The sequence below is a fragment of the Panthera tigris genome, chromosome B4, assembly GCF_018350195.1.
Source record: "Panthera tigris isolate Pti1 chromosome B4, P.tigris_Pti1_mat1.1, whole genome shotgun sequence".
NCBI lineage: Eukaryota > Metazoa > Chordata > Mammalia > Carnivora > Felidae > Panthera > Panthera tigris.
The window spans coordinates 13,917,497-14,167,961 of NC_056666.1; the positions used below are offsets into that span (position 1 = coordinate 13,917,497).

General features: G+C 44.7%; 1 protein-coding gene, 2 long non-coding RNA genes and 1 other non-coding gene across 10 annotated transcripts; 2 read left to right on the forward strand and 2 right to left on the reverse strand.

Moving 5' to 3' along the window:
- Positions 1–11,210: 11,210 nt before the first annotated feature.
- Positions 11,211–145,564, reverse strand: FAM171A1 (family with sequence similarity 171 member A1). The gene is made up of 8 exons (XM_042991142.1): positions 145,382–145,564; positions 73,037–73,264; positions 63,718–63,810; positions 47,890–48,048; positions 43,208–43,384; positions 17,102–17,218; positions 13,812–13,926; positions 11,211–13,190 (listed from the first exon to the last, which is right to left on the reverse strand). Exons 1-8 carry the CDS (start codon positions 145,476–145,478, stop codon positions 11,489–11,491), a joined length of 2,688 nt encoding a protein of 895 aa, XP_042847076.1. The 5' UTR covers positions 145,479–145,564; the 3' UTR covers positions 11,211–11,488.
- Positions 48,157–55,423, forward strand: LOC122240230. The gene is made up of 4 exons (XR_006219647.1): positions 48,157–50,174; positions 51,757–52,098; positions 53,710–53,762; positions 55,027–55,423. It is a non-coding gene; the product is annotated as an uncharacterized LOC122240230 (long non-coding RNA).
- LOC122240605 lies at positions 118,743–118,849 on the reverse strand. The gene has a single exon (XR_006220385.1). It is a non-coding gene; the product is annotated as a U6 spliceosomal RNA (small nuclear RNA).
- A 49,595-nt stretch (positions 145,565–195,159) lies between the features above and the next one.
- On the forward strand, positions 195,160–217,244 carry LOC122240231. 7 transcript variants are annotated; one of them, XR_006219653.1, is made up of 10 exons: positions 195,160–195,230; positions 195,625–195,806; positions 201,372–201,525; positions 205,804–205,838; positions 207,730–207,801; positions 208,498–208,588; positions 208,875–209,045; positions 210,538–210,752; positions 212,854–212,955; positions 214,863–217,244. It is a non-coding gene; the product is annotated as an uncharacterized LOC122240231 (long non-coding RNA). The 7 variants fall into 7 exon arrangements; XR_006219655.1 differs by lacking the exon at positions 195,160–195,230 and adding an exon at positions 195,313–195,353; XR_006219649.1 differs by lacking the exon at positions 195,160–195,230 and adding an exon at positions 195,321–195,412.
- The last annotated feature ends 33,221 nt before the right edge of the window (positions 217,245–250,465 follow it).

The following is a 250,465-nucleotide window of genomic DNA, read 5'->3' on the forward strand; positions in this document are numbered from 1 at the left end:
TCTGCCCCTTGTGGGATTCTCTCTCTTTCTCTCTGCCTCTTGCTCACTTGTGCCTACTCTAAAACAAACAAACAAACAAACAAACAAACAAACTTAAAAAATAAATTTAAAAAACATAAAAATTTCCACCACTGCGTAGTTGATCTCTCTTAACCAAATTTCCTTCCTTGCCTGGCCTTTAAGGAGCGACTAACACCACGGGACTCCAAAATTTCCCACCTTCGAGAGGAAGGATTGAGTTTTCTTTCTAAGGTGCACACAGGATCATTGAAGACCTCAGTAACCACCCCCATGCTTCTTAAAAGAATGTATATAGTTGTTTTAACTCTTTATCAAATTGCTAGCATGCTGGGAGACATAATGTTTCGCTTTCCTAAGAAAGTAACACTTTGGGGGCACCTGGGTGGCTCAGTCAGTTAAGCATCTAACTTCGGTCCAGGTCATGACCTCTCAGTTGTGGGTTCGAGCCCCACGTCAGGTTCTGTGCTGACAGCTCAGAGCCTGGAGCCTGCTTTAGATTCTGTGTCTCCCTCCCTCTGCCCCTCCACTGCTCACACTCTATCTCTCTCAAAAATAAATAAACATTAAAAAAATTTTTTTTAAAGAAAGTAACACTTTTCCATAAGCACTGCAGAATGGTTACATGAGATGATCCACGGGAAGTGCTTGGAACCTGCTTCTAAGCAGAGGAAGTACTAAGTGTCACTGCTGTTTATCCCTGGAATTAAGCTCTGTGAGGCAGCTGCGTGTCATGGGGGGAATACCGCACTTCTGAGTAAAGCATCTGGGTGTCCGTTCAAATCCTGGGTCTTTACCACCATTTGGGCAACCCACTCAATTTTGGTATCTTTGGATATCAAAGTGGGTTAATATCACCTGCTTTAGTCATGACAGGGGAGTTGTGAGAATCAAAAGAGAATGCATTAGGGACGACATCTATAAACACGAAACCCTTATTTTTACACCTTGTGTTCTGTGGTTTGGTTCCCTCGTACAATTCTAAAATTAGTATTATGTTTTTTTAATGTTTATTTTTGAGAGAGAGAGAGAAACAGCGTGTGAGCAGGGGAGGGGCAGAGAGAAAGAGGGAGAGACAGAACCCGAAGCAGGCTCCAGGCTCCGAGCTGTCAGCGCAGAGCCCGACACGGGGCTCGAACTCACGAGCCGTGAGATCATGGCCTGAGCCAAAGTCGGAGGCCCGACCGACTGAGCCCCCCCGGGCGCTCCAACCCTTGTACAATTCTGACCCCAATTCTGATGTGTTTGGGTTTCCAGTACCACAAAGAAATTCTCCACCACAAGCTGGGTGTCCTACAATTTGACTCAGTTCTGACACTATCTACCTGGAGACAGCATCAGGTTCTACAGGTTCAGGGCTCAGTCCCACGTGACTGTCACCCTACCCACTCCCCCTACCCGCCCCCCCACTTCAGATGCCAATCACAAGTCCCAAATTGTCCCCTGTGCTTCTGACCCACTGGCTATAGATCAGAGGTTTCCATGACCCCAATCTCACATGCCATTAATTTGCCAGAGAGGTTCAGAGACCTTGGAGAAACATTTTGCTTACTAGTTTAGTATAAAAGGATGTAACTCAGGAAGAACCAGATGTGTAGGACAAGGTATGGGGGCAGGGAAGGGGGTGGAGCTTCTATGCTCTCTGAGAGGACCGTTCTCCCCCAATCTCCACGGGTTTACCAACCCAGACACTCTCCGAATCCCATCCTTTTGGGTTTTTATGGAGGCTTCCTGACATAGACACAGTTGATTAAATCACTGACTGCTGGCAATCAATTCAACCTCCAGCCCCTCCCTCGTCCTCTGAGGTGGGAGGGAGGTTGGGGGGGAGATTGAAGCTCCTACTTTCTAGTCACATGGTTGGGTCTCCGTGCAATCAGCCCCCATCCTTAGGAGCAGTCCAAGAGTCACTTCCTGAACAAACTCAGGTATGGCTGAAAGGATTTGTTATGAATACCAAGATACCTTAATCGCTCTTACCACTTAAGAAATAACAAGGGTTTTAGGAGCTCTGCCAGGAAGAAGGACAAAGTCCACGTATATATTTCTTACTTTAAATGACAATATCACACCTTGTCATCTGGCTGGCAAATCTCCCTTAGTGATGAAGTCCCTTATTTGTGCTAGTTTGAGTTCGGTTTCTGTCATTTGCAACCACAAGAACAGGTCTGGGACACACTTGGCATCTGAGAAGTCTTTATACCCGTAGTTATTTTATCCTGATAGCAAAAACAAGGTTTCTGGATCAGAGGCAGGCTATTTACTTTAAAAAATATCTTTACACGCTGCCCCATTTCACCCCTTGGGGCAATGCAGAGGGCAAAGTGTCAGATTGCACGTATAAAGGGGATCCATACTATAGAAGAGGACCCCCAAATTATAAATTTTGGTGCTTCATAGGATCTACTGCATAGCTGCCTCCTCCCTTTCAGTGAAGAGAAACCTTAACTTTTTTTTTATTAAAAATATATTTTTTTAATATTTATTTTTGAGAGAGAGAGAGAGAGAGCATGTGCATGTGAGCAAGCAGGGTAGGGCAGAGAGAGAGAGGAGACACAGAATCTGAAGCAGGCTCCAGGCTCCACACTGTCAGCACAGAACGCGACGTGGGGCTCAGACTCACACACCGTAAGATCATGACCCGACGCTTAACCGACTGAGCCACCCAGGCGCCCCAGAAACCTTAACTTCTTAATGGAAACAAATCTTGGGAGAGAAGGGGAAGAAGGTCCCTATGTGTTACAACACAGGTAAATGAACATAAAGGAATGGCAAAGAAGTGGCTCGAGGGGAGAGACACCCGTAAATCTCTCTGAAGTAATTCACTATCTCTGTCTTCCGAGGAATGGTTACACTCATCCTTAAACCTAGGACACCGGTAAATTTTACTCGGAAAGCCCTGGCCAGCTGGACACGTGAAATATTCATTGTTTCCTGATAGCAGGCGGAATTGATAGGACTTGGTGCCTGAATTTGGGTGGTGAGGTTGACCCTGAGGTTTCTGGCTGGGGAAACTGTACGGTAAAACCATGACAGCGGGGTAGCAGATTTGGAGGAAACTGGGAAAACTGGGCTGTTTTGAGGGGGGTGGGCAGAGAGGCTCACGGGGTGATGCATGGTGACTCCATCTTGGGACAAGCTGAGTCGGAGATGCTTGAGGGTCATCTGGGATGGAGATGCCCCGTCAGCAGCCGGGCTGATCAACAGCAGGTTTGGGCAGCAGACACAGTGGTGGTCCAGTGATGGGAGTCCTTGGCTGTGGGTGTGGTAACAAGGGGAATGTGTAGTGTGTGAGCAGGACAGAGGACAGAACCTAGGGTTGGTCGACATCTGGGGTTTCTTTAATGTTTATTTATTTCTGAGAGAGAGAGAGAGAGAGACAGAGACAGAGACAGAGACAGAGACAGAGAGAGACAGAGAGAGAGGAAGCAGACCCCAGGCTCTGCATTGTCAGCACAGAGCCCGACGCAGGGCTCAAACCTACAAACTGTAAGATCATGACCTGAGCCAAGGTCAGATGCTTAACAGACTGAGCCCCCCGGGGGCCCCAGCATCTGGATTGTCAACAAATGGTGTGAAGAATGCAGAGCAGGGCCCTGATCGCCATGTATTGGGCACATGCCGCTCAGCGTGGGGACTGTTATTGAACATGTCTGCCCTCCCCCACCGCGAATCTAGGGCAGGGCGGCTGACCTACCCTAGAAATGAAGGGGAGACCCGTCATTCCCTGAAATACAGAACAGGAGCTGCTCTCACACTGTGAAGTATCTTCAGAATTTCTAAAGCAGTGGTTGGTAAGCCTATGTTATCAGCGTCAGCCGGGGGAAGCGTTTTCAAAGAAACACCAGCACCAGGTGTTACCTGCAGAGATTCTGAGTCCCGTTCGGCTGCAGTGGGGCCTGAATATGTCAGTACTTTTTTCTGCTCTCAGCTGATCCCAATGTGCATCTGAATTGGATTTCCACTGTTCGGAAGTTCCAAGCACACGATCTTCCTACTAGAGCAACTTAATGAAGGAATGGAGAGGCTGCTGGCATGCATCACAAAGGAATTCATCTTTGTGGCCAGTAGCGAATAAACTATGGTTACGGGGCACCTGTCCCAACCTTATTGCCTTGTAAGCAGTGTGCTCATACGTATTTCTAGACCGATGGGTAAGGAGGTGGTATCTTCACTGAGCCCCCTGGGTAATGTCAGACACCTGGAAAACCATCCTCCTCGCACAAAAGGGAGAGATCACCCAGCTGAAACTTTCGGAAAGTGGAAAGCACGGCGAAGAAGAGATCGGGCTGTTTTGTCAACCACTGTCCTAAAAAGAGGCTGAGAAGCAGCTGATATAATTTAAAAAATGATCATTTTTCCACATAGCAACTGGATTAGGGGACTACAAGACTCCCAGAATAATTATTTTACTGCAATTTACAGTTTACAAGGAACTTTAATATTTGTTGGCTCATTTCAATGCAACCCACCCAGAGAGGTAAGCAGGGAAGATAACACTGTCCCCCTTCTACAGCTGTAGAAGTCAGTCACCTGTCTGATCCCAGGGCCGGGTCTGACCCCCAGGTGCTCTGAGTCCAAGTCAGGATTCTTCCCACAGCCTTAAAGTTTTTTTCTTTTTGATATTAATAATAATTAAAAAAAAAGTTTATTCATCTTTGAGAGAGACAGAGAGAGAGACAGGGCGCAAGTGGGGAGGAGCAGAGAGAGAGGGAGACAGAATCTGAAGCAGGCTGCAGGCTGCAGGCTCTGAGCTGTCAGCACAGAGCCCGGCGCGGGGCTCAAACTCACGGACCGCGAGACCATGACCCGAGCCGAAGTCGGATGCTCAAACGACTGAGCCACTCAAGTGCCCCCAGCCCTAAAATTTTAATGATTAGCATGGCTGACAATGCCTTCTACTCTGATGATTAAATATTCATCATACACAGAAGGTGAACAGATGGCAGAGTGCAGAAGAGCTGGCCAGAAAGAGCAGGGGATCGAGAGGTGGCCTGATGAGGGGGGTGCACACAGGGACCAGGAGTCAGGAGATGGCACCCTGTCCCATGCTCTGGCCTGAATGTTTGTGTCCTCCCCCAAATTCATGTGTTGGAATCCTAACGCCCAAGGTAATGGCACCAGGAGGTAGAGGCTTGGGAGGTGGCTGGGTCATGAGAGGACAGCCCTCCCGAATGGGATTGGTGCCCTTATAACAGACCTCACAGAGCTCCCTCAAAGGGCCCTCACGTGACCGTGTTGGGGCCCTGATCTCAGACTTCCGGTTACCAACCTATGTGTTTTTGTCACAGCAACTAAGACGCCCCATGTGGTCACTCACGGTGTGGAGTGGTCATCTCATCACGGTTGGCTCCCATTTCCTCCCGCGCGAGGTCATCAAGGCTCTCTCATGTTCCACGTCCTCCCGTGCGCTCCTTCCCGTTCATCCTGCAGGAGAGTAAAAGGTCTTACAGGAATTATTAGCCAGTTCTCAGGTACCAGAACACCAGCACCAACGGGGTCACAATCTCTGTTAAGAATGACAAAAACATCTACCAGGGGTTTTGGTGTTTATATCCACAGCTTTGAAAATACGGTTTTAGGGGGGAAAAGAAGAGGCTGTGATTACTTTACCTAAAGAGCTCTGCTGAATCTCTCCCACATCTGCTACGTCAACCGTTCCTTCTCCTTTTCCATGGATCCTGAAAACCATCAAGTTCACTTGGACGGGTCTTCCAGGATGTCAGGTGTTGTCATAAAAGTCCCAAAACATCACTGCGACTTGCTTTAATTATAGTGTCAAAATAGCCAACAAGAAATCATGGAAGATGCACAAACATCCAGTTGAAAATTAAGTCCTGGGGATGTAATACCAGCATGGTGACCGCAGTTAATATGGTACAGCATATCTGGAAGTTGCCGAGAGAGTAGATTTTAAAACTTCTCATCACAAGAAAAAATATCCTGTAACTGTGTGTGGTGATGGATGTGAACTCGATTAATGTTGTGATCATTTCACAATATATACAGATATTGAATCATGCTGTGCAACGGGTGTAATGTTCTATGTCAGTTACACCTCAAAAAAAAATCTAAAACAAAAAAAATGCAATTTCAAAATAGTTGAAAACTCATCACAAGTCCTATCTATAGCTATACTCATTTTTAATCCCCATGTCCCCCCAATACAGAGGTCAGCAAGAACAAAATTTATAAAAGGATAAACAGGTGCCTGGGTGGCTCAGTCGGTTAAGTGTCCGACTTCAGCTCAGGTCACGATCTCACAGTCTGTGGGTTCGAGCCCCACGTCGGGCTCTGTGCTGACAGCTTGGCGCCTGGAGCCTGCTTCGGACTCTATGTCTCTCTCTCTCTCTCTCTCTCTCTCTCTCTCTCTCCTCTTCCCCCACTTGTGCGTGCTCTCTCTCAAAATAAATAAAGGTTAAAAAAAATTTTTAATAAAATAAACTCCACTAGTCCCGGGTGCCTGGGTGGCTCAGTGGGTCAAGTGTGACTCTTGATTTCAGCTCAGGTCACGATCTCACAGTCATGAGATTAAGCCCCGTGTCAGGTCTTCACTCTCTCTCTCTCTCTCTCTCTCTGCCCCTCCCCTGGCTTGTGCTCTCTTTCTCTCAAAAACAAATAAACATTTAAAAAATAATAATAATAAAAGATAAAAAAATAAAAGCAAAAGAGGCTAACCGAAAGAAATCTTATACAGTTTATCACACTTGTTCGGCTGGTTATTTTTAGGTTTTATGGTCTATTTCCTTTTTGATTTTGGTCTATTTTCTGGGTGTTCTGCCTCACTGTTCTAGCATTTATCTGTGCTAGCTTACACGAAATAAAGTTCTGAGGCACAGGGTCTGTTACTTAAGCGGTGTTGCATATTCCCTTGCATGGGGTAGGGCATGCTCTTTCATAAATTCCTCCCAAGTCCTGCAGCCAGACCTGCCCCAGAAGGAATGTGGTCCTTTTTTCCAGCAAACACTACCCACGTTGCACTAAGTTAGACCAAAGCCTGGAAAGCAATTGCACCTAGATTTTCTTTTGTCCTAAGTAGAGGTTTCCAGATGAATTTCAAAAAGCTAGAGACCAGGTGATGGCATCAGGCAGACCTTTGAGAGGTGCCTCGAAATGTCAGGAGTTTTGCGAGTCAGTTGTTAGAGCCATTCTTAAAAAGCATATTCAAGTTTACAAATAATTTAATTAAAAAAATAAAATATATACATAATTTAATTAAAAATAACTTAAAGAAAAAGGTACTAATTACTTAAAGTGCATCGTGTCCTAATTATTTACTGTAGTCCATTCCTGTTATCGGTGGTAGTCATGTTCTGTAAAGTTGTCTTGAACTCAGATTTTGTGAGTCCAGTGTCAGAACCACTGTAATCAGGGGAAATACAGGGTTACGTTCCTGAAAGCGTCTGGTCACATTTTCATCAGCCGATCAAAACATCACCTTCATGGGTGTTTCCGTTCAAAGACATCTTCTTTAATACAGGTTGTTGACACATTAACATTGAACTCCCAGCCAACAGCCCTCTGACTAATGCCTGAACAACGCTTATCTGATACATGTATTCTCATGCTTCTCATTGCTCTGCGTGTCTGTGAATGACCACAAGAGCATATGAGGATTGATTTCAGGGTTACAAATAAGTTTTAGCAAGCGGGCAGATTTGCAAATATGGAATCCCCAAATGATGAGGATCAACTGTACATGTGACGATGCTCTTGGGGTCATTTCCCTGTATTGTACCTTTTTGGTGGAAATATAGCTCTGCTACTGTGTACCCCTTCCCAAGTCCTGAGAGTGGTGATGTCACTCTATTGTTTAAAATTGGCCACGTGGGAGCATTTACACCATGGGAACTGGCAAATGTTCCCAAGAGAGGGTTGACTTGCTGACTGGCTAGATTTAAAGAAAGACATGGGGAGATATTAATAATGCAGATTAAGCTTAAAATGGTACCATGTCTGGAACCATTACATTGAGAATAGCACAGAAAATTGAGGGAATACCCTCCCAGGAGTCAAACACTATTATGTGCCTCAGCAAAGAAGTCACTCGGTGATCGATGAACGAGTGAAGTTCTGATGTGTGTCTTCCTCCTTTGTTTCACGTTAATCATTAATGTAAAAAAAAAAAAAATCAACAGATGTTCACGTCAGAACTATACCCTTTTGTCAACTGCAACAGGCTGGCTATGACAAAAATCAACAAAAGCGTTCTGTGGCTATCAAGTGTCAAACGGCATTTACAATTACGTATTTTATTACGATGTGCAAGTTGTGTCCCATACATCCTTTATCAGGAACACTTATGACTTTAAACGCATTCATTTCCAGAGGGCTGATTGTTTAAGCAGCATCCCACTGATTCTAGCTGAGTGGCCTCACTTACTTAACCCCCAAGCCTCAATTTATTTAGAGGTAAAACAAAGAAGGAACATCACTTCCTCCCAAGATTTTGAGAACTGAATGCACGATTGTTTCTGATATGGTTTCTAGCGTAGAGATTCAACAAACGTCCGTCCCCATCTCCTCACCTTGTCTGGAGGGCAGAACCAGTGTCCGAGCCATTCCTGTGGACACACACCCACGTCACGTTCCCAGAGCTGGCCCTGGACAGCGGTCTGTCTGGTCTCCTCAACAGGCAGATGAAAGCTCACCACTAGGTGGCATAAGCAAGGTGCCTTTGATGGCTTTAGTTCTTCAGACAATACAATTGGTTCCTAATAATGAGATGTGTTTTATTACTCTTACCAGGCTAGAAAGAACATAAATGAAATGTTTAAATCCATAGTCACAATGCTCTGTCTAGACAGTTCCAGTCGGGTAATCAGTACAGGTGCCCTGAGCAAAAACCATTATCCTCTGAGCCTCTTTTCAGACAAGGGTAAAACGAGTTAAGAGTCACCTCTGGCAGAACCAGTTTTCTTCTGGCAAACCCACCCACTGCCTTGTCCTCCTAGGCACATAATGTGACCACTGCTGGCTGGTGCATACTTTCCATAACCGGGGCCAACCCAGGTATGTCCTGCCTAATAAAGGGGCAGAAAAGCCCCTCTCCCTCCAAACGTGTTACCTACTTTTCACAGGTAATACGCATGGTAAATGAGGCTTTTCTGGAAACTGATGCTTTAAAAAGATGATTGCATTGGCAGCAACCTTCGGCAGGGCTAGAGAGGGCCGAGAGTCTCCCAGTCATCTATGTCTGCCCTGGGGTATTTCTTGGAGAGCCACTTACTTTTCCTTTGGGAGGCAATTGACAACTGGCCTTTATTAGTGAAGTCTGCATGGGCTCACCTGCCACCTACTGGTGAGAATGTTTACCCTCAAGGTAACAGTCCCTCATTGTGAAACCACAGACTCCCATTTATGTATTTATTATCATTTTATTATTACTTAAGTTTATCTATTTAAGAGGCAGAGGGGTGGAGACAGAATCTCAAGCAGGCACCATGCTATCAGCCCAGAGCCCGATGTGCGGTGTGATCTCACAAATCCGGAGATCAGGACCTGAGCCGAAATCGACAGTCTGGCGCTTAACCAACTGAGCCACCTAGGTGCCCCAGACTCCCATCCATTTAAATGCCCCAACGCTTCAGGGAATTTCAACTTTTTTTCCCCTTGAAAAGCAAAACGTATCAACATTTGAGAATTAAAGTGATAAAAATCAACTTGATTGGTTCTCTGTCCACATGGAATTCACAAATAAGATTTTGTAATGAAGCTGTTACTGAATACATAGCTAGCTTACTGTGTTCTCTGCTCTGCTCTGATGTCTCCATTACTGATTGTGAGTAATAGTTTCATGCAGCTGGGATGGTTCTGGTCATTTTAATGAAACTTTTTGTATGATTCCAAGTGGATCAATGCTGAACATCAAAGAACACACAAGTTTTTTGTAATGTGCAGACATTTCTTCCTATCTGAAACACAACAAAATGTCACCTTGTGTTCTTGAATAAACTAAATAAACACAAGGTGGGATTTAACCTCGGTGTAAATTCCTAGGTGTCTACTCCGGAGTCTTTGAACAGAAGTCCAACAACCAGCAAAGCAGACTGCCGAGGAACAAAGAGCAAATTCGTAATAGCGACTCTGGAACAAATAGTGGCTGGCTCAGAGTGAATGAAAAGGACCACAAGATAGTTTTTTTTTTTTTTTCTTCAGCATTTATTTTGAATTTTCATTTTTGGATATAACCAAGCAGCTCTTTAAGGAGAATGCACAGAAGAGTCATTCTGGCACTTTTGGATAGTACATACGATTTCTGTAATAGTCACATTCACTTGCTCAGTCCATACTCTGTGTCTGGTGAGCAAGGTCAGCCCATAGGATTCCCGAGTTAATACATAACCGTATATACAAACAGCCAATGAAACCATAATGGTGGCTAGTGGCCGAAGGGACGGAGGAGGGCAGGGGATCTCTAAAGTGTCCTCTAGTCTACCTTAGCTCAACAGAATTCACGTCACACATGGGCACTAGAGAGAACACTGCATTGAAATGAGAATTCGGAGCAGAAACGGGCATTTGGCAGCATGCAGCTTAAAGAAAAGGGGAATCATTTAATAACCTTATAAAATCCAGGCAGTTCAATGAAAGGAGTTAAGGAAAAAAAAAAAAAAAACAACAACAAGAAGAAAAGGTGAGGGGACTGCTGTTGTCACTGTAAAAAAGGCACTTGGAGTTAATGGGACCAGAATTGAAGGGCTCTCAGCTGATAAAAAACTTCAGTACGATTTCATTAAAAGGCTTAAGAGATGACACTCAGGAGTTCGCGAAAGGAGACACCGAAATAAACCGTCGAGAAGCAGAACAGATGAAAACCAACAAATAAAATCTTTCACAACCAAGGTGTGTGTGTGTGTGTGTGTGTGTGTGTGTGTGTGTGTGTTTTCTAAAGCAAACCCGAAACGAAAGCTAACCAAAGCAAAAACACCTAAGCAAACCAAGAGCACGAAGCAGCGGTGCATAGCTTTCCTTTGAGATAACGCATACCTCGAGACACTAAGTGCTACGCTAATTTCCCAATAATAACGTCACAGGAGCATTATCGTGATAAAATGGATTCAAGCAATGTGAAAAGAGTCTCATCTGTTCCTAGAATCTGAGGGAGAACTGAGGTTATCAGCAGAGCTGAGCGACATCACTCGTGGTTTCTCAGTGTCCTGGGATGGGGGTGGGGGTGGGGGTGGGGGTGGGAGTGGGGAGGGTGGGGGTGGGGGAGGCGCGTCCCAGACGCAGGAGCCACATTCAGACACTCCTGTTCAGCCCTCTCCCTGGCGGTGAGGCGTCCACGAACATCATCCGGTAACTTTAATTCCGTTCTGACATTTACACAGTGAACCGTGATGCAGCTTGAGTCCGCTTCCACGGCTGCCGCTGCTCCACCTCCTCCACGAACAAGTAAACGCTTCCCTAAGAAAAGAATTTTTGGCAATTTTTATTATGTTCCGCCGACGGGTGGCGCTGTGACAGCTCACTTCATGTTAAACGCCATCAGGGGTCTCTCTTCCCGCTTCTGCCAGGGGCTCTTCTTGTCCTCTCCTTGGTCCTCCTCGTCTTCCTCTTCGTCGTCCTCCTGGGCCGATCTTCTCTGCTCCGGGCTGGCTAGCGGCTCCGGGGGGACGTCCGAAGTTCGTTTTGTCGTCTCCTCCTGCAGGCTGGGCAGCTGGCCGCCGCTCCTCCGGCCGGAGCCATCCAACAAGCAGCGCAGGGCACTGTCCTCGGGGGTACAGACGGTGGTGCCGCACTCGCTGCCGCTTTGGTCCATGTCGTCCAGGTACACGAGCTGCGTGTAGGAGGTGCTGTCCGCGGCCCGCGGCTCTTTCTGCGGATGCTCCTGGACGGCCGGGTGGTTCTGTGCGAGGGACAAGGGGTCTCCTCTTCCCTTCCGGGCAGATTTTGGTTCATTCATATCCACGCCAGAATCCAAACTGGCATCATTGCTTCCGTTCCTTCCGGCTCTTTGGAGATCAATGTAGGAATGTCTAACGTGCGCATTGGACCTGCCGTCCAGGGAGACGAACCACGCCCGGGGGTGTGGGAGCGGCTTCCCACCCCCAAGTTCCATCAGAGCCTTCTCGGTCAGGAGCTGGACCTCGCTGTTCATCTGAGCCAAGGCCGCATCGTTCAGGGAGGCCGGGATGGAGAGGGACTCTGACATGGACGCGCCTTGCGGGGTCCACTCCCGGGCGCCTGCGTCCTGCAAGTGCTGCTGGGAGATTGCCTGGCAGGACAGGGGCTGCGCTTGGATCTGGGAGGAGGGGTGCGGGAAGATCCCCGCGTGAGGGCTGGAGAGCTCAGCCTGCAGTCTTTCGATCTCCAGCTGCTGGTCGGCTGGAACGACCAGGGGCTGGCCCACATAGGAGTGGTCCCCGGGGAGTTTCATACAGTGCGCGGGGATGACCAAGGCAGGTAATACCTTTCTGTAAACGCTGTCGTTGACCTGGTCAACGGAACTACAGCAGATCAACTGGCCGGGCCGCGGAAAGGACGTGGGTCTCTCCAGGTGGTCCACTGACCGGGACATCATACACTCAGTAGGCCTGCGGTCCAGCAGCTGTTCCTTTTCGGGAGATGAAGGCGTGGGGTACACGTGTTCCTGAATGGTGAGTTTGCTTCCCGTGGAAATATGGTTAGCGGAGGCCTGGCCGTCTCGGTCTTGCTTTTCAAACAGGGGCTGCGAGAGCATGGCATTGTAGCTCCTCCTGTACTCGCTGTTGCCAGGGGACTCACGGCCTTCTCTTTCCACAGATTTCCTGGACTTCAAGGGGAAAATCTCCACGGACTTACGATACTCTTTTCCCAACGTCCCACTTGGTGTCAGGTTATCAAAGGAGATTTGGCTTTTGTCCTCTTCCTTGTGGGAGAGAAGTTCCTCCCGCGAGCTGAACTCTTGCGAGGTGCTGTAGGAAAGCTTTAGCATGGGGGTGTGCATGTCTGCCTCTCCGTTGGAAGACATCATTTCCAAATGGACCCCGCTCATCAGCTCCTTCGGCCCAGGGGCGTCCGGGCGGCCGTGGCCGGTGACAGAGAGCGGGCCGGGGAATTCTGACTCCCGACGTGAAAACAGCAAGTTGATGTGAGACATGGAAGTTGACTGATCTCTTTTGGAGCTCTCGAGGGCCGTCGGAAGTTGGAGTTTTCTGTGGTGTTGACGAGGTTTCAAGCATTTCCGCCTGCGATCAAAGATAAAAATCCAAACCCAACGGTTAAAGACTCTCATAGTGGTAAAAGGTTCCAAGTAAGATCCTAATTCTCAATTTCCACAGGAAGAAACAAAACAACTACTCAGCAGCCAGAAGCCTTCTCACCCCACACCCGCAGCCTTATTTTGATTCAGAGCAGCGCAATCTGCAGATTTCACCTTCAGGGTTTTAGACGCACAGCCGAGTTATTCGTTCAAAAGCGGTTACCCAAGAGTCGACAGCAAACATTCTCACAAACCGAAAAGACGAGGCATCAAAATAAAGAATTTTAGTTCTGCTTTGTCCTTGAGAATATCGTCTCTTAATCAGTGTTTAGGAATATTCTGAACGAATCATGACAACCGTCAAACTTAAAAAAAAGAAAGAAATAAGAACTCCCCTTGTGAGCAACCTCATAAACAGCATGCCCCCCCACATCCTGTTCATTTGTTTGCAACTTTAAGGACAAATGTTTTAGTTCTTAGAGATTTTTTTTTCATGAGAAAAAAAGGACTTTGATTCAGAAAAAGAAAAAAAAAAAGACCTCAATATCAATGCCTGCACAAGAAATTCCAAATTAAAAAAGATATTGCCAAAAAGGTAAAACTTTACCTGCAATAATATAAAAGGAGACACAGCAGAACCAAAAGTATGAAAGCCATCCCTCCTAAAATGGCCAAAAGAAACACCGTGTGATACGTGGTAATGTCCTGTGTGGCAACGGGACCTAGAAGGTCAGAAAAGGGCATTTTAGATTGCAGAAAACCTTGAAGGGATAAGAGGGATAATTAGCTGAGAGCGTATGTTCTTCCTCTTCCTGGCTGGGGTGCGGAGCAGGGGCCAGAGGCAAACACCCTTTGGATGATGTGCTTACAGATCACTGTAATTTCTCTCAATGACAAGGGATTACCACGACCGTCACCGTCACCGGAGCAGCTGTGGCCGGGAGCAGCGTGAACACCCAAACACTCCTTGTGGTGCTAAGGGTCCCTCCTTAGCCCAGAAGAGAGCGGCACTTGCAGCAGGTTCAGCATTGTAAATACATGATCTTTTAATACAAGAAAATGGATGCATGATAACCATGAGAGAGACTCTTAGACGAGAGATGGCTTGAATATCTGGGGATTTTATACTGCAGGAGAAAAAAAAACCCACAAGATTTTATTCTCACTTTCCCTGGATAATTATTACTATGTGGAGAGAGCCCTTTGCTTAAATGAACAGTTAAAATGTATCATATAAAATCGGCTAGGACTTAAAAAAAAAAAAGTCCACAGCTTATTATGGGCTTTCGAGTGTTTCTCAGATGCCTTCCATTTGTAAAAATAAAGTCTTCCTCTACAATGCCTCTTCAAAATTGCTAACCGTATGTGGCCACAGACCTCCTTCAGAATTTACAAACTATCAGAGATAAATATATTTTCTTTTTAATTTACGTTGTTAAGAATCCCAAGGCGAAGTTTATGTTCAATACTAATTAAGAATCTATCTTAATGCACTGACAACAGATCGACAGCAACAACAAAAATCTCCCCTATTTATAACATTTGGGGACATACTGGTGTCCAAGCATCGAAAGAAGGGGTGTGGTTTTATGTTATGTCAGATTAGCATGGTTATAATTACTACATACCACAGGTACCCATTTACTTACTGGTTCTCGATATCTTAAGGGACAGATTTCTTTAAAAATCTTTGGAAGCAGACCACTTAAGAGCTAGATAAACCCAAAGAGGTTTGCTAATTTTTGAAAATTGTGACATGACGTAAGCTGAAAAAGCTAACACCGTTCTCTGCCAAACATAATTCACTTCAGTGGGGGAGTGTGGAGTTAATATGCCCCAAAGTTGGAAAAACAATTGACAACTGTATACTCCATTCATCATTCAGAGAAACCATTTTTTTTTTTTTTCTACCCAGAGACAACCCCCATGGACCTAGGCAATGCCTTGGCAGGAATCACCAAAAATCCGGGGTACACATAAAAATCATTTCCAAATAATTCAGGTTCTGTCCTTTAAGTACTTAAAATGTTATTATCTTAACTTCTGCCAATGGAACACTCTATAAAATTTACAGCTGTACTCAATTTCCTTCTTAACTGGAGAATGAAAGAAAAAACCCTAACTATTTTCTTGTTGGTTTTGGGCTCATGAAGGCACAGCATCTTTGTAATTTGTTTTAATAAAGGGGATGGCTGTGAGGTTACTAATATATGTGTCTGTACATTAAATGCCATCAGGGCTCTGTCATATACGCTCTTTATAGATTTTTGTCTCTTCCTTCACTGCTCGGAAGGGTTGGCAGACCTATACCAAGCCGTTCTTTCTCCCCTCTTTACAAAACATCTATTAATCTGTGGCATGATGGGCAAACTGAGAATCACAGTTGTCTGAAAGATATCTAAATTTTTTGTAATGTTTATTAATTTTTGACAGAGACAGAATGCGAGAGGGGGAGGGGCAGAGAGAGAGGGAGACACAGAATCCGAAGCAGGCTCCAGGCTCTGAGCTGTCAGCACAGAACCTAACGTGGGGCTTGAGCCCACGAACCGTGAGATCATGACCCGAGCCAAGTCGGTGCTCAACTGACTGAGCCACCCATGTGCCCCCGAAATATATCTAAAATGAAAGTTAACTGTAATGCATGGGCTTTATGGCCTCTACTTGGGTACTTCAGGAATTTCTTTTCTTTCCTTCTTTACTCTTACTCATATTCTAGATATTTGTGATTTGGAGCCTGGGGCATTTTTGTACCTGGTTCGTGCCTATATTGCTACAAGAACGCTATCACAAAGGGAAACACAGAATTCCCTTTGTGAAATGGGAAATCAACATTTTCTCAGTCTGGGGCCAATTTCTCAGCACCTCCATCAAATCCGCTACTATGGGAATGTGAGTGTCATTCCAGTGACAATTCCACTGCTAAAATATCTTGGATTCCCATTTTGGAACTGCCTTCATGATGAGAGACAGCTTTTAATCATAGCACATTTCTGACCTGGCTCAATTACCTACTTTACTCACCAGACCAGGATGTGCATGACTTTTAGATGCGTCTAAGAAGAATCAAAGGGACCCTCGGAGCATAAAGATTTGCCACCAATGAAAACGTTTCACTAATGAAGGCAGTCCCAGTGATACAGATTCTAAAGGCATTTTGAGTGACAGAAGCCATGACTGGAAAGAATTCTCTGAAGATGACTATTTTAAGAAACAATTCTAGAATGTTCCTTGGGATAAATTAGGGCATATAGGTTAAAACTTTTCTTTAAGTCATGCTTTAAAAAGTATGAGTTAATTCACGTATCCTAAGTAGAGATGATTATTGTTTTAGACACAAAGCAAACTGGTTTGTTTCTGAACCTTCAGGAAAGGCCAAAACAAGCTTTTTGCCCCAAGAAAGCTCCAGTGGTGACTGTGTTAGCCTGTCTAAGGAGTGCCCTTCCCCACATGTTCTCTTACAACAGGCCACAGCTGTTTCAGGAATTAGGGAGGAGGTCTAAACCGCCCCCATGGGCTTTAGATTAGGAATTCCCTACGGCAGCTGTCTGAGCAAAACAGATACAAGACAGGAGTATGTTCTGTGCATTCTTGTTATCCTAGACGGGAGAGTCGCAACCAGAACTCCCCCACCCCCACACAATACCTTAGTTTCATCATTTGATTTTCAGACTTTTAACCATTTTTTTTTTAAGTAATCTCTACACCCAACGTGGGGCTCGAACTCATGGCCCTCAGATCAAGAGTCACATGCTCTACCGATTGAGCTGGCCAGGCGCCCCTTTCTACCATTTTTGAGTAAGATGAGGTCTCGCTGCTGAAGTAATTTTCCAAAGCATACTTAGCCTGAACCCTCAAAGAACTCAACGCCCATCATCGCAGGTGCTGGCTTCGTGTTACCTGGGTTGGGAGGAGACATGGCTGCCACCCAGTACCCCAGCTGCGGGGCAATGTACGTCCACGTCCGCTGGCTACCTTCCTGGTGCACGAGGCCCAGACCACTCTTCAGCCACGTTCCTGTGGGGTGCAGAAAAAACTTGAGCTGGACACACACTACACCCCTATTTAGGGCTTACACATATTGTACCTTAAATGTCATCTTTGTAACACAGCAGGTAGCCAAGACGGTCCAGATATCATCTAGGGACTGCATACACCTTTCCATAGATTCTTTTCAACTTCTTTCAGGGGTGAGGGAAACTTTGATTTTTTCTTGCTTTTCTGATTAATTTATTTTCAACCACTTTCTCAAACATCCCTGCTTCCAAACTCAGATAATTCTACCCAAAAGCTTTGGAGTTTAGAAGTAGAAGAAAGGTAGCAAGGTAAGCGTTGGGGGGAGTACAAAGAAGGCGGTCGGGAGAAATCCAGAACCGTTTCTACTCTTCTTTCTCAAGCCAATAAGCAAATTTCCTACCCCAGATTATACACTTGGTTACATCAGAATTACTTAGGAAAGTTTAAAAAAAATATATAGACTTCTTGGTCTTATTTTTGCAAATTCTAGCCTACTAAACCTGGCTTAGGTGAGTATTTTAAAAAGTTTCCAGTTGCTTCTGACACTGGGAAACACCAGATATGTCCAGGTCTGAACTGTCTTTCAGTTATTAATTGGTAGTTAACGTTAATGAGCACCTCTTACGTACAGGCTGGTCACAGCAGATGCGTCTTATACACATTATAATTCTCACAGCACCGCCACAGAGTAGGACTCGTTTTCTTTTTGGACAAGGACTGGAGAGACTGGGGAGGTACAGAACTCTTCTAAGGGCCCTCAGGGGTAGAGAGCAGAGCAGGAGCAGACCTACGCCTGTCTCTCTGTCCTCAGGGCAGGATCTGATCTACCCTGTTGCATTCTTCTATAAACTGTCCCAACAGTTCGTGACGTTTTCACTTTTTAAGTTTTCCAGACACAGACCTGTTGCCTGGTCCACCTGCCGAGCGCCTTGCTTTGAGGCCCGTGATGGCGGCCGGCAGCAGAAGACAAATGGAGAGTGCTGGCCAGGCCCCCCAGCAGGACAGGCACCCGCCCAGCCCACCAGTGTAGACACCTCAGTCAAGTTGCTTCGCAGGGCTCCTCCTGCCTCGAGGCCCACGCGCTCCACCGCTCGGCCTGCTCCCATAATCCCCACTACCTGAAATGGCCTTGTGTGTAACTGTGTCCACTCGAGGCCTAAATGCACCAACCGTGCACCAACCATTCTCCCCTCTGGTTCCCAAACCCTTGCCCTTCCCGTGCACACACGTTACTGAGGTGGCAACGGTGGATTGTTCTCCGTTGAAGAAGGAAACAATATTTGGCGGTGCTTCTACGGCCTACCAGTTGCCATAGCAACACTGAAATGCAGTGGGTGGAAAGGAGCCGGTGGCAAAGCCTCCGATCTTGCTCGCCTCCTCCACTGCTCAGACGTCAAACAAAGGAGGAAGAAGGGAGAGGCTAGGCGTCAGGAGGCGCCTTGCACTGTCTGACCTTCCCAAGAGACAGGCTGCATCACGGCTGGAGATGATTTCCATTCCCATTAGACAAGAGGAATACAAATGGGAAAGTTTCTAAAGTGAGTGTGAGGATAAGGATGCCCAATTCAGATTCATTTGCTGAAGAACACCCAGCCCAGAGATGATTTAGTTACTTAGAGCATCGCTCCGTTCTACAGAGCGTTACAAACAAAACCAAAGGCCCAAAATGGTGTCACTTAGGGGAAGGCCCCCGGTCGGTACACCGAGACTGGATACCCAAACTAACTGCAGTTTCAATTGCACAGGCACGTAACCTTTAACCAGACAACATGAATTTCCTGGTCAGTACCAGGGAATTTACTAATTGACCCCTTCTGTTCCCCTTCGGAGGGCAACCTTGCCCAAACAATGCATTCCTTGCTAATAAAATCCATTCTTCTTTTATTTATGCCCCTCTCCCTGCTTTTAAAAAAGATTTTTTTTAATGTTTATTATTTTTGAGAGAGAGAGAGAGAGAGAGAGAGAGAGCGAGCATGAGTGGGGTAGGGGCAGAGAGAAAGGGAGACACAGAAACAGAAGCAGGCTCAGCTGTCAGCACAGAGCCTGATGCGGGGCTTGAACCCACAGACTGTGAGATCATGACCTGAGCTGAAGTCGGAGTCTTCACTGACTGAGCTGCCCAGGCGCCCCGCCCCCCTCCCTGCTTTTAAAAACCTTTCTCTTGTTTAGCTCAGCAGACCTCCCCTCTACTTGTTAGATGGGATGCTGCCACATTCACGAATCATTTAATAAAGTCAATTAGGTATTCAAATTTACTCTGCTGAATTTTGTTTTTTAACAAGAGCTACTGAGGAAATGGAAAACATAGGACATTTGACACATTCAGCTAAAGACTTTCCCTATTTGGTAAGAAAGCTTCTCTGAAGGTAGAGAGCTGGCTGTTGGTGACCGGTTCCAGTTTTCCGCTTGGGGATCCCACGCTGCTGGGCCCCTGCCCTGACTTCCACACCCCACCCCACTCCCCTGGCTGTCCCCACAACACGGCCCTGCCAGGATCTCCGCCTCAGCCAGGAGGTGGCGTGCACTCTTTGGTCTGCGGTTTTCCCCAGGTGGGGTTCTTGAGTCACTGCTGCTCTTCAAATGGAGCGGATACTACGTCAGGCTGAAGGGACCCACGTGGAAGGACCTGAAGCTCACGGGTCCTGATTGCTGCTCCTTCAAACCGCCTAACTCGACTGCGAAGTTGCTCTGCCTTCTCCAACACAAGCACATCAACTGCAGAAACGCTTCTAAAATCCCTTCGAGCTATACCCCGCCCCCAGTCCAGCCTGGAGGGCCCCTGCCTGGCAGCGGTGGTGGTGACGATGGCCACAGCCAGCAAGGCCGGTGACTGGAGAATATGCTTTGGGAGCACAGGGAGGGTAGAGAAGGCTTCCGGATGAGTCAAGTTTCGAAGAATTGGCAGCTGGGGGTGGGGGTGAGGAGGGGGGGGAGGAGGAGGAGGAGGAGGAGGAGGAGGAGGAGGAGGAGGAGGAGGAGGAAACAGTGTGCAGGAAGGCACACAGGGTAGTGGGCTTGGAAGATGCTTTGGATGGGGTGCAGGTGGGGGTCGGGTCGGCGGGGCATAAGGGATGGGCTGGAAAGGAGTTTGCTGTCTGCCCGGGAAGGGCTGGGAAGGGCTTCTAGGGCCATTAAAAATGGTACGGAGGTTTCTCAAAAAGTTAACAATAGAACTATTCTAAGATCCAGTAATTGCACTACTGGGATATTTACTCCCCAAACAGAAAAACATTATTTCAAATGATACACACACCCCTGTTTATTGCAGCATTATTTACAACAGGCAAGATGTGGAAGCAGCCCAAATGTCCATCAATAGATGAATGGATAAAGAGGAAGTGATGTATACACAATGGAATATTACTCAGCCATAAAAAAGACTGAAATCTTGCCATTTGCAACAACGTGGATGGAGCCAGACAGTATCATCCTAAGTGAAATAAGGCAGTCCGAAGAAGACAAATATCATATGATTTCACTCACATGTGCAATTGAAGAACCAAAACAAATGAACAAAGGAAAAAAGAGAGGAAGAGACAAACCATGAAACAGATTCTTTTTTTCTTCCTCATTTTATTTTAGAGAGAGAGAGGGAGAGAGCACATGAACAGGGGAGAGGGGCAGAGGGGGAGAGAGAGAGACTCTTAAGAGCCTCCACACGGAGTGCAGAGCCAGACACAGGGCTCGATCTCATGACGCTGGGATCATGACCTGAGGAAAATCAAGAATCAGATGCTCAACTGACTGAGCCACCCAGGCGCCCCAAGAAACAGACTCTTACATAGAGAATAAACTGCTGGTTACCAGAGGGGAGGTGGGTGGGGGGGTGGGTTAAATAGGTAACGGGGATTAAGGAGTGCACTTGTCATGACGGGCACTGGGTGACGTATAGAAGTGCTGAATCGCCATACTGTACACCAGAAACGAATGTGACACTGTGTGTTAACTAACTGGAATTAACATAAAGAACTTAATAAAAAAGAAGAAAGAAATGGAAGCCACTGGGCCCTGTAAATGGAGGCACGGTGTGGTCAGACCTCTCCTCCCCACCCGCCCCTCCCCCATCCCCGCAGCCCTTGAGCTCCTCAAACACCAGCACGCAGTATGCACTTCACCCAAGTCCGTGGCTTTGCTGGCAACTGCGGCTCTAATCTCACAAGGTCTTTCTTTCTTTCAACACTTATTTATATTTGAGAGGAGGGGGAGGGGCGGTGAGAGGAAGACAGAGGATCCAAGCAGCCTCCTCCCTGTAAGCACGGAGCCCGAGGCGGGCTCGAACTCAAGAACCGTGAGATCATGAGCCAAAATCAAGGGTCGGACGCTTAACTGACTGAGCCACCCAGGCGCCCCTCACATGGTTTTTCTCTCTTCCAGAAATCTACCCATCTTTCAAGATTCAAGTCACGTCATGTGCTTATCCCGAGTCCCTCCAGAACTCAAGGATCTTCCTTGTCCTCGTCCTCCTGGGACACGTGTCACTGCATCTCTTTTCCAAATCACACGTTGCCTCAGTCGCCAACGTCTGGCCTCCTCTGTCAGACTGTAGCCTCTGCGAGTTTGGGCCTGGGTCTATATTCCTTTTGTCTTCTCAGCACCAAGAAATCTCCTTGGCGTACCAGCTGAATAGTACTCGAGAACGAGTGAAAGCCCAGCAGGCAACCCAAAAAGTCGCGTCGGATGACCTTCTGTGAAAAGCTGGGTGTGGTCATCAGGAAAGGGATCCTTACAGAAGTGTGCTGAAATTCAAAGTTAAGGGAACAAAGCCAGCTGGGAAAGAGGCATTTATTTTGGCCTACGTTGCCTGCAAAACGTACACGTCTTCAGTGACTAAAGGGTGACATTATCTCAGGACTCAACAATCATGCTGTTATTGGCAAAAGCCATTTCCAAGCTTTCTGTGTTTGGTGGGAGGAAGTCAGCAGCAGGGAAGAGAATTACCGAGCTGTGCCCTGGAGCATATGCTTCTCGTTAGGGTGAGATCCTGGTGCCGCGGGATGAGGGCGACCTCCCCACCCGAGGAGCCAACACACATGGGAAGAGATTCTTGTGCTCGCCGGCCGGGAGCCGGGGATACCGGACGGCAGAGCAGACAGACCTCTGTGAAGTCTCTTCTGTTCCACGAGGCCACGGGAGCTCAGCACCTGCAACCAGGGTGCCAAGGGTGGGGATCCCGCCAGTCTGGGCGGGGGGGTCTCAGGCGCTGCTCAGACAGAACCGGGAGGGCCTGGGTTGCTCCTGCGGTGTGGACAGAGGAAAGCTCCAGCTGCCTGATCTCCAGCCTGCCCACCTGCCTCCTGGATGGGGCAGCGTCCGTGGTCCGGACACAGAGAAGCCTCCAATGTCCCAAAAGCAGCCCAGCACGGCTGCTTCCTTAGATCCACTTCACGCCTCTGCTTCTCTTTCTCCTTGCTCCAGCCTATTCCTTCCAGCCCCTTCCCGCCACTTCCCGTGGAGGCCTTGCTAGACTCGGGATCCTCTTCACAAGCGGGCAGTCGAGGCAGCCGCTGGGACATGCACCGGGTCAAGGCGGGTCACCTGGTGAAGGTGTGCAGGCAGGCACCTGGGATTTCTCCCGTCCCACCCCACTGGCCCAGCCAGGCGGCCACCTGCTCCACGCACAGCTGCTAATGCACCGAGCAGCTGGCCAGCTGTTAAGTGGGTCTGTTGGGAGCAGGCTGGCGGCTCTGGGCGCCTCTCTGCTGTGACTGAGGTCTGTGACACGTCGATCACTGGGGACTCTGTGGGTGAAACTTATATAGTAACCCCTCTGGCATCACCAAGGAATGAAATTCTGCATTACTGAAACTTCTAGGTCGGTAGTTTTCAAATAGTTTTCTAAAGTATTTGAACTCTCTCCCTTTGATGAAATCTTATGCAGAAATTTATATATAAAAGATAGAAGATAAGCTTTCTGCATGAAGATGAAGAGAACACCACCCCTCCCCCCTTCCCTCCCCTTCCCTCCCCCCTTCCCCGACATTGCCCACCGTGGCAACCCCAGGACATCTCCTGAACAGGGCCTGGAAGTTCTTCTTCTATACAACTTGGGTTTCATTTCCCAAAATTTGAAATCGAAGTTTTACAAATAGTCTAAAAAAGGACCATTTACTCCTCCTGCCTTATAAAATTGAATATAAGGGGCACCTGGGTGGCTCAGCTGGTTAAGGGTCCGACCCTTAATTTCAGCTCAGGTTGGGATCTCACAGTTCGTGAGATCGAGCCCTGCATTGGGCTGTTGCTGACAATGCGGAGCCTGCCTAGGATTCTGTCTCCCCCTTTCTCTGCCCCTCCCCCCCAAATAAATAAATAAATTTTAATTGCCAGCTTATGCTATAATATGTATTCGTAGCTGAACATTAAATACATCAGTCAATAGGCAATTTCAAAAAATAAAATAAAATTGAATACAATTTCGATTTTTCACAATAACTCAGGGCCATGATCACGATCAACTACAATGCTAGCTTCTCAAATATTGATGCCCCATCCGAATTTGGCTCGGGTCATGATCTCATGGTTTGTGAGTTCGAGTCCCGTGTCGGACACTGTGCTGACAGCTCAGAGCCCGGAGCCTGCTTCAGATTCTGTGTCTCCCTCTGCGCCTCCCCTGCTTGCACTCTGTCTCTCTCCCTCAAAAATAAACATTAAATTAAAAAAAAAATATCATGCCCTTAGGTCCCAGCTGAGGACTGTAATTGTTTGCTCCTACATTAGATATACCCTCCCATGTTGTCCCTCCCTCCCTCCTGGTTCCTCCTTCCTTTCCTTCTTCCCTCCCTTCCTAAATGCTATCAGTGTTTCTGTTATCAGATCTTCTCCCTCACCATCAAGACCCCCAACATCTATAACTGGGGCGGTCTCCTATCCAGAACTACACGACCCACCTCAGTAAAACCGTGTCCGAGTAACGTCCACAGGCAGTTTGAGGGACTGGGGAACAGAAGCAATTATCCAACAGTGGTGTTCTAATCCAAGTTCAGTATCTCTTTCCTTCGACACTACACCCTCAGATCAGTTTTTGTCTGAATTATCATTTTCTAGAATTAAACCTTGCACAATAGAAAAGATTTAGAGATATTTTCAGGAATAAATACTTTGTTGAACAGTCATTCTAATCTTTAAAAAATGAGTTCGCTATGTATTCAGCTGGCAAGGTTCACCGTGCGTAAAGCACCGTGAGTTCTTAATTTGGAAGCTATGCTTAACCACAAAGATTATTACACACAGTTATTGACAGGCAGAAAAAGACATGCCTTCCGCTCGTCTGTAAGATCTGATGGGCTCTCTTAGCAATCACCCAGGGTGCCTTCTTGCTATGTTCCTAAGCAGTAATGAAATCAGCCTTTATTTGCAAAATATAAAGAAAAGTGAGTTAAAGGGTGCCTGGGTGGCTCAGTTGGTTGAACGTCTGACTCTTGATTTCGGCTCAGGTCATGATTTCATGAGCCCCCACGTCGCGAGGAGCCTGCTTGGGATTTTCTCCCTCTCTCTCTGCCCCTCCCTTATGCATACGTGTGCCTACGCTCGCTCTCTCTCTCTCAAAATAAATATTAAAAAAAAGGCAAGTGAGTTAAAAAGTATAACAAATGGCTATCAAAAGGGAAAAGAACCCTGAAACATGAGAAAAGGGCTCAAACCACGTCTTGTTTGAATACAGCCTGCAGGGCTCAGACTTCCCTCTCTCCCCTTGCCTGCTACGTGTCTGTCCTCTGCCCACAAGTCCCTATTCTAGCAGCCATGCTAACTCATCTCAGCGTTTGGAAACAAGCATCAAGCCCTGATATTAGGAGCGCTACTGATTTTGCAAAGGAAACTGCAGATGAAAGCCCACAACTTCACTAATTACGAGTTGAAGTAGGCACCTTGCGCGTTAGGCAGTGCACAGGGACACAAGTCATTGCACTTACGGTGAGGTACTGTCACCGCGTCAGACCTCGGAACCCGGGGCAGAAGAAAAGCCAGGCATATAAAGGGCCAACTGACCACACGGACGGCTTTTCCAGCGTAACATAACCCTGTATGTGAATTCTAGCTCTGCCACCTCGTGAACTTGGGCGTCCCGAGGACGGCACAGCAGTGGGGCCTGAAGGGCGCTGGCGAGACCTTTCAGCCCTGGGAGCGATCCTGGGGCTGTTTCACGTGGCTTTCGTCGTGGAAACGAGAAACGGCTCATCAGTCACGTACTTGTAGTTGGGTGTTCTACTTCGTGCAATTGCACGAATATGTCAATTGACATATTCTAATTGATCTGTGTCTCTTGAAAGAGACCGGAGTGAATTCTATCGGGTCTGTAAGCTGGCACTCGTGAAGAAATCCCACAGTCCCTCCGAAAACCCACCTCAGAGAAGTTCTACTGGTCAAAAGGTGAGGATTGAGTATCCACGCTGCCAAATAGCTATTTCTACTCTTCCACCTACATTTTCACCGTGAGATATCTGCGAACATTTATGGTGAGAGGTGAGACACACGTATGTGTGACACAAGCGTGAATTTCCTGGTGGGAACACATGGCCGTCTTGCCCCTCAGCTGCTGGCCGCGGCCAGTAATCATCTCACTCGAGCTGTGGTAGCTCCTGCACAGCCTTCAGCGTGGTGGGGGCACTGGCTCTTCTCAGAAGAATCTTCTTTTTCTTTCTTTCTTTTTTTTTTTTGAGAACAATTTCTTAAGAAGTAGGTACCTTTCAGATCCCTAGCAAGTGCCGCTGCTCATTGCTAGTTTTTTTTTTTTTTTTTTTTTTTTTTAATTTTTAGAGAGAACATGCAAGGGGGGCAGGGAAGAAGGGCAAAGGAAGAGGGAGAGAGAATCTTAAGCAGGTTCCGCATTCAGTGTGGAGCCCGATGTGGGGCTCGATTCCACAACCCTGGGATCATGACCTGAGCCAGAATCAAGAGTCAGATGCTCAACTGACTGAGCCACCCAGGCGCCCCTTTATTGCCAGTTTTGATCACAGGGTCTTTCCTGATCCCCGAATATGCTGGATTTCTCTAGAATCCAAATCCCTTACTTTTCAGGGCTTTAGTTTGCATTACCTAAGGCTATCACCTCTATTATACTTTTCTACGTATAGCATAGAAGTATCAAGGTCAAAAATCTACCTTCGCTGCATGCTTTTACAAAACTATGACAGGATCACTGTCATACAACAGAATGTGTAACTCCATCGGCCCTAAGTCACATTTACCAGTGGAGTAGAAACTTTGATGATATTGTGGAGTAGCCTTCTCATTTTTTCCCAAATTCAAGCCCATGCCTTTGAGTAGCTATGTTTCCTTCTTTGGGATTATTTTTCCATGAAGTTTGTGAGGGGGATACAGTCCTCATTAATTACACAGCAATGTATTTACCTGGTGTCAATTATCCAACTGTTCTTGTTGAAAGCAATCAAACTGAAGAGCAAAAGTTATGTACAGATGGTTGGATTCTTACAGCTTCAGGCAAGTACATTTCAGGACTGATTTAAATAAGAATAAAATTAAAGGCAACTCACTATAACCAAAGACCTTCTGTTTGAAGCATAAAGACAGAGAGATATGCTGAATTATTAGAAATTAAAACAAGAAATGAGTCTGTATTCAGCTACAGCATGTTCCCTGGGTATTTTTAGGGTAATTTTTGAGAAGTGGATTCTTTTTTTTTTTTTTTTTTAACGTTTATTCATTTTTGAGACAGAGAGAGACAGAGCATGAACAGGGGAGGAGCAGAGAGAGAGGGAGACACAGAATCTGAAACAGGCTCCAGGCTCTGAGCTGTCAGCACAGAACCCGACACGGGGCTCGAACTCATGGACCGTGAGATCATGACCCGAGCCGAAGTCGGACGCTTAACCGACCAAGCCACCCAGGCGCCCCGAAAAGTAGATTCTTAAAAATAACCTTAAGCAACTGATTCTTCTTTCTTCCTTTAAGCTTTAGCTGGGCTATCAGAAGACTTACAGAACTGAGTTTTTAGAAAAGAGCAGTAATGGGAAGCCATAAAGATTCCGGCAAAGTTATAGAAAGGTCTATGCCTTAAATAGGTAGCCAGAAGTATTAGGATACATAATAGCATTAATAAAACTTAATGAGAGAATTTTGGATTTATAACAGGTATGTATAAATTCCTAGAAAGTAGCTATTTCTATTCTGATACTCTGTATCAGAGTATAGGCTAATTAGGCCCAGACGGAGAGAAATTTTGTTCACTATCCACTACATCCAACATCCACCTTGCAATTATATGTCAGAAGGGATTGGGCTGGGGGAGCTGACCGGGACGTAGAAGGCACAGCCACTAATCCCTAGCATTAGAAAAGTCACTCAAAACGAACGAGAGCATAACAAAGTTTACAAACATCTTCACAGATGCGGCAAGGTGTTCCCAAGCAGGGCTTGCTAAAGAGCCTGTGACATTGGAAGCCTTGTTAAAATGCAGGTTCTGACTCAGTGGGTCTGTGGTTCTAACATGCTCCCCGTCTGCAGACCACGCTTGGAGTAGCAAAGCTCTAAATCATGATTCTTTCAAGGAAACCCCCGATGGCGTTTCCCATGATGTTGCCATGGTGCGTCACCTGGGCAGCCCGTGTTTAAAGCCACTTCAGAAATATTTCTACACATTTAAAAAATAATCTAGTCACTTGTCAGACTATCGGCCAGACTGCCAGTTGGCAAATTCAAACGCCTACAGATGCTGTCTTGCCCTTGCCTGAAGAGGCAACGCCACTCACGGAACCGGCTGCTAATGTGGCCAAATTGATTCCGACCTGAAGACCTTTGTGTTTTTTCTGCCCAGAATGTTGCCGCCCGCCCCAAGATATTTCCATTAGGCTCCTAGATGTCTACAGGATCTCAGCTCAAATGTCACTGCTCCAAAGGCTCTGACCAGCAATCATCCTCTCTGACATCACCCTACTGAACAGTCTTACGGTACTTAGGTCGTATGAAGCAAACTGGCTCACTGTCTCCTTCATTTAGAACAAAAGCTTCATAACCATAGAGACCTTCCCTTGCTTGGTACGTCATTGCCTTATTCCAAGGGCCTGGAGCAGAGTAAGTATGGCACAAAGAAGATGTTCAATAGATATTTGCTAAAATGAATGGACTGCTCGATCTTGAAAAAAAGAGAAGCCAAGGAAACAACTCCATGGGAAATCTTTCAGTTTTAAATGTTGGCAGTAAATTAAAACACAGCAAACAAACAACTGCCCCCAAACCGACTGTACGGGCCAAATCAAACACACCTGGGAACAGGGTGTTTTGCATTCCCAGATTTAGTCCGTTATTCTAGCAAGCCACATCAAGTCTTGGCATGGAAGCAGGATTGCACAAAAAGCTGATACACTAGAAAAGGAAGGGATCTGAAGTCCGAAGAAAATCATGTTCTGCGTCTCTCCTTCTGCGCTCCCTGGGATGCTGTGCATGGGCTGAGTGTGCCGAGTTTTGGCTTCTTTCTTATTAAGAAAGCTGGTAGCTCCCCACCTCCCGGGCTGCCTTGAGAATAGCGATGCAAAACGTTGCCTCAGGGCAATACCTGCTTTGTTAATGGATACGCTCAGCTAAGAATGAGTGGGAGAAGGAAAGGCTTTCCCCAGATGATCCTATGTTTCTTCCCCTTCAATTGAGGCTCACTTCAAACTGCACACTTGAAATGACTGGGCCTGCCACGTACAACTCCATCTACACGTCGTGCCACAGAGCGAGCAAGGTGCTCCTGCAGACACCTCTAATGACGCGCATCCTGTGTAGGCTGGGTTTGTTCTATGCGTGCGTTCTGTGTATGCGTGTGCACGTGTGTAAATACAAACGATGTTAAATATTAAAAAAATTTTTTTGATGTTTATTTATTTTTGAGAGAGCGAGAGAGACACAGCACAAACAGGGGAGGGGCAGAGAGAGAGGGAGACACAGAATCAGAAGCAGGTTCCAGGCTCTGAGCTGTCAGCACAGAGCCCGACATGGGGCTCGAACTCACGAGCTGTGAGATCGTGACCTGAGCCGCAGTCTGATGCTTAACCGACTGAGCCACTCAGGCGCCCCGATACAAACAATTTTAACAGGGTGATTCAAGATAAGGGACAAAAAGAATCAACAGAGTAAGGACATCATCTACGCCTGGTGACGTGCTAGGTGCTTTATGGACATAACCGCTTTTCAGTCTTCTACAACCTTGAAAGGTGGGTATTCTAGAACTTATATCTGAGGCCGCAGACATTAGGCTCAGAGAAGCGAGTGATTTTCCCAAGGACAGGCTCACCCCTAACGTTTGCAGAACTCAAGACAGGAGTATAAATGGATGTCCATTACAACATATCTAAATATTTAAAAGTTACGGAGCAAGTGATTATGTGGTTAAATAAACGTGTCCTACCTCCCCAACTGTAACTTTATAGGACCTAAAGGCTAGGGCTGAAGGTAGAATTCTTCAGTGCTTTAAAGAGTACATGCTGGAACAAAGAGCACGAGGAGAGTTGGTCTGCGGCCTATACCCCTTCCCAACTCACACCCTGCCTCATGACCATGGATGTGGACTCCCAACTCCATGTCCAAGCTCATGCCCCAGCCAGAAGGCACTCCTTGGCCAACCCTCTGGCCTGAGGATATGCACATGGCGCGTGTAGATGGGCGGAGAGGTCTGCCCCTGGGAGAAGGGCATAGAGCAGAGTGCCTGGAAATCAGCTTAGGCTGTGTGGGCAGGGAACCCTAGGATCTAGGCTACCTGGAGGGTGTTCTAGAAAGGGGTCTCAGATTCCAGGTGGCCACATCCTTTTGGGTCAGTAGATACCTTATCCCATGGGGAGAGGGCACAGCTGGATGGGGGCCAGAGTGAGGTCCTCTAAAGTGGGCAGGGGGGTGCTTACAGCAGCCATCCCTCTTGCTCAGTCCAAGCGTGGTACTTCCCAAGGGGCAGAGCCACAAGAAGTAGAATTTTATTCTAAAAGGTAAAATGACCTAGCTAAAAGGTGTTCTCAGGAATGCATACATTTCCAAGATTAAATCTGTGGCATGCTGAGGAAGCTTTGCCTAGATACCAGGCCTGGACTATCTTTCCTTCTGATGACTTCCAGACCTGATTAAGGTACAAAATTAATGTAGAAGGAGGAAAAAAAAAAATTCATATGCAATGTGTTCAACTTGTTTAAAAAGTCATTATGTGTTGGGGGGCACCCGGGTGGGCTCAGTTGGTTATGCATCCAACTCTTGATTTCGGCTCCGGTCATGATCTCACGTTTGTGAGTTGAGCTCTGCGTTGAGCTCTGCGCTGGCAGTGTGGAGCTTGCTTGGGATTCTCTCTCTCCTCTCTCTCTGGCCCTCCCCCAGCTTGTGCCTGAGCGCGCGCGCTCTCTCTCTCTCTCTCTCTCAAAATAAATAAATAAACTTAAAAAAATTATCTGTTAGACATATCCTAATATAACAGTATAGCTCATATAGAACTATGAAACCAAAACAAGTTTATAAAACAAATAGAAGCAGGCTGTAAAATTTCAAAATAAAATTAAGATAAAAACAGCAATTTAATGTAGTACCTGATGACTGAAGGGCACTTATCACTTGCAACATGAACATGACAGCGTAGGGTGAGGCTTCTTTTGAGCGTTGGTGTGCCTACGATTCGACTCTCCTGCCACCTTTTTCTAGCTGAACTTGCCAAGAAATTTTCCTCTTTCAACATACTTTGAAATTACTTTTCCTTACTATGGTGGGGTCCTTGATGTACGGCAGCTGCCCCGGTTCAGTTTTCTCTCCATGATTCTATCCTACCCAACAGTCTATTCATAAGTGTGCATCCAGGCAATGAGAGTACCCGATGGCTTTAAATTCTGTACCGACTCCTGATGACACAGGGTATTTTTCATGTTACGTCGTATAGGATTAGCATCAAAACCCACGCCTCAGATTTAAAAATCCTTGTGGACAATTCCCATTCCCCAAAAGAAGCTCTCTGGGCCAACAGGTTCTAGTTTGAAAAACCTGGAATCTTACTCAGGAAAGCCTGGACATTGGGATCTTCGTCCTTCCCAAGCCCTCGTCCTCGGCCTCCTCACCTGTGAAGTGGGGACAACATGAGCTGCTGTCAAGACCAGGGCGTGGGGCTGCGAGAAGGAAGATCAGGGCTGGGCTGAAGTTCAGGCACCAGGCAGTGGGCCGGACTTGCTCCCGGGCAAACACTTGCCCGGCACACCAGGGGATTTATTCTTGCTTTGCTCAAACTAAAGGCATTACCTATCCTGGACTGTAAGAGTTATTTGGAAATAGGGAAACAGCAATGCCCTTCAAAACATGGAACAACTGGTGGAAACAGGAAACGAGGTACCAACCAATCAGGTTGGATACCTGGGGCCTACTAGCTACACGCTGCCTTGGCTGAGAGTGGATATTGAAGATGCTAGGCCTTCACCGTACCTGTCCTTCTTTCTTCTATCATGCTTCACCTAAGATGCACAAACTAAATATGGGCCCCATGATAGCAGTGATGATTATAATCATAATGGTGAAATTGCACAGAGCTCTTTACGGAGTACCAGTTGCTGTTTCCATTTCCTGGGCTGTTAAAGGATTTGCTCAACATCACAGCTAGTAACTTAGTTGGCTACTAGGAGGAACCAGTGTCCAAGTCCAAGCTGTCTCAACTGCTGGGCTTCATGCTGCCTATATCCTGTCGACTCCTGATAGATGCCGGACTACCAATGTAGTATTCTATCGAAACTACTTTCCCTTTGGGGTGCCTCGGTGGCTCAGTCGGTCAAGCATCCGACTCTTGGTTTTGGCTCAGGTCACGATCTCACGGTTCGCGGGACTGAGCCCCACATCAGGCTCTGTGCTGACAGTGTGGAGGCTGTTTCGGATTTGCTCTCTCTGCCCCGCCCCTGCTCATGCACACATTCTCTCAAAATAAATAAACTAAAAAAAACACATACACCTTTTCCTTTAATTATCCATTTCAGTGGAGATAACTGAAAACAGAAGACATTTTAAAATTATTTGGTTTGGGGGCGCCTGGGTGGCTCAGTCGGTTAGGCATCTGAATTCGACTCAGGTCATGATCTTGAAGTTCTCAAGTTCAAGCCCTGCATTGGGCTCTGTACTGACAGCTCAGAGCCTGGAACCTGCTTTGGATTCTGTGTCTCCCGCTCTCTGCCCCTCCCCTGCTTGTACTCTGTCTCTCTCTCAAAAATAAACATTAAAATTAATTTTTATTATTATTTGGTTTTGAGGTAAATTATGGCAGCTCCACCTTCCTCTTCTTCACCTAGGCTGATCTTAGAATGAGCATGTTAGATGCCATGCTTAAAACTCAGGCCAAGAGGCAGCAAAGCACGGGGGGCTCCGAGGTTTCTAGGTGTTCGGGAAGCCGGCAGGAGGATACAAATTTGCCCCAGATAATCCACAATGTGAATATTCCCGAAGTGGTAATGAGAAGTCGACAGTAAGACACATTTCCTTTCCAGGGGAACATACTGATCTATACCACACTCTAAGACCACAAAGTGGGCAACTGTCATTTGTAAAGCTTGCCAAAAGCTGTTTCAGTTAAACGCAAGCATGGAAGGTTCTAGTTCTGTATATAAAATGACACTTTAGGGAGATTAAGTTTGTAATAGTATTTTAAAACAAATATGGTCCCCGAACCACAACTACAATATGGTTAATGTTAACGTGATGGCATTATTTTCTGAAAATTCTCATCTTGGGGCTAGCGGGTGGCGACAAACACAAAAGGCTTAATGATTCCTAGGAATGGACTGATATCACACGAATGTTTTTTTTTTTTTTTTTAGTTGCTAGGCAACATTGAAAAACAAATGGCCATGTTCTGAGATCACTGTGTATCCGTTCTCCCCACGGGCAACTGTGCGCATGTTCCTCGGCCTGACGGCACTCCCCTCGGACGACAGGACCAGGGCATTGCTCCCATCCCTTCCTATTCCCCCAAAAAACAATTAAGTGGAAAAACATCCAGATCTATATTTTAAATCAAGCCCCGCCTTCAAGGGTGGGCTGGCTGTGACTTACCCAAATGGACTAGTTCAAAGAGCGCAGCATAAGCAGTAACGTTCGCCATCTGAAGCGGAGACAAATCCGCTCTAGGCCAGTTATGAGTGGGGATCCTGAGTGCCTGATACATACACACCATACATGATCAGAGGCGGTTCGGTAACTGCCATTTCTATAGCAACCCACACACACTCTGCAGGCCGGTGTTTTGGGAAGGCAGTTAAAACTGGATTCTACAACGGAGCTCCACTTAGAAGATGCTTTTATTTCTGTCGTCTCATTAGAATGAGCGTATTCAAAGCCAGTAACCCAAGTTACCATTAAATAGCAGAACCTCATCACCTACAGGATCCGGAATGTTGATTTCTGTGCCAGTCAATGTCAGTCGGTCGCTTGAAATCCAAACCACTGACCTGGTTTGCATGTTCAGAAGTGACCATTCCCCAGGGCAACGAGTCAGATCACGGTCTGACAACCCGGAACATGGGACAGCCATCTGCTGTCCCAGTTATAGGCGAGAGAGTAAATGCCTGCAAAAGCGAGCTGACATAATCATCTCCCATTGCCCAGAAAGCCTCCGCTAAGATGCATTCACCATGACCAATGACACTTCGTTTGCCAGACCGGCAAAGGAAAACTGCTTTCTTCCAAGGGCAAAGTGCGCCCCAGCACATATGGATGAGAACCCGTGTCTGTCCACGTTAGCCCGTCCCCCTGACACCGGCATTGTTCTACTTTCCAACAGAAAGTCAGAAGATCTTAAGCGAAGGAAATCCGCTAATTCCTCCAAAGAAAGACTTAGGCTCACTACACAGTCCTCCCTTGCAACACAATCAAGGGCATTTTACACGACATGTTCAGTTGCTGCATGTAAATGCAGCCGAGGTATAATTCTAGCATATCGCAAGTTGCATTTCTAAAAAAGACCATTTTTATGGACAGCGCATGTAACAATGGCCCAGTTCATACTGCTCTGACTGACTAAACAAAATCCAACTTTACTTATGCTCTAAGAGAGTGCTGATCTATTAGGTCACCCTCTGATGAACTGTGTGGGCTGAAGCATGGAGATGCTAATGTTCATGGAAAAATTTTCGCCTGTTCCAAAAGGGAGGGGAAAAAAAAAAGGCAATTGCAGCCATTAAAAAAATAAAAAGAAGGCCACAGTGATAAATGGTGGCACCAAACACTGACTGCACTCTAATAATGGTGTTTGAAAGGGAGCACTGATTGGTCTTTGTCCTAAGAGTAAACTAAGTTATCTGGCAGTCCTGGATTGGAGTATTTGAGTTAGTGTCAAAATGCAGATGTATTTTTCAAATAGAAGTCCCACGGAACTAAAAACAACTTCATCTTTCTTTACGGAGTTTGAAGTCTTGCCCTATAACGAGCTGTTACCACTCTGAGCATCCATAGGCCCTCCTGGCAAAATGCTGGAGGGCTACCCGGACAGCAGCAAGTACTGTGGCCACACTGGTCACCCCACTTTGGCCCTGCAGAGCGTAGAATCTACTTGCATTTTCTAAAAATTTTCTAACGTTTATTTTTTTTTGAGAGAGAGAGCGAGCGAGTGAGCATGAGCAGGGGAGGGGCAGAGGGAGAGAGGAGACACAGAATCTAAAGCAGGCTTCAGGCTCTCAGCTGTCAGCACAGAGCCCGACGTGGGGCTCGAACTCACGAACTGTGAGATCATGACCTGAGCCGAAGTCAGACGCTTAACTGACCTAACCGCCCAGGCGCCCTGAATCTACTTGCATTCTAACACTAAAATGGTAAGAGCTTCCCTGTTAATGCCTTTTAGATCAAGGAATCACAACAGTCTTCTGTATAAGTCAGACAAGTAAGTATTTTCAGTTTGTGGGGACATCCAGTCTCTGTCACAACTACTCAACCCCCCAGTGTAATGAGATAGCACTCGTGCAGACCATACAGAAACGGGTATGCTTATTCTCCAGTATCTTAGTCTCTTTGGGCTGCTATAAAAAAATAACAAACTGAGTGGCTTATGAGTTAGAGATATTCATGGCTCACAGCTCTGGAGGCTGGGAAGTCCAAGATCAAGGTGCTGTAAGAATCAATGTCTCCTGAAACCCTGCTTCCTGGTTCAAAGATGGCGTCTTCTTGCTGTGTCCTTACAGGTTGGAAGGGATGAGGGAACTCTCTGGGGTCTCTTTTATAAGCACATTAGTCCCATTCATGAGGGTTCCACCCTCATGATCTAATCACCCCCTTTTAAAGGCTCCACTTCCAAACATACTGCAGTTTAGGATTTTGACATATGAATTTTGGGGAGGGAGAATACAAACATTCTGTCCATAGCATCCAATGAAACTTTATTGAGGGTTGTTTACATTTGAATTTCATGTAATTTTCATGTGTCATGAGATACTTTCCTTCTTTCGATTCTTTCTTCAATCATCTAAAAATGTAAAAACCATTCTTAGCTTTGCAACATGTTGTCTGCCGGCCCTGATTTGGGCGAACAATTCTTTTTTTTTTTTTTTTTTAATTTTTTTTAATGTTTGTTTATTTTTGAGAGAGAGACAGAGTGCAAGCAAGGGAGGGGCAGAGAGAGAGGGAGACAGAGAATCCGAAGCAGGCTCCAGGCTCTGAGCTGTCAGCACAGAGCCCGACGCGGGCCTCGAACTCACAAACAGTGAGATCATGACCTGAGCCGAAGTCGGACGCTTAACTGACTCAGCCACCCAGGTGCCCCAATTATTTGTAATGGATTCACAGATTGCTGTATGTGGCTGTTTGACTGTTTGGAACTACAGTTACTTTGATTTACTTCAAAAGCAGATAATTTAAAGTGCTAAAATGGTTTGGAGTTATTCTTGTGTTTGAATTAATCATAAGTAGCTGCTAATTAGTAAGTAGTGTTAGATGCTTAAGATGTGTTCCTACTTTTTTCCTGATCTGGTAATACAGTCTTGGAACTTTTTATTTAACCAAGATAACTTAATTTCTTACAAAAAATTTTTTTAACGTTTATTCATTTCTGAGAGACAGAGACAGACCGCTAGAGGGGGAGAGGCAGAGAGAGAGGGAGATACAGAACTCAAAGCAGGCTCCAGACTCTGAGCTGTCAGCACAGAGCCCGACGCGGGGCTCGAACTCATAAGCCGTGAGATTGTGACCCGAGCCGAAGTTGGGTGCTTAACTGACTGAGCTACCCAGGCGTCCAGAGATAACTTAGTTTCTATTTAAAGAATGATATTATTGACTAAATATAACAAAATAAAAACCTTAATAGTAAAGGAAAAAACAGTAGAAAAAACAACAACCTTATGAAATATGTAGCTTCTCCTGAGTTGAGGAAGTTGAAGAAAACATGGTTTCTTTGAAATGTCCATCCAATCTTAAGGTTTTCAGAAAATGTATTTTAACTCATTTGATTATTTTTGAATGACTAGCCAAACGTTGGCTTTTCTGTGTACACATACAATCTGTTATAACCAGGAATTTGGCAGTTATGCTTTTTGCAGTAGATGCTAGGTTAAAAAGATCATTTAGACATGAATAGACACTTCTCCAAGGAAGACCTCCAGATGGCCAACCGACACATGAAAAAATGCTCCACATCACTCATCATCAGGGAAATACAAATCAAAACCACAATGAGATACCACCTCACACCCGTCAGAATGGCTCACATTCACAACTCCGTCAACAACAGATGTTGGCGAGGATGCGGAGAAAGAGGATCTCTTTTGCACTGCTGGTGGGAATGCAAACTGGTGCAGCCACTCTGGAGAACAGTATGGAGGCTCCTCAAAAAACTAAAAATAGAACTCCTCTACGACCCAGCAATTGCACTACTAGGTATTTATCCAAGGGACACAGGTGTGCTGTTTTGAAGGGGCACGTGCACCCCCTTGTTTATAGCAGCACTATCAACAATAGCCAAAGTATGGAAAGAGCCCAAATGCCCATTGATGGATGAATGGATAAAGAAAATATGGTATATATACGTATATATATATATATATATGTATATACATATGTATATACATATATACACACACCCACACACACACACACACACACACCCACACACACAATGGAGTATTACTCGGCAATCAAAAAGAATGAAATCTTGCCATTTGCAACTACGTGGATGGAATTGGACGGTATTATGCTAAGTGAAATTAGTCAGAGAAAGACAAAAATCATATGACTTCACTCATAGGAGGACTTTAAGAGACAAAACAGATGAACATAAGGGAAGGGAAACAAAAATAATATAAAATAGGGAGGGGGACAAAACAGAAGAGACTTATAAATATGGAGAACAAACTAAGGGTTGCGGGAGGGGGGATGGGCTAAATGGGTAAGGGGCATTAAGGAATCTACTCCTGAAATCATTGCTTCACTATATGCTAACTAATTTGGATGTAAATTTTAAAAAATAAAAAATAAAATTAAAAAAAAAAAAAAAAAAGGAAACAGATCAATTACCCAACAAGAATTCCCAATGGCAGAAGGCTCAATGCTGTGGGGATTATTCCCAGAAACTGGATATCTTACATCTCAGAGGCTGCATAACAATGCGCATTTCTTCGTTTTCATGGACTTCTTTAATCGTATTAATTTCCTGTTGCTCCTGTAATAAATGACCACAGCCTTGGGGGCTTAAAACAACACAACTGTATTCTCTTACAGTTCTGAAAGTCAAGTCTGAAGTCAGTTTCACTGAGCTGAAGGCAAGGTGTCAGAAGGGGTGGGCTCCATCTGGGGGCTCTGAGGGGAAAAACCTGTTTCCTTGGCTTATGGCCCCTTCCTCCGTATTCAAAGTACGTTGCTCTGATCTCTGCTTCCACTATCATGGTCCCATGTCCTCTAGTTCTGATTCCTCGTGGCTCCCTCAGAAGGACCAGTGATCACAGTGTCTCTCTCTCTATGTATGTATACCATTGTTGTCTATGTATATAGCCATCTCTCTCTCTCTTTTTAAACAACTTATTCTACCTCTCTTTTTTTAAAGTTTATTTATTTTGTGCGAGAGAGAAAGTGCAAGTGGGGGAGGGGCGGAGAGACAGAGGGAGAGAGAAAGAATCCCAAGCAGGCTCTGCACTGTCAGCACAGAGCCCGAAGCAGGGCTTGAATTCATGAACTGTGAGATCATGACCTGAGCCGAAGTTGGACGCTTAACCGACTGAGTCACCCAGGCGCCCCAGTCATCTTTTTTTTTTAAGAAGTTATCCTACCTCTTTTTCTTAAGTTTATTTATTTTGAGAGACAGAGAGAGGGAAAAAGTGCAGGTGGGGGAGGGGCGGAGAGAGAGGGGGAGAGAGAGAATTCCAAGCAGGCTCCGCACCGTCAGCACAGAGCCCGACACGGGGCTCGAACTCATAAGCCGTGAGATTGTGACCCGAGCAGAAGTGGGATGCTTAATCGACTGAGGCCCCCAGGCGCCCCTGTATGTAGTCATCTCAAGTACAAATGTTGTATCAGAGTCTACTAAACTGCCCTGATAACCAAGAAACTACAAGGCCCCATCCCCGTGCATTTCTAGTGTCACTGCAATATGCACACTGTAACTGAGAGGGGGCTACGTTACTGTTTAGGGGACGGACAGAGGGACTGCAAAACTGAGATCCTGCCCATAGGATGTGAGAAGTTACACCGTCACAGCGAGGCACAGCCGGGGGAGGGTGAACAGAACAACGGTGGGCGTGCAGAAGTCGGCGCTGGAAGCGAGGCCGAGTGACCGGCAGGGCTGGCTCTGATGACACCGTTGAGCCGCTGTGCCGGGAGGAGGGCGGACTGCTTCACCGCGAGTAGCTGAGAGACCATCTCACGAGGGGAAGTGATCCGTGCTTTCAAAGTTTCTTCTAATGTTTATTTTTGAGGGAACACAAGTGGGGGCGGGGCAGGGTGAGAGGGGGACAGCGGATCCAAAGCAGGCCCTGTGCTGACAGGCTGACAGCAGCGAGCCCGATGTGGGGCTCGAGTTCACGAACCGCGAGATCATGGCTTGAGCCGAAGTCGGGATGCTCAACCGAATGAGCCCCCCAGGCGCCCCTAAAAGATAACCTAAGCAGCGATACACAAGAGCTAGTGGAGGGAAGCAGAGGCGGAAGGCAGGCAGACTCTTGCTGGAATAGGTCAAAGAAGCGGGAAGAGTCTGAACCAAGGCGGAAGTGACACAGTGAAGGAGAGGAGAGGGGAGGGTTGAGAAACGCTGATGTGACAGCAACAGGACTTTGGAAGGGACCACACAAGGCTGCAGGTGGAGAGGTGAAGCAAAAGAATAAAGTGGGGATAACTCCGAGGTCTCTACTTCGATGGTCTGGTGCGTGATACCCTTAATCAAGAGAGGAAACGCAGGAACGAAGAGGTTTAAATGCTGGAGTGAGGGCAGTGGATGTGCTCAATTTGAGGCATGTCGGACCTGAGTGTCCTAAGGCACATCCATCAGCCAATGTCTAATGGAAGGTCGGGAACAGAGAGCAGAAAACAGGACTTGGGTGCACAGGGGTCCGTGGGAGTGTGCGAAGTGATTAGATGCCCCAGCAAGTGATATGAGGTAAGCTGGGAGCTGGGCGTAGGCCAGCGGCCAGCAGACGAGGACGACCCAGGGGGACACTGAGTCAGACAGCCAACAGAGGAGAGCCCTTCACAAAGGAACAGAAGCCACCAAACGCTGCAGAGACACTGAAGGAAGTCACCTGCCTTGTCACGCAGCTGCTGGTGACCTCAGTGACATTTGTTTCCAAAGAGTGGGCAGCAGAAGCGGGACTGTGGCGGGTTGAGGAAGCCGCACGTGGAGAACAATCCTTTGAGAGATCCGGGCTAAGGGGAAATCTGGGAAAGCGGTTTGGGAGGCACGGCCCGTGAAAGCCTACAGAACGGGAAGCCTTCTGCTGACTTTATAAACCCTTAGGGAGTCCTTGCTATGTCCCAGGCACTGTACTACACTTCTCGCAGACATTAACTCATTTAGTCCTTGGAGTGGTTCATTTTTTGTGTCAGCTCAGCTAGGCCATGGTCTCAAGATACTCCATCAAACACGTATGGAAGTTGCCGTGAAGGCATTTTTAAAATGAGATTAACATAAAAAAATAAAATGCGATTAACATATCAATCAGGAGGCTGAGTGAAGCAGATTACTCTTCATAAGGTGGGTGGGCCTCATCTAGTAAGTTGAAGGCACTAAGAAAAAGACTGAGATCCCTTGAGGAAGAAATTCTGCCAGCAGACTACCTTCGGGCTCAAACTGCAACATCAACTCTTCTCTGGGTCTCCAGCCTGCTGGCCCACCCTGCAGATTTTGGACTTGTCCGCCTCCACAAATCTATGAGCCCCTGCCTTGAAATAAATCAGTCTCGTTCCTTTCTTTGGGGTACACACACATAGCCTATTGGTTCTGTTTCTCTGGAGAACTCTGACTGATACGCTCTTTGTAATAACATGAGGTACTATTATTTCCAACCCCATGTCACAGTTGAGGCAACTATGGCCCAGAGAGGGGAAGTAACTCGCCCCAGGGGCACACAGCCAGTGGGTAGCTGAGCTGGAATCCCAATCCAGGGTGTCCCCAGAGCCCTGGCTCTTAAGCACATGCCATGCTGCTGCTCCCGGGCACATTTGGGGCCAACTGGGAGGTCCAGGGAGAGAAGCAGAATATAAAAGGGAATAGGAGCCCCGACAAAAGCATGTCTTGCACAAATGAGAAAACAGGCATGGTGATTCGCTGCAGGCGGGACCTACAGCTTTACAAGGAGCAGAACCAGGCTTTCAGGAGACGGAATACAAGCTGTCTCCCTTCTGCTTGCTACTTTCTCCTGTGTTCTTCTGAGATTCTCTCAGTCACAACCCTCCTGATCTGTCTTCTCCTGGGAGGCGCAGGGCTGCTTACGACCTAACCTTCATCACAGAGCCTCAAAAAGTCACTACATTGTGGAGAACACACATCAGCGGTTAGCACGTCTGTCCCAGTGCAGGATATGTTACTGCAGTGGCACCATCCATTCCTCAACATCAAGTTTAGTACATCTGGGAAAATCAGTGAATTCCACACAAATAATTATGGCGCCTGTTAGTAGTTATTTGGAAAGCAAAGCAAAACGAAACAAAACCCCACCAAACCCTGAATACCGAACGGGCGTTTATTTTCAAATATAAATTCCCGGAACTCTAATTTGACTACTCAAGGAAAGAGGTTACCTTTGAAAACACATTTGATATCAACCATCGACCCCTGCTAAGAACCGAAGGGGTACAGGAATGCAGGTGGTGTGAAAATCTAAGCACACGAGTGCGTGTGCCCATAACGTCGTGATGATCGTCAAATGTGAAACTTCCCAGAGAAAAATGTGAAAACATGTATTAAAAGCTTTAGAATTTTGTACTTATTTACTTATTTATTGAATTTGAGAAGGGGGGGGAGAGGGACAGAGGGAAAGAGAGAGAATTCCAAGCAGGCTACACCCTCGGCACAGAGCCTGACGTGGGGCTCGATTCCATGACCCTGGGATCGTGACCTGAGCCAAAACCAAGAGTCAGATGCTCAACTGACCAAACCAGCCAGGGACCCCTGGCACTCCTAGAATTTTATACACGTTAAAAAAATTTTTTTTAAGTACGTTCCGTGTCCAACATGGAGCTTGAACTCACCACCCTGAGATCAAGAGTTTATGCTCCACCCGACTGAGCCACCCAGGTGCCCCGTCCCCATGTATGTTTTTAATCCAACAGCTCTACCTCCTCTAAAATATTATCCTGTGGAAATAATCATGGCCGTGCCTAAAGATTTAGCTACAGAGATATTTATCGCAGCACCGGTAAGAATAGTAATGTTTTCTCCAATTACAGGGCAGGGAGCAACCAAAGTATGACACATCCATATAATGAAATGCTATGCAATCATCAATTTTGACATTGCAGAGTAACAGCTGATGCCACGGAAAGATGTTTATGATATACGAGCGATTCTTAAAAGCAAGTTATAGAGGAGTACCTAGCATGTAATCTCGTTTCTGTTAAAAATCTATTTTGTGGAAGCCAGCCTTTCCGAGAGGACCCCAGTGATCCCCACCTCCCGGTGTCTACACGCCTGTGCCGTCTGCCCCACACAGTACCAGCGCCGGGCTCCGTGACCAACGGTGCACGGAAAGAAGCGATGGTTTGTCATTTTCACATGAGGCTATAGAAGACTGTTGACTTCTGCTTTGCCCACTGTGTTTCTGTATTTTTATTTTATTTTGTTTTTCCTCTGGATCATTGGCTCCAGTGAAAGCAAGTGCCCATGTTGTGGGCCGCCCTATGGAGAGACCCACATGGCAAGGAACTGAGGGCTCTGGCCAGCATCTAGTGAGGAGCTAAGGCCTGCAAAACACCCGTGAGTGAGACTGGACGCGTAGTCACTAGCAACGCACCTCCCCCTCCCCCCGCCCTCCAGACGGCTACCTCGTTGGAGAACCCGACCCAGAACCACCCAGCTAGTTGTGTCTGGATTCCTGACCCTCTCGACATGTGACGCAGGAGATGTGCACGGTTGTTGAAAGCCGCTACGTTTTAGGGCAATTTGTTAAGCAGCAATAGATACCGAACACGTGTGTGCATGGCGAAATGACCAGAAGGATATAATCCCAAATGCTATTTGTGGTTTTTCTCTAGGTGGTGGCATTGTGGGTAATTTTTATTTTCTCTTCTGGTGTGTTGTTGGCAGTGTTTTTCCTTTTTCATGAAACAGAAAACCACATGACCACGAGGGATCAGAGAACCTAGAGCATAAAATGATAAAGATCAAGGGAGCCAATTTTAGCTCTAATAACCTTTAAAGATTCAAGTAAACTGAGTTAAATGTACACACAGAAACAAAAACAAGAAACCCTCCCAAGAGGTGCCTGCCTGGCACACTGGAGTAAGCTTCGCCTACCAGAAACCATGCAATACGCTGTGGGCAGCAGGATTCAGTAACTTTAAGGAAAGGAGACTTGCACAGATATCTTAAAAGGAAAAATCAAACAGGAATGAAGTCACCTGCTAGCCAATCACTGGAGTCTTGCTTACCCAGCTTCTGGTCAAATCGCCACGCCGCGACATAGGCATTGTGCCTCAGACTGCTCTGGGTGGCCAGGGGCACGGTGACATAAATGGGGCCGTCCACCAGCACTGGCGTTCCATCACTGCTGAGCAAATGGACACTGACGGCCGTGACTGGGGTCAGGTCATACCTGGTGCCGTTTCCTGGAAGCAAGAGGGAGTATCCATCACGTGCACAGAAGGGCCCTATGTGGGGCTGCCGCAAACGTTTGCGAGAAAATAGAAACAGCTACCATTCACTGAGTACCTCCTATGTGCCAGGGACTATACGGAGCACTTCACGTGTATAAAATCCTCACCACTTTATATGTACAGATACCTCACCACGGCTCCATAAGGTAAGTAAAATCCACATTTGACACACAAAGAAACCGGCCCAGAGGGTAGAAATGGGAAGTGGCCCCAAGGGCATGGTGGGATCTGGGATCGAAGCTCTCAGGTTTGCTGCCTCTAACTACTGAGCTTTGCTTTCAGAAAGGGCCTCGAAAGGAAGAGACTCCTCTGTGGTGTCAGAGGAGGGTAAGTGTAGAAATCCCTGAAATCAACCCCTGCACAAAGTGAGACCCACACACGTTAATGACTCGGCAGATCGCCATAATGAAACCAAATGTTTTACATTAGAGGCTGCTTTGAAAAAGAAGGGGGGGGGCGGTTTTTTCAAGGAGTGCCTCAAAATATTAACTTACTTGTACTAAAAGTACCCTACTGAAAGCTCGGCCTTGAAAGATTTAGGAGTTAATTTTAGGTGCCATTGTTATTTTGATCTGTTTAAAAGGAATTTAACATGCCAATTATTGTACGTCAGGGGACTTTTCTCCAAGCCAAGCCTTTAACGACTGCCTACTTTATAGATAAATTAGGGACTGCTGAGGACAGCGATATTATATTTATATACTTAAGCGATCCATTGTAGAGCAATTTTTCTGCAGTGAAATATAATATCACACAAAATGTTTATGTCGTAATTTTAAATCTTGAGCACAATGACAAACGCACAGTGATAAAAAAAATTTAAGCTCCATTAGAATATAATCTATAGGATTTCTTATTAAGCTGCTTACATAGGTTATCTACCCATCAACTACCTGAGCTAATGCAAACCACCACTTAGGACTAGATGTAAACGTTTAGAGCAACTGTAGTGAATTTTAGAGTTTTCAACACAAGTGATGGCCAAACCCTTTGTAGAACAAATTATATATAGGTCACAACAGCACTACCTTCTACGATTTATGGCCGTCTGTTTGTCATTGAAGGGACGAGCACGGTAATAGGAATTTTGTCAAAAGGTCCATGTTGGAATCACAGGCTCAAGTTCTGAAATCTTTTAGTCTGGCCTTTTCTCTTTAGGGCACAGAAAGCCAAAACCCAGAATTTACCATATTTCTGGTCAAAATATCTGCTGGGATGAGACCTAAAGCAGTGCCAAGTGTCCAAAGGGGACGTGGAGGCAAAGCGGGGTCTACAGTGTAGCTCCCCAGGTTCTGTTAGACCCTCTGGATGGGACAGAACTGCAAGCAAAGAGAAATTAAGTAACTTACTAGACTCTGTATAAACAACTTATCAATAATGTTTTCAAACCCGGAAGTGCTGCTTTCAGCAAACCCGAGGCAGGAGAGGGAAGCAGCAGGGAGGGCAGGAACGCCTTCCAGACTCACCATCCAGCCTTTCCTCCCACTTAACTCTGCCTCCTGATCCCCATTCATCACCTTTCAATCCTCCCTTCCCATTTTCTTGCACATTCCCGGCCCACAGAGCCGGGGTTCCAGTCCCAGAGGCACCACTAGCTGTATCTGTGGCCTCAGGCAGGCTACTTTGCTCCTCTGGGATTTGTTTTCCTTATCTGCGTTATCTGGGCTAGATGCTTTACCTAGGACTTGAGGGAAAGAAACAGGCTCAGCTCTAAATATTCAGAAGTAATCACAGCATCGCACAAAAGGGCTTATTAATTTAAAGTTACATATGTTAGGTTCTGGAGATTTAATGTTCTTTGAAGAGTTCTCTGCAGGCAGCTGTACCTGCTTTCTCAGTGCTCCGCTCAATGCTCACTCCTATCCCACGCCTTCCAAAATACCCTCCCTTGTATCCTCCCACTTTCTTTATTCTGGAACGATCCATACTTTGAAGGATTCCATTGTTTCTGTTCCAGCCCTTGTTATAAGACTGCAACTCTACAGGAAACACTGAGTTCTGTATACAGTGAGGACTTTCCTTCTTGTTCCCTCTTAATGTTACCAGGCTCCTGTCACGTCTGAATAAAGACAGGTGTCAGGCAAAGGCAGCAGGGGGAGGGGGCAGCACCACTGGACCAAGCTTAGGAGGCCCCGGACTCATCCCTTCTAATATGAGGGGTTTCGCTCAAATAGCATCTCGGGTTCTGCCTGGCTTTGCATCCTGCTACCAACTTCGCTGGGTGTTAGTCATTCTACTGACACCTCCCTGTCTTCCTAGAGTTACTAGCGGAAGTTGTTTCTTGAGAACCGCTTGGGAATGCCAGAACCGTTGTGTGCAAGAAATCTCTTAGCAACCAGAGTGGGGACTGTGATTCTCTGAAGGTGCAGTGTCTGTGGCCTGTGCAAGGAGGCTGCCCCGTGTGACGCCAGGACACTATGGAGCAGGTGGACGTGGCTGGACAATGGGGAAGTGGCCCAAATCTCCCCGTGGCCGGGTTTCTCTATTGACAACTCCGGAAACCCCCTCTGAACCGGACGGCGTCCTCTGAACGAGGACACTCCGGGGAGACCAGCCTGCAGAACGTTCTCCAATCCCGTCTGTGGGCTCCACGCACTTTTGCTGGACTCTCGTGACGACCTGCCACCTTACCCTGGCGTGCGTGGGCCAGGCCCTCACGCAAAGCTGTAATCTCTTAGATGCATCTTATCAAACAGGAGGGAAGCAGGCAAGCAACCGTGGGGAAGAAGAGAGGCTGTGCACGACGTGAAACTGGACACAGGCACCTGGCTGATGAGATGTCGGGGTGCTAAGCGGACCCCACGTGCCCACGCCCTCCTGGGCTGTGAGCCAGCACACCGCCTTTCCCGGCAGGGCTCAGGCAAGGTCTGATTCTTCCCACGTCAAGTATCGGTTATTTCAGTGGGAAAGAGGCTGCACGTAACCTTCTAAAGACCTTCTTTCTTCCCCCCCCTTGAAATAACAGTCATTTTAAAATAAAACAAACTCCTCTAAAATCAATAGTCCTATGTCTCTGTGTTCTTCTCCCTTGCCCATCATCTCGGATTTCATAATTTATTCAAGATTCAAGAGCTCTTGGAAACGGGGCACAGAAAAATTAGTGAGCTCTGAGCAATGAGGTCGCCCCTCCAAGTTAGGGTTTTATGCTTGTGCATCATTTATTGGGGAGACTGGGTACAGGGTTCTTGATGGTCTCAAATTGTACGTTTTCCTGTTCCCTGAAATACTACTTTCTCCTAGGCCTGTAAGTCAACATTCTCTCCCAGTAATGCTTACTCAGAGTGGCTACCACACATTTTTATCTGATGGCCAATTATAGACGCATTAATTGCACCTTCATACAAAAATTAAAGTATGAAGAAACATTTGTGAAGGCAGGGTCCACAGACGGACAGGTGCCACAAAAGCGAGTAACAAATCACCAGGTCATCTTGATCGGTCCCCAGAAATCTGTCAGCATTCTACAGAACGGATCAGATGCTGCAGGTGTAAAAAGCTTTTTCAGAAGGACCCAAGATCCGCTTATGCAAAGCCCTGGACAGTTCAGTGAAATTCAATAAGAGCGTTTCTGGGAAATGCAGTCACCTCCTCACCTAGCAGGATTTAACCCAGAACAGCCTCTGGTTTTCACGTCAGAAGTGTGGGGAAAACAAGAGGGGATACAAGAAATGATTCAGGACTTCAGAGTCTGCTGCTTTCCATTCACTAGGACCAGGGGCCATGTTAGTGCCCAGTGCACTGTTGGCTGAGAACCAGTCTTTTACTGACAAGGAATTATTACATATTTTCCAGCTGGTGGTTTTTGGTGTCTCTGATTTTTTTTAGCTCTGTGTGTCATGCGGGCATAGGGTGACACTGACGGAGCTCATGCAGAGGTCTGTCAGGAGAGGATTCAAGTCAACTTCAAAGCCTGGCCACTGTTTGTCAAGTCCAGGCAGAGGGAACAGCACGGAGGATGGGCAGAGGTGAGAACACGCTGGATGTGTACAGACGGAGGCGAGCAGAGGCTCCCATTCCGAAATGCTCCCGATCCTAGAAATGGCAGCCCCCTCGTCCCCACTCTCGGCACCAGACCAGTGCCACCTCCCCTCCCCACTGTGACACGTGGGTGGGCGGGGTGCATCCTGCAGGCTCCAGAGGCCAGTGGGGACGAGGGGCAGAGAGCCCCTCACTCAGACCTTACCCTTGGAAAAACACAAACACAACCATTTCAGTGGAAAGCACGTCTCTGAAGTCTACCAGAGGGGAGCTCAGAAGGTGCAGGAGGCAGAATGACTGAAGGAGACAAAGTCATTACAATACACCGCAGTGGTGTAGACCGGATTCCTTAACTAACACAGTTTCAGCACACTTGAACTTTCCGGCTTCAGTTCTTTCATTTGGTACGAATCCTCCCCGCCCCACGGAAAAATCCAAACACGGAAGCCCCAGCTGAGCAGGGGAGAGACTCAGATTACCTGTTCCATTCCCGTCTAGTCCTCGCAAGTAGGGAAAGCTGTCCACCTCGGACGGGGAGCTGGCGGCAGTGAGGAAAGCCGTCAGGTCACTGTAGCTGGTGTTCTCAGGCAACCGCAGAGCTCTCCTCTGGAAGTGAACGCGAGGCTGTGGCCGGGCACCTGCAGAAATGGACTTCTGAGTTACCTCCAGAAGGGGCAGTAAATCTAAGGAAACCAGGAAGTGCTTCTCCACGTTTTGGCACGCCTCCTCCCCCACCCCCCCACGGCTCCTCCCCTCCCCCATTCACGGCAGGGCGCAAAGATGTGACAACATGCTATTATGGGGACAGGAATAATAGCCCATTGTCACATTTGTTTTGACACAGGATGTTATTTGGGTTTTTAACAAAAAGCTTTCCTAAGTCCCATTTGTGAGCGAGCTTTTCACTGCCCAGCGTGTGCCTATGGATGGGGGTAACGTTTTGGGAAAGGAAGTCCACATGAGGGAAAGGAGTAGACGACAATTCATCTCTTTACATAAACAAAGCAAGAGATACCCTTTGATCCCGTTATGCACGCCTCCTTCATCTGGCAAAATCTGGCTTAACTCCACACACCACACAGCAGCAGAGCAAAGGGAATTAAGTGTGCAGCCCGGACAAGAATTACTAACAAGAGCCCGACAGTACTGAACCCCCTTCCTTCGGTGGAAGCTGTCACGTGGCATCCGGTCTGTGCCTGCGGGGTGCACAGCTTATGTCGAGAATTTTGGGATGAGACACCCTTGAGTGGAGTGGAGGTGCTGTGCCTCCGTCACACCCAGCTCCTGGGTGCAGAAGGATGGGGCGGCCCCACCCAGAAGGCTACCCTGTGACAGCATCTGCAGTTCGACTGTGCTCCACACGCTGTTTTGATCGCAAAGCCTGAACCCGTGTTCACCGAATGGCTCTGGTGACAGTCGCAAGATGTCAAGGTGCTAAGTCATCCTTAAGGTGCAAAAACATCCTTAAGACAAAAAGTAACCGAAGTGGGAGTGATAGCACCTTACCAATGAAAGTGCACACTCGTGCGGATTGAAAGAGTGATTCCTCGAAAGCAGTGATCCGCCCTGGCGCTTGGGTCACTGCATAGCCTGCCCAGGGCTTGAGGTTTCCCCCATGGTCGGCTGGGGGCTCCCCCCCCAACAGTCCACGGCTGTCAGGCACCACAGCCCTGCCCTGAGTGGGCAGTCTTTATGCTGACTCCAGGGTTCCTTTTAACCCTGGATCAGAAACTTTCCAGTGGGGAATAAGCTTATCCGAAAGGGTTCTAGCATAAGGGAGTTTTAGAGCTCAAAGGATCAACTAGTCCACATCTCTCTTCTTCTACAAGTGAGGCCACAGAAGCCCAACGGACGTGAAGGCTCGGGGAGGCTGGCTGGAGCGCGCACAACCAAGGTGGCCGAGAGCCAGATGCTCTCCATACCTCCTGAACATCACTGGTTACAGGTCTCGGATGACTGGTGTGCACTCCATGAAACACAAGCCCCGCTCTAGGGCCCGCGGGAGCCAGAGGCCCAAAGTCATGACTCCTCTGTCTTCGGTCACCTCCGCTGAAGGCAACTGGACCCACATGCAGTGCTGTTTCAACCACCATTGCCTCTCTGTACCCCTACAACCTGTGGCGAGGCACCAGCATCCAAGTATCTGTCTCTGTTCACTCCCAGCTCTGCTCAGTCTGGTCTCTTCCTTTGATTTCACAGAAGACTGATGTCTTCCGCCTGTCACCTCCTTGGTCTGCACAGAGTTCCGACGCCTCGCGTCCCCCAGGAGCACCCCACGCCCAGCAAGGAGCACTCTGCTTCCCTGATCTCCTCCCCCACCCCCCCGCACCCCGCTGCACTCAGAGATGGAAAGTCAAAGGCAACACTTCTGTTTTCATCTCTTCACCCCCAACTACAGAACATCATTCGCTGCTCCTATCGTGTGGTTTTCAACGGGAGTGAACTTTCTGAGACCTTTACTTCCCTTTCTCCACTGCCCTTCATCTAAACAATGCTGCCGGCTGCCTGCCTGGGTTTCACGCAGTGGGGGAAACAAAGAACTTGCAAATACGCAGAGAAGGGTGTCTCAAGTGTGACGGGGCAAAGAGAGACTTGTCTTCACGAGGGCTGAGGAAGAGCAGGGTGAGATCCACATGCAGCTTTCCAGGCCTCGGGAATAGCCGCTGTAAGATGGGAAGGCTGAGATTTTTGCAAAGGCTGCTCCGGCTGGAAGGAAGAGAAATCTCCTCAAGCTAGACCAAGGGAAAAGGGCGGCTGCTAAAAGGTGAAGGGGGAATCAGACTGATGCCCTCATGGGGACTGGCTGGAACTTGGGAGGCTCCAGACCCCACTGCACCCCAGCTCTCAGGGGCCACTGGCTGTCTCTCCTGCCCGCCCCTCCTGTCTCCTTTCCTCTCTCCCTCACCCCTCCCTCTAACAGGCACGCAGCCTTCTCATGGTCTCTGGCATATCTTGCCTTTCGGTGGGAGATGCGTCTCAGTCCCCTCCCCACCTCTCCTCCCCGCCCTCCCCTTCCTTTTTTGTGCCAGAGAACTTGGTCACTGGCCAGACATCTGGGGTCTATCTGCTGTGGCTGCCAGGTGGGGGGCACAGACGGGTGATGCCTGGGGAAGGTTTACTAGAAGGGGGTGTGGCCTGTCCAGCCGATTGGACACACGCTGTGACCAGCATGACACGGACACCTGTCTGCTGAGGGCCCGAACACACTTCCCGACACAGAGCAAAGGCCAGACCTCTGCCTGCTGACATGACCAAAGAAATACGGGAGGAGGGAGTTATGTTAAGGGTCGAAGTTACTCTAAGCCTCGTGTGTAAATGAAATACAAGTGTCTGCGTGGGGTTGGGGGAGCGGTCATGACCTCAGGCCCATCTTCCTGTATTAGCGCTGCTAGATTTCTGTAATTCCAGGACGCGGTGTGATGGGCTGGGGACGGGGGAGGGACAGAAGGGGACGGGACTGGCTAGGTCTTCTCCGGATGCCTCTCCCACATTCTCTGCAATAGTGGTTTTTCAAACTTTCTCTGTTCTTCTCAAACTCTGTGTGATATTCCTTGGACGCTCCCAGCTACCCAAGAACAAAGGAAAGGGGCTTAAGTGCTTGCCACTGTAATATGGGAAACTAAGGCAAATAGAAAATTAAATTCCCTTACTGCCTACAGCCCATTGACAAGTCCTTGAGACCGGCAGAGTGACCTCCCTCTAGGAGCTCAGCTGCCTCGAGGATGACACTTTGCTGGGGGCAAAAGAGAACCTTAGTTTAACATCATCCCAACCTCCAGGATGCTATAAATCAACTTCCTTTATCTCAACTGCCCCAAGCTGCATGCTGGCAATCATGCCCCAAGCTTATGGGCCCCTGATAAACATCTGTAGGGTCTCAAGACTGAGGTTTTATAAATGGTAATAAATGATATTTCCCTAGCAACAGCTGGCCCCTCAAGGTCCTGGAAACCTTGCTTCCAAAATTCCTCAGAGACTTACTCTATCCCTGACCCCCTCCCAACCTGAGGGTATATAATCAGTTACCTGTCACAACCCCAGTGCAGCTCTTCCTGCCCACGGGTCCTGTTCTGTACTTTAAATAAAATCACCTTTTTCGCACCAAAGACGTCTTCAAGAATTCTTTCTTGGTGGCCGGCTCTGGACCACCCCACTGTCACCCTAAAACTTCATCATGTGTTACCGAAACTGCTGGGCCAACCTTCCTGTCTTCCCTCTTCTCTTGTCCCTTCTGTCCCCCGTCTCCTCCACAGTCAGCCCAAGCCTCTAGCCTACCTTCTGCGTGTCATACAGCAAGACTTGCACAGCCAACTAATCTTGCCTCTGTCCATCATCTTTCTCTACAGGCTTTTCCTCCACAACCAACAAATACACCCGTCTCTTCCTCATCTAGAAAAATAACACCGAAACATGACCTTAATGCCGTTACCACCAAAAGCGAAGGCCTCCTCTCCCTCCACCCAACGCCCAGCGATGTGGCTTTTACTTACAACACACATTGCGCTCGTTAATGTCAATGGACAACTGTATAATCTGCGAACCCGTGACCACTTCTCAGCCTTCCTCCTCGCTGACCTCTTCACAATGGTCTACACTGTTCGTCGCCCCCGCCCAGGAACCCCTCCTGCTTGGCATTCATGCTCCTGGGCTCTGGTCTCTCCAGAGTCAGCTGGCTTTTTCCTCTGCAAGTGCGTTTTTTTTTTTTTTTTTTTTTTTTTTTTTTTAAATCTCCTCCCACCTCCGGATGAAACAGTTCCTAAGGGGCTGCCTTCAGCTGCCTCCGTAGTAGTTTCTGGGCTCTCTCCTCACTGACTCCCCTCCACGGTGGCCTTCCTGTCCGCCCCATGTCTGCAATTCCTCTGCCTTCCAGACACCTCCACCTGGATGCCCCACAGGCGCATCAACACCATCACTTACTTCCTCTTCCATCTAACACCCCCTACCCCATTCTGCCCAAGACCCAGCTTTGCTTCCAGGACACCATCATTTTTCCTTTCTATTATTCTGCGCATTCATTCCCTGCCAGGACTGGCCAGTCTCCTTCCCAACAACATTTCCAGCATCGTCGTCTCCTCCTTCTCTGCCCCCACCCTGCATTACCCTGCCTTACCCCTTGCCTTAACTGTGCTCCAGCCTGACCACCTTTTTCCCACTTCGTTTACGGATACGTGGACTTTTCTAAAGGCACTCCGCTCACATCCCTTCTCAGCCCAGAGACCTTCAACGGATCTCCACCACTTGGTAAATTAATGATGGCAGCGACAATTACAGACCAATGCAGACCCCAATTACTATGCTTCTCGTCCTGTGACAGGTAGAGTTCAGTGCTTTAGAATGTACATAGTTCTTCTATACACATTCTTTCACTTACTGTTTACAACAGTCCTGTGAAGGAAGAACCCTCTCTGCTTTCCGAGTGAGGCTAAGTGACTTGTCCACAGGCATCCCGTTAGTAAGAGACAGAAAGGAATTCTTGCAGCCCTGGCTTCTGTTCCCCTCCTAGTTCACCACGCCTACCTCGGAAGAGATGCTGGACTTCCTGACAATTGGCTCTCACCTTCTGGCCACGTGGCACTGCCTGGCTCTGTGCTTCCACACGTGCTCATGTCTCTTCTCCACAGTCTCTACCTGCATGTCCCCCGCGTCATCCAAGATGTGCCCTACAGGCCACCTCTTCTGTGGAGACGTTCTTGATCACACCCCAACCTCTAGACGCTACGTGTATCTTTCTGCAGCACTGATCTCACTGTGCCCTGGATTAGGTTTTTTTTTTTTTAATGTTTTATTTTTATTTTTGAAGGAGAGAGAGAGAGAGACAGAGCGTGAGCAGGGGAGGGGCAGAGAGAGAGGGAGCCACCTTTGGATTCGGAGGGAGAATCCGAAGCAGGCTCTAGGCTCTGCCATCAGCACAGAGCCCGACGCGGGGCTCGCACCCACACACTGTGAGATCATGACGTGGGCCGAAGTCGGACGCTTAACCGACTGAGCCACCCAGGCGCCCCTAATTAGGTTTTTCCGTGAACGTGTACATCTCCCTAAGCAGAGCCACCATGACAACAGAACATAGAGCAGTGGAGTCACTCAATCGACATTTCAGTCTTTCTTCTACCACCTTCTAGTTGAGTGACCTTGGGCTTCAGGTTGTTTAACTTTCAAATGGGTATGAATGACGCCCATCTCATAATATGGTTGCTGTGATGCTTAGATCACAACACACACATATATGATGCCCAGTGGTGCCTCCGGGCGCGTAACAGGTGCAGGATGAACATTAATTTCCCACCTCTCCTCCCCTGCAGACCTGTCCTGTTCGGAGGAGGATGCAGATGCGGGTAGAAGCTGAAGGAGGAAGGTGGGTTATCAAGGGCTTCTCTAAAGTCTGGGGTTTTGGGAGCTGAGGGGGAGCGGGAGGAGAACTACAGAGTGAGGGAGTCCTGAAGAGGAGATAAGAGGTGGGACCCTGTGCTTGAGGAGGGTCTCCTGGGGGGGGAGGGACCACAGCAGGCACATCAGGAGAGTCAGCGTCCCCTGGTGGCCTCTCTTTTCGGTGCAAGGTCATTGCTAGGAGGAGGGGTAGGGAGGTAGGCGGGGCATGGACGAGGTGGGCGGGGCATGGACGAGGTGGGCGGGGCTTCCAGCAGAGCCCTAGGAGCCAGGAGGGAGCCGGTTCTGAGAGTGTGGTCATGAGCAGTGGCGCATCTTCATGACACCTTCTTATAGACGTCCTCACATACAGAGTCGACAAGATGCCCCACTTGTGAGACAGCATGAAGGTCTGCTGGACGCTGTGGGAGCCAGAGCCGCAGGCCAACTGCCGGTCTTGTCCCCAGATTCCAACACCACCATCATTACCGTCCACGCCTTATCAGTAATCATCTTGCGATTTAAACGTTAGAAACATCACCGATCCCCTCCCCACAGGCTTCTGTGTGAATGTGCTCCTCGGAAAAGTACACGACACACTCAAAGGAAATAATTCTTAAAAAAAATTTTTTTAAATATTTATTTTTGAGAGAGACACGGCACAAGTGGGGGAGGGGCAGAGAGAGAGGGAGACACAGAATCTGAAGCAGGCTCCAGGCTCTGAGCTGTCAGCCCAGAGCCCCACGCGGGGCTTGAACCCACGAACCGTGAGATCATGACCTGAGCGGAAGTCAGATGCTTAATGGACTGAGCCCCTCAAAGAAAATAATTCTTATAAAATAATCTGTAAGTGTTCTCTCTTGTCATTCACTTCCCATCTCATTGCAAAGTCTGAATGCAATTTGCAAGCATTTCTGTGACAAGGAGCACATTTTCAGACAGTCTATGGTGCAGAAAACTCTAGAGTTAACCAATTACTAAGTTGGCCCTTCCCCTTCACCACATTGTTATCGTGAGACTGCTCCAGGCTTTCTTTATAAAACAATGTCAGTAAAACACAATCACTTGCCTTTCTTTTTAAATGAAAGTCACTTCTAAGAACTGTTCCATTGGAAATGTGCATGTATTATGCACTTCCTGTGTCTGAAGCTAGTCTGATGACAGAGTAGTGTTTGGGTGTGTATGGTCAGAATTTAAATAAAGACCATACCTACAGAGAAGAAAACAAGTGGGCGGTCTTTTTATTTTTCTAGGAAACCTCTCATTTCCCATGAGTTTATTCTACTTTACTTGGGTGCAAACAAAACAACAAAACAAAACAAAACGTCAACTGAAGCATGAAGCATCCAACTAATGAGAACAGCGGGGCTCCTTCCCTCCTCTCCTGTTTTCATCTCCACCTAGTGACCTTCATTCTTCCAAAGCTTTTACTTTAGTGTCACATAAAGCCAAACAATGGGCATCATCACCCAGGGCTATGCACGTAACATGTTTGAACTGTCATCATGCTACCCGCCTTTTCTCAGGAGCGTTTGCCACATTATAACATCCGAGCGATACACTGAAATCCAAAGGCTTCTAGTACTTACGTTTCTGATCAAGTAAGAATTGATTTTTTTTTCTTCTCTGAATCCACCAAAGAATAAATAAATAAACGCACCTACACTAGACCAGTCTGAGAAAAATTGAATGTAGCTTTTGTAAATTCAGTTTTGTATTAATTTTATAGAACAGAACTGCAAAGACCCAAAATTATCTACATATGGCTTTCCTTCCAACTGGTAAGAAAACATGAAACAACATCATGCAGTATTACTGTCCTGTCTCAACTCTGCCATGGCAAGGAAAAATGCAAGGAACAATGATTAGACTCATGAACCAGGAAAAGTTAGAAAAAAATTAACAAAATTGCTGTCCTTTTAAAAAGCTGGAATGCAAAAAAGATTTTAGAAAGGGAGAGGTGGTTTCCAGTCTTTGGTTATACACAGGAGGGAATGAGAGTGAATACATTAAATGTAACAAAAACTACCTGAATGGTTAATACCCTTATGGTAGGACCATGCTTCTTACTCCTTAGAGAAAGAGCTCTTCAAGTTCTCTTACTGCGTGTGTGCATATATGTGCGTGTGTGTGTGTGTGTGTGTGTGAGCTGCAATGTTCTTAGAAGCCACAGCAAAGGAAATAATTGATCAGGGCGCAGACAACCTATGTAGGAAGTGCAAAAAACACTGGTTATTTAGACTTGAAAAAATTTTATTTATTCAATCGTTCAGTGACTTGTTCATTGAATATGTCATACGGCAAGTGTAGGGCCAGTGCCTGGGCGGGGTTTAAGGTGAAGATGACAAACTTCTTGCCTTCATGTTTCAAATTTTTAGTTGGGGAGATAAGGTATACTACCAAATATGGTAGAAAGGGAGGTATCATAATAAGATACACACACCCCAGCTGGAGGGTTTTAATCCACCCTCTGGTTACTGATAAGGACCTGAGGGGCCATAAGGGATACAGCGATGTGTCAGAATACAAGGATGGGAGCCAGAGGGCATGGAAGCTGCAGGAGAACATGGTTCTGGGCTCAGGGCAGCTCTGGGCAAAACGGCAAGAGTCTGTAGATTTCACATGAATGCAGTGCCATTGACCATGACTCCACTAATCCCCAGTCGGCTTCTCTCTGACCTGCCACCACCTGGCTCCCTTCTCTTACTCACACTTTCTCTTTTCTTCTTCTTCTTCTTTTTTAAGTGTATTTAGTTTTGAGAGAGAGCAAGTGAACATGAGCAGGGGAGAAGGCAGAGAGAGAGGGAGAGAGAAAATCCCAAGTAGGCTCCCTGCTGTCAGCACAGAGCCTGATGCAGGGCTCAAACTCACAATCCATGAGATCATGACCTGAGCTGAAATCAAGAGATGGACGCTTAACTGACTGAGCCATCCAGGAACCCGACCTTCTCTTCTCTTCTGCCCTGGGCCCGTAGGTGGCCTGGAATGGTCACAGACCCACTGCGCCTCATAACTACTCAGTTGAGATTCTCACCTCTTCTGGTTCTTAGCTCGATCTCCGTAAAAGGAAGAGAACGAAGAACTGATGGCTCCAGATTTTCTCTTCTAGCTGGATCCCAGCCCCTGGCCACACTGTGGACTGGTTACCCCTGAGTCAGGGGTCACATGATATAAGCTCCTTGGCAGCCGAGGTTGGAGGGCAAGGCACCTGCATGAACCACATCTCCAGGGAAGATGCAGAAGAGACCTGAAGGAGGTGGCCCTGAAGCTGCTCTTGATGGCCAAGAAGGGCTCGAAGACAGATTCGGAGATGGAGTGGGACACCCCAGATGGAAAACACAAAAGGAAATTCAGTTAGGCTAGAAAACGATCCCTGAAGGAGAAGTACGTGTGGAAGGGAGGCTGAGGCCGGGTCACAAGGTCGGTATGTGCTGTGTTAAGGAGACTGGGTTTTATTCTAGGGCAAAAGTGGGGGTGGGGTGGCAATTGAGGGGTGTGAAATAACTGGAGCTCTGCCCCCAGAAGAGTCCTCTGGAAGTTCAGGGCAAGGTGGACTAGGAGGGAGACACAAGACGGAGGAAGTCTGGTTAATCACGGGTCCAGCTCCAATCTCAACTCCAAGACTAGAGACAAGAACACCAGCTGGGGGCTACTGCCTGGTCCAAGAGAGACTGACCAGGGCCTGGATCAGTGCGGCGGCTGTGGCAACACGTGTGGGCAGCAGAGACGATGCGAGTGTGTGTAAGCACAGAACACTCTGAAATCACTCAGGGTACGAGGCCCCGGCGTGTTGTAACCCTGTTTGACCCACGGAGCGTAAGAAGGGGAGATGAAGGTCACACACAAGGGGAGAAGGTGACTCCTTACAGACAGCGTGTGACACAGATGCTGAGACCCTTCCAGAGCCCCCTCACAGTCACCAGAAGAGACGATCAGGTCTCGGGGCTGGCGGGGCATAGTGAGGAGCGGAGCAGGCAGTGACAGGTGGTCTGACAGCCAGGGTGGGGTAAAGTGTGGCCACAGCAACAGACCCTGTGGGTTTCAGAGTGAGCCCTTATCACAAACACCTTGCTGAGGGTAGAGTGGCTCCCAGGGAGAGAGGGGCCGAGAAGGGGTCACACGTGTGGTGCAGTGGGTGTCAAAGGTGCCTGGGCAGGACAAGAGAGGTCCACAATGAGAACTGTAGGGTCTAAGAAGTATGCATGGGGGGGTCGGGGTGCAGAGAGCCTGCTCACGGGAACATGTATCCAGATACTACAATCTCGACCCCTTCTTACCAATACTCCCCTTCCAGGTAACTGCATAGCCACCGAGGCTCAGGGCCAGGGGACTGTCCAGCCCTGAGGCTAAGCATTTGGGAGTTTATTCCAAGTACACAGGGAAAACCACTGAAGAGTGGAAGCAAGGTGACCCGGTCGCTTTAGCAGTGCGAAGACCGGATTATGGGTCGGCAAGGGCGGAAGGAGACAGCCGATTAAAAACCTACCACAGCTCTCCAGGGGGAAACGGAGTCTTGGACTCATGTGGTGGTGTCCCAGATGGGGAGAAACACCTGTGCCAGAGAACCAGGCTGTGAGGACAGAGGAGTCAGGGATAGTTCCTAGGGTCTGGCTTGGCCACTTAAGTACCATGCTTGTACCACGTACGGAGACGGAAAGTTGGACACACCCATCAAGTCTGAGATGCCTAGCGGACATCCAAGCGGAGACGTCAAATAAGCAGCCAGCTCTGGGTCACCCTCTTGGCGAGTCTGGGCGGGAGGTGAGAGACTGGGCGTTATCTGTGTCTACACAGCATTAAAGCATGGGCCCATGAGACATTGTGGGGAGGGTACTGGGAAGGAGGAATGTAGGCCCAGACAGTCACTGGAGTGTCGGCAAGTGACCAAGAGGAGAAAGAAAATCAAGGCATGGTGTTATGGAAGATAGGAGAGTCTCCAGCAAGAGCGACCAGAGTCATCCCTGTTGGGTGCCGTGGAGAGTCCAGGGGAAGGCACAGAGAAATGTCCTCAGGCCGGGCCACGCGGGGCTTGTAAGAGACTGTGAGAAAGCAGTCTGAATGGAGCAACGAGGCAGGAGAGCCACTTGCAGGGTGCTGAACAGGGCAAGAAAGGCGAGGAAGCAGGAAGGAAGGGTGTGCAGACGTCCTTCCGGAAGACAGCAGAGACCCAGGGCGGTGGCTAGAGACAGACACGGTTGTGGAAGCATTAGAGATGTGCTACTTTAACATCTGCCCGCTCCCGATGAGGAGAAAATGGTGAGGAAAAACTTCTGGAATCCCGAAGGAAGAGAGGAGATGAGATGCTGAGCACAAACAGAAGGACTCACACGTAAGGGAAGAGGGACACTCCTTCCAGTGCAACGAGGGACAGTGAGCGGGTCTGTGGGTTTGCTGGGGGCCAGGGGGGGGCGGTGAGGGTTCTCAGCTTCTCAGTGAAGCAGGCAGAGATGTGAGGAGAGGAGACAGAGGATGGGAGTGTGAGTGAACACACAGGAAGCCAGCAGGTAGGGAAGAGGGTGTGAAAATCATCTTGGAGACTCACGAAACAAACGACTAAGTGGCCCCAGGACCGATGCCCATTTGAGGTCTGTGGTCGTGCAACCAGTCGGGGCAACCACCGGTGAGGTTTCCTCCAGCCGCGTGCAGCTGCGCTGGGGTGGCCACAAGCGGCTCAGGTCAACCAGAGTCAGGAGTTATTCGGTCAAAGATGGCAGAAGGGGAGGGGAGCAGCTCTGCGGGGAGTGTCTGCAAGGAGACGATTCCAACGAAGGGCCATGGTTCGTAGGCTGTGCAGGGAGGCAATCCGTGGGTAAGGACACGGTGAGTCAAGGCTCTGGAGCCCTCAGTGGTGTGCGAACCACTGCCACAGGGTGAGAGGAGGGAGTGCAGGGGCTGAGCTCGGAGGTGGTGCATTGGATTTGCCGGAATGAAGAGGCCTAAGGCAGGACTGCAGAAGTGGGTGACCGATGTGGGACAGAAAAGACCCTGGGAGTGCAAGAGCAGCTGGGGCACCAGGGGGCATCCTCTAGAGGGAGGTGGTGTAGAGGGGGGCACCCTGGTGTGGGTGAGCAGCTGGGACCCGGGGGCATCCTCCATATGGAGGCTCACATTCCCAAGAAACGTTTCTAGAAGCATCGTGAACCTGGGAACTAGGAGCTCGTATCATCAGTCCAGGAGGAAAAGCTGACCCAGGCACTGGTGATGAGTGGTCCAGCTGACCTCCAAGGATCCTCAAGGAAGGAAGGAAGGAGAAAGGAGACAAGTAATGTGAGCACAGCCCCCACCTGAGAAGGCTGCAGGGAAGGCTGTGTCTCAGGGACATTTCGGACCAGGAAGGGGGGCAGTGCTCGGAGAAGAGGTGGAAGGCTGTTCTCTGCAGCCATACTGGTGCCCAGAGGACACAGGGTGAGGGCTGGGGAAGGCGGTGGGGAGTTGGGCTCTATTGGACGAGGTCCCTTTCTGGTCTGTACCCCGCAGCCTGGCTCTTCTCCATTTATTTATTTACCATTTACTTTTATTTTATTTACTTATTTTGAGAGTGAGGGAGCACAAGCAGGGAGGGGCAGAGAGAGAGAGAGAGAGAAAGAGAGAGAGAGAGAGAAGAGAGAGAGAGAATCACAAGCAGGCTCAGAGCTATCAGCACAGAGCCCGATGCAGGGCTCAAACTCACAAACTGTGAGATCATGACCTGAGCTGAAATCAAAAGTCGGACGCTTAACCGACTGAGCCACCCAGGTGCCCCTCCTCTCCATCTCTCAAGGCCCACTGGCAGGTCCACACCGCAGAAGCCCAGCAGCCTGGCTACTTGAGAAATTTCTAGCAAAGGGTATGTTGGTGGGCCAACATCTCAGGAAAAGGATGAACAATTCACAGGAAGCAAAAGAAAAGTGGAACAAAGAATGAGTACAGCTAGTAAGAGGAAATGAAGACTAACTCTGAGGAAAAGGTAGGGGAGGGGCCAATTAAGAGAAAGAGCAGGTGATGAAAATTATGGTGGCTGCGGCCTTTAGAACAACGTGTAAAACATGATATGGGTCAGTTGTGTTTTTTTCCTTAGAGTGCAGTGTCCAAATATATTTCCTTGAGGAACACCATAATCAATTAGCTACTACCAAAGATCCCTATAAGTTAAACTTTTTTTTTTAAGTGTATTTATTTTGAGAGAGAGCGTGAGAGCAGGGGAGGGGCACAGAGAGGGAGAGAGAATCTCAGGCAGGCTCTGCACTGTTAGAGCAGAGCCTGACACGGGCCTTAAATTCACCAACAGTGAGATCATGACCTGAGCCGAAATCAAGAGTCCGACACTTAACCAACTGAGCCACCCAGGTGCCCCAGTGGTCAGTTTTTTAAATTAAAAAATCAAAACGTGCAAGGCTGTGAAAGATAACAATGGGTCTTTTTTAGATTTATTTAAATCCAAGTGAGTTCTATAGCATAATACTCGTTTTAGGAGTACAGTTTAGTGATTCACCACATCACTTACCCAATGCTCATCCCAACAAGTGTCCTCAATGTCCATCACCCATTTAGCCCATCCCCCCACCAACCTCCCCTCCAGCAACCCTCAGTTTGTTCTCTATATTCAAGAGTCTCTTGGGGCGCCTGGGGGCTCAGCTGGCTAAGCATCCGACTTCGGCTCAGGTCATGATCTCACCGTTCGTGAGTTTGAGCCCCGCGTCGGGCTCTGTGCTGACAGCTCAGAGCCTGGAGCCTGCTTCGGATTCCATCTCTCTCTCTCTCTGCCCCTCCCCGGCTCGTGCTCTGTCTCTCTCTCTTTCTCAAAAATAAATAAAAATGAAAAAGACTCTCTTATGGTTTGTCTCCCTCTCTGTGAAAAAATGGGTCTTAAGGCATATCTAAAAAGAAAACAATATACGGCTGCCGTGACAGCATTTAATTGCTCTGTGCCAGTCCCCTGCCACATGGGCACACGGCACAGCAACAACAGCCCCGATTAGAAGAAGCAGGGTCCCAACCAGGCTGGGTCTGAGGAAACGCAAAGTGTGTGCCCGTCCTCCGGAAATGCAGAGAGGGTACCAAACTCCAAGGCTTCAGGAATCCTGGTTCAGGTGCTTCGTAGTTTCCATTTGATATTTGAAGAGCTGAAGTCAGCTCTAAATTATACTCAGAACATCCTAATCAACAGACATAATCTTGACGTAAATGGGTGAGCACAGCCTGTCTGTACCCAGGACATTAATTACAAGCTTTCACCTCTTGCTATCATCTTCCACTGGGCTGCATTCTGATAAAGACCAAAATTGTGATAAAGATCATTTCGGTCTTTATCAGAATGTAGTCCAGTCGAAATGAGAGCAAGACACTAACGATTCCTCTCTTAGTGAAGAACATGAGAAGGAAGCATAATCATTCCCTCATTTCGAGAAACCCCTGGTCACTCCCCCCGCCCCCATGTTCACTGCAGCATCATTTACAAGAGCCAAGGTGTGGAAGCAACCTAAGTGTCCATCAATGGATAAATGGATGCAGAAAAGTGGAATACAGTGGAATATTATTCAGTCAGAAAAAAGAAGGAAATTCTGCCATTTGTGACAACATGGTTGAACCTGGAGGGCATTATGCGAAGTGACACAAGCCAGACAGAGAAGCACAGACACTGCATGGTCTCCCTTCTACGTGGAATCTAAAAAAGCCGAACTCATAGAAACACAACAGATCGGTGGCTGCCGGAGGTGGGATGTTGGGGGAAAATGGGTGAAGGGTCTCAAGAGGTACAAATTTCCAGTTATGAGATAAAAAAGTCCTGGGGATGTCATGTACCGCATGGTCACTATAGTTAATAACACTGTAGTGTATATTTGAAAGTTGCTGAGAGGGTAGATCTTAAAAGTTCTCATCACAAGAAAAAAAGATTTGTAGCTACACGTGACGGGTGTTAACTAGGCTTACAGTGTCGATCATTTTGCAATATACACATAATTCGAATTATTATGCTGGATGCCTAAAAGGAATACAGTGTTATATGTTAATTATAACGGCTGCATGCCCACTTCTGCAGGGTCTCCACAGCCACTCAAAAAAGGAATAAATGGGATCACCTTATTTGCAAATGGCACCGGAATGTGGTGAGGTAGAGAATGATTTGTGTCAAATGGTATTAAAATGAAGTAAACAAAAAAATTAATCCGATGGAACGTTGAGAGCCAGGAAATAGTGCTCTCTAGCCCATGCTTTAGAGAAAGAAACTGACTTTGGCACAAATACGTTTGACATCAGTGTTCTTCCCAATTCTAACCCCACCACCAACACAGGGAAATCCCTCTCAAGCCTTCCGTACTGGTTTCTCTGCAAGAGAAGTTAGAAGGTATAAGGGCACATTCTGATGCACAACCACATACCAGAGGGGTTAAGACAATGAGGGACAAGACAGAGAAAATGGCCACTCTTGAAGGCTATGAACACTTCTTCCTTTGTTTTTTAAGGGGGAGGGGTTGTTTTATTGTGTTAAAAAGCACACAGTATTTAATTTACCATCTTATCCATTTTTTAAGTTTGGGAGCATGAAGTACATTATTGTGCAACAGATCTCCAGATCCTTTTCACTGCGCAAGACTGAAACTCTACCTCCTTGAATATTTATGAACCTTTGCTCAGTGACGCTCAGACGGGGTCCTGGGCTCTGAAATCATGAGGTGAATATTCTCAGCGTTGGAGAAGAAAGAGAGATGTGGTATGGACAGAGTGGTGAAGCCCTTTCTTTTCTCTCACCCAGTTAAAGGCTGGCCTTAAAACAAACAAGATCACAGCCAGGGGAGAGTTTAACCACAATTCAAGTGTGTTTGTGCACTCATAGGACAACATGCATAGTATCCAGCTCTGGGTAAATTTACTGCCATCACCATTTGAAAAGAAGCTGTCTTATAATAGGATTTTAGTGGCTGGCCCAAAAGTTAGTCACTTTTCTTTTTCAATATTCAACATACCTTGGAATCCTGAGACTATTTGGACAACATCTTCATACACCATTAGAGTCGCAGATCGTTCTGGAAGCAGGCCCAGGCTCAGTGAAGAAAATACTGCAGAAGTAAAAATGGACATAAGGGAATTCTGACATTTAAATCAAAATGCCCACTCCAATTTTTGGGGACTCTGCATTCTTGCTATTCTGATTTCAAATCAGTCAACAACAATACGGATTTTTAGTATTGTGACATAATAAGAAATACATACTTGATTTCTGCTCCTGGCTCCTGACACAGAGCTCCTAAATCCCTTATAATTTCCTGGGTGGTAGGAGCATCTTTTGTTCTAATGACGCAAGTCTGGGTGGGCTCCTGGATGGGGGTTGGTCACCAGAAAGACCAAGCTGTAATTAGAAACTTGGAACTTTCAGCCCCGCCTCTCCATTCTCTAGGGAGAGGAGAGGGGCTAGATATTAACTTTATAATCAATCATGCCTACATGGTGAAGCCTCCGTGAAAATTCCAAAAGTACAGGGTTTGGGGAGTTTCTAGATCAGTGTACGCATCTACGTGCCAGGAGGGTGGCACGGCTCAACTCCATGGGGACAGAAGCTGTCAGCCATGCTCAGGACCCTTCCAGACCTCATCTGTACACCTCTTCATCTGGCAGTTCCTCTGTATCCTTCATGATATCCCTTAGGATAAACTGGCCAATGTAAATAAATGTTTCCCTGAGTTCTGTGAGCCATTATAGCAAATTACTGAACCCGAGAAGAGATTGTAGACACCCCTGATCCATAGCCAGTTGCCAGAAGCCCAGGCGACACCATGGGAGTTGTGTCTGAAGCTGGGGGACTGGTGGGGGACAGTCTTTTGGGTCTGAGACCTTAACCTGTAGGGTCTGCACTAGCTCTGGGTAGTTAAGGTTAGAACTGAACTGAATTGTAGGACACCCAGGTGTCGTCCAAAGTCGGAGAACTGGTTGGTTTGAGAAAAAGCCCCATTCATTTGGTGTCAGAGTGTTGTGAGTAGAGAGAAAGGAAACTTTTTTTTTTCATTTAAGTCTGATTAGCAAGAGGCTTTCCAATTGCCACGGGAATACTGCAATCTCCCATATAAAAACTGCTTACGCTACGATGGTCAACTAGTTTTTATTCACCAGAATTTTTTAGTAAAGATTCTGAATCTCTTCACATATCCATTAAAGTTTATTTATTTATTTTGAGAGGTGGGTAGGGGCAGAGAGAGAGAGAAGGAGAGAGAGAATCCTAAGCAGGTTTGGTGCTGTTAGTGCAGAGCCCGATGCGGGGCTTGAACCCACGAACTGCGAGATCATGACCTGAGCTGAAGTCGGACGCTTAACCGACCGAGCCACCCAGGCGCCCCTTCACATTAGGAGTATATTAAATTACACATTATATGAATGGAAAATATATAAAGTTAGGTATTAACTTTAAAAAAAGACTTTAAAAATATGTGCTTAGGTTAACATATGCCATGTGGTAGGAGAACATTACTCCCTATTCTGGTAAGTAATAAGATGAGAGAACTTGTGCCATTTTAAAAATTCTTGCTTAAGGACCTGGACTTCTAACTACAAAATTCACAAAGCCTGTAAGTTTCTGGATAGAATATGAATCCAAGAGAAAAAAATAAATGTATTATGGAATAATAATACTCATTAAGGTCACTGAACCCTTAGTAACATGTCAGACATTATTCTAAGGGCTTTAATTTTGGTAATTTATTTAAATCTCAACCCTGTAAAATAGATATTATTTTTCTTAAAAAATTTTTTTATTTAGTGTTTATTTATTTTTGAGAGAGACACAGCACAAGCGGGGGAGGGGCAGAAAGAGGGAGACACAGAATCCGAAGCAGGCTCCAGATTCCGAGCCGTCAGCACAGAGCCTGACGTGGGGCTCAAACTCACGAACTGCCAGATCATGACTTGAGCTGAAGTCAGATGCTTAACCAACTGAGCCACCCAGGCACCCCTATGAAATAGATATTAACTCGTCCATTTGACAGGTAAGGAAACAGGTTTATAGATAAGGAATTAACTTGTGCAAGATCCCACAGCTGGTAAATACTGAGCGTAGGACTGGAACTCTGGAGTCTGTCCTCCACTACTATGCGACACAGACTCAAATTCAGAGACCCCTGCCCTGGACTTTATCCAGTCCAAGTTTAAAGATGAGGAAAGCAAGGTCTAGAGAGGTAAAGTGAGTTTCTGGGAAATTATCAGGGACCAGAAACATCAAGTGCTAAGAATATCCATTATTTAGCACCGCTGGCTCTTAATAGTGCCAGGGGGGACCAGTGAGCTGACCCTGGACATGATCTCTCTTTTTATATACGCTCTACAGTCAACTTATCTAGCTGTCATTTTATATGAGGTCCAGTGCTGGACACGGACAACAGATCAATGCTGGAGGTAGTCCCTATCTGCAAGGTTCTACATTTGAAGAGAACTGGGACACAGAAGCAGCTGCACAATGAGTAGAAGCTGGCTGGTGCCATGAGCAACAATAAGGATGCACCTGGGAGGGGGGTGCCTGGGGGGGCGCCTGGGTGGCTCAGTCGGTTGGGCAACTGACTTCAGCTCAGGTCATGATCTCGAGCATGGTGAGTTCAAGTCCCATGTTGGGCTCTGTGCTGACAGCTTCAGATCCTCTGTCCCCCTCTCTCTCTGCCCCTCCCCTACTGATACTCTCTCTCAAGAATAAATAAAACATTAAAAAAAAAGAACGCATCTTGGTGCTGGGGAAACAATCTGGTGGTTTCTCAAAATATCACACACAGAGTTACCATATGACCCAGCAATTCCACTCGTAGGTATAGACCCAAGAGAACTGAGAATATATGTTTGCATAAGAACATACACATGAATGTTCATGGCAGCATGAGTGATAACAACCAACAAGTGGAAACACCCCCAAATCCGCCAACCGATGAACAGGATAAATAAATGTGGTCCATCCATATAATGGAACACTATTAATCCATGAAAAGGAAAAATGTACTGATTCACGCTACAACACGGATGGACCATAAAAACATTACGTGAAGTGAAAGATCCCAGACGCGGGGCGCCTGGGTGGCTCAGCTGGTTGAGTGTCCCGACTCGATTGTGGCTCAGGTCATGTGCTCATGGTTCAGGGCACCAAGCTCTGCGTGGCACTTTGTGCTGATAGTGCGGAGCCTGATTGGGATTCTCTCTCTCCCTCTCTCCACCCCTCCCTTACTCATGTGTGCGCTCTCTCTCTCAAAATAAATAAACGTTTAAAAGAAATAAAGATGCCAGACACAAAAGGCTACATATTGTAGAGATACATTTATCTTCCATGTTCAGAATAGGCCAACCATAGAGACAGAGAGGTCAGTGGTTGCCAGGGCCTGGGCGGAGTGGGTAACAGTGAGTCACCTGTAATGGGTCTGGGCTTTTTTTTCAGGGGTACAGAAAATATTCTGGGATTAATCAGTGGTGTTGGTTGTATCATCTTGTGAACTGCACACTTCAAAATGGTGAATTTCATGGTATATGAATTATGACTTAAAATTCAAAAACAAAAAAAAAAGTAAGAAATTAAAGAATTCATCTTAGGGGTTCAAAGTTGGGAGAAAAATCTACACCAGGTTGGGGGATGGGAGACCAGGGAACGCGTGTGAGCCAGGACTAAAGTGGGGAGTCCTAACTTGGGTAAATCCTCTGCAACCACTTCAAAGGTACACTTGACCTTCTTTAACAATGACGCCTTCGGCCAACGGCACTGGGTACCTAATGGCCCAGAAGAAAGGGTCACTGCCGTGATGCTGCCTGCATGGGCCGCCCTGTCCCATTGGAGAGTTCACGCACATCCTGAGGGGTATGTCCTGGGCCCTGCGGTCTCTCAAGATGTGCGTGACCATTGTGGGGTGTTCTGTAAACACTTCTAACCTGAAACATTTGGTACTTCCATACATAAGGCATCTGCTCCAGCAACCTTTCTCAAACCTTATTTTCTGGAGGACAGAAAAACGGTCCCTTGTAGCTGAGTGTGCTGCGTGGCAAGAGGGACACCACAGGGGCCTCCTGGAGCAGGAAGGAAGGGACTGCCCACCTCAAATCGACCGAGTGCCCCGGAGGGTAGGAGGTGGCAGAACGACTCTTGGACCCCTGTCATAGAAGAGATGCTGAGTGATGTCTGGGGGTTCTTATCATACCAGGTAGATGTTTGGTTTTTGGTAAGTAGAGAGAGAGGAACATGTAACTCTACCTGGGAGAGTCAGGAAGACTTCATGGAGCAGAAAACAGCCAGGAAGACATAAGACGAGGTTGCCAAGAAAACATCAGTAAAGGAATAACAGTGTGGACAAACACAGAGCGGGCACAATGTCAGATTCAAAAGGAGTCACAAGGAGAGTTGACAAACTGCCTAGGTGTCTAGACCATGAGATGTGTAAGGGAGACGCAGCTAGGGGAGGAGGGTCTAAACTTTATCCCGAGGACAGCAAATTGACACAATTCTACATATGCACGCATGTAAATATATATATGTAATGTATACATATATATGTATATATACACACACATATACACATATCTGCATGTACAAATTTTTAAGACACGAATGCTCGGTAACATAGAGGGTCATTTGAGGGGGCAAATGAACTGGGTCTGAGGTCTGGTGAAGCAACGGCTATGGAGATGGAAATAATTCAGATGTGGGCTTACAGTCTTTAGTTGATGGACTCATTTTATACAGGTGAATTTGTTTCACCTGCTTGCCAAGGTAAAGGGTGCTCTCCTAATGCTGGGCTTCCCCCTCCAATCTACACCTCCTTCCTTGAAAGCGCAAAACCAACACATTCTCCAGGAACTATTGTCAAGGATGAAAAAAGAAATCCATTCCAAAATCTCTCAAGGGTGCACATGCAAACAAAACCAGGAGGCTTCCTACTTTTCTCTATTCCTTGTCCAGTTATCTGCAATATCGACAGTGTTATCTTTTTACATTAAAAAAACATTTATTTATTTACTATTTTAGAGAGAGAGAGCACACACACACAGGGGAGAAGGGCAGAGGGGGAGAGACAGAGAATCTCAAGCAGGCTCCATGCTCAGTGCAGAGCCTTATGCGGGCCTTGATCCCACAGCCCTGGGATCATGACCTAAGCCGAAATCAAGAGTCGGATACTCAACGGACTGAGCCACCCAGGTACCCTCAACAGTGCTCTCTTGACCTCCAAAAGCATGCATGACAATGAAAGTTTACTCTGCTCTCACAATGGACAAGTCCAAGGTTTGGTCAGCTTTTCTGTCAGATTCTAGTTAAGAGTATCTTTATTATGTTAATGAGGCAAACAGAGAAAATAATCAAAGACATGGTGGGTCCTTGAAAATTATTTAGTCTAATTAATATAGTTTTAGAAATAAGGAACGTGGGCTCAGAAAGCCATTGGCGGGCCCCCAAAGCCATGATGGGCTCCCATATGTGAGACAGCTGGGGGTGGGTGGGGCAGGAACCCAGGTGTCATGCCTAGTTCCCATCTCTTCCAATTAAACCTCATTATTCCCATTATTTCACTCATTTAAGAATATGGAGATTATGGAAAACGTTGCTTTTTCTCCAAGAATCATATTAACAAAGTCAAAACAAATGCAATTAAAGTATGATCATGTTAACAAAGTCAAAACAAATGTAATTAACGTACATTGAATGTTCATTATTTGTGGATTTGGGGTTTGCAAATGTGCCTACTTGATAAAATTCATTTGTGACCCCCCAAATCAATCCTCATGATGCTTTCTTTTTAATTTTTTTTAACTTTTTATGTTTGTTTATTTTTGAGAGAGAAAGAGAGAGAACTTGAGCAGGGGAGAGGCAGAGAGAGAGGGGGACAGAGGATTCCAAGCGGGCTCTGTGCTGACAGCGGACAGCCCGATGCGGGGCTCGAACTCACAAACCACGAGATCACGACCTGAGCCAAAGTCGGAGGCTTAACTGACTGAGCCACCCAGGCGCCCTCATGATGCTTTCTCCGTGCAAGTACAGAGGGGTCAAAAATTTGAGTCTTGGATGCACACATTCTCAGCTGAGGTCGGACGAGGCAATGCTCCGCTTTTTCCTTTCAGCTCTCATACTGTAAGCATCCTCTGGTGATCTATTTAGTGCCAAGTTTTTCACATTCCTGTGCTTCTTTTCAGGATTTTGCTGTTTAAAACGGCCCCCAGGCACAGCGCTGACGTGCTGTCTAGTGTTCCTAACTGTAGGAAGGCTGGGAGGTGCTCATGGGAAAAATATATGTTAGATAAGCTTTGTTCAAGCATGAGTTATGGAGCTGTTGGCCAGGAGTTCCATGTTTATGAACCAACAGTACATATTAAATAACGTGTCTTTAAACACCCCCGAACGCACATAAACCAAGGTGATATATTGCTCGGCTGATGAAAATGTTATGACAGGAGGCTCACAGGACCCTAACCCTGAATTTTCCCTAGAGGCAATGGCTCAGTATCGACTAACCCAGTGCCCGTGTGACTTTACAGAACAAACTGCTGTTATTCTGTGCAGCTGCTCTCCCAGCAAAGGTTGAGCTGTGGTGTCTGGGTACCATTTAACCTTCCCTTGTTTCCAGTGATTTCTCAGTGTGAAAAATGGAGGTGGTCAAACACTTTCTTCATATATTATCCAGTAAAGATCGTCTTCCTATTTTGTGGGCTTTCTCTGGGTTCTGTCCCAGGCCTGCTCCCCATGCTTCTGGGAGGTCACGGTTCTGACCTCCATGATGCTAGTGACCCCCAAACCACACCTCTACCTCCAAACCCCTTGAGCGCCCTCAAATCATTTCAAACTAAAGGCTGAATGCCCTTGTGTCCAAGAGGCAGCCCAAATCCAATCTCCCCTGCACTGAACTCATCAACTATGAGCCCAACATTCATTCCTTCCCTCCCATCTCCCCCACCCCCACCATCACCTGCATCTACCTCTGCCTGAGCCCCAAGCCAGGGGAGAGCCCCAAGCACAGGGGAGTGGGGAAGAAGAAGGGAGCTTCTTTGAACTTACTGCATCAATTGAGTCAACTTTAAGGAAGCACGGAGTGGTGGGTGTCTCAACCCCATTGCCCATCTGTTCTATCTGTTCTGTCACCAGCTAGAAATGCGAGATCCAACTTACAATTCTGTTTTGTCCTTTCCCTTAACTCTCTCCCATCTGTTCTCGGAGGCTTTCTGCATTTTGCCTGCTAAATATTTCTTTAAAGGTTTATCCCCTTTTCTCTAAGATTTTTCCAAATGATCTATCTCCTCAGTTGTATCTATATCAAATCTGCTTTCCGTTGCTCACAAAGAAGTGGTCTCCGACTTTAGTGAACGCTTTTATCTGTAAGTATCTGGGGGTGGGGAATTGCTTGTTAAAATGCAGACTTTTGGATCAGTGTCCCCAGATGAATGGGTGAGTCGTGGAACCTGTGTATTTTTTACAGCACCTTCTGATATTAATATCTCTTCACCCTCCAGACTCAGCTTCCCTCCCGCCCCCTCCAGGAAGTCTTCATTCCCTCACCTAGGATGACCAGTCCTCCCCCAGGATGCCCTACACACATATACACACAAACATCTCCTTAGATGGGAATGGCTTCTGTGGCTGACTACATAACTCTCAAACTAAGTTATAAACTCCGTAGGGGCAAGTTCTGTGTCTTTAGATCTATATCCTCAGTGGCTAGGGGAGTTCCATGGCACATAGTAGGTACTTAATACATGTAAACTCAACTACAGAGAACTTTGTGTATGAGGGCAGATGCCAGGGCTGTATGAGATGTGTCCCCAGAGGCAATGGGGACCCTGATGGAGTGTGTGTCCAGTGGTGTGGGGGCACAGAGATGAGCACTGACATTGGTATTTTGCCAGTCACTGTGCTATTTATTGAGCCTCTACCGTGTTTTAGGCACTGTAAGGTAGTTTACATATGTTAGCTGCTTTTTAAAAAAATGTTTATTTTTGAGATAGAGAGCGCCGGTGGGGGTGGGGCAGAGAGAGAGGGAGACAGAGGATCTGAAGCATCCGCGATGGCAGCAGCGAGCCCGAAGCAGGGCTCGAACTCGTGAACCGTGAGATCATGACCTGAGCCGAAGCTGGACGCTCAGCTGACTGAGCCACCCAGGTGCCCCCTGTTTTGTGCAACTCCTTGAAGCTCCCCTCTACTTGCTGGATGAATGCTGCCTGACTGATGAATCACTTAATAAAGCCAAACAGACCTTCAAGTTTACTTGGCTGACTTTTGTTTTTTAACAACTGTTTTCCCTGAGTTCTGTGAGCCGCTCCAGCCAATCAGTCAAACCCGAGGAGGGGCTGGGGAACCTCTGATCTACAGGTCAGAAGCACAGGTGACATCTTGGGACTTATGACTGGCATCTGAAGTGGGAAAGTCATGTGGGACTGAGCCCTTAACCTGTGGGATCTGGTGCTGTCCCCAGGTAGACAGAGTCAGAACTGAGCTCAACCGTAGGACGCCCAGTGGGCATCTGAGAATCTGAGAACTGCTTGATGTGTGGAAAATCCACCACACAGCTGGTGATCAGAAGTGCTGGACGTGAGCGAGAGCATTGAGGAAACACAGAGGAGTGTGTTTTCCCTTAGCAGGTGAGAAGGAAGAAAAGAGAAAGATCACCCCCTGCCTCTTTGGCCAGCGTGGCTCTTGGGCCCCTTGAAGCTCCCTTCCAGAACACTGCCTCAATCTCATCCTGTCAGTTATCATCAACAAGGTACACAACAGGACGCTGGGGAAATGCGGAGAAACTCTACGGTTTTTGATTCCATTGCGTGTGTAAATTGAGTGAGAGCTCCCACCTCCTTCATACAAGACCCTACTTTTCCTTCCCATCAGAGGACCAAAAAGTAAAAGTAAAGCAGAGACTAAACCCCTATTTTCTTTCTTTCTTTTTTTATTTTTGGCAGTAGAGGGCAATCATTTTCTTTCTTTCTTTCTTTTTCTTTCTTTCTTTCTTTCCTTCTCTTTCTTTCTTTCTTTCTTTCTTTCTTTCTTTCTTCTTTCTAATATAATTTATTATCAAGTTGGCTAATATACAGTGCGTAAAGTGTGCTCTTGGTTTTTGGGGTAGATTCCCGTGGTTTATCACTTACGTACAACACCCAGTGCTCATCCCAACAAGTGCCCCCTCAGTGCCCATCACCCATTTTCCCCTCTCCCCCACTCCCCCATCAACCCCTCAGTTTGTTCTCTGTATTTAAGAGTCTCTGATGTCAACCCCTATTTTCAAAATGGCTCGTGTGCCTGACTCCTGCCTGAGCCTGTACCACAAGTTCTGCTTCGCAGAAAGGCCGGGACAACCTTACCAGGTAATCGGATTGGCCTCCACGGGGCAGAGTTTGGCACATAGGCATGCTTCGTGGCGGTGACGATCAGCTGACTGCCCAGCTTATACTGGAACTTGATGAAAGCGACGCCATCCGTGCCTGAGGTGCCAGAGGCAATGGAGACCTGGTTGGTGAAAATCTCGATGAGCGCATCTGGGACGGGCTGGTGGGTGCTGGCATCACTGACGTGGACTTTCAGTGTAACCTCTGGAATAAGGAAAAGGCAACAAAGAACAACTGCTATTTACCTGGGCCACCTCGACAACGATCCTGCCCTCGCTGGGGAGCGTGGAAGGTGGGCTGCACTCGGAAAATCTAGATCGACATCCACAAGATGAGTCCTTGTAACCAGGGAACACTTTCTTGGTAGAGATCCTTTGTTACTTTCCATGATTTCCTCCCTCCCCGCCCCGCCAATGCAAGTCAAAGACTGCCTTCCTCTTTGCTCCTCCCTGCTCACACCAACAAATCACTGAGAGAAAAATCCTATCCCTTTAAGACATTGCGTGACAAACACAATAGTCTTTCTATCCTTCCCAGTGTTGCTGGCAAACAGGGCTCAAACAGGGCTGGGGCTGCTACAGAAGGACCCTGCGGTCTGAAAGAGCTGCACCCAGAGTCTTCAACAATCCTGCTGAACGTGGACGGGAGCCACCCAGGATCGCTGTGCTGGCGGGCAAGAAGACTAGACGGAAAAGCACTCCAAAGTGTCTTAAACAGGAGGGCCTGAAGAATGGGAAAGGAGAAACTTACAAGCAGAAAAAAAAAAGAAGTAAACATTTGAAAAGATAGAGGAACTTGAGTCAGCGACACTGGCAAACCCAGATCATGAACGGGGGGGGGGGGGGGGGGGCGGGGGTATCCAGATCCAGACTCCCGTTAAAAGCCTAAAATGGAATGATTTTCATTCATTCATGCAAGAGAGGTTTGTTGAGCCGCGACTCTGTGCCTAGCACTGTGAGTAATTGTGCAAGTCACAGTGGTGAAGAAAAGTGAGTAGACAGGCAAGTGCTATGATGTGTGGTGCAGGCACGAAGGGGGGCACTGCTGGAACAGCATGTGCAAAGGCTCAGAGGCAAGATAAAAACCATGCTTTCTGGAGAAACACGAATAGCTTCTGCAAGATGACAGCGTGAGGGGCATGAGGCCCAGTAAGAGATAAGTTTGGAGAGGTGAGTAGGGGCCAGACCACTCAGGGCTTCAGAAGGGACGTAAAAGGCTCACTCTTGACCCCAAGGGCAATGAGAAGTTACAAAGGTTTTTAAACAGGGGAGCGGGAATTAAATTTGGTTTAGAAACATCAGGCTCTAGGTAAACGATGCACCGGGGAAGAGGCAGGACTGGAGACGGAGTGTGCAGTTAAGGGGCCTCTGTAATAACCCAGGAGGAGACGAGGTGGGCCGCATCGATTACAAGACACCAGCACAGTACTCCAGAACAATCAGAGGTGAATCCTGCTCCAGGGAACCCTTTATGCCTGGGTGTGTAAGGAGTGGCTGGTGCTCAGTGACTTAAGTCCACTGACACACACGCAGCCCCTCCCTGCCACACATTTTGAGCTGCCTCAGCCTGAAAGCCCTATTGAAGCCTTGGGATAAAGAGGTGGGGTCAAGGACGAGCAAGGACTCTCCGGGTGTACAGGGAGGCTCATGTGTGCAGGACCACGGCAGCCGGGCTCAGTGGCCTACCGGCCACCGAGGGGGAAGGAGTCGCTTCTGAGCTGGCCCTGTGGGAACTGCCCCCGGGGCATACACTCCAGAGCTCCACTGCAATTCCCCGTGCCAGGTTCGAATCTCAGCTCCACCCGGTTCTGGCCATGAGGCCCTGGGCAAGGTACTTCTCCTCACCAGGTCTGTTTCTTCCTCTGTAAAGTGGAGGTGACAGCAACACATAGGTCAACACAGAGGTGGAAGCATTCAGCGTGACGCCGGACATAGCAAGTGTAAACACAGCGGTTACCATTACGTTCTTCCCATCACTGTGCTTGAAAGCACTTGGTCACAGCGTCCAGTGGGGGCCGGGCCAGGGCACAGAGAAGGGAGCTGGAGGGGAGAAAGGGATAAAACGAAGTGCAGGGCTGAGGCATCCCTCTCAGGGGGTGATAACTTTACATCCAAAGCCCTACCTCCGCTGTGGCAACCAAACTGAGAAGAACGTCTTTTGGCTCAAGGACCTCTGCCTTGGTAGTTTGCCAAACAATCTTATGATACCAAAGCGACCTTCTGAATTCAGTTAATCACCATTTTTTTTCACGGAATAACAACATATTTCTTGACTAGATGACCACAAGAACAGCTAGAGAATACTAGGCCTACGTATTAGAGATCTCTCAAGGGGTGCCTGGGTGGCTCAGTCGGCTAAGCATCCACCTTCAGCTCAGGTCACGATCTCACGGTTCCTGAGATCGAGCCCCGAATCGGACTCTGTGCTGATAGCTCAGAGCCTGGAACCTGCTTCGGATTCTGTCTCTTTCTCTTTCTCTCTGCTCCTCCTCCGTTCCTGTTCTGTCTCTCCCTCAAACATAAACATTAAAAAAAGAAATCTCTCGAAACCTAGTAGACAGGAAAAGATAAATGCTACGGAAGCTGAACTTGGCTACTTGATCCAGGGAGAGAACTAATGTCCAAAGAGGGATAAAATCAACATCATGGAAAACCAGGATAGGACATCGCAAAATATGCTGAGTTAATCCCCTCCAATCTTACCAGTTATCTGAATGCAGGATGTTCGGGATATATGCCACACACGTGTTTTCTTATTTAACTCAACTCCTTAGGTCCCCAGGTGGCATGCGAAGTTATAATGTAAATTAACTCTGCTTTCATTAATACTCACAGAGCAGAAATACCCCGGAACAGGGCGAGTGGAAGGGTGGCTTTGTAGGGCGGCAGTGACGATTTCTGGAACTTTATGGTCATGAAACATTTACTAACAATTGGGATTACAAGGTTTCTGCTCTCTCTTCACTGTTGGCTGCTTCGCAAGAGCAGGTAAGAGTTGGACAAAGCTAACCAACTCTTGAATCAACAGAGGAGGGAGTTTTATTATAAACGACGTCTTCGGTTCTACGATTGGAATTTCTTCCAATTTAGAGAAGCCTACTTTATGTTCTGCAATTATCTACTTTGAAAGAGATCATTTAGTTGCTTCTTTTGGTGTGACAGGATGGGGGGAAATGTCAGTATGGTTGGGTGATTATTACAGACTACTGGGGTATCATTTTTCTAGAGTAACATCTGGAATTAGGTTATCCATTCAACAGCAAACAAAATTGTTCCCACCAACGGAGTGATCTTAGGGACTAGGTGAGGCACTGTTTCCTGAAACTATCCTCATTTTGCAAGTTAAAAGAAGACACTATAAAGGGCCCAAACCTAACTATGTATTAAGATGAACTCTGTTATCTTTGTCAGCCAGTGGGAACTTATGGATCCTGCCGAGCTACCTGAATACTAAACTGGAAGGCCTTTTGGGAGGGGTTGTATAAGATCAGGTGGGAAGGACACACAGGAAGCACCCAGGGAAAGGTGCAGGCAGGGGAGCAAATGCCCTGAGGTGAGAACGGCCTGGCTGCTGGAACCGAATAAAAACCAGCGTGGAGGGAAATGCTGGCGTGCAGCCAGCCACCTCCTAACACTGCACTGTCCGAGGCGGGGCCACCAGCCACACGTGGGCATCTAAATTCAAGTTTCAACGAACCCAAATAAAACTCAATCCGAAATTGAGCTGCTGGGTCACACCAGGCACATTTCAAGTACTCTCCGGCCCCAGGTGGGCTGGGGGATGCCACACTGGCTGGCACAGACAGAGCATTTCCAGCATCACAGATGGTTCTACCGGACGGTACTGATCATGCACTACAGTCTCAATCTGAGCAAAGACCTGAAGGCACCTGAATGGTTCGACGAAGAAAATATATATGAGTATGACTCTGGTGCAGCCCCTTGAATGCTCTTGGGTTTGACCTGCACTTGAAGCCCTTACAGTGACTTAAAAGGCTCTGTGTTCTCTATCCTGCCCCCCAAGATCTCCCAGCCCTCATTTCCTACGTGGCCCCCCCATTCAAGGAACAACAAGGAGGCTAGGGTTCTGGGAGCATGCTTTGTGCTGAATGTTTCTTTTTATTTTTAAAAAATTTTTTTTCAACGTTTTTTATTTATTTTTGGGACAGAGAGAGACAGACAGAGCATGAACGGGGGAGGGGCAGAGAGAGAGGGAGACACAGAATCGGAAACAGGCTACAGGCTCCGAGCCATCAGCCCAGAGCCTGACGCGGGGCTCGAACTCACGGACCGCGAGATCGTGACCTGGCTGAAGTCGGACGCTCAACCGACTGCGCCACCCAGGCGCCCCTGTGCTGAATGTTTCTATGCTTGGTATACTCTTCCCCAACACCCTTCTGTGCATCTGGCTCCCTCACGTCCTCGTCAGCTTAATCTGCTTACATGTCACCTCTTGAACGAGGCCTTTACCGACCACCACTTATTTTTTCTAACTTTTAATATGGAAATTTTAGAACAATATAGAGAACAATATAGAAAAATATAATAGTATTGAGGAAACCCTCTGCACTGATAAAGTTTCGAACACCAACTTTCTACCATTCTTCTTATCTATTCTCCCAACTCAATTTTTTCCTTTCTTTTCTTTTTCTGCTCAAACATTCTGAAGCAGGGGTGTCTGGGTGGCTCAGTTGGTTAAGCGTCCAACTTTGGCTCAGGTCATGATCTCCTGGTTCACGCCTTTGAGCTCCACGTCAGGCTCTGCGCTGACAGCTCGGAGCCTGGAGCCTGCTTCAGATTCTGGGTCTCCCTCTTTCTCTGCCCCTCCCCTGCTCAGCCTCTCAAAAATAATAATAAAAAAAAAACATTAAAAACAAAAAACCAACATTCTGAAGCAAATCCCAGTTGCATTAGGTCACATTATTTCCCCATAAATATTTCAGTTTACCACAGATAAGGGCTTTAAAAGTAACCAAAATGCCATCATCATACCCAATTCACGTAACAACCTCTTTGTATCACCTTATACTCAGCAAATATTCAGGTTTCTCTGCTTGCCTCAAGCAATTTTTTTTTAACAATTCCTACCTTTGTATCTAAATTTTTTTTCTTAACATTTATTTATTGCTGAGAGACAGAGACAGAGCATGAGCAGGGGAGGGGCAGAGAAGGAGGGAGACACAGAATCTGAAGCAGGCTCCAGGCTCTGAGCGGTCAGCACAGAGCCCGACGCTGGGCTCGAACCCACGAACCTGGAGATCATGACCTGAGCCGAAGTTGGATGCTTAACCAACTGAGCCACCCAGGTGCCCCTCCTACCGTTCTATCTAAAACCCCGATCCCAACCCCACCCTGTGCTTCTGATACTGTCCTGCTTTGCTTTTTCTTTTATGCATGACACTCAGCAATTCTATCACGTTTCTATAACTTATGTGCTTATTAACTGCCTGACTCTTCCAGAATGCCAGCTTTGAGAGAGCTATGTTGTCTGTTTCTTCTCTTCTTGTCCAATCATGTGTTCCATGTCTGGCACACAGTAGGCAACCACTATGTATGCTGAATGAGTCACTAACACTGACAGGCATTTCCAGATATCATCTGGTACACGGACTAAATATCCCTGGTTTTTTGTTGTTGTTGTTGGCTGTTATTCCATTTATTTCCTAGTCACTACTGCTTTTTTTTTTTTTTTTAATTTTTTTTTCAAAGTTTTTTATTTATTTTTGGGACAGAGAGAGACAGAGCATGAACGGGGGAGGGGCAGAGAGAGAGGGAGACACAGAATCGGAAACAGGCTCCAGGCTCCGAGCCATCAGCCCAGAGCCTGACGCGGGGCTCGAACTCACGAACCGCGAGATCGTGACCTGGCTGAAGTCGGACGCTTAACCGACTGCGCCACCCAGGTGCCCCTAGTCACTACTGCTTTAAACAGACACTACCGACATTCATTTGAAAAGCATTAATTCAGAGAGCTAATGCGCTGCAATAATCAGAAAATATTTACTGATCAGCAACTGTATGTGTAGCAGGCACTGTCAGAGATTAAAAATAGAAGAAAAAAGAGACGGCTTCTGTTTTTAAGAAGTTTAGAGTTTTGGGGGCTGTGGGGGAGGTCAGGCCAACCCACGTGCCAGAGAGCAAAAAGGACGAAGCTGGGTAAGGCAGAGGAAAAAATATAGCAAAGAAGAGACCAATAAGGTCTGGAGTTGACAAACAAAAACAGCGAGGACAGACCCAAAAGCTCTGTGGAGGCAGAGGTGACGTAGGGGTGACAGGAGAGGACTTACAAGGGGGTGCCTGTGAGCGTTCTGTTAATTGGAACAGAGAACGCTGGCTGTGCAAAGTCCTGCACGAATACTGGCCCTGATGATTACGGTTTATCGAGTTCAATGAGGGATGCTTCTGGAAGAGACGAGAACTGAAGGGAGGCTGGCGGGATGCGTAGTGTGGGAAGACAAAGGCATCTTCTGAACAGCCTTCTCTACTTGACTATGTTCCCACATCACACATTCAGCCAAAGGCAGACGCCAGAAACTTGGTTTCCCAGCCTCCCCGGTGCTAAGGAGAGACACTTGGGCTCTGCTAATCTGATGTCCTCATGCTGGGTTCTGATTTAGAAGACAGCAACGTAAAAACGCAGGTGCTTTTTCTGGCCAGAGGAGGGTGCCTGTGGGTTGGGGCCAGCAGTGGAAGCCGCCCTGTCTCAGTGCAGGAGGGGGACAGGGCGTCCTGGGCTCAGTCTTGCCATCTGGCTTAGGCACTGTTCTGGCTGCCCAGCCTGGTCCTCCCAGAACTCCTGTGAGTTACCTACATGCTTTAATGATGTCTTGTCTAGTTAAACCAGCTAGAGTGGGTCGTGGTGCTTGCACTCCTCAAGTTCTGCACTATCCTAGCAGGACGCTGTACACCTGAGGGCTATCTCCTTGGGACGCACCCGCTAGGGTCTCCTCCCACCCTCTGGCCCAACTTCTCAGTATCTGTGGTGGTTAATTTTATGTGTCTACCTCACTGGGCCATGGGGTGCCCAGGTATTTGGTCAGCAATATTCTGGGTGTTTCTGGGTGAGATTAACATTTAAATCAGACTGCGTAAAACAGATTTGCTTTCCTTCACATGAGTGGGCCTCACCCAATCAGTCGAAGGCCTGAATAGAACAAAAAGGCTGACCCTCCCCCAACTTCCTCCTACTTTTGGACTGGGACACTGGCTTTTCCTGCTTTCTGACTTGAACTGAAATACAGGTTTTTTTTTTTTTCTGCGCCTAAAGTCTGCCAGGCTTTGGACTGAAACCACCCCTTGGCTCTTCTGGGTCTCCAGCTTGCTGAATCATGCTGCAGATCCCGGGACTTGTCAGCCTCCATGAGTCAGTTCTGTATAATAAATCTCGTTCTACATAAACATACATCCTATTGATGCTGTCTCTCTGGAGAACCCTGACCAACATAATACCCATCCTGTGTTCCAATTCTGTCCGCTCGCGGTGGGCAGACCCCCGGAATGTGTGCTCAGGACTCTCCTCGCTACATATTCTTACTCAGCAATTTATTTCAGGATCAGGAATTCAGTCACCGCCTCTGGAGCATTCTTCTCAAAATTTCATCGGTCAGTGAAAGAATCAAGAAGGAAGCAACAAGCACTCGGGCATTCTCCCTCCGCCATGATTCAGAGCTCCTTTGCTCTTGGCAAATGTGCAGTTTGGCTCTGTGGGCACAAGCCAGTCCATTTGAAGTAGAACAGAGAGCATCTGCTTTGTGGGTAGAAAATGAAACATTATCTTTTAGTCATTTCCTTTCTTCTGCCACAGATTTAGAACTAAATGCAACAAGCCTGTTTCAAATTGTTGGCCTCAGAGAAGCCACCAGTTAAGTGGCGAGTGCAGAGCAAACGTATCTGAACGGAGGCAGAGGAAGGGAACGTATCTGGAGGCAGAGGAAGGGAAGACGGTCACACTTTGCAGAGGGACAGAGGGAACCCCCATCAGTTTTATTACCATGCTGCCCACAAACACCGAGGGGCCTTGTTTTTCTCTCTCCTCCTTCTTCTTCAAATACTTTATACCCCGAGTTATTTCCCTACAAACGACAGAACACATTTATTTTATAATCTCTCACCCAAACTCCAAAGCCAACATCTCAACATCTCTCTTACGGTCATGTGCTAACGCGGACTGCTCCAGATTGCAAAGCCCTTTGCGGTTTTCGCTGGGGACGGGGCTGGGAGGCTGCTTTCACCTGCTCTCTGAAACGGCCTCTGTGATGTAACCCAACAAACTCTGGCTTCATCTGGGCCGGGAAAGTGGAGTGTGGGGACGCCGTCTTTTGTTTTGTTTTTGTTTCTGTGAAGTTTTTGGCTCCCTCTGGCTGTTCTTCATTCCCTTTCATATCCCCTCAAATTAGTCTTTATTCTGGGATTTTAATTTTTTCTTTCCTTTTGGGTTTTAGAGCTGTTGGTTTCCACGGCAACCCCCAGCCGGTTGGGAACACAGCGTTTGCCAGGCTGGCCTTGGGGCCCTGCAGACAGGAGTCCTTTTCCACTGGCAGACCAAGCAAGGGTTTCCCTCCCAAGTTGCCTGGAGCTCCTGTGGCTGCTTCACGCCGGGCCAAGCGGTGGGAGAATCCTCTCATTCGCCTCCGGCACTATGATTAGATTTAACCCAAATTCAGGGGGAGTTCATGGTTTTTCATGTCTCACGTAAAACAGTAAGACATGACTCGATCATTTGAAAACAATTTCCAAATGGGATGCTAGTTTTTTTGTTTTTTAAAAATTTTTTTTTTAACCTTTATTTATTTTTGAGACAGAGAGAGACAGAGCATGAACAGGGGAGGGTCAGAGAGAGGGAAACACAGAATCCGAAACAGGCTCCAGGCTCTGAGCTGTCAGCACAGAGCCCGACGCGGGGCTCGAACTCACGGACCGCGAGATCATGACCTGAGCCGAAGTCGGCCGCTTAACCGTCTGAGCCACCCAGGCGCCCCGGATGCCAGTTTTAAAATGTTACCGGACCTCTGCTCTAAGAGATTCTGCCCCATGTTACTCGTACTGACATTTTTACGGTATTGGTAGAGTCGCAGAGTTTCCCTGCCTTTATGCAGCTATTTACAGGCATGTCCTAAGGCGCTGCGCATGCTGAGAGGCAATTATCTACTTTATTTCTTTCATAATTACGAAAGGTGTATTTTACTTTGTAATCAGGCAAAATTAGAATGTGCTTTGTGCGAGCGTTACACTAGAGTTTTCTTGTGTTTTCTCCAGGTTCACATAGTGCATATGCACCTTATCATTCAGTTTTATTTGCTCTCAAAATTTAATTAATCATGTCCTTCAAGCAAATTATATACGTATGTTTTAGAGATCTATATGTTATACTATTTATTGTATAACATATCCTATATAACCTATATATTAACATATACTATATTAGTTATACATAATTATGTTAACATACGCATTGCGTTATATATAAATAACATGTTATACATTACTTATAATATATAGGTCAATAAACATCTGCTACAACTGTTCAATTTTAGCTGCACTTCAAACATTTGGTAAATCTCGTGTGTGCTTAGTTATAAAAGTAACGTTCAGTTTGGTGTTCTTCTGCAAAGACCAACATTTCTGTCTTCAGGAGGAGAAAGGACAATGTAGGTATACTCGAGAGGGACAAATCCGCTGGGCCCTAGTCCCTCCTGGTCCACCTGTCAGCAGCCATTCTGTACTTAAGACACCTGTGGCTCTGGTTGATGCTATCGGGAGTGCCCTGAAACCTCTCTATTAATCTGTGGTCACAATATCTGACAGCCACCCCCACTTTGGGAGGTTTTCCTTGTAAATGTGTCCCTTGATTTTCAGTGGAGGATTACAATCTCTGTATTTCCATTTGAATCTCTATTCACTTGAAAAAGCATATGAGAGGTAAGTTTGCTGCTGCAGACCCTGGGAAGTCAGAATCCCATTTTGGGCCTTTTTCTGTCTTATGATCTCTGGATCGTAACTGGCTCGTCTCTGAACTTCGTGAAAGGACAGCTACATGGTAGACTGAACAGTTACAGCTTCCCTTTGGAATAGAGAGAGATCTCCGCAGGCATCCAATGGGTACTGTTTACATGAGCGGCTGCCTACCTCTGCAGGCGTGTGCTTTGAGTTTATTTCTCATCACAGTCTTGACAGGCTCTGCATACAGCACGTTCTCTCACCTCCCCCCAACACTTGTCTGTCCCTCTCACTTATGTTACTTGTGTCTTGGCAAAGCTGTCAAGGGCCATAAATCAGCGGATTGCTCCCCACCCCAAAAGAAATATGCATGAGGGCCAAACCTACGATCATCCCATTAACAACACCTTCTACCCAACCTCACCAAGTTGCTGAGAATGTTGACATACACAATAAACATTCACAAAGAAGCTATGATATAGAGAATACTGATGTATACATGCATGACATTGACTTTTCGCCCCACCTGAAACACTCTGTAATGGAAGTAGAAAATGTAATCCTCAAATACCAACAACCTACTGCAACATACTGGATAAGGATCCTGTTAAGTCTATCCATTTAGTGATAAGTTAAATGGCAGAAGCAATTCTCTGTTATTGTACCTGGGACAAAACGAAGCTTTCTGGGGCTGGTTCCATATGTGGATTATGCTATGAAAGCAACCATAAAGTGAGTACGTTCTTGCAACTAATCAAAAGGTTATTTGGGTAAACATCCCAGGATAATCCGGAAACTATTGCTGGATTGACCTGATTCAACTGAACAACTTACGTCACAACCAAGTATTCTCAAGCAAAATCATTTCAGAATTTTTCAATGATCCCGCCTAAACAAGTAACCTGACAATAGCCTAAGCTGACACAGTCCCAGTCCTCATATGTGGTAACAGGAATCACTGAGATGTAGCTTTAAAGTACTATGTGAAGGCAGGATTAGTTATCCTGGGGGAGAATTCTCCAAAAAAATTCACACCAGTTTAAAATGAGAGATGCTTCGACTGTTCAGAAGAAATATGGATTGAAGCAGTTACTGAACATCAAAATGGCGTTAAATACAGCTTTAAAAAACGCTGTGGGTCCAACTCTAGAGATCTTTTCCATAGACATCAGTGCCATGTAAAAACCTAACAATAGCCTCATTTTAGTTAGATACGGGAAAGCATGTGATGACTCTCACATGGAAATGTAAATATGGTAAATGCACGTATAAGGGCACAAAGCATCCTTCCGAACTGAACGAGAGAATTACGACGATGTGACACGGTGGTTAACAGGAGGACCCACCAAGTGTTGGTAAAGAAATCACTGTAAGAAACCACTGTAAGAGGCTTCCGTTCTGTTAGTGTTTTAAAAATTTCACAAAGGCACAAAGTCCCCTCGGGAGAGTTTGGAAGAATCTGCGAACTGTGAAGTTAATGAGCAATATTAAGCATGTCTATAAAATTAACATACACACCTTAGCCAAGCTTTAAAGATCTGCTGGAAGATGCTAGTGGATGGTTGCCAAGGGAACCTGGTGGAGGAAAAACCGTGTGTGTGTGTGTGTGTGTGTGTGTGTGTGTGTGTGTGTGTTTCCAGATCTCCTTTTATCTATGGATACACATTTTTCATACTTTTTGTCTAGGGCTAGGTCACGGGCAACAGGACATGACATTTATTTTGAATAAAGAAGCCTACAGATGTTTATTGTTAAAAAAAATTTTCTTTTAGCAAGTCATTTCTTTCTCTAGGCAAAGAACAGCCAGAAAGTGCTAAGTGGGAGCTAGTAGTGAGGAAGCAGAGTCATTACTTTAAAAAAATTTTTTTTTAATGTTTATTTTTGAGAGAGAGACAGAGCATGAGCGAGGGAGGGGCAGAGAGAGAGACACACACAGAATGTGAAGCAGGTTCCAGGCTCTGAGCTGTCAGCGCAGAGCCTGATGCAGGGCTCACGCCCACAAACCATGAGATCATGACCTGAGCTGAAGCCGGATGCTTAACCGACTGAGCCACCCAGGCGCCCCTAATTACTTTTAGAACTGAAAAAAATAAAGGGCAAAATATGGAAGCTGAAGTGACTTCTGGAAGGCTGTGAACAGCCCAAGTGTGTGAGGCTCTCTGGCACTTGAACTTTTATGAAAGAAAGATAAAGGTCCTTGAAGCAGCTGAGTTTAGTCAACGCAGTGATTAAATTACACATGTGTGCTTATCTTTCCGAGGAAATGGAGATAGTTAACAAGCTACAGTGAACCTATTATTAAAATGTTCTTTTCTGTTTCAGAACGAAGCTTAAATATCTTAGGGCACTTGAAGGTCCTTGATACGAAAGTCCCCAGAACTAGTACGGAATGTGTACACAATGCAGGTCTCATGGCCCCGGCGACCAGGGCTGCCTTCAGCCTCCTAGACCTCCATCTCTTCATTCATAAAGCAGGGATGCCAAATGCCTTGAAGACTTGTGGGATTCCCTGAAGGACCAGCGGTGATGTCCATAAGGCAGCTGCAAGCACGAGGTTATTCCTTGCTTTCCTGTCCAATTCCTCTAAGTTTATCTGGTGAAACAAAATCTCAATGCCTCCCCAGCCTCCACCTCTAAACGTCTCTCAAGGAAAGAGAAATAAAAAAGGGAAGATAGCGTGCTCTTCAGAGCACAGGGCTGAGGACTCTGATGACCTGGAAGATTCTCATCTCCCTACTTATTCCTTAATGCTCTTAATTAGTTTTCTCATCTGTAATAAAGGAGGTTACACTGCCCCCCTACCATGATCAGCTCATGGAGCCATAGTGAGGAAGTAAAGGGCTTAGTATTTAACACAGCACAGTGTGGGGTTTAATAACTGTTTGTACTTTGGTGATTGTTCCCCAACATCTAACTCTTTTTTTTTTTTTAAGTTTTATTTATTTATTTTGAGAGAGGCAGAGATAGCACACAAGCAGGGGAAGGGCAGAGAGAGAGGGAGAGAGGGAATTCCAAGCAGGCTCTGCACTGTCCGTGTGGAGCCCGATGCAAGGCTGGAATTCATGAACCATGAGATCGTGACCTGAGCTGAAAACAAGAGTTGGGTGCTTCACCAACTGAGCCACTCCGGGGCCCCCAACACCCAACTCTTAAATGAGGATCATCAACATCTTTAGACAGTTGACAAAAGACTTCCTGAGAAGGTTCATGGAAGATTCTTCCTCCTCTTTCACACCCATCCCCAACAAGTCCCAAGGACACAAGGAACTGTCACTGATAGGAGAGAGCTCTACATGGGTCTCTTGTATTTCTGAACATCTTATAAGACACAAAATATTCTACTCTTTGTTCTGAACTATCTCCTCAAGGATGCTTAGTGAACAGCCATGCAAGATAGACGTGTCTCCCTCTAAGCAAATGCAAGCAGGCTCTTTAGGTTCCCTAAGCTTCTGTAATGCAACCCACTGCGTGTGGTATCATCTGGTCCTCTCTGCACTGCCCTATGGGAGACAGGGCTCGGGAAACTTGGGCAAGAACACTGATCCTCTGGCTGTTGCGGCCGCTGTGAGTAATAAATAGTCCTTCATCTCTGACCCACAAGTATTGTGTCTTCTACCTGGATCTATCAAGCCACGGGAGGCTGCCTTATTAGCTTACAAGTAAGGCAGAGTACAGACCCTTTGCAGTTCTGGACAGTCTCTCAGGAGCCCAAGGAAGTCCGGGATTTGGGAAGGCACTGAGGCAGGAAAGGAATGTGTGAGTTCCCCAGGAGAATCAGAGGAAAAAACAAGAGACAAGACAGTCCCAAGTTTTGGGTAATGCCTTTTGGCTTATGAAGGTTCTTTAACATGTGAAAATGTACATTTGCTTAGTGAAATACTATTTCTGCTTATCACGTGTTTGAATAAATTCTGTACTAATGAGACAGCACCATGCGCTGTGTTCACTCCTACATATTACAGAAACTTATCATGTTCATGTTCTGATGAACACCAATATTTATGAAATCCAATTTACAGGGGTTGTCTAAGAACTTTTAAACTTTTCACAGCCAACTTAAATTTCCTGCTTCATCTGACAGTGGGAGGGGGGCTGGAGGGTGGGGTGGCACGGGACTGTTCAGAACAACAAAGTACTGGTCCTTGTGATTTTTTTCCACAGTAAGAACCAACATTTTCCACCCAGTTTAAGTTTATAGAATCATTCTTAATTTGTGCCAAGTGGATTAACATTTCACTTTCTAGCCTTCATAGCTCATATACTGGCATCAATGTCAATAAAGGGATTTTATTTTCCACTCTTGCCTCGAAAAAGTAAGAGTTCCACACTCTTCTTCATTGCCAGCTCAACTACGAATTCTGCAATATAAAATGGAGATTTATTTTTTCCAAGCGTCAGTACAGAAGGTCTGCCATATTTTGTCTTATACTTGGAAGTCGATGCCATTATTAGCTCTCCTTCACAAAGGCAATATTAAATGTCACCTGTCAAATGGGTCACACACGTATATTCACTGAATAATCACTTGGCTCAGATCAAGAATTCAGAAGTTACTGGAGTGGCAGGGCCAAAGATGATATCTCCCCAAGAGAGCCCATTGGCCAAAGGAGTTAGGAATACAGGCAGGAAAGTCCACGTATGAAGGAGGTTAGAACTTCAGGGTGGCCCACTGCCGGCCGGCCTTCCCTGCCCATTAGCCAGGGACGGTGTTTTGGCTAGTGCACCTCCCCACTGGGAATCTGGACTGAAAGATCTTGGGGATGGGGAAGAAGCAGCAGGAAGTGTCAGAGGCTTCATTCCCACAAAGAAGAAACAGAGGGCTCTCGGCTGTGCTGTAGTCTTTAATGCTCCACTTTCCAGAGGAGAATTGAGGTTCTCATGCAAGGTTCCATGGCTAGCGTGTAACTGAGATGGGGCTGCAAGGATGAGTAGGTATATTAACCTTTGACATTTTTTTAAAGTTTATTTATTTTGAGATAGAGACAGCGTGAGTGGGGGGCGGGGGCGCAGAGAGAGAGGGAGAGAGAGAGAATCCCAAGCAGGCTCCCGGCTGCCAGCGCAGAGCCCGACGGCGGGACTTGAACTCATGAAACCCTGAGATCATGACCTGAGCCGATACCAAGAGTCAGATGCTTAATGGACTGAGCCACCCAGGTGCCCCAGGCTTTGACATTTTAATTAAGGTTTTGCTGGTCCAGCAGGGCCTACCTGTCCCAGGGCTAGCTAATTCCTAGAGAGAGAAAACTACTGTCTGTGAGCACTGGCTCATGAGCACGCCTTCATATGTAAATGAACCCATCCAGAGCTCACATCCCCAGCCACCTCCTTTATGGGGCTCTCACATTTCAGGTCACTGTCCACCTGCCCTAGTGACCTCATGGTCAGATACCAAACGACTAGAGAGAGCCAATCTGCCCTGAGCCCACTGATGTTACTTAAACTAGCCTATCCTGGCCCTGCCCTTTCTGCTTCCTCTGCCTTATCCATTCTTTTCCAAGAAAACCACAGAAAGGCTCTTGTCCACATTTCCCCTCACTCTCTCTGAGTGCTGACCCCCTGTGAACCCCAACAATGGCAAGCCATGCCCCTTCCTCCTGGGGATGTGAAGATAACACAAATTCTCTTTTCTTTTAGAGAGAGAGAGAGTGAGTGCACAAGCAGGGGAGAGGGGCAGAGAGAGAGAGAGAGAGAGAGAGAGAGAGGGAGAGAATCTAAAGCAGGCTCCAGGCTGTCAGCACAGAACCTGACGGGCTCGAACTCACGAGTCATGAGATCATGACCTGAGCCGAAGTCGGACACTCAACTGACTGAGCCACCCAGATGCCCCTGTTTTTCTGGCTGCAGACAAGCCATGAACAGAGTGGTAATATAGAACTAGTTATGCTAGAACAAGTTACACTTGCCAGGAGGAAGAACTTTGTAGAAGTCTCGGCTACATGAAAAAACAGTACGTTCCTGATCACAGTACAAATTTAAGTGGTGAGAGGAGACACTGACTTGTCAGGAAGGCGGGACACAGGACTCCGTATTGGTCCGGATGAAGCTCTACATTACCTCCCAGACCCTGACAGGTGTCACCTGAATCAGGGCCATGAATGAGAAATTACAGACTTTCAACAGCAGAAGATCGCTGGGGACTTCAGTAGAAGAGTGACTCTTACAATGATACACAAGATGGACTGCCACAAAGGGAGACCAGGGGTGCAAGGGATAATGAGGAGATTCCAGTTGAAGGCCAGTCCCCAAGACCACAGAGAGAGGCTTGCTGGTGTGTACATGTGCGTGTGCAGAGACAGGAAGATGGGTAAACTTGAATAAGAATCGACTTCCTCTCAACGCCAGGGACGAGACCCCTGGGCAGAGGTTCTTAGTGGAAAGGGCACCAAAGTGCCCCGCGGGAAGGGTCTGACAGCATGGCCATTAACCTGCAGAAAAATCCCTAGGAAGGTCACAGTCCCACAGAAAGGAGACAGCTGCATCACGGGGCATCACTTTCGTGTGCAATGTGACGTATCTTGCTGGGGCTGGTCCCTATCTCCACACACCGATGCAAATCATTTGATTCAAAATGATTTTAAGTTATGGATTTCAGTTTAGGTGTTCCACAGAGCCTCCAACAGGTAAGGTATTTTTGGTTCTCCTTTGAAAAAGGTCACCCTAAAATAATGAAATCATGCAGAGGACAAATGTTTAAATCATCCTGTCAGCAAGATGAGTAAACTCAGAGTATTTAAGTTAGCTGTTTTAGAACGAGATGTTCTTTTGAAGTTGACTCTGAAGACCATCCGATTTGGGGTAAAGACTCCCAAGGGGTACCCCCAAATGGAAATGAGGGCAGTGGGAGAAACTGCATCCCAAACACAACAATCTGCACACACACAGAACCAGCAATTACTTTGGATTCCATTCTTTTGCTCAATTAGGTCATAGCCACTTTCTCACTGGATCTAAATTCAGCAAACATCCATCATGGCCAACACTTCTGCCAAGACAAGCTTCCCAGAACAAGGCTTTTCATCATGCCACAGTAGTTTTGGAGTGAATTTTGGGATCCTTTCAGGGCTCTGGGTTGTGACATTTTGAGGGTGCAGACTTGTACTTGGATGCAGGGCACTGTGGAGACAGTCTCTGTTGAGTGACCTCATTTCCTGCTTCCAAGTGCTGACCTCGCAGCATAAGGATGACACCACCCACATATCCTCAACAGGGCAAATACTTTGGCCTATTTTTCAGGAAGCTGCGAAGTAACATAAATGCAACAACTTTCCACTCACTTGCGCTGTGCGATCGGATGCCATATACATGGGCCACGAGGGCTGAACCCACCCCCTGGGTAAAGCACACACCGGATCCTAAAAAGCTTGAGCCAAGAGGCCATACCCAGGATTATAGGGTTAGGATTTCATTGTAAAGTAGACAGTGAGTTGAGGAAGACCCCCAAACAATAACATTCATCACCACAATAACAGGAATATATTCTTCCAATTCTGTGACTCTTCTTTTCCAAAACCACCCAGTGAGTATTTAGAGCTTATTTAGGAGCATGGAGGCAATGTGGGGAAATGAAAAGTTTTAATTAGAAAAGATTAAACATTTGTGTCTCTCTCATGCTGTCCATATTCAGGCATTAATCTTTCAAAATCACTGGTTGTTCTACAGACAACCCAAACACCATACACTGTCCTCCATGTCCAAGTATACAATCCGGGTACGCAGGATTTACTCGGGAAGGGTATATACTGCAATCAGCCGGAAAGGAAAACTGTCACCTCACTGTGAAAGTTCATAAATGCTCCGGGAAGGTTCTAAAGAGACAGTCTTGTAAACAAACATCTGCTAACATTTAGTTTTTAAAAGTGGAAAGTTAGTTTTTAAAGATAGGGAACAGCTTAGACATGTTATCTTGACACAGTCTATCTTGATCACTATTTCCATAAAGAACTCCAGTTTTTCAACTTAAAAACAAATGTAATCTTAACATGAGCAACTCCTCTTTGTTGCAAAGCTGGTCCTATTTCAAACTTTTGATATCCCATCTTCTGGCTCATCTCTTGTTATGATGTAATTTGTAAATGAGAAATTAATGAATGTAGATAACTTAACCATGAATGCAATACAAATTCGGGGTGAGCAGAAACCCAGTGTATCTCATTTTCTAATGCACCTATTTGCTGAAATAACCGATATGCAAGTAAACCGGACATGTGCTCACAGCTCACAATTTAAAAGCCATCTGAAGCAAACTACTGTATCCACAGTCTTGTCTGCCAACTGCCCATGTTTAAAGTGAGATACTCAAGAGCATGTAATTTAAATCCACAAAGGAAACAAAATATTTGGAGGTGACGAATCTAGCTTCTAAAGACTTGCTCTAGGACTTGAAAGAAATCTGCAAATTTTCTAAGCCTTTATTAATTAAAACCACAGCAAAATGCTAGTATTTTAAGGTAACAAACTTTTGATGATCAGTAAATTATTTCTGCTTTAATGACACAGTAGACCTTCAATGAGGAGGAAAGAATGTTAAAGGTGTGTTTCATTTCTAAACTCTGATCTCTCACTTTGGCAGGTCTCTGGGACTTGTTATTAAGCAACAGACAGAAGTTGTTATTTTGGGTCTAGGAACCCCCCAGCCTGACAATAAGACAGTGGAGCTTCACTAGCCAATTGTACTTGATGTTGAATTTTCTTTCTGACCTAGAACCCCTGAATGTATGAAAGAACGATCAGTTTCCAACTTCTGACACCTTGTCTGCATGGAGGGCAGGTGCAGATTGAGGCAAAGAGTTTGGTGAGGGAAGAATTTAGTGGGAAAGAGTAATACTAAGTTGATTAAAACAAACAAACAAACAAACAAACAAACAAACAAACAAACAAACATTGTATAGGGGCACCTGGGTGGTTCAGTCGGTTAAGTGTCCGACTTCGGCTCAGGTCATGATCTCATGGCTTGTGAGTTTGAGCCCTGCATAGGGCTCTCTTCTGTGAGCACAGAGCCTGCATTGGATTCTCTGTCCCCCTCTTTCTCATGCTCTCCCTTGCTCACTCTCTCTCTCTCTCAAAAATAAATAAACACTGCAAAAAAAAAAAAACCAAACCCCTTCTATATGTACAGGATATTAGTTTCCAAAAAACTATCAAATAGGTTCTATTATTTGATCTTAGAAGTAATCCTATGATATAGAACAGGCAATGTCCATGATTTATAGTAAAGGGAAGCGTGACCTAAAATGTTTAAAAATGCCCTAAAAACGGCAGTTGAGAGGCAAAAGGGTCTGGTCTTTGGACAGCAGTGCAGTGTGCTGTGACCCGCTCCAGCTAGCTCTGCAGAGAAGCAGACTCTGTCAGCCACAGCCCTATACTGAAAACTGTCCCCAACTGGCCTATTTCCAAAACAAAACTTTCTTCTTGTAGAAGATCTGTTGGGTCTAAGCATCGATCCTCCGGAGATTTACTCCCTCCCTCTCCACCTCCCTGTGCCTGGAAAGCAGGATGGACCTTTACCATCCGGACAAGGGTGCGTAGACAAGTCCCAAAGGAGCAGTAGAGCCCGGAAGCACTGGGCATAGGAGGCCCGAGGGTTGCAGGAAGGGAGGGCTGGAGGGAGGGCCCCCCGACATACTTCTGTTGGAAGCCTTGTCTCTGCTTTTCATGCAGTTACAGCTCACTTGGTTCTCCCCATTCCTCCCAACAATACATGTTTCCAACTGTTGCCTTCCTTTCCAAAAATGGGCCATTCTGTGGAAGCATTAGTGTAGAAGTCTGAGCACACTTTTCCATTTTTATAAGCACAATATGGGATATCTGCAGGCTTTCTGCAGCACAGGTATAACCTCAATGCATCGTTTCAAAATTTTCCATTTGCATTTAACACATCGATGCATTGGAATGGAGGGAGAAGGGAGAAAGAAAATTGAACCCATATTCCCTTTTAATTATTTTGGACCCACAGCTGCACAAGCAGGTAATGGCATATAAAGTCTCCAGTCTGCATGAAGTAGCCTTTGCCTTCTCTGTGCAAAGGCTTTTGTTCCCTCCTTTAAATAGATGTGATCTCCCTCTAACCATTAAAAATGAGTAGTAAATATGGCTTAATCGCCACTCATTCTGGGACTTCCCTTAACTAAGTTCTAAAACACTGTTGTGGCGGGGCACAGACTGAAATCTAGGCTCACATCTGCTAAGTCTGGTGCACTTTCTGTCACACCAAACAAACGCCTGCCATTCAAGCCCCAGACACCGCCTTTCAGATCTGACCAGATCAGAAGGTCACCAATAAAAGGAGAGCACCCTGCTTAGAAAAGCGTACTTGAAAGAAAACCGGGAAAGAAAGCTTGCTCCAAGTTTCAAAGTAGCAGGCAAAAAATGCAGGTGATGCTCTTACGGACGCGTCACCCTCACCCCAAAGCTCTCACTGCCACCTTGATTGCTGAGCTACAAAACCAGTCCGCTCTTTTTTTTTTTTTTTTAATTTTTTTTTAACGTTTATTTATTTTTGAGACAGGGAGAGACAGAGCATGAACAGGGGAGGGTCAGAGACAGGGAGACACAGAATGTGAAGCAGGCTCCAGGCTCTGAGCTGTCAGCACAGAGCCCGACGCGGGGCTAGAACTCACGGACCACGAGATCATGACCTGAGCCGAAGTCGGCCGCCCAACCGACTGAGCCACCCAGGCGCCCCAAAACTAGTCCGCTCTTATGTAGGGGAGGTATTGAATCTTTTTTGGTCTGAGAATCCCTTCTTTAAAACACTCTGCTGAAACAATGAACACATGGGTTCCGCTCTGGTTGGAGCCAGCGGGGCGAGGCTGGGGAGAGCGACTGACCCGGAGCTCTACCTTCCCAGAGGCACCCCCTGGCCCTCCATGCCTGGATGCTGAGCCACGCAGGCAGAGGTCTGCACAAGTGCCCGCTGCAAGTGGAAATGGTACTTTAAAAAAAAAAAAAAATGGCACCAGAATGTATATCAACTACTGTTCTGAGTTCAGCACTTTTCCATTTTCGAGGGAGAGGTTCTTGACGAAGGAGCAGAGCACTGATTTCACTCTGGCGTGGGCTCTGGAGCTCCCCACATGCCAGGGACAGAGCACTGGTCCAGGGAATTGGCCCCAGGGAGTCCTGGAGTCTAACGGCACTTGATTAGAATGTGTCTCTTCCTCTGTGGACACGCGTTTGGTGTTCCTGCCAGGAACAGCAGGAAGAGCTCCCCCTCACTGCTTTGCAGCACCACTTTCTCTTCTTCCCAGGTCTCGGCAGCTAGAGAACGGGGGGGCCAGGAGATGCCAGCAGCATCAGGAGCGAGAGCTCCAGCACCCGTGGCTGAAATGCGCCTAGCGTGTCCCTGCCTGGGCAGCGGCCCATTCCATGACCGCACAGCCCCGGAGAGGAGAAAATTCTCCCTTGTCCTGACCTAAGATTTTCCTCTCTGTAACTTCTCTCTCCTCACCACCCTACTGAGGACCTCGGGAGTCAAAGATTAACATTCAGCCTCTCTCCTGAGGACCCAGCCTAGCAAGAATCTGGAGATGACAACAACATCCACACCGTAGACTGCCCCTAAACCAATCAGATACACTTTCACAAATGTCTATCATAATAAAGGAACTGACCGTTTTAATTTTTTAAATGTGTATTTGTTTTTGAGGGGGAGAGTGAGCGAGCAGGGGAGGGGCAGAGAGAGGGAGACAGAATCCTAAGCAGGCCCCGTGCTGTCAGCACAGAGCCTGACTTGAGGCTTGATCCCCACAAACAGTGAGATCATGACCCGAGCCGAAATCAGGAGCCAGACGCCTAACTGCCTGAGCCCCCCAGGTGCCCCAGAAACTGACCATCTTTAAAACACCTTTAAAAATAAAGCATATCCACACCAAAAGAAAAACTAAGGTGCATAAATAAACACTTCAAGGGTATAGAAACATATAGCCCTTCTGGGCAGAGAACTCCATTCACTATTCACATTATTATCCTGAATTTGGAAAAAAATAAAATTGTCATGTATTATGGAGGCCACCTCAGATCTGCAGGTGTATGTGATCTGAGAAAAGCAAGCCCCCACGTTCCTCAAAGAGGGCGACTCATGTCCTGCCAGAACAGAGCAGAACTTCATGGAGCCCACACTCCGAGCAAATAGGAACCACTCCTGTCCCATATCCTTGGTCCACGGGGCTGAACGCAACCAACGCAGCGGTGGGGAGGGGCAGGGGGATCGGACTCCCCCTCCATTAGCTTTCCCGACATCTTCCCTGTCATGCTGGCAGATACTTCCTGTTGACAATGTGCTTCCCTGATCAGACCCAGAGAAGCCAGCTTCCAGTGCCAAAACCGATGATGTGGAGGGGTGGGATGCCAAGAGTCTGATCATACGGTATATGGTAGGGCAAACCGCCACCCTATGATTGGAAGGGATTTCAAAACAGGAGGCCACATACAATGGTATAAAAACATAGGCCTGAATGCCTGCCATCATCTTTACTCAGATCTTGACATTATCAGTGAAAAAAACCAAAGAGAAGAGAAATTCACTTGGCCTGGTTTACAGTTCTTTAATTTAGGGGCGCCTGCGTGGCTAAGTTGGCTGGGCGTCCGACTTCAGCTCAGGTCATAATCTCACAGTTCGTGGGTTCGCGCCCTATGTCGGGCTCTGTGCTGACAGCTCAGAGCCTGGAGCCTGCTTCCGATTCTGTGTCTCCCCCTCTCGCTGTCCCTCTGGTACTCATGCGCTCTCTCTCTCTCAAAAATAAATATTAAAAAAATAATAAAAAAAATTCTTTAATTTAGCTGATTACCTGAATGTTCAGTTTTTAAAACACACAGTAGACCTGGGCACTTGCAGATTTTAACGTTTGTAGTTTTGCCTATTTGCAAATCCTTTTAAGGCCGGCAATGTGGGGAAAACCGTAATTCATCTGGGGTGTCGGCCCATCTGGCCGACTACCCAACACCACAGGCTTAACGTAGCAGGGAGTTCTCTGTGTGTTGAGTGAGTTCTTCTGGGGGAAGAGTTCAAGGAACTCTGGCATTCCTCCTGGTCCCTGGGGCAGATCAAGGCCGTTTCATCCCAACCCCACAGAGAGGGAGCAAGGCCCCCAATGGCCCACCTTCCCACGAGCTTGGGGGAAGGGAAGGAAGCACCTGGTCCCAGGCTCTCTCCTCCCTAAGGATCCCAGGTGACACAGGACAGAAGCAACCTGCCACGACCGCCCCACCCCCAGGCCCACATGGCCGCAGCAGCGGGAAAGAGGCTGAAGCAGCTCCATCTGGTACCGTGGATTGGCCTCGCCTTTCCTCATATCATAATGGTACGTTCTTAGACTTTAGTTCGGAATGAGAGAAAGAGGTCACGCTTAAGCCTTTTTCTTTTAAAAACTGACTTGATGGGGGCACCTGGGTGGCTCCATTGGTTAAGCCTTTGATTTCAGCTCAGGTCATGATCTCACACTCTGTGAGTTCGAGCCCCATGTTGGGCTCTGTGCTGACAGCTCAGAGCCTGGAGACTGCTTCGGATTCTGTGTCTCTCTCTGCCCTTCCTCCACTTATGCTCTGTCTCTCAAAAGTAAATAAAACATTAAAAAAACAAATAAAAATTGACTTGATAGAGGTATAATTTAGATGCAAAAAGGCCATTCGTCTTAAGGGTGCAGCTGGTTGAATTCTGACAAACGTACCCATGGAGCCACCACCACTGTGCCTGTAGATATAGAACGTTTCTGTTACCTGCCCAAGTTCCCTCGTCCTCCGGCCCGTGCTGATCACTGGATCCATCTAACAAAGAGGGGCAGAAAGGGCTTCTACTCTGCAGCTACTAGCTGTGTGTCTGGGCGAGTTACCTAATCTCTCTCTGTCTCACTGTCTCCATCTGCAAAACGGGGACAACAGTAGTAGCTAAGACAGTGTACTTGGTGTGTGAAGCATACGGTGGGGTAAGTGCAGAGCACGGAGATTCGGGTCTGGCACCCGGCTAGCCTTCCACACGTCAGCTGGTAGTCTGTCATCATCATCATCATCATTATAAGAAATGGCTGAGCTGCCTTCCCGGTGACTGAATTTCTCTACCACCCAGAGGGTGCATGCGACAGAGCCGTGGGGAAATCTCCCGTGAAGACCACATTATCCCATGATTCTAATAGACCTGGTACATCTGTAAACACGGATTTATTCACAAAGGTCTCAGGAAACACTCCTCTCCACTGAAAGGTTCGAACTAATCAGGATTGCTGAGCCCTTGAGGCCACTGGCAACCCATCCCTATCTCCCTGGGACAAATCTGGTGCCTTCCTTATTCCCAAGGCCTTAAGGAGGGCTGATGTCCTTTTTTGTGGCGACAAGTAGGGGCTGGAGAGGGCTGAGGTTTAGTGTAAGGTAGGAAATTAATATAGAAAAAAAATAAAGAAGCACAAAAAAAAAAAAAAAAAAAAAAAAAAAAAAAAACCAAAGAACAACCAAACTCCATCTTCCAGAGGCAACAAGGTCTGACATTCTGGCATACCTCCTCTCAGGTTTCTGTGTTGGTTTGGATTTTCTGCCACTTTTTCCTTACATAGCAAGATGGTTACATTACATGAGGATTTTTTACATTTTTTGCTTAAATTTAGCATACAGACATCTTCTCCCTTGTCCCTAAAAACGTATGTTAAAGATTACATATCACTCCCCTGTAGGGATATGTCGTATAATTATCCCCTATTTTGGACCTGTCGGTTGCTTCCGGTTTTTCATGACTGTAAATAATGCTACGAGGACTCTGGTGCATCATCTACTAGCATTCCTTGGTTTATTGAGAAGCTGTACTTTCTACTTAGGCCATCTGGGCTGTGTCTGGACCACAGGCATCATCCTGGAGGGTGGCTTCCTTTCTCGTTCTCCGTGTGCTGGAAGGACACGCTTTGGTGTCCTTCCGACCTCGAAGTTACTTCACGTTAAGCGAAGGGTTTCTAGTGGCCCTGCTCTTACAAGAGAGCATCTCTGTCGGTGGTGCCCTGCGTTTGGGTCCCCTAATTCTGAGAAGCCATCCCAGCTTTTAGGACCAGCCTTCCAGAAGCTGACTTAGTGACTGATACAGGAGGGAAACTCCACCCACACGGGCCCTTTTTACTCTTAAGACACAGTAACTTGCTTTTCCAATCCTCAACAAGGGCGAAGGTTTAAGCAGAGTCACGGGAAGAGCTACATCTGTCTGGTACCACTTTTGTTTACCGATCTGACTGGCAAAAATGGCAAAGTTTGATGACACACTGTGTTGGCGTAACTGTGTCGAAATGGCCACTGAACACTCATTCCTGGTGGAAACGTGAATTAGCACAACCCCTCCGAGGGCAATCTGGCAACATCCATCCAAGTCACAAGTGCATGTCCTTTTCGACAGGCAATTCTACTTTTTATTTCATAGACACACTCGTGTATTCTCTGACACGATGTAAAAGAAATGAGGGTCTGTCCATCTGGGTCCTGAAGCAGGTTTGGGTGACACAAACATCCAACCAACGTCTGAAATCCTTGGGGTCTAGCGGGAGTGTTGTCTAAACAGATACCTGCTGGGGGAGCTGGCGAAGAATCAGAAGGTGTCGACAGTTGTGTAGGGCAGAAAAACAGGCCCTTAAGGTTCAAGGATGCGGACAGAGGACAAAATGCAGCGTGTGGACAAAGAAAGGTGTGGAGATGGGGCCTGACAGGCAGGGCCGGGAAGGCCTGAGCGGGGGCCACATGGACTATCTGGAGACAGATGGCAAAGCGAAACCGTGTGGCCAGGGAGGTGGGGCAGCAGTCAGCAACAGAGGATCCTAATGCCATCGACAAGGTCTGGTTCTCCTGTAAGCCAATGGTCACTAAAGGGAAACATGAAAACCACTTCCATACATTTCAATCTAAAAAAAAGAAACCCGGTTGTAGGAACGGTTTATACAGAGACGTACGACATCATTTATAAGTAAATACACACAGGTCAGGGGCACATGCTCCATTTTGCTGCCAGGGGTATACAAAGAGGTGCGCAAGCCAATGATATCAGTGGTGGGGCACTGGAACTTTCCAGGAAGTGACATGATTATACTGGTTGTTAGGGAGGATGCTGGGAGCTGGGGACTCCTCCCCGGGAATGCCCAGAGCAAATGAGTCTGGAAGAGGAAAAGGATCAGGAGGAGCTGGGGCTCAGCTCGGCCCTCCTGGGATGAGAGCAGCTACTCATATCGGTGACCAAGTCCCACAGCCACATGGAGAAGGGTCAAGAAACTGAGTGCCTATCTCTGGGTAGCAGGATGAAACAGAGAGAAGGCAGTTAACTCCAGCCTCTTGCAGAGAAATCCACTCACCTTCTTCCATGCAGCCCGTGTCACCCAAGATGCTCCCCCTTGGGCCCTAGGGGATGGGAATTTCTGGTCAAGTGCCCTGTCAAGCGTTGAAACTGGTTTCTCCCAGGGGCTGCAGAATGTCAACTTGGCTTAGTAGTTTTGAGGCATATGCAGTCTTACTGTTCCTGCGGAAGAGTGTGCTTAGTTTTATCTCCTTCAGATCCTTTGAGTGTGCTTAACATCTTAATCCTTTTCCCATCCCTTTGAGACTCTCCGGGGATCTGCATGTGGCTGATGTGGGAGCACAGCACCCTGGACCATACCGGGGGTGCAGAAACCCCAACTATTTGGGGATCACGCCTGTACTGTCTCTATTGCTCAAGCTGAAGCAGTCCCAAACCATACCTGGGAATGGCGTGACATCTGATTTTGTCAGCCACAAGAGGGAAATTCAGAAGCCTCTCAGTGGTTCATGAAGGGTAAAGGCTTCAGAGGAAACAAAGGGAGAGAAACACAAATCACGCGGTCTTCGGCGAGACGTCTGCTCCTCCCTGCGCTTTGCTGTCACAAAGACCATCAAGGTGTTCAGAGAACAACCAGGAGGGGTGACGTGTGGCATCATGTCTGGGCTCAGGAGGACAGTGAAGAGACATCTGGAGGTACAGCGCAAGTGCTCATTTCCACATCCAAGCCTGTGGATGGCATATACATAGAGCGGAGTCACAGAATCTCTGTCTCTCTTTCCTCTCACCTGGTCATTCCAACAGGAAGCCCGTGGTCACTGCCAGAGTAAAGAGACTCGTCCCTCCTCCCTCATGAAAAATTAAGACACAGTCAGGGATTTTGGACACATATGGGGAAGAAATCTTTTTTAAAAAAGTAGAGTGGGAGTGGAGAAAACCAACCAAAGCAAAAACAATCCCTTAATCCACGCACTCAAGGCAGGCACAGGACAGGTACAACAATTTTTAATAACACTCTTCACCATCTGTAGCCTTTTAATTAAAGAAATGAAAACAGCAGGTGAAAATACTTCCACTTTTTATATTAGACCATTTTAGACCATACAGCAATTACGCCCATAAGAAATCGTCATCTGCTAGTCCCAGCTAAGTAGTTAGAATACAATGATACACGTGGGATGTACTGAAAATGATCACTGAAAGTTATGAAGTGTGCAGGCAATTCAGCCAATGTCTAATGAACTTGTCTAAATCAAACAGTTTCTAGATAATGTATGTGAAAAGTGAGTTTAACGGTGGTGGTGTGTAAGCAGAGTTTTTTTTTTTTTTTAAATGTTTATTTATTTTTGAGACAGAGAGAGACAGAGCATGAACGAGGGAGGGTTCTGTGAGCTGTCAGCACAGAGCCTGACGCGGGGCTCGAACTCACGAACCGTGAGATCATGACCTGAGCCGAAGTCGGACGTTTAACCGACTGAGCCACCCAGGCGTCCCTGTGAGCAGAGTTTTCTGTTGATGTTGGCATTCAAAGCCACATCACTGTCGGCATCGCGATGATTTATTTTACATTTAATAATTTTGTGGCCACCATACAAAAGAATTTCCTTACATGTTCAAGTTTGCTATTTTGCAAAGGTAATCCAGATAATATATACCCTTTTTAAATACTCAAAATATAATACTAAATGCTTTCAATAAATGATAAGGTAACTCATACAATTTTCCTGTATGACAGTTTCTGCTTAGGAAAAGGAGGGTGATCTGGAACTCCGGAGGAAACCCGGCTGTGATTTTTAATGAAAATAAACCCTCATTTGTGTCCAGGCATCTTAAGACACAAACTCTTCACTCACGTTCCTAAAAGGGCACTTCTCCGTGTCACCTTAACTAACACTGCACACTGAGAAAGCCACGGTTTCAGCCTCGAGCCTTTAGAAGCTAGGTTTGTTTTAAAATTTTTCCCCACTAAAACTATAACCCAGTTTCACAGTCAAATAGCTGTATAATTTTATACAACTTTCACTTAAAATACTTTTTTGGGGCAACCATGAAACCACAAAGGGAAACCCAAACACAAACATTTTGCATTTCTCTAAGTCTAAAATCTCAATATAGTCAAATACCAGCATTCCCAGCCAGAAACCCACTTTAACGAAAACCGAGAGAGAGAGAGAGAAAAAAGTTGATGCTTCAAAATCTGAACGGTTTGTATTCAAGTCAAAAAGAAAGATCATGTTGACTGTATTTTGTATCATTATGAGCTCATAAAACTACACAGACTCAGTCCCACTGTAAGATGAAATGTTTAGAACAGAAGTTGACCAGATAGTTGTTTCCAGCTCCATAGTTATGCGAGGAATACATAGAGCTCTGATTTTTATCTTACCTTATTTATCATATAGTGGAGAAACAAAGAGTAGATATTGTTGTTGACCCCGAGCCAACACAGCTATATATGTTTATGTGCCATGGTGCAAAATTTTGCAGGAACTAAAAACTCTAGCGGTTATAATTCCTTTCCCATGAACACTAACTGCTTCTCTTTATGCTCCAGTGGTAACCTCAGGCCTGATACAAGCATGGGTTGTTAGATCTTTTAAAACCTTCGCAGAGATTAGAAGGCTGCAGAAAAATACCACTGGGGGTTAAAGAGAGCTTTCTGAAATTGTTCTAAATGGACAAATAATGCTTTGCTTTCTTTGACAGCTGTTCAATAACTGAATACATCTGGAGAGAGGGAGTCAGCTGCCAAGAGATTTCTATTTGGTTCGCTACCAGGTTTTCTTTTCCAGAATGCTTTCCAAAACTCAGACTAGTCTTATTTAAGAGCATTAAAGAAAAAAGATGATTCTTCTTTTAATTTTTTTTTTCAACGTTTATTTTATTTTTGGGACAGAGAGAGACAGAGCATGAACGGGGGAGGGACAGAGAGAGAGGGAGACACAGAATCGGAACCAGGCTCCAGGCTCCGAGCCATCAGCCCAGAGCCCGACGCGGGGCTCGAACTCACGGACCGTGAGATCGTGACCTGGCTGAAGTCGGACGCTTAACCGACTGTGCCACCCAGGTGCCCCTAATTTTTTTTTTTGTATCACGTTCCACCCTGTTAGATAACATAAACTGTGGATTTAAAGGAGATAGCTTTGAGGTGAAAGCTATTCCACGCACCTGACTTTTCCCTGGTGGAGATATGGCTGATTCCCTTTAAGTTACCGCCAATAGGAGGCAGCATTCATTCAAATGCGCTGATCCTTAGTTGACACTGTTAATCCGTTACCCAAACTGTTTAATAGAAACTATTAATGTTTCAAATGAGAAGCGTGAGGATGACAGAGCTCTTCCAGGCGTAGCAAATAAGCTGCCCAGTAAGCAGTCTCATGGACTGGGGTCATCCTGGGAAATGCGTGTCAGTGTCCAGGTCTGGCCTACAGCCCTGGCGGAGACCCCGCGCCCAGATGGACTCACCTTTACCAGGCTGACGGACTGAAGTATGGAAACAAAATGCCAAAGTCTTCCTTTGCAGTAGGAAGTACTACCACCTCTCTATAAGATGGCAATACTCTCATTGGATAAGTGGTACCTTCTCTCCCCTGAAAGCTAGGCCAGCCCAAGAAACCAACTTAGTTTGTTTTAAGTTTATGTATTCATTTTGAGAGACACAGAGACAGCACAAGTGGGGGAGGGGCAGAGAGAGAGAGAGAGGGAGAGACAGAGAATACCAGGAAGGTCCGCACTCCCAGTGAAGAGCCTGACTGTGGGGCTTGAACGCATGGAGCCGTGAGATCGTGACCTGAGCTGAAACCAAGAGTTGGACGCTCAACCAACTGAGCCACCCAGGTGTCCAAGAAGCCAACTTATAACCATAAATTTATTTGGTGGGTCAGAGAGAATTAGAAAAAAGAGAGCAAACCATAGGATTCAGATGCATAACAGTATCAGGCTAAAATAACCCAAAGCATATACCTCCACAATCAATATAATCTTGTCAAAGGAACCACAGTATCTTCTACCCTACATGTTGTGATTTTACTTAAAGTAAGTGGGGGATAATATAGTTGGGAGAAAAGAACACGGTATTAGGATTCCAGTGTGATTCAGCATCTTGTCTAGTTTCAACAATTATAAAAATCTTTAAACACAGTGCAAACTCTTCCTTCCTTCCTTCCTTCCTTCCTTCCTTCCTTCCTTCCTTCCTTCCTTCCTTCCTTCTCTTCCCTCCTTCCTTCCTTTCCTCCCCCCCCTCCTTCCTTTCTCTCTTCTTCTTTTCCTCCCTTCCTTACTTTCTTCCTTTCTGTAGGCTCACGCCCAATGTGGGGCCTGAACTCATGACCCTGGGATCAAGAGTCCTATGCTTGGGGCACCTGAGTGGCTCGTTGGTTAAGCCTTCAACTCTTGGTTTTGGCTTAGGTCATGATCTGACAGTTCATGAGTTCGAGTCCTGCATCAGGCTCTGCGCTGACATTGCGGGGCCTGCTTGGGATTCTCTCTCTCCTCTCTCTCTGTCCTTACTCCACTTGCGCTGTCTCTCTCCCAAAATAAATACTTAAAAAAAGAAAAAAAAAAAAAGAGTCCTATGCTGTACTGACTGAGCCAGCCAGGCACCCCCAGTGCAAACACTTTAAAACCAGTATCTATCTACTTGCCAGGAAAAGCTTCTACATTCAGTACCACTAAAAATACACCATGGTGAAAAAATCCACAGAGAGTGGAAACCAATTCAAAGTGGGGCATCAAAAACGAGAGGGCTGGTGGTTAATCAGTTTTCCAAGAGTGCCACCACATAACTTTTAGTTAGAATTCTTGAAACTCATAAATAGGTGGCCAGTGAAATGAGTGACTGCAAGATAAACCTGAGTCCTAATCTCCACCCCAAAATGTGCAATATTCGAGATGGAAACTGGCATGCATCATGTCTGATTTGATCAACAGGGAGTTTAACGCCCAGGCAGCGACTTGGCCCATGCCCAACTGAGACCCCACTCCTTCTCTTCTCCATCTCTTCTTCAGGGAAGATGAAGTTATTTAAGTAGAGAGGCAGTCCACGCAAGCAGGCATGGGAGACCATCCCCGTGCAGCCCAGATCCTCCCCCAGTCCTCCAAGGATACACTAAAGAAACTTTTTTTTAATGTTTATCTTTTAAAAAATTTTTGTTAATGTTTATTTATTTTTGAGAGAGACAGAGACAGAATGCGAGTGGGTTAGGAGCAGAGAGAAAGGGAGACACAGAATCGGAAGCAGGCTCCAAGCTGTCAGCACAGAGCCTGACGCAGGGCTCGAACCCACCAGCCCTGAGATCATGACCTGAGCCAAAGTCAGACGCTCAACTGACTGAGCCACCCAGGCACCCCAAATGTTTATTTATTTTTGAGAGAGAGACAGAGACAGAGAATGAGTGGGGGAGGGAAGAGAGGGGAAGACACAGAATTCGAAGCAGGCTCCAGGCTCTGAGCTCTCAGCACAGAGCCCGATGCGGGGCTCGAACTCACGAACCACGAGGTTGTGACCTGAGCTGAAGCTGGACACTTAACCGACTGAACCACCCAGGCGCCCATCTGAGGATACATTTTTTAAGAGGTTCACCCTCTTATCCTCCTTGGGGGAAACATTCTTTATATATCGCCATCGAATGTATTTTATTCCCAGGGCATAACATAATGCTAATATTCCACATTTAATCGTATCTCTGGCAATCACCATCTCTGCCGGGCGCTAAAACATTTCGGGCGGCCTCATGCACTATCCGTCTATCACGCATGCCCGGCTCGGACTCACTGTCTGTTTCCAGTGGTGGTTTGACTCATGTCACACACATCTACCCGCGGAACGGCGAAGAGGTCTCCTAGCGACGATCTGAACATCTACTTAACCGCCGGTGTCTCTTCGAGCCTCAGATGCAAGGCTGAGAGAAAAGAGCCCACGAAAAAAACCACACACACACAAAAAACCGAATCAGCCCATCCGGATCCGTGCTGTCATGAGAGGAAGCACGATTTCGTCACGGGTTTAATAACAAATCGCAGGCAGAGCAACCTGGGCTAACTAGAGGCCCTCCCACTTGTAGTCACTCTCTGAGCAGAAGCATCTGTACTGATGCCTCCCCCCCCCCCCCCGCCGCCCCCCCCCCCCCCCCCCCCCCCCCCCCCGCACCTGTTCCCTGTACCCGAGGACCCAGAACAAAATGGAAGAGCGACGAAAGCGCTAAGACCGGAGACACGGCAGGGGCACAGCACACACAGGGGCTGATGACCCGTAAGTGGCAGGAGCAAGCCGGGAACATCTGAGTCACAGGCGCTCTCCTCCCCTGTCCTCCTTCTCTGACGCAGTCCCGCGGCACCTTTCTTGCAAAGTCTACACACAGAGGGCACGGTCGGCGATTTCCGGTTTCATTTTAACCGCAGAGAGAACCTGAAGAGTTCACACCTGAAAAGCAACCCGCCCCCGAATCCTTCCGGCCCCTGACGACCTTCCACTCTTAGGGCTGTTATTCCATCCACAACTTTCTTCAGTGGCTGGCCTTAGCCGAATCTTTCCAGAGCTTCAGTCTCACAGAAAGGGAACTTTCCTTCTGCGCTTCTGTGGCTAATGGAATCTTGAATGAAAATCAGCTACCGGCCAGCAAGAACTGGCGATGCCAATGGGAGAGAGGACGTCTCTAAACAAGCCCTCGGCATCCAGGGCAGGGCTGTGTGGCAGGCTCGGGGGGTCCGCCGGCCGTGCATCTGCTAACCGTGCACCCGCTGGCCCTGCACCCACCAGCCGTGCACGGCACCAAGCCCGCGTTCCACGTGTGGGCGCGGGTGACCCGGCCAGCCTGGAGTGCTCACGACACCCAGCTCTGCCTCCAGGTAAGCGGAGGACAACCACCTGCCTCCTAAGGTAAATGCCTCTTTCTTTCAAGAGGTCCTGCCAGCTCGCTTTTCTGCTCCAGACTTGTCCGTGGGGGCAGCAGTTAACTGGGCTTGTGCATCTCAGCTGCATCTTGTGGCTCACAGACCCAGCCAGCCTCATCCCGGCTCCTCTCTTGTACCCCATCCTTCCAACCCTACTTCAGACCCCTGACTGTCCCCGGCATGCGGCTGTGCCTTCGCCCCAGCCCTTCTCCCGGCCTCTCCTCTCAGCTCTGTCCGCCCAAACCCCACCACCCGTCCAGGCCTGGCTCAGTTCCATCCTCTCTGCCCCCTGCCTCCAGGCCCTTCTGCCCCTGACACTGTGCACCTCAGCCACTTCTGATCCATGCTCGGGTTCTACCCACTTGACTCCTGGTACTTACGGATCATTAGACAGATGTGTCACGTGCTATGCCTCTAACTCTCCTCCAATCTGCTTCTGTTCTGCTGGGACTCTGGGTTTCTTAAAGCTTGCTGTGTTCTCTGGCAGAATTAAGCTTTTTTAGTTCTATTTTTTTTAAGCTTTATTTCGAGAGAGAGAGACAGAGCATGAGAGGGGGAGGGGCAGAGAGAGAGGGAGGCACGGAATCTGAAGCAGGCTCCAGGCTCCGAGCCATCAGCACAGAGCCTGATGTGGGGCTCGAACTCAAAAACCATGAGATCATGACCTGAGCCAAAGTCAGACGTTTAACCGACTGAGCCACCCAGGTGCCCAAGCTTTTTTTTTTTTTTTTTTTTTTTGATGTTTATTTATCTTTGAGAGAGAGAGAGACAGACAGAGTGTGAGAGGGGGAGGGGCAGAGAGAGAGGGAGGCACGGAATCTGAAGCAGGCTCCAGGCTCTGAGCCATCAGCACAGAGCCCGATGTGGGCCTCGAACTCACAAACCGTGAGATCATGACCTGAGCCGAAGTCAGACGTTTAACCGACTGAGCCACCCAGGTGCCCAAGCTTTTTTTTTTTTTTTTAAATGTTTATTTATCTTTGAGAGAGAGAGAGGCAGAGTGTGAGCAGGGGAGGGGCAGAGAGAGAGGGAGACACAGAATCTGAAGCAGGTTCCAGGCTCCAAGCTGTTTAGCACAGAGCCCGATTGGGGCTCCAACCCATGAACTGCAAGATCATGACCTGAGCTGAAATCAAGTCGGATGCTTAACCGACTGAGCCACCCAGGCAGCCCCAGAATTAGGCTTTAAGACTTGCGAAACCTCAGAACTCAGAACCTATTTCTTTGTCTCCAAAGCACATGCTCACCTTCCCTCCTGACTGGGCCAAAATGCCACCTCTGCGGGAACGGCAGGGGCGGATGCGGCATGTGACGACCGAGGGTAAGTGCTGTTTTACTCTGACCCACTTGAAGATGAGTCCTAAAAGGTAAAGAGAAATTGCTTGGACAATCCCATCATTCTCTCTTCTCATATTCAGTTTTAAACCATTATTACCTCAGACTCCTACTTATAAACTATGTTTCTGTCTTCAACCTCATGCAGATGAAGCACATCCAGGTCACATCCTCCCTGTAAGCACTCGGAGGGCACCCAGGATGAGGAAATCTACGATGAACTGTTCAGTAAAAGAAAGAATCGCCTTTCACTCTAAGTGTCCTCTGATCTATCAGTTGCAAAAGTTGAGATTCTTCTATTTTATGTTCTGTGAACAACCTTGTATATATCGACTGGAGTCCTGTGTCTTCCCCCCTGCCTCTCCTGTAACCCACTACTGTGTTCACAGTTGGTTTGTTGAAATAGGCTCAGTGAGTAATTAAAAATAAGTCTCACATGGCTACCTCTGGTGGGAGTGACAGCTTCTAGCTCTTCTTGGTTTTTTGGGGGCAGGAGGACACAGCCACACCTGGTGGTTTTTCACCACTAAAATGTGGCAACAATGCATTCGAAATGATTAACTGTCTCCCTCTTCCCTCGAGTACCCATCAAAAATCGATACGAGCTCTAAATTTCAGATGAAGCGTTCCCCTGAAACACAAAATTAACGGAGATCAAATCACTAGGAAGTGGTGTGGGGTGCTGGTCAAAGACTCTGGAACCAGAAGAGATGGGTTTAGTTCCCAGCTTTGCTCCTTGCTAGCTAAATAGCCTGGAGGCCGCTACCTATCTGTCCCAGACCACTTACCTCACAGGTGTTAGGGGAATATCAAGTCCATGCACACACAATGCTTAGAACAGGGCCTGCCATGTGCTGAGTGCTTACCAGCTCTTAGCTACTATTATTATTTCTACGAGGATAGCAAAGATTACTTAATTGGACATTCTATCTTAGTAGGGAAACTTGTCTCGTTGCTTAAATCTATCAGTACTTTCATAACCTATAAGAAAAACTCTTTTTAAAAATAAATTTTACATTACAGTAAAACCTTTGATGGTGATTAACTTGTTCTGCGAGTGTTCCACAAGACAAGCAGACATTTCTAATAAATTTTAACTTGATAAACGAGCGATGTCTTGCAATATGAGTAGTACATGATGCCAGATGTCACATGGTCGCAATGAGCCAATGGTTCTCTCTCTCTCTCTCTCTCACTGCAGGATTGTGGGTGATTGTCTCCCATGCTTGGATGCTCCGTCTCAGGCCACAGTGTCTGGCAGAAATCAGTGATTTTTCAGAACGTCGGAAGGCGCCCACAACTGGCAGTAGTGTGTTTTTTGTCACTCCAAAGCACCGAGGGACAGTCCTTTGCTTTTCTATACAACAGGAGGCTTAGAAATGCTTTGCTTCATTCTAGGTCAGGCTGCCTGCAGATATACACCCTTTCCTGTGCTGCCTTATTGCCAGTTACATTAAATATGGTATATGACAAGTTTATTAGTACTGTAGTCAACATCCGTGCGAGCATATACAATGGCCCCCATGCAGAAAAAGGTTGAAAAGAAAGGCGCTAAGAAGAAGAAGATGATTATGGTGGAAGTTAAGAAGGAAATCGAGAAGCACGATCGAGGGATGCGAGTGGCCGAAATTTCAAGGTTTTATAAGAAGTCTACATCTGTATCTCATCTGCAGAGGAGGAGGACAAAAGATGCAGGAATCCCTCGCTTCAAATGAGATCAGGGAGAGGTGTAAAACGTGGGAAACGGTGCAAATTTTGTAGAAAAGCATCACCCGAATGAGGTTCTAGCAGCACAAACGATGAATCTGTTTAATGACAATGCAATGTCACGTTTCCACGAAATCTTCAAAAGAAGGCAAAAGCAAGTGTCATTGGACAGGTTCCTCGTTAAAGTTGCGCGAAAAGAAAAAGATTCCGTTGAGCTAGTAGACAGCAGTGATTCCGTTAGTGATAGTGAAAGTTGTCCTACACAATAACCCTCTGCTCTCTTGTCTCCCTCACAACAGCCATGAAGGTTTTCAAAGGTAAGTGCAGGTTGTTGATTTTTATTTATATTTTGTATTTTATGATTTTGTATTATAGTACAGTACTGTAATCACTTTTATGTGAATGTTTTTGGGTTGTGGAATGAATCATCTGAGTTTCTATTACTTTTTACGGGGAAAATCGCTTTGATATATGAGTGCTTTGGATTACAAACCTGTTTCCGGAACGAATTATGCTCGCAAACCAAGGTTTTACCGTATTGGTTTTCATCAGAAACTGGGATATTCTGAACAGGAGTAGGCAGGTGCCCTGAAGTGTAACGCTCTAAGTATGGGAATGGCGATACCCCATGAGAACGGCTGGAGCTGCCCCTCTTCACACCCCACCCGCTCCTGGATCACAATTAGCCTGAGCTCCAGTCTTCTTGGGCTGTGGCAGTATAGGAGTCTGGCTGCCTCTGCTGGGTCGAGGTGATCACTCCACCTTCATTGGCTGCCTTGATTTCCTCACCGATTTTTGTCTCCAATCCCTACCCAGCCCCAGAGATTTGGCAACCTGTTGTTCAGACAGCTCAGACCTTGGCAAGAGTCTCCATATGCGGTTCTAGCATCTACCGAAGCTGACATCCCCAGGGCAGAAGTGCACTTGGCCTCTGACTTATCAGGGTGGAGATCAGAAACCACATGTCCTTGCAGCTCAGAAAATATTCAAAACAACCTTGTAAAGAGGACAAAATTCACAAAGAACCTGTGGCTCAGAGGTTAAGTAATCCGCCCTCGGTCACACAATAAATAGGAAGCCCTGGCAAAGCCACGGCAGCAGCAAGTCCCCGTGGTTGTGGCCGTGGCCCAGATTCTGCTACAACCGCAGGTGAAAGGAAACCCTTGAGCATGACGTGGGCAGAAAGGCTGAGAATCTGGTTAGAGGGCACAGAGCAATGTAAAAAACCAAGTGCAGTGTGTGTGTGTGTGTGTGTGTGCGCGCGCACACGTGTATTTTTTACAGACACTCATTTCCGAGTTTAAAATACATATACTAACTTGAACTAATAATGAAGAGTTTATCAACAGGAATCCTGACCAACTATCCGTAATGAATAGGTAAGGAATGCAGGGACACCTCTGTTGACGGGGAGTCCCCAACATCCTGTGGAGATTCCATTTGGCTCCAGGGCTGAGACCCATGATCCGGATTATGGCAACTGGCAGAGCCCATTTCCCTTCTCCTCCCCCACGATTTCTGTCCTGGGCACATGACCTGAGCAGAAGCAGTAAGCACGAATGACAGAGCTTCTTCTGGAGATGCTGGGGACAGTGGTGCAGATGGTGCTATGACCCACCAGAAGCCACATGCAGGATCCCAAGGGGAGATCCTGAGAATCAGGTTGACACCAAGACAAGCAAAGCAGGTGGAGAAAAGAAACCAGGACGTTCAGCGGCATTGCTAAGCCAGATCAGTGTCTGGCGGCCCCAGCACGGTGCCTTTCGGTTTTCTAGTTTCATAAAGTGATCCTCCGTTCATTGCTGAAGCCAGCCTTAAGTTGTGCTTCTTTCTTTTTAATGTTTATTTATTTTTGAGAGAGGGAGGGAGGGAGAGAGAAAGAGAGAGAACAAGCAGAGGAGGGGCAGAGAGAGGGGGACAGAGGATCCAAAGCGGGCTCCATGCTGACAGCACAAAGCCCCATGCGGGGCTTGAACTCGCGAACCCGAAGATCATGACCTAAGCCAAAGTTGAACGCTTAATCGACTGAGCCACCCAGGCGCCCTTGAGTTGCGTTTCTTTTTACTTGTAACCTGAAGAAGTCCTGTTGCAGGAGGCATTTAAGAAAAGCATTTTCTTTACCGCATAGGACAGCACCGCAGGTGGCTGAACACTGACGAGTGGTTTAATTTGCTTGGTGAATATTTTCCTCCTCCGAGACAGCTGATATCAACAATAAGCTTCGGTCTATTCCGGACTGAATTATTTCACTATACTGTCAAGATCACGATTCCCTAATACTTTTACAGTTATGCAAAACCATCTTCAAGAGCGACGGAAGGGCAAAAGGGAATGAAAGAGGAAAAAGGAGAAAGGCGTCTATGTATATAGTGAAGGGAAGAGACGCGACAGATATTCAGATTCCACAGATTAGCAGGAAGACTTCTTTCAGCCATTATTAATCAGATCACCCTAAACAGTAAACAAAAGCAGGCTACCAATCAAAAGCTTTTTAGTAAATTCCTTCTGGCACGCATGTGAATGCCACCCACAGGCAGTCTTTTATGAACCTTCTCCACCACTGTCCCAGAAGCACTCATTAAGAAGAACCGTGTTGGCATGCGAAGCCTCTATAGCATGCTCGCACACGCATGATCTCAATGGAACGTGGCACCATCCCAGGTGCCCGGGAGGTGTGGTCAGCCCTGTGCTGCAAGGGAGGGAACTGAGGTCTGCAAAAGTTGAGCACCTTCCTCAAGTTCACAGGAATAAAAAGCCAGGAGATGGAAGATTCTGGTCTTCTAACTCAACTCCAAAGGACTTTCCACCATATCTATCACCCTGTCCTTCCCGGTTCTACAAGGATCTTCTGCCTATCACAGTGAGCAGGCAGACACCAGAGAAATCTTTGTACATTGTATAAGAGAAAAGGACAATCTAAGAATGGAATGACCAACATCTTAATATATTTTTTTAATTAAAATTTTTTTTCTTAATGTTTATTTTGTTTATTTCGAGCATGCTCGAGTGGGGGACAGGCAGAGAGGGTGACAGAGGATCTGAAGTGGGCTCAGAGCTGTCAGCAGAGAGCTGTATGTAGGGCTTGAACTCATGAGTTGCAAAATCATGACCTGAGCCAAAGTCCGAGTCTTAACCAACTGAGCCACCCAGGCGCCCCTAAATATTTTAAGTTAGCTCTAGAAACACACTCCACCACACTCCCAGCTTCTACAGCCATGTCTTACCCACTTCGGGCACAAAGCTTTGGTTGGAAATTACTGGGAATATCCCATGTGCAAAAACCAAATATATGCTCCTATGTGCTGAAAACAGCACTGATTTTATATTTTTAAAAAACACAGTTAAGACTTAAGAACTCAAGTGTAATTATCCAGAAAACTTAAAAACTAGTACTAGCATTTAGAGGCATTTGTATTAAAAAAAATTTTTTTAATGTTTATTTATTTTTGAGACAGAGAGAGACAGAGCATGAACGGGGGAGGGGCAGAGAGAGAGGGAGACACAGAATCGGAAGCAGGCTCCAGGCTCTGAGCCATCAGCCCAGAGCCCGACGCGGGGCTCGAACTCATGGACCGTGAGATCGTGACCTGAGCCGAAGTTGGACGCCCAACCGACTGAGCCACCCAGGCACCCCGAGGCATTTGTATTTTAAACTCGACTTCTTAGAGACATAACCAAGCATCGATCTGGTATTTTCCTTTCTAGGGCATGAGAAATAATATTTAGTTTACCTGGAATTTCCTCAGTGATGCCCAGCAGTTCCTCTTTTACTCCTCCTCTCTTTTAAGCCAGAGAGTTTTTATACTTCCCAATGCCAGTTTGCCTCCAGCAGAGATAGGGCCACATTCTTCCACAGAAGGGCAGATTCTGATGAGGGCTGCTTGTCCAAGGCTCTCTTTTGCATGATATATACGTAAAGGGTTTTCCAATCTTACCGCGTGGCAGTGGTGATTCAAGTACAACGTCTTCATAAGCTAGACGGGACTTACCAACCTGAAATAACTAGTGTCATTAACAAACTCATAGATGTAGGCTTTCGAACACAAATCAAGTCCCAGGGACTCAGGGCCCAGGCTTGCAGAAGGTCCAGAGCATTCCAGCTGCTCTATTCACTTATCCTCTACGATCTGACACCGTCTGTTCCCTCCTCCTGATCTCCTTGACAAGTCTCCTCAAAGTTCATCTGAGGAACAGATCAGCTTAGAGCAATGAATTTCAGCTAATTTGCCTGGGTCTGGGTCTAGGTAGGAAGGAACAGTTTGGAATCACTTTGCGATCTTGGGGCGCTTACAGTAAGAAAAGGTGAACAGGATCTATTAAGGGGTGTCCTAACAAGCTGATCAACACCCCCCCACCTTGCTCAACACCCCCAGCACAGAGCTGAGCACAGACCTCATGCACATACAGCAGCTTTCACTTTATCGTCACTGACGCCACGAGATAGGCTGCGTGTCACCATCTAACGTTGCTCCCAGCAGCCCCCAGCTGCTCTTCTTACCACCCCTAACCCCACCTAACCCCTGGGTCCTGGGGACATCTGTCCATTCAGTGTCACTCTGGGGCTCTCTGCTCCTGGGGTCTGGGATCAGGGGCCACTCATGCTTTTAAAACTCTCTCCCCTATAGCTTCTCAACCTCCTGGTCACTGTTTCCCTGCTCCCTGGGGATCCATTTCAACATTCAAGGTGTCGGCATCAGCCTTCCTACCGGATTCACTAGCCCAGTTTTCAGATGTGCCTCTGGAACATCCAAAGACCTTGGGCCACAGAATTCCTCCTCCCAGACCTACAGCTCCTGATTTTCCTTTGTGTTCCCAAACCTAAACGTGGCACTACAGACAAACTCACCCAGATGTTACAACTCTGTTATTCTGGCTTCAGTGAAACTAAGGTTTCTCTTTACAGAACCTTTTTGAGGAGTGGTTTAACAGCAATAAGGTTCTTCAGCAGCCCCTCCCCTTTTTAATGAGAAATAGAGCTCTAGAAAAATGGAAAATGTCCTCTGACCTTGGATTTTAGAAGTTGGTCTTGTGATCAAAGAGGAGACACGATCACCTCCTGGCTCGCCACTTACTGCTGATAAATACTCCTGGCATCAAGGCTGCTCTAGGAATCAGAAGATTGGGGCTGGCATCTCTTAAACCTTAAACAACTGATTTACAAAAAGTTCAATCTATGAAACATTTGGTGGTTTACTACCACAGCAAGTAACCTTACTTTCATTTATACTCTGTTGGAACAGCTCACTAAATTTAACAAAATGCCGCAATGCATTTATAGAACATTCAAGACACGCACACGTGTGCACACATACACACAGGAGAATATTACTCAGCCACGAAAAAGAATGAAATCTTGCCATCTGCAACATGGATGGGCCTTGAGAGTATAATGCTAAATGAAATAAGTCAGACAGAGAAAGACAAATACCACATGATCTCTTTTATACATGGAATCTAAAATATAAACAAACAGGGGCACCTGGGTGGCTCAGTCAGCTAAGCGTCCCATTTTGGCTCAGGTCATGATCTTGCGGTTCGTGGGTTCGACCCCTGCATTGGGCTCTGTGCTGACAGCTCGGAGCCTGAAGCCTGCTTCAGATTCTGTGTCTCCCTCTCTCTCTGCCCCTCCCCTGTTCACCCTCTGTTTCTGTCTCTCTCAAGAAAACTAAACATTAAAAATTAAAAAAATAAAAATGAAAACAAAAAGGCCAAACAAAACAAGCTCATACATACTGAGAAGAGATTGGTAACTTCAGGAGGCAGCAGGGGTGGGATGGGAGAAATGGGTGAAGGGGCTCAAAAGGGAAAAAGAAAAAAATTTTAAGAGAATAAACTTACATTAAAAAATGCTGCTGTAAGAAATCTATTTGCTTAATGGAAAGGGTTTTTTTTTTTTTTTTTGGTTGCCAAAAAACCAAAAATCATGATCTTAAAGTACCTCATCAGGGTTTTCAAACAGAAGGAAAACAAAACTTGGGCCAAAGGAGATAATTAAATTTTAAAAGCCATTTAACATTTACAAGATGTATATATACCTATATAGCACTAATGTTGAGATTTGAAACATAAAATGCTAAACTTGTTTGAATCACAACTTGAAAGTACAATACTTTTATCTTTGTTTCCATCAAGGTGGCGTAAAAGCATGTACATGGAGATGTATTGCTTTCTTTCCCTCTGATACAGACTAAAAAGTGAATGAGAAAGTGGGAATAAATTCCTAAGATTGGTAATCAAGGTTAGGTTCATTTTTATCTTCTACTAGACTCAAGCTTCTGACTCATTTAACCTTCTATTATTTACCTTGACTTGTAATACAGAGAAATTCTTTCATTCTCTGCCAGTGTCCTTAGATTCTTACTCAACAACTGGGACTTAATACAGCATCTGGTGCCAGAGGTCCTTCTGAGTGACCACTGTGAAATCTGTCATTTATACCTGAGTCAACAATGCAGTATTCTCAGGGAGGAGGGAGCAGTAATGAAAAGGATGTTATTCAGAGCACAGTACCCTCAAAAATGGAGCTGAGAGAGAGGGAAGCCTACAGGGTTCAAGGCCACCATCTGTCACCCAGGTTGACTGGGGTCACTGGTTTTTCTCTATATCCCTCCTGAGGCAAGGCTGAGCTGAGCAATACCCAGAAGGACAGACACACACACACACACACCAAAATATGAAAGGAAAAGGAGCACCAAATAGGGCAGTTTTATCCATGAAATAGATCTGCCTTCCACATGCAAGAGGGAAAAGCTTTTGACCTGATACTTGAAAATCAGCAGTGGCCAGTGTTGGGGTTGTGGGGCAGGTAATACGTGGAGTTCTCAAGAGTGCACAGCTATGTGCAGAGACATTCTCTGTGGACCGAAAAAACTTGCGCCCAATGTATTCTTTGATTTTAAGGTGTAGCTTTACTACTCCACTTAATATTTCGTAAACAGGGATGTGTTTGATAATCAGTGTGGGCCTATGATATGGTAGCGTCTGGGCAGAATCAAGGAAATCCTGTATGTTCCCTGCTGTTATTTTCAGCCCTATAGAAAAAGGGTTTCAGGTACTAAAATGGGATTAAATGTGAATGGGTAGGACACTCACATGACCAACATATTTTCTCTACCGAATGATACTGTGTAATGCTTGGGTGTGTGTGTGTGGGGGGGGGGGGGCTATAAACCATTTTGATAGGAAACAGGCTCTCAGATTCAAGGATTTAGGGGTCACTGTCCAGTACTAAATTTTCTAAACATGGTGGAGACTGACCGGACCGCATCTACTTTCCCACTCTGACAATGCACTTGAGCTCTGGTCGTGGTTCTGTCTGAATGGACCATGTTGTCTTCCCCAGGGACGAGCTGAGACCGACTGCTCTAAAGGTCTATCCCAACACCCATGGGCCAGGTGGGAAATTAATGCTGGAAATAAAAGCCCCCCAATTCTGACTTTTCTTTAAGAAGATAATGCTTTCAAACCCTCAGCTAGCTACCCTGAGCTCTGAAATCCTGGGGTTCTCAAATCAGTGCTGAACAATCTGAGGAGGGGTGCTCCACAGGTCTAGGTCCGGATGCCAGGACCACAGCTGGGTTTCAAAGTGTTAGATTCAGAGACAACCTGCCAGCAGCGGGCTTGGCGAGACTTCTCGAAGCTTTGGTTTCTCCAAAGAGAGAAACCGTATGGCTGTGTGCTATAGACTGATCTGTGTCATCCTCACCTTCTTATGTTGAAGCCCTAACCTCCAATGTGACTGTAGTTTTGAGTTAGGGACTTTAAAAGGTGATTAAGGTTCAATGAGGTCCTAAGGGTGGGGTCCTATTCCAATAGGATTGGTGGTTTTATAAGAAAAGGAAGGCAGGGGCGCCTGGGTGGCATGGTCGGTTAAGCGTCCGACTTCGGCTCAGGTCACGATCTCGCGGTCCGTGAGTTCGAGCCCCGCATCAGGCTCTGGGCTGATGGCTCAGAGCCTGGAGCCTGTTTCCGATTCTGTGTCTCCCTATCTCTCTGCCCCTCCCCCATTCATGCTCTGTCTCTCTCTGTCTCAAAAATAAATAAACGTTAAAAAAAAAATTAAAAAAAAAAAGAAAAGAAAAGAAAAGGAAGGCAGTAGGGGAGCCTGAGTGGCTCAGTTGCTTAAGCCTCCGACTTCGGCTCAGGTCACGATCTCACGGTTCCTGGGTTTGAGCCCTGCGGGCTCTGTGCTGACAGCTCGAGCCTGTAGCCTGCTTCAGATTCTGTCTCCCTCAATCTCTGCCTCTCCCCCACTCTCACTGTGTGTGTGTGTCTCTCTCTCTCAAAAATAAACAAACAGTTAAAAAATTAAAAAAGAAAAGAAAAGGGAGGCAGACACAAACACTTTGGAAACAGCTTCATTTATGATCAGGTTTGCTCCAGGTAGACCTATCTCTGAGAAAGTTTCAAAGCCCTGTCTTGGAGGAAAGGCACCCATTCATGGTTAAGTCCAAGGGTTTGGGGGCCGGATCTGTGTTCGAGACCCAGTTCTGCCACTTGGAGTCATGCAATCCCAAGAAAGGGGTTCCCACCTGGGGAAGTCTTCCCTTTTTCACATGTAGAACTGGGATAAGACAGCAGCATCAGTTAAGGAGGCTTTTGGCTGCGAACACTGGAACACTAGGCTAGCGGTGGCTTAAACAAGCAGGGGTTTACATTTCCCAAAGAACAGGAAGTCTGGAGGCAGCAGGGGCCGGCCGGGCTTAGCTGCTCGGCAGTGTTGTCCAAAACTGGGGTTTCTTCCAGAGGTTCAACCCTCAGCGGGTTGGCTTTTTGTCACTTCCTAGTCAAAAGTGTCATCACTGGAGCACGGGCTGTCACAACAGTGTCCAAGTAGAAAAGAAGGAAACGGGCCACAGGGTTCCCTCTCCCCCCGGTGCCTTCCACTTATCAGGAAGCAAAAGCAGACAGGGACATGCTTTCACACCCCAGAACGGGGTCCTGCACTAGGGTGACCCCAGCCCTGAGGATGAGCCCATGTACTCTGACACCTGAACAAAACCAGGGTTCTGCCAGCAAAAAGAGGGGCAGTGTAGACTTTTATTAGTGTTTAGAGAGAAAAGTTACATGAAGTATGCTTGACACAGTGAAGTGTGGGCTATTAACAAATTATCAATAAACACTGATTTATTAATAAGCTAATACATTGTCACCTTTCACTAGAACCCAGAGTGACCTGATAAACTCTATTTCCCTCAGGGAGACTACTTGATGAAATCTCTATACAGAAACATTCAGGTCTGTGTGTCAAGGAGCCACAGCAGAAATTCTTGGAAGATGAATTCTTAAGGGAAAAAATGTAAGCAAATGATATTTTACCTGTAGCCTCATACTAAACCTGAAACTTGTCTGATGTTCTTTTTTTTTTTTTAGTGTTTATTTTTGAAGGAGAGAGAGACAGAGAGAGAGAGTGGGAGAGTGGCAGAGAGAGAGAGGGAGACACAGAATTCAAAACAGGCTCCAAGCTGTGAGATGTCAGCACAGAACCCGACTCGGGGCTCGAACTCACAAACCGTGAGATCATGGCCTGAGCTGAAATCAGATGCTCAGCCAAGCCACCCAGGCGCCCCACAATATGGAACACTTCACAAATTTGTGTATCATCCTGGTGCAGGGGCCATGCTAATCTTCTCTGTATCGTTCCAATTTTAGTATATGTGCTCCTGAAGCGAGTACAAAGTGTTCTTAAACGATAGTTCATACCACTGAATCCTCTGGGATCTGAACAAGGTATTCACGGAGTATCTTTAGTGTAAATACACTGAAGGCCTTTGGAAAAGAGGGGAAGAAAAACCCTCTTTCAAGATTGTTATGGCTCACTTCTCATGGTTTTAAATAAACTTCTACTTAAAAGACAACATGCTTTTTTTTTTTTTTTTTTTTTTAGCAGGCAGACTATATAAAAAGTCCAATTAAACGTCTTCATGGAAACACTCATTTTGCAATTAACTCTGAGGTCTGATTCAGATGAGTGTGACCTGATCGTGAAAACTTAAGAGCTATAGAGGGGCCCCTGGCTGGCTCAGTCGGTTGAGCGTCTGACTTCGGCTCAGGTCACGATCTCATGGCTCGTGAGTTCAAGCCCTGCATAGCTCAGAGCCTGAAGTCTGCTTCGGATTCTGTGTCCCCCTCTCTCTCTCTGCCCCTCCCCTCGCTCATGCTCTGTTTCTCTCTCTTTCCCAAGAATAAGTAAAACATTAAAAAAAATAAAAAAATAAAGAGCTATAGGAACTAAGTGCTCATGCCTGGATCTCCCATGTGCAAAAAATAGATTTTGTACAGGGGGAAACGCTAATAGTTCCGTAATCCTAAAACTGGTAGATACCCTTCCCACCACCAGCCAAATTTCATCTTGTTCCGATTCAGACCTGGAACTGCTGGGGAGAACAGTCACTATTTTGCATGCTCTTTCCCAATACGTATAAAAATAAACAATACTTCTGATATGATGTCAGACTGAAAAATGAATGCCAACTAATAAAGGAAATAGCAATTAGCAAAGTCATGGTTCTGCTTTTGCTTCTGTTGCTTGTTGATGCCCATAAAACAATAAATTCACGATAGTAACCTAAAATGTTATATACATTTTCCCTGAAATCAAAGTAAAAGAGATCGAGGACATCTGTGACGAATATATTCTGCTAGTATTAAGAGTCCCTAAATTTGATTATGGTATATGGCATATATTTTCTCCCATAAAACTTGTATTTTCAGCTAATAGGCATCACCTTCTAAAACCACCTTACTTCTATCTCCAGCACCAACGGTTACCTTCCTCCTTGGGGATTATTTTATTTTTTTAAGACATGTGATTTTAGAACAGTTTTAGATTTACGGAAAAATTGCAAAGACAGTAGAGATAGTTCCCATATAGCTTTTACCCAGCATCTTGTAGCAAAATCTGGTACATTTGTTATAATTAATGAACCAATGCTGACACACTGTCATTAACCGAAGCTCCTCCTTTATTCAGATTCTTTAGTTGCCCCCTAATGTCCCTTTCCCGATCCAGGCCCTCATCCAGGGAGTCGCATCACATCTAGTTGTCATATTTCCTTAGGCTCCCCTTGGCTGTGACAGTGTCTCAGACATTCCTAGTTCTTGATGACCTGGGCACAGTTTTGAGGGTACTGCTGGGTATTTTGTAGAATGCCCCCAGTTTGGGTTTGTGAAGTGTTTTCTCACGGTTAGACTGGGATTAAGGGTGTAAGGAGGAAGACCCCAGAAGGAAAGTGTCATTCTTGTCACATCAAGGGTACTATCAACACGGCTATTGATGTTGACCTTTGTCACCTGCCTGTTTGTTCAGTTCCTCCTAATGAAACAAGTAATCGTAGAATTACTTTCTCCTTTCCACAACCCATACGTGAGGGGCTGGAGGTTTTGTGACCTTGACAGCAGAAGAGTGACCTCACTTATTTCGGTTCTTCTGTATAAGGGATGTGTCTCCTCCACTCACTTGCTCGCTTGCTCACTCATTCAATCGTTCATTCATTTGTTCCTAGCAGTATGGACTCCTGGATACTCAAGAGTTAATTTTTAGGAAGAGGCAGGAGCGCGTCTGGGTGGCTCAGTCAGTTGAACCTCAGACTTTGGCTCATGTCAGGATCTCACAGTTCCTAAGTTTAAGCCCCACATCTGGCTCTGTGCTGACAGCTCAGAGCCTGAAGCCTGCTTCAGATTCTGTGTCTCCCTCTATCTCTGTTCTTCCTCCACTCACACACTCTCTCTCTCTCTCTCTCAAAAATAAACATTAAAAAAAAATAATAAAAGGAAGAGGAGGGAAGGGATTTTGTTGTATTTGTGCATGTGCAAAGGCCGGGGAGGACGGGCCGCTGTGCGCACAGAGCTGCTGGCCTCCCTCACGCCGACCAGACTCCCGTCACACACCAGACTGATGGCCCACAACAGTGAACTTTCTGCCACAGTAACATTATAGAGTCCTACATGCTGCAGAACTCTGGACTCTGTCTGAGCAACCAAACTGCAAACGCTGAACCCACCATATGCCAGAAGCCCTGCTGCCCAGGTCAGTGCCCATCCTCGCCTTTGTCCTCAGCTCCCACAGTCAAGCAACTGGCAAACTCCAGGCACGATGCTCGTAAACACCCTGAGTCGGCATCCTATCAGGAGAATGGCTGGGACCTACAGCCCACCCTACAGCCTCTTGCACAGACTTGTGTACACGGTGGGGTACACGGTACCTGGGCTTTCACTCAAGACCATGAATTTAGGAGAAACAATTCTGCAGGTCTTGATAGTGAGTATATATAGATAGTGGGAACTGAGCAGCGAGGGGCACATTATGTATGAAACACAGCAGGTGATGTAATGGAGGTTGCACAAAGTGCTAAGGGACCCTACAGATAAGTCATATGAGAAGATGACAGCTGATATGGGGCCAGAAAAACAAGCAAGAGTCTGAGATGGGGAAGGGGGGAGGGTGGATCTAATTTGTAATCATGTATCAGTATTTTCTTTCTTTTTTTTTTTTTTATAAATTTTTTAATGTTTGTTTATTTTTGAGGGGCGGGGGGAGAGGGAGAGAGGGAGCAGGGGAGAGGCAGAGAGAGAGGGAGACACAGAATCTGAAACAGGCTCCAGGCTCCATGCTTTCAGCACAGAGCCCAACATGGGGCTCGAACTCACGAACTGTGAGATCATGGCCTGAGCCGAAGTGGGATGCTCAACTGACTGAGCCACCCAGGTGCCCCGAGCCTAATGCTTTTAAATTTGCTTACGCCAGTGGGTGACGAACTGCGCAGGTGGCAGAACGTCTAGGTGTGGGAGTGGAATCTGCACAGAGTCGTAGGTACATCAAACCTGAAGTAAGTTTATAATTCGGGGTAAGGGAGGACTCATCTTATCAAAGGTTCTCTCACTGAGATAAACAGCACGGACTAGAAACATTTTCAACTATAATATTTTCTAGTGCAACCTGGAAAAAGCCCCAAATGTTCCATTTTGGGTATTAAAACACCTCTGCTTGGCTCACAGAAAGTCCTACTTGAGAACCACTGGTCCAGGTGACTGATGAGCGTAACACGTTCTGTTTTCAGCAGACCGAAGGCTACACTTAGAAGCCATTCTCCAAATCAGTACAAAACCCACATTAGCAAAAAGAGGCTTCACAAGGCACATTTTGAAAACTTTATTTAATAGTTTCCTTAGTTTTTTCCCAATTGCTGGTAACACCCACTATCCTATTTTTAGCTCCACTGTACATTAATGAAGATCTATGATAAGATACATGTAATTACTTGTGAGTTAAATGGGAAGGCTCTGCTCATAGTAAAAAAAAAAAATCGATCTGCCTTCAAAGCAACAGGAAGAAAGAATCAAGGGGGGAAAGTGATACCATGGCAACACGGCTTTCAGAAAGACAAGCTCTGCACACCTTGTCAGCTACTCCACAGAGCTGGAGACAACCCGGGACATACCTGTGCTTCTGAGCATGCTCATGAGATCCTCAGGCACATCACAGAGGCAAAGGGACCCTGATGCACAAAGAGTCAGACGCCGCTGCCCCCCCAAACAGGGGGAGGTCCACATAAACAGTAACAGTAACGACAACAACAATAATAACATAATGGAAGGCTTCTATCTCCGTCTGACTTCTGAGTCTGCCACGCTCAAAATACTGCTCGGATTAACCCCCGTGATGTCAGCATCGGGACCACAGGGACTATGTCCAGGATTTGCAGGCCCACCCCCAGAGGTCCTGATCTGTGAGGCAGGGCCCAGGATTTGCATATTTAACTAGCATCCCGGGATTCAGATGCAGGAGGTCCTCAAGGACACTCGGAGACACAGTGATGCGAGGTGCAAGCCGCAGGCGGTCTGCTGACCAAACCAGCCCACTTTACCCCGGGAGTCACCCCTCAAGACTTTTATCATCAATCCTTCGTTCTGTGCAGTGTGTCGATGTAACTGTAGTGGCGTTAACCTGGGACGGTTAAAGTGATGAATGGAAAGTCGAGTATAATTAAATGCCAGCGCTGACTGTTACGAGCTTGTCGCACGCAGAACGGCGGAGCCAGGCTGCCGATTTAGACTCTTTGCCAGTCAGGGTGCCTCCTAATTAGTTCTGCAACCGTATCCCGTTGCTAAAAGTCTTGAGGGGTGATGACAAATGGCAATAAACATGACTACAGCTCCCAGAAAATTTTAACCGTGATTTGAGGGACTCCAGGATGCCAAGTCTGACCCTCTCCAGTCCTATTTATATATAATTTTTAAAATGCATTTGGCACACACATGACTTTCTGACCATTTGGGCCATTACGTGAACAGCTTAGAAACCCAACCTTAGAGTCACGGCCCAGCATTAAATCTGCCTTGTGTTTACTCCGTAAGCAGAGGTTCTGTCCCTTATTTGCACGCTGACACTCGGGGAATATTTCAAGACAAGACACAAAGATGAAAGTCAGCACGTCTCAGCTCTGGCTGACACAGAATCAGAGGGGGGGGCTTTGGAAAAACTACCCATATTCAGGCCCCCCTAGACTTCGAACTTAGAGTCTCTGGGGTGAATCCTGCTGATGCTCCTGGGTAATTATAACGTCCACCCAGGGTTGAGCCCCACTGGAAATGCTTGTTCCTCCCAAGACCGTGAGCATCCTGGAGGGGGACACGGTTTCTCCCTCTCTGCCTTTCAAACCAATACGTAATAAATTATCGCTGAGCTAAACTGAATATATTTGCCTATCGGACTGTTTCCACGTCTGTAGAGGGCAAGCAGCCTCGAGGACCGAAGACTGGGTTCACATCTGTGACCTCACCTTCCCAACCAAACAACATTGGCACAGCTGGTCCCACACCTCCAAGCTGAAAGACGTGCCTGTCACTGTTCCTCCCGCTTAATGAGGGCTGAGAAGTGCTTCAGAGGTGGGGCTGCGATTATAGTCGGCAAAGGCAGGAGCCTTCACCAAATATGAGGACGACGTCCCTTGGAAAGTCACCATGACTGAAAGGAGAGCTAAAAGACGGTTAATCCCAACAAGTGCCTTCTGCTGGCAGTCAGGGTTGCCAGATTTAGCGACCTCAAATGTAGGATGTCCCGTTACGCTTGAGTTTCAGATGACCAACAAATAATTTTTAGTGTAATTACGTTCCATGCACGATTTGGGCACCCTTATACTAAAAATTTATTCACTGTGTGTCTGAAATGCCACTCAACCGGGTGTCCATAGTTTATCTGCAGCTCCAGTGCTAATGGTCCCAAAGTCAATTTGTGTGAGTTTGTTTTGGGAAAAAGGGATGGTGGTATTACAAGATAAAAACAGCTGAAAACGCTGCGTTTTGTTTCCCACAAATGCTTTGGTAGTCCCAGGCATAGGGGCTGTCTAGAATAAGATATAAGCAGAGTATCCATCTCAGTGACTTTTCAAAGAACGGGGTTCTTCAGCTCCGAACAAAGGACACAGCAGAAGAGAAACTTTCGTTGTGGGCCGCAGCTGAGCAAATTTATCAAACAAAGGAAGCATTCAACTCACACTCTGTACCACGCTCACACACGAAAATTCAACAAACTGGATGCAGAAACCAGAAACAGTGATGCAATTTTATCTGGCTCATCTTGTGATTATGAAGTTCTCTTTCCTGTTTTCGCTCCTGAGAGAGGTGGAGGAAAGGCACAGTGGAAAGAGGAGAAAACTGGCCTTACCGGATTTGCTCTTTCAGCAAAGACACTGAGGACCAGATGGGAGGCAGTTCCGGCCTCAAGGAGAGACGGACGGACTGCCCATGTGTACCACACAACTGCTCAGTACCGGGCGGGGAGGGTTTTCTGCTGTGCCCTCAGCACCTAGAACAGTGCCAGGAATACGGAGCCATTCAATAAGTATTTGTTGAATGAATAGCAAAGGTATGCACACAGACTCGGGAAGGGAAAGGGGGAGCCAGAGATGGCTCCCGAAGGGGAGGATGCCTGAGGCTTTAGGAAGAGCAAAGATGAGTCAGTACAAAGCCCTCGGGCAAGGGGGGTGGGGGGGCGGGTGGGTCCGAAGGTGCAGCACAGCGAGCATGTTGGACAACCACGAATGAAGACCCCTGGCCAGTAAAGCCCAGGTGGTGCTCAGGGGGAAGCGGGGAGGACTGCCCTGGGGGCAGTCAGGGGAGATCTGGGGGTCCATCAGCTGACAGCTGGAAATGGGCCCCAGTGTGGAGCAGATGCTCTGAGGGGTTCAGGGCTGGAGCCCGAGGTCACAGCTTTCTCTCAAGAGGAAGAGGAGGAAAGGGGAGACCCGATGGGGACTGAGGAAGGGCAGCCCAGGCAGGAGACCAGCCAGGAGACGCCTCTGCCATGGAAGCTGGGCCGCATGTCATGGAGACAGAAGTACCGGTGTCAGAGGAGAGCGGGCCGGGGAATGAGCGCTGGCTGTGGCAAAAGGGGTCCCTGAGGAGTGGTGGGGGAGGGGGATGGGCAGCAGAGGGTTACAGGGTGAATGTGGGGGTGAGCAAGTGGGGACACTGAGCGCAGACCGCAGCATTCCTGGCAGCGGAATGGAAGAAATCGTACGCGGGGGCTCTGGGGTCGTGGGCGGGGGGGCTGTTTCGCAGGTATGTCCTCGTCGGGGGAAAGGCCTCCAGATCTGCTGAAGATGAGAGACAGAGCCACAGGCTGGGACGTGCTGACTGCACAGCTCCGGGCTCAAAGCTGGAATGCGATGGGCCAGGCCTCGGGGGTTTTCTCAACCTCCTCCCCCTCCAACTCCCTCCAGGAACCTGGTTTGCGGCCGACAAGCCCGGCCCAGTAGAGCCTAGAGCTCACTCCTGAGCACCCAGGCTCTCATCTGGACACGTGGTACTTCTTCTGGAGGCAAGGAGATGAACGTTTCAAGAGGAAAAGGACGGGGGCACCCAACTCTACCTCCTACTTTTAAAAGCACAGAACAGAAATACATACAACCCTCGTGAGGTGGAATGTCAAATGCTCACACGGATCATCATTTTACCGGCCCCCTGAAGGTCTTCTGGGACTCTGCAGGCAGCCAAGAATCTCCAGGGAGATAAATTACAAAAAGGCCACTTAGGAATTTCGTTGCCTCAGCAGGGCCTCACCCACCTTCCACACAGGGACGGAGACGAAAACACGGCTGGGGTGGCAGGCACAGCCTGCTGCTGGTATCTGAGTGTGGTGCAAAAGCCATGTCTTTCGAATAAAGTGACTCAGAAGTCTAGTCATTAGTTAGCCCTTAAAAAAAAAAACAAAAACAACTACGGGTGAGGGGCGCCTGGGTGGCTCAGTCGGTTGAGCATCCGACTTCGGCTCAAGTCACGATCTCACTGTCTGTGAGTTCGAGCCCCACGTTGGGCTCTGTGCTGACAGCTCAGAGCCTGGAACCTGCTTCGGATTCTGTCTCTCCCTCTCTCAAAAATAAGCATTAAAAAAAAAAATTATGGGGAAAAAAGGGACTCTGTATCTGAGTAACAGTGGTCAGCTATTCTTTATTTAAACAAGCCCAAACAGCAGGCAATAAGTGACTTATTCCAGATGCAATCCACACAAAACTAAAGATCATATACTAACATAAAACCGATAAAAATGTGCAAGCTTTACTGTTTATAACAGCCGTACTCCAATTAAAAAGAAGGTACAGGTACAGAAGCCTGGGTGGCTCAGTTGGCTAAGCATCCAACTTTTGGTTTCGGCTCAGGTCATGATCTCTCATGGTTCGTGGGTTTGAGCCTTGCATCAGGCTCTGTGCTGACAGGGCAGAGTCTGCTTGGGATCCAGTCTCCCTCTCTCTGTCTGCCCCTTCCTCACTTGTGCTCTCTAGCTCAGAGTAAGTAAATAAATTTTATTTAAAAAAAAATTTTTTTTTCAACATTTTTTTAAAATTTATTTTTGGGACAGAGAGAGACAGAGCATGAACAGGGGAGGGGCAGAGAGAGAGGGAGACACAGAATCGGAAACAGGCTCCAGGCTCTGAGCCATCAGCCCAGAGCCTGACGCGGGGCTCGAACTCACAGACCGCGAGATCGTGACCTGGCTGAAGTCGGACGCTTAACCGACTGCGCCACCCAGGCGCCCCTAAATTTTAAAAATTATTAAAAAGAAGGTATAAAAAGATAGTTCAGCGTCAAATATAAACAAGAATCAGAATGGTATCAGTGTTTCTATTGCCCTGAAATAGTTTTTACTGGCTTAAAACTATATGCAGCACGGCTGGAGACGGGCCGCAGGCAAATTAAAGATAATCAAACCAAAAGTCACTCAGAGCTACGCAGGGTTTTCATTACACAGTTAGTACATGATGAATGAATATTTTAATTGTATGAATGAAGTAACCGAGTGGGAATTCTTACCTAAAAAAAGGCCCGCAATTCCTTCTAAGTCACAAGTGATGTGGGTTCCGCCCCAACACCTGAACATATTAAACCAGCTACCTCTCTTGAACGTAGGCTTTGAATAAGGTGAGAATACATTTTCTAGGTAGCTTTCTTAAACCGCAAGGCTAAAAATCTGAGGAAAAAGTAGCCAGATTCAATCGATGGCTTCCTGGGTCTGCTTCTGCCTGTCCCTAAATATTAGGACAGGATGGGCAGTGAACAACCTCACTAATTCAAGTGTGGTCCAGCGACCAGCAGCACGGTAAGAGTTACAGCATCTTAGGGGCCACACTAGACCCACTGACCCGGAATCTGACAAGACCAGCAAGTGATTCGTATCTGCTTTCAAATTTGGGAAGCAGTGGTGAGAACTGGCTTTCTGTTTTGGCTCCCCATCCCAAAGGTTCCACGGAGCCTGGGCAAGTAGCCTCAGAAAGTTATCAAGTGCTACTTTGATTATATTGGCGTTTCACTTTATAACTTCTTTCAGTTTTATTTCACCTTTGCTCTAAGCCATAAAGCTGTCTGCCTTTTCTTTTTTTTATTTAAAAAAAAATTTTTTTTTAACATTTACTTATTTTTGAGACACAGAGAGACAGAGCATGAATGGGGGAGGGTCAGAGAGAGGGAGACACAGAATCGGAAGCAGGTTCCAGGCTCTGAGCTGTCAGCACAGAGCCCGACGCGGGGCTCGAACTCATGGACGGTGAGATCGTGACCTGAGCCGAAGTCGGCTGCTTAACCGACTGAGCCACCCAGGCGCCCCTGTCTGCCTTTTCTTTATCCATTAGCCTTAATTCTTCAAAGTAATTTGGCTTCATGCTAGCCCCTAAAACAGTGTCAATTTTAAATTATGTACAGTAATAGGCTAGGAGGAAATGGAAAATATTTCCCAATTTCAATTTTAGATAGGATTATATAATTTTTTTGTTTTCTCTTTCCTCTTTCCCTCTCTTTGTGTGTGTGTGTGTGTGCGTGTGTATGTGTGTGTGTGTGTGTGTGACAATTGCAATGGGCTTATTAGCAAACCTGTTGGGTTTCAGAGCAAGCTAGGAAGTCACTTAGAGCACTACCTAGAAAAATGACATGTAATTAGAAACAGAAGGAGCTGGGGCCGGTGCGGTACACAGCACAGAACAAGGCCATATGCACACAGCTCACACTAAAGACAGTGTTCTACAACAGGCCTAGGTATGCGTTTCCATCTGAAACAGCAGTCCCACTCACTGAAGAGTTAACTGCATCCACGAAATTGTAAACTGGTGCAGTGGGGATCGTGAGTCTATTTTATACTGTCTGACAAGTAACAGGACAGGATTAATAAATATCCATGAATGAGAGAGCGAATAGCACTTAAACTGTACGTTCTCCCTACCACACTCTGCCCCTTCCCTTTCAATTCCTGCAAAAGCAAAGAGAATCCAATGAACCTTCCAGCCACTCCTGAAGCCATTCAAGAAGCCACTCCCCACATGGAGACGCCTCTACCATGGCTTCCATGAGGACCGCTGGAGGAACCTTCTCTGGGCACTAGGTCCCTCGCACCCCATCCCAACAAGAATCAGCATCAGCTTCCTTATCTCAAACATTTTTAGTCCCTGAAAAGAGACGCAGTGCAATGTTCAATAACCCCATGTAAACTAACTAAGATCTGGGTGTAAGCGGTGATGTTCAACAATTTTCAAAGTCTCTTCCGCTGCCAAAGTTGCCATTAAAGAGTTCGAACTTTCCATACCCTTTTGGCTGCTGTGGTGGGGCACTTTCCCTTAACTCCACTGCAAGAGCAGAACAAGAGTGAAGAAAAGAAAGTAGGGGCACCTGGGTGGCTTAGTCAGTTAAGTGTCCAACTCTTGATTTCAGCTCAACTTATGATCTCACAGTTCATGAGATCAAGATCCACGGTGACAGCACAGAGCCTGCTTGGAATTCTCTCTCTCTGCACCCATCCCCCTCTGAAAAATAAATGAATAAACTTAAAGAAAAAAAAAAGAAAGTAGGAGCACTTGGGTGGCTCGGTCTGTTGAGCATCTGACTTTGGCTCAGGTCATGATCTCATGGTTTGTGGGTTTGAGCCCCATGTCGGGCTCCATGCTGACAGCTCGGAGCCTGCTTGGGACCCTCTCTCTCCCTCTTTCTCTGCCCCTCCCCTGCTCGTGCTCTCTCTCTCTCAAAAATAAACAAACTTAAAAAAAAACAGTAAAGGAGCTCAGTAACAAAGGCGACTAACTGTGTCCTCAATAAATTCCATGAGATTAGCAGGGGCTAGAGTTGAGACGAGTGATACTGAGAAAACCAGTCCCTTTGATGTTGGGATATCTGGCTGAAGACTGACCAACCATGCAGAATCAATGAGAAAAGGGGATGTGTAATAATTCGGGTGAGGAAGATAGATGAGACAAGGCGCCTGGCTCACAGACCTAGAAGAATACCCACTACTCATTATGCCCCTGCAGGAAGCAGGAGACAGGAGTTTACCAGCAGCTCAGCAACTCCACTGTCATTTTGCCAAAAAAAAAAAAAAAAAAGTCTTTTTCAAATGCTTTATAAACTACAAAAAAGCTACAATTCATATGGATGGTGGCGTGGCCCTGGAGTGCCTTCCTCCCCTTCTCTGTGTGGTTCCTAGCCTTCAAACTCCACCTCACAAGCCACTGTACTGGGAAGCCTCCCTGACTGCCCAGTTAGTTATTTCCTCCTCCGCATCCCTCTATGCTTTGCTCCTCCCTACAGTGGTTTGTTTATCTGTGCTTCTCCCATAGGAGCTCGAGTTCCTGAAAAGTGGGGGCTTAATTATCTTTGGATCCCCAGAGCATGGAACCATAAGAAGCGACTGATAATGCCCACTTTCATTATTAAATATGTGAGCTCTACTTGGTAGGGAGCATGACGGCTGCCCAGAAACTGGGTGGCTCAGACTGGAGAATCCCTGAGCAGAAATCATGACTGAAACAGTGAGTGTGAGCGTCTAAAGCAGCCGAGAGAGACACTCTAAGAGAACAGAGGAGGAGCATGTGTGTGGGATTATCATCTCCGTGCTGTACCAGTGCATGACTTCAAGCCACGCTCCCCCACCCACATACACAGAAAGGAATAATCTCTTTCCTGATACCTCTCAGGATTATGAGGAGTAAAAAGATAACGGACCTGAAAGCACTTGAAAATCTGCAATTTAAGAAATTAGTATTATCAACCTTCCGGTGGTGAGAGGTAAGGACAGCAGAGACTCTTTGCTGGGTACGTGGATGGGTGGATGGGAGGATGGATAAAGAGTGGTTCATCTGCCATGAAGCAGCTAAGAGGAAAAGAAGTTTAAGAAGTATCTAACTTGCCAGGCCTTTCTCTCATGTAAACGTCTCCTTAAGGATTCTGAATTTAGAAATGGGTAGATATGGGGGCGCCTAGGTGGCTCAGTTGGTTAAGCATCTGACTTCGGCTCAGGTCATGATCTCACAGTTCATGGGTTCGAGCCCCCCGTCAGGCTCTGTGCTGACAGTTCAGAGCCTGGAGCCTGCTTCGGATTCTGTGTCTCCCTCTCTCTCTGCCCCTCCCCTGCTCATGCTCTTTGTCTCAAAAACAAATAAACATTAAAAACGAAACAAACAAATGGGAAGACATAAGCAGGGAATAGTTCCACCTTAATTAACATGTTATCTAATCGGTGCACATAAAAAAATATCCTAGTCTGAAAGCCATTAACTCCTTTCTCTTGTTTACTTAGCATTTATGTATTACTTTTACGTGTACTGATTTAGAATGTCTCAGTTTAATATTTAATGCAACATCTAATAGGTTTCCATTAAGACACTGAAATCTTTATAAGGCAATGATTTTATTTTTAAATTTGAAAAGGCAAATGAGGTTCAAGATGGTGAAAAAAACAAAACAAAGCTGTTCCAAACAGTAGTGGGGAAAGAACACAATGGGAGACTTCTATCAATTTTACCTCTAACTCAAAATCTACGTTGCGGCACAAGAATCAAAACACAAAGTGGCGTTAAAAGTCATTTTAACGGTTTGTGCTGCCAAGGGGTGAGCGAGCTGAATCAAAGGATCACTTTCTAAGGTTAATTTCACTAGGCAGTCTTTAAGTTTACAGTAAAGGAAAAAACGTACCCACAAAACTGTGCACTGAGTATATGCCCCATGCACCAAGTGATATAGTTTTGGAAGGAGAGACCTAATTTCGCCACAGCCGTACTGGTGACATTTGGACAAGCGGTGGACCGAGGGGGCTCTGCACAGACAGCCTGGAGAGCAAAGCTACGTTTTAAAAGGGCTCCCTGTGCTCGCAGATGGGCTGTAAACTTGACCAGACTGCAGACACTGTCCTCCACCCTCACCAGTTGAATGCATTAACTTTTCTATTCCTTTCCCATATGCTTTATCGCACATTCAAAAACATGGACAGCAGATGGTAACAAAGAAAGAGATCAATCACCCAAGCAAAAATTGAAAAACCTTGTTCTGAAAGAGACATCTAAAAGCCACTTACTTCCAACCTCCCATTAGATGGGAATATTTTAATTGAGTGACATCAAACGCAAGCAACTTCTTTTAGGTCATCCTTGAGCAGATACCGCCTTTTCGTACTGCGATATTTGCAATAATGGACTTGCATTTATCTAATCCTATTGTGCTTTCCTAACTTGGAATAACCACAGACTTCCTTAATATCAAAAACATAATAGAAGGGGCCAGCAGCTCCCAGAGAACAACTTTCTATCACAGTAAACACTGAATAAACGCTGGGCTCTGAGATTCCATACTCAGGAATCAGAGGAAACAAATGTATAAACGCAGGGCTCTGAGATTCCATACTCAGGAATCAGAGGAAACAAATGTATCTCATGAGTGAGGAAACAAGAAAACGTTCTAAGTTTGGAAAAAACTTCTCTTTTTATGAAATCTCTATTTTAATTTAAACAGAGGGGCTATTTATGCCACTAATTCTATCTGTCTGTGCAGAAGTTCACAGAAACCAGACAAAGGGCTTGAGGAGAGAAGCTTTACTAACAAGGCAACAGTATATACAGCGGGGAAACCGGACACAGGTCTCACTGTTCTTTGCACGGATATAGTTTCTAAAAGGCAGGCGGCTCAGAAACAGACTAAAAGTTAGAAGAGGCCACATGAGGGAAGAAGCAGAAATGAAAAATAGAGGACCTGACTCAAACACCCACTTTTTCCCTAATCCCAGACGTGGATCTCTGGAATAGCCCAGCCCCACAAAATCTGCAGGTAGACATGCACATTCCCTTGAAGTGTCAAATGTATATTTGTATAGGTTAATGGCATAAGCAAAGGATAGAAGGAAACGATGATATCTTGTCTAAATTTCCAAAGGATATACCCAGTCATTAGGGGAGCTTCTTCAATCTCAAGGAATTTCATTTTCTCCCATGCTCTCTTGGTATGTTCAACTCTGATTCAAAGTTTTTCTGGCTTTTGTGAATGAATACATTTGGAACTGTACTATCTTAACTGATTAAAAGAGGCTATTAGAATATTCAAAGTATTCTAATTTTGAGGAACCGACTCAATACACTACTGACTCAAAAGGGTTATTAACAAAGTATCCCAAGAAACTTCCTAGAAGCTGCCTGGTCATGAAGAGATCCTGGCACTTCTTTGGGTGTATGGATTCTTACACGTAAATGGCATATACATTTGCTTTCCTTTAAAGAGAATAAGTATCGAAACAGTCCGGTATAATCTCTAGTCCTATATTAACCTATCTAACCTGAGCAGTATGTAAATGTTAGACTCTGGAAGGGTTACTTTTCTTTTTCTCTCTCATTCCTTCTCTATCCTGACACACACACACACACATACACATCCTCACGTACACAGATGCACAGGCATGTACCACGGCTTACTTGGTAGGTATGCGATAACGTGGTTCTACATGATCAGATGGGATATTCAGTGAGGAGGTAGTGTGGTCATGTGATAGACTTTAATTATCAAAGAAAAATTAAAGCCTGCATAAATAAAACATTGTTGAGAATAAAAATAAACATAATGGCGAAACAATGCTGATTTCTCAAAGTGCTCTAACACTCCTCAAAAACTAAAGCCTGGAAAACTGTAGCTGGAAAATGAAATGTATGCACTGCATTGTTAATGTATCGATCTAGCCACCTAATGTATATTTTAGCCCACCAAAATGGCTAAAACTAAAGAAACCAACACCACCAAATGATGGTGAGAATGTGGTGCAACAGTAATTCTCACACATTTTTGGTGGGAGTATAGAAAAATATGATGGAAAAACATCTCGCAGTTTCTTGAGAAACTAAACATTCACCTACCTATAACCCAGAAATGTTGGTTTCTTCCCAAGAACAATGAAAACATGCCCAAAGAACGAACAAATGTATAAAAATGTTCACAGCAACGATATAACCACCAAAAACCAGAAAGGACTTGTGTGTCTATCCAGAGGAGAATGGATAAACTGTAAGATATTCACCCAGTGGAATACTATTCATGGCAAATAATGAAGCCAGAGTATGGAATGTATGATTCCATTCATGTGAAAGTTCTACAACAGGCAAAAAAGTAACCTGTGGTGGAAAAAATCTGAACGGTGCTTGCCCCCAAGCAGCAGAGGCAGGGATTTACTGGAGAGGGTACTGGGGGAACTTTCTGGAATGATGGTAATATTCTGTATCAAGATGGGACTTGGGTTCGCACAGATATACACATGTCATCACTTAAGACTGGTGTATTTCCTTGTATGTAAATTTTCCTCTGGGAAAAAATGGAATACTGAATCCTAATTAATGATATGCCTGCCATTGTACTTGGAGGAAAGTGCATATATTTGACACGTACTTTAAAATACATCAGTAAAGGGGCGCCCAGGTGGCTCCGTTGGTTAAATGTCTGACTTCGGCTCAGGTCATGAGCTCACCATTCCTGAGTTCAAGCCCAGCACTGGGCTCTACGCAGATAGCTTGGAGCCTGGAGCCTGCTTTGGATTCTGTGTTTCCCTCTCTCTCTGCCCCTTCCCGCTCAAACTCTGTGTCTCTCTCAAAAATAAAGAAACATTAAAAAAAATTTTTTTTAAAAGAAAGAAAATGCATCAAAAAATAAGACAGATTAATGGATAGGAAGATGAACTGATAGGGAATAAAGCAAGAATAGTAAAATGGTAACTGTAGAATCTAAGTGGTGAGTATGGGTCTTCACTGTAAAATTCTTTCCATTTTTTTGTAAGGCCAAACACGCTCATGAAATAAGTTGGAAAAAAAATCTATTACAGTGCCATAATTAGCATCATTTAAAACTTTACTTTCAGGATCATTGTATAAGCCAAGAGGAATGAATAAAGTCTTTTCAAAGAGTGAAAAGGATTAAAATTCTGCAAGTAAATTCAAATACCAAATAAACACCGGTATTTCACACTTACTTCAGAGTGAGTAAAGCCCTCACTTGGTGCCATAAGGAGAGCAAGGGCATCCCATCACACTTTACGGATCCAAACAAACCTGCGGGACTATTTTACAAACAACCACATCCTTCCCTACCTCCAACTCTCTAATTGTTGGGTCCTAACAAGTTTCTCTTGTTATATAAATAGTCTTGCCAAAAACTAATGGGCTCTGAACACAAGCCAGGAGATTCCCCCAAGCCCAGCTGGGTGTTACCCCAAGTCCCACCCTGCTCGACTGGACCTCCCTCAAGAGCTCAGGAGAGGTACTCGTGGGAGCTTCCTATCGCTTCTACACATCTGGACCCCACACAACACGAAGCACAGAGCTCGGCTCTTAGGAGCCGCTCAGAAAATGACCGTTCGAGGTTGCTTTCCATGGTTCAAAGGCTAACAGGGACCACACAAGGGAGGTGATTTGTCTTTTCAGCATAAAAACGACCAGGCCTATTAAGAGTCCCTTATTTATGCTGGTAAAATGCCACAGGATCAAAATTATGAGAAATTATAATTTAATCCTCCAAATCTTATGATAGCACAGTCTGAGGGCAGGGGGCAGGCTGCCTACGGTCACACAGTGGCCTCTGTCTCTTACTGTATATTTACGTCTCACGGGAACGATATGAAGATTAAAGAAGATAATCCATCCAGGTACTTAGCATCATGTCTGGCAGGTGGTAAGCACCCAGTGCACGTTAGCTAATTGCCATTATTATTCTTCACGTTTCTGTGAAGGAAGCAGAGAGTGTCTGCCACTATTTCACAGATTTAACATTAAATATAATAGAGATCCCATAAATATTTACCATTCAGTGAACTCAGTAAATCACAGTTATGGAAACAAACTTCACTTTCAAGTTCTCAGAGACAAAATAGGAAAACTCAGGACAACTTTAAACATGGCATTTGGGATCCCACAAGCTGTCTTAGGATTTCCTTGTGTACGAGTCCATGTCAGAGTTGTAAGGTCCTGGCGCAGGAAAGGACAGAGGGGACACTCGTCCAGAGCCCTCCTCGGGACTCGCCAAGGGAAGGCGCTCCACTGTCCTCCCTCCCGCACTCACTGACCTCGACGGCAGGGAAATCTGCCTCCCCATCCTCTCTGCCCAGTGACCCCTCGTCTACATTCTGGCTACAGCAGGCAGGAGCCCCCAAAAGGCATCTCTACCCTCACCCTTGGAACCTGCGGATACGTTAGGTCAAGTGGCAAAAGAGACTACAGGGGTGATTAAGGTTATGGGCTTTCCCGGATTATCCGGTGGGCTCAACTAATCGCATGGGCCCCTTTCAAAGGCAGAGAGGTCAATCTGGCTGTGGTCCGAGAGATGCAGCAGCAGGAGAAATCAGAGAGAGATGTGAGGTGTGAAAAGCTGCCCAGGTGCTGTCGCTGCGGTTGAGCAACGGAAGGGGCAAGGGGACAAGGACTGCAGGCAGCCTCAAGGGGCAAGGAAAGAGGAGCCTCGGCCTGCTATCCACCCGCAAGGGGCTGCCTTCTGACTACCACCTGAATTCGTGTGCAAGCAAATTCCTCCCCGGAGCCTCCACAGTGGACTGTGGTGCACAGGACGCAGAGCACAACCCCACTCGGGCACTACAGGGGCGAAGAGGGGGAGCGGGCACCTCATCCACTGAGGCAGAGCTCCCGGTGACGGCTTGGATAACGTGGCTCCCCTGAGGGACTGAGTTCGGCTCTGTCAAAATTACACTAAAAATCACATTAGAGGGGCGCCCAGGTGGCTCTGTCGGTTGAGTGTCCGACTTCGGCTCAGGTCACGATCTCGCGGTCCATGAGTTCGAGCCCCGCATCGGGCTCTGTGCTGATGGCTCAGAGCCTGGAGCCTGCTTCCGATTCTGTGTCTCCCTCTCTCTCTGCCCCTCCCCTGCTCACTCTCTGCCTCTCTCTCTCTCTCAAAAATAAACATTAAAAAATGTTTTAAAAATTACATTAGAAACCTTTCCTTCAGTACAAATTCAGGAAGTCTTCCATTCAAGTCCTGTGCTCAAAAAAGTCAGTCTAAGCAAATGAAATGCTCGTCTGATTTGGAAATAATTAACTTTCCTCCTCAAGCTCATATTTCTCTGTCCCTGTGCAGTATAGCTTAAGACAAAACAAAACAAAACAAAACAAAACAAAAGGAAAAACCCACCTTTTATAAACTCAATGCTTACTTCAAAGGTGTCTTCTTCTAAAAGCCAGGTTTTCCTGTTCTGCCTGCTACTCCCCCCAAATCCAAAAGATCTTATCAGTTTTCATATCTGAGTATGTGTTTAAATGTTACATAAAATTAAGGATTCGAAATAGTGGATGAACATATCAGATCTATATTTGACCACCTTATCTCTCTCCACTTAAGTAAATATGAGTTTTAACCTAATTGTCCTGTAACTATTATTTCAGAGCTTCATCCGACAAGAGTACCAACATTTCCAATCAATGCTGTCACTGCGTAAATATTTGATTCCCAGCAGGACATCTCTTAACCTAATTTATAACCATTAAGAGCACTGAGAGATGTCCACATGCTTATACTCTCTAAAATAAAACCTCCTGTGTCCCATTGTGGATAAATCCTTGAAACATCTAGAAATATACATCACAACTTATAGCTGGACGTTTAGTCAGACAACTGTTACTAGCTTTCACCTTTACTCAAGAGACTCTTTCCTAATTACATAAAAAAAAAAAGTCCCTTGGTGATGCCCTTCTTAATTTATTTTTCCATTTGTCTTCCAGCTGGACTGTAAAATATCAGAGGCCGAGGATTTCTAAATAATCAAGCTTACCCAAAAATATGCTGTCCCCCCCAACCCTCTTCTGTCTAGTAGGTATTTTGCATACTTACATAAGTCTTCACAGGGCACATGCTCCGTATGGAGGGTTGTAAGAGCATAAAGAGCGGAGCAGGAGGTGAAGGGAAGTGAGGACGCACAGTGGTCACCCAGGGGTGATGAGCAGAATGTTCCAGCTGGAGAAGGGGATTTAAGCTGGTGAAGCAGGGGGCGCAAAGGTTGGAGCAGGTGCATGAGGAAAGGCAGGAAAGTCGTCAAGGCCAGACTTAGTAATTTAGACTTTACATGCTGGGCAACAGGAAAGGATTAAATGTTTTTCTGCAGGAGAGAAACATGAATACGATGGTGTTTGAAGAGGGACACGTGGAGAGAGCCTGGGTTGAAAGAAGAGACCACAACACGGAGAGAGAGAGAGAAGACAGGATGCTTTCAACAGGTGCCTTATGAGGGTGAGGATACACGACCGTGAAAGTGAGGAGCGAGTGAGGGAGCGTTTATGAGACACAACGGGAAGGGAAGTGTGACGCCTTCACGTGAGGCGAGGTCTTAAAATGACTGAGTGGTTCTCTCCCTTTCTCCGTTCCTTATTCACCTTTAGACCAAGGCCCTGAACTCGACAAGAGCCAAGCTCCTCTCTGTTCTTGAGTTCAGTTCCCTGGGAGAAGCCTCCAACCGGGACCCTTCAGCCTCCTCCTCCCAGCCCCTGAGGTTTGAATCCCCGCCTCTGTACCAGAGGCCCCATCAGCTGCTCCCCTGGGACCTGTCCAGCTGTCATATAGCTCCCCTCTCTAGGCTACACTGGACTGAACGTTGCTCCCGGTGAGCTAGAAACTGCAGAGCAAGCAGTTTTGCTCCTCCTGTGCTGCCCAACAGGTGCAGTGCCCAGGTGTTCCACACCGCACCGCTCTCTGTCCGCACTGGGGCCCATTCGCCGACGAGAGGCACAGGTATCAGAGGTGGGCGCCCAGCCCGAGACAACACACAACACGCGGGAGGCCATTCCAGGGGGAGTGGTCCCCTATCCTTTCATTATACAAAGGCACCGGTGGCGCCCTTCGATCACAGCGGCCTTTTACCCCATTTAGTAACCAAGAGATAGGTTTCAACAAAAATTAGAGCCAAGTTTAGAAGCAAGCAAGACTTCTAAAACTAGCTTTTGGCAGGGGGCTTGGGGGGGCGGTTCTGTATTCTCCCTGCAGATATGAATAAAACCCACTCTAGAAGGAACGCAGAGGATTTCATGCACTTTGCTTACAAATAAAAGTCACAGCCCACGGAGTGCATCTGGGAAAAAAAGTTGTTTGGTGATAGTGGGGCGGGGGAGGTCCGTGAGGTACTCCCCAAGGATCCTCACCATGGCTCCAGTTTGGCAGACTTTTGTTAAGAAGATGCAAAAACTCCACGCTCTTCTCCAAATGTTACCTTCAGTAGCTGCGGTCCCCCCAAATGGCCCGTCACCACGGTGGGCTGTATGGGAGCCAGGCTCTCTTCACAGTTCTTGGGGGTCAGTATCTGTATCAGTTTCCTATTGCTGCCATTAACAAATTGCCACCACTCAGGGGCTCAAAACAACATAATTTTACTGCTTACAGTTCTGCAGGACAGAAGCCCCAAGTCAGTATCAACTGGGCTACGGTGAAGATGTCAGTGAGACAGCATTCCTTCTGGAGGCTCTGGGACAGAATCCATTTCCTTGTCTTTTCCAGCTTCCAAAGGCTGCCTGCATTCCTTGGCACACGGCCCTTCCTTCATCCTCACAGCCAGCAGTGAAGCATCTCCACTGTCTCTCTGTTCCCCTGCTCACATCTCCTCTCCCTCTGATCTCCCCACCTCGCTCCGGTTAAGAATCCTTGGATTATAATCCAGGTTAATCTTCTCACCTGAAGACCCTTGCCTTAATTAGCTCTGCAAACTCCCTCTTTCAGCGGTTATATATTCAAAGGTCCAGGGATCCGGACATCGACATCTCTAGGGGCCATTATTCTATCTACCTTCCACAGGATGTGTGTGGGGAGAAAGCACTGTGACCATAGATCACCTTAGTTTTCTCGGCCCGAGTTTCCTCATCTCCAGAACAAGGAGGATAAACTTGACCTCAAGGTTCCTTCTGTACTACACAATTGCGTCTATCTTGATCTAAAGACATCTCTATAAACGTGCCACATAAAAGCACCCGTAAGACTACTGACTGTATAGACTACAAGGTAGACAAACAGTCTAAGGAGACGCCCAGATTTTAAGCCTAGTTAACAGAGAACTTAGGCTGTGCTGGGCTGGGGGAGGTTGGAGGCAGACTCAGTGTCCTGAAGGGGGGACGTCCAGTAGCTTGTCGGATAAAAAGAAAAAGAGCCAAGACATCATGTCAAAGCCAGAGGGAGAAAAATTGGAGTCATCCACATAAAAGGATTTAATTACTGGAATCCATGTGGATTAAATTCTGTAAGGGGTAAGTGAAAGAAAAAAAAAAAGAGCAAATGTTTGCAGACGGACTGGAAAATGGCGAAGTCATTCCAAAGAGCTTGATCAGAGGAAGGTGGAATCACCTTAAACATGCTGACTGAACTGTTTTGTGTTTAGGGGGCTTATTATGAAGCCTTTCTAGAGTGGTTAATTGCCTCACGTTTTGCCTATTTACCAGCTGCATTTTACAAAAAACAATGGTTTACTTAATGTAGGGCACACGTTGGGGTCACACTGTACAATTGTTTAAAAAATTATTTCAGGGGCACCTGGGTGGCTCAGTTGGTTAAGCGTCTGACTCTTGGTTTTGGCTCAGGTCATGATCTCACAGTTTGTGAGTTTGAGCCCCACAGTGGGCTCTGTGCTAACAGTGCAGAGCCTGCTTGGAATTCTCTCTCTCTCTCTCTCTCTCTCTCTCTCTCTCTCTCTCTCTCTCCCTCTCTCCCTCTCTCCCTCTCTCCCTCTCTCCCTCTCTCTCTGTCCCTGCCCTCCTCTCTGTCACTGTCTCTCAAAATAAATAAACTCAAAAAATTGTTTTAAAAAGAAGAAAAAAACACTATTATTTCATACAATTAACTGATCTATTTAGAGTGCTGAAGCTTAATTAAAAAAATACACTTAGGGGCACCTGGCTGGCTCAGTCGGAGGAGCATATGACTTTTGATCTTGGGGTTGCAGGTTCAAGCCCACACTGGGTGTAGAGATTACTAAGAAAACTAAACTTAAAAAAATACACTTAAAATACATTTCAGTTCCACGTTTGGTGGAACTGAGCATTTAGCCAGTACTGAGGTCTTTAAAAATCCTTAAGTTATATTCAGTAAAATCAAATGAAAATGACTTGTTTCCAATTACTTCTTTGTAACTTGATCAAACTATAATAGTATTATTGAAATATGTGATGATTTCCATTAGGCATGTTTCACACAAAGTACGGGAGGTGGGTGCCATCACAGGACAAATTTTTCCATCTAGATTTCTGAAAAATTTTTATACAATGTTTCCTTCAGTAATATACACGTCCGTGGTCTGACTTAATTTGCGTGTGCCTTTTTCGTGTGGAGTATTTACTAAAATAACTAAATTAGTATTCCCCAACAAGAATACAAATGTACGGTCTGACTTACAGAGATATTAGAAATGTCTTTAGAACAAAGAACTGACTGAAGCTTAGAAAGTACTTTCATTTGCAACCTACTACTTGAGAAATCTACCTAATTTCCTCCCTTTTCTGGTCGGAATGTTAAGCATGAAAGCTGTATGTTACAAAGCGTTACAGGAAAAGTACAAATAGGACACAAATATAAACCCATAAAGTCATCTCAAAGCCTCTGCCAGAAATTACCTAGATGCTGCTGTTGTTTTTCCAACAGAGTTCCCACACCTGGTGTGCAACAAAGTCCAGTGGCCTCTGCAAATCCAAGCGCTACACTTTCCCAGGACGCGAGCCCAGGAGTTTTATTTAGATGTTATGTTCTCATTATACCATCAGCATAAGTCATGCCTGTTGGACGATCCTCCTGATATTTTCCATCGCTCCGTGGGTTTTCAACTGATCACGGTGTTCTAATAACCGAAATTTGAATTTGGCAAAGAACAGGCCTCTCGGAGAGAAGAAAGACAGCCAACCATTCACCTCCAATGTTATGACAGATTGTAGCTTTTCTGAGATGAACATAAAGTTAGCACATCATTGCAAAATACATCACTATTAGATAATGAGCAGCAAAATAAAGATCATACAATATAAGTCTGAGCATGAAGTCCTTAACCTAGCTCTGACCTTTCTTTTGGCACGTAAAAACAGTGCTGGGCTTCAAAAATATCTCTATGGAGTACATCTGCACAGCTTACTGCGCTCCAAGGAGAGCCCCCTCTATTAAGCCAGCCTCAATACACAGCTGTCTAAGAGGTTAAGAAAGTAAAAATTAGTCAGTACTATTGAATAACAGTTTCTGTAAAATTCCCAGAAAAAAAAAAATAGACACTATAAACACTTTAGAGAAACTTCGATGAGAACAATGAAAACACGCAATCATATTCTAGAGCTAGTTCAAATTCATGATTCGCAAAGCAAAACTTCACGCTGACAACCGCGGTCTATGAAAGCCCTTTGCTGGGTCAAAGTAGCTACAGTAGAAAGAATCTGGAGCCAAATCTTAAATTCTATCTTGAGTACAATTTATTCAAGTATCTTGAATGCAATTTATTTGAGTATCTTGAGCAAAGCAATGCCAAGGAATTTTGTAGATGTTAATTGCCTTAGATGAAGCAACACTCATTTAATACAGAAGTGTCACTTAGTCCCAGGAATGTAACTGTAACACCACTGTAAACCATACACATTTGTGTGTTCCAGTTCTCTGAGGAGTTTTTCCTAAAGTCATCTCTCAACCCTGTTGGTGCAGAAGGTATGTGTGCAATGCACGTTCAAAGTATGATTCAAGTAACAATTTGTATAATAAAAGCAAAACTCTTACAAATTAGGTTTCCGAGAAGGTAAACACTGAAGATTTCCTCTAAAACTTCACCACAGTGTGCTACAGTGTATGCTATTAACTGTCTTCAGTCCTTCGCTCATTCAGCGCTACCTGAGCACCAACTAAGTTCAAAACAATCTACGACCTGTGGTGGGACTGCACAGTGAAATCAGATGTAGCATTTTTCTTCACTGTGCATGAGATCCAGGAGATAGAGAAGAGGTGAATTTAAAAACTATGCTACAGGGGCGCCTGAGTGGCTCAGTCGGTTGGCAGTCCCAACTTCGGCTCAAGTTGTGGTCTTGGGGTTCGTGAGTTTGATCTCACTGTTCGTCAGTTTGAGCCCTGCGTCAGGCTCTGTGCTGACAGCTCAGAGCCTGGAGCCTGCTTCAGATTCTGTGTCTCCCTCTTTCTCTGCCTACCCCCTCATTCGTGCTCTCTCTTCCTAAACAATAAACGTTAAAAAAAATAATAACTATGTTACAAGCCGAGAGACAAGACTGGGTTCAAAGAAATCAGTGGGGGTAAGGTTACTTTCCAATGTCAAAGGACCAACCATCCACTCTCCTAAAAACGGTCCTAGCTCAAAACCTAGGTGATAGTGAGGCCCTGACTTCTGGTAGAGCTCCTGGGCTCAACACTTTAAAAAGCCATTCTACTTAATGGCACTAAATTCTGGTGCAGGGGGGCAGGGGGACGGGGGGCATTCCAAGGCACTTAATCCTCCATTCAAACCATCCCATAGACTAAGACACTTCAAACCATGGTATCAATATCCTCATTGGTTGATCATTCTTCACCCACTTCATAGAATATTCCATTTCTGGGAGTTTGGTTACCCAATCTCTGTCTAGTGTGGTCCTCACCCAATTGCAGCAGTAGGTTTTGTTCATGACTTTTTTTTTTTTTTTTTAACCGAGGCCCTGTCTTCCCCTATTTTATAAGCACATGAACTTAATATTTCCATATATTCCTATTTCAAATGCAAAAACACTCAACCCATTCTTTGGAATTAATGGCCTCGGTGAAACACAAATATCACATTCATTAAAATAGCTGATTCAAAGAAGCAGTAGAATATTAATGAAAGAGACTACAATTCTACACCGATGATCTAATGTTCTAAACATTCATTTCCTACTGAAGAGACATATGGGTCTTTTTGTACCTTGTCAATGTCCCCCTTTCCACAATATACATTACTAAATTTACACACAGTTCATAACGGTTCTATTATGTCATAGCTACAGAAAAAAGCAAGGCAGGAAAGAGATGCCAGCAAATGATACAGCAAGAGCCCAATGCGAAAACCTTTCGAACAACATGTAGGTAACAAACTAAACCCAGGCCACTACGTAGAACCTTCCTTGCCTGTCACAACGTCACGGGCGGAAGCCCACCCACGGCTCTCTGCTCCCAGGCAATCCAAGCTCTGAGTGTTTGTTACAAGGGAAGGAGGTTATTAGCGTGAGGAAGAGGGAGGAAGGCACGGTCTGTGCTGGAGGACGGTGTGCGCGGGGGCATCCACTGGGCAGACCTTACAGGACACACACCTTTCTGCCAGGAGAGGACAGGGGCATGGAGTCGGTGGGCGGAGGGTGGGGGTGGGGTGGGGGTCTACACCGCTGCAGGGAAACCCTCTCTCGACAGCCCAGAGAGGCCCGGGGGGAGGCCGGGCACTGGATCCGGTGTGGGTGCTGATGCTCAGTTGCGGCGGCCTCACTCACCCTTGTGAAAAGGCAGGCAGCAGAGAAGCACTCAATTTTGTCCCCTCACACGCGTGCAAAGGAAGCTTCGGGATCCCCTCCAAATAAAGTCTTATTTTAAAAACAAAAGACAGGCTTGTGGCCATTCTCAGAGGCGGCCACATTACTCCCAGGTCTGGAAAGCAGATTTGCAGAGGCCAAAGATGAGACAAAAGGCACGAGCTGGCGACATACAGACCTAGAAATGATTTTTTTTTTTTTTTCTTTAATGATTAAGGCCTCCCAGTTCTGTCTCCCCTTTTGGGGATGATTCTTGGGCCGCTGAGCAAATCCCTTACCGCCTGGAAAAGACGTCGGACGGGGAGGAGAAGGAGACCCCCAAACTTTCCCAAACTGTGGCAGGCTGGTGGCGGCCAGCGGCCGCGGACCTCGGGTCCCAGGGCGCCGGGGGCACCCGAGAGGCAGCGGCCACCCCCCCAACACGCCACAACAAAAGGGCCGAGGTCAGCCTTCGCGTTCCGGCTTCCAGGACCCGAGCCCCGAGAGGGCAGGGGGGGGGGCCGGGAGGGGGGGGGAGCGGGCGGCGGCGACCCCGGGGCGGCCGCTCTGGCCGGGGCGAAGGGGAGGATGGAGCCTCGCGTCCGCGCCACGGCATAAAGGGAAGGACCCTCGGAGGCATGCAGACGAGCCCCCCGAAGCAGCAACAGCTGGTGCCGCCCGCACCGCCTCCGGCCTCGGCCGCGGACCCCGCAAAGAGCCTCTGCCGGGGGCGCCTCGGCGGCCCCGGGCGGCGCCGCCCCCTCGGGAGCGCGGCGCAGGGAGCGTGGGGGGACGCCGCAGGCCCGGCGGCCGAAGCTGCGGCCGGGGCTCCGGCGGCCGCCGACACAATGCGGCCCGAGAGCCTCCCCGCCCGCCGCCGCCGCTGCGGCAGGCCCGCGGCCGACACAAAAGCCCACCGGCCGCCGGCCCTCGCGCCTCCCGGGCCCCGCCGCCGCGCACCGACCTTGGGCTCCGGCGCCGGGCTCCCGCAGCGTCTTGGTCCCCGCCTTCCAGACGTTGCAGCCCAGCAGGCAGAAGAGGAGCGCCGCGGACCTGCTCATCTCCGCGCCGCGGGGCCCCGGGCGGCTCGGGCTCGCCGACCACCGGGACGGAGCGGCGCGTCAGGGGCGGCCGGGCGCCGCGCCTCCCTCCATGTCGCCTGGCTCCGCGCGCGCCGGGCCCGCCGCCCGATTGGCCGCGCCCCCGCCCGGCGCGGCGCCGGGCTCCGCAGCCCACGGCCGCTCCCTCCTCCGCGCGCCCCGGTGGGTTTCCCCGAAGAGCCGCGGCTGCGGCTCCGCCAACTCTTTAACCCCTTCGCGCCCTGCCCCGCGCCCCGCCCGCGGGGCGGCGCCCGGGCCCCGCCGTGGTGCCACCTGGCGGCCGCGGCGCCGCGCGGGGAGGGGGCCGCGCGCCCACGAGCCCCGCTCCCGCCCGCGCCGCGACGCCCCCCTGCCTCCGCCCGCGCGCCCTCGAGCCTCCCCGAGGGCCGCGAGCGAAACCTTTGGCCCCGGGACAGCCCCAGCACCCCACGTTCCCCGCTGCTTTGAAGAAGAAGAAGAAGAAGAAAAAAAAAAACACCTGTTTTTCCGAGGCTGAGGCGTTCGCACCTGTTAACGGACGGTCCGAGGGTGGCATCTGGGTCTCGGGGCGTGGCCTGCCTCAGTTTCCTCGGTATAACGCCACCTGCAGCTACTCAGGTCCCGGTCCACGTATGTTCCCCAAGGTGGACTTGACGCCCAGTGTTAAAAGTCAGCGGAAACAGAATCTGTACGCCTGTATGAACTGAAGTAGGCCCTCTGTGCCGCAGTGTTGACGGACGAAGGGCTCCAGGTAGAATGGTGCTGGGCTAGTTTTAGAAGCTTAGGGTCTGGAGGGAATTTACATTTCCGTGTATTGAGGGCGTGGGTAGTTTTGTTACTTTTGTTTTGTCTTCGGGATACATGATCTAAGGGGTAGTGTTATCCCCATTTACAGATGAGAAAATAGAGGCTAAGGAGGGTTAAGGAAATTTGTCCAAAGTGCACAGCTGGTCAGTGGCAGAGCCAAGGCTGAGAGTCTGGCCCGAAACATAGTCTGGCCCGAAGGCTAAAAGCTCTTCACAAAATCCTCAGGCTTCCTTTAATCCTAGTTACACCCCTCCACCCCCACCCCAATTTCCCTTCTTCCCTCTATATGCCTTCCTCCACACACCCCACATGTCCCCCCTGACTGTCCGCGCCATCTCCCACCCAGCACTGCAGTGACCCTGGGGCCTCTGTGTGGCACCCAGGCTCTAAGGAAATCCACAGCAGTCTCACTGTCTGCCCAGTGCTGCCTCCAGAACACCAGGCCAGAGGAGGGTTATTTCTGTGATTTTATTAATTGGGCATTAAGGCATGGCAGGCAGTGTACCAAAAAGAGAATGAAGGATGGCATTTGCCCAGTTGGCTTATGATAGACAAATCACTGTGAGACACAATAAAAACCAGGAGGTGGAGGAGCCCATATGGGTTTTATGGTCACCCTCAGGACCAATGCTACAATTAGTGCAAATTGTGCACCTGCACAGGGTGGCAGGTAGTCAGGGAGGCAGAAGGAAAACCTACAATTAAGGACTGCCTGATCCCTCCGCCTTCTGACTTGCAGCGTCAAAGCCTTAGGGTTGTTCCAGGGTCCTAACCCTCAGAGCCAGAGGAGAGAAGCGAATGCAATGACAGTTCAGCTCAGCCCTCAATCCCAGCTTAGTCACCGGCCTACGGGAGCACAGGGTCCAGGCTAGCTAGGTGGCTGGATGGAGGATGGCTTCGTGAAGCATGGCAGTCTTGAAGTTTGCAAGTCACTTTCTTGGGTAGGGGGCTGCTTCTAAGCAGTAAGCCCCATCTTAGAGTTGAAACTTCCCAGTTCAAATTTCCCAAGGATATACCTTGGTCAGGGATGTTGGGGATGTTGGCTCTAAGAGACAGGACCAGCCTGAGCAAAAAAGAAACAAACAAAGCACATTAACCAGGTGGATTGTTAGACCACCTGGGACTCCAAAAAAATTCTCGGAAGCTGAAGTCTCATGAAAGAATAAAGGAAGCTATTATTTTGGGGGGTTCCTAATATATCCCACTCTCACTCGTAACAACTTACTTGGATAGCATTAGGATTCCCAAATTATAGATGAACAAACTGAAACTCGGTGACAAGTAATTTGCCCAAAGTATCCAGCTCTAAATGACAGCAAACTCAAATTCCCTATAAGAATGTTACCTCCAAGAGTAAGTTTCATGCAAACGATTCAAGTTGCCTCTTCCCTTGCTGTGTCCAAAACCTAGGTCCAAAAACCTAGTCTAATCCCAGTTATTTCTGCACCTGGTTAATAACACCCAGTGAATAATATGATGCTACTGTCAGTCTCCTGGTTGGGTAATGTACTTTAGTTACATGTTACAATAGGGTTGCTGGGGGGAGTTGGGTGCAGGTTGTAACTGAACCTCTCTGTAGTATTTTTATATTTTCTTGTGAGTTATAATTATCCCCAAATAAAAAGTTAAAAAAAAAAAAACCTGTTCTGTACCATTTAATTTTTAAGCTTTATTGTTCCCTTAAAACACTGGTGATCCTAGTATAGAGTAGAACCTTTAAGAGTGGGAGAAGTCTTAGTGAACACTAAATGGTTAGTCAAATCAAATTTGGGTCACGTTCACCACTGTAGATGCCCGGGTATAATGGTTGTTATTATTGTGTAACAAAATTTCTGTGGATGACATAGCACTTTAGAGGAAGTTTATGTACCTTTATAGCAATGCTGAGGCTTGCATAAATAGTTTTAGAAATACCACCCCCAATCCATTTTGTGAAACACAAAGAAGTCAAATATTTTTGCACGGTGCACCCTGCAAGCCTGTCTCAAACCCAAGAAGAGACCTGGGCCCCCCAAGAACATTCCCCTATTAGGTGGATGTTTTCGGTTACTGGGGTAGGAGGCTAAGAAGCACAAATTCTGCTAAGTCACCTAAATAAGCATGCTTACATATCCTCTGCCCAGAATTATGTAAGAGTTAAATAATCATGCTTTTTCTCTACTGGAATAGAAGAATATAGTTCACCTTTTCTCATTTTCCAATAATCAGATTCCCATTTCATAACTGTGGGGGGAAAATCACTGCTTGAGAGGGAGTGTTTATAGGACAATGGAAATTAGAAGTGCTCTTTCCTTCTAGAATTTTTCCTGTTGCTCTTATTAAAATCGCACATTGTTTGACTGAAGATGAATTATGACTGTACTTATTTGAAATTGCTTCGAAGTTGCCTGACTGCAGCATTTGATTTCAATTTTCCAGTCCTCTGCCAAAAGCAGTGATGCTATATACAGAACTTTTCCTGTCTGAATTTTCCAGAGACCTTGATTTCAGAGGCTCTGTGTCAAGGTTTCTCAGCCCAGGATGATTTGTTCTATTGAAATTTTTCCTGATGTTGGTGCCCATGCGGTGGAATTTGAATTGTCTGAGTTTGCTTCACCCTACCTTCTCTTTCTCCCCTGGGCCCCATACATCCGCCAGGAGGAAGAAGCCGCATACGAACCACACGCTGATCATGCGGTGTGTGCAGAGCAGGAAGGGTGCCACGGACATTCCTACTTCTGTTTGCTGATGCTTGTATTAAAGTTGGATAAAATGTAGCCATTGGTGGAAGCTGCAAGCCTTGGCATTTTTTTCAGAGCCCGTCGGCCATTCATTTCAAAAAGAAAAAGGCGAAAAAGTTACTGAGAAGGAATCGATAGGTTCCACTTAACCCCAGCGCTCCCACTTTGCCCTCCTATTTATTTATTTATTTATTTATTTATTTATTTATTTATTTATTTATTTATTTATTTATTTTTATGTATTTATTTATTTATTTTGAGATCGAGAGAGTGTGCAAACAGGGAAGGGGCAGAGAGAGAGGGAGGGAGACGGAGAATCCTAAGCAGGCTCCAAAACATCAGCACAGAGCCCGATGGCGGGGGGGCTCAAACCCACAAACTGTGAGATCATGATGTGAACCAAAACCGAGTCTGATAGACCCTTAACTGACTGAGCCACTCAGGTGCCCCAAAAATCTAGTTCTTTTTTGTTAAGTTTATTATTTTGAGTGGGGGGGGGGCGGAGAGAGAGAGAGGGAGAGCTCTAGTGAGGGAGGAGCAGAGGGAGAGAGGAAGAGAGAGAGAATCCCAAGAAGGCTCTGCATTTTCAGTGAGAAGCTTGAACTCAGGAAACTTGAAGTCACGAGCTGAGCCACAGTTGGATGCTTAACTGACTGAGCCACCCAGGTGCCCCCTACTTTGCCCTTTTTGGGGGGCTTAGCACCCATATATTAATCCATGTGACTTTCCAGCAAGATTTTTCTTTCAGACATCCTTTCTTTCCCCTTACAATCTCTTTCCTCTCAGCCAGGCTCTCAGCCAGCAGAGGTATCTTATTAAAGGACTAATCCAGTGAGTGCATGTCTGGTGAGAAGTTTGCAAAAGTATGTTAGCCTATGCGAGCGAATCCCTGGGAGTGTTCATTTCAGAGCCCCTGTAGCACTGTTCCACTTTGCATGCCCCATTGTGATTAAAGGAGTCCAGGTCATATCAATAGGTCTCGGCTGTTGGAAGGAATATTCAGAGGCTTTTGCTAGAGGAGTATTTATTTCCAAGAGTAAAGGAGTAGACAGAGAGAAGTTCTCAACGCAGGCAGATGTAGTTCTCCACGTGATGATTAATTTTCCATGTCAGCTTGACTGGGCTGAGGGATGCGCAGATAGTATGAGCTAGACTGATGCCATCTGGGACAAATCTGCCATGAGGACCGTCCCGTGACCCGAAACTTTCTTGAGCCACGATTCTCAATTTTGTTTGAGCACACAGTGATGTCCTTGCTCTGCCCTGGAGATATGACAATGAGACATACCTATTCTTTAAAAAAAAAAATTTTGTTTGTTTTTCATTTTAGAGAGAGAGAGAGAGCATGAGCAGAGGGCAGAGGGAGAAAGAGAGAGAATCTCAAGCAGGCTCCAGGCTCAGCATGGAGCCTGATGCGGGGCTTGATCCCATGAACCACAAGATCGTGACCTGAGCTGAGATCAGGAGCCAGATGCTCAACTGACTGAGCCACCCAGGCGCCCCAAGACATGTCTGTTGTGAAAAATTCTCCTAGGCGGTTTCCTAGGAGGCCCCCCAGCCTTTAGGGCTATGAAAGCAGATCTTACCAGGCAGGTGGTGTTGCCAAGATCTACTCACTTGTAGCTGCCGGAGACACGCTTGTCTGTAAGTCCCCCTGATAAGCCATTTCTTGTTAAGCTGGACTTTTTGGCCTTTTTCTTTGGTCCTGTGGCTCCTTCAGGGTTTGGAGGTCCTTCTCCATCTAGTTCCTTTTCAGGGAACACTGAGAAACATCTGTGGGTGCGTCTGTGAAGGCGTCTCCTAAGAGATTAGCACCATTGAAGTGGTGAACGGAATAAAGCAGATGACCTTTCCCAATGTGGGCAGGCATCACCAGATCCTCTGATGACTGGAATAGAACAAAATAGTAGAGGAAGGGTGAATTTGCTCTCTCTGAGCTGGAACATCCATCATCTTCTGACCTCAGACATCAGTGCTCCCAATTCCTGGGCCTGTAGGTTTGGGCCTCACCAGCTTTCCTGGGTAATCAGCTTGTAGACGGCAGATCATGGAAACTTCCCATCCATAACTGTGTGAGCCAGTCCCTCATAAGAAATCTCTCTATATCCACACTTACCCTGTTGGTTCTATTTCTTGGAGAACACTAGTACTCTTGGGAACTATGGGTCTTCTACTGATTTGGAAATAAGAAATAAATTTAAAATTTTCATAACCATTCTCCTTTTGTTTTTTTCTGAACATAGGTTAGAGGCTCCATTAGTAAGGGCTCAAGTGCAGAAAAAGAAATCTCTGTTTTACAAATAAGACTAGAAATTTATAGCAGGATGAGGGGCTAGGCTGGGTAAGACTGGCTATCTTTGCAGCGGTGAGGAAGGTCCAAGGGAAGTTGCCTCCAGTCCTAGCATTGAGGGTTTGATTGGACAGAACCTCACAGAGGACGAGTGGCACCCAGTGGACTCTTATGTGTAGAAAAAATTCTATGTTTGATGTTCCTTCAGAGCACCAGCTTGGTCATGTTACCTCCTCAAAGATCCGTCTGACCACATTATCCAAAGTATCCCTCTTCTCTCAAGTTATTGCCTACCATTTTATTGTGTCCCTAATGCCTATCACTATTTAACGTGATCTTTTTTTTTTTTTAATGTTTATTTATTTTTGAGAGAGACAGAGACAGAATGTGAGTGGGTTAGGGGCAGAAAGAGAGGGAGACACAGAAGCCGAAGCAGGCGCCAGGCTCTGAGCTGTCAGCACAGAGCCCAATGCGGGGCTTGAACTCATGAGCCGTGAGATCATGACCTAAGCCGAAGTCGGACACTCAACCAACTGAGCCACCCAGGCACCCCCCCCCTTTTTTTAACGTGATCTTTATATTAATGTAGTTATTCAGCTATCTGACTGTTACCATCCTCTTACTAAAATATAAGCTCCATGAGAACAGGGCTATTAGCTAGCTTCCTGCCATATTCCCGGCATCTAGGAAAAATGTTTGGCACAAAGTAGATTCATTGGATTGATTAATGAATTAGCAAGTATTTGTTGAATCTTTGCCATGAGCCAAAAGTTTAAGAAGGCAACTCAAGGCCCTCTCCAGTCTTACCCCCTCTCACTTTTCTGAACGTCCCTCTCATGACTATTCTTTAGAGATCCCACTTCATATTTCAGACCCTAAACTGAACTTGAGCCTTCCTGTTGCGGGACATTTGCCCATCCTGTTCACACGTCTTGAGTGCTCTCTGGCAAGTAAGTTTCACTCCAATCATTAGCTACTTTGTGGAGTTATTGTAATTACATGTTACCAGATGTGGGAAACAACGGCCTTATACATACAAGTTACAGCATGTATAATAAAGCGAGCTGGGTCTGCGTTGCCCAAAATGCATGCAGTCTGTCTACAACAGCCAAAACTGTACCAACTGGCAGGGCTATCTGGGAATATTTGTGGAAACTTTTGACCTCTGAGAGTACGTTATTCTTGAGTTGTGACACCAGCATTTAGGATAAAGTTTTATGCGTGCAATAATTCTCCAGAATCTCCTCCTCAAAAGAGGGCATCCTCAGTCACTTAGACTCAAAACAGAACACCTCAAAATCTGTGATATATTTTCCACAGCAATATCTTTTCTTCCCAAGGTACCAGTTCTTTGAAGGAACCTCCTTGTCTACATCTTACTGGCTCCCTCAAGATCCCAACATAGCCTTGCTCAGTTGACTTTAAACAATGCCATTGACCCACCTACTGGAAGGTGTACATAGATTCGATTGAGGGGAAATAATTCAGAAGATGTAAGTTGTTACATGGAATACTAGATTTGGGTGCACATATGATTCAAAAATTATTCTTTCACCTACTTCTAAAGAAAGGTGTTATACAACAGGGACACATTGTCTAAATAAAAGTATTTTCTTTTCAAATATATATTTTTTGAGTCATCGCCTTGCAAGACTTAGGCATTGTCCCCCACCCCCTCCATCTGCTCAGCCCCTCCTCCCCCAAATCTGCCCTTACCTGGGGGGAGGGTGTTAGCAGATCTATGAGTAGTGATCCTGGGCGTATTCCCCTGAGAAGAATGGTGCGTCCTGGAAAGGGATGATGGAAAGCGGGAGCCTAGAGAGATTTAATCAGCAGGCAGGAGTCCTTGAAAGCAGAAAGGGATGGGGAACAAGTTACACAGGAGAGGCCCAGACCCTCACTCTGGACACACTGACATTTGACTCCTGGGAACCCCGGAGGGAAAGCATCCGACAGTAGCATAAAGATTCCCAAGCTTACAAAAGCATCAAACAGAGAAAAAAAAAAATCCACAACCTAGAGTCTTTCCCTTCGATGGCTCTGAAATCCATGCCTCACTAAATATTTGCTTCATCAGCCACAAGCCCTGTCGGGGAGCACTTCAGTATCTTCCCCTGCATAATAACGCCTCTACAAGTCCAAATTGTGGAAAGAGCCTAAATGTCCATCAACTGATGAATGGATAAAGAAGTTGTGGTTTATATATACAATGGAATACTATTTGGCAATGAGAAATAATGAAATCTGGCCTTTTGTAGCAACGTGGATGGAACTGGAGAGTGTTATGCTAAGTGAAATAAGTCATACGGAGAAAGATACCATATGTTTTCACTCTTATGTGGATCCTGAGAAACTTAACAGAAGACCATGGGGGAGGGGAAGGGGAAAAAAAGTTAGAGAGGGAGGGAGGCAAACCATGAGAGACTCTTAAAAACTGAGAATAAACTGAAGGCTGATGGGGGGGTGGGAGGGAGGGGAAAGGGGGTGATGGGCAATGAGGAGGGCACCTGTTGGGATGGGTACTGGGTGTTATATGGAAACCAATTTGACAATGAATTTCATATTTAAAAAAAAAAGCCTCTACAAGTGCCTGCAGATAGTATAGTGGGGAAGTGTCTGAGTGCTGACTCCAGGCTCATGGGGCTTGGACCCCCAGCTGCGTGGCCCTTGGTGAGTGAGCTCGTCATCCCTTGCCTTAGTTTGCTTGTCTGTAAAATGGGGGTGAAAATAGCCCCACCTCTCCTAGGCTGTGGATCCAAGGAGATATGGGACAGAGACAGAGCCTGGCTCGCATTAGCAGCTGTCTGGACGTGTGGTGGCCTTTACTCCGCTGCAGAAGCAGGCTGATTCTGAAGATCACAAGGTTCTTGGCCAGAGCTGGCTGGCTTCCCCTCACACCCACCCTGTGAGGTGCTGTTGGGTCTCTCTCGGCTACTACGGATTCTGACTCTTCAGATGAAATGGAGATAGTTTTAACTGCTGTGCCTCCCATGACAGTCACGCAGGTGCCCCAGCATCTTGGTTGCAATCCCTTCTGCTGGACTGAGGACGCTGTAAGACTCATGGATGCCAGGAACAAAGGGAGCTGATGCCTCATCCACCGAGACCAAGGTCTCCTTGAGGAAGGTGGAAATCAGAAGTCCCTGGGCCTGTCTTATATCGGTAGAGTCCCAGGTAAGGATAAGGGACAGTAGCAAGGGGGCTGAACACCTGCCGAGAAAGTCAGGACAGAGACAGACACTCGCCCCACAATCTGGAGTCTTTAATGTTAACTTACATACCAGTTCACAGTTTTAAAAATAACTAAGTTGTCAAAATATGATGATTATCTCCTTCGTAACAAGGCCACAAAGCGTGGAACATAATCTGGAACTGGTTCTTTTATAAATATCATTGCACAATGTGTTTTGCAAATTAACACTAGGATCCAAGGGAGAGAATAGAGCATTTATTGCATTTTCTCAGTGTCCTGGAAACTAGATGAAGTCCAGGCAAGTACTCAGAGCTGACAGAATCTTGAATGTGATGCCTACAGTGTATCTAACTGGGAACTTCAAAGTCATTTCTATCAATTTTTGTCCCCAAACACTCACACCCACACACCACATAAAATGACAGTCCAGCTTTTTAAAAGCCTTCAAAAGATTTGAAAGCCTGGGAGAGGTGGTGATCCTGGACCCACGAAGGGTTAAACAGGTTTTTGACTGAAGCCACTCAGCAGAGATATAAGTTGTCAGGAGAATGCCGGATTTGGGTGCACAAGGACCAGAAATAATACCGGCAGGTGAGAAGTTATGTATGAGCTACAAACGAAAACCTGGCTGTGCCCACCCAGCGGAGTGGGTGGGAGATACCTTAACTGGGTGAGTTGAATTTCAAATCTGCCTCAGAAGTTCTAGAACACAGCTGCATGTGGTGGAGCCAACTATTCGACTTCTGTCTCACAGAGGCGGCTGCACATGTGACTTGGGCATAGAGCACGTTCACGGTTTTGCCTGTGTGAGGCATCTGGTCTCCATTTGGTAAGGGATGGAGCCAATACTTTCCTAAAGGACCCGCCCTTCCTCTCCTTTCAGTCCAGGTGAGTCAGGGCTGGCCTCAAGGGTGGACATGTGATCCAGGCCTGGCCAGTCAGCATGGAAGCTTCCCTTGCCAGCCACACTTCAGAGCTGTGAGCGTGATCCCGTCAGTCAAAGACCCAATTCCAGAATTTTTAAAATATTTGAAACTCGAGAGAGAGAGAGAGAGGAGAGAGAGAGAGAGAGGAGAGAGAGAGAGAGAGAGATGGGCTTTTCCAACTGGAATTAATGAGCAGAAGGGATAAAAGCAAGCAACCTCTGGCAGCCATCTTGCCACCATGAGGTAAGAACCCAAGAATGGATCCAAAACAGCAAAGCAGAACTAAGACATGGAGACAGCGAGATGCCCTCCTGAATCCAGCCAGGATGTGAAGCTAGCCTCCCTGGGACCTTCATATGTTAAGTGAATAAACTTTTCTTTTTCCTTTAGCCATCTTGAATTGGGCTTTCTGTACTTATAATCAAAAGAATTTGACCGATGCAGATGGAGATCAGAGATAGCGGGTGCCCACAGTTTGCTGGTTCCAAATGCTGCCTGCAGGATAAAGTGGCATTTACCTAACCTCCCAACGCCCACTGACTGTGGTTGTTTTCACAGTGAAGAAAAACTTCCCGGAAGACTAGATTCTTTCAGGAAGATACTTCGGGGGTATTTCCTAGGTGGATAAACATAGGGGAGACATAAAGCAGCGAGACCAGAAACTCTGGACATGCCGGCCAATCACTTCCTTCAATCTTACTTCATAACAAGCAAAGACAGTCCCCAAAACCACGATAGTCCTTCATGCATTATTAGATCCTAAATTCTTAAAAAAAAATTAGAAAAAAAAATTTTTTTTTACATTTATTTACTTTTGAGAGACAGAGAGAGACAGCGTGAGCAGGGGAAGGACAGAGAGAGAGGGAGACACAGAATCAGAAGCAGGCTCCAGGCTCTGAGCTGTCAGCACAGAGCCCAATGAGGGGCTCGAACCCATGAACCGTGAGATCATGACCTGAGTCGAAGTCGGACGCTTAATCAGGCGCCCCTAGATCCTAAATTCTTACTGTTTTGAAACTTAACCTGCCTGCTATCATTTGCTCTTTTTGTCACACCTGCATATGCATCACAGACACAGACAGTGACAGATCTGTCTTTTCACTTCCATAGGGGGAACTGAAATGTCTTTCACGCCCAAGTATTCATAATCCACCACACCCGTGAGTGCCTTCTGGGTAACTGAAAGGTAGTAGTAGTCTTTTTTTGTGAGTCACGAAAGCCAGATCTTATTTGGTAAATAGAGTTCAGCCATTGTCAAAAACAAAGTTTTCAAATATGAATGGTCTCCTGGCCAATAAAAACAGAAATCACCATAGAGGAGTTAATTAAACGTAATAAACAGTTCAGGCGGAACAGGAAGCTGCTGTTTTTCCTGTCTCCAAAGCTTCTATTGCAGGGGAAGGAAGAGCTAATCAGGAACATGAGACAAACGGGAGACTCATAGTGAGGACTGCGTGTTTGGCATCGGAGAAAGCAAAGTCACAAATGTAATTCCCGGTGGGGCTCCAGCCCATGCATGGGGGGAGGGGCAGGGGATTCGAAACTGTGCTCTTCAGTTATGCACAGAGTTGATCACATACATTGGTGAAGTTTATGGTTAGCTGGGATTTGTAGGTAGGGGCATCAAAACACTTTTTGGTGACAATACATGCCAGAAAGTTTTGAAGACTAAAAAAAAGTGGAGAAGGAGGTCATGAGGAGGGAGTAAGGGCTGAGCAGAGGGAGAGAAGGAGAAGGTGGAGGGAGAACTGGGAAGAAAGGTCTTCCTCCTCCTGAATGGGAATTGAAGATAACTCATCAAGAAACCAAAAAGAAAATGGATGCCGCTCCAAAGACTTTAACAGTACTTTTTAATTTTTTTAAAATGTTTATTTATTTTTGAGAGAGAGAGAGAGAGAGAGAGAGCGAGCGCACAAGTGGGGGAGGGGTAGAGAGAGGGAGACAGAATCCGAAGTTGAGCTGTCAGCACAGAGCCTGATATGGGGCTTGAACTCAAGAACTGTGAGATCATGACCTGATCCAAAGTCGGACACAAAAGACTGAGCCACCCAGGCACCCCAACACTACTTTTAAGTACCTTAAAAAAATTTGGTATGAAGTGGAGGGTTTCTGCATGATTTTACAAAGACCCAAGGTCCTTCTCCCCAATAGAGACTCTCCCAAAGTTAATGATGGATGAGACAAGCATGAAGGAGGGAACCACCCTTGCCACGGCTCTCTAGAATTCCACGCACCACAGAATGTTTGAAATGTGGCTCGATACTCGACGCGAGGAGGCTGAGATTTGAAAATGGATGGTTTTCTGCTTTCCTGGAGCACAGGCCTGGGCCTCTCCCCCACAACCTGAAGATAGCTGCTCACATCTGCTCGGTTCCTCCCCCACTGAGCGCACCATCTGTCCCTGGGAAAGACAAGGGAGTCCTCGTGGCTGAGTTTCTGTCGCAGACAGAGCCCCACAACACACTCCAGGGTCCAGCTTGGGACGAGTCAACCCTAGAAAAACTCCTCATGCTCCATTGGTCAATGTTAAAAGTAGGGTTAAGTTCAGGATGAGGGCCAAAAACAAAATTTTTCCTATAATTTTGTCTTGTCTCTAAAGTAACCTTTTGTGCTGAGGTCCTGCAAGCTGAAGGGGTGTGTGTGTGGGGGGGGCAATTATAAAGAGAAAGGGGCTGGAGGAAAATCTGCAGAGGAAAAAAGGACAGAATGAGATTTTAATTTCATTTCATACACTTTAATCCGTGATACATTTTTTTTTTTTTTATTGCTGTGCCAGATATGCAGAAAGATGCAGGTCAGCTGGAGAGAATCTATAGGAACTGGGACCATTTAAGAGGAAAAAAGAACATCCAGTTTTCTATGGCTGGATAACAAGGAGCTAAATTTAGGCACAGGAATAAAGATGATACATACGGAGTTATGTTAACATAACGAAAACAATGTAGGAAGGAGAATGTTTAGGCACGTTTTCAAGATTGCAGTAATTCAAACAATCAAGTAAATAAAATCGAGACAAGAAATGTAAGTTTACACTTCCCCTAACCAGGACACCTGGGTGGCTCAGTCAGTTAAGCATCTGACTTTGGCTCAGGTCATGTTCTCATGGTTTGTGGGTTTGAGCCCCCTGTCAGGCTCTGTGCTGACAGCTCAGAAGCTGGAGCCTGTTTTGGATTCTGTGTCTCCCTCTCTCTCCGTTCCTCCCCCACTCATGCTCTGTCTCTGTCTCTCAAAAATAAATAAACATTAAAAAAAAAATTAAACCTCCCCTAACCAAATCAAAATAGTAACCAAAGCTCAACCAGTTAGCACATTGGGAATTATTTTCCAAAAAAGTAATCACAACAGTTAGGATTTTCTACAACTGCAAGAATTTCTCCCTTCTTGGGAGAACTGGAGACAGAGACTGCATGACTTTTACATGACTTTTGCCAAGTTACTTTCTCTTTCAGACTCCATTTTCTCCTTTCTGAAAAATGGGATGCTAATAACTACTTAACAGGACTGTTGAAGTGCTGATGTGTGATTGTATGAAAACAAAGCACTTTGCAATCCGAAAGCTCTAAACACACGCCATTATTGACAGTAAACTCCTCAATGTTTCGAATTTCCTTTGACTTCCATGGAGCCTGTGACTTTTAGAGTGAATTCGGGTGCTCACTTAGATGACTCTAAACTCGGGCCACTGAGGATTAGAAACACCAGTCCCCTGAAGTAGACATCCAGAAAACTCTAGAACTAAGTAAATCAGCACCTTCTGTCTTTAGGTGACCATCACAGGGAGACCACCATGTCTGATTCCCGACTAAGAATATCCGTATCTAAGAATCTCTTATGGTTTGCCTCCCTGTTTTAATCTTTTTCCTTCCCTTCCCCTATGTTCATCTGTTGTGTTCCTCAAATCCCACATACGAGTGAAATCCTATGATAGCTATCTTTCTCTGACTTATTTCACTTAGCGTAAGACCCTCTAATGCCATCCGCGTTGTTGCAAATGGCAAGATTTCATTCTTTTTCATTGCTGAGTAGTGTTCCACTGTATATAGATACCACTCTTTATCCTTTCATCAGTTGTTGGACATTTGGGCTCTTTCCAAAATTTGGCTACGCTGTATGTTAATGAATTTGAATTTAAATAATAATAAAAAAAGAGAATGAATACCTGAGGGGCGCCCGGGTGGCTCAGTCAGTTAAGTGTCCTACTTTTGATTTCAGCTCACGTCATGATTTCACATTCGTGTGATGGAGCCCTGCATCGGGCTTAAAAAAAAAGAGATTTCGAGAAGATGAGAGACGACTTTAGGCTGGTGACTTGGAAAAGCGGAGATGTTTCCGAGTACTGGGTTGTTTTCCTCCCCCACGTGGTTCCTCCAACATAGCTTCTGTGACGGATCCTCTATACCAAGACCACCCACTCCTACCTCTGGTCCAGGGCTCACAGCCTCAGGTTAGCTCTGCGTGAGAAGCAGGAAATAGAGGGAAAGGAGGTTTAGAAATCTACAAAAAAAAAAAAAAAAATCTAGCTAAAAAACAAACAACCTAGCATTAGTTTCCACAACAGAAACAGGTGACTAGCCGCAGTTTTCCATGCCTTTCTGGATAACGGGAAGACCGCTATGATTTTATAAAGACTCTGGAGGCTCATTTGTTAGGTATCCTGCCCCTGATGACTTCACTGTTAAACAGAAGCAGAAATAAGCAAGTGAGTGCTCTGGGCGCAGGATTAAGGACCGCGGCCAGAAATAATTTCCCCAATCCTGCGTCAATAGGCAATGTATAATGCAAGAGTGTCATCCTGGCAGGTCCAAAGCTAAAAACGAAAACAAAATAAACCAAAGTTAACAGCAGACCAGGAAGCCCGGGTGAAAATTTCCCCATACTTTATCTTTCAAAAGCTGCTTTTTAGAGACAAGCTCTTCTAAACTGTAGGCAAGGACCTCAGGCACCGACAGGGGAAGAAATCTGTGCCTTTCCTTATGATCTGCAGGAAAGCAGTACGCGAAGGATGTGGGGTCCTTCAGGTACATCCAGAAGGTGATCCTGTGAGACCTACAGTCACAAGCCCTGAGGCCAGAAATGCTGTGATTCACAACTGGTTAATTGCCTTCAAAGGGACGAAAAAATTGGAACAGCATTTCAAAGCCATTAAAAAGTTGTGTGTTTGTGTTTTGTTTTTTTTTTTTAATTGTTTACTCTTGGTCCAATAATTCCTCTCAGGGATTCTGCCTGCGAAAATAATGAGGCAAGTCCAGGATGTTTTTACAGCATCGCAAAGAAACCGCCTGTCTCTTAAATATCGTATTGATTTAAAAAATGAAGATATTCCTATGCAATGGAATACTATGAAGGCATTAGTATGATGGTGGAAATGTACTTATTGATGTGAACATAAAGCTTGGCAACATATCTCATTGCTTCAGAGAAAGTGTATAGACTATTCCTCTCTCAGGAATTGATCTTCAAACCATAATAAAACAAGTCTAGGATGTTCAGCACAGCAATGTTTACTGTCCAGGCTCTGTGCTGACGGCTCGGAGCCCGGAGCCTGCTTCGGATTCTGTGTCTCCTTCTCTCTCTGCCCCTCCCCTGCTCATGCTCTGTCTCTCTAACTCTCTCGAGAATAAATAACAAACGTTAGAAAAAATAAAAAATAAAAAAAAATTATGCTCTCCATTTATCTTTGCCACATAGAAAGCCAACTGCAATATTATGAGGAAAAAAACATGCACAAAATAGTACGTATTGTGCAATTTCGTCTTAGTAGAAGTAAAAATATCTATAGGAAAGAAGTGTGTGTGCCTGTCCACACGTGCACACGTCCACCCACACGCAGCCCTAAACGTGCAATAGTAGTTATTTCCGGGTGGTAGGATGTGTAGCAAGCTTTCATCTTTTTTTATGTTCATTTTTACAGCGGGGATGTATTATTTTTGTAGTAGGGAAATGCAACAATGCTATTTCCATGATTTTTAAAAAACCCACACACAAGGGCAGTATTTAAGAAGTCCTGCTAAGGCAGTGTTTCTCCACCCTTTTTGCATTACCACTCCCTAAAGAGCCTTTTCAGACACTTTTTTCCTCATCACCCCTGAAATCCAATACCACGTGAAATTTTAATGCCACGATATATCATGTATCTGTTCGCGTACTTTACATGCATCTGCCTTATGCATAAAAGGAATAAGGTTTTCTGATGCTCAAGAACCAATCCCATTCCTGTTGAAAATTATGTTCTAGGGGCGCCTGGGTGGCTCAGTCGGTTGGGCGACCGACTTCGGCTCAGGTCATGATCTCACAGTCCGTGAGTTCGAGCCCCGCATCGGGCTCTGTGCTGACAGCTTGGAGCGTGTTTCGGATTCTGTGTCTCCCTCTCTCTCTGACCCTCCCCCGTTCATGCTCTGTCTCTCTATGTCTCAAAAATAAATAAATGTCAAATAAAAAAAAATTAAAAAAAAAAAGAAAATTATGTTCTAAAGGAGAACAGGAGTCAGTGTGCGGAAACTTGCTGCATCATCCTAAACTTACCTAACTCTTCTATGGCACTGCTTCCTTTTGCGTGATTTGTTTTAATGTTTCGCAAACACTCACCAGCCAGACCTACTACTACTATCCTCTCCTACTGTACACACTCTCTTCACTGACCGACTTTGCGGAGAGGCGGAGCCCTACCGCCCGACCTGGTGGACTCACGCGTTCCACTCACTGCTGTTCCCTGTCCTTCTTAACAGGCGTTATGTCCATCAGCACCCCTCACAATTTCTGCAGTCCTGTTTTTTTGTTTTTGTTTTTTGAAAGAGAGAGATAGAGAGAGAGAGCGCACATGAGCTTGAGTAGGGAAGGGCAGAGAGGGAGAGAGAGGGAGAGAATCTCAACGAGGTTCTGCCCTTCGTGCCCGGGGAGGGGCTCCTTGTGGGGCTCCGTCCCAGGACCGTGAGATCCTGACCTGAACCAAAATCAAGAGTCAGAGGCTTAACCGACTGAGCCACCCAGGCGCCCCTTTGCATTCTTATCTCCACTGGAGTCTGCTTTCCAGGGAGATCTGAAATCCATAGTGCAGGCCGGCAGGAAGAGCAGGCTGGAACTCTCAGCGAGACCTGAACCTCTATCCCTGGGCAGACTTTGTTCTTCCTCAGAGAAGCCTCAACTCTGTTCTTAGCACTTTTCAGCTGAGCCAATCAGACACATCTAAATGATCAAGCCTAATCCTCCTTCCTTAAAGTCACTCATCATGGACTTTAATTACATCCACAAAATACCTTCACAGAAATGTCTAGATTAATGTTCAAATAACTGGGATGGTAGCCTAGCCAAGCCAACACACAAAATTGATCCTTACAGTCTGCCCTTTGTCAACCTGGCATTCGTGCACATCTCCTTAATCTCTCCTTAATCTCCACATAAAGACAACAACAGGGTCACACGTTTCCTTCTCTGCTTTGATCCTCTCTAACTTAAATACTGTGGTATATAAAGTTAACTATTATTATTGTATCTTATGTTAGCTGATAAAGGGAAAAGAGAAGAAGAAAGAAAAATATTTGGTAATATATACACAAACACACTCGTATCAAAATAAGGAAGACGTTCAACAATGACCGTCATCGTTTCTATGACTGGTCATGTGATCACAGCTGGTATTTCTAACTCCCTTCTTCTACTGTCCGTTCCATCTTTTGTTGACCTTGAGCTTGAGCTCAAGCAAGCACCTTAGCCGGTCACGGTCTGGTGGGGTGACCTGACGTTCACTCCTAAAGCTCTGGACCATTAGCAGTCCTCCCCAAATTGGGTTGCTGTAATTTTCTCTTTTGCATTTAAAAACAATTTTTAAAAATTTTAAATTGAAGTGTAGTTGACATAACATTAAATTAGTTTCGGACATGTAACAGAGTGATTCAACAATTATACGCATTATGTTTTAAAATTGTTAAATGTTTATTCATAGAGAGAGAAACAGGGTGAGCGGAGGAGGGGCAGAGGGAGAGGGAGACACAGCATCCGAAGCAGGCTCTAGACTCTGAGTCGTCAGCACGGAGCCTGATGCGGGGCTCGAACCCACGAATCTCGAAATCACTACCTGACCGAAGTCCGATGACTAACCGACTCAGCCACCCAGGAGTCCTTATAATTATACACATTATTAAATGCTCACCATGATAACTGTATTACAACATTACTGATATACTGTCTATACTGTACTTTTCATCCCCATGACCTATTTTATAGCTGCAAGTTTATACCTTTTAATCCACTTCACCCATTTTGCCCATCCCTCTGTCCCTTCCCCTTAGGCAAACACCAGTTTGTTCCCTATACTTACGTGTTTCTCTCTTGTTGTTTGTTCATTTGTTATGTTTTTCAGATTCCACATGTAGGTGGAACCATATGTTATTGGCCTTTCTCTATCTGACTTACTTCCCTTAGTGTAATACTCTCTAGGTCCTTCCCTGGTTTTTTTTTTTTTTGTTTTTGTTTTTTTTTTTTATGGCTGAGCAATATTTCAATGTGTGTGTGTGTACCATACATGTATGTCTATGTATGTATATATGGATATATAAAACCACGTCTTCTTTATCCATTCATCTATTGATAGACAGTTCGGTTGCTTCTGTATCTTGGCTATTGTAAATAATGCTGCAGTAATCATAAGGGTGCATATCTTTCTGTATTAGCATTTCCATTTTCTTCATGTAAGTACTCAGAAGTGGAATTACTGGATTGTATGGCACTTCTATTTGTAATTTTTTAAAAATTGAATTAGAGTATTTTACATGTATTTTTTTAACTAAGTTTTTATTTTTAATTCCAGTACAGTTAACATAGTGTTATATTAGTTTCAGGTGTGTAATATAGTGGTTCAACACTTCCATACGGCATCCACTGGTTGACGACATCGTGATAAGTGCCCTCCTTAATCCCCATCCCCCATTTCACCCACTCATATCCCCTCTGGTAACCATCAGTTTGTTCTTAATAGTTAAGGGTCTGTTTCTTGGTTTCTCTCTTTCTCTTTTTTCTTACTTTGCTCATTTGTTTTGTTTCTTAAATTCCACATGTGAGTGAAATCATATGGTATTTTCTTTCTCTGACTTATTTTGCTTAGCATTATACTCCCTAATTCCATTCATGCTGTTGCAAATGGAAGATTTCATTCTTTTTATGGCTGAATAATATTTCATTGTATATACATCACATCTCCTTTATCCACTCACCTATTGATAGACACTTGGACTGCTCCCATGATTTGGCTATTGCAAATAATGCTACTCTAAACATAGGGGTGCATGTATCCCTTCGAATTAATGTTTTTGTATTAGTAGTGCAATTACTGGATAGTAGGGTAGTTTCATTTTTACCTTTTTGAGGAAACCCCATACTGTTTCCAACAGAGGCTGTACCAATTTGCATTCAATTTGCATTCCCACCAACAGTGCACAAGGGTTCCTTTTTCTCCACATCCTTGCCAACACCTGTTGTTTCTTGTGTTGTTGATGTTAGCCATTCTGACAGGTGGGAGGTGATAACTTGTTTTGATTTGCACTTCCCTGATGATGAGTGATGTTGAGCATTTTTCATGTTTATCTTGGCCACTGGACGTCTTCTTTGGAAAAAGGTCTGTTCTTGTCTTCTGCCTATTTTTTAATTGGATTATTTGGTTTTTGGGTGTTTTTTATCAGTTCCCTACGTACGCTTTATTGGATATGTCATTTGCAAATATCTTCTCTCATTTAGTAGGTTGCCCTTTAGTTTTGTTGATTGTTTCCTTTTCTGTGCAGAAGGTTTTATTTTATGTACTCCCAATAGTTTATTTTTGCTTTTATTTCCCTTGCCTTAAGAGACATATCTAGAAAAATGTTGCTATGGCCAATGTCACAGAAATTACTACTTGTGCTCTCTTCTAGAATTTTTATGGTTTCAGGTCTCACATTTAGATCTTTAATCCATTTTGAATTTTTTGCGTGTGTGGTGTAAGAAAGGGGTCCAGTTTTGGCATGTAGCTGTCTAGTCTTCCCAGCACCATTTGTTGAAGAGACTTTTTGCATGTTTTTGCCTCCTTTGTCACAGATTATTTAATCATATAATCATGGGTTTATTTCTGGGCTCTCTATTCTGTTCCATTGATCTATGTGTTTGTTTTTGTGCCAGTCCCATACTGTTTTGATTACAACAACTTTGTAATAACTTAAAATCTGGAATTGCTATACCTCCAGTTTTGTTTTTCTTTCTCAAGATTTCTTTGGCTATTTGGGGTCTTTTGTGGTTCCATACAAATTTTAGCATTGTTTGGTTCAGTTCTGTGAAAAATGCTGTTGGTATTTTGATAGGAATTGCATTAAATTTGTAGATTGCTTTACGTACTAGGGACATTTTAACAATATTTGTGCTTCCAATCCACGAGCATGGAATGTCTTCCCATTTCTTCACGCCATCATCAATTTCTTTTATCAGTATTTTATAGTTTTCAGAGTATAGATATTTCACCTCTTTAAGCATATTTCTAGGTACTTTATTACTTTTGGCACAGTTGTAAGTGGGATTGTTATCTTAATTTCTCTTTCTGCTGCTTCATGATTAGTGTGCAGAAATACAACAGATACCTGTATGTTGATTTTGTATTTTACAACCTTACTGAACTCATTTCTCAGTTCTGGTAGTTCTTTGGTGGAGTCTTTAGAGTTTTCTATATAGATTATCATGTTATGTGAAAAGAGTGGAAGTTTGACTTCTTCCTTTATTGTTTGGATGCCTTTTATTTCTTTTTGTTGTCTGATTGCTATGACTAGGACTTCTAGTACTATGCTGAGTAAAGCTGGTAGAGTAGACATCATGTCTTGTTCCTGACCTTAGGGAAAAAGCTCTCAGCATTCTCCATTGAGGATGATGTTAGCTGTGTTGTTTTTTTTTTTTTCATATATGGCCTTTATTAATTAAGGTATGTTTCCTGTAAACCTACTTCGTTGAGGGTTTTTATCATAAATGGATGTTGTATTTTTTCAAATGCTTTTTCTGCCTCTATGGAAATCATACGGTTTTTCTTTCTCTTTTTGATGTGATGTATCACATTGATTGATTCGTGAATATTGAACCACCCTTTAATCCCAGGAATAAACCCCACTTGTTTGTGGTAAATGATTTTTTCTAATGTATTGTTGGATTCAGTTTACTAGTATTTTGTTGAGGATTTTGGCATCTATGCTCATGAGAGATACTAACTTGTAGTTCTCCCTTTTTTGTACTATCTTTATCTGGTTTTGGTATCAGGATAATGCTGGTCTCATAGGATGAATTTGGAAGGTTTCCATCCTCTTCTATTTTTTGCAATGGTTTGAGAAGAATAGGTATTAACTAACTCTCCTTTAAATGTTTGGAAGAATTTGCCTATGAAGCCATCTGGTCCTGGACTTCTGTTTGTTGACAGTTTTGTTTTTTTTTTATTACAGATTCAATTTCTTTGCTGGTTATTAGTCTGTTCAAATTTTCTATTGCTTCCTGCTTTAGTTTTGGTAATTTATGTTTCTAGGAGTTTATCCATTTCTTCTAGGTTGTTGAACTTGGCTTATAATTTTTCATAATATTCTTTTATAACTGTTTGCGTTTCTGTGGTGTTGGTTGTTATTTCTCCTCTCTCATTTGTGATTTTATTTGAGTCCTTTCTCTTATTTTCTTCATGAATCTGGCTAGAGGTTTATCAAATTTGTTAAATTTTTAAAAGAACCAGCTCCTGATTTCATCCATCTCTTCTATTGTTGTTGTTTTGTTTTTTTAGTTTCTATAATAATTTATTTCTGCTCTAATTTTTATCATTTCCTTTCTTCTGCTAGTTTTTGGTTTTGTTTGTTGTTCTTCTTCTAACTCCTTTAGGTGTCAGGTTTTTCTTGCTTCTTGAGATAGTCTTGTATTGCTATAAACTTCCCTCTTAGAACTGCTTTTGCTGCATCCCAAAGATTTTGGACCATTGTGCTTTCATTTTCATTTGTTTCCATGTAATTTTAAATTTCTTCTTTGATTTCTCAGTTGGCCCACTCATTCCTTAGCAGCATGTTATTTAACTATCCTGTATTTGTGCTCTTTCCAGATTTTTCTTGCGGTTTCTTTCTAGTTTTACAGCTTTATGGTCAGAAAACATGCACGCTATGACTTTGATCTTTTTGAATTTAAGACTTGAATTGTAGCCAGTATGTCATCTCTTCTAGAGAACGTTCCATGTACACTTGAAAAGAATGTGTATTCTGCTGTTTTAGGATGGCATGTTCGTAATATATCCTTTAAATCCATCTGGTCCAGTGTGTCATTTAAAGTCACTGTTTCCTTGTTGGTTTTCTGTTTGGATGATCTGTCCATTGATGTAAGGGTGACTGGCTGGCTCATTTGGTGGAGCATGTGACTCTTGATCTTGGGGTTGTGAGTTCAAGCCCCACATTGGGTGTTGAGCCTACTTAATTAAAAAAAATAAAGTTTTTCTTTATCACTTTTTTTTTTTTTTTACCATTTTAATTACTATATGTCTTGGTGTGGACCTCCTTTGGTTGATTTTTTTTGGGGGGGAAATCTCTGTGCCTTCCGTTTCTGGATATGTATCCTTCTCTAGATTAGGTAAGTTTTGAGCTATTATTTCTTCAAATTAATTTTATCCCCCTTTTCTCTCTCTTCTCCTGGGATTCTTGTGATGCAAATGTTATCACACTTGATGGAGTCACTGAGTTCCCTAAGACTCAATTTGCGTAATTTTTTTCCTTTCATTTGCTCAGTTTGGTTACTTTCCATTACTCTGTATTACAGGTTATTAATTCATTCTTCTGTTTCATCTACCTTGCTATTTTTCCACCAAGTGTATTTTTTTAGTTTTATTTTTTTAAATGTTTATTTTTGAGAGACAGAGACACAGAGTGTGTGTAGTGGAGGGGCAGAGAGACAGGGAGACACAGAATCCAAAGGAGTCTCCAGTTTTCGAGCTGTTGGCACAGAGCCCGATGCTGGGCTCAAACTCACCAATTGTGAGACCATGACCTGAGCTGATGTCGGATGCTTAACTGATTGAGCCATCCAGGTTCCCACCAAGTGTATTTTTAAAAAAATGTTTATTTTGAGAGAGAGAGAGCACGTGCAAGCAGGGGTGGGGCAGAAAGAGGGAGAAAGAGAGGGAGAGCTCAACTTGGGGCTTGATCCCAAGAACAATGAGATCAAGACCTCAGCCAAAATCAAGAGTCAGAGGCTTAACTAACTGAACCACCCAGGTGCCCCCCATCAAGCGTACTTTTAACTTTATTTATTGTGTTCTTCATCTCTGCTTGGTTCTTTTTTTATCTGTTTGTTAAGGGTCTCACTGATGTCCTCCATTCTTTGCTCAAGTCCAGTGGGTGTCTTTATGATCTTTAAATTCTCTCTCAGGCATATTTCTTATATGTTTCACTTAGGTCTCTTGCTGTAGTTTGGTCCTGTTGTTTCATTTGGGACAGATTTCTCTTCCTCCTCATTTTGTCTAATTCTCTGAGTCTGTTTCTGTTGTGTTAAGGAAGTCAGCTATGTCTCCTGCTCTTGAAGGCAATAGCTTTATGATGAGGTCCTGAGGGGCATCTGGGTGGCTCAGTCAGTTAAGCATCAGTTAAACTCTTGATTTCAGCTCAGGTCTTGATCTCCGGGTCATGAGTTCAAGCCCTGCATTAGGCTCCATGCTGGGCATGAAGCCTACTTAAAAACAAAAAAAAAAAGGTCCTGACATGTCCTGTAGTGCAGTGTCCCCTGTTCTCCAGGACCTGGCGCTTCAGGGAGTGACTCGTGTGTGTGTTGTGTGTGTCCTGTTGTGCTCTTGCTGGTCTCCCCTTCAGTGTAGTTGTCTACAGTGGCTTTCTGTCTGTTTGGGGCCATGTTTGGTCCTTGGTGGGGGTGGGGTGCCTTTTAACAAGATACATGCTGGTCTGCTTGCTAAATGAGACCTGGAGCCACTGCTGCCAGGATTGAGCCAGCCTAAGTGGATCTGCAATGTGTGTGGGGCAGGGTGTGCACTTTTTAAAGGTGCACCTCAGCCTTCTGCAGTGCCCACCCGCTGCCTTAGCCACTAGGACGGAGGGCCTGCAAAAGGCACAAGTAGGAAAACGTCGTGCTGACAATGTTTGGGCTGATCTTCTTGAGAAGGGGCCCCACAGTGCTGGGACTAAAGCAAGCAGGACTGGGAGGGCAGATCCCCCCAAATGCCAGGAAAGTGGGGCTTGGTGCAAGCAAGCTAAGCTGTGCTGCTTCCCACAGGTGGTCGTGTGTTCCTGGTAGAGGGGGAAAAATGACACCCACCACTCCTTTGTTCCTGGAGGGGTGTCTCTGAGATCCCTATCTCTCTGGGACATGCTCCATGATGGGCAAATCACTCTCCCTCCTATGTGTCCCAGGCATTCTCCAAACTGCCAATTCCATGCTGTATCTGCTGAGGCTGTTAGGCGACTTTAAGGGTGACAACTCAGCTTCCTGATGCCCTCAGGACTCTCCTGGAGCAGAGCCCCCTGAAATCTAGATTCCAGGCCATATTTTCCACTGGTAGTAAGAACTCACGAAATTCAGCCTCTTTTGCTTGCAAAGCCAAATGTTATGGGGTTTTGTCTTCCCCATGCGGGGGCCCTGGTGCAATCATCTGTCTCTCGCCCTTCTCCAGGCTCCTGGCTCCCTCTGGTCCGCAGACCACCATGGTCTGTTTAGGTTTCAAATGGTGTCTCTGCTTTTCTTATCTTCTTTAATGTGGCCTCTTCTCTACTTTTAGTTGTGGAGTTCATTCTGCCCGTCATTGGGTTGTTTTCTGGGTTATTTGCACTGATGCAAGTGTCATCCTGTGGAAGGAAGTGAGCTTAGGGTCCTCTTACTCTGCCGTCTTCCCCTCCTTCTGTAACTTTCTTTTTCTTTTTTCATTATCATTATACTTCTTTCCCCCAGCTTTATTAAGATATAATTGACATGGAACATTGTATAAGTTTTAAGGTGCACAACACGTTGACTGAAAACACTTGTAATACTGCAATATGATTACCACCTTAGCTCACACCTTTATTTTTTAACTTTTTTTTCCACATAAAAGTCAGATATAGACAGACAAATACTGTTGTAATTTTCTTTTTTTTAAGTTTATTTATTTTGAGAGTGGGGGAAGGGCAAAGAGAGAGGGAGAGAGAGAGGATCCCAAGCAGGCTCTTCATTGACAGCATAGAGCCCACCACGCAGCTCGAACTCACGAACCAGGAGATTATGACCTGAGCTGAAACCAAGAGTTGGACGCTCAACTGACTGAGCCACCCAGGAACCCCATACTGTTGTAATTCTCAACTGGATTTTATCACTCAACGTGGTGGTACTAAGAGACACCTTAAGGGACCTCCTCTTTCTAGACACACTCTTCCTTATCTCCATTGCATAGGAGCAATCAGTTCCCCTTGGGAATCAGGATCAATCACCTCAGCTGGACAATAACCCACTTCTTCACCTGTTGATTCAGAGGCATAAGGAACCCAAAGTCACCTGGTGGCAGTCTCAACTTCTACTTTAGTGGAATCATTGCTGTGTCACCCGGTGGAAGAATGGGACAGGACCCCGACATATAGAATGGGAATGTCTGTGTTGATGCTCCTGCAAACATTGAATTCTCATCTTTCTCTGAATGCTCTGATCTTGGAGAAGTGACCCACTCCTCCTTATTCTGGTCTCCATGGAAACTCCACCAGAGAAACCAGTTGTACAGGAGATTCTGAAGGGCATCCCATTCAACAAAGTGGAAAGGAATTGACTGTCCAGAGCAGCCCCAGCATCTCTGTGATGCTCAGTGGTTGGCCATCTTCTTTAGGCACAGGCCAAAGGGAGAAGACGCTCCTAGAGAACTGAGCTCTCTGACATGATGAGGATGATGAGAGGCTGACGTTAGAGAGGCCAGGTGGACACACGCAGCCATCAGGAGCCAGGTGAAAATGATGATTAGAGCAGCAAGATCAGAGTAAGATCAGTTAAGTTTCAGCCAGGATGGCCTGCTCCCTGCTTGGTCTGCAATGGAAAACCAAGACCCAGAGTCTGGTGTGTGTCTTCCACTGTGGTCCAAGCCTGTGACCAGTCTCAAGCTCTGAGTATGTCACCCATGATATCAGAATTAGAGGCCTGCTTGCCACCAGTTTGTCTCCAACATTAGAAACAAAGTCATACTTATTTTTTTTAAAGTTTCTTTATTTTTGAGAGAGACAGAGACAGAGCATGAACAGGGAAGGGGCAGAGAGAGGAGACACAGAACTCGAAGTGGTTCCAGGCTCCAAGCTGTCAGCACAGAGCCCGATGCGGTGCTCAAACTTACAAACTGTGAGATCATGACCTAAGCCAAAGTCAGACACTCAACCAACTGAGCCACCCAGGCACCCCAGTCATATTTAAACTTTTGCCTTCTTGTTTATCGCCTTCCTTTAATCATATTGATAATAATAAACATAACAACTGCTTTATCTTGATTAGGAGATAAAATATAATGATTTTGAGAACTAAAACACCTTTGCAGCATGTCAGCAATGACCAGAAAAGTTGGGTTGAATTTCATTTCTTTAACTTGTAATATATAAACACATTTTAAAAACTGACATTGTTCTCCTTTCCACATCTCCCAGGGAGAAATGATCACAAGCAGAACTTTGAGAAATTCTCTATGCATCTGGGGGAGGAGGAAAAAAGCGAGGGAAGATGGGGGTAAGGGACTGAATTATCACGAAGCAGTTTCTTTTGGCCCAGCCTGGGAAAGCCACAAGAATTCGTTCGAAGACAGTCTTCCTGAGGGACTAACTCACTGCTCTCCTCCCTCATGCTCTGCCTCTTCCTCCATTCATGGTACAAACATTCTGTTCACATTCCGTTCAGATGCTCTCTGCCATTTGCAGTTGCTAGCTATTTCTGTGAATAGGGTTGAAGAACCCAGTTAATGATGTCACTCCTCTGGGCTCTGAAATTAAGAATATACTCATGAGAAGGGTGGGGATCAATGCATGAGCTTTATTGCTGTGCTTGGACCCCTGGCCATGCGGGCTTTCTGCTGTTCCTTCCCTAAACTCATGGGATCCTGGGAAGAGGGTGGGATGATGCAGGCTTCCCACAGGGGTGGGTACACGCAGCGGTGCATTTTGACTGGACAAGGCAGGACTAATAGGCAGGTAAATGCAGCTTGCAGAGGAAGCTACCCAGAAGAAGCTAAAGAGATGTATGTGCCTTTCCTGAGTGTCCCCTTTCACAGAGTTCACTGGTCCTGGACAGAATGTGGAACAAGACCTCAGCCTTCCACCGCCTCACCAGCCATAGTGAAGAGCCAGCCAGAGTGAAGAGCAAGCAGCAACTTTCTCTCCGCTTCCCTGGAAAGTTGAGGTAGGGTGGGAGCTTCGAAGAACTGTCTATTTTATGGACCAGCAGGGATTTTGGAAAAGGAAGAAAATGATTTCTCCTGTGGCATACAATTTTATCCACTCATTCATTCAACATTTATTGAAGTTTTACTATGTGCCAACCGTTGTGCTAAGTGCAAATGGTCCAAACATAGATAAGATAAAACAGCACATCTCTTCACCATTACGTAGGGTACTATCTCACTTCACCCCACCACTAACACCCAATTGTCCGCAACCCTGAAGGCTAAGCCTAGGGGTCTTTGAAAAGGTTGGAGGAAACAGCTGTCTGAAAGTGTGCACATTCCCCTGTTATAAAGAAATTAAAAACTCATTTGTAAGAAACAAAGTGATAGATTTTGCACACAGAGCGCCCTGGGAATGTTCACTTCCAGAGAGAATCCATGCATGCTGAAGGAACGTGAAGGAGACCTGCTAACAATGGCGGGGGTGGGGGGGGCAGTGTTTGAAGTTGATGGGATAGTGGGAGAAAGAGAAGTAAAGTAAAAGTAAAATCAGTAAAAACCTCCTACTAACTAGCAGCAGCAGTCTGGACTCTGGCTGGAGGTGACTTCCACTGTCTCCAAGCTTTCTATATGAACCCCTCTTTCGGCATAGTAAAACCGCCTATTTATATGTTTATTTATATGTATGTATATTACGTGTGTGTGTGTGTGTGTGTGTGTGTGTGTGTGTATAATGCACATATAGTGATGATCCTTAGGACCAAGAAAGGCTAATTTATTTAGAGTGTTTCTGTTTATTAAGGGACCATATGATGTTTTAAGAAGTTTTCTAGGAAAACTACTTGAAAAATAGAAATGACTTTCAGTTTTGTGTAATATATGCTCACCTAAAGAATTTACTTCCCGACTGGGCTGAAAAATTAACTGTTACTGAACACTGTACACCATGGAGTTGATTTTCTGAAGTTCCCATTGTCTTATAGGAAATAGGGAAGGCTAAATAAAAAATAAACCAGAGAAACACTAGGGGAAAAAAATAGTTGAGTTTTTATAATTTAGGGAGGGTAAGGGTGATAGGCTGAAGGAAATGGGTTTTCCTCAGACAGCACTCTGAAATCATTTTAAAAAGCTTAAATTTTATTATATAAATATTACTTCTATGTGGCTAAAATTCCGGACAGAACTGGTTCCTATGCCCTTACCAGCACCAAGTCCTGAACATTTCAACTCTGCAAAAATACTCAGAAAAGAATAAAAGGAAATATAAAAATAAGATCACGTGAGGGCACCTGCATGGCTCAGTCAGTTAAGTGTGCAACTCTCGATCTCAGCTGAGGTCATGATCTTACAGTTTTTGAGTTTGACCCTGCATTGGGCTCTGCACTGAAGTGTGGAGCCTGCTTGGGATTCTCTCTCTCTCTCTCTCTCTCTCTCTCTCTCTCTTTCTCTCTCTCTCTCTTTCTCTCTCTCTCTCTCCCTCTCTCTCTGCTCCTCTCTACCTTGTACTTGTTTCAGTTTGAGGCTAAAGGCAGTCTGCTGGAGAATTCCCTCTTGCTAGAGGGAAGGTCAGGCTTTTTGTTCTTTTCAGACTCTCAGGTGATTGGATATGGCTCACCCACATAAGGGAGGGCAATCTGCTTTACTCTAACTCCACCACTGTAAATATTAATTTCACCCAAAAACACTCTCATAGAAACACCCCAGAATAACGTCTGACCAAGTATCTGGGCACTCTATGTCCCAGACAAATTGACACATAAAATTAATCATCACAATGTGTGTATGTATATGTATATGTATACATATATGTAATGTATAACACACATATACATATATTACTACATTATTAAAAATAATAAATATAAGCAGGCTGTGCTAGACCAATGATGAGCATCTATATCAGGAACCCAGTCTGTGCATCTTAGGCCATAAACATTTTCCTTCATATTTTCTCTGAATTTTCCAAATGTTCTACAGTGAGCATGAATCTCTTTGGTAGCCAGAGAAAACCCTAAGATGCTGCTTTAAAAAAAATCCTGTGATATACAGGAATGTTTATTGGCTAAATATCTAAAATTTTGTATTTGAAATTCTGCTTTTTGTTCTACAGTTCATATAAATTTCGTCAAACCCTGGAGCTTTGGGACCCCCACTTGTAATGTGTTCATGGAACAGGCCACTGGACTAGGTCCTTCCTGCTCTTTTGTTGCACTTTACTGATTTAACACCATTCTCCCCACCCCCAGCATCCACAAGGGTGTATCTGAGCTTATCATTGCCACTGACTCACATGGGACCCCAGAGCCTCTCACAGGCTTGCCTGACAGAGCCTTTGGAAAAACAGATTCTACTGAATCCCGAATACTACCCTTGATCTGCTTATAATACTGTATGAAGGATACGTCTACTCCTTAGGAGTGAAAGGGAAAAATAAAAAATAAAAACTCACCAGCATAACATGACAAAATCATAACCATGTAGTGAAACTACAATTTCTCTCCCAATCCAGATATCCAAGAAAAACAGAAAGGAAATAGGAAAAAGGCATGCTCCCTGTTTTCCTTCGCTCCCTTCTCTTTAGCAGAGGTGAATCAATCTCTCTTTCAGAGGGGTACGCATTTAAAACAAAAGACATATTGGGGCGCCTGGGTGGCGCAGTCGGTTAAGCGTCCGGCTTCAGCCAGGTCACGATCTCGCGGTCCGTGAGTTCGAGCCCCGCGTCAGGCTCTGGGCTGATGGCTCGGAGCCTGGAGCCTGTTTCCGATTCTGTGTCTCCCTCTCTCTCTGCCCCTCCCCCGTTCATGCTCTGTCTCTCTCTGTCCCAAAAATAAATAAAAAACGTTGAAAAAGAAATTTAAAAAAAAAACAAAAGACATATTAATGATATAACTTGATTTTTACAATGTTGATTGTAAATGGATCTGCATGTTAGATGTAAGAGAATTACGGAGCTCTCAGGAGACAGCAATTTACATGCAAAATTCCTAGAAATCATGGAAATAAGAAATCTATTCCAGCTTGGGGTTCAGTTGCTTCTATGTTTTTCTAGGACGTCTAGGGTGGTCAGCCATGGTTCAGGCCATATTGGAAGACATAATCTATTCGAGTGAGTTAAACTGCTTTTAAAATAAAATCTCAGATTGTGACCTCTTGGGTGTCAGAATGGGTTGAAGATCCAGCTCCCCAGAGAGGAATTACACTTGCTTCTGCTGGTGCCTTTTAAGAAGGAAATTCCTGGCTTGTGGTTTCCCAGACTGCAAGTAGAGTGAATTTATGTTCCAGACCTTTGTGCAGGGCTTCCCGTGGACACAATGGTCGGGAGAGCCACCTCCCTCCTTATACTTGGTCATGTTTCCTCTCTATTGCCCCAGCCAGGACAATGCCTTTTCTCACTGATGCTTTCTCTGAGGCTACGACACTGCATAGTCTTTGAGCAGAGACAGGGGAGGTTGTGCTCTGACTTCCTGCCCTGCCTGAGCTCCTAACTTGTTACTCGTCTGCTGTGCTCTGACTCACTTGTTATCAGTAGGTGCTCTATTGTGACAGATGGCTTCAGTGTCCACTTACCCTAAATAGACTTGTGTTTCTGCTTTGTTCTTGGTCTTAGAATTTACCTCACTATCTTTTAAGTTCAGTTATGCATGTAAAAGGGTGATTCTTACATATTTGACCTATATTTAGTGTGAAGGCTTTAGGCTATCTTGTCCACACCGTATTTGCAGAAGCTGAAGTTCTCCTTGGATATATTCTTCTTAAAATCCTGATGGTTGCATGATTATAGGCACCATGGATTTTCTAACATGCTAACCTAGGAAGTGAGGAAATACCCAAGGAGGGCAGTTGGATCAAAAATGGCCAAGTACAGGGCAATGCCCTTTTTAAGATTCTAAAAATAAATGTTAATAGCATTTTTGTCCCCGAAGTGCATTAACTCAAGTCTGAATAGACTAATCCATTATTATTCATTTAACAGATATTTAAAGAGGCTTGATTACATGCCTTGCTCCATTCTAGATGCTGGGGATACACAGCAAGCAAGACTTCATGGACCCTACTTTCCAGCAAAAGAACACAGTATTTGCAGGCTATATTGAATTGCTTAGCAGTTATTAAATGAGGTCCTGCCTCTCTGTCCTCCTTAGCTAGAATAAAAGATTTTTAAAATTTGGGGTCATGGTTTATACTCCTGACTCCCAGGTTGCCTGTGCTATAGTGATAAGTCAGTATCCATAAAAATCAGGATGAAAAAATTACATAAATTCTTTTTTTTTTTTTGAAAGAGAGCGAGCGAGCAGGGGAAGGGCAGAGAGAAAGGGAGACACAGAATCTGAAGCAGGCTCCAGGCTCTGAGCTGTCAGCACAGAGCCCAACATGGGGCTTGAACTCACAAACCATGAGATCCTACCTAACCTGAGCTGAAGTTGGACCCTTAACTGACTGAGTCACCCAGGTGCCCCCTATATTATTTAATTTTTAGTGCATAACATTTTGATGAAGGGTAATTGTCAGTATCCTCTTTCTTTAGCTTTAGTAACGAGGCAAAGACAAGCAAGAATTCAGTATCAGAAGACAGACCAATCTCTTGTCTCTTAGGGCACTAGTATTTTTTGTAAGGTTAACCACACTGAGCTTGGGATGTCACCAAGCAACCTGGGCTACAGGGCAGTTTAGGATGGTGATTAAGACCATGGGCTTTAACTATGGAAAATAGTACAGAGGTTTCTTCAAAAACTAAAAATACAACTACCATCTGATCCAGCAATCCCACTTCTCAGTATGTATCCAAAGGAAAACAGAGTATCAAAGAGATATCTATACCCCGTTCGTTGAAGTATTACTCATAATAGGCAAGATCCAAAAACAACCTAAAAGCCTGCCAAGGGATGAGTGGATAAATAATGTGATATATACGCATATATATTGGCATATTACTCAGCCATGAGAAAGAAGGAGACTGCCATTTTCAACAACATGAATAGCTCTTGGAGGCATAATACTAAATGAAGTAAGTCAGACAGAAAAAGACAAATAGTGTATGCTATCACTTATATGAGGAATATTTAAAAAGCTGAACTCAAAAACAGAATAGAATGGTACCATTCTACAGAGTCCCAGGAGTTTGGGAGTGGAGGAATTGGGGACACGTTGTTGAGGGTACTTACTTGCAACCAGTAGCTACTAAGTCCCGGAGAACTAATGCACAGCATAGTGATTATAGTCAATAGTACTATATCATAAACTTCAAAGTTGCTAGGCGACTGGAACTTAATGTTCCCACTACAAAAAAGAGATGGTAATTATGTGCCGTGATAGAGGTGTTCGCAAACACTACAGTGGTAATCATACTGCAATATATACATATGAATAAATGAACAGACTCTACACCTTAAACTCACACAATGTTATATGTAATTATATCTCAGTTAAAAAAAAAAAAAAGAGCATAGGCTTTGGAGTCAGACAGACCTGGGTTCAAGTTACTTAATTCCTGAACATCAATGTGCTCATCTGTAAAGCTGAATTAATGATATCACCCTCTTAGGGTACTGGGATGATTCACACTGGTTGCCAAATTGCTAATAACTTTTACAGAGGATTTATTATTATCTTTCCCAAGTTGATGGAAATGTAGGAGTCAATGGTGAAAATGAGAGGTACTGAGGGTAGGGTGGTGGCTATTATCACCACTTTGATTAGAAGTCCCTTTTATTATTGCTTATCTTGCCACTTGCTTTGCACTGAGAATTTAAACAGCTTTTTCTGAACAGATTTATGCCTTCTCCTGAGACTATAATGGATGGAGTTCGGACCCTATGTTGATGCACATACTTTGTTGCCTATTGATACTATTATGTTGGTCCTTTGCAATTTTGTTGATCCCAGAATATCTGTTTTAGATTTTAAATTTGTCCTGGATGGAGATAAGATATGTATGCTTACTTTATTTTGTATATTTATTGTTATCCCATCCTGTGTTGGGTTGTATTTTTCAATGTTCCTCTGGCACAATTTCTTTAACCAGATTTTTTGTAGGAGTACAGAATTGTAACTTCTAATAAGATAGATTAAAAAATTTTATTTAATTTTTAAAAAATTTACATCCAAGTTAGTTAGCATACAGTGCAACAATGATTTCAGGAGTAGATTCCTTAATGTCCCTTACCCATTTACCCCAAGCCCCCTCCCGCAACCCCTCCAGTATCCCTCTGTTTGTTTTCCATATTTAAGAGTCTCTTATGTTTTTCCCCCTCCCTGTTTTTATATTATTTTTGCTTCCCTTCCCTTGTGTTCATCTCTTCTGTGTCTCAAAGTCCTCATATAAGTGAAGTAATATGATTTTTGTCTTTCTCTCACTAATTTCGCTTAGCATAATACCCTCTAGTTCCATCCACATAGTTGCGAATGGCAAGATTTCATTCTTTTTGATTGCCAAGTAATACTCCATTGTATATATATAAATACCACATCTTCTTTATCCACTCATCCATCGATGGACATTTGGGCTCTTTCCATACTTTGGCTATTGTTGATAGTGCTGCTATAAACATTGGGGTGCATGTGCCCCTTCGAAACAGCATCCTTGTATCCCTTGGATAAATACCTAGTAGTGCAATTGCTGGGTTGTAGGGTAGTTCTATTTTTAATTTTTTGAGGAACCTCCATACTGTTTTCCAGAGTGGTTGCACCAGAAAGATCCTCTTTCTCTACATCCTCTCCAACATCTGTTATTGCCTGGGTTGTTAATGTTAGCCATTCTGACAGGTGTGAGGTGATATCTCATTGTGGTTTTGATTTGTATTTCCCTGATGATGAGTGATGTGGAGCATTTTTTTATGTGTCGGTTGGCCATCTGGATGTTTTCTTTGGAGAAGTGTCTACGCATGTCTTTTGCCCATTTCTTCACTGGTTTACTTGTTTTTTGAGTGTTGAGTTTGGTAAGTTCTTTACACATTTTGGATACTAACCTTTATCTGATATGTCATTTGCAAATATCTTCTCCCATTTCGTCCATCGACTTTTAGTTTTGCTGATTGTTTCCTTTGCTGTGCATAAGCTTTTTATTTTGATGAGGTCCCCATAGCTCATTTTTGCTTTTGTTTCCCTTGCCTCCTGAGATGTGTTGAGTAAGAAATTGCTGTTGCCAAGATCAAAGAGGTTTTTGTCTGTTTTCTCCTTGAGGAATTTGATGGCTTCCTGTCTTACATTGAGGTCTTTCATCCATTTTGAGTTTATTTTTGTGTATGGTGTAAGAAAGTGGTCCAGTTTTCGCAGCACCACTTGCTGAAGAGACTGTCTTTATTTCACTGGATATTCTTTCCTACTTTGTCAAAGCTTAGTTGGCCATACGTTTGTGGGTACACTTCTGGGTTCTTTATTTTGTCCCATTGCTCTGAATGTCTCTCTTCATGCCAGTACCATACTGTCTTGATGATTACAGCTTTGTAATACAGCTTGAAGTCTGTCTAATGAGATAGAATTTAAAGAGTCATTCATTTATTCGTTCATCCATTTAAAAAGTAGTCATCTGTGGTACCTGGGGGGCTCAGTTGGTTGAGCGTCCGATTTCATCTTAGGTCATGATCTCACGGTTCTTGAGTACGAGCCCCGCATCGGGCTCTATGCTGACAGCTCAGAGCCTGGAGCCTGCTTTGGATTCTGTGTCTCCCTCTCTCTGTGCTGCTCCCCTGCTCACACTCTTGTCTCTCAAAAATAAATAAAGAATTAAAAAAATAAAATAAAATAAAAAGTAGTCATTGGACTCTTACTATGCTAGACTAACAGTAAGAACACAGATAAGACAGCTTCCTTTTCCTTAAGGTGCTTGGTGTCAAGCAGAGAGAAGGAATAAAGGGATATGCCAAAGAAGGTTCTCCATTTGGTCAAATAAAAACTATAGGAAAATTGTCATTATTAATTTCTGTCCTTTTCTAAATAATATCTTAACTTTGATAAGTAACTATTTGGTTTAATGTATTTTATTTTATTTATTTATTTAATTTGAGAGAGAGAGAGAGAGAGAGAGAGAGAGAGAACACACAAGCAGGGGAGAGGGGGTAGAGGGAGAGAGAGAGAATCTTTATTTATTTTTTATTATTTATTAAAAAAATTTTTTTAACATTTATTTATTATTGAGAGACAGAGAGAGACAGAGCATGAGCATGGGAGGGGCAGAGAGAGGAGGAAACACAGAATCCGAAGCAGGCTCCAGGCTCTGAGCTGTCAGCACAGAGCCTGATGCGGGGCTCGAACCCACAAACTGTGAGATCATGACCTGAGTCAAAGTCGGACGCTTAACCGACTGATCCACCCAGGCACCCCGAGAGAGAGAGAGAATCTTAAGCAGGCTTCAAACTCAGCGTGAAGCCTGATGCGAGGCTGGACATCACGACACTGGCATCATGACCTGAGTCTAAATCAAGAGTTGGAAGCTCAAGGGACTGAGCCACCAGGCGTCCCGGTTTAATATACTTTAATTGAAATACATCTTGAAGGCCTAGTACTGAGTCCTTGGGGATGAATAAGACAAGGTCCTGGTCCTCAATGAGTCTGCTAGGCTGGCAATGTGGATTCAGATTTCCCTGGATACCCACTCAGATCCCTGCCCCATTGTTAACTGACAGGGTTCTTAAGCAAACAAAATTTAAGGAATTTAGGATGGCACACACAGGATCGTTTAACTCTCCAGGTTTTATTTAGTCTTTTCCAGGTGCATAAACTTCCTTTTTCTATTATCCCCCAAATTATTCCTGGGATGGTTTAAAACATTTAATTGAACTGCCAGGGCTAGTGATTATCGGTCTCTTGTCTAGGTTTTTAAGTGGAAATTCCCTTGTGCTATCCTCTCTAAAACAGAATATTGAACAGTTGCTGGCTTCGTGTCTTGATGAACAATCACTGAGAGAAGATGTATTTTCCTGAAGTAGAAAGTACTGTTAACACTTCCTGCTAGAATTGGCTCAGAGTTTCGGTAGCTGCTCAGAAATTCTTGCTGATTTCTCTTGAGTGGATGCTTTTGTTTTGATGGCTTTCCTTATGTAAACCATCTTTATTTCCTTTGGAGAATCCATTATAAGCAAAATTACTTGTTAATATTAGAATAATTTCTTATTCCAGTTGGAAGGGAACTAAATGCTGATCCCCCTCTCTGGCATTGATGTATTACGAAAGATTACTGGGCCTGCCACAGAATTGTAGACTTCCATCTTTGCAAACCCATAAAACATTAAATGTTTCCATTGACTCATGGGAGTTCAGTATACTCCTCAAAACACTATTTTTATTTCAGGGAAATTCCTGTTATTTCCTACATTAAAGCATGGGTTTGTCTCTTAAAACAATAACTTATTCAAGTTTTTTCATTGAATAATTTAACTATAAAATATAGCATTGCCTTAGTTTTGTTGGATGATTCAATATTTACATTAAATTCTGTCTACATACAGTCAAAATAACCTATTTTGATTTACTCACGAAACTGGTAATTTGTGAACAAAAGAAAGCAAATTAGGAAACACAAAACAAAAAAACACAAGATGGTTGTTTTGGCAGTTTATGCTGCCATCCCCGAAACCTTGCTTATTGAAAATTTCCCTTCTTTTTTCTTTTTTTAATGTTTCATTTATCTTTGAGAGACAGAGTGTGAGTGGGGGAGGGGTTGAGAGAGAGGTGGACAGAGGCTCCAGCGGGCTCTGTGCTGACAGCAGTGAGCCGATGTGGGGCTCGAACTCACGAACCATCAGGTTATGAACTGGGCTGAAATCAGATGCTCAACCGACTGAGCCACCCAGGTGCCCTGAAATTTTCACTTTCTAAACAATATTGAATTTTCCTAAATGGTACGTGAAGGAAATTCTGTACCCAGTTCTGATGCAGGGGTTTCTCCCCTCCATGACCACCAAACAGTTCTCGGACACCAACTGGATGTCCTGCAATTCAACTGAATTAAGATACTGTCTACCTGGAGATAGCGTCAGATCCCGTGGGTTAATGGCTCCATCCCACAAGACTGCCCCCTCCACCCCCTTCAGTAACCGGTCACAAGTCCAGGGTGTCACCTGTGCTTCTGACCATCTGCTATAGATTGCAAATCCCAATGACGCCCTCCTTGGGTGCGATTCATTTGCTAGAGTGGCTCACAGAATTCAGAGAAACATTTTACTTTCTAGATCACTGGTTTATAAAAGGAAAGAACTCAGGAACAGCCAAGTAGAAGAGGTGCATAGGGCGAAGTGTGTGGGAAGGGGTGCAGAACTTCCATGCCCTCTCCAGGTGTGCCACTCTTCTGGAATCTCTAAGGGTTCACCAAGCTGGAGGCTCTCCACACACCTCTTTTGGGGTTTTTACGGAGGCTGCGTCACACAGGCTGATTAAATCATTGGCTGCTGGTGATTGAATCAACCTCCAGCCCCTCTGCCCGCCTGGAAATCAGAGGGTGGGACTGAGAAATTCCAAGCCTGTATTCATGGTTGGTTCCCCTGGCAACCAGCCTCCATCGTAGGGGCTTTGCAAAGATCATTACATTAACATAAACTCCAGTGTGGTTTGTTTTTTTTTTATAAATAGTGAAAGAGACGTTAAAGATACTAATTTCTACCTGCTAGAAATTCTCCATCCTTTCCCGGTGTTTAAGGAGAAAATATTTAAGGATTGCTAGCATTCACTAATGGGCTTTTATTATGCTCATGGAAGGACAGGTGTAGAGGATTGGAAGAAGTCTACACAAGTTTAAATTTAGATACATAAGAAAATGCAGAGTTTCAGGGAGGATAAAATATCTTAGAAGAAGGGGTGCTTGGCTGGCTCAGTTGGTGGAACATGGAGCCCTTGATCTTGGGGCTGTGAGTTCAAGTCCCACGTTGGGTGTAGAAATTGCTTAAATAAACTTAAAAAAATTTTTTTTTCATCTTAGAAGTTTTTTTTTTTTTTTTTTTTGAGACAGGGAGAGAAAGAAGAGATGTAAGCACAAGATGTGGGACTTCAGGAAGAGAAATGAATTAATAGAAATTTTAAGAAAGTTTTTGTGTGTGTTGTACAATGTAATCCTCTTCTGCTGTCTCCTTATGAGTCATTCAGGAAAGACTTATCTTACTTTCCTAAGTTTTCTGGAGTTGGATATGTTCCTTTTCACTGTGTTATCCTACTAAGACTGGTATCAAGGTGGTCTGGTGTAATAAAAATATTTATTTATTTTTGAGAGAGAGAGAGAGAGAGGCAGAGAGAGGGAGACACAGAATCTGAAGCAGGTTCCAGGCTCTGAGTCTGACATGGGGTTCGAACTCATGAACTGTGAGATCACCACTGGAGCCGAAGTTGGACGCTTGACTGAGCCACCCAGGCGCCCTTAATGAAGTTTTAATAAGGGTCCTCCTCTGAGTCAGTCTGGTCAGGCTGCCATAACAAAACATTACAGACTGGGTGGTTTAGACAATAGAAATTCATTTTCTCACTGTTCTAGAGGCTAGAAATCTGAGATCACGGTAATAGTACAGTTGGATTCCCTTTTTGCTTTACAAATGGCCACCCTCATGCTGCACATGCTCCTGGTGTCTTGCTATAAATTTTAATCTCCTATTCTTACGAAGACACCAATCAGACTGGATTAGGGGCCATCCTAACAGCCTATTAATTTTAATTTAAGTACCTCTTTTAACGCCCCATATCCAAATACAGTCACATTCAGAGTTACTGGTAGTTAGGGCTTTCAACATATCAATTTTGGGGAAATATAATTCAGCCCATAATATCACCCATGGAAGGAGTATGTAGTTCATAGGAACCTAGGGTGTACTATGATCTATTAATCAATTCAGGAACATGGCCCGTTAGAGCTAGAAATCTTAGAGACTATTTAATCTATTCTCACTGTACTGATAGTAAGTATAAAGCAATAAAAAAAATATGAATTGCCCAAATTCACCTTGTTACCCCACTGTTTCCACCACTGGAGGTTTGAATGTTTATTTTATTCTTCACAATTCAGCTCATTCTGACTTTCCATGATACCTTTTTCTGACTCAACTTGCATAGTCTGTCACTTTGTGCTATCTCCCCAACCATGAGTTTTTTTTTAATTGAAACTTGAAAATATTTATACTACATTTGAGTGTTTCACAGGCTGAAGGATTTTGAATCAGGTCTCTAGGAATTTCCAGACAATCAAAGGCATACACTAAAAAATTCACTAAACTTTTGGATTGGGAACCAGACCAAAAAAAAAAAAAAAAAAAAAAAAAGAAAGAAAGAAAGAAAGAAAGAAAAGAAAAGAAATAAGAAAAAAAACACCAACCCTTAGTGTCATATCATTCACTTTAAGGAAAATGTTTATCTCAGGCTGTTTGTTCCCATGGAATGGGGGGAGTTTTAACTTGATCCCTTAGGAGTGAAAATATGGAACTAGTACCTGCCCCTTCACCTAAGGGGTACGTGACTTAGCTAACTGATGAGACTGGAAAGAGAAATTTTAGCTTATTTGCCCAGAGAGAGTTTATTAGTTTCCAGCTCAGTTTTCCATGGGGTAAGTACACAAGACTTCCCTTCTAGTTTAAGGATCCCTCTTCCCTCACTATTATGTTCCTGTAAGTGGTGGGCAGTAATTCAGAGGGAAGGGGCCTTGTCTCCAAATGAAGTCTCCCTTGGGAAAGTTGCCCTGAAATCTAGACTTCAGGAGGAATATTAGAAATCTGCTTGTAATCTGAGATTAGTTCTTTTTCTTCAATGGCAGATTTACTAGGGATAAAGTTAATATTTTAATCTCTATGTCTCTAATTACTGTGTACATTCTGGATTTTTTCATAAACTTACAGATGGAAAAATGTTCAATTAATTATCACCCTTAAAGCCAGAATTATTTAAAAGAAAGCAAAACAAATTTCTATGTTTCTATTGAAAAAAGACATCAGGCTCAAGAGGCATTATGATTCCCAGTCAGGGTAAATATAAAGGAAACCACATGTAGGCACAGTATAGTAAACTGCTGAAGAAATAAAGCCAAAGGGAAATTTGAAAACACAGCTGGAGGATAAAACATAATGCCCTCAAACAAGCAATAGAGTGACAGCTGACCTCAAAGCAGAAACAATGAAGCTGTAATTCAATGGAATGACATCTTAGTGATGAAAGAAAATAACTGGAAACCCAGAACACTACCTTCAGTAAAAATATCCTACTCAAATTGTTATGAAAAAAGAAACTTTCTTAGAAAATTACCAGCAGACCTTAACTAAAAAAAAAAGACTAATAAAATGTATTAATCTGTGGCAAGACAGATCAAGAAAAATCAAAATGGGAGAGACAGAAGGATAAGGCACAATCAATATCAGATATAAAAAGAGAACATGACCATGCATCTTATCAATAATAAAAAGATGCTAAGAGAACATTACAAACAACTTATACAATTTATACATTTCAACAAGTAAAATAAGACAAATAACTTAAAAAAAAAACACTGCTTACCTAAAGTGGTAGAATAAGCAATAGAAAAACTCAATAGTATTATGTATGTTAAGTAGTTGGAATCTATCATTTAAAACCTCCCAACGAAGAAAAATCCAAGCCATATGGTTTTACTAGTGACTTATTCTCAACATTCAAAGAAGAGATAATGCCAATGTTACACAAACTCTACTGGAGAATAGAAAAAGAGGGAATGATTTTTGCCTTTTTTTTATGAGGCTAGTACAACTTTGATACAAAATATGACAAGGCTATTAGAAGACAATTACATGCTAATTCCCTTCATGAACATAGAAGCAAAAAATCTCAATTGAATCCAATTATATAAAGAAGAATAATAAATCCTGACAAAGATTTATTCCTGGATACAAAATTAGCAGAAAATTAAAAAAAATCAAAATATGTAATTCACCAAAATAACAGAATTAAATAGAAAAACTACATGATTATCTTAATATGTACAAAAAAACATTTAATACCATTTATGATTTAAAAACTCTCAGTAAAATAAGAGTAGAAAGAGACTTTCTTAATCTGGTAAAAGGTATCTATCTACCAAACCCTACAGGTTAACCTTGTACTTCACAGTGAAATACTGAGTGCCTTTCCCCTGTGGTGACCTACCCACTAACACCATTTGTATGTGACATTGTACTGGAAGTCATGGCCAACATAACAAGATGTATATAAAGTATAATGAAGGAATACAGGTATAAAGGCTATAAAGTAAGAAGTAAATTGCTATTATTCACATATTATGTAATAATGTACATAAAAAAAGTCTAAAACTATCTATAAACAAAACATTGGTCTTATGTGACTTTAACAAGGTTGTTGGATACAAATTCAAAATATAAACATCAATTGCATTTTTATATGCTAGCAATTAACAATTAGAAAATGAAATTAAAAAACAGAATCTATAATAGCACAAAGACTGTAAAATATATAGGAATAACTGAAAAAGATGTTGAAGATGTCTGCACCAAAAACTACAAAGTATTGTTGAGGGAAATTAAAGAGGACCTAAAAAAACACAGGAATATGCCACGTTCCTGGTTTGAACATTCAATATTGTTGTCAGTTCATCCCAAATTGATCCGTTGATGGATGCACTGCAACCCAATCAAAATCTGAGCAGAGTTTGTTTGGTTTGGGAGAAAACGAACAAGCTAATTTTAACATTTATATGGAAACGTGAAGAACCTAGAATCACCAAGCCAGTCTTTAAAAAGAAGTACCTGTAGAGGCCCCTGGGTGGCTCCGTTGGTTAAGCATCCGACTCTTGATTTCAGCTCAGGCCTTGATCTCAGGGTCGTGAGTTCAATCCCCATGTTGGGCTCCACACGGGGTATGGAGCCTACGTAAAAAAATAAATAAATAAAAAGAAGTACATATATGAAAACTCATACCACCAGAAATGGAACTATTACCAGGTTACAGTACTGAGGCAGGAGGCCCTATTGGCATTGGAAAAGTCCAGCAGATTAGGGCAGAATAGAGTCCAGAAACAGACCTCAACATATAGTCATCTGATATACAACAGAATCTCCCACTGAAACTCAGTAGGCAAAGGACTTTTTTTTTTTGTAAAAATGATACTCTATCACGTAGGTATCAGTATGGAAAAAAATAAAGCATTATGCCTATTTCTTACTATAACCCAAAATCAATTGCAGTAGGATTATATACCTAAATACGACAGGTGAACAAAAAAACTTTAAGACAATAACATAGTATAATATCTTCATGACCTTCAAAATAAAGAAAGATTGCTTAAATAGGAAATTGGACTATATTAAAATTGAGAACTTAGATCTGCCAAAAGAAACCATTTGGAGGCCAAAAAGGCAATTTAAGAGTAGCATAGATGTTGGCAACACATGTAACTAATTAGTGGCTTATCAAATATATTAAGAACTACTACAAATCAATATGAAAAATGAACACACACACACACACACACACAGAACCCAAAAGACAAATGGGCTTGAGCAGGCACCTCAAAAAAAAAAAAAAGTATGTTCAAATAGTCAGTAAACATGTGTTCCATCTCATTATCAACCAGGTAAAATAAAAGTAAACCCAAATGTAGCTCCACTGTATATATACCAGAATGGTCAAAATTTAAAAGACAAATGGTCTGAAATGTTGGTGGGGAAGTGGATAATTACATCTCTCATCTTTTGTATGCGGTTGGTAGGGATGTAAATTCCAATAATCCCTTTGGGAAATTGCTGGTATCTTATAAAATAGAAGATGGTCATTCTCTATAACTAGGTGACCCTGTCCTGACTCTGAATAGTTTCGGCTTATGCATATTTTCTCAGAATGCTTTTAGTTAAAACGTTTTCACCTTTAAACAAAAATTTGTCACTAACAGTTACACTAAAATAAGGCAGGAAACATTTTGTGGACGTCTTCTTTATTCATCCAGCATTTTTCAGGGGTGTGTCTAGTAGTGTGGGACATATATGCAGTAAACAGAGTGAGTTCATATTGTAACATACTGTTACATCTTAAAGGCAACCAGAGATAATGCACGTTATTTTCCCCAATGATCTCCTGATGCCACCTATCTAACCTTTCCTTATGATGGAGAGCATGCAGAGTGTTCACTGATTTAAAAGTAAATACTCAGGGGCGCCTGGGTGGCTCAGTCGGTTAAGCGTCCGACTTCAGCTCAGGTTATGATCTCGCCCTCCGTGAGTTTGAGCCCTGCGTCGGGCTCTGTGCTGACAGCTCAGAGCCTGGAGCCTGTTTCAGATTCTGTGTCTCCCTCTCTCTCTGACCCTCCCCCGTTCATGCTCTGTCTCTCTCTGTCTCAAAAATAAATAAACGTTAAAAAAAATTTAAAAATAAATATTCAGGAACACAAAAGTCTATGGACAGCTATCCAGATAGCTATCCAGATGTGGAACTGTGGTGAAAATAAGTTCCTGACACTGCTGCCCCTGCTGGCCATTTGTTGTAATATCAACTAATTTTGCCTCGGCCACTCTGTGGGGCCTGCATGAAGCACAAAGCCAGTAAGCGGCCGGCTGGTGTGGTTAACGGTAAAGTTAAAGAATTACAGGGTTAGATGTATTTGAAATATGTGCAGAAAACAAAGCCGAGCTGTCCTGATAAAGAGTGGACTGAGATTAGTCCAAATGCTCTTACTAAGATAGTTTTGTTATGTATTACACGGTGTAAATCTACAATAGTTCATTTATTTATGTCATTATTTGGCAATTTTTTTTTTATTTCACAATAAATTCTCTTGGACGTAATGAGCTCAAATGAGTGGACGTACTTATATAATAGAAAAATTAAATACTGCTTGATTTTCTTAAGGAAGGTGATGACAAATGTATTATTTTTATTATTGTTTATTATTTTATGTTATTTATTTATTTTTTAAGTAGGCTCCACGTCCAGCATGGATGCCAATGTGGGGCTTGAACTCTCAACACTGAGATCAACAGTTGAGCACTTAACCAACTGGGTCAGCCAGGCACCCCTAAATATATTTTTTTTGAAAAATACTTCTTGGCATTAACTATTATTCATCATGGAGCAAAGTGTTACCACTAACCACCTGAAAACCAGAAGACACAAATGAAGAAACATCCACAAATACATTAAGGTAATAGCAACTTTAGGAAGGGTGTAAACGACCACAAAAGATAGACTTACATATCACTCCATGAAGCATGCCTTTTAATTAAGATCAAATGACCAGTGCAAATTAATTTTGCTCATTTTAAATTTCAAATTTTCTTGTGCAAACACAAAAAATGAAATGATAGTTGTCAGTGTGTTCACTCCATTAGCAGAACAAGAACTTTTCAAACAGCTAAATTATTATGGTTTTTATGGCAGTGTCACTGATGCCTCAAATAGAAAATCACTTAATAATGGTTGAATTTTTACCTGTAATCCATGGAGTGAAAAGTAAAGCTTTTAAAATTCATCCTGTCAAAGGGAAGATGTATGATATGATGGTGAACGCTACTATAGATCCATTTAAAACATTTGACGCTAGGGGCGCATGGTAGTTCAGCTGGTTGAGCACAGGACTCTTGATTTCTCTCAGGTCATGATCCTAGGGACACGGGATTGAGCCCTGTGTCTGACTCCGTGCTGAACATGGGCCTGCTTAGAACATGGGGCCTGCTTAGGACTCTCCCTCTCTTTCTCTCCCCTCCCTTTGTCCGGCCCCTGCTCACGTGCATGCACTCTCTCTCTAAAATAAAAAACAAACAAACAACAACATTCAACACTAAAGATAATATTTTTTTATTTTATTAAAATTTTTTTAATGTTTATTTTTGATTGAGAGGGAGATACTGTGAGCAGGGGAGCGGCACACACACACACACACACACACACACACACACACACACACAATCCGAAGCAGACTCCAAGCTCTGAGCTGTCAGCATGGAGCCTGATATGGGGCTCAAACCCATGAACCGTGAGATCATGACCTGAGCTGAAGCTGGACGTTTAACTGACTGAGCCACCCAGACGCCCCTAAGATAATATTTTTATGGTTATGATACAAACACAAATTTTGGTAGAGTATTACATTGAAGTAAGAACAATATTCTTTTAAAATTAAGAAACCTATGGAGGTGAGGCGCCTCAGTGGCTCAGGCAATTAAGCACCCTATCTTGATTTTGGCTCAGGTTGTGAGATCAAATCCTGTGACAGGCTCTGTGCTGACAGCATGGAGCCTGCTTGGGATCCCTCTCTCTTCTCTCTCCCTCTGTTTCCCCCCTCCCATCTCTCTCTTCCTCAGAATAAATAAACATTAAAAAAGAAACTTGGGGAGGAGAAATGTAGTTAGGACTGATTGTAGTACACACACAATTTGCTGGTATGTCAAAAAATGTGCTACTCTTTCGTGCATCAAAGGACACAATCAAAAGAATGAAAAACAACCCATAGAATGGGAGAAAACATTTGCTAATCATATACCTGATAAGAGATTAATATCTGGAATATATAAAGAACTCTTAAACGTAACAAACAGAGAAACAAGTAACCCAATTCAGACATGGGTAAAATGGGACTTACAGAGATAGTTCTCCAAAGAAGGTATATAAATAAATGGCCAATAAGAATATAACAAGATACTCAACACTACTGGTCATAAGAAAAATGCAAATCAAAACCACAATGAGATCCACTTTAAGTCCACTAGGACGGCTACTACCGGAGGAGTGGGGTATGAAGGGGGGGGGGGAGGAGGAGGAGGAGGAGGAGGAGGAGGAGGAGGAGGAGAAGAAGAAGAAGAAGAAGAAGAAGAAGAAGAAGAAGAAGAAGAAGAAGAAGAAGAAGAAGAAGAAAAAAATATTAAGTTTTGGCCAGGACATGGAGAAATTGGAGTCCTTGTACAGTGTAAAATGGCACAGTCCCTGTGGAAAACCATAGGTAGTTCTCAAAAAATTAAGTACAGAATTACCATATGATCCAACAGTTTCATTCCTAGGTATATACCCAAAAGAACTGAAAGCAAAGACTCAGGATACTTGTACACTTGTTCATAGCAGCAGTACTCATAATAGTCAAATGGCGGAAACAACCCGAATGTTCATCAGTGGATGAATGGATGAACAAAGTGTGAAATCTCTGTATCTGTAGCTATCGGTATCTCACTCTCTATAGATCTATCTATAAATCTAATGGAGTATTACTCAGCCTTAAAATGTTTTTGAATGAAGTTTTGATACATGCTACAACACGGATAAACTCTGAAAACATTAGTTTACCATTAAATAAGTAAACCAAACACAAAAGAGCAAATTTTGCATGAGTCTATTTTTATGAGGTATCTCTATAGTAGGCAAAGTTACGCAGACAGAAAGGAGAATGGTGGTTACCAGGCACAGTGGGGAGAGAAGTTATTGTTTAATGGGTACAGAATTTCTGTTTGAGATGATGAAAAAGTTCTGAAAATAGTGGTGATGTTTGCACAACATTATGGAAGTACTTAATGCCACTGAACTTTAGTTAAAATAGTAAATTTCACTTTATGTATATTTTGCCACAATAAAAAATGTGCTATTTTACCAACCTAAGTAGAAGTTATTCTTGTCTAGATTATATATACGTGTGTATATGTATCTTTTTTTTTGAGAGAGAGAGAGAGAGAGAGCGAGCATGAGTAGGGGAGAGGAGCAGAGAGAGAGGGAGAGAGAGAGAATCCCAAGCAGGCTCTACGTTCAGTGTGGAGCCCCACGTGGGGCTTGATCTCACGTGAGATCATGACCTGAGCCAAAAACAAGAGTCAGACGCTCAACCGACTGAGCCACCCAGGCATCCCTATATATATCTTTTTTTATTTGCTATCCATTAATAATCAGGTTTTAGAAGTACTTAAGCATTTAAATACTATTTTGTTAATATGCCTAATGCCCTGCAATGGTATTGGAAAATAATCCTCTATATTTTGGTCGAATTTTTCCAGAATCTATTGAAAATCTTAATCAAAATGTTAAAAAATTGGGCACAAAAAATGCAGCTTTTCAAACTTTCACCAATTTGAATTATTGAACACCAAGCTTGTGATCAGTAAGGTACTGAAAGATAACCCTATGAAAGCAACTGGGGATGGGGGACTGTTGAACAAATTAAATGATAAGAACTCAAATATTGTACGAGATTTAATTTTAAACTTTTACTTTGAAACATGTTGGCATGTTTGATAGCGTTCTTTTAATTAGATGTATTTATATTCTAACCAGAAATGAATGGAATTGAGAAGGCCTATAGTTTTGCTGCAAATATATGTGGCAAAATGCCTGAAAGTGTTTTAGACAACTTACTTTATAAGTTTTGCTTATAAAAATATTTGCTGAAGAAGATGATTCTGAATAAAGACAAAAAGACAGCATCTGTGGAAAATATTGGGCATAAATATTTACACAGTTCAATATGACAAAAACTAGATTTGAGATGATCATTCATTTAGCAGACTTTGCTCTGATCTTACAAGGTACTTCAGAAGGTTCAGAGAGATCATTTGCATCACGAATACACTCTGTGGAGAAGAGTCTGTTGACCGTCTCACCCTTCTTAGTTATTTTAACATTAAATGCAACTTTGAAGACATTCTGCAGGCAGTTTTACAAAACGTATTAAGACCATATTAAAATACATGTTCTGGGGTGCCTGGCTGGCTCAATTGGAAGAGCATGTGACTCTTGATCTCAGGGCTGTAAGTTTGAGCCCCACGTTGGGTGTAGACAAAAAATTAAAAAAATAAATGTTCTTCAAAAAAAAATACTAGATGTGGCTAAGACCAATTCATATATGTATGTGTCAAGCATAGTTATTCTATTTAAAAATACATATGCAGATTATCAATATGAACATTTTAAAGAATTTTTTTAAGTTTTTTAATTTATTTTGAGAGAGTGAGACAGAGTGCACGACTGGGGGAGAGGCAAAGAGAGAGAGAGAGAGAGAGAGGGACAGAGAGAATTCCAAGCAGGCTCGGTGCTGTCAACACGGAGCCCAATATGGGGCTCGATCCCACCAACTGCGAGATTGTGAACTGAGCCAAAATCATGCTGGACGCTTAACCTGCTAAGCCACCCAGGAACCCCCCCCCCCACAACTTTTTTTTTTAGAATTTTATTTTAATGTGCCTAGTTACACTTTAATATTTTGGGGGGGGTTGTTTTGAAAATCAGTTTTGAATCAAAATCTTTTATAGGTCTACCTATTTATTAAATGAATTTGATGATCAAGAAGTAAATTTTAATTATTTTAAATATCACCTGTCCTTTCAAAAGTGTCCCAGTTTGGATGACCAAAATATGTGGTCCTTCTATCTGTGACCCAGAAATTCTACTCCTAGGCATAGGCCCACCAAAGTGTGTACATACGAGCAACATAAGACATATGCAAGGATGTTCATAGAAGATTATTTGTAACGACCCCAAACTGGAAACAACCAAATAATCAAAAACTGAATGGCTAAGTAAATTATGGTCTCACCTATGGCTGTACACAGTAGGATCACCACATTTCCGAGCAGTCTTTTTTAAGTCTTTAAGACCCACTATTGACAGCTGCCATTGGATGCTTTGAGAACCCTGAGGTCCAGGCTTTCTTTTAGACTCTTCCTCCTACTCAAGACTGTTATGCTGCACCAGCCATGAAGCTGAGGGTGAACACAGTTCTCTGGGCTGTGGTTTCCCTTCTCCGCGCAGGTCCTTTTCTGATTCCGCTATAGGAGAGATTCAGGTCAGGCCACCATCCACCTCAGTCCTTTGAGAGCTGGGGCTTGTGCTCTTGGCATTTTGATGTCCCTATTGATTAGCTCAGTAAATAAAAAGATCAGGTCAGTCTTCCAAGGGACAACTTAAACTTGCCTCCCCATATGAGTCCTATTCCCTTTCCCAACTGGGGCCAGGACTCTTTCCCTCCCACTTGGTAGGAACAACACCAGCAGCCGCCTCTGTTCCTGTCCTGCGCAGAGACTAGGCGGAGCTGCGGGGCAAGTGCCGCGACTTCTTCCGGGACTGCTTCGCCACATGCTGCCGCTGCTCCCCCAGGCTTCACATACTGGGCACGAGTGTTCCTTTCTTAGAATTCTCGCCTGCAAACCAGAAAAGTCCTCGTGAGGACTCGCCATCCTTTTCCGAGGTGGAGGATTTACTGTTTAGAGAGGTGACGTGACTTGGGCTTTGGGGACCCACTCTGGCACGATCAGGACCGAAACCGACCTCGAGGTTCTTGACAATAGAAACAGACATGAGGCCGAGGGTGGTGCGGATGGCGTTTATGGTCAGCTCGCCCCCAGGCGAGAGGGACATGGCCCCGGCGAGAGAGACACCCGGCTGCTTCCCAACAACGCGCGGGAAAGGTTTTTAAGGCGCGGAGGTGGGAGCGCCGTGACGTCTAGGCACGTAGGGGCGGGGAAAGGCGGAGGGTGCGCAGGCGCAGTGGACAGAACACGCTGTTTCCTATGTCCCACGTTTCCCTCGGTAGCTCTCCACCCCTATGCGTGAGTCCTCGCGTTACAATGGAGGGAAAAGTCAGTGGCAGATCAGTGACGGGGTCTGCGGGGTGGGGGTGGGGGGGGCTTACTGGTCTAGTCTGGTCTGTGCGGGAGCAAACCGGTTGTAAGGTACACCTGGCGCTTGCCTCCAGCTCGTGGCGTCTCTGCGTGCAGCCCCTGCGAGCTGGGTTAGAGAGATGGGTGATTGCGGTTGGGATGGGAGGGGGCTGACGTGCCCTGCAGGTTCCTAAAAATTAAAAAGAAATGCTCTGCAAAAGAAATGCCTCAGGCAAGGGGACTACGCCTGGGCTGATATTGAAGCGCTTTCATTTTGAAGCGGGCCGAAGTTATAAGGAGATTAGGGCCTGGGGCAACTGTACCCCAACATATGCTTTTCTAGGCAGGGGCCTCAGAATCCCTATCTGTGTCCGACGGAGTGGTGTGCTGGAGCCTGAGCTCCCGCAGCAGCTTCCAGAACCATCGAGCAACACGCTGGGCAGTGCCGTGATCACATGGGCGGTGGCTACCTGAGCCACGGAGACGGGTCAGCCCTGCCAGCCAGGGCTCTTCCCCTTCGACAAGGTGGGTCCCTGAGACTTTTCCAGCACCCCCCCCCCCCCGCCTGACACCCCAAATCCCACTCTATAGCACACAGTTCTGAAGTAAAGGGTATTTTAAGGCTGTCCTTTCATGAGTAATAGTGTAGTTGAGTAGTGGTGTGTAAAATAAAACCAAACCTCATGTTTTGAAATGCAGCCTGCACAGCAGTGCTATGTTACATGTACTTTAATACTGAAATCAGTGTTAAGGAGTTAAATAAATACGTTGATTTAAAAAGTTCTTCTGAGGCGGGGGCCTGTGTGGCTCAGTCGGTTAAGCATGGGATTCCTGGTTTCGGATCGGGTCATGATCTCACGGTCTGTGAGTTTGAGCCCTGCGGTTGGGCTCTGTGCTGACAATGTGGAGCCTGCTTGGGATTTTTTCTCTCTCCCTCTCTCTCTGGCCCTCCCCTGCTCTCTCTCGCTCTCAAAATAAATAAAAACTTTTAAAAAAGTTCTGAGGCTTTGCACTTATATTTCATGTTTGGTTTAAAAGCCCACGTTTTCTTAGGACATTTCCCAAGTTTTTGTGTGAAATTATCTAGGGTTCAGTAGATGGCGCTGCGATACTGCCTTTTTGGTCGGATTTCAGAATTGTTGCTTTCTGGGACACTAATCAGAAACTTGCAATATGCATAGAACAGGTTGGAAGGGAAACCCTGACCTCTTCAGCAAGTTCTGGATAGGTACCAACTAAGATTTAAAGTCTCATTTTTTCAAACCTTTTAAAATTCTGTGCTTTGAGTAAGTAAGGTAAATTGTGAGTAAATTGTAGAAACATCCATTCGTTGGGCATTTGTCTTTAATGCCCTTCATCTGAGATTCTCAAGGTATTCTGCTGGGGTTTTCTCTCCAGGTCTTATAATTCAGATGGGTGGATGAACATAGACAAAGCCTTTACTATTCTTTTCACACGTAGAACAACAGAGTCCTGAAAATCATGTTACTCTGCAAATTAGATTTTTACTTGCAGAAAACTGCTTTTCGATTTTTAAAAAGTCCCCAACACTGTAAGAAATAACATGAACTCTCTGTAATGAGTTAAGAATGTGTGACCGGCTGGCTGCTGCCCCTTTCCTGTCGCCCCAAGCCTATCCCTGGAGCTGGCTAATAGGCGTCATCTTGTTCAATGTATTCTTCATTAAATATTTCAGGGATGCAAAATAGGATAGATAATAATATAACAAACATACATGAACCTACACTCAGCTTACGAACCAGAATGTCACGAGTATGCTCACATGCTCTGTATCATTCCCAGTTGCATTGACGGCCCTGCTCCCTCGTATTTAGAGTTCACTTTTTCCATTCGTGTCTTTGTCACCTATCATGCTGACTTTGTCTGCTTGCAACTTGCTTTTTTTCCCATTCAACATTATGTTTTGGAAAACTATCGAGGTTCATATGTAGTTGATTCATTTTTACATTTGCACGTGGAGTGAATTCTCCACACTTTGTTTAAACCATTTATCTATTGATGCATATTCATATTGCTTCCATTTTCCAGTATTACAGACAACACACATTCTTGTTTATGTGTGAGATAGTCCTTTAAACCTGTACGTTTTACGCACCTTAACTACGTCATAACAACAACAAGACATAAAAAATACCTATAGATATTGCAGCCAGTTGAACTTTACATCCCCTCATCCAATGTAGTTTGCGTGATTAAAAAAAAATTTTTTTTTAAATGTTTATTTATTTTGGACAGAGGGAGAAAGACAAAACATGAGCAGGGGAGGGGCAGAGAGGGAGGGAGACACAGAATCTGAAGCAGGCTCCAGGCTCTGAGCCGTCAGCAGAGAGCCTAATGTGGGGCTTGAACTCACAGACCGCGAGATCATGACCTGAGCTGAAGTCCGATGCTCAACTGACTGAGCCACCCAGGTGCCCCTAGTTTGTGTGATTTTTTAAATATTTATTTTGACAGAGAGAGAGTAGGGGTGGGGCAGAGAGAGGGAGAGAGACAATCCTAAGAGGTTCCACGCTGCCACCGCAAAGCCTGACACGGGGCTTGATTTCATGAACTGTGAGATCATGACCTGGGATGAAATAAAGAGTCAAATGCTTTACCAACTGAGGCACTCAGGTGCCCCTGTGTGATCTCGGATAGGAGTCCATGATTTAAAAATATTAGAAAGCAGTGGACGAGGGGTTAAAAAGCCACTTAGAGGGCAATTCAGCCTGAGTTCGTTTTCTAAATACCTAAGAGTGGGATGGTAGGTCATAGAGGTACACACAGCACTTTACTTTAGAATGCCAAATAGCTCTGCAAGGTCATGGCAACAGTTCTCACTCCTGTGTTTGGGAACAGCAGCTGCTTTTCATCCTCCCCAATACTGTCAATCTCATTGTTGGTTTTATTTTTCTTTTTTTTTCCTTTTTCTTATTGAAAATTTCAAAAATCTACACAGAATAATGGACTTTCAAGTTCCTGTCATTCAGTTTCAACAATTACTAAGTCATGGTTTTTCTTGAATTCTGAGCCTCATCCACCCACACCCTCCTCCCCGATTATTGGAAGCAAATCTTAATCATTCCAGGATATTACTGTAAAACACAAGGGCTCGAGCATAACATTGATACCATGATCCCACTTAAAAAAAAAATTAACAGCCATTCCTTAAGCACGTCAATAGCCCGTCAGGGTTCAAGTTTTCACGATTGGATTGTCACCGTTTGACTCGAGATCCAAAATAAGAGGCATGAAGTGTGATTGTTGATAATGTCTTACAAATGCCTTTTTTTTTTTTTAATTGTTTTTAATGTTTATTTTTTTAGAGAGAGAGAGAGAGACAGGGCACAAGCGGGGGAGGGGCAGAGAGAGAGAGGAAGACACAGAATCCGAAGCAAGCTCCAGGCTTCGAGCTGTCAGCACAGAGCCTGATGTGGGGCTCAAACTCACGAGGGATCATGACCTGAGCCGAAGTCGGACTCTTAAATGACTGAGCCACCCAGGTGCCCCCAAATGTCTTTTAACCTATGAATTCTTTCCTCCATGCCTTTATTTCTCCTTTTGATATTTTCTTCTTAAAAACCTGGATTGCTCATCCTAGGGAGTTTCCCGTAGTCTGGATTTTGCTGATTGTGTCCCACCTGGTTTTACTTGCTCCTTCATCTCCATATTTTTCTGAAAACCGATGTCACATCACGCTCAGGGTTTTGTTAGAATGTTTTGGACCATAGGTTGCAAAGTGCTCCCTACATCCTTTTGAGATCTCTTTCTATTCAAGGAATCAAGCTGCCCCGCATGGCTTAGGGTCATAGTTCACATGATGAGAGGCAGCAGTGTTCGGGCTTGGTTTATGTGATTTTCACCTCTCCCTTTAGGTAAATTCGATGACAGTCTTGGAGGGGAGTCATTCACCTGAAATATTCAGTGCATCAAAACAGTAACTTCTAAGCCCCAAACAACTTCCCATGTACTTTGGATCCTGGAGTTCCCTGCCCCTTTTCTAATTGGTAAATTACTTTCAGTTTTCATCCAGCCAGTACCTGTAGGATTGGAGTTCAGAAAACTTAAAAAGTCTTCTTTCTTGTTCTTTTTAATTACTAAGAAGAAAACTAGATATCTTTACATGTTTCTAGGCTAGTTGGCTGAATCGGGAGAAGGCAAAATAAGTAGCCTGGAAGCCCACAGAGCAAAGTAAATGATAGGACATTTTTTCATACCACCCTTGGTCTTTAAAATTCACAATCTTGGGCCGCCTGGATGGCTCAGTTGGTTAAGCAGCTGACTTCGGCTCAGGTCATGATCTCACAGTTCCTGGCATTGGGCTCTGCGCTGATGGCTCAGAGCCTGGAGCCTGCTTCAGATTCTGTGTATCCGTCTCTCTCCGTCTCTCTCTTCCCCTCCACCACTCACACTCTGTCTCTGTCTCTCTCTCAAAAATAAACATTAAAAAAAATAAATGCATCGTCTTGGTGAACAATGTGTTACGTAAAAAAGAAAGAGGATTGAAATTTAATTTCTGACCTATCTTCCTTTCCCTTTAAATTCTGGATGGAGGAACTGAACCTGAGAAACTGAATGAAACAAAAAAGAGAAAAGAGGAGGCTTGGGGTTTAATCTGATACGAAGTCATAAACCTTGAGGGGAATCTGGCGTTTTTATGCTTAGTCTAAGTATCTAAGGGATTTCAAATGATCACTGCAAACATAAATAGAATAGCAAAAGCTCTCTATTCTGTTTGTCAGCCTTGGGTTGGTGTTGGGGGAGTGAAAACTCACGTGTAGCACAAATGCCCTTCATAAAGCCAGGTGTGGTTGAGCAGGGCCGGTGCGTGTTAGTCCCAGCAACCTTCTTGCCTTTTACCCCGTGATGGCAAGTTTTCCTATATGTAAATACAACTTTAAGGTCTGGGGAGAATTATTTGAGGCATTGTTTGCTTTAGTCTTTAAAAAAATAATAATTTTGATTATCTTTATTATTCTTGTTTAAATTCAGTTGAGTGAATATCTTTTTTTTGAGTGACATATTCTTTAAAAACAAAGTTTGAATATTGATCAGTAAATTATTAGATGGTTGATTAAGATAAATTTTTTTACTTTGAAACCAGTAAGAGTATGTGTGGTCACACAAAGAATATTTTGCGCGATGGAGATGATTAACCTTTTTATGACTAAATGATGGACTTTGTAAAGCTATAATTGCTAAGCTGTTGAAGGGTTTCACAGATAGTAGATATGAACCATATTTGAACACAACGGGCTCACTAGCAGGTAGGCAATCTGTATTACACACAACTGATAGATGTGGAGAAATCAGGTGATAAAGGGCACATTTACTGAATGGGCCCATTTCCATCAGGTGAAGGAGAAGAAAGACAAATTGGATGTGCAAGCTGACACATGACAGTTAGAGCTCAGAGGGGCCCTAGAAGCATTTCCTCGTTGGGAAAACCAAGGTGTAAGGGGATAACTGGTTTAATATCCCGTACCTCATTAGAGGCAGAGCCAAGAAATCCTGATTGAGGCCCCCCCCCCCTTTTTTTTAACATCTATTTATTTTTGAGAGAGAGAGAGAGACAGGAAGGTGGAGTGTGAGTGGGGGAAGGTCAGAGAGGGAGACACAGAGTCCAAAGCAGTCTCAGGCTCCGGGCTCTGAGCCACCAGCACAGAGCCCCACGCAAGCCTCAAACTCAAGAACCGCGAGATCACGTCCTGAGCTGAAGTTGGTCGCTTTAACCAACTGAGCCACCCACGTGCCCCATTGAAACCCTTTTCAATACATTCTGATAACTTGTTAACTATGAAAAGGACAGCAGATAAAACAGCTTGTCACAACTAGATGATGGTTGTTCTAAATGAATGCTATAGTGTTTTTATGGCCACGGATCAGAACACAGACTTCAGATGTAAGGCTGCATTAAAATAACATTTTTTTCATGCTTTTTCAATTACACACGTGAACATTAATGGTACCTTAAGCAGAATCATCGTTTAGAATAGTTAACAACAAACTGACACACACAGTCCAGTATGAATTCTTCCATTTTGAGGGTTGGCCACCAGAGGGTGACAATCACTCTTTTTCTCCATACAGGATGGACATTATCTGATAAGTTATTGAGATAACTCCATTGGAGGACTGGCCTCTTGCTGCCTGTTCCCACTGCCCTCGTCTGCTGTGGTGTGACTGTGTCAGGTCATTCCCTCTGGTCTCCTGGTTTCTGGTCTTCCATGATCCTGCCAGACAGGTATTTATGACTACATAGCTCTTCCGTTTAAAATCCCTCAAGGACATAGTCCCTTCAGGGATTCTGTGGCATTTTGTATCCCTCTATTTTAGCCATTTATCACACGGAACAGCAATGATTTATTGATGTGCCTACCTTCCACATGAGCATATGAACTTCTCTAGGGTGGGACGTTGCCTCAAAAAATATTTTTTTTTTCTGTAGCCTTGACTCCTAGCCTGATGCATAGCATATTGTCGGCTGGTTAAATGAATAACAGCTCATAGTTGAGGAGCCCCATCTGTCATCCTTATTCTGTTTTGATACACACACATGTGGTCACCGGCTCTCTTGGCCTTGCCTCTGATTCACACATCATGAGGCCGAGGAGTGGCCTGATTTGCTGCCTCAACTGAGGCACCCCTCTGGAATGAACTGTTGCTTGAAATCACACATTTTAAACATTGAACACCTTCGTAGGGATTAGTTGACAGCTGAGAACAAGAAGGAGATCTGGGTTGGAGATGAAGGAGTTCGGGGAAGTGAGATGCCTGGGAGGACAGGAGGGTATGAACAAGGTGTCACAAGGGGGGGTTTCCAGTGTCACAATTAGACCTCACAACCTAGGCCATGCTGGCCTTTGTTCCACTTATAGCATCCTCTCGTGGACCATTTTTGACATGGGCTCTGTTTTGCTAACCCGTGAACACAATAATTAAGATACATTTTGGACGTAAAACGTTCTCATTCTTTTTCACCTGGAAACACACCCGCGTGATAAGAAGAAACTCAAATAGCACAGAAGGATTAAAAAAACTTATTTCACGCACACCAAGCAACAATCTCTTCTCTTGTCTATTTTAGCTTCCTTAGTTTTTCTTTTTGCTCATTTAAAGTACCCCTTTCCCCTGAAAGTCAAAATGATTACATTTCTGAAAGAATTGGTCTACAATCACCATCGCCTTAAAAACTTTACTGATCAGAGTTTTAAAGACGTCATATCTAAGACGTGGTTAAGCGGTCATTCGTGTGTCTCTGTATCCTTCTCATCCCTGGGGATACAGAGCCAGCCCATCAGCATCTCGCCAAAAGCGGCACTGAGCAGCTGGTGTAGGACGTGTGCCAGAAATGAGTGCGGGAGGTCAATCAGACGTCCGATATTTGCACCAGTTAGTTGCAAAATGAGAGATAGATGGAAACTGTCAGAATGGCTTGTCTGAGTTTGTAACCTACTCCTTTTCACCTCTCGCTGGCAGATGATTTCAGGGGGAAACGAATCTAAGATTGGACAACATGATGATTCTGTTTTGTCTAGACATGGAAGCGAGGTGTAGGCTGCTATGAGTTTAGAAGAAAAGGGGAAAGTTATTGCTATATCTAAATAAGTCCCAGTTGTACAAGGTCCCTAGACACAAATATTTTCATGAAATGTTGACATTTCAGAGATGTAATATGAGGGAACTTTCATTTTTTATATTCATGTATTTTGGATTTGAATGAGTGTGATTGCTTGATATTCACCCCACTTGGAAGATACGTGTTTTGAAAGGGCGTTGACAATTTCAGTATTTCTTAATATGGTCCCTCTTGTGTTATTTAGAAAAGCTTCGGAAATGGAGAAAGGGTTCCAATCCAGAGACATGTTGAGGCTTTGGGGAAAATCCAGTGTTTCAAAGGCATGTGATGTAAAATAAATCAAAAGAAAGCATTCTGAGACACAAACGAAGAGAACCCAATGCATAAGGGGACTTACTTGGCAACTAGAGGCTTCGTGGTACATTGGCCTAAACAGTTGTCATCTGAGATGATAGCGTTTAGCAGGCTGCTCTGTACAGAGAGGTACTCAGTAGATGTTGTTGGTGACAAAAAGTTTATTATGGAGAAGAAAAGAGTTTTGTGAATGAAGAAAAATTGTGAGGCAACATACCCAAATGTCTTCAATGACTTCAGAACATTTTTTGATATATCAGTGATAGAATAAAATATTTTCCTGAAGTATGCAATAAGAATCTGAAGTGATGCTCAGAGAAAATAATTTGGTTAATTCTGGCCTAAAACATTTGAGACAGAAATAAAGCTTTATCTTAATTAACACTGTATTTACATAAAATGTGCCATGATTCAGATCAACCTGGTAAAAGCATATGTTAGAGATGTGGTACTGAATATTTCAGATTCCGATTTGATACTGAATATTTACTATGATTTCTGAATGCTCGCATGTTGAATATTCTTTTTTTTTAATGCTTATTTTTGAGAGAGACAGAGAGAGAGAGAGAGAGTGAATGGGGGGGGGTGTGGGGGCTGGGGAGCAGAGAGTGAGGGAAACACAGAATCCAAAGCAGGCTCCAGGCTCTGAGCTGTCAGCACAGAGCCTGACGAGGGGCTCAAACCCATGAACCGTGAGATTATGACCTGAGCAGAAGTCAGACACTTAACCTATTGAGCCACCCAGGTGCCCCACCCGTTGAATCTTTTTTTTTTTTTAATTTTGTCCAAAATGCAAATGTTTGATACTTTGTTAACAGATGTAATAAGATAACATATAAACATATGTTGTTCTAGAATTTGCATACCAATTTACATTTCTAACAATATTACACAGAAAGAATTATTTAATACATTATTATTGATGTAGTTATTTTCATTCTTTTAAAAATTTTACTAATAGAATTTCTTGAATATTGCATCATAATGCTTTGTTTTTTCTTTAATTACTGGTAAGGTTGATAATATTTGAATACTGGCTATTGTTTCAAATATGATTTTTTCATAACTTTTATCTCTTTCTTTTTTTAATACTTTCCTTTTTCCTGTATATATATATTTTTAATTTTATTTCTTATTTTTTAAAATTCACATCCAAATTAGTTAGCGTATAGTGCAACAATGATTTCAGGAGGAGGTTTCTTAGTGCCCTTTACCCATTTATCCCATCTCCCCTCCCACAACCCCTCCTGTAACCCTTAGTTTGTTCTCCATATTTATGAGTCTCTTCTGTTTTGTCCCCGACCCTGTTTTTATATTATTTTTATTTCCCTTCCCTTATGTTCATCTGTTTTGTCTCTTAAAGTCCTCACATGAGTGAAGTCATATGATATTTGTATTTCTCTGACTAATTTCACTTAGCATAATACCCTCCAGTTCCACCCACGTAGTTGCAAATGGCAAGATTTCATTCTTTTTGATTGCCGAGTAATACTCCATTGTATATAAATACCACATCTTCTTTATCCATTCATCCATCTATGGACATTTGGGCTCTTTCCATACTTTGGCTATTGTTGATTGTGCTGTTATAAACATGGGGGTGCACGCGTCCCTTCGAAACAGCACACCTGTATCTCTTGGATAAATGCCTAGTAGTGCAATTGCTGGGTTGTAGGATAGTTCTATTTTTAATTTTTTGAGGAACCTCCATACTGTTTTCCAGACTGGCTGCACCAGCTTGCATTTCCAACCTGTCGAATATTCTTGAAGAAATACCTTTAAGTTGGATTCTTCCACTGGGATTCTATTCTTTTGTTCCAATATTTACATGAAGATAACTCCCTCTTGTTTTTCCATTTTGAGTGAGCAAAATCTGTTGTAGGAGAGTCCAGAATGAGAAAAACAATGACAATTTGAAAAACATACCTCCCTCCCTTTAGAACTTTGCACTAGAATTCCTTTTATGGACGAAGTCCAGCTGATCAACCTTTCTGGCCCTGTTTTGTCTCCTGCCATTCTGCTTGGGCTAAAGAAATTGAGAAGACAGTGGACAGAGTGGGAGTTGAGGTGGGTGGCAGGGTGAAGCAGGAGACCCCTTCCTGCCCAGGGAAGTTGTCTTCTGTTCACCACAGGACCTGGAGCCCATTGAGGCCAGATCCCACTGAGGTTTGTTTTCACAGATAGCTGAAGAATTGTTGTCCCTTGGGGTTTGCACTCATTTATTTGTGTCCTCCCCAAATCTCTTGACTCAGTGTTAGACAAACTCCCAACAATGAGCTGGACAGAATTCCAAATGACAGAGTTCATTGCCTCACATCATGGAGTGGGAATCACAGAGCTCACTTCTGTGAGGGAGGGAAGTCTGCCAAGTGTCGGGCGTCGGTTCCACCGAGATATGCAGGGTATCACAGGGCCAGTGCTGCCAAAGTAGACACGCTGTCCTCCCCTGACACAGGAAGAAGTGCGCCCTGGGAAGCCAGCACAGACTCATAGAGATGCAGGGTGAGGAGGAACATTACATAGGAGGAAGTAAAAAAAACAAAACAAAACAGAACCCCCCCAAACTTGTGTTTTTTCTTTTTTCCACAGTAGAGCTTATAGATGTGGAAGTAAAGGAAAAAGAGGTGAGAAGGGGTGAGGTGAAACGGGCTCCATGGTGAGGTGAGGCTGCAAAGCTGGTCAATATTAATTTTACTTGCCTTTCATTTACTTCAGTACTTAAAAACATTTTTTGAGCGGCCCCCTTTTGTTGCCAGACAGTGTTCTAGGAGCTAAGACTATAGTAGTGAAAGACCAGGTCTCCGCCATCATGGAATTTGCATTTATGTTTGCACGCATGTTATTATTTATATAACATAATTTATATAGATACGCACATGTCATTTATGTATGAATGTATTTATACATATGTGTAAATATATGTTCTGTGTTATACATAATCTACAAATTTTATATGTTTTATATATATATGTAATATTCTAGTAAGAGAGAATGACAATAACCAAGTAACCAATGAAACAAATAAATAGATCACGTAAATGCTAGTATGGAATTTACATTTATATATACACATATGTTGGGGCACCTGCGTGGCTCAGCCGGTTAAGCGTCTGACTTCATCTCAGGTCATGATTTCACGGTTCGTGGGTTCGAGCCCTGCATCGGGCTCTGTGCTGACAGCTCAGAGCCTGGAGCCTGCTTCCGATTCTGTGTCTCCCTCTTTCTGTCCCTCTCCTGCTCATGCTCTGTTTCTCTCTCTATCTCTCAAAAAAATAAATACATGTTAAAAAATTTATGCATACACATGTGATTTTTTATATAACATAATAGTTTATATAGATAAATATATGTTATTTACGTATATATGTATTTATACATATGTATAAATATATATTACTTATATATAACCTACAAATTATGTAGATTAAACAAGTAACCAATTAAATACATTCAGCTAGCAATAGGTGCTGTGAAATAAAGCAGAGCCAGGGAATAAAGAGTAAGAGTGTGTGTGTGTGTGTGTGTGTGTGTGTGTGTTAAATAGAATTTATTTTTTTTGAGAGAGAGAGCACGTGCACAAGTGGAGGAGGGGCAGAGAGAGAGAAACAGACAGACAGACAGACAGAGAATCCCAAGCAGCCTCCACACTCAGCTCGGAAGCCCAACATGAGGCTTGATCTCATGACCTTGAGATCATGACCTTGAGCCAAAATCAAGAGTCAGATTGAGCCACCCAGCTGCCCCATTATGTGTGTATTTTAGACAAGCAGCCAGGAAAGGCTTCTAGGAGGAAGTGATACTTGAACAGAAAACCTAGAATGAGGGGTGAACAATTCAGATGAGTAATTTATCGTAAAACTGGGGAGCAATTTTCCTTTCCTCCAGCTCAGGATGCTGGATATCCCTGGGGCTGGGACCACAGCCCCACTTATGGAATCACAGAGAGACCAGAAATTAGAGATCCTCTACTTCAGACACATTGGCGGTGGACGATGAACGGGAGAGCTATGGCTTGGCCGGGAAGGCTGGGTCCGAGAAGAGGCGAAGGGAAAGTAATGCCTCCTGTTCCCATGGACTGTGGGTAGAAGAGGCACAGTTAGTTGGCTCTGGAAGTGTAGCCTTGACTCCCAGCACTGCTGCTCATCAGCTGGGTGACCAGAGCAAGTTATTCAACCTCTCTGTGCATTAGTTTCTTCATCTAGAGAATGGGGTTAATAGGGTCCCTCTGTCACAGGGCTGTTGTTAGGATTAGCTGAGCTCATATACATGCAGAGTCCTTAGGACAGTGCCTGGCATGTAATAAGTTCCATGGGAGTGTTGGCTGTCATATACCTGTCTCCCTCCTCAGGGACCCTCCATTTTCCCGCACGCTTACTCAAAAGGTTGATTAAGGACCACCTACAATAAGGTCATTATTCCACCCTGTTGAAGCCAGTGCCCTCAGAGCCTAGTTCACCCTTGCAACCTTCCTTACTGAACCTAAACACAAAAGAGCTGATTGTTTTTGCCTCACAGACAATATGGCGCCTTTCCTGGCTCCAGGAGGGGATTTCTCCCGTAGGGATGGATGCAACTTTCTACCCAGAGGTGAGGGAAAAAGTTAACAAATTTAATCTTCCTTGGGAAATCTCAGTACTTGAAGCACCTGTGTCATCAATGCCATATGCAGAAAACTCTTTTCAGTAGCTTGTAGGAAAATGCAGAAGAAATAAAGAACACGGCAATTGTTCAAAAATGCTCATTTGGTCATGTCGCTCTTCTGCTTAAGACATTTTAATACTTAATATCTAAATAGTAATATTTAATACTTAATATCCAGTGGCCCATTGCTGACTGGATAGAGTACAGACTCTGGTTTGAGGGTGTTCATGTTCTTCCCCTACTTACCTTTCTGCCCTCGCCTGTCCACACTCCACAGGCCTCCCCTGGTAATTCCAGCCTCATAGAACTTCTTTCAGTTTTCGCAGCCAGCCAAGCTCTGTCTGACCTCCATATTGCATATGTTTTAGCCAGAGCATTGCCCTCTGCCCCTGGCCCCTCCTGTCCTTCACCTGACCTCAGGTGATGTACTCGAGAAGTCTCTCTCCATTCATTCCTGGTTCTGGGAGGCCCTCCCGGGTCTTCCAGGTCTGCGTGAGGGGCTCTCTTACGTGCTGCCTTAGCAACTGCCACTTTCTGCATCCCTGACGGAGTCAATTACTCAGAGTATGTCATTGCATGCCCGTTATCCCCATGTCCCCTCTGCTGCGATCAGAGTAGTAACTCATGAGTTTCCTTCCCCAGGGCTTGTTCTCTGCTTTCTGGGAGTTCACAGTCTGTCTGATGGAAGGGCTGCACATCACATACAAAGCCAGCAGTCCAGCCAGTGCCTCTAGTAAGTAGACTTCTGGCAGATTGGCCCAAACGTAACTAGAGCACCAGGACGCGGCAGGGAGTGTTCGGAGGTCTGCCTGGCGAGGTGGGGGGTGGGGGGAGGGCACAGGTGTCCAATCATGCAGGCCTTTGTCAATGAGATGAGAGTTCACTGTCATGGGAGCATAATAGGTGACAAGGAGGAGTTTTAAGCAAGGGGAATGGGCTGTCTTTCAAGTTCATCATGACAGAACAATCCCACTCATCTGATCTGCTGAGTCCGAGCCTCACCGGCTTCTTTCCTGTAGGCTGTCTCGAGACCCCCGCCGATTTGTCACCTCCCAGCTCTGCATGACCCTTTTCAGCTGCATGACCTGGTGCAAATTGTTCAGTCCTCCTCCTCCGGCATCACTGTCGTCACATGACTGATAGGAGTAATAACAGAACCTACTTACAGGGGTTTGTGAGGATTTAAAGAGGTAATGTCAGTGCAGTGCCTATGACCGTGACTGGAGCAGAATGTAAGAGTAAATGACAAAGACCGTAGTCGGTGGTCATTCAGGCAGTACAAGTAACAGCAGTAACAGCAGCACAGGGGACAGGGGGTAGCTCAGTCCGTTCAACGTCCAACTCTTGATTCTGGCTCAGGTCATGATCTCACGGTTTATGAGATCGAGCCCCGTATCGGGCTCTGTGCTGGCAGCATGGAACCTGCTTGGGGTTCTCCCTCTCCCTCTCTCTCTCTCTCTCTCTCTCTCTCTCTCTCTCTCTCTCTGCCCCCTCCCCAGCTCACACTTGTGCGCGCACGCTCTCAAAATACATAAATAAACGCTAAAAAAACCCAAGAGCATAGAGGAGCTGTCCACAGGATTGGTACTCCAGCAGGTGCGAGAAGACCTTTTACTGCTCCCACCAGTGAAAAATGTGGGGAGAGGGGAAGCTTGTGGGAAAGAGTGAAAAAAGTATTCTCAGATCTCCCACCTCCCTTTGTGGACTGTGTAGTCGGATAGCATGCGCTATAAATTGGATTTTAGAGAGCATTTTATGCGTTTTCCTGTACCCCACTTGAGTGTGAGCATCAGAGCTAGGGCCACCCTTCTCGCCGTTTCTAGCTCTGCAGCACACTAAGGTATGCCGTTCTTGCCCCTGCTGTAATCTTTTCGATATGAGTGTAAGGAGTCCTCCACTGAAGCCTCTGGGAGATCTGGATTTCCCTGGGTGATCAAAGTGTAGACGCAAGGTGTGAAAAAGGGAGGTCACCTTGGGGTCAGTCCTCCCTTGGAAACGTGTTTCTGTATTTGAAATCAACCTTATCTAAATAACTTTTAGAGAAGGCAATCATTCTTGTATATTAGGTCACACCCCCTCAAGACTCTACCTTCTGTCAAATCTCTCCCCAAATACTCCCTTACAAAGCCATTAATCTCTTATCTCTGCTGTTCAGATTTGAATCCTTTTTAAAAAAATGTTTTTAAATGTTTGTTTAGTTTTGAGAGAGAGAGAGAGAGAGCAAGTGCAGGAGTGCATGAGCAGGGGGAGGGGCAGAGAGAGAAGGAGACACAGAATCGGAAGCACGCTCCACACTCTTAACACAAAGCTGGACGTGGGGCTTGAACCCACGAACTGTGAGATCATGACCTGGGGTAAAGTCAGACACTCAACCAACTGAGCCACCCAGGCACCCCTAGATTTGAATCCTTAAAAAAAAATTGTTTTTAATGTTTATTTTGGGGGGGGGGAGAGGGAGGGGTGGGGAAAGAGGGAAACAGAATCCAAACCAGGCTCCAGGCTCTGAGTGGTCGGCATAGAGCCTGACGGAGGGGGCTTGAACTCACGAACCGTGAGATCATGACCTGAGCCGAAGGTGGACGCTCAACCGACTGAGCCACCCAGGCGCCCTGGAATCCTTTTTTGAAAAGAGATTGGCATAGAGGAAAATTACTAAAACTACGTCAGCCTTCTTCCCCCTAGGAGGAAGAGAACAGCGCCTTAGCTTCTTGCCCACTTCAGCTCGATGTGGCTGCGTGAAGCCCCAACTCAACACCTTTCAAAACCTGCTGTACGTACGGGCAGCAAATTCAGGGTCACTCGCAGATGCCAGAGTAGCAACGGCCTCCGCACTCAGCTCTCAGAAACAACTCTCCCTCCTTTCCAAATTCAGGAGCAACAATTCCCAGACTCTCGAGGTGAGCCGTGCACAGGGCAGTAAATTCAGTAGAAACCAGGCCAAGGCATAGGCTGAAAGATGGTACGTTGAGAAGAGTGAAAAGGAGGGCAGGCCTCACATGAGGGCTTTGCCAGCCTTCCCCCTGGTTTCAGCAGTGTTCGGGGGTACTGGTGTCAAAGTTTTAACAAATAAAGGAGTTTAAACAAAAAAATCAAACCAGGAGTGTATATATTTTTGGAAGAAGTGCTAAATTCCATGTGGGTTTGGTATAGCATTCTGTTCCTATTACTCAAATTGATTTAATTTTGATATTGATTTTTTAAAACATTTTTAATATTTTATTTATCTTAGAGAGAGAGACAGAGACAGAGACAGAGTGTGAATGGGGGAGGGGCAGAGAGAGGGAGAGACACAGAATCTGAAGCAGGCTCCAGGATCTGAACTGTCAGCACAGAGTCCAACGTGGGGCTCGAACATGTGACCATGAGATCATGACCGGAGCTGAAGTCGGACACTTAATCGACTGAGCCACCCAGGTGCCTCTTCAATATTGATTTTAAAGGCTGAAGGGTTTGTATATTTGGATGATTCAGTGATTCAAGTCTTTATTGAGGATCCAGTGATTGCTCTGAAAACTGCAGATGGACCTCAGAGGGCTGTCCGAGCCAGAGCTGACTTTCCTGTGATAGCCCCTGGAGACACTTGATGCCTAAAAGACAGAGAAAATTAAGCTCCAGTTAAAGCGTTTGCAGAGAGAGCATTGAAAGTGCGGAGGCAACCTAGATGCGCAGCAATCAGACTATCCTGGAATAAGATGACTTCCGGTTTAATATCTGCTTGGTAAACAATGGAATGCACAGAAGCAATGAATTCTGGGACTTTTCTATATAGGACTTCACATGTTGTAGCAGCATTTGAACCAGTGACTCATGGTATCATTAAAGAATTAATTTCCAGGGTGCCTGGGTGGCTGAGTCCCACTCCTGATTCTGGCTCAGGTTATGATTCCCCAGGTCGGGGGATCGAGCCTTGAGTTGGGCTCCAAGCTGAGCAGGGATCTGCTTAAGATTCTCTTCCTCCCCCCCGTCCGCCTCTCTCAGGCCACCTGGATGGCTCAGTTGGTTAAGTGTCCAACTTCAGTTCAAATCATGATCTCACAGTTTGTGAGTTTAAACCCTGCGTTGGGCTCTTGTGCTGACAGCTTGAAGCCTGGAGCCTGCTTCGGATTCTGTGTCTCCATCTCTCTCTGCCTCTCTCTCTCTCTCTTTCTCTCTCAAAAAACAAATATTAAAAAAAAAAAAAGATTCTCTCTCTCTCTCTCTCTCTCTGTCTCCTTCTTCCTCTACCCCCTCTCCCTGTCTCGAGCTCTGTCTCTCTCTCTCTTAAAAAAAAGGTGCTAACACACCTCAACTAAATAAATGCACCCCACGGTGCCAGAGACTGCTAGTTATGTCCTAAAACTGATTTTCCTCATCTTTCATACTGATGAATTACTGCCTGGGCTCAAGACCTTATACTATAGCTAGATGTGGCCATGTAACAGTACAGGCTGGTGGTTTACTAATGGAAGTGAGGTGTGCCATTCCCCTCTTTATACCTCTTGGGTTTTCCCTTAAACGGAAGGGCATGATGTTCTCTTGCCCTTTTCTCCATAAGCTAAAGTGCAGACATAATAGAGCAACCAACTTGAACCATGAGATGCAAGCCATTTGGAGGATTCAGAGCACAAGAAACAGTGACTCAGACCCTTGATGATTGCGTGGCCTCCATCCGGGCCTGGACTGCCTTGCCTGACTATGTGAGAGAGAAATAACCTACTAGCTTTTAAAGCCGTATTTGTTTTGGATTTCTTTGTTACAGCAGTCAAACCTGCGTCCCAACCCAAATATTGATGTCTTAGGTTCAGAACGGATGCATACCGGAGTTATTCTTTGGTTTCGAGATGTATCCTCTCTTGCTTTTCTTTTACAGCACATATTCCATGCATTTTCCCATGGTTATTTCTACACAAATAGTAGATTTTAATGTCATATTTTTTTCAGTGTCCATTGATATCTATAGGATCTAGGCAGCCAGTCACCAGTAGTAAGTGATATTTCTCTTCCTCTCTGATGAATTAGGTGCCCCTGTGGACTCATCTTCGGGTTTTGACAAGTCCTTGTAAACTAGACTGACTCTTGGCTTGAGTGGGCACAGCAAACGGTGCATCGCAGGCAAAGGAGGTACTGTTTTGTGCTGGCCACTACTTTCTTTGGTCTAAAGGGAATTTCAAGGGCGGGGGGGGGGTTGGGGAATGTAGGTTGAGTCTTAAGCAAGATGCAAAAATCTCTTTCCAGGTTTCTCAAATTTTGATTTTATAGCTCAGTTTACCATAGTATAGGTAAGTAAGGAAAATAGTCCTCTACCAGAAGTGTGTTCCATTCAGAATTTCAGCTTTTTTTGGACCAGTAGAAAAATAGCTAAGATGTCTTGAGAATTCACGTTCCCCGGGGTGATGCAGGGGTTTTACATGCGTTAAGGTGTCGAGTCGTCTCAGCACAAGGTAGGTGGAACCACTCGCTTTTGTCTCCATTTTGTAGGTGAGGAAATTAACCCTTAGAAGGGCTTAGTGACTTGGCCAAGTACACATCTAGTTGTGGCAGTGTCAGGACTGAATCCTAGTCTGACTTCTAGACTCCAAATGCTTAACCCAACCACACTGCATGCTTAAAACCAGCGGGCTTTTCGTGGTTTTTCTAATAGCTTCTTTCTCTGGTTCAGCTGTTGTACCTGGCACAATTTGTACCTGGCACTTACAAGTTACTTGTTAATGTAAAGACATTTACAAGCGAGAAGCTGGGAAAAATTCCAACAGTACAACGATTTCACCAGTATTTTCAATATACTTCTCCTTTGGTTTGTTTCTGATGGGGGGGGGGAGGGTGGGGGGGAATGGGGACAATTGGTAGCAGTGAGAAATAGATACATGTTTGTAAAGTTCAGTTAATATACAGTGTTATATTAGTTTCGGGTATATGATATAGTGATTTTAATAGCAATTAGCCTCTTAATATGGCCTGATGTCATAATATAACAATGAATTAATACTTTTTAAACAAATATATTTAAAAACTGTCTTTGACCTTTTAAAAAACAAAATTCAGCTGAATAAATTTGAAGATCTAATTGGCATTATTCGGAGATTCATGAACAGGACAGCTTCTTATCTAGCAAGTAGAAAGGAGCTACCAGATGCTGTACAAAATAGAAGGCTTTTATAAGCAGAAGGGAGCAGGGACGAGGAAGTCTTAACAAAAAAGGGATTATTTCAGGCAGTCACCTTCCTTTGGGTAAAGGGCTGGGGTCTGTCATTCAGACCACCTCACTATAGTATTGATCAGAAAATTCCAGACTGATTGGTTTAAATATATTTTTTTTTAAATATTTTTTAATGTTTATTTATTTTTGAGAGACAGATCGCAAACAGGGGAGGGACGGAGACAGAGGGAGACACAGAATCCGAAGCAGGCTCCCGGCTCTGAGCTGTCAGCACAGGGCCTGACGTGGGGCTCGAACTCACAGACCGTGAGATCATGACCTGAGCCGAAGTCGGACGCTTAACTGACTGAGCCACCCAGGCGCCCCTAGAACTCATTTAAAAACAGCACTCAACAATCGTGCTGACTGGGTGTTCTTCATGGGTCAAATATTGGCCTGTCACAGGTTCCACTAGTGGGACAGTGTTCCTCAGAAACAACTGGTAACTGGAGTGAGTGTATATGATGAAGAATTCTTAGTCCTTAAATGAAATACAGGTGTGAAGTAATGAGCCTCATTTTCTTAGGAGCAGGTGGCTCTGAGGGCCCCCAGCTCCAAAAATGTTTTAAGTAGGACGGCAACGCTGGAATGATTGTAGTTTTCTGATACCCGCTTTAAAGAACTCATTGTGACACAGTGGACCTCTGGGATGCTTATTTTTAAGAAGTCACAAAAATGCAAAAACAAGGGTCCGTTGACGGTGTCACTGGAGCGATTGACAGCCTCCCCTCTGGCTTCCGCTTCCAGCAACCAAATTATTTACCTCCCTGTGCCCTAAGTGGTTGCTGAATAACCAGTGGATTCCTGCCCTTTCTGTACCTCTCTATTTTAGACTGAAAAGAAAGAAAACTCCCACATTCCTCATTGAAGGCTCTGTGAGTCCTAAAGAGTTCCTGGTCTTCCTGTTTAATTTTCCTGCGTTCTGCGAAATATGTGCGATGTAAAACTTAGTGATAAAGAGACGTGACAGACTTCTGAAGAGGTGACAGAAGCTCAGCCTCCAAAAGGCGGTCTGCAGGATTTTTGTGACCCTCATTCCACGTGGGTGACTACGGTGCTCTGCCCACGTTAACATCCAAGACCAACAAACGACAGCCGAAGAGAATGGTCTCCGATAAGAGTGACGTTCTCTGCCTGGAGCCATCTGCAGGCTGAAGTATGTTGATAAGCACGCCATAAATTGTAACCTTAACAAGCCATCCTCCAGTTTTAGAGGGAAGCCAGTGCAGCCCACTGCATAGATAAGAGCTCATTCTCAAGTCCAGAGAGGAAAGGTTACAAGCAGCTCTCTCTTTTCTCCCTGAGCTAGCTGCTGTACAAAGGAAACTGGCGAGGCAGTGACAATGGCCACCAAAATTGTTTCCATTTTCTGCAAATCACTCTCCCCAAGAGTGGAGACCCTTTCCAAGTCACATAACCGTGTCAAGTTTGGGTCATTAATCACTGTCCCCGGCACTGGAGGATCCTTTGGTTAATGGCGTTACTTCCTGAGCCAGGCTTCTCACTATCTATGGGCAGGATTTATGCCTCATTATTCTCTTGGCTAAAGAGTTCCTCAAATTTCCTGAGGCTTTCCTCTCCCCACAGGATGAGGAGGAAGAGGACAACTCCCATTCTGGGTCGTGCTTTGTTTTTCCCTTTGAATTGTGAGTGATCTATGCTGCTTCTCCCTCTTAGCCGTCACTATAACTGATGGGCCTCTAGATTTATTGGTTCAATTAGGGCTCTATCTACATGACAGCAACTGGTGGGTTTGCTCTAGTTCCCGACAAAAGTTGTGAATTGGGTAGTGAAAAGTATTGATCCATTTGCTGATCAGTTGAATGTAATCTGTCAGAGTAACCTCTGAACGGTGAGTAAATAATCCAGGGATCATATACAACAGTGTTATGGAAAGGAAACTTTTCAAAATATTGTCTTTTCCACCACATAGTGCTGTAGTTTGGCAATTCTGATCTTGTTTCTGCCAAGTCGATATAGCAAAATGTATATTATTTTCTGTTAACCAGCTATCAGGCTAAGTAAAATGTGAATTTTGAGAGTTCATTCCTAACAACTCCTTTTAATGAACACCTGGTCAACCAAGTTACTCAGATCTGATGTCATAGACTGCACAACCTCAGGGAACCATTTAGATTATTTGACTGGAAAAGTAATTGATTTGAAACCAACACAAATGCCAAAGTAGTAGATGTAGGTAGCCTCTCTGTTTATCATTTCCTTGTCCTCCCTCATCAACTGAACCCCATTATGTTGAGGTATTTGGTGACGATGTGCTTCACGGGTCCTCCCCTGTCCCAGGAGTGAATGTTGACAAGGCACATCCACTGCTCTTGCCCACCCCTGGAATGGGTGTGGTCTTGTGACATAACTGGTCAATGAGTCATGAGAGGGAATCTGCTGGGACGATTTTGAGAAAGTTCTTCCACCCTAATAAAAATTGATAAGAAGAATAACTGACCTTTTCTGGTTCTGGACAAGCTCTGTAAAAAGGTGGAAGTTGCTGAAGCCATCGGGTCATCATTGGTGGGGGGAGAAGGATGAGTTGAAGGTCCCAGCAAGCTGAGGATGGCAGAGCAGAGCAGAGCAGAAAGTTAAAAGAAACTCCTGCACCGCAGTGCTGAGCTGTCCTGAAACCACCTTGCCCTTGGATTGTTTTGTTATATGGGATAAGAAACCCCTTATTGTTCAGTGCACCAATAGTTGGGTTCTCCGCCACTTGCGACCGAAAAGCATTTTAACAGATCTCAGCACAGATGTAAGTGTAATAGTGTTGATGGAAGCCTGAAGACCTATGCTCTGAAACCTTGAGCAAAATCATTCCTGGCTCTGGTGTGAGTTGGAAACCTGTCAAAAATTTTTTTAAGTTCTGGATCAAATACTCAGGAATTGGGGGCAAGACTCTAATTCAGAGAGGAAATCAAGTCTAGAATTTCAGTGTGAAGGCAGAAATGATGTCGACTGTAAGGACTGAAAAGTGCACACTGTGCTCTTATGCCAGACGCAAAAGGCTGTACAGGGTACGATTCCATTTACAATGAAATGTACAGAGTAAGCAAGTCCACAGGGACAGAAAGCAGATTAGTGTTTGCCAGGGTCTGAGGGATGAGGGGAAACGGGGAGTGAGTAATGGGAACGGGCTTTCTTTTTGAGGTAGTGAAAATATTCTGGAACTAGATAGTGGTGATGGTTGCCGAACACCGAATGTACCAAATGTCACTGAATTGTACACTTAAAATGGATAAATAGTGAATTTTATGTTATGTGTCTTTTCCCACAACAAAATAAAATTTTCAAAAACATGAAATAAGCCTAGTGCGGCAGTGACACTATAAGGAGAAACATTCCTGTTCGTGAAATAAATTCATCATAAAGTCTTTGAAAAATTTTTAACTTCATAATTGTTTTTCTCCACGTTTTATGATGAATGAAATGGTAGCTGTTTACAAACATGTTTTCATTTAACAGATCATTTTTAATTAAAACTCTTTTTTTTTTTATTGAAAGTAAATTTTTAAAAAAAGGACGACAAATGTAACACCTGTTTTTGACTGTTGTCTAACTATTAGGTCCTATGGGCTACCAGTCAGTTATGAAACATTTATTAGGTCCCTATATACACAAAGACTGGCCTAGGCTCTGAGATTAAGGTCCTGAGAAGAACCTTGTCTGAAAATAAAAATTTTGACTCTGTAGAATAAGCCTATATTCTGGACAAAGGCCATTCCTATGCAAACAGGAAAGGCTCCTAGCTCATGATGGAACAGGGTAATGTATTTAGCTCTAATTGGAAGTAAATATGAAATTTTCAAGATCAAAAGAATATAGGGATCAATGTTGCCATTGTTTATCTCGTCTATTAGTGTAAAGCTATATATCCAATTCCAACTGTGTATGTTTGTTCAGTATAGGAACAGCCTGAGATACTTAGCTGAGAATAAGCTATCTTTTCACATGTGTGTGACAGCAACAGCAACATTACCAAATATCCCTGATATGCTGAGTACTGCAGCTGTTAATTAAAGAAAAGACCAAGATGTCATTATTTAGCTGACACAAAATACCTATGGAAGCAATCACTTATTTTCCAATGAGGGCTAATACTTTTATTTCCCAATGACATTTCTTTGGGAACACACTTGACAATTGACCAAAGTAAGTCAGTAAGAGACAGGAAGATGGTTTGGAGAAGGTGCTCTTCCAAATTGAGCTGGAAGCACGTGTTGCTTTTATTTCATGCCCTCAAATGTGTACTTGGTTTTAACAACAACTCTCTGCAGAGGGCATGTGTCATGACTTCCTAAATGTGGGTCAGTTTTGAATAGGCACGGATCATCTTTGTTCAGTGTTTTTTGGTATTGATTCGTCTCCAGTCTTTCTCTTTCCCTTCTTCCCTCCCTTATTCTCTCTTTCCCTCCTTCAAGATTCTCAAACTGAAGAAGGCCGGGGGGAAATAAATGCTTTGCCTTAGACATAGGCAGGGAGAACTGTTCTCTTGCCATGATGCCTCTAACGGACATGGTCTCCCAGCTCCTAAAATTAAGGCGCATGTGATCTAGAAGAGATCTATGGGTAAGGTCCTTTTACAGAAAGTGGAACTCCTACAAATAAGAAAAATTTTTCTAGTAGTGTAACCACGGGATTGGGAATCTCAGTGGCTTTGGGAAAGACTATTTTGGAGTGGCTTCCTCGTTTCTTGTTTTGCTACAGAGGTATAACGAGGGGATCCTGTGTGATTGAATTTCTGAATTTTGTTTGTTTCTTTATAAAAAGGAAATAAATCTCTGAGGGGGAGAGTCGCACCCACCGATTTAGTAATTTTCCAGCAGGCCGTGCTAGACTCTGATCATAAATCTTAATAGAAAATAGCTTCCTTCCCTCTGTTGGTGGCCAGACTCATTTACTCAGACCGTGTAGAGGTGGGAGACATCCGTAAATCCTCACTGCCCCCTTCTTCTGAATCACATGGTTTGGTAGATCAGGAGAGAGTACAGCTCGCTGACCAGTCTATGTTTTCTCTTGCGTAGGAGCAACCTCCCTTTGATCTCAACCCTTGACTTTATGGCAGCCAGCCATATCCTGGAAGGAAGGAGAAAGGACAGAATTAGGACAAGTCGTATTTATCTTAGAGGAATCAGAAGGGACAGGGAGAACATTCAGACATGAGCAGGTATGCCATTGGAGCCAAAATCTGGAAAATGTGAGGAAAAAAAAGACACTCCTGAAAAATTTGAAAATCCCCAAGTGTCATTTTTCACAGGGACTAGAAAGGAAGGATGCACAACCCAGGATGAGTTACTTTTATGAGATTTTTGAGACAGCTAGGGGAAGGGTGGACAGAAATCAAAGGATTGGCCTTTCTCATTGGCGTAGTTTCCAGTCCCTGATTCTCTGCTTGTTATGATAACTGCACTGGGTTTGTGTTTTATTCTTTGCAGTGCCAATACCAACACTGTGCATCAGTGATGCTCTTCAGACAAGGCTTTCTCCCAAACAGCTGCCTCATGTCTTGTTTTGGGAGTATAACCTTATATAAACAGCAGAAAAACCTCCGTGCCCATCTCCTGGAGCGAAGGGTAGCCCTGTAACCTGCTGCTCATGAGGTAGAACTGAAGTCATCTGCAGGTGCACCAAGGGGCCTGCTCCTGGCCTTCAGTGAGCCATCTGTTCATTAGTGAATGGGACCCCCTCTCTCTGGGGGACACAGATGGGTGGACCCTTTGCTTTTAGACCAGGTCAGGTCTGTTGGTTTGTTCTCTCTGTGATAGCAATCAAGCTACAAATACCTGATTCTAGTTCAGGATGTCTTTATTTGGAAAATACTTGTGAACACAGGAAAGTGTTGGGAAGGCTTTCTGCATCCCATCACTCACCTCTGATTTCAAAGGTAGAGACGTTTTGGGGAGCCTGGGTGGCTCAGTCGGTTGAGCGTCCGACTTCGGCCTTGGTTATGTTATCTCCGTTCCTGATTTGGAGCCCTGCATTGAGCTCTGTGCTGACAGCTTGGAGCCTGGACCCTGTTTCAGATTCTGTGTCTCCCTCTCTCTCTCTCTCTGTGCACCTCCCCCACTTGTGCTCTGTCTCTCAAAAATAAATAAACATTAAAAAAGTTTTAAATGTAGAGACCTTTCAAAAATCTTTGAAAATATATGTTGTTCCCTTCCTGATCAAATTTGGTTGGGTGATCTTTTGCTGTGTGCGGACAGGCTGACATTGCAAATACAGCTAAGTGAATTTTTCCGTGTGGTTCTCCGTCTTAAACAAAGAAGATACAAGTCACTGAACATAGAGTACGTTGCTTTGAGTTGGAATTGAAGGGATCCTTCAATTATAAAGTGAATGATTCCTGTAAGTAAAATTACTTCAAGAGTTCAGGAGGATTATTGATGAAATTATGTCATTTTGTGAGTTTTAAATATTCCCTATTGCTGAAATCATCCTAACATTGCATTTTAATTTGAATAACATATAGAAATATACCTCTATAAGTGTATCTTACATCTGATATTTAGTTTGATAAAATGAATAACATTTGGGTGAAACATTTAGGTGTCCCTCTTCCTTAATCCTTGGTAACTATAAAGAAAAAGTATTGCAAACTGCACTCACTGCATTTTCACTTGTAGATAATCTCTCTGTTTTAAATAAAAGTATCAGGATATGAAGCCACAGTCTAAACTCACTGCACACAAGCACTAGAGTTTGTAATGTTCCACACAAAACGATTGTTATCTTTAAAAATGTGTTGACGGTGGGGTTCAATTAAACAGCAAAAGCCCACAATGCTATTTGCTTTCTAGAGTATTAATTGTACACATTTATTATAATAGCATGTACCTATGAAGGGCATTCAAAAAATTCTGAAAATAACTGAAAACAAAATAAATACCACCAGCAATCCCCACTTCCAGAGATAAGCACTACAGAATTTTGGTATACTCCCTTCAGTCTTTTTATTTATACATATATCATTACAAAACTTAGGCTCTGCTTTATATGTAACTGTTTGTCATATTGTTTCCATAACCTTGTAGTGCTTTTAGATTTTTATTTAACTTTCAAGCAACCTTTTGGGAGTGATCTGTTGTCTGAAGTCCTACGGTAGAATACCTGTAATATTTGAGTAGGTTGCTCAACATTCATTTCCTCCACTTTATTCCACATTATTTGAAGTTGAATTGTGTTTTCCCATCAAGCGTTCACACATACGTGTCAACATTTCTTCTACCACCTCTACTGTTTTACTAATCTTCGGTTTCCTGTTTCTTGACCCTTTGAGAATCAGGAGGCTTATATAAACTGTTGTCCCATCCTTAGTAATCTCTAGTAAATCTAGTAAGTGTTTCAGAAGCTCTTTCATGACGCACTTTCTTCCACTCCTATGAATAACATGCTGTCTAGTTCTGGGCTTAGTCTGTTTAAATGCAGTGGAATATTTAGTGGCTGTATCTGTTATCAGAACTGTCACCTCTCTAGAGTGTCCCCCAGCTGGCAGAAATCATCTGCGTCTCCTTTCCTCTAAAAAGAGAGCAGAAAACGAAGCATTTGAGCAAGCTGTTCTATACAGTAAACATTTTTCATTATACATACATCTTCTGGAATTTTCTTTGAGGAAATTGCCTTTTTATGTGGGTTTATTTTACATGAAGTTAAAGTATCTGAATGAAAAAGAAAAATTCACTTTAGCACGCAGATTTGGAGATTAGAAAGAAACTTCCCGGAAATTTCAAGATGTTTGTGGAATTCATCTGAATAATTACATGAAGTAAAGCAGTTGAATTTTTCACACTTTCTCCCATTGCATTGTCACTGTGTTTATATAATTGTTTTCTTTTCTTTCTTTTTTTCCATTTTTTAAAATGTTTATTTATTTAAAACATTTTTTTTAACGTTTATTCACTTTTGAGAGACAGAGAAAGGCAGTGAAGGCAGAGGTGGGTCAGAGAGAGAAGGAGACGCAGAATTCGAAGCAGACTCCAGGCTCTGAGCTGTCAGCACAGAGCTGGATGTGGGGCTTGAACTCACCAACAGTGAGATCATGACCTGAGCCGAAGTTGGACGCTTAACAGACTGAGCTACCCAGATACCCCAATATTTATTTATTTTAGAGAAAGCGAGAGAGAGCTAGTGGGGGTGGGGCTGAGAGTGAGGGAGACAGAGGATCCAAAGCAGGCTCCGCTCTGACAGCAGAGAACTGGATGCGGGGCTCAAACTCGGAACTGCGAGATCATGACCTGAGCTGAAGTCGGATGCTTAACCGACTGAGCCACCCAGGCGCCCCTTTTGCCTATTTTTTTGAAGATGTTTTATTGTTGTGGCATTTTTGTAGTTACGAAACAGGGATGCCCAGAGTGCAATTTCCCAATTTCCCTGTGTCGGAAGCAGCTGAGTTCTCTTCCTCTGGCTGGACCACGCCAAGGCCTTTTGACTCTAGGTTGTACGGTCCATGGGGTGTTGTAAGGGAATTCGATCTCAGACAGACTGAAGCAGTAATTCTGTCATCTGTGGTGTGGTCAGCTTGTGCCCTGTGAGTCCAGGCAAGCCTGCTTTGTTGGCCGGCCAGTCTGGGAGCGACCAAGACCACACGGGTTACGGAGGTCGCTCATCCCGGGAAATGTGATCTAGCTGGAGGTGGGAGCCCTGCCAGAAGCACCAGCCTAGGAGTTAGAAGACTTGACTTACAGTCACGGCTCTGCCATTTAGCCGTGTGTCATTTGACATCACACTTTAATTTTGCTAAGACTGAGTTTTCTCATCTGTCAAATGGGAATATTGATTCCAGCCTTGCCGCCTCACAGAATCAAGGCAAGAGCTCACGAGCGGATGGGTGTAAAGGCACACTATAAAGCATAAAGCTATACACTTCTGGGGTATAAATTGTTATCTCGAGTGTGATAGGGTTAAAGTGGCCATGAGAACATACATACTACGTTGTGAGCAAATTAGACGTATACTGTGTAATTTACAGTTTATATTCTGTTAATTATATTTATGAGAATATATGTTTTTCAATTGCCTAGATGGTAGTTGGTCATAGAGTAGATTGGGGTATATTGATGTATGGGCCAGAAAGACTAACTCATTTGCAAAGGATCCTTTGAGAAGAAAACCAGCTAACAGTAGAATAAAGTTCCAAAGATGGAGAGTGTTATTAGTGACGAATCTTAATATAATCACTGTAATGTGTTTGGCTTTAATTTATGGGGTTTTTTTTGTTTGTTTCTGGCCTGTAGGCATTGTATTTTACTCCACCTTGTTTCTCTTTCCTTTTGTTCCCTCATAGCATTAAGAAAAATTAATTCATTAAAAGTGCACAATTCAGTTTTTGCACTCCTCATCACTCTGTCCCTTTAAAGCATTTTCACCATCACCCGAAAGGAACCCTATTACTATCAGCAGTCATTCCCCAGCTCACCCTCCTCTATTCCCTTGCAGCCACAACTTTGCTTTCTGTTTCTACCGATTTGTCTCTTCTGGATACTTCATATACGTGAAAAAAAAAAATAAGGTGTTTTGTGTCTGGCGTATTTCATTTAGTGTTCTGTTTTTAAGATTAATCCATATGGTAGCCGAAATCAGTATTTCATCTCTGTTAGGGCTGAATAATATTTCATCATATGGATGTATTACATTTTGTTTATCCATTCATCAGTTGATGGATATTTGGATTGTTTCCACTTTTTGGCTGTTATAAATAATGCTAGGGCAAACATTCGCGTATAAGTTTGTGTGTAGACATACGTTTCCAATTCTCTTGGTGTATTCTTAGGAGTAGAATTACTGGGTTGTATGGTAACTCTGTGTTTAACTGTTTGAAGAACTGCCCAGCTGTTTCCATTATGGCTGTACCATTTCACATCCCCTCCAGCAATGTCTGAGGGTTCAACTTCTCCACATCCTTGTCAACACTTGTTACTGTCTGTCTTTTGTGTGTAGCTATCCCAGTGGTGTAAAGTCGTATCTCCTTGTGGTTTTGATTTGCATTTCCTTGAAGATGTTAAGTATCTTTCCATGTGCTCCTTGGCTATTTGTCTATATTCTTTGAAAAAATGTTTAAGTCCTTTGCTCATTGAAAAATTTGTGTTATCTTTTTTATTACTAAGTTTTTTTCTATTAAAAAATTTTTTTAATGTTTATTTACTTTTGAGACCGAGAGAGAGCGTGAGTGGGGGAGGGGCAGGGAGAGAGGGAGACACAGAATCTGAAACGGGCCCCAGGCTCTGAGCTGTCAGGACAGAGCCTGATGCAGGGCTCGGACCCACGAGCCATGAGATGGTGACCTGAGCCGAAGTCGGATGCTCAACCGACTGAGCCACCCAGGCGCCCCTTTTATTACTAAGTTTTAATCATTCTTTACATATTATAAATTTTAGGCCCTTATCAGACACGTGATTTGCAAATATTTTATCACATTCTGTGGGCTGTCTTTTCACTCTCTTAATAGTGTCCTTTGAGGCAAAAAAGGCTTAAAATTTTGATAAAGTCCAGTTTATCTACTGTTTTCTTTGGTTGCTTGTATGTTTGGTGTTATATTTAAGAAGCCATTGCCCGGGGCGCCTGGGTGGCTTGGTCGGTTGAGCGTCCGACTTCGGCTCAGGTCATGATCTCACGGTCCGTGAGTTCGAGCCCCGCGTCGGGCTCTGTGCTGACAGCTCAGAGCCTGGAGCCTGTTTCAGATTCTGTGTCTCCCTCTCTCTGACCCTCCCCTGTTCATGCTCTGTCTCTCTCTGTCTCAAAAATAAATAAACGTTAAAAAAAAAAATTAAAAAAAAAAAAAAAAAGAAGCCATTGCCGGATGGCAAATGTTACAGAACTAGATAGTGTTGCATAACATTATGAATGTACTAAATGCCACTGAATTGTACCCCTTCATATAGTTAAAATGATAAATTTTATGCTGTGTCTATTTTACCACAATAAAGAAGGAAGTGGTTGCCTTATCCATGGTCAGAAAGATTTACATCTGTTTTTCTCTTTGAGTTTTACGTCTTTGATTCATTTTGAGTTAATTTTTGTGTTTGATGTGACATGGGAGTCCTACTTCATCCTTTTGCATGTGGGTATTCAACTGTCCTAGAGCCATTTATTGAAAATCTGATAGCATTTTGCCCATAATGTTTACTACATCTATTATGTCTTTTATCAGTTGGCCTTGTATCCAAGTTATTTGTGTATGTCTCTGTCTTCCCAATAGATTATGGAGTTCTTCTCTCTGTATAAACCTCTCTTCTTCACTGCACACAGCTCTTTTTTGCACTCAGGATGCTGCATGCAATCGATGGCCAATGAGTTGTTGATCTAAATTGGCTCTTCAAACACACAAAGGTATCCTTGGTGAGCTTTTACTATGAAGACTTTTAGGGCCCTGTCTCTGTAAGAGCTGCTTTCCTTCTCAACAGCTGTCAATTAATGTTTGTACAATTAATGTTTCTATTATCTGTGTATTGAGACCTTAGGGAGTCAAGAATTAGTACTTCTCTCTTCCCTGATTTTAGAAGCAATTGGATAGACCCTGTAGTCAGGGAGGTGTACATAAAATAATTCTCCCTTTGTTGTTGGGAGAAGGTGGCCCGGGCCTGTAGTCAGATGGCATCACTAAGGCTTCACCTGGAATGAGGTGTGCTTTTTTACGGAGCTCTGGCACAGCTCCACAACGAGACCTCTCACACAGGGTAGACCCTTTCCCTTTATTGGAAAGTAGATCAGAACATAAGTCTCTAGACAGGACATGAAGGTGTTGGGGTGGGGTGCTTAGATCCCGCTTCCAAATTCACTGTTCAGGTACTGCAACCAGGGAAGTGAGTGAAGAAAAAAAAAAGAGAGGGAATCCTCTGCTTATAGTCTTATAGTAGATGAACTCCCCTCAGTTAGGAAATGGGGACCAATGTCTGTCACACATAAGGATGCACCCTTTCCTGCAAAGAAGACTGAAAGAGGATGAGGCATGAGACCAGCAGTGTCGCTCTGATGGGAGTCCCTCCATATGGAAACTCATAGAGTGGAAGAGAAGAGTTCCATGTAATAGGGACTCAGTTGGTGCTTCATACCAACTGAATATCTTGGGGTTATAATCCCGGGCTCAGCATCCAGTTACTGGAAAACCACCTACTGTTAGGGCTGGAAAGACATTTTGAGATTTACCGTGAATCTTTCCTGAGCTACTTTTTTTTTTTTTTAATGTTTATTTATTTTGAGATTGGAAGAGAGAGAGAAAGCAAGCCAAGGGACAGCGAGAGAGAGAGAGAGAGATGGAGGGAGAGAATCCCAAGCAGGACCCATGCTGTCAGCACAGAGCCTGACATGGGGCTCAAACTCACAAACTGTGAGATCATGACCTGAGCCGAAATCAAGAGTCAGATGCTCAACTGACTGAGCCACCCAGGCGCCCTGAGCTACTTTTTACTCATGGTAAATTGCATCATAAAGTTTGTGACTGACCTCAGGAGGGAAAACATTCCCTATATTTATTTAGCTAGGAATAATTTTCTTGATGATTTCTTAGCACGTATCTTTTTATGTCACTTTCTATCTTAGCATTTAACATTCCTTAATTTTGCGAGGGATCCTAACATCAACTGAGTCATGGGAGATCAGATGATAGATTATGTCTGGAGTCTATGAGGCCACTCAATTTATATTTGTTTAAGTTAAGGAAGTTTACATAATTCTGTGTTTTATGTAATTTCCTTAATCAAACAATAGTTATATGGAGATCCAGTGCCTTTCCTGTGATTTTATGATATTTTTCCCTAAATGCTACTTAACATAACCTTTAAACTTGAATTTTTTAAGAGAGACACTCACTGGAGTCATAGGGCATTGTTTCAATTGTGAAAAATGTATTATTCAAAATTAGGTCTATAAAATAATGAATTGATGTCTGAAGGTTGCATACAATGGCTTGGTCGAAATGCTGCCATCCCAGCTGCCTCCTGGTTGAGGGAAGACCTGTCTACAAAGATTCCAGGAACGCTCTGTGAGGGAAGGCCCAAGTCTCGTATTTGGCACCTCAAATGGAATGTGCACAGAATGACTGAATGGCATATTTGCTCTAGGGAAGTTAGAGGAATCCTTGGCCCTGTAGGAAGGGAAGAGAGGAGGAAATGAGCAGAGAATCAAATTGTATAGAATCATAATTTTGTTTAAAAAGAAACCATTATTATATGCAAAAAATATTCCTGGATGATAGAATAAGTATTTCTACTTTTTAAAAGTATTTCTACTTTTTTAGAGAAACTAGACAGAAAGAAATCGGGGCAGTTTGGAAACCTGTTTGCATGTACTTGAACACTCCTGCCATTGAGGAGCCAAGACACTGCCTGTCTACAGTTCAGGCATTTTCTACATCTTGCTCTGTCCTTTTTACTTAGTCTCTGATGTTTGCTCTTCATTTTCTTTGTAGAATTAGCCAGACTCATCTTTCTAAAGCACACCTACTACTTTCTGTCTCAAAAACATTGACTGTCCCCCGGGTTTATGGACCCAGCGTGGGTGTCCCTTGTTAGTCTGACTCTCTGGGATCCCAGTCCTCCCACCCCAACAGCCAAGGTCATTTCATGTCCGCTCCATCCATCCTTGTCTCCAGCTTTTGCTCATGTTCTGCTTCAGACTGTGGGGGTCGTCCTGTCTCCCACTTCTTTTCCTGCCGAAGTCATAGGTATCTTTCAACTTCCGATGAGATTCCCCCCAGAGCAGTTTCTGACTCCTTCCAAAATCCCCTTTCCTTTTATTTTGAGCCCTATAACATTGTTTAAAAATATGTCATTTATGATAGTATCATATGCTAACTTGCACTTGATTTTGTGTACTTATTTTCACCTTCCTCTGAGAGGACCTACATGTGAGGTCTTTGAGGGGCCCTCTGTTTCCATGCTAGGAAGATTCTGGTAGAATGCCCAACAGAAGGCTATTCTTTAAATGCAAATTCTCCCTTTCTCTTTTGATACTTTTTGAAAATGCCAGTAACCTTGGAGAGCTTTTCTTCCTTTCTTTCATGACTTTTTAAAAATGATTTCCACAGAGTATGTTGTTTAATTTAAAAAATAATTTTAACTTAGAATTCAGTTTATTGTTAATAGATGTAACATATGCATAGTTTGAAAGCTAGAATAGTGTTAAAAGGCTTGTAACAAAACAGTGGTCCTGTGCCTCTTCCTCTGTTTTTATTCCTCTCCAAATGACTTCACGGAAGCAAATACTTGCAAATTTTAGCTCTTTCATATGTTTTTTTAACAAGAAGTACTGTTGGACTCCAGTCCCTTTGACACAGTTGTATGTATGTTGTATGATTATATACAATCCTAAAACACTGTACTCTTAAGGAATGACTTAGAAAGATAAAAAGTCTGATATTAAAAATATTTTAAAAGTCTAAAATATTGAAAAATGTAATGAAAGTAGAAATAGTTATTCTATTATCCAGAAATATATTTTTTTGCATGTAATTATTGTTTCTTTTTAAACAGGATTATGGTTATTTACTATTTGAAGTTTATACAGTTAGGATTGTACTGTCAAAAATTATTTTTAAAACCATCTTTTTGCCAGCTGATCTTTGACAAAGCAGGAAAGATTAGCCAAATGAAAAAAGATAGTCTCTTTAACAAATGGTGCTGGGAGAACTGGTCAGCCACATGCAGAAGGATGAACTAGACCACTTTCTTACACCATTCACAAAAGTAAACTCAAAATGGAAGAAGGACCTGAATGTGAGACAGGAAACCATCAAAACCCTAGAAGAGCAAGCAGGAAAAAACCTCTGTGACCTCAGCCGCAGCAATTTCTTACTTGACACATCTCCAAAGGCAAAGGAGTTAAAAGCAAAAATGAACTATTGGGACCTCACGAAGATAAAAAGCTTCTGCACCGCAAAGGAAGCAGTCAACAAAACTAAAAGGCAACTGACGGAATGGGAAAAGATATTTGCAAATGACATATCAGACAAAGGACTAGTATCCAAAATCTATAAAGAGCTCACCAAACTCCACACCCGAAAAACAAATAATCCAGTGAACAAATGGGCAGAAAACATGAATAGACACTTCTCTAAAGAAGACATCCAGATGGCCAACAGGCACATGAAAAGATGCTCAACGTCACTCCTCATCAGGGAAATACAAATCAAAACCACACTCAGATACCACCTCACGCCAGTCAGAGTGGCCACAATGAACAAATCAGGAGACTATAGATGCTGGCAAGGATGTGGAGAAACGGGAACCCTCTTGTACTGTTGGTGGGAATGCAAACTGGTGCAGCCGCTCTGGAAAACAGTGTGGGGGTTCCTCAAAAAATTAAAAATAGATCTACCCTATGTCCCAGGAATAGCACTGCTAGGAATTTACGCAAGGGATACAGGAGTGCTGATGCATAGGAGCACTTGTACCCCAATGTTGATAGCAGCACTTTCAACAATAGCCAAATTATGGAAAGAGCCTAAATGTCCATCAACTGATGAATGGATAAAGAAGTTGTGGTTTATATATACAATGGAATACTACTTGGCAATGAGAAAGAATGAAATATGGCCCTTTGTAGCAATGTGGATGGAACTGGAAAGTGTTATGCTAAGTGAAATAAGTCATGCAGAGAAAGACAGATGAACTAGACCACTTTCTTACACCATTCACAAAAGTAAACTCAAAATGGAAGAAGGACCTGAATGTGAGACAGGAAACCATCAAAACCCTAGAGGAGCAAGCAAACCATATGTTTTCACTCTTACGTGGGTCCTGAGAAACTTAACAGAAGACCGTGGGGGAGGGGAAGGAAAAAAAAAGTTAGAGAGGGAGGGAGGCAAACCATAAGAGACTCTTAAAAACTGAGAATAAACTGAGGGTTGGTGGGGGGTGCGAGGGAGGGGAGGGTGGGTGATGGGCACTGAGGAGGGCATCTGTTGGGATGAGTACTGGGTGTTGTATGGAAACCAATTTGACAATAAATTTCATATTAAAAGAAAAAATAAAACCATCTTTTTAAGTGATTGACAGTATTTCCTTATTTAATCATACACGCAAACATTTAGGTTGTTTTCAGTTTTCTCTTTCAAGAAGAATGCAATCATAAACATCACTCTTTCAAGAAGAATGCAATCATAAACATCACTTCAGAGGCCAAAAGTCTCCCTTGGGACAAGCTGGAGCCCTAAAAAGGTAGACTCAAGTGAATGTCTTTGTGTCCTGACTTGAGAACAAGGATAGTTTGCAACAGACTTTTGCTATGTATTTCCAGATTGCTTTCCAGATAACTTACAGCAAATTACGCCAAAGAAATGACTCTGATGGTGGAAATGTGTGGCTTCTCAATAGAATAATGACATTGAAGTATGCATTAGGAATGATTCATAATTCTCAAAAATCCTGAGATGACAGCCACTGAGCTTTATGTCAACTCTGGGTAAGATTTTAGAGTGGATTGTTTAAAAAGATGAGTTGTGAGTTCTCAAAGAAGCGGTGCTCAACAGTGTTCCATAAGAACAATGCAATCATATTACGAAATCCAAAAAGTTCATTGAACTAACGTCTTTCAATGGTAGGGTTGTTGGGCTTCTAGTTCAGGGAATGACACAGTGTTCTAGATTTTTTTTTCCGGTTTGTTTATTTATTTTGAGAGAGAGGGAGCACAAGCTGGAGAGGGGCAGAGAGAGGGAGAGAGAGAATCCCAAGCAAATTCCACACTGCCAGTGCACAGCCTGATGCGGGGCTTGAACTCAGGAACCGTGAGATCAAGACCTGAGCTGAAATCAAGAGTGAGACATTTAACTGACTGAGCCACCCAGGCACACCCAGTGTTTTATATTTTAACAAAGTATTTGACAAGATTATTCATGATATTCATGTGGATGAAATGGAGGAACGTGGTGAAATACAACCCTAATTAGACAGAAATGTTTTCTTCACTGCAGAACTTAATGTTGAGTGGAAGTCATTGGGAAATCAGTTTCAGCTTAATATTAAGGCTCTTTAAGCAGAAGTAACAGGCTCAAGAGGAAAAAGACTGTAACCTTGGAGATATTTGAATGCAAGTTGAATGGATCCTTGCCAGGGAAGGTGTAGAGGGGACTTGAGTACTGGATACATGTTGGTATTCAATGTCCTTTAAGGTTTTGTTAATCTCTGTCTGTGATTGTTGCTACAGCTAAAGCCACAGTTGGATGAGATATGCCATCAGTTCCCAAAAATAGCTTGAGCCACATAATCCAGGTAGATTCTCATGGGCAGGTCACCATGGGTATTAAAAGAGAGTGCCGGTGGATAAGGGCAAAATAGCCTCAACCACAGGAAAAACCTAATGAAACACTTGTCCTAGTGACAGTGACTTGACATCTCATTATACTAAGCCAGGATAGTTTATCTGTGTCAAAGGCATTTTCCTGGGTGTGGCACCAGGCTGGTCAGCAGGGGGCGATATAGCACAGTTCATGGAGGCTATTATGGTCAGCTAACATCATAGACTGGTCAAGGTGGTCTTACCTGAGGGCTGAAGAGACTGTGTAAGGTTCCTGTCTGCCTAGTGATGTGAAGACACAGTGACTCAGTGACCCAGAAGAAAGGATTTCCTGTTAAGCTAAGACTCAGAGCCAAAGCTGACCACCCACTGTCATCAAGCTCCCCTGGGAGAAGAGCAACATTCTCTGCCTCCTGATCCTTGAAGCAGCAGCCCTGGCCTCTTGGCCTCAGAGCTTCTGCTGGCTGCTCTCAGAATGCTCCAGGAGGAAACAGTTCCCCTGAACTTTGAATGTGGCTAATAGTATTCTCATGACTTTCTCACTCGAGGCCTGCCCCATCACCCCTTCTGATTAGAACTGGAAGTTTGGAGTCTGGATGACTGGCTTCCTGTAGATGAGGCTGGGAGGCTGAGCTACAGCCAGCAATTCATGGAGGTCACTAGGTCGGTGTTCTCCTCTCTGTTTTCCTGTCCCCTGAAGCAGCATTTGGAATAGACAGCTCTTTCCTCTCACAAACGAAGACATGAAAAATACTTCTGTGGTTCCACTCGCTGCTTTCCAGGTTCTGTTTTCTGCACCCTTTTCTTATATTCCCTCTGATTTCTGTCCTTGTGGGGGTGTTTCGTCATGACTAATAGGAGTGGGGCAAATAGGCCAACGTTAATACTATTCCATTTTGGGAATGGTCTTAGTTACGGGAGTCTCTTCTATGTTTGGAAACATTCTGTGTATTTTTAAAGGTCTTTTCCTTGCAGCAATTAAGTTTTTAAAAATTCCACAAAGAAATATTTCCATTCCCGGTCATGCTTGGTATCATGCATCACTTAGAATTAGATTAACATATTTAAAACAAGCAGGAGACTCATATACACGTAGAAATATCGAGACTTCCTGCATGCCAGTACAGGAATATAAAGTCAGCATCTGTCATTAGCTGCCACTGTTCTGTTTCCCCAGCTTTATGGATTCCATCAATAGTTACATACATCCACACAACCAACAGGCACGCATGTATTACTCAAACATGCAACTGGTAACTACAGACAGACCCCCAGATTTTTGATGATGATGGTTTCTTTAGGACAAACAAACATAAAATGCTTACAGGAAAAAAATGCTCTTAAAATGTAAATAAAAATTTGAATATCACCATTCTGGTTGCCACATGATTAGCAATTATTGTTTTCTTGTTTACTCTAAGTTCATGACTTAGAAACCCCTGAACCTGGAAATCAGAATAAGCCATTTATTCTTATAGCCTTCTATTTGGGACTCATCTATGTGACTCTTTAGTTTTTACTATATGTGTGTGTCCAGAGATGGGAAAACTTGGTATTTTTCATTCTCTGGTCTTCTGGTTCATTTATCTGAACTAAATGAGAATGAGTGCACTATTGTTAGGTACATAAACATCAATAATTATTATATCTTCCTGATGAATTGACCCTTTTATTATCCATGAAACTCCTTTGTCTATTAATATTTTGTCTGTTATTGATATAGCCATCCATTTCTCTTATGTTTCCTTTTTTGCATGGTATATCCTTTTTTTCTATCCTTTTATGTGAATGTCTTTATGTCAGTGAACATAAGTGTGTCTCCCGCAGACAGCACATAGTTCAGTCTTGTTCTTTTACCCAACTTGTCAATCTCTGCTTTTTGAATGAAGCACCTTGTCCATTTACATTTAATATAATTATTGATATGAGTGGATTTCTGAATGCCATTTTGATGTTTTTCTTTTCTCTGTGTATCATATTTTTTGTTCTACTTTTTCTTTTAATTTTTTATGTAAGTATTTTTAGCATATTATTTCAAATCATTTATTGATTTTTTTTAACATATAGTTTTTAGTTATCTTCTTAGTGGTTGCCCCTGAGATTATAATATGAATCTGCAATATCACAGTTTATTTCAGAATAATACTTAATTCCAGTAACGTTTAGAAATGTTATTTCAATACAATTTCATCCCTTCCTCTTTTGTGCCACTATTATCATCTATATTCATTTATATTTTTGTTGTAAGTACAACAGAGTGTCATAATTATTTCTTTATATAGTCTTATGCCTTTAAAAGGAGTTAATAGATGTAATGAAGAACCATATATATCATTTAAAATTTTAATTCAAGTATTGTTAATATACAGTGTTATATTAGTTTCAGACGTACAATACAGTGATTCAACAATTCTAGGAGTGCCTGGGTGGCTCAATCAGTTGAACATCTGACTCTTGATTTTGGCTGTGGTCATGTTCCTAGGGTTTTGGGATCCAACCCATGTCAGGCTCTACACTGAGCATGTAGCCTGGTTAGGATCCTTTCTCTCTCTCTCTCTCTCAGTCTCTCTCTCTCTCTCTCAATCTCTCTCTCTCTCTGTGTCTCTGCCCCTATCCCCCATTTGCTCTTTCCCTCAAATAAAATTAAAAACAAAAAACCAAAAACGCTACAATTCTATATAGCATCACTCTGTGCTCATCATGATAAGTGTATTCCTAATCCCTTTCATCTATTTTGCCTACCCCCCAGTCCATCCCCCCACCTCTGATATACTTTATTTTAAATGAGTACCCTCAGTTAAAGTTGTTATCTTTTTCAACAAGAACATTTTTTTTACTTGGAGCATACTTCAGAATACATGGTTCTAAAAGATATACATAAAATATTCCATCCAAGGAAAAGAATACACATTTCCTCAAGTACACAGAAGAATCCCCCAGTTAAATCACATAAAAAGAGACATAACAAATATTACCAATTGGAGAATACTGAAATCATACCAAATGTGTTTTCCGACCACAGTGGTACAAAACTAAAGATCAACAATAAAACAAAGCTGAAAAATCTACAATGTAAATATTAAACATTTAATATGTAAATATTAAAAATTTAATATGTAAATATCAACACACTACTGCACAAGCAGTGGACCAAATAAGAAATCAAATCGTGACTCAAAATGTCTCAAAAGAAAAAACACAATATTCTTTTTTTTTCATGTTTATTTGTTTTTGAGACAGAGAGAGACAGAGCATGAGCAGGGGAGGGGTAGAGAGAGAGGGAGACACAGAATCTGAAACAGGCTCCAGGCTCTGAGCTGTCAGCACAGAGCCCGACGCAGGGCTCGAACTCACAAACTGTGAGATCATGACCTGAGCCGAAGTTGGATGCTTAACTGACTGAGCCACCCGGGCGCCCCTGAAAACACAATATTCTGAAACATACAGGATGTAGCAAAAGCAGATGTTAGAGTGAAATTTATGCTATAAATGCTTGTGTTAAGAAAAAAAGTTCAAGTAAACAACTTAACATTATACCACAGGGAACTAGAAAAGAAGAAACTGAGCTGAAATTTAGTAGAGGAAGGAAATAACAAAGAAAAATCAGAAATAAGTAAGATGGAGACCAGAATAAACAATAACATAACATTGAAAGTAATGACCAGTTTTTTTTTAAAAAAAGGAAACAAAACTGGCAAAGCTTAAACTACATTAACTAAGAAAAATGAGAGAAGACTCAAAAACCAAAATGAGAAATGGAAGAGAAAACAATGCAATAGATAACCACTGAAATACATACTGTGATAACAGGTTGCTTTGGACAATTACATACTAACAAATTAGGTAACCGTATTTAAAAAACCCAGATAATTCCTAACCATGCACAAGTTACCACAATTGAATCCTTAATCCAAGAAATAGGAAATCTTCCTAGACCATTAAGAAGAACAAATGTTGAATTAGGAATTAAAAATCTGCAGGGCTGGTTTAGTGGTCATGAACTCCTTTAGTTTTTGTTTATCTGGGAAACACTTTCTTCTATTCTGAATGATAACACGCTGGATAGAGTATACTTGGCTGCAGATTTTTACTGCTCAGAACTTTGAATATATCATACCACTCCCATCTGGGTTGTGAAGTTTCTGTTGAGAAATTTCCAGCTAGCTCTGTTGGTTTTTCCCTGTAAGTTAAGGACTCCTTTTGTCTTGCTACTTTTAAGATTTTTCCTTTGTCATTCTATTTTGCAAATTTAATAACAATATGACTTGGTGTTGGACTGCTTTTGTTGATTTTGAAGGGAGTTCTCTGTGCCTCCTGGATCTGGATGTCTATTTCCTTCCCCAGATTAGGGAAGTTTTCTGCTATTATTTCTTGAAATAAATTTTCTGCCCCGTTTTCTCTCTCTTCTTCTTTCAGGACTCTTATGATATAGATGTTATTATATTTGATGGAGTCACTGAGTTCCCTAAGTTTATTCCTGTGTTGCATAATTCTTCTTTCTCCCTTTTGTTGAGCTTCATTATTTTCCATTATTTTGTCTTCTAGGTCACTAATTCATCCCTCTGCTTCTTCCAGCCTGCTGTTCATTGCATCAAGCCTGTTTCCAATCTTGCTTAGTACATTCTTCATTTCTGATTGATTCTTTTCTAACTCTTTCATCTCTGTAGTAAGGGTCTCACTGATGTCTTCTGTTGTTTTCTCAAGCCCAGTAAATATTCTTTGGATTGTTGCTTTAATTCTCTCTCAGGCATGTTACTAATATCTATTTCACTTAGATCTCTGGCTGTGGCCTTAACTTGTTCTTTTATTTGGGATAAATTCCTCCATCTTGGCATTTTGTCTGAATCTCTTCCTTCTTGTCTGTGTTAGAAAAGGCAGTGATGTCTCTTGCTCCTGAAAGCAATGGCCTTATGTAAGAAGAGGTGATGTAGTTCCCGGGGCTGGTGCTTCAGAGAGTGTCTCTAGTATGTGCTGTGTGCTCTCTGCTGTTATATTTTGGCTGCTCTATCCTTGCCGCCAGTCATCTGCAGAGGCTCTTCTCACCTGCTGTGGGCAGTATTTGGTTCCTGGCCTGCATGTGGTGAGTTTCAACTAGGTGTGCTCTGGTCTGCTTGTGAAATAAGACCTGAAATCAACTCCACCAGAACTGAGGCCCTGTAGAATTCTGTGGTCAGACGTTGTGTGGACAGGGGTTTGTGCTGGTCTTCTGGGGGAGGAGCCCACCACCCTGGACTGATACCTGCTTGACTATGGGCAGCCCTGCCAGAGTGCAGGGGGAGGGGCGGGGCTTGGTTTAAGCAAGTTACGCAGTCAGTATTGGAGCTGTGCTGCTTCCCTTAGGTGGCTCTGTGTTTATGCTGATGGGCAGGGGAGGGAAATGGTGCCAGCCAGCTCCTTTTTTCCCAGAGAGGAAGGCTGCCTCTGAGGCAGCCTCAGGGAAGCATTCCTAGAATAGCAAATAATCAACCCCTATGTGCCCCAGGTGTTTTTCAGATCACTGTTTTCATGCTGTCTGCCCTGGGTTGTGTTTGCCTACCTTCTCTCCAGGAGTAGTGCAGTGCCCTCCCGACTCTATCGCAGCCAAGCCTGCTGACTTTAAACTCCAGGTTTTGAAGATGTGGTGTGGGCAGGGGCCTGCACTGGTCTTCTGGGGGAAGGGGCTCACCACATTGGGACTGAGGCAAGCTGGACTGAGAAGGACAGTCCTGTCAGAGTGCAGGGGTGTGGGGCTTGGTGTAAACAAGTTAGTTAACCAGCGTCAGCGCTGCAGTGCTTCCCGAGGTGGCTCTGTGTTCATGCTGAGGGGTTGGGGAGGAAAATGTCACCAGCCAGCTCCCCTGTTTTCAGAGAGGCATCTCTGTGAACATTGCCTCCCTAGGATGCTCTCAGAGGGGATTGTAAATCTCCCCACTGTGTGCCCCAGACATTCTTCAGATCACTACTTGCATGCTGTCTGCTCCTGGGTTGTTTGCCTGCCTTTTCTGTAGGAGCACAGTAGTGCCCTCCAGGCTCAATCCCAGCCAAGCCCACTGACCTTTACAACTCCAGCCTTTAAGCCCTGGTTGCAAGAACTCATGAAATTCAGCCCCTCTCATTTTTCAAGCCCGTGGTTATGGAGAAATGTTCTCCTTGTGCATTCCCCTGGGTGCTCTCCTCTCTCTCTTTCCCCCTTTTCTGTGACCATGGAGCCCTCCTCTCTGTAGTACTTGCCATCCTTTTCTCCCTTAAACCATGTTTTCACACTTCCTACCTTCTTTGATGTGGCCTCTCCTCTCCTATTAGTTGTGGAGTTTGTTCTGTCAGTCTTCAGAGCAATTTCTGGGGTATTTAGGATGATTTGATACTTACCTAGTTGTGTTCATGGGACGAGATGAGTCTAGGGTCCTCCTACTCTGCCTCCATCTTTGATCTCCGGTACAGAGTCTTAGAGTCACTCATGTATCATTCTTTGCAGCATACTTCATTTCTTCTTGTGGATTCAGCTTATCATCTGGTGCGTTTTTTTTTGTTTTTGTTTTTTTTTTTGCCTGAACTATTTCCTTTAATATTTCTTGCAAGGCATAACTGCTAACAACAAATTCTCTCAGTCTTTTGTTCATCTGAGATTTTCTTGGTTCACCTCTATTTTTGAATAGAAGATTTGCTAGATTCAGAATTTTTGGTTGACAGTTCTTTTATTTCAGCAATTAGCTATATTTCATTGTTTTCTGGCTCTCAAAAGACAGTGCTTCATAGATATTTCATGTTTCTGCATGGTTGATGCTTTCTGAATAAGTAGCACTGGAATTTAACTTAACAGATAATTGATGGCAACAAACTTTGGAAGTTCAAGGTCGGAGCCTCCAGAAAGATTTGGAAACATCTCCCCTGGGGACAGTTATTGTTTATATTCCAAAGGGTAATACAAACTTCTTATCCCCTCAGAAATTTGTTTGTATTCCAAAGTAGAGGCGTTCTCCCTTTCTCCTTTTCTCCCTCCCTCCCTCTCTCTCTTTCTCAAAGGTGCAGGTGTGGCACGGTTTGCTCTGAGTTTCCTAGTTTGGGGGATTCCTGTCCTGCGGTAGAAATCTTACTGCAAGTGCAGGTAATATCTGGTGTTCATTGCATTGTCCTATGGGGAATTGGGAAATCGATGTAAGCTACTCTGTAAATAAAAGGCCTTTACCTGGATCCAGAAGTCTCTTGTTATTCTTTATATATATGTATATTGAAAAATCAGCCATTCGTAGCTATTGTTTCCCTGTATATAAGTTGTTTTTCCCTTGCTCTCTTTTTTGGTCTTTGAACACTTAAAACATTTTTTTTTTAGGTTTATTTATTTATTTTGAGAAAGAGAGAGCAAGCGAACAAGGAAGGGGCAGATAGAGAGGGAGAGAGACAATCCCAAGGAGGCTCCACCCTTAGTGCTGTGCCCCGATGCAGGGTTCATACTCATGAACCATGAGATCATGACCTGAGCTGAAACCAAGAATCAGATGCTTAACTGACTGAGCCACCCAGGGGCCCCTATCTTGGAACAATTTGATTATGATAGGTGTAGGGGTGGATCTCTTTGTGCTTAGACTACTTGGATTTTTTTTTTTAATTTTTTTTTTTTTAATGTTTATTTATTTTTTAGACAGAGAGAGACAGAGCATGAACGGGGGAGGGCCAGAGAGAGAGGGAGACACAGAATCGGAAGCAGGCTCCAGGCTCTGAGCCATCAACCCAGAGCCCGACGCGGGGCTCGAACTCACGGACCACGAGATCGTGACCTGAGCTGAAGTCGGACGCTTAACCGACTGAGCCACCCAGGAGCCCCTAGACTACTTGGATTTTTTGAGCTTCTTGGATCTGTAATGTTTTTCTTCACATTTGTGAAGTTTTCAGCCATTTTTTCTTCAAATATATATATGTATGTATATTAATATATATATTTTTCTTCTAATATAAATATAAATATATAAAGATATAATATATATATATATGTATATATATATATATATATATATATATTTTTTTTTTTTTTTTTTTTTTTTTTTTTTTTCCCTCTCTGTACCTTTCTTTCTCTTTTCTCCTTCTGGAACTCCCATTACATGTGTGCTGATACACTTGATGTTCCACAAGTGTCTGGGCCTCTGTGTATGTTTCTTCACTCTTTTTTCTCTCTGCCCTTCTGATGAGATAACTTCTATCACTCAATTTGTAAGTTGTTCATTGATGTTTTCTGCCATCCAAAACATACTGCCGAGACCCTTTAGTGATTTCTTTTTTCATTTCAGTAATTCTGCTTTTTCACGTTCGCAATTTCCATTTGATTTTTTCTTAGAATTTATGTATCTTTATTGAGATTGCCAGTGCACTGAGTCATTGTCCTATTTTTCCTTAATTCTTTAAACATTACTTTCTTTAGTTCTTTGAACAATTTATAACAACTCATTTGAACTATTTCCCTGCTAAATATAATATCGAGGAGCATTCCAAGACAGTTTCTTTTGACTGAGTATGGGTCAGGCTTTCTTGTTTCTTTGTATGTATCATATTTTTTTTGTTGAATACTTTATTGTAGCAGCTAGGATTTTGACTGTTTCTTCCTTGTGAGGATCATTTTCATTTTTTCTGTAGTGACTTTCCCTGACTGAATCTATGAATTTTGTCTCTCTTGCAATGTGCAGACACTATTTTTTTTCTTGATTTATTTCTAAGTCTGATTTCTGAGCAGTTCTTCTTGTGTTTGCATAGCTTATTGTTCAGCTAAAGACATGTCAGTGCTATACTCCAACACTTCAAGCCTGTAAGGCTTTCACTCTATGCTGATGTGGGGAATGAGGAGCAAATTCAAAATTCAGGCCACGTTCAAGTCTGCCTGGGCTTCCTGCCACCCCGTCCTTTAAGCTCTTTAGGTCTCCTGTGTGCTTGTGCACAGGATCGGTTGGCCAGGAATATATGTGTGGCATGGGATTGCTTTGGTCTCTGCCGTACATGAAACCAGTCTCTAGTCAACCTAGGATATATGACAAATTTACCAAGCCCTCTGGAGCTTTGTCTCCTTTTAGAACTCCCTCTTAAATTTCCAGCTAGTGTGCCAATCTGTTGCTTTTCCCAAGCAGGACATCAACCTCCATCTACTCAAGTGGCTGGCTCTTCCTTTCACTTACCCCTGAGACGACCGCTTTACCTGGCAATATTTCAGGTCAGGAAAGCCTTTTTGAAGGCAACAGCAAAGCCGCGGGTCTCCATGGCCTATCCCGCCCTGCTTGCACCTGTAGAGTTTGGGGGGTGGGGAGTGAGGGGAGATGGGAGCAGCCTCAGCTGAGGACTCCACTGTTCTCCAACATTTAATAATTTTCACAAATAAATGCTTCTCAATTTGTTGTATGCCATTAGTTATATTTCAGAATGCTTGAATTAGTTGTTTTTGACAGTTTTATCCATTCTAATAGTTGCTTTTTGGGCAAGGATTTGTGGGCTTGCTCACTCTGTCGTACTCGAAGTCAGAAGTGTTTCTGTGGTATCGCTCTTCCCTTTGTTCACACTGCTCTGGCCTTCTTGTTCTTTGTTGAACACACTAAGTGTGTTTCTCCTGCGTAGCCTTCACATTTTATTATTCTGGGAATGGTTTTTACCCACATCTCACTCGACTGTTTCCTTCACCTTCTCATTCTTCAGATCTCTGCTCAAATGTCACCTTTTCAGAAAAGACTCCTTCAGCATCTTGTCAAAGATAGCTTTCCCCCCTCTGTTCAGACTCTTTGTCTTCACAGTGCTTTATTTCCTTTATAGAAATCATCAATATCATGTTATTAATGATTTCAAAATGGTCTTTTCCCTCAAGTTTCATAAAGGTAGGGATTTTGTCATGTTTACTGTTTTACCTCCAGCACGCAGAATGATTCCCAGCACATAGACATCTCAGCAAGCATTTGTTGAATGGATGAGTTGCCAAGGAAGTTTAACTTTGTCCTCTACATATATGTCTCTTCTCTCTGCATGCCTGAGACTCGTTTCTCTTTTTCTTGCTCTAAAATGTTTGCTTCATGTTTCATCTTAAAATGGAAGCTCTTTCAGGGGGATCACAGATGTCTTTACAAATAACGGGAGGCTTTTTCTCAAGCAATAGCAGCTGCACCAAGGGACAGAGAACTTACACGGCACTAATGATTGGAGATAAGATGCAGGAGATCATTGATCCATTTGAGCATTTTTAGGTATAACATTTGTTGCTGAAATGGTAGGGAACTATCTCTGAGCTGATTGCCCTTTTCCTTCTACCTCTTCTTGCCCTTCTTCATTCCCAAGTTCAGGCATATAAACGAATCCACATTCACCAGTCTGTGTTGTAATGGAGGTTTGCTGTAAAGACAGATACCATGATGTAAGACACTAATAGAATGGTTATTAGAACAATCAAAGAGACGAAAGAGAAGCTAAAAGGGCACATTTAAGAGGTAGAGCATTTAGATGCAATGTTCCTTGCAGAAAGTAGGACTTTATCTATTTTCTGAATGAGGGAGACAAGGGCAGAGCGGGAAAGACCCAGGACCAAGTGCTGTCGTTCGAGTGAACAGAAAGTTCTCTGATGAATCACAGGAGGGAGGCCCTATGTGTTCTTTTTGGTACAAGGAAAGTGGACTGGAAGCAAGAAAAGTATTTCCAAGGAAGTCAAGCCTGATGTGATTTCTGGAAGATAAGCAGGGGTTTACAGGACTTGGTGGGGAGTAAGGGGAAGGACATTCTAGGCAGAAGGAGCAGAGAAGTTTAGCAAGGAGCAAACAATCCGCTGTAAAATTGCTTTTCAACATTGGTCTTCATGATTATGTTTGTTTAGTTCAGTCTGGTAATTGTGTTATCTTTGAACACATAGCAACTGAGCATGAGGGAAAGAGACCCCGAGACAGAATATCTAGTGAGGTGAGGCAGCCTTAGGTTAAAATGTCCACGGATATTACTTGAAAACAACAGTTTACAGGGATAATTGAATAATGCTTGCACTGACATTTTACTGCAAAATCTCTCTTAAGTACAAATTTGCAAAGATTATTTCTCTACTATTTCCTACATCAGTGTCATTTATATTGTTTTTGTTTCATTTGGTTTGCCCTAACAAATTGTTATATGTTTAGTCTATTCATTTTAGATGAGATTTTACTGACACAACTGACTATTAAAATAAGTAATAAAAATGAGCATAGGGAAGTATGTTCAGAGCAGTCTAGTGAACTCTGATTCAGTGAAGAATTATACCCCAAGAGACCTCAGAGTCATTGCCAAACCTGTCTAACCTTGAGCAGGGACTGAGAGTTAGGGGGAATCTGCACTGCCTTTGCCTTCCAATAATTGCTTCTTTGCTGTCTCTATTAGCCATCTGACTGCAGTTAAAATAACATTTATGACTTTCTGCTTAATGTTCTGGAACAGACAATCAGGAAGCCATGAAGCAGAGACAATGGGTAATCTTAAAATCAGTGAGATGTCCTAGCCAGCCTTGCCTCTTGCCTTGCAGGAATCGGTTTCAGCAGAGGAGATAGAGCATTAAGCTACTCCATCTTTGCCCCGAATAAGTGAGTGGGGCTGAAGCATGAGATAAAAGGTTAGACCTCACGAAGGTGCTCCCATATAGAAAGGCTCAGGAGTGGGATGGACAGACTGTTGAGGGGGCTGCCACTGTAAATCCCAGGGCCTGAGGCTCCGGTGAATTTGGGTGCTGGGGCTGGAACAGGGAAAGGTAGGAACAGCATGGTATGAGCCATCCTTCCTCCATGTGTAGTATTTTTTTTTCCTTGAGGAAGGGACCATATCACCCATTTGTCTTTTTTTTTCTTTCTTTAAATGAAGTTTGAATTGTAATTCCAGTGTAGTTAACATACCGTGTATCTTAGTTTCAGGTGTACAATATAGTGATTCAACACTTCCACACAATACCCCGCTCATCATGACAAGCGCCCTCCTTAATCTCCATCACCTATTTCCCCATCCCCCCACCCTCCTCTCCTCTGGTCACCATCGGTTTGTTCTCTGTAGTTAAGAGTCTATTTCTTGGTTTATCTCTCTCTTTTTTCCTTTGTTCATTTGTTTTGTTTCTTAAATTCCACATGTGAGTGAAATCATATGGTATTTGTCTTTCTCTGACTGATTTCACTTAGCATCGTACTGTCTAGCTCCATCCATATCATAGCCAGTGGCAACATTTCATTCTTTTTATGGCTAATATTCCATACACACACACACACACACACCCCACATCTTCTTCATCCATTCATCAGTTGATGGACACTTGGGACGCTTCCATAGTTTGGCTATTGTTGATAGTGCTGCCATAAACATTGGGGTGCATGTGTCCCCTTGAATTAGTGTTTTTGTATTTTTTGATCACCCATTTGTCTCACCACTTTCTCGTTAGGGTCTAGCAGTGTTGCTGACGGGGACATTCGGGGGCTTGTGGCTCACCTAACAGCTACATTGCCTCACATTCCATCTTCTTCTCAATATGTTTTCTTCTTTGCAACACATACTGTGGTCTTCATTCCCAATATTCAGACGCTGCCTTTGAGTCAACAGAGTACAGATTCTTCTCTATACCCACTCCCAGCAAGGACGGGAGGAATTTGGGGGGAATGAGTTACACATGGTGTGCTGCTCAGATAGTGCCTCCTGGTGGCAGCCAGTCTGGGGCTGCCCCCTGAGAGGTCTGGGTCAGGAGGTTAGCCACCAAGTCCTCAGGACTGTGCCTTTGAAATGCCCCTCACATCTTTTGTTGGGGATGCTTCTCTTCTCTTCCCCTGTCTCTGTTGCTATAACCACCACTTTTTACTTATTGCAAATGCTTGGATTTCAGCATGAGTCTTATTAGCCAGCCCTGCTTGGAAACGAAGTGGCTCCTTTTTTTCTTATTATGGAGTGAGCACACACACCCTGCCTTTCTCTGACACTCTTCCTCATCTGACCCCACACTCGCCCTCCGAGAATGTGTCAAGCAGAGTTTCTCATCACAGCTCCTTGGAGCAGATGGGACCCATGTCCTTGCTGCCTCCTCAAGCTGTGTTTGCTGTCTTGTCATTTCTTTTCTTTTCTTTCATTTCATTTCATTTCATTTCACTTCATTTCATTTCATCTTATTTTATTTTACCTTATTTTATAGAATGTTCTTTTTCTGCTTTGCTGCCTATTCACATCTGACTTAGCCTTCAGAACCATATTTTCTGGGAAGCTTCCATGGATGCTCTGACTCTCACTCCTATGAATTTCTCTTGGGCTTCATGACTAACCCAATAACTCAATATAATTTTGGACTGACTTCTATTACCCACCAATTGTTTTCAAATCATGGTTTTTCAAATTAGAAAAAAATGGCTTTAATGATAATTCTGTTACATACTTCTTCAATGTGTTTAAAGTATCCCCAACAGTCCTAAGTCCATCACAATTCTCAATAAACACTGTTAGCTTGCCCAGTTCTGCATTTTCCAGCCCTGAAGAAGAATCGAGTCAGTCCTGTGAAGGTAGCTCTGGTTCCTACCTTCATAGTTGCTTTAGGATATTCCTAGCATCTTTGGGAGGCTGTCTGTTTTGGCACTGAAGGGACGGGATAAAGTGGTTTAAGCTCTTCATCTGGAAATCTTTTCTCATAACGCAGTCATTCTTGGGAGCACGGTTCTTCTGTTCCCTCTAAATGCCAGTGAAATGTCCCCCTCCTCTTAACTCCTGCCTTCTCTCATATGCCAGCATTTCCTCCTGACTTACAGTGCCGTTCCCACCCCCTTTCCCCCACTGCCATTTCAGACAGAACATGCACACACCAAGTTTTTAAACGTTTTTCTTAGGTCATGGTCATTACGCAGGATCTCAGGTAACCCTGTAGATGTACTAACACTGTGAACTCAAAACTGTACCAACAGTATTCTGGTATTATAGGCATTACCATCCCTAAAGCAAGTGAGAGCCTTGGTCCCAATTCCTGTTGTACTAAATACAGCCTAAACTACTATTTCCCTCAGGTCATTGGAATTTGGTTATTCGGCTTTACAGAACTGGAGATGACAATTAACCAATTTGTAGGGAGTAGGAAATCGTCTTTTCTTAGGAAGAGCAGCATCATTAGTCTCCGCAGAGTGCAGGTCTTTGGTTTCTCTATTACACACTGTGAATTCAGGCACGTGTTCCCCACACCCTTCTCTGGTTTCTTCACTCTGTTCCAGCCCCACTCATACTTCTAGAAGTCTGCATTTTGGGTAATTTTCTGCTGGAAGTAGACTTTTTCCTGGGTTAAAACTTCACATCTCTAATTCCATTTTGCTTCTCTCTGGGGTTTCCTTCAAATCCTCTTTATTTTTTTTTACTCTTTTTTTTTTTTAAAGTAATCTGTACACCCAGTGTGGGGCTCGAATGCATGACCCAGAGAACCAGAGTTGCATGTTCTACCAACTGAGACAGCCACTTGTCAACTTTCGAGTCATTAACCAAAATGCCCGTGCTCAGCTGTAACACCATCCTCAAATGAGTTTACTGTTAATGTGTCACCAACCCAATTTCTTAAGAAAATTGCAGGATGCGTTTTCTTACTCACTTTGCAATTACCTTCAGTTAAGATTTTTAAAAAGCAATTGAGCTATTGACACAGTAGCTTCACACTAACTTATTCCCCTGGACCATCCGGCATCACTGTGTATCCCCTGGTTAGAGAATTTAGATTCTCAGTGATGGGGATGACTTGTAGTTCAGCTGTAAGGCTTCAAATTATTTTTGAAGTGTTCTGCGGAGTTCTACACAAGCGAGGTAAATGTATTTAAAGAGTATTCTTTTGGAGGGATCATCCATGATAGAGAATGAATCTCAAATCTCCAAACGTGGTTAAGAGTGTCTTCTTTCTCATTCTTTTGCTAAATTCATGACATTTTCATAGTTCCAAAAGCCTTGGTCTGTTTTGTTATGCTTTTAGCTACTGCCACTAGGATGTCCCCTCCCCCTGACACCCACCACTTCATTTCTTCCATTTTAGGAAATTTGCCATCACGTTTAGATGTAGAAAGAATAACTTTTGGAAGGAAGAGAATTGCACCCATACAGATGGGGACAGGATTCTTTATTTCTTAGGGAGGCTATTTGTAACCTGGGATTAAACTTGATTAACAACAAGTCTTACAGTTTCAGCCTAAGTGCACTAAGAAAATCCCAAATCTTGTCTAGGCGGTGTGTGAGGAATGTGGGTATTAGCAAGAGATTTACGTACAGAAATTGGAGTTTGTCTGTTGCAAAGTGCTCTCCCCTTAGCAGGGAGGAGAGGGGGAGTAGCGTGTATTGTTGAAGCACTCACGGGTGACTGGAGAAACCCAACAGAGTTCAACAGGCTGAAGCGATGGGGTCCTCTGTTCCCCAGGCAGGAGTCCTGCCTGCTGCCTAAAACCAATAATGTGTCCCTAAGCCTCTTTGTCCAAGACTGTGTTTCAGTTGTCTAGTTGTTTGTTTTGGAAATGTCACAATAAATAACCTAAGAGAGGGTATTAGGGAAAGGTTACCAATTCTTTGGGGACAGAAAGCCTCATGCATGTGGTCTCTAAGAAGAGGAAATCGCTATAGATAATGTTTGCTTTTTCTACATTCCCTGAGGACGGTAAAATAGAAACAGGAACAAGAGGTAGAAGAAAAGTCTCGTTATTTGTTCACTGAGTAAAGCCTTCCGTTTAGTCATTTTTGTCAAACAAGGGATGCTGATTCAGTGCCCTGGCACCCAGGAGTCAGATGGCTTCATCTGGTGGGATGACACCCACTCCCACATCTGCAAGGCTGGACCAGGTCTCCGCTGGGAATCTTGGCAGTGCCGTCCTGTGTCGACCAGGTCTCTAGTCCATCTCATCTGCTGCGTCCTGAGGATTTCTGGTGTAGAGCGAGTTTGGAGACAGTGTTGTAATCTTGGCTGAGGGAGAGAAAGGGTTAAGATCAAAGCACTTTTCATCACAATACATCATCTTGTCTGTGCACAGGGAGGGGGCTTTCTCCACCCTAATCTTTTGAGCATCACTCTGGGAGGGTTTTGGCACAGGCACAACAGCTGCCACAAGAATCCATGAATCTGAGCCGAATCTTATGTCACCAAGAAGATGAAACACTCGCTGTGCAAGGCCCACAGGCACAGAAGCCATTGCTGGGGGACAGAAGAGGGCACTGGCTGCATCCTAGGTGGTGACCCTCCGCAGGCCCCACTGCCCTTCACCCCGAGGAGGAAATGTCTCCCATGGAGTCCCTTGATTACTCAGAGCTCATCAAAGAAAGGACTCTACTTCCCTGGCGAGTGGCTTATTTGTCCTCCTAATTACCAAAGCAAAAGCATAAGTGTCTTTTAGGAAATGTTGATTTGGAATTCTGAATTTAAAATCGGGAGGCTGCCTCATTTAGCTTGCAAATGAGATTCTAAACAGCCCAGCAGGAAGACCTTTGGATTTCACTACCCTCAACCTGGAAGAAGTGGACATCACAGTCAGGGAGTGCTGAATTACTGACATTTTCAAAGGAGTCACTAAGATGGACAGAGACTGACAAATAACCATGAAAGGTGGAGGCTGCTGATTTAGGAATAGAAAACTTTAGCAAGAAAGGGTCCCTTAGCCATCTGAAGGGGGTCACCCTGGGACGGAAATGATTAATTATACTTTAAATCTCAGAGGAAGATTTCTGTAATGTTGTAGATGACAGAAATGAAGAATGGACTTTATTATCTGATCTGAAGCAGGGAGTCAGAAGTTGCTGAAGAGATACATATGGCTGATAGGGAGGAAGAAATGAGCAAATTTAAAATCAAGCCAGGAAAGACTTATTGAACTAAGTTTTGTTTTGTTTGGTCTACAAGCAATAGAATACTATTCTTTTTAGACCGTAATCGACATTTATTTTGAAAAGGAAGAAAACGACAACAGGACAGACAGTACCAACCAGGGATGTAGTCTTCTAGGAGCCATGTTGTCTGGGCAGCCTTCTGGTCCGTCTTTCTTACCACAGGTGTGGTTTGTGGATCTGCCAATATGCCGGGTTAGTCTGGGTCCTCTGAGAAGCAGGTGCCAAGATGAGATTAATATACAAAGGTTTCTGTAGGGGAGACGCCTGTGTGAAAAGACATGCAGGGAGACCCAGGAAGGGAAGGAGAGCCATGAGACTATGACACGGGTCTGACCCTCAGTGAAGGAGAGAGGGAAGGGGGTTGGGTGGAAGCATCCAGGATTGCCGCGCGGTTCAAGGAAGCTTCAGCAAGGCTGCTGGGGAGCCCTTGAACCAAATCCAGGTTTTGTGTCTGAGAGGTGCCCTGTGTCTCCCAGGGGTGTCTTGTTGTGCTCAGCCATGGGCTGGGAGCAGCTTGTGGGAAGTGTGACCTTGATGCAAAGGTAATGGTGGATTTTGGAGCATGTGGCTCGACCTCTTGGTCAATTACACTTCCTGTAGTGGGAAGTTTGCATGGCAAATACTCATGGCCGCCGGTTACCCAATGCAGCATTCATAATGGCAGTACAGTCTTCCATGGAATTGGAAGGGACGCTGGAAATCATTGTTATAACCCTCTCATTTTGCACATGAAGAGACTTGGGCATGTGGGGCTTGTGCCTTCATTATCAGACAGCCAGGGGTGATGGAGCTGATTTTCCCCCTTAGAACATTTGGGTCTCCTGAATCTAGTGCTCTTTCTACTGAGCCAATGACACAGTCAATCTAAGTTGTGGGCTAGGTCACAATCCTTAAAAAAGAAAGTTTATATTTTTGATGATTATACATGTTGAAAAAAATTGGGGGAAAAAAGAGAAATAACAAGAAGGAGTAATATAAGTCATAATGTGTCCAACCAAACTCCCAAATTCTTAACCTTTTTGGAAGAGGATAAACTAGCTGTGATTGACAGCATAGGCTTTGGAATCGTGCAGATTTGAGTGTAGCCCTCAGCTTGGTTCTGGTCACACAACTGCGGATAAGTTCGTTAATCTCTGTGAGCTGCAATTTAATGATCTATGAAGTGGGAGTAACAACATATATCTCAGTTGGCTTATGTAAAGATCACAAGGATGTAACGCAAGGAAGGTATTTCATGCTCATCTTGTATACAGTTGAGTACTAAATAAAGTCGCCATTATTGTTTCAGGCTTTCATTTGTTAATGTTTTCTTTATTACTAATTTGTCATTTTATTTTTTAAAATGTTTGTACTTATTAAATTTGAGAGAGAGAGAAAGAGGGAACAAGAGGGGAGAGGCAAAAGAGAGGGGGACAGAAGATCTGAGGCAGGCTCTGTGCTGACAGCAGCAAGTCCCGCATGGGGCTCAAACTCACAAACTTCAAGATCATGACCTGAACCGAAGCAGGAGGCTCAACCGATTGAGCCACCCAGGTGCCCCTTATTACTAATTTATTAATCTGTTATTAACCAGAATTTTACCAAAATGACATATCTTATTCATGTAGCAAACCCAGACACTTCCTTTCCTTGTAAATGACAGTGACAAAGTAGCTTTGGCAACACATATCTCCACTTGATGTGCTCATTATCAGTTCACTGGATATGGACTGTTACCATAAGTACAAAGAAATCTTAGAGTGAAACACCGAGTATTCAGTCTATGACTTAAAGTACTTGTAACTAGTAATTGTGATTAATCTCTTCTGTAACCAGGGAGCATTTGTTTCTAGTTTTGTGTATAAAGTAGTATGCCTCAATCTCAGAGTTGGGTTCCAAGCTCCCAGTACAGGTAATAGCAGAAAGTACAGTTTAATCCAACTCAGGGCCCCAATTCACTTCCTTTCACGTGCGTAGGAGTCTGACGTGTTGGCCAGATTCCGGTGATAGCATAAACAGTCCTCTCCCATCCACTCCCACCTTGGAGTTGGGAGGGCTTGGCTACCCTTGGCCTCTGCCACAAAAGCACAGTAGCTAGAGCAAAGCGGCCGGCATCGCTGTGGTGAGGTGGGTGTCAGTCTCACTGATCATCCAGCGCGAAGCACATCCATTCCCACTGGCAGAGCTCTCATGGCTGTGCTCTTCTGTGGCTCCGTTCAAGATTTCCACGTGGCACGATGTTGGTAGCGCCTGCCTCTCTGTTTGGTTAGCTGGACTGTGTCCTGTGGATGGCATTTTAAATAAAGTCTCATGCAGGTCTGAGGACATCTTTCAGTTGCAAAGAGTATGTTTGTATCGGTTGAATACACGCTTCTCGGGTCACAGCCTTTCCTCCACTCAGAGCCTGGTGGATTGTGCTTCTTT

What these genes read in the sequence shown, in the direction of transcription:
- FAM171A1 (XM_042991142.1), bottom strand. Translation starts at nt 145,478, where the DNA reads ATGAGCAGGTCCGCGGCGCTCCTCTTCTGCCTGCTGGGCTGCAACGTC. An exon ending in GCCCGGCGCCGGAGCCCAAG is followed by an intron (nt 73,265 to 145,381) that starts GTCGGTGCGCGG and finishes TCCTTATTCCAG; the next exon opens with AGGTTACACTGAAAGTCCAC. An exon ending in AATAGTCTCAGGATTCCAAG is followed by an intron (nt 48,049 to 63,717) that starts GTATGTTGAATA and finishes CCATTTCTGCAG; the next exon opens with GTGCCCGGCCACAGCCTCGC.